The sequence below is a fragment of the Chrysemys picta genome, chromosome 6 (genome assembly GCF_011386835.1).
Source record: "Chrysemys picta bellii isolate R12L10 chromosome 6, ASM1138683v2, whole genome shotgun sequence".
NCBI classification, from domain to species: domain Eukaryota; kingdom Metazoa; phylum Chordata; order Testudines; family Emydidae; genus Chrysemys; species Chrysemys picta.
Genome location: NC_088796.1, coordinates 31,387,158 through 31,675,515, shown reverse-complemented (window position 1 = coordinate 31,675,515; position 288,358 = coordinate 31,387,158). Strand labels below are relative to the sequence as shown.

General features: G+C 42.4%; 1 protein-coding gene across 2 annotated transcripts; it reads right to left on the bottom strand.

Moving 5' to 3' along the window:
* Positions 1-69,989: 69,989 nt before the first annotated feature.
* Positions 69,990-236,051, bottom strand: PARP8 (poly(ADP-ribose) polymerase family member 8). 2 transcript variants are annotated; one of them, XM_005282179.5, is made up of 26 exons: positions 235,120-236,051; positions 234,135-234,189; positions 158,247-158,284; positions 156,430-156,519; positions 154,060-154,130; positions 150,818-150,895; positions 138,731-138,825; positions 133,516-133,576; positions 127,976-128,066; positions 124,185-124,251; positions 121,988-122,113; positions 118,636-119,200; positions 116,462-116,515; positions 116,263-116,358; positions 99,717-99,809; positions 95,654-95,779; positions 94,281-94,346; positions 92,943-93,010; positions 92,518-92,566; positions 84,801-84,913; positions 84,521-84,593; positions 83,091-83,160; positions 81,818-81,894; positions 80,098-80,167; positions 77,860-77,944; positions 69,990-70,393 (listed from the first exon to the last, which is right to left on the bottom strand). In XM_005282179.5, the coding sequence occupies exons 1-26, from the start codon at positions 235,208-235,210 to the stop codon at positions 70,291-70,293; spliced, it is 2,571 nt and encodes an 856-aa protein (XP_005282236.1). In that variant the 5' UTR covers positions 235,211-236,051; the 3' UTR covers positions 69,990-70,290. The 2 variants fall into 2 exon arrangements, with proteins under 2 accessions (XP_005282236.1, XP_023961400.1); XM_024105632.3 differs by having other exon boundaries at positions 118,636-119,224; positions 235,120-235,779.
* Between the last annotated feature and the right edge of the window lie 52,307 nt (positions 236,052-288,358).

The following is a 288,358-nucleotide window of genomic DNA, read 5'->3' as shown; positions in this document are numbered from 1 at the left end:
TTGCTCCAGGGTGGGTATTCATTTGCTGCCAGTCTATATGTAACTCTCAGCTCCACTGGCTGACATGCCGGGAGCACAGATCTAAAGCGCTATTTCCTGCCCCTCGCTGCCCACCTGCTCTGGGCAAAGTAGCAGCTTGTGGGAGCCATTTACTTCTGTACAGCTGGAGTCAAGGGTAGCCTATACAGAGGAACTCTTTTGCCCCTTATGCACCTGCACAGATATATAGTCCAAATCACTGTCTAGCTCTTAGAAATTACTGATACTGCATGGACCTGATGCTGATCTCACTTATACCAGTGTAGCTCCTTTGGCTTACATTGAGGTATTCCTGATTTACAGTGTAAATGAGATCAGAAAGGATTTACCCCCTCTAGAGATGTTAGGGCTGTTTATATTGGCAGAGCAATGTGGGTAAATACACTGCCGCTGCCTGTGCCTGCTGCACCTGTTCTGTGGGTAAAGGACATCTTCAGTCAATCAGACCTTTCTTGAGAACTCATGGCATTCTTTGTAAATGGGGGGAGGAGGAAAGGTTCCATAACATTAAGAGCCTGATCTCTAAAGCCCATTCATTAGGCCTCAGTTCAGGCCCACAACAAATTTTGGGTATGGTTTTTCAGTCATAAATAAGGAATAGTAGGTGTTTAGTTGATTTGCATGTGCAATTCTGTAGTTAGACATCTACATCAATGGTTCCCAACCTTCTCAGTCCTGCACCCTGCCCTGCTAGCACAAATATAACCACTGTGATGATATGCCGAGATGGCAAATTATTTACTGGGGGGAGACCACATACAAAAGGCTCTTCCTTAAAACATTAGGTGTGTCCATGGGTGAAGGATTACAGGGGTAAGGAAATTAATCCAATATTGTTTGAAATAGTATCAATTTCTCTCTACTCACTGAACCTTTGCTTACTTCCTTCACTTCCCTTTCTCTTTCTGCCTCTCTAGCTGGCTCCCAGCACATTTCGTCCAGGCAGAAAGGACAGACCATGTAGATCTGAGGGATGGGTGGGGATGACAGGGGACAGGAAAAAAAGTTATGAAGAGCCAACTGAGAAACTAGTGCATGGTAAAGATAATATATATTTCATGAAGATCTATTAGTTCCTTTCCAGGTTGGATCTTTTCTTTATTCTTATGCATAGGTGCTGGAACTAGGGGTACTGGGGGTGCTGATGCACCCCTTGGCTTGAAGTAATAATAACCACCAAATACATGATTTCCACCTTCACCACCCCCATTATAAAAATTGTTCCAGCACCAGGGTTCCTATAGTCATTTTTCTCGGTATCCTCTGCAATCCTTTTCCCCTATTCTTTCCCCACTCTTCCCCTCCCCATCAGCCTTGTCCTCTCACATGTATTTTTCAGTGTGAAGATTTTGGCTAGTATGATTTCTTTGTTAAGTTGTTAGATACAACGGGGGGGTGGTTGCTCTCTAAATACCATGGGCAGACAACCAGACAGAGAAACAGAGACTTAGGATGGGGCATCTTTTTGGTCTCTCTTTGTACAGTGCCTACTACAAGAGACTCCCAGTCCATGACTATCAATCAATCATCATCACCATCATCATCATCATCATCGTTTTCTTTGTATTTCAAATTTCAGACGTGTCTAACTTGTTCGTGATCCACCCAGAGCCACTGCTGTGCATGGGGCAGATCCTCAGCTGGTGTCAATTGTCATAGCTCGCTGGTGGAGCTGTGAGAATTCACACCAGCTGAGGATCTACCCACATCTTTTTTTGTCACCAATAAATAATTGTGTGCATAAAATTGCTTCGTCAGTTGTTTATGGGCTCAAGTTGTAGCTGCAAAAAAGGGAGTTTAGGGGTTTTGAATCAGGCCCTACATCAATAAGCACTGAGCCTTACATGTAGAAAGCCATTATTGTATTTGTTTTATCATTACAAGAGTATCCAGCATATGACATGTGTTGAAGAGCTTCCTGAACATGGGTGGAAGAGAGTTTAAGCTTTTTCCTGAATTGGAGTCTTTAATTGTGATGTCAGTAGGCTTTGAACATGAACATTGGTCCTCTGTGGTGTGCATGTATTTTTGTACATGTGTTAAGAATTCTGTAGATAACCTTAAAAGACTGAAATAGATCAATCAAATCTACAAAATAATGACCTTCACTAATAAAAAGTTTGCTGTTCGCTACACAGTAAAATGCAGAGGATTGCACCAGAAAACATACATGACAGATTTCTTCACATGAGTTCCTACAAATGGAATTTGTCATCACTTTTACATTTGTTGTCACTTTTATCATATATGTATAAAACCAAGGGGGAAAATGTAAAAATGGTTACAATAAAAGTATCTAATATTTAAAAAAAAAAAAAAAGTCCATAAAGCAATGGGGGAAATACCCTTTGGCAGTCCAGTTGAGGTCTTGTTGAGTATGTTCCCTCAGAGGGGTAAATATATTAGGGTTCAGAGTAAAAGGATTATTGCTGTAGTAGTTGTACCAAAACGTCCCAATTGGTGATCAGGGTTCTATTGTGCTAGGAACTGTACACACACAATACAAAGGTATTCCTCCCACCTCACGCCCCCCAGCCATCCTTTATCACCTTGTCTCCTACTGGTCAGTTTGTAAGCAAGCATTTGGCATTATAGAAGGACAAAGACTGACCAGAGCGATGGCAACTATTTACTTTAGTGCAGAATTCAGAGATTTAAAAGGAAAATAATACCTCCAGGCCAACAATTGGATTGGCAAGTCAATTGGGCCTGGAAAGGAAGCATACAACTATGACCAGAGTTACTAATTAAAACACAGTGGACTGAGCCTTGAATTTGAGAGGTAGGAAAAATGTCATAGATGCTGGTGGGAATAGGATTTGCTCTTCCGACAAGTTTGTGAAGTCTCCTTAGGCAAGTCACCACCAGTGGCTGTGGAGAAAAGATTCTTGTTTGGAAGCATGGGGAAAGAATTTGCTGCGTTAAAAAAAGAAGAAGAAATAAAATGTAGAGTTGATAGGACTGACTAAAGCAAGGTAGACAGACAGAGGACAATCTATTCAGACTTACTGAGATGCTTTCTAACCTGTGCTATCCTTCTAATTCTAGCTCTGGACTTCTTGTACTGAATTGTCACAGACTGTGTAAGAATAGTTGTCCACAGTGGGCTAGATTGAGATCATCAAAAATCATTTTATTTTTGACCCAGTTGCAGTTTGGTGCCTGATCTACAAAAGTGAAAGACCTGTAAAATTTAACCACCCAAATCTCTCAGGGGAGAGGTTTTATTGGTTATATAACAAGTGTGCAATTTCCTCAGAGATAGATATTCTATACTTAAAAACCATGGAATTGATGAACAGTGCTTTTAGAAGATATGCTTGCAGTGTGTAACTTTCGGGCCTTTTTTTGTGTGCCATTACTGCTGTGAATTTCAATCAGGGCGTTGATTTTTGTAATTCATGAGTTAGATGCTAATCAGCCTTTGAGTCATGCTTAGGATAAATGACTCAGGGTGGGAGAACAGCTCACAAACTGGAAGGCACAGTAATAAAAGTGATAATATTCCAGAACAAAAACAAGGTGCTCAGCGCCCTATCACTGTGAATAGTGAAGTCAGAGATACCTCATCCACAGCCAGATGTCTGCAAACTCCAGCGTTGCTTTCAGACTGGATTGAGGCATGTTGTAATGCCTGGAGGTATATAGACTGCAGGTTTTTCAAATCCCACCCTGCATAGAGACTTTCTTTTAGAACTATACCTAAATATAGGTATATACATGCTTAATCAAAATGATGGCAAGACATTAAGTCACAGGCAGCAGTGTGTGTGTGTGAGTGAGAGAGAGAGATGTGTTTACTTTAGCTATATGGTTCCGGTGAATATTTCTGTATTTTAACTACCCTAACATTAATCAAGAAAAGCTTGAGTCGGTAAACAAATTTCATGTAAAATATATGCCAAACAGTGACAACATAGGAAAATCCAACCTCATTTTTCCTTTATTGTATATTTGCTCCCCATAATGCGTTCTGATCTATATAATAGCCTTGTTCCTAGGATATTACAGTCTAATAAACAGTTTACAATGTACTGGGAATCTACTATCCATTGATATATTTTGTTCCGCCCGAAGGAGCCGAAGCGTGGGTGTGATGTATTAAATTGTGCAGGCGAGGATCTTGTTTTGATATTAGTTTAAACGATTGGAAAAAGGAGGAGGACTTTTGGTGCTGGGTGACATGAACTAGAAGAGGATTAGGGAGGCCACTAATTATATGGAGGAATCTTGTTGTCTAACCTCCGACGTGATGAAGTGTGAAGTGTAATTGTAAATGACAATTAGCTGAGGAATAAAGGTTTCCTCGGGAGTGGGATGGATTGTGGTGGCTGTAGATCAACGACTAGTGAGAGAGATTTGAACCGAATCGCTGAGCTGTGTGTGTACTGCCTCTTCGGAGGAGTTCTGTTCAGACAAGCAGGTGGGGGTTGAGCGGGGAGCTCCTGTTTGCGGTAAGGCTGGAAATGGTTCAGTATTAACCCAGCACATCCAGCAATAGATCCGCGGCAGGGGGTTCAGAGAAGGTAGGTGCCCAAGCTCGGTGCGGCAGAAGTGCATCGAGGCGTTTGTACAGCCTGGAAAAGGAGAGGCGGACAAATCCAGCCCTAGGAAATGGAATCCCCGGGTCTGGAGCTAGGACCCTGTGCCGATAACGCGTCTGTCACAGGGGTTGGGAGAGGGACTTTTCCTTTGATGCCCCCTGCTAACTAAATGGAGAAGGGGAGACTGCAGGAGCTGGTTGGCAGCAGGCATAGAACTGGGGTCTGCTCCGCCAGCGCCCCTGAAACACAAATCTCTCTGTCCAATCTGCCTGGGTATTTTTGTTCTCTAACTACCAGGCAGCCTTTGAGCTGATCCTTGTCTTCCTTCTCCCCCCGCCAAGCGCCCAGCATCCACAGGGTGCTAAGAGCACATTATTATCGAATCTAGTCTTCCTGAGCTCCAGTTTTATGGCTGGCAGGAGAGGAGCAGTGGCTAATCGGATTGTGAAGGTTCCCGTAATCCCAGCTCGATCTGTTGCAGCCTCTCTCTCCCTTCAATATCACTAATGTCACTTCTATTGGCTGCATTAGACAGATGTTCCAAAGCTCGCTCTCCCTCTCTGGCTTAATCTGATCCCCCTGTAATACTTTCACTGCTATTAAATCCACATGCATTCCCCCACCGCCTTTTCCTTTCCCAACTGGACCCTGGCTGGGTTAGATCGCCTTTTTCAGGGCAAAACGAGACCTTCTGGAGAACATACAATGGGATTTCCCCCACCCCATCTGTTTATCTTTCACCGAACACGGGGGGTGGGGGGGGGACTTCAAACTATTAGCTGGGAAGTGAAGATCTCTGTCTAGTCAAAGGATTTTTCTGCTTGAAATTACATCCCCGTAGAAGAAAGGAATTCGGTGTCTTACCTGACTGTGTTTAAGGAGTTATGATGACCATGTTAATTTCTGTACATATATTTTCCTGGCAGGTGCTGTTTCCAAACTGATTTAACCAAACCTAGCTTTCTCCGTGAAAAATATTGTTTTAAAAAGATTAAGGGACATACAGTACGACCTATGATGCTGTGCGTAACTTCTCCTGGTTCTTGGTCTTTTTCCCTAGCACCCCGATCCTGGCCCATTCCCACTGTTCTTTCCTTTTGCAATCTATGTGGTTGAGCTTGTCCCTTTGTGACTTGTGTGTGCGCGTGTGTTTTATTTATTTATTTTCTAGCTGTCCTTTTGTTGTTTGCTGTGTGTGTAACCCACAGAAATGAAACACACATGCAACTCTGTCTCCTTACATTTTCAGATGTTTCTCACACTATTGTCTGGTGCAACCCATTGGAAGTGCGAAGTGAAAACAGATGTATCAGAGATGAAAACAAAACATCCACACAAAGCCTACGGGCGTAGAGACTAAATCGGGTAAATTCCCGAAAAATAAATAAATAAAGAGCATGTAAATGGATAATGTGCCTCTAGGATTCGTGGCGAGCACAAGGGGGCATTTTGGTGAGATTTGATCATTTCCTTCTGCCTGGACAAGAAGAAATCAATGGGGGTAGGGATCTATAAATCAGCCATCATGTCAGGACAAATCAAAATAGTGCTTCTATTATTTCAATCAATACACCATTTTTATAACTAACATCTGATCTACACGGCGTATTTGTGTTGGAAATTTGCAGAGCCGCTTTGCACAAAAACAAACCATTAACATACGTGTCAATCACATTAAAAATGTTTGGAAAAGCTGTAATATTTCCGCCCGGGGCGGGATAGCAAAACAAAACAAAACCAAAGCCCCGTTTCCAGTCCCTGTGAATAAGCTTCAGAAACTTGTTGCAAAAAATATTTTTATGTGGCTAAAATCAATGAGCGGGGGTGGGAAGGCAGGGACATAAACAGCATCCTGGCAAGCAGGGAGAGGGTTCTCATTATTTGAAAATGCTCCTTAAGATTATCCTATAGAGGTCGCATTAAGAGTTCAAATACTTTTTTATAAACCCGGACAGCTCCACCCCACTCTTTCGAAGGAGCAGGTATATTCGGCGTGTAAAGCACTAATTGCTGGGAGGGTGTGTCTTCCTACGGGGGCTGCAGTTTGTTTTGTCAGTAAGCAAATAAAGTTCAAATAATTTCCCAGTTTTTTGGGGGGATGAAGGGTGGGGAGAGGGATGCTGATTCGGTCTCAGTACTAATCGGAAGAAATCAACAGCCAAATAATGTGCTGTGTTGAAAGGGTCACGGTTCCTCTTCGTTTGGATCAAGTTTGTGCCGTGAATCTCTCTCTCTCTACTTACACTCGTGTCCAGATAGATACAGAGATAACGAAGATAACAGATGGGTTTTCCCCTACAATTTGGTGTTCAGTTCAGTGCCTGGGTTGTTTGCAAATCCACCAAATAATTCATATCAAACAACCATTTATAAACCATTGTCTTTGTTCCTTTGAAATCGTACTGTCCAGCTCCATCTGTCTGCTATAAATGACTAATCCTCCTTGATACCATTCCTGATCCATTTCTTTCCAGTAGAATTGAAAAGGGGGAAGGGATTGATAATCTCTAAAGATGGAAAACCCCAACAGCCACAGATCCTGCGCATTTATTGCTTAAAATTAAACAGATGTCCCCCAACCCCGCCCTTTCCCTATGATTTAATTTAGGACAAACACGTACATTTTCATAAATAAAATTCCCTGCGAAATTCTACGAGTTTAGCGATTTCGTTCGTTTATCTAAGGGCTAAATATCACCAAGCACATATGATGCTAATTTAATTATGCCTATTAAAAATGTATTTTAGTCCTCTCGGAGAGGCAGTATCATGCGCCTTTGAATATTAAAATAATGTTTCACTTTCCTCCAACGATGAATTCTTCCCATTTTTGTGACATTTTCCCTGGTACACTAAGTACGAGGTGATCATCTTTAATTCATTGTTTGGTTGGAGTGGTGGGTAGGACCTGAAAGGGCTGCAGATTTTTCCACTAGAAAAGATAAATAGGGTGGAGAGGTTGTTTGGATCCTAATCTTCATTCCCCCACGGGTTTTGTTTGCTTGTGTGTTTGTTTCATTTTAAGTGATAAGATTTTTGTGCCTCTCTCTAACCTCATTGGAACAAAGAACCTTTGAACCTCTTTTCATGTGAACAGTAAACGCGTGTTCACACCATACCCTGGACACATTTGCTTTGCCTCTCGCTCTCCCATTCCCCATGATTATATTTCTAACCTAATTACTTATTTCGCTCTTTAGTCATATCTCCATATAGTCCCCCCCCCCCTTTTTTTTGATCCAAGATCAAACGAAAGCTTTATTGTATTTTCAGCTGTCTGCAGTATTATTATTACGGCTAGGATTTTCACAACCAAAGGGTTTTAAATGTTTAATGCATTTGGGTCTTTTCTACAAAACGTTTATGAAGGAGGCATCAGGACTGAACAACAAGAGAGTCAATACCCAGCTTTTGCACGGAGACAAGAATACATCTTTGTGTTGAACCCGCTGGCTTTGCTCGCTATTTGGAATCTATTGCAATGCAAGGTAGATGCGAGCAATTGGAGGCGCAGGGCTGTGCGGGTGAATGCGTTCAAAATCCCGATTTCTGCGGTTCCTAATTTTCACAGCCCTGGGAGAGCTGGACGCTGGGTAATTAGCCCGATGCAGAAACCAGCAGGTTCCTTCGAGTGGCCTGGCCGGTCTTTCCATCTCCCCTCAGTGCGGGGTTCTGGACTCAGCAGCGCCGGGGCACGGAGCTACCAGCCAAGAGGCTTCGCCTTGCCAAGCCGGCGCTGGCAAGAGAGTAGCAGCGCCGGGTAACATTGCAGTGGGGAGCCAGTGGGCTCCGGAGGAAGGACGCACCCTGTCCTTCATCAGCAGGCATTTGCCTTCGGCGGCTGTGTTGTTTTGATTGAGCAGGCGGGGACTTTACAGTGGGGAAGGGCTTGGAAACGAAAATTCAATTACATTGAATTAAACTTTGCCGTAAAGGACAGATTTGAAGTTACTTTAGCCAGCCACACACGTGTCTGATAGCGGTGTCTCTCCTTAGATACAGATTACGCACACTGCATCCACGGAGTAGGTTTCTGTGCCACACACATATCTGTTCTATTTGCCCAGCTACACACACGGTGCCCCTATAGCTGTAATTAACACCGAAAAGTACACAAAAATATAACACACCCGTTTTAACTGTATATAAATACATCGAGAAAACTTGGATGGCAGAGATTTTTTTTTAACAAAGGCGTAATAAGAATGCGATTATTTCTTTCAGTGGTTCCGTATCTTTTATTAAAACGAGGCAGCAGGCATGGTTTCAGCTGAAAAAATACCAGCAGTAACCAATGAATTAACGAAGAGGGTTTTGATGATTATTATTGTTATTCTGGTAAGCCTACTTTGGGATGGGCAGTCCAGTCCCAAACCCAGAATCAAACGTTTCTTCGCGTTTTCATAATTTCAAAGTGACTTAAGTGCTGGATCATCAGCTTTTCCCTTTGTCTGCCCCAGTTGTAAATAATGGCTTTGAGATTAGCTAATTACGGTGCATTAATCACTGATAGAAAGGGGATAAATCAAAGCTTTGTACGAATTTTCAGACGCACCACGGTGGCTGCGCATAGTAACTCTATCTGCAGCAGATAGGTGCTGTTTAAATGACTGGGGCTGCAGAGTAAAACACATCCACGTCACTATAAAATGAAGATTTTATTTATACATACCAGTTGTGCAGTTAATTGGGGGGGGTTTCAGTCTAGTTTTTGTAAAAAGAATTCGTATGATTTTGCAGTCTGAAGCCAGCAACGTTTGACCTGCGCTGTATTAAACTTCTTGGGGGGGGTGGGGGTGGGGGGGAAAGCAGACAGGATAGATAGATAGATAGATAGATAGATAGATAGATAGATAGATAGATAGATAGATAGATAGATAGATGTCGGAAATCCAGTTATTGTAATATTTTTTCTGCAATTGGATTCCATAGAACTCTGTATAACAACATCCACAACATTAGATGCTACAGTAAAAGCGGGGGGGGGGGGGAAGTATCTAACAACCCTCAGTCTAGCATCAGAAAAAAACCCTGCCTAGCTCTCCCCATTCAAAGCACGACTTTTGTTACCAGTAATGTAGATTATTTCTATAGTATTTTGACGTTTCAATATTAGACGGCGAGGGATCCTGTAATGAGTCGATGCCATAAGCAACAAGCCAGGTTCCAGTCAAAATGTATTCAGCTCATGCAAAGAGTGAACTATGCGGCAGAAAATCCAGCCCCCCCCCCCCCCCCCCCCCCCCCGCGCACTTAAAATAGATTTTCCTTCTCTGGACACAAGAAAGTGGCTCCCTCTTCTCCCCCAACCCTTGTCTCATTTAAACCAGCTATTCCCTCTAGCACAAGGATGTAGACGGCTTCTTGAAAACTGTGCTTTACTCCAGGGTTTCTGCTCTCCTAATTCACACAGAGACCATACCTTCTTCCAGGCTGCGAAGCCCTTCCCAGCAGCAGCTAGCTCGCCTGCCCTTAAAGCTGTCCCAAAAGTGTAGCTGGAGAAGACTCCATAGCCCAGACCCCCAGCCACTAAAGCTAACACACAATAATATAGTCTGTCCTTTGCTGGGCAATGCTGCCAAGTGCAGGTGGCCAAGGCTCTGAATGCTAAACCCTCTGAATGGCACAGCCTCCCCCCTTTTCTTTAGTCAAGAACCTTATCATTAATTTTAAGTTACTCAATGTACCGTATCATTAAAAACAGGCTGGAAAAACAGCGTCAGAGACCCAGAGAGAGGGGGAGACGGGGAGAGCGAGAGAAAAGGGGTGGGGAGGGGAGTGTGTTTTGCATAAAGCTTTGTCTTTAGTGGTGGCTGGGCTGCCAAGGGTTATAACGCTAATTGCACAAGATTAATGTGGAGCTTGTTCGCCTCTGGTTACTAAGATTTATTTAAGCCCAGAACTGCCTAAGACCCCCAAGGATGTATAACAGCTACATACCAGCCTGCCTCCCAGGAGCACAAGCTGGGGAATCCCAGGCTCAGCGTCCCCGGAGATTTGTGGCCAAAAGCTTCCCCATGACAATATCACCCTGAAGAATAAAAGCGCCGTTTTACGGGCGAGGTGTTTAAAATGTCTTCTCCTCTTTTTTATTTGTGTTGTTGTAACGACAGACATTTTCTTTGCGTTTGAATCTCTCCCGGCTCTGAAAGGACAGTCCTTGACTGTGCCTAGTGAGGATACAAAGCCGATGCAGCAGCGCTACCTAGTGGCCGACGTGGGAATAGCAGAGAGGAGAAGAATCCCTTCTCGGGCCCGTGCAGTTGTACAGCGGTGTGATGCTGTCACTTAGCGGACTGAGAGGGAACTAGGTTGAGCTTCGGGAAAGATGGGGAAATTTTGCCGGGTCCTGTTTAGTGGGGATTATAGGACAAGCTGCAACTACTTTTAGGTGAGATAAGCTCAGCTCCTGCTGCAGACACTACTTGAGCTTTTGGTTAACGTCTTCTACCAAGTAATTTCTTTGGCATTTGGGGTCTCTGTTGTACCTGTAAGGTACCAGAATAAGGGCATCTGTCCTGGGCCAGGGCAGATGCCCTTATTCTGGTACCTTACAGGTACCCCTCTCTGTGTGGGAGGTGACATGGGGAATGGCACTGGTTAAATTTGACCCAAAGTAGGAGAAACAATCATCTTATAGTTAATACACTAGCCTGGAACTCAGGCGATTTCTGCTCAGCTCCCAGCTCTGCCACAGACTTTCTGTGTGACCTTGGGCAAGGCTCTCTGTACCTTAGCTCCCCAGAGCAATACTCCTTTCCTCCCACCCTTTGGCTGCCTTTTCTCTTTGGGGTGTCGGTCTAGTTTCTAACAGCAACCAGTATCAAGTGCTGCAGAGGATGAAATCCTTCAGAAGGCAGTTATGGGACAGGCTACCTCAGGGACTGGTTCCTTCTCACCCCCAGTAAGTATAGGTTGCCTTATCAGGGATACATGAAACTTCATATCACTTCCAAAGCTCTTGTTTATCTTTAAAATACTATTATTCTCAACATTCTTGTTAGGCACATAAAATGTCCAATCTTTTTTGAATCCAACTTGTTTTTGGCCTCAATGATATTTGTGGAAATGAGTTCCACAAGCTAATTGTGCACTGTGTAAAAACATATTTTCGTTTATCAGTCTCATACCATGTCATTTAATTTCGTATTGTATTGTAGAAGTTCCCAATCTACCTTCTCTGCAACATTCATAACTTTTTATACATGCCTCGTGTCTCCTCTTATTCATCACCTTGCTAAGGCAAACAGTCCCATGCTTTTCAATCTCTATTCATATTAGTGTTCTCCATGCCCCTAATCAACCTTGTCACCCATCTCTGAAATTCCCCCTTTTCTGCACTACCATCCCTGAGATGGAGTGAGCAGAACTGAACACAGCATTCCATACCAGGGTATATGATTTATTTATAGAATGGCCTATGCATCTTGACATTTTGTGGTTTTGACCACTGAACAGAAATCTTCTCTGGGCTGTTCATAGTGATGTCTGAGTTTTTTTTCTTGATCTGATACCATTAATTTAGAACCCAATAAAATGCATGATTAGTTCAAGTTATTCTCTCCAATGTGCATTGATTTGCATATATCAACACTGAATTTCATCTGCCAACATGTTACCCATTCATTTAGTTTGGTTAGGTCTCTCCAAAGTGCCTGGCACTCCCCAGCCTTTACTAACCTAACTTAACTTCTCTTATAATGTGTTCAGACAGCACCTTGCACAATGGGGGGCCTTCTCTCAATTAGGACTTCTTGGCACACCCGTAATGCAAATGATAATAATGTGACTGTGGGGGGCTGAGGGGGGGGGAGGGGGTGCACTTGCATTAAAATTGTAAAATGTTCTTACTTTACTTCTATTCAGGGTGTTTCTCCCATGGTTATTTACCATTGGAATCTGACTTTTATTTTACAGGCTATTGTAAAAAGAAGAGACCAGCATAAACACTAGCTTACAGTCCCTAGCTTGTCTCTTTTACTACATTGCTTTGTAGTTTACTGGGTACTCTTTCCACACAGAATCTATAAACTTGGATAGCTATTTAACTAAAGTGCTTCACAAAAATATTATCTTTCTCTAGATTTCATAGAACTACATTTTAAAACTGCTTAAGTAACAGTGAGGCTGCAGACTAAAAGGCTGGTGAAACAGAGGAACTGAGGGCTCAGGTTAATCAATTTTTGTCACTTCCTAGCCTGGATTGTACAGCTTGCTATCCATTTTTCTTGCCTAGCTTTGGGTAAGTAATTTAAAAAACAAGTGTATTAGAAGAAAGTCTCATTCAAGACAGGGCCCCACTGAGTATTTGCACTCACATTCACTATACTCTGGCTTGGGAATTTGATCTGGGTACTAAGAAAATAAAATTTCTCAGAAGCAGGATAGGAGCACTAAAAAGGTCCAGAGTCTTCATTAGAATTGTTCTTCCTCAAGACTTTCTGTTGAAGTCCTTTGTGAGAAATAAGGTACCCTTCAATGCCACTAGCATCTAGAATGCAAAATATGAATTTAATGAGGTCCTTAGTTCAATTCCCACCTCTGCCACAGGATTGCAAAAAAGCCTTGGGCTAGTCATTTCATCTCACTTTGCCTCAGTTCCCCATCTGAAAAATAAAAACAATGATATTTCCTTTCTCCCATCCTTTATCTGGCTTGTTTATATGTAGGTTGTAAGTTCTTTGTGGTAGGGGCTGTCTCTTATTATGCAGGTATGCAGTGCCTAACACAATGAGGACTCAGGTTGGGTCTCTAGACATGACTCTAACACTAATAATAATAATCCCATATCGGACCATACCATCGTACCACTTCTCTGTACAGCCAAGATGAACCAAAAACATAATTTTGCATCCATAACTTTACAAATAAACCACCATAAACAGTAATAAGTGGTGATATCTTGTGCCTCTCACTGTAGACAGCAGCCATGCATGCTCACCACAGGCTCTGATTTACTTGAAACTGTGGTAGGTTTCTTCCTCTGCTAGCCACCAACAACTGATTTCTTGTTCTTTCAGTAATGCTTTTAGAAAATGCTTGGGGTTGGCCCCAGGCAACTCAGAGCAGAATATGGCTCTGAATATTTAAATTTATTTGCAAATTCCCAAAGGTATAGTAGCTTTCCTGAGATTCACTCATAAAGAATACAGAGCATCAGTGCCTAAAGATCAAATGAGCTAACCTCAAAATGCTTTGACTATTGGGATGGAGCTGTATGCAAATGAAATGCTGGCTCGCCCAGATCAATATGCTGTCAAATTGAGACTGAAAGGACATGCTGCAATTTGCAGTCTTCCCTTCTGCTATATCCCCAGTTATCCTGATAAAGTGAAGGGTCTTGTTGACCCCTAACAATTGCCATTGATAACTGCCGAGAAAGTGCTTTGCCCATGGGGGTAATCCAACAGGAAGGGCCCAGCTGACACATGAATGAGATAAGCTGCTTTAGAATTACTTTCTTCACTGTTATTGTCAGATCCTGCAAAATCTTGAATTTATCCCTTAGAACTTATTGCTACAGGAATCTTGCCCTGGATTTAATTAGGAGTCAATGGCTCAGGCCCTCAGCAGGTGCAAATCAGCATAGCTGCTTTTGTAAAGGGACCACTCACAGTGCAAGAAACACAGTCTATTTACAGTACTGCAAACTGGGAATGTACTGCTTTATTCAACTATATAACAGACAATTTTGGGGGGACGGGACACACCTATTAACTAAACAGGAAGTTTACTTTACTGCACTAAAGTGAATGGCGTTATTCCAGGTGAGGATCTGAGTCATGTCTCTTTTGCTACCTCATGAACAACACTCAAAGTATTGTCCAAGGAACATTCTCTATAGGAACGTAAAGAAGATTTTCTTTCGTGATGTCACTTATAGACTCTTTTAATTGAAATGCACAGATACTGTTATATCTTTTAGGAGATTCTGCTGATGCGGCTTGTTGTATCACCTGCTGACGAATATGCAGCTGAATCTGAAAAAAAATCAGATCTGGATTTGGATGTGGATGAAACTTTGTTCAAAGGCTGGGGGCAGTGAGGTCTTGAGAGCTTTCTCTGGGTCCATCTCTAGCCTGGCATTTGCTGATGAAGGTGAGTTAGCTCTTTCATTACTTTCTGCTTTTCTTTTTGCATGACTGTATTCATGAAATCATAGCCACTGAAGATGGGAAAGATCTATGTTGCCATGTAGTCATTATTATATTATTAAAATCTAAAGAAACTACTTTAAGATACCACATGAAACAAGAAAACCACTCAAAAGGCAGTAAGTCTTCCAGGAAAGGCTAAACTAATCCCACAACCTCACCCTCAAAACATCTAATGAAGACACAGAGACAAAACAATGGAAAACAGGTTTAACTCTGAACATAAAATCATAGGCCTGAAAGGGACCTCCTGGGTCGTTGAGTCCAGTTCCCTGCTATTGGAGGCAACTCTATGATACAATCCCATTCATAAATTTCTCAAGCTCTGTCTTAAAACTAATTAGGTGTTTTGACCTCACTACTCCTTTTAGAAGGCTGTGACAGAACCTCACTCCTCTGATGCTTAGAAACCTTCTTCTAATTTCCAGCTTAAATTTACTCATGGCCAGTTTATACTCATTTGTTCTTGCGCTGACATTGTCCTTTAGCTTAAATAGCTCCTTTCCCTTTTCCGTATTTACCCCTCTGATGTATTTATGGAGAGCAGTCATATCACCTCTCAGACCTCTTTTTGCTAGGCTAAACAAGCCAAGCTCTTTTAGACTCCTCTCACAAGAAGGTCCTTCATTTCCCAATCATCCTAGTAGCCTTCTTTGCACCTGTTGCAGTTTGAATACAAAAGAATAATTCTAGAGAATCTAGTTTCCTCATGAAGAGAGTGTGTCACATAGCTCAAAAATGATGCATGAATGAGCACAAATCGTTGCCATGTAAATATGTACACATGGTCTCAATTAAAAGAAACCAGTTGTCAACACCTATGTTAATGTGTTGTCACAAGTTAAATGCTTCAGCTCATCACCTTAGATATTTTGGGAAACTCATTGAAAACTAGTGACATAGGGCTTGATTCATCTTAGGGTTATGCTTGCAGAAGGGTAGAAGCATCCGAAGCATCTGCAAGTCTGCCCTGAGGAAGGTTTCAGTATTGCAAGACCCCCAGATCTCCTGCTTTGTCACTGAGCCTGCAGAACTACTTAGTGCAGGGGTGGCCAACCTCTGGCTCCAGAGCCACATGCACCTTTTCAGAAGTTAATATGCGGCTCCTTCTACAGGCACCGACTCCGGGGCTGGAGCTACAGGCGCCAACTTTCCAATGTGCCGGGGAGTGCTCACTGCTCAACCCCTGGCTCTGCCACAGGCCCTGCCCCCACTCCACCCCTTCCTGCCCCCTCCCCTGAGCCTGCTGTGTCCTCGCGCCTCTTCCTTCCCCCCCCCCCCCCCCGAGCCTCCTGCACGCCACGAAACAGCTAATTGGGAGGTGCTGGGAGGAAGAGGGAGACGCTGATCGGCGGGGCTGCCGGTGGGCGGGAGGCGCTGGGAGCCGGAGGTGGGAGAAAGCTGATGGGGGGCTGCTGACATATTACTGTGGCTCTTTGGCAACGTACATTGGTAAATTCTGCTCCTTCTCAGGCTCAGGTTGGCCATCCCTGACTTAGTGCTGGCTGGACAAGGAATATGATTGATTGAGCATATCCTTAGAGCAATCTCTGTTGCAGCAGCTCCTATTGAGCACTTTCTGCAAGTGAAAGCTGTTTACCTGGGGAGAAACCTCAGCACAGAGTTGAGATGCAAACAACACCTGATTTCTTCCTGATGTGCAGTAGTCCTTCACCAAGAGAAGCCAGTTAATCCTGAATATTTTATGTATCCTCATAAGCAACTATTTCCTTGGCAAGCTGGAAAAATATCTGTGTACTAGGGGTTAAACCACAGAAGGATGGAATGCAAGCAAGATAACTACTAAATCAACGAACCCATAATTGTGGGAGAAATGTAATAAAAGAATTAGAACATGATGCAGTTTAGCGGGAAACTCTCCTGTAAAATCTTTGAACAGTATTATTTCAAGTCAAAACTCATGTAGGACATAAAAAATGAGAATCATAGTGCTGTAGAGGAGCATAACCAATATACCCAACATTGTACAAGTACATGAAAGGAAAACAACACAATGTAGGCTAAGTGGAAAGGTGCTGGTTGAGAGACATCTTCAGTGCTAGCAAGTTAACATCTGAGGTCAATGAGGTAATGTACAAGTTCCAAAGGCAAGTACTCTACAATCAAGAGCAAGAGACTGTTGATAATATCTTATCATAGGGTTAATGTCAGTGAGAATCTGAATAGCAGCAAATAAACCAGTTCATTTGGAAATAATAAAAGTATCTGGAGGAACATTAAGCCCCACCATTATTGTTAGATTTCATAGACTATAAACATAAATAAATACAATGCTTCCTTTATTTCCTTTAAAGAAATTTGTGCTCACGAAAGATCCCAGATTGGCAGCACTGGAAATCGAAATTCTCCTCTTATCCTAAGAAGAGTTTTGACATAGGCAGATATCAGTACCAGCTTCTCCTCACTACACCATCGAAGTACTGTCACCAAGCTCCAGCACTGCTTTAGTGGTAGAAGGCTATAATTTATATTCCAGGCCCATTCAGATCCTTGTCTCTCTGCTGACAATGCCAATTAGTGCCAATTCAGTTGTGTTTGTCCAAAAGGAAGTAGACTGAAATCACCAACTGAGGCTTCACAGAGGCTGTAAAATAGGCTAGTAACAGCTTTTTGTTACCAATGTGCTAATCAGGATTTGAATTGTTAACCAGTGTACAGCAAGTGATCCAAAACTCAAGGTGCTAGGATGGCTTTATGAATGTCTGTCTGTATTATTTTATCCCACCATCATCACATGGCAATCAGGTACCACATTTTCAATCTTAGGCACCTGATGTCCTTATTTAGGGTCATTAATAAGTGGCCTGATACTAAGAGATCCACAACTCTCCTTGCAGTCAGTTAATCACTGCTAGTTTGCAAATATCTCCCTGACCCCACTTAGAACTTGTGTCTTATTCCTGCTTCAGTTCCTGTTGTAGCAGAGAAAGTTGTTATGCGGTGCTATAAGAGCAAATGGAATATTGTTTGACTCATCCTTTGTGATTTCAGAGGCAGCTGAATGGACAGAAGGTAACAGACCAACAGACTTCTAAAGATGATTTATCTCCTGGGTTGGAAGACTTACTCATCTGCTATGGTGGGGCTCAGAATTGTCAAGACATTCTGGCCAGATATACTTTGCACTTGTGAGACTGAATAAAGCTACTCTTAGAACATCCCTAAAAATTGGTTCCCTGTTCTCTTCTCCCTGCCCAAATCAAATTCAAACACCTTCTTCTCCCATTCAAGGGAAATGGAAACAACTTCAACATTTCAATTTTATTCCCCATGAAACTGTTTTCTCTTTTTACTGCTACCTCTACTTTAGTATGTTTGATGAGCAACCTTAATGGAAATATTGAGCTATATATCCTATAGCGTGACCAAAGCAATGCAAGGTCCATGGGGGAAGGTGCCAATGCTACAGGCAAGTCTTGATATCTAGGAATGAGAGCTGCTGAAATACGGTTAGTGTCAGTAAGCACGAGACAAAGCACCACGTTTGCCAGTGTAACATCTGATGTACTTTTTTAATGATCTCTTCCACAATAAGGCAATATTTGGATCCATAGGGTGTACTCACATGGCCCTGAATAGTAGTGCTTTTCTAGATGGGCCTGAACTAATATTCTATTGTCTTATATGTCCCAGGAGTTTAGCTCTGCAGAAGCAATACACTTGAAGAATATGGGTTAATAAACCTCTCTTTATCTATAATTGTGACTTGACAAAACACTCATGCTTTGTAATGTGTTAAGTAAGCGCAGAGAAGTGACAGCTGTCCTACCGGAAATCGTAATAGTAATAGTAGTGCTTTACACTTACAAAACACATTTCCGTGCCAGATCATCAGCAGCTGAGGATCAGGACCTTTATCTGGAGATGTCAAAGCACTTTATAAAGATGGTTCAGTATTACCCCCTGTGACAAAGTGGGGTTTTATTCATCTTGTTATGTTGCATGTGAGTCTTACTGTCCTATACTAATACTGTGTGTACCTCCATTTCCCTGTGTACTGCAACAATATTTTGGTGGTGGGAATTTGGTGTGTGATTTTTGCTGCGGCCCATGGGGCAGGTCAGGCTGGCCAGCTGTCTGCACTTATGTAACCTGAGACCCAGGAGGGAGATGCGACCAGGTGACACCTTTTGCCTGGGAAGCAGGACAAAGAGGACAAGGAGGAGCAATGGGTGTGTAGGAGGTCGGATCGCTGGTAGCTGGGCAATCTGGCCCAGGACTCCCCAAGATGGACTTGGCTGAAAGTCACTGATTTCTGTGATAGCAAGCTCTGTTCTACGCTGTGCTCCTGTCAACTAATACACCCTTCTGTTCTACATGCTGGCTGAGAGTCACTGCTGACTGAGGAATTAGGGTGCAGGACCCTCTGGCTTCCCCAGAACCCTGCCCGGACGGACTCGCTGCGGGAAGCGCACGGTGTGGTAGGGGATGCTGAATGGTCCGAGGTCAGACCCAGGAAGGTCGAAGCTGTGTAAGCTTCTTGCCCTGCCAACAGTATGTTCAGAGAGAGGAGGCATGCTCCTCCAGAGTCCTGACTGGCTTTGTATGGAGTAGTTCCCGAGCATTGGCCCGGTGACTCCATGACACCACCATTTTCTGTCTTTGATACTTATAGGGCCACCTTCAACATAATAGCTGAATGTCTCACAATCTTTAATGTATTTACCCTCATAACACCCATGTGAGGTAGGGAAGTGCTGTTATCCCCATTGTGTAAATGTGGAACTGAGGAACTGAGAAAGTATGGGTACAGTCTACATTGCAAGATGACAGTAGACATACAAGGGCTAGCTTTGATCAAGCTAGTGTGCCAAAAATAGAAATGTAGTCACAGTGGCAAGATGAGCTAGCAGCCTGACTAAGTACATAAGGTCCTGGGCAATGATTATACTCTGGGTGTCTAGCCCATCCCACTGTCTGTGCTATGCAGCTACTGTTGTTCTATTGTTGCATACTAGTTTGATCAAAGATAGCACACGTATGTCGACCCAAGCTGCAGATTACACCTCCATCTTGAAGTATAGACATACCCTGTGTGATTTGCCCAAAGTCATGTAGGAAGTCTGTGTTGGAGCAGGAAATTGAACCCTGGGTAGTGTCCTAACCATTGGACCGTCCTTCTGCTATTTTACGGTTAACTGAAATGTCACATTAGTTGTCCAAATCCACACAATGAGTGAATGGCAGGCAGGAACAGATACCAAACATACTGACTGACTGACCCTCAGCCTGTGCTCAGGTTGGTAGATCTGATACACCTAATGGATTCCTGCTCCATAACCAAATTATGGTTCACCTTTTATGGAAAAGTACTCTAAAAATTAATAGGGATCATGAAACTAAAGGAGTTCTAGAGGAATGACTGTAAAATCCTATAGAATTTAATAGCAAATGCTATCCTCCATAGGATTTGTAAAACTGAATTATAGAATTTAATTAATAGAAAATTATGACCATGCTATAGAATGTATAGGTTAGATTAAAACTACCAGAGAGAGATTATCATTCTCAATTAAAGACTATAGGATTTTTCCATAAAAGAACTGAGGCTTTATAAGCTTCTTATACAAAATAACCCTGACATCTCCCACATTTTTGGCAGTATCAGTTCTCTTTCACAAAGTCAGTGTTTTCCAGTGCAATAAGGATGATAAAAGAGATGGGTGGACTTCAGCTAGATGCCTTTGAAAAAGCATACTGTGTGACCAGCAAGCAGATGATTATCTGTCAAACATATAATCCAATTTGTTAAGACCTGTTGGGGGTCTTAACATCTATTATGGAGGCAAGCACTGATTTGTACTAAATCGGAATTTACTCCAAACTGAAAGAGATTCAACATATTTAGCTTTAACTTTTTTTTAGAGTCAGGCCCAAACTGGAAAGTTCAAAACTAGATTCTTATTCTGATCTGATCTTTGACAGAGCTTAGGCAAGGTGTTTGGCTGTAGGTTTTGATTTGGCCAATTACTGGAAGAAGAAGCTATTTGGATCCAAATCTAGATTCTGATCTGATTTTTCCTAAAGTTGAGTGGTGTTTGGACTTGTGGTTTTGGTTATGGTGGATATTTCTTCATTTTTAGTTACCTTTTCACCCATCATTGTTCTTTCTGCTATTAGCTAAAATTGGAAGTACTGAAATATTATGAATCATGCAAACAAACAAACCTGTACTCACAAGATTTCTGACCAAGTGAAAACAGGAAATGGTAGAACTCTTTGGTTTTGTGAGATTTTTCAATCTGATTTCCACACAATAGAGTTTCACAAACTTAGATGAGCATCTTTTTGATGATTATCTGAATCTACTTCCAAGCCTTTGTGGTTAGGTGCCCAGTATTAATCAACACATATGAAATACGTCTCCTTTTAGTGAATGAATTTGGAATATAAATAATTGCATAAAATCTGATAGTGTCATGACACAGTGGTTAAACACTTGTAAGAGTTACAAAACTCCAAACCTGTGTCTTCTTCTGCATTTACCCATCTTTCCTATTTGTCAGTTACTTTCTCAGAATTATTCTATAATCAGGGCTTTTAAAGTTAGTCTATAGCAAAGTGCACAACTTCGTGGCGTCTTCTGCTTGTTTAGACTTTCCCTCTGTGAGAGCTGTGAAGAATGTTATATTCAATCCTGGATAAGTCACTCTGCCAAATCAAGCATTTCTCAACATCTGGAATCCTTTAATTTCTCCTTGGCCAGTCTGAAAGTGTTCCACAGGGCAGGAGTCTAACAAATTCTAGAGAGATCATCCAAAATGACCGCTGCTTCTAATCTCCTGGTATGAGAAATTTTGGGCCAGGTACTGACATTCTCAAAATTACCTGCATTAGGATCCCTTACTTCTATTATGTGCAAACTTTCCAAGTCTGATCTACTGTTCAAAATTTTGTATTATCTTCCAAGGAGTGATTTTGGCAGCTTTTCTTGTGATGTCATTAGAAAAGTAGTAGGAATGATTTATAAGCATACAGCTTTGAAGTGATTATTTAAGGTATTTGATTAACTATGTACTGTATTTCGCCTCACATTCATCTGCAGGAAAAGATGCATATATGGGATGTTTTCCAGATCTCTTTTCATTAAAGTGAAGAGGTCATCACTTTTTATATGATACTAACTTAAACTGTGTTTTATACTGCAGATTATACTGTGCGTGCTTAGAAAATACTTCACAGCAGGCAAGTCAGGTGGAAAGCTGTACTTTCTATTTTCCCAAGAGCCAGTTGTCAAAATCTTCTTTTCCTCTCAAAAGTTAAAGGCTTTTCTGTTAAGGTGACCGGATAGCAAGGGTGAAAAATCAGGCAGTGGATGGGGGATAAATAGGCACCTATATAAGACAAAGTCCTGAAAATCAGGATGTCTGGTCACCTTATTTTCTGTGCACTTTTAAACTGATATCCAGCATGCATTCCTTTAAAATGTCTGGGATCCTGTGGCTCTTTCTAATAACTATCAAAGCACATCAGACCATCGCAGAACCAGAATGGGGATATTGGCTAGCAGTGGCGTAGAATCCAAAGCATAATAGACTTGATACAAAGCCCATTGAAGAAAAATAGGAGTCTTCCCATCAACTTTGAGGCTTAACGTTAATACCTTCCCTATCCCAAGAGTCTAGAGCCTCTTTTTATAACTGTTGTTTTGTAGTAAATCCTTGAAATTTCAGGACTACTACCTGGTTTATTTTATTATCTGCCACTGTCTTGTAGGGTCAAGTGGAGAAATCAATGTATTTTCCTGTAATCATCACATATGGCGACAGTTATAATATTGAACAGTTTCTAATATTTTGGTACACCTGTACTGAGTCATCCTCTCTTTACTCACTATGGTATATCATGGAAATTAGGTTTATTTACAAATGTACACTATTAAATTGGGCCAGTTTACCAATTGGTTTAGGGTAAGTGTGAAGAAAGGGGAAGAACACTGAAAAGTCAAGGGATAAAATATTCACTGTTGGTTTCTAGACTAGTATGTTAGTATTGGTTAACATGAGTATCCTTGGAAAAAACCTTCTTCGTAGGCAGTTCTGCAATCACTTTGCATATGCAACTTCACTGAATTCAGTGGGAGTTTCACATGCACAGTGGCTGCAGAAAAGGCACTATGAATAAGTGTATTTCTGTAGTCTGCAACATAACTAGCATTTTAACTGCATAAACTATCATGATTACAGAACTGTCAGTGATATTTTTCTAGACAATTTATAAAACATACATATCAAGCAATTCAATATTTAGTCTTGACTTAAAGCATTTATGGCTACATAGCATTGTAACTATACAGATGGAGTTAGATAGACAAATAGACGCCTCATTTCTGATGTCAGTATAAAAAAAGGAATCTAAAAGTAACCTTTTCTCCTATCTACACTATGCACTATAGTTATCATGGCCATAATCACAGCGCTTTTTGTTTCTAATTTTCTCTTTTCCTCCATAGAGCACCTTCCTCTTCATGTCAAGTTCATTCTACAGTCTCATATTTCAATTGCACTGGTTCAAGAAAGTGTCATGTTGTGTTGGATTCTAAGAATAGGAGGTGCTCATCAATCAACAGTTTTACAGGGTACTAATCCTCACCGCAGTTAGCTGATTTGGTACTCTAGATTTTGACCACTGCCATGGTCAATCACTGAGCAGTTCTATTCATCTTCATCATCTACCTATTCTTATAGATTGTTTTTCATCATGGTCACCTAGATAAAAAAAAGAAAAAGAGGACAAAAGTCATCAAAACCCATGTCTCCTGAGAGAAATATTCAACGTGACCTGAATTCTTCATGTAATGCTTGAAATAACCTAAGATTAAAAAAAAACAGACTATGAACAAATAAAGTGAATCTGATTGTATAAAATAAGAGTTTTTGTTTGTAATAAATGACCCTTTTCACCAGTTGAATGCTTTACTTTTCTCAAAAGGTTTTCATGCACAGAACCTGCACTGTCTGTGTATTTTCTCTCTCTTGTTTTATATGCTGTACTAAAATGGACTGGGAATTACTCAAAACAATAGTCACTAAGAGCTAACAAAATGTTACTCCAACTGTAGTTACCAAATATATAATGTGGTTTACACTTTGGAGAATAATACCACATTATTTTTCCATGAGGATTATCTGTTGTAGGTGAGGCAGCTAAAACCCTCACATCATAATGTTCATACTCTACAATTAATATTTTCACCTGACATTCAGTAAGAAGAGAGATATGAAGGAGTGTCTTTTCACCTCAGGAACAATCTCCCATGCAGCAGCATTTCCACCAGCTCCACTTGCCTTACCAGCATCACTGAGGAGCTGGAGCAGATACTTGGCATAGAAGATTACTCCTCCTTCACTAGACCCCAGTTTTCCATTAACATGACTATAGCTCTATGATAGATGACTGTTGGAAATAGCAGGTAGTCTCACCCTACACCCAAGTGGATGACTGTCTTCCTGAGGTCTCCCTATGTCCCAACCTCAAACTGCAAGAAGAGGTCAAAACATGATGAGAATGAAATTCATCAGCTGATAGTGAGCTCCCTAGACTCTACCTAAGATTCACAATAAGATATGACTTTGTGAGTACTCTTTGGGACTAGAAACCACATGAATACATTCCCCACTACACTCTGCTGGGCTCTCTCACCGAAACATCAGTCTGTCCCCGCTAAGCCAAATGTCAGTAAGCATGCGGGAGTCTCCCCATCAGTGACCTCCAGATGCCCCAGTGAAGCCGAACAAATGGACAGCGGGGATGTTATATGCCCCAAACGTCATAGACACTAGGGCAAATTCTTTAATGAAAATCTCCAGTACCATTGTAAAAGAGGATGAGTTGGGTGCAAGCTTTATAAAAAGCTAAGAGTGGGACAAAGTGAGAGAATGGTTATTAGTGTAGAAAAGAAAATTATAAAATTATATGAAGCAAATTGGTGGGATACCCTGTAAGGATTGGCCCTAATCTTTTTGCTGTCTTCAGCAAATATGAAAATGTCCTTTTCCATTTCCCAGGCCCACCCTTCTAGCTCCCTCTTTATTTTTCTAACATGTTTTATTGGATTATTTATTGTAACCTTTTAGCAGTAAGCTTTCTATTAAGTGTTTTAATGACACTAACACTGTCTGTTCTGCCTCCATTTTACCTTCCCCTCACTCTATTTTCTATTTCAATCTTTTTTCTATATATCTGTCTTCTGATATCTTTTCCTCCATTTCAGTAGGTGTTCCCTCAATTGTATTTGTTGATATTATGTGGCAATTGATCTTTGTATTTACTATTCACTCCTTTCATCCTGCTGCTTCACATTCCTCTTGCTTCCCTCTGTGCCCGCTCCTACATTCATTAGTCCTATATATCATCACTGGTCCTTCTAATTCACTCCTTTCTCCTCTTGCTTCCCCTTCCTCATCAGTCCCTCCAGGGTTTTTCTCAGTCTCTTGCCTTCCACTTTTAAATTTTCTCTCCACTCTACCCACCACAACCCTCTCATACCCATCTCCTTCTCCTGTCCCCGTACTCAAAGCCTCATTCTCTTTCCATCCCCACAAATCACATCCATATATACTTGGCCTCTCCTCCCACTACCTCCCTCAAGTGTCATGTAACTGTTTAATTAATTACTATGATGACTGAATTTCTGAAATTTCAATTAATTTTTTTCACACAAGAAAATCAAGCATTTTTCACAAATAAAATTCACCATTTTTTCAAAAGGATGTAATTATTCTTTGAGGTTATTTTGGAGGCTTCATGAACTTAACAAACTCATTTTATATTAATAAAAGTTGTTGGAGGAATCTTCAGCCCAGGTCTAGCTTCCTCTGCTGCAGGAGAAATGGAGCCCACATGCTTATCAATTATGGAGATATACCTATCTCATAGAGCTGGAAGGGACCCTGAAAGGTCATTGAGTCCAGCCCCCTGCCTTCACTAGCAGGACCAATTTTGCCCTGATCCCTAAGTGGCCCTATCAAGGATTGAACTCACAACCCTAGGTTTAGCAGGCTAATGCTCAAACCACTGAGCTATCCCTTATGTCTCTGCATAGTCATCAATGCCAGCACTGAAAGACTTTTTGTCGAGGGGACAGTTCTCAACAGAAGCCATTGTTAATGTCAAAGCAAATCAATTCTAATAGGAATAAATGGACTCTATATTAGGGAAATAAAAGCCCCAATCCTGCAAATATTCTGGTGAGTAGTCCTATGGACTTCACTTCCAATTGACTTAATGTGCTTAAAAGTAAGCATGTGTGTAAGTATTTGCAGGTTCAGGGCCTGAGAGTCGAGGACCAATAGTATTGCATGGGCCCGGATGTGGATGCTAAAACATCTAGAGCTGGATGAGACAACTGGAAAGTCGGGCCTGATTCTGCTCCCAGTGAAGTTACTGTAATTCAAAGTCTGAGGTGAACCCTGGTCAAATGCAATGCTTTTTCTGTCATAGCTAAAAGAAATACAGGTGTTGAGTCTTATTTTCTTGTGTAGTTTTGAAGGGGGGTGTAGAGAGTCTGGAGAGTCTTTTTCCCTTTTGTTCCCCTGCCCAGGGTCCAGACACTGATAGTCTCAGTCCCAGCACACAGGGAATAAAGCTTTCACCTAGAGTAGCACTAGCATTTGCAAAAGGGTGAGATTCAAACTATGGCTTTGCCCCCATTGTACCTGCAGGCAGAGTGGGCCCTGCAAAAGGAAGGAGGAGAAAGCATGCTGCATCTTTGCATACCATGATGCAGCCTACACAGTCCCTCAACACAGTGGGCTACTTGTGTCTCCCTGATGCACAAACCCTCCTAGACCTCCCCATGGGGCAGTGAAATCTGCATTGCCCTCTAGTGGGCCAATGAAACAGTAGCAATGCAGTAATTTGCCTCTCTCTCTTTTGTATTGATTTATGCATCGAAAATTAGAACTATGACATTTGCAATAATCAGTTGATTAATCTGACATTTTAGATCAAATATATGAACAAATTGTGCTAAAAGCAGCCCACAAAAATGCATGAAAATAGCAACAATCCTACTGAGGCACTAGAAAGGAAAAAAAACCTCTTCCCCATCAGATATTTAGCTAAACATTCCAGGGGTTTAGGACCATATTCTAACATCAACTTAATGTCATTTCTGTCTGCAAAATGTCTCTTATTTATCATTGCCAATCACTGTCCCGACACTCACCACAGCACTTCCAGCCTTTACACTCCTAGACATGAGTCTGTAACAGCTTCACTAAATGAGCATGAAGAAAAGCTTGAAGCTGAAATTAATAAAAGATGCACTCAGTTATTGTTTTTTTCTTTGTTTTGTTTTTAATTAAAATCCTATTTAGGCTGAGCATTGGTTAGGGATGTGCAGAAGCTATTTTATTATATTTGTTTTGATGGTAAACATGAAAAATTAAAGTAAATGCTGACAGGATTTGCCACTTCATAAACAAAATATGAATACACTCACAGCACAGTCTATCTCACAGCACAGCTGTCTGGGGCCTCAAAGAGACATTATCTTAAAAACTCACCTAAACAAATCTACTCATATATCAAAATGCATTTGGCTGGGGATGATATATAGGTCATCCACACACCGTTCATACTTAACTGCTGTACTTGGGTTTTTCAATTGCCAGCATTTAGTTCCACTCCACACTCCATATCTCATCATATATATATGGTTGTCTTTGTAGCAGCTCCGGTATCAGTCCAGTCACTGAATTACCATTTAGGTTCCAAACCAGTGAAGCCCATAAGCTTAAGTGTAAGCATGTAAGCAGCCCCACTGAAATCAATGGGACTGCTTCTGTTCTGAAATCTAAGCATAGATGTGAGCGTTTTGCAGTATCAGGGCCTTAGCCCAGATTCTGCAATTAAGGGGGAAAAGTAGAAAGAAAATCTAGAGAACAGGGAAGATTAATACTCTGGGATTTGCGAAAGGGGATCTCAGGGAAGACGGCTGGGTTTTGATATACTGATGGCTGTACAAATAGAAAGTGACATGCAAGATGTGTTCAACCACTTTACTGTATGTCCTAGAATACTACAGGTGAACCCTTTAGCAAGCCTGGGGCCCACACCTGCCCATCTTCACACACATACCGTCCGTGCATAGTGAACCCACCGCAATATGACTTTGTTAATTAAAAAGAGGTGCAGGGGAACCCTTGATATATTGCTATGCCAGAGAGACTTGACAACTTGACAACATCAGTATAATATTATATGTGCAGCAGCCAAGTCAGGAAATGACTGAATTTAGAAAGGAGATTATGGAGCAAACAGAAAAGCCTCTCAACTATCTAGTCTATCCAAAGATTATCAGGGCTAGAGAAAAAACTAAGGCCTGATATATTATTGGGTGCAAAACTCACAGTTTCAGTGAATTATAGACATGGTGCACTAGACTCAGCAAAACATCTGGCACATATATTGCAATTTGTGGAATGGTCCATCTGTATCCTTGCATCCCACCGTGTGTTGTCTCCAAAGATGCATCTGTCTAAGCAATGGGCAGCGATATTCAAAAGCAAGGTGCTTTTAGAGAAGTTATTGATTTCATATCCCAGCAAACAGAAAACTAATGAGAGATCCAGGGTCTCGTGCTTCCTTTCTAACTTGTAACTGATTCTCATTTAAACTGAGCTGAAAAGTTTCTGTTGTCATCAGTACCCAGTAGCACATGCATAGCCTAGAGGAGCAGCTAAGTCTAATGTATTATCTTTCCATCCCTGTAAGGAAAACAAACCAGATCTTAGAATCTGTAATTACAAAGAAACAACATTTCAATTTGATATACAATGAAAAGAACTCACAGGAGTGAGTCACAGAATGCTAACATCATACCTCTTTGTACGCTGCAAAGTAAACCATGTGACTGAAATAAGGAAAAGTCAAAGAAAAGCCAAAGAAAGAACAATAAGGAATGAAGGAAGAGGTGGGAATACAAGCATAGTCTGGTACTGTATTAATTATAACTATTGTTTGTATTATAGTAGTGACAAGAGACCACCACCATAACTAGGGAGTCCATAGTGCTAAGTGCTGTATATACACATGGCTAGAGATAGTTCCTGCCCCAAAGATCTTACAGTCTTTGCAGGATCTCTCCTATCCTGCCAAAAGAACCACAACATTAATAGTCAAGCTACCAGATCCATCGAAAAGTGCACTGGTAAGAGACAGACTGAAAAAACATAGGGGCATTAGTATAAACAGCACACAGTAAAGTTCTGCAGTCAGCAGATCCACACAGACCCAAGTGTCTCAAGTTTAACGCTCTCTCTTTCTATAAAGAGAGTGGTCAAAAGCGGATACGCTTCTTCAAATGTGGTCTAGCCAGTGCCCTACAAATTGACAGTACACGTAGATGTATATGCTGCAATACATCTGTGTCCATTTTCTCAGTGCATTGAAAGGACTGCTGTACTAGCTTAGTGATGCTTTCAGCAAGGCAGCTGGGGTGTTGTTGGAATGGCCAGCTGTGAGTGGATGGGCTGTTGTGGACACAAATCTGGTATTTCAGCTTTGGAGAAGGACTAGTTTAATTTCATGCTTTGTTTCTAATAAAACAAGCAGGTTAAGAATGGGATCCAAACCTCAAATCTCTCTCTTGCAGTAGGAATTACACCGCTACCTCAATATAATGCGACCCGATATAATACAAATTCGGATATAACCGATAAAGCAGTGCTCCAGGGGGCGGGAGGGCAGGGCTGAGCACTCCAGTGGATCAAAGCAAATTCAATATAATGCGGTGTCACCTATAACGCGGTAAGATTTTTTGGCTCCCGAGGACAGCGTTATATTGAGGTAGAGGTGTATCTTTACTTTAAACTTATTTTCTAACATTAGCACTTTCCTGGGGAGCAAAGAATTTTCTAAGACCTTACCCAGTATGACTGTTATGATTATTTAGTGGGGGCTTGTCAGAAAGTCAGACACAGTTCCTTGATTCTGTGCCCACCTCTGTCCCAGCCTCAGTTCCAGCATAAGGGAAGGCAGACTAGGGGCTGTTCTAACCTATGGTAGCTGGCAACAATCCCAATGGATCTGGCTACACCCCTGACACAGCCCCTATACTGGGAAATTCAATTTCAACAGAAGAGTTTCAAATTCATTCTCATTTTTTTCATCGCTTGATTCATTATTTCTCTGTTCAGCAAATCTGTTGCACTTTTTCCCCCTATTAATAATGTTGTGAGTAGTCAGGTTTCCTGTAAACAGCAGGTCTTAATTATCTAGGGTGGTCTCCTAGGACAGGTGGTCATCTAATAAAGGCACTTTCTAAAATAGGTTCCGCTTTATAATACATGTCTTGATGCAAACGGAAAGTGATGTATTACAGCGAGGAACTGTACAAGGAAATAAACAAGTACAGATAAGAATCTCTTTTTCCTTCACTGTCACAAAGCAAGCTAACGGAACATTATTCTATAAATGTCATCACCTCTTGGAATAATTTAAAACCAAATTATGCATGAATTAATACAATTGAAATGTAAATGAAGTAGTTCAATATGGCCACTAGAGACAGCGAATGGCACCACACTGTCTCACTCTCTGCTTCATCTTCAGAACATTCTTTCGTTTACAGGGGCGGAAATAAGAGCTTTGAGGCTGAGTGTCTGGGAGTTTGGTTGTATTTACTGTAATCCAGTTTTTCTAAGTGACAGTAATGCATGCATGCAAAAACCCAAGACAAATCCAGTATATTCATTTACATCCTGAGGACTGTCTTGAGCCCTGACTTCTTTCCTGTCTTGTCCTTTTACCTCGGGATTCCTTGATGCACGCGTGCACACGCACACACACACAAACACCTCCTGAGAATCTCAGTTCATCCTTCATCCAAGGTTGCTGGCAGCTGTGAAACCAGCACTGGGGAAATTATTTATAGCACTGTTATGAAATGAGGACTCTTTAGCAATGGTAGCTGTTAAAATTGCCATAAACATTATGTCTCTGGGGACATCGATGATATAGGTAGTGATGAGCAGAGAGGTGTGCTTTTGTAGTCATGTCTCAAGATGCTAGATACTTACAATACTCTTTTTTTTTCACTCCATATACAATGCTAAAGCTTTGTGGTGATTCACTCAGAAACCAGAATTATCAGCGTGATAGAATAACACATAGTTTTCTCTGATGAATATTCACATGTTGAGGAGTATGACCTTTAAACTGGGATCATTTGGGGAGGAAAACGTATGGGAAAGAAGGAAGATGTTAGATCGATATTCAATTCATACAATTTAATAAATAAGTAATCTGTACCTACTGGCAGGCATATACCAAAATCCTACTGTCTGTAGTAGGTTATATTGCATAGTCCCAGAAATAGTGAATGGGAAATTCTTTCTGTTTAATTGTCTGCAAGTGATAGAGAGATATTGTGGCATGAGATCAGAATAATTTGATACATCATGCGCCCATCACAGAGACCGTGGTTTGAAAGAATCACAGAGGTGATATCCATGATCCCATGTAGCCGCATGTGGGTAGGTTGCAGTGCATCACTCCGCAGTGCACTTCTTGATGGCAGAATTTTAATCAAAAAAGACTGTCAATGTTTGAGGCCACAGTGTTGCTCCTGAGGCATCTTGCTGTATTTCTAACCCACCAAGAAACAAATAGGGCCGGTAATCCCACAAAAAAGCCTGGGTTTAGGAGATTTCCAGCTCATGTTCAGGAGATTTCTAAACCAAAAGCAGTGGCTATTGGAAAGTGGGTCGATGAAACTGACACACAAAGGTTCAACATGCTCAGAGCCAGCTTTCAGTGGCAGCTAAAGAGTATATTGTATCTCACTAAAAATAAGACAGCAAAGCCTACCCTGAATCCCCTAAGGAGCCCTGACTGGCAAACAAAGGCTTAGCTAAGATCTGAAACTAACTTCCGGGTGCTTATCTGAAGCAAAGCTCTTTAGGCTAGAAAAATACTTGTTCTGGACAAACCTAATTTTATTGATTGATGGTGATGTCACAGAATACACCTTTGTATCACCTGAACATCGTGCACAAAGAATTTGAATACTGTATAATTTGACCATTCTAAGTGCACTAGTTATGTACTTCCAGCGTGTTATGAATTGCAAGAGGATAACAGCGTTATGCAAAGAAATGTAAAATGGGTTCTGACTTCCCCTTCATTCAGGTAACAACAAGTGTCAACATTAGCTTTGTTGACATTGGCATAGACAGTAGAATTTGTTGTTCAAAGGAAGCACTGTTCCTAATAATCCACTCAGAATAAGCTATTTAAAGAGCTCATCTGTTGGAAATGTTTCAGATTGAATGGCTTGTTTAAATATTAAACACCATCTTTTGTTGTTGTTGTTGTAAAATTAGTATTACAGCCAGATAAGGAAGTTACCTTGTGCAGTAACTGAGTTTGTCGAGATGAGTGTCCCTGTGGGTGCTTGACTCCAGGTCAAGGTGCGTCCCTGCGCCTTCGATCAGAGATTTCTGCAGCAGTACCCGTATGGCCCGCACATGCACGGTGCCTACCTCGAATGTTGCCAACAATGGATGCGTGGCCCAGACTCCTCAGTTCCTTCACTACAATGGAGCCTGCTCCAAACTCCGAAGTCTATGGGAGGAGGGTGAGTAGTGGAGCACCCACAGGGACCCTCATCTCGAAGAACATCAGTTACTGCACAAGGTGAGTAACCTCCTCTTCTTCCTTGAGAGGTGTCCCTGTGGGTGCTCCACACCAGGTGACTTAAGAGCAGTATCTCTTTGTATGGTCGGGACTTCGGACCTTGTAAGAGAGCTGTTGACAAGACAGCTCAACCCACTCGAGTGTCCAATGATGGACCTTGTGTGAGAACGTAATGTTTAGCAAACGTAAGCTCCAAAGCCAGGTAGCAGCCCTGCATATGTCTGAAAGTGGGACATTGTGGAGAAATGCTACTGAAGTTGACATGGATCTAGTAGAGTGTGCCTTGACTGAAGCTGGAGGTTGAACGTGTTTCAACTGGTAACAGGCATATGCAGTCTGATATCCATTTAGATAGTCTTTGGATGGATATCTCCTTGCCTTAGATTGTTGGGCTATAGAAATGAAGAGTTTGGGGGAATCTTTAAATGGCTTAGTTCTATCCTGATAGAAGGATAATGCTCTGTGAACATCAAGCATGTGCATTGTTGCCTCAAATGTATTAGCATGTGGTTTTGGGAAGAAGTTTGGAAGATGGGTTCATTTAGATGAAAGGACGAATGCACCTTAGGAAGAAATTTAGGATGTGTTTGAAGAGTGACCTTGTCTTTAAAAAAGGCTCTGCCATTAGCGCTCCAAGTTCCCCCACGCGTCTAGCAGATGTAATTGCTACTAAGAATGCGGTTTTCATGGAAAGGTGTAGAAAGGAGCAGGTTGCTAATGGTTCAAAGGGTTTGTGCATCAAGATGTAGATCCCATGGCTCAGCAGGTGGTATTATGTCTGAGTACAACTTTGGATGCCTTTGAGGAATCTTTTAGTGACAGGATGGGCAAAAACAGTAGTGTTATCCACCTTTTGGTGGAATACTCTGATTGCCGCTAGGTGTACCTTTACTGAGCTAAGAGAAAGCCTGGCTAATTTGAGTTCTAGAAGATAGTCTAGTATCCATGGAAGACGGGCGGAATCAGGAGGGGTGTGTCTGGCAGCACACCAAGCGGTGAACCTTTTCCATTTCTGCATGTGGGTGTGCATGTGGAATGAGTTCTGCTGTGCAATAACACAGTTTGAACTTGTTCGGAGTATCCTAGTTCTTGGCTAGAGAACCATTGAGGAGCCATGCTTTGAGATGGAACATCGCTATGTTGGGGTGGTGTAACTGGCCCTTGCATTGTGGTAATAGGTTGTGGAGAGGGGAAAGCAAGATCGGAGGACAGGTGGACATCCTTGTTAGAAATGGGCACCACGGCTGTCTGGGCCATGATGGAGCTATTAGGATGACCTTGGACCTATCTGTCCTTATTTTCTGTACCATCCTGTTCAGCAGTGGTATCAGTGGGAATGCATATAGCAGAGTGTCCAGCCATGTGATCATGAATGCGTCTCCCAGAGAAAGTTTTCCCAGACCTGCTCTGGAGCAGAATGTGGGACATTTCTTGTTAACTGCAGTTGCAAAGAGACCCAGTTGGGGAAAGCTCCAGCTCTCAAAAACGCCATGTAGGATGGTGTTGTCTATTTCTAGGGGAAAGGATCGACTGAGTTCATCTGCCATGGTGTTCTGAGAACCTGGTAGGTATGAGGCTGAGATGTGAATATTTTGTTGGGGGTACCAGTTCCAAACTTTCATAGCTTCGGTGCACAAGGAGTGGGATCAAGCTCCCCCTCATCTGTTTATGTAAAACATACATGCGATGTTGTCAATCATAACCCTGATCCTGTGGTTTTTGATGAGTGGGAGAAAGTGGAGGCAGGCATTGCGGACAGCACGGAGCTCTAGAAGCTTGATACGAAGTGTGGCTTCTGTGGAGGACTAGAGGCCCTGAATCATAAGATGTTCCATGTGTGCTCCCCAGCCGGTGAGGGATGCATCCGTCATGATTGTAACCAAGGGAGGATCCTGTCGGAATACCCCTGAACAGAGGTTGGGAGGAAGAGTCCACCATAATAGTGAGTCCTTGACCTTTGTGGGCATAGTTAGTAGTCTGTTCAGTCTGTGCACATTCGGTTTGTAGACTGTGGACAGCCAGACTTGAAGGCATCGCATCTCGAGGGGTGTGTTCTTGACTACAAAATTGCATGCAGCCATGTGACCTAGAAGCTGTAGGGAATCTTGTGCAGTAACCTGTGGACTGCTCCATACTCTTGCTATGAGGATCTTCATTGTGTGGAATCTGTCTCTTGGAAGTGATGTGAGCCCTGTAGCTGAATCGGGGTGGGGTTCAATGAAGTCTAGTTGCTGGGTAGGATGTAAAGTATATTTGTTTATGTTTATTTGTAGGCCAAAGCCGCGAAAACAATATATGGTTGTTTGGGTCACTCGAGTGGCTTCTGAGTGAGTATGAGACTTCAGGAAGCAATTGTCCAGGTAAGGAAAAATAATGATTCCCTTTTTTCTGAGGTGTGCTGTTACCACAGCTAAAATTTGGAAAAGATGCAGGGAGCCATTGAAAGGCCAAAGAGTAAAACCCTGTATTGGTAATGATCCGCGCCCAACGTGAATCTGAGAAAATGCCTGTGGGCAGGATGTATAGTGATGTGAAAGGTTTCAGAGTAGCAGCCGTGTTAGTCTGTATCCGCAAAAAGAAGAACAGGAGTACTTGTGGGACCTTAGAGACTAACAAATTTATTAGAGCATAAGCTTTCGTGGACTACAGCCCACTTCTTCGGATGCATATAGAATGGAACATATATTGAGGAGATATATATACACACATACAGAGAGCATAAACAGGTGGGAGTTGTCTTACCAACTCTGAGAGGCCAATTAATTAAGAGAAAAAAAACTTTTGAAGTGATAATCAAGTTAGCCCAGTACAGACAGTTAAGAAGTGTGAGAATACTTACAAGGGGAGATAGATTCAATGTTTGTAATGGCTCAGCCATTCCCAGTCCTTATTCAAACCGGAGTTGATTGTGTCTAGTTTGCATATCAATTCTAGCTCAGCAGTCTCTCGTTGGAGTCTGTTTTTGAAGTTTTTCTGTTGATGTGAAAATACACGTCCTGCAGGTTGAGGGCTGAAAACCAATCTCCCTGCTCCAGCACTAGTATTATTGGTGACAAGGTAACCATCCTGAATTTCTGTTTCTTGACAAACCTGTTTAGTCATTGAAGATCGAGAATAGGTCGCCACCCCCCACTTTTCTGTCAAGAAATAGTGGGAATAAAACCCCTTCCCTCTGTGTTGAGTGGTTACTGTCTTCACTGCTCCTAGTTGTATAAGATGTTGCACCTCTTGATGGAGCAAGTGGTTGTGAGAGGGTCCCTGAAGAGGGATGGGGGATGGGGGGGGCATGAATAGGAATGGGATGATATAGCCCGATCACATGATTTTTGGGCCCATCTGTACATAGTGATAGCTTCCCAGTTGGTGAAGAATGGGAGCAGACAGTGTCCAAAAGGATGGATGGTTGTAGTAAGCACTGGAGTGGGTGGGAGGTTTTCTATACCCTTGACCAATGCTTCAAATCTGCTTTTTCGATGGAGGGGGTTGAGACACTGCTGATGGTGGGGGGCATCATCGTTGGGTTCTATTTCTATGGCACTGTTGCTGATCATAGTGTCTTTGATGTTGTTGTTGGGTGTACGCAGGATATCTTAGGCGCTGGTAAGGCTGATATCTGTATTGTGTCCTCCTTGTGGCCTTGTGATGCCAAAGAACCTTAGTGTGGCATGCGAGTCCTTCACGGTATGGGGGACCTCTTTCATCTTCACTGCAAACAGCTTCTTACCATCGTTAGGGAGATCTTCAATGATGTTCTGTATCTCCCGTGGGAACGAGGAGGAGCCGAACCATGAGGCTCACTGCATGACCACGGCAGTAGTGGTGGATCTGGCAGCCACGTCAGCAGCATCAAGCGTGGCTTGAAGAGCCATACGGGATCATCTGCTGCTCCGAGACTATGGCTTTAAATGGTTGTCACTGGTCTTCAGGAATGTCATTAATAAATTCCGTGAATTTACCATAGTTCCTGTGGTCGTACTTAGCTAGTAGAGCTGAGTGGTTCATTACCCTGAATTGTACGGTGGAAGAAGAATATACTTTGCGGCCAAATGAGTCCATTCTCTCGGTGTCCTTATCAGATGGAGTAGACCTGAAATGTTGCTGTTTGGTTTTTTGGTTAAATGTATGTTAATTGAAAGCATCTTGGTTATATGCAACAAAAGATTCAACCTTTTGCAGGGTTAGGAGCAACATGGAATTCTTTGCTGAACTGGTTCACTGTAAAGATGCACTGTGTAGAAAACTGGTCAACAAATACGGATGCAAATTGTACAGCAGCCAGCTTTATTAGACAGTGAATCTGAAGCAAATAAAATACCAGCAAAAATTTTGAGGTCACTACAGAGACATCCAAAATTGCTGCATAAGTCAGTGACACTGACAGCATATAATAATGAGAAGGCTGATTTACAGAGAACACACTGCTTTCGAAAGGTAAAGAAAGCAAACTTCTCCTTGATTTAGTGCCAGCCCTGGGGCTTGTTCTAAGTGTAATGTGGAAGCTTATTCAGAAAGCTCACATTATAAATATTGAAGCGATCTCTGTAGTCTTTGACAATGGAGTCTGATGATGTCAAAGGAAATGGGATGCTTAAGAACGACTCTCAGAATAAAACTGAAGGACAAGGCATAAGCAGTGGTGCATGGAGCCAGAATAGTATTGGGCTGTCTGAGACATAAATTAAAAATGTAAGCATATATCTATTGCTAAATAGGAACAATCCAGAAGACCGAAGAACAAACTGAGTAGGTCAGTTCACTTGTTTTGTGAAAAAGAATAGCTTAATCCACCTCTGCTTAAATCCCAGTGGACGGACAGCCATACTGTCACAGCTCCAGTCCAGTGCCCCCAGCTGGACATTGTCAGACTACTGTGGGGGAACCCAACTGTTGAATCCCCATAGCAATTTACACACACAACTGCTACATACTTGCTTGTCGCTCTGTCAGATTCCCCTCTTTAGGGCCCACCCCGAAACTGATTAATAGGCAAACGATTTAAAACTAGATGTAAAGCACAGACTGTAACAAAACAAGTATGAATCATTTTTTCATTCAGCAGAAATCATTCTTACTACCACATCTCAAATATGAAAGAAAAATGCTCCTGGGGGGTGGCGATGACATCTGAAAGGGGTTAGGTAAAACTGATACTAAAGTTAGCATTCAGAGTCAGTTTATAACTGGGGAAAGGGATAGTATTGTACGTGAATGAAACCTCACATGAAAGAAAAATCCAGTTATCCATAGCCAAGGTCCCTATTCATCAAGGTAGTTAAGCAGGGGCTGATCATTAAACAGGGAAGCAGTTGCAATGAGTTCAATGGAAATACTGCCATGCTTAAAACTAGACTTGTGCTTAAGCTTCAGAATGAATCAGGGCCTAAATTAAGTGCCAAATACCCGACTTGTGAATCCTTGTACAGGCAAATAGTCTTTACTCACATAAGTAGTCCCATTGAATCCAACAGGAATATCTGTTTGGGTAAAGGTTTGGAAGTCTGGTCCTTAGCATGTGCATAATTAGCTTGCAAATTACAAATGTATAATTCAGAGATTCAGATATTTTAAAGCTAGAAGGGACCATTGGGACCACCCGTTTAACACAGGCCATAGAATTTCACCCAGTGTCTGTTTGAGCCAGCACCTGTCTTTTAGAAAGATATCCAGTCTTGGCTTAACGACAGCAATTGATGGAGAATCTATCACAGCTGTAGGTAAATTGTTTCCATGGCTAATTATTCTCACTGTTAAAAATGTGAGCTTAATTTCCAGTCTGAATTTGCCTGGCTTCAGCATCCAGTCATTGGCTCCTGTTTTACTTTTTTTTCTGCTAAAGAGCCGTATGCTCTCAGAAAACCCTCCTCCCCAAAATTATCCAAAACGTTGGAGAACGAAAGTGAAATAAGTGCATTGAGTCTGTTACAACCAGACATGATTTGTTTTCCCCTGGAACAATTGTACAATTCCTACATTTAAAATGTGTTGCAGCTGATGTTGTGGGACCTTACAGAGTTAACCACTATATATCACAACAGCTTTCTGAAATCAGCATAGATTTAGAAATTAAGCTATACAGGAAATAGTGGTAAGTGCGTTAGTTCACAGTAGAGCAAGAATGAGACAAGAGCCCAAAGGAGTTAGGTGCTGAATCTTTTTTATGTGCTTTTGTAAATCCCACTAATTATCTATCTGCATCTTTGGGCACCTAAATACCTTTGCTTTAATTTTGACAACAGTTGACTGTTCTTCTTGGTCTAGGTTTGCAATTTCTTGATGATGCCATATTAATTTATTATGTTTATTTATTATCGTGATTATGCTAAATTGAGCACAAGTACAGCATAGCAGGTGGACACAAAACAGAAGGAGTAGGTAAGAGGAATAGTAGAGACTCAGAACTTGTTGTATCCCAAAGCAGTCAGTGCTCAGAGACCCTTTCTTTCCCACATGTGTGGAAATAATCTAGAGAAAACAGCTGTAAAGTCAATTTTTTAAGACCAACAAATAAAATGAGTAATAAGCAAGGGTTTCAGTAGTAGGATGGGAAATGTATTATATGGAGACTGCAAAATCTTAACTACAAAACCAATAAGAAGTGAACTAGAACAGACTGGGCTTGGGGCAATGTATTGTATTGTTTCAGCTTAAAGTGTTGCACTTTCTTGGATATGAAAACAAAAGAGATAAATTGATGTTAACAGACGATATAGTTGATCCCAAAATTAATTGCATAGTTTATAGGAGGAAGTTTAAACACACACTTCATATACACCTCTCCCTCGATATAACGCTGTCCTCAGGAGCCAAAAAAATCTTACCATGTTATAGGTGAAACCGCGTTCTATCGAACTTGCTTTGATCCACCGGAGTGCGCAGCCCTGCCCCCCGGAGCACTGCTTTACTGCGTTATAGCCGAATTTGTGTTATATCGGGTTGCGTTATATCGGGGTAGAGGTGTACATAATTTGGAAAAGTAAGATTTAATGGAACAACCAAGTGAAATCATACAAGTATTATATAACACAGTGGTCTCCAAAGTGAGGTGTGCGCACACCAGGGGGTATGCAAGAGGATTCTTCGGGGTGCACGGAAGGAGGAGCGCTGCTGGAGCAGCACCACTTCGGCAGTTCGGGTGGGAGTCCGAGCGCCTTTTATTTTATTTTTGCTTGGGGCGGCAAAAATGGTAGAGCCAGCCCTGCGGCACGGCTGGGGGTGCACGATCAAAAAAGTTTGGAGACCACTGATATAACAGACAGTAACATGGCTATTATAATTTAGCTAAGGTTGAGAAGGAGTTTATAATAAATCTGCTAGTGTAATGACAAATGCCCCAAACCTGTATCTTGCCACATCTTCCATAAACCCCAGTAAGAGTTCTGAGGGCACAAGGAATGCAAGAGCAGGTTTCCAGATAAATTTTAGCAACGGTACATCTATGAAAGAGTGAGCTGGATTCTATAATCTCCAACAGATCACTTATAGAAATATCAGGCAACATTTTCAAAAGTGATAGTGATATTGGAGTCTAAGACCCATTTTCAAAAGTGACTTGGGCATTTAGGGCCAGATTTTTAAAGGTATTTAAGCACCTAAAGATACAGATAAGTGCCTTTGAAAATCCCACCAGGCACTATCTGTATGTTTAGGCACCTAAATGCCTTAAAAAAAATCCATCCTCTATAAGCCTAAACTTGTATAGACATATCCAAGTTAGCTTTGAGCTAGATCTTCCAGATACTGAGCAGTGAAGCTGTGGCACCATGGATACAAGCCTTTCTGGAACTGGGTGTATTTAGTTGGGTGGCTAGTCAAAGATTCTGCAGCTTCATTACTCTGGCACCCAAGTTAGCTCAGGTCTGGCTACACCAGCTCCAATCACATCCCACTATTCAGTGAAGACACACCAAAAGCATCACTGAAAGCCAGATAAGTGTCTAGGTGACTTTTGAAAATGGAACTTAAGCTCCTAAATCACTTAGGTGCATTTGAACATTTGATCCATCATCTACACTCTGATGGTAGAATCTTTCTTGCTGAGGAAGTGGTCAGAGACAGAATAAAACACAGCATGCCTTTCAGACACTTTGCAGAATTTTCTGTGCCAGTGGCAGGAGAATAACCTTTTGATTTATAAGCTGAGCAAATCTGATACACAAGCTGTGCTGGGCAAAATATATTCAGCTTGAAATAAAAGGGCTCAGAAATTCTTCCTTGTTGAGTTTGCAGAGCTTCCATTAAAATGCCCTTTTCCATTTTACCACATTTTTCAAGCAAAGAAAAATTCAGTTGAAGCATTTTCCCTCCATCTAGATGCATGTAAAAAGACAATTCTTTTTCCCAATGAATGTTTGAATACTATCTGAGTTGGCTGTGAATGGTTACATGGTTGAAGTCACATAGCATTGGCTATAATCCACTGGTTGATACAATTTACCTCCATGGGCTCAGGAGAACACCATATGACTCTGTTTCTCTGAGGAAAATCTTGGTGCTTCTCCTCTCTGCTTTCCTTCCTCCTACCTTTTGAGTCAAAATAATAATTATGTAGCTTGGGAACTGATGGCGACTAGTAATTGATTTCTTGGTGGATCCTATAAGCTTCATCCCCATTTTGAATATTTAGCATGCAGTTTTACAAAAGGAACACAGACCCAGATCCTCAAAGATACTGAAGTCCCTAACTCCCATTGATTTCACTGGGAGTTAGTCATAAAAATATCTTTGAGGGTCTGGCCCTCAGACCTCTGTGAAACATCAGAGAAGGCCATACCACTGACTGATGATCAGATCAGGCACCCTCAGGGTGTAGGTTCAAGTACAAACCCATGTGGGAACTCCAGACATGTGACCAGAGTGCCAGGGTCCCAGTGCACTTCCTGGGACCTCAGCTTGCTTCTCCTGTTAGACATTGGAAAGACTGCCCACTTCATTCCTTGTTAGAATGGCCTTATTACTATTAATTAGTATTGCATTGTGGTAGAGCCTAGGATCAGGGCACCACTGTACTAGATGATGAACATACGCAGAACAAAAAGACAGTCCCAGTCACAAAGACCTCATGGGTGTACTTTGGAGAACTGTTCTATGTGCCCTCTCCTGAATATATGCATCCTCATCATCCTCCCTGCATGCCTACATTTGGCTCTTCTGGATAAGTTGGCCCAGTATGTAACTGGCATCCATGATTTTCCATGTGTGTGACCTTGGGCATTTCATCTCTCTGTGCCTTACTTTCTCAATTTGTAAAATGGGGATAAATAATAACACACCCTATCTCACAAGGGTTTTGTCAGGCTTACTGCAGTCATGTCTGCAGAGGGCTCAGATATGATGATGATGATCATAATGAATAAAAATAAATGCCTGTTAGTGAATAATACATACAAATAAATCAAATACATTTCAGGGCTTGTGTATCACAGAAGGCAACACGTATTTTTATGTAGGAAACATTAGGCTAGAATAGGACCTTTTTTAATGTATATGTGTTTTAGCTCCGTATTTATCCTACTTTCATATTAGTATAAAAATGTCATGAAAGTTATGATTATAAAACATATGGTAATTATGCTACCTCTGAGCCACATGGAGCATCTGGCTAAATCAATGTGCTCAGCAGCAGGCAAGGAGAATATACTTTTTACAATGCTTTCAGACAAGCATGTGTTTAAAATAAACAGACCCATTTACTTTTATCACTTGGCTACCAGCTCCAAACAGTTAATGATCACTTTTTTAATATTAGCCATTTGTATTAGCATTCTCATTTTTTTCTATATATACATATAGATTGTAAACCGAGAAATAAGGAAAAGAAATCAGGGGACTCATATATGCAAAGACCAGCTTGGTGGCAGCTGTCTTATGTATCACTATTTTGTTGCTACCTTGGGAGATGATACCACATGACAACAAGTAGGATTTATTTGAATAGATCCCATGTGTGTTCCTCATGGTGACATCTGGGGCCAATCTTTCTATGGGAAAAAACAGGCAATTTTCCTCTTTGCTTTTGTTTCATTCCCATGTAAAAATTTGCAGTTACTTAAGCATCATAGACATGCCAATATGCATTAAACGGATGCTTTTCTTTATGGATCACATCTATGCTTTCCTTCCAACTAATAAACATAAAGACTGAGGAAAGGACATGCTCTCATTGTGTAAGGCTCTTGAAATAGAAACCTGAGTATTACAAGCTATAGTATATACTTTGGTGGTATCTACAATCCCTAGTGGCTCACATCTCAGGTTAAATGATAGCCCATGCTCAAAGACCAATAGAAAATGAAGAAAGAATCATACCACATCCCCAGATAATCACCTCTCCTAGACTAACGTTGAAAAGGGATATGTTAGCATTACAGCTTTCTGTACTGTTTGTTTCACAGACATAAAAGTGAAAACCAGAAATTGTTCATGTTGGTAACATATTTTATTGTTCCCAAGCTAAGAAGTTGTATTTATCACTCCTGTTTAAAGAGCATGCACAAACTAAGATTTATAAAGACTAAGTGCTTATAGTTCCTTATGCACCCCAGTACTTTAGTGCTTTGTATTAAATGCATTTTGGCCATACAACCTAACATATGGCCACATGCCATATTTGATAATGTTTTTTAGGAGCTCTAACAGAGCCGCTAAATGATTTCATTATCATCTGACATCATTCATCACAGTTGTAAGAATGGACTTGCATTATACAAATACTAGTTTGAAGGAGAAATAGTGTCAAGCTGAAACATACAGCTCAGCAGAATTTTTGGAGACTTCTTACTGTGTACATCATCATTACCCTTTAGATAAAATTATAAAACAGATTAGATTCATTGACCATCATTTATCCAGCTTTACTTTTTGTCTGACTCTGTGGTTAGTAGTAACACATCTCGCTGCTGGCAGAGGACCCAAGGTCAAATCCTGATTTCAGACCTTCATTCCTCAGGCAAGCAAGTAGTAAATACTTGACTCCAGTGGGAGGAAGTCACTACTGGCTGATCTGGCTAGGAAAGTCCTGGTGAAGGAATAGTCCGAAGTGGGAGAAAGAAATATATGGCTTCAAAGTTATAACTTGAGAACTCCAATTCAACATTCCTTTGTTCCTCCATTCTCTGGTACCTGGATCTTAACCAATCTTAGTAAGGCTAATAAGGCTAATAAGGACCTGTTATAGCTGGCAAGGCAGTCAGAGTAGCAATACAGCAGTTTTGGGGGCAGAAGAGGCATTTTCTATGTGATGATTTATAACTTCTACTATTGAGTTATATTTACTCCTTTCCTTCATGGGGCTCTCTCCCAAGCTTGGCATAGCTATTTGCTGATGGCCTGTATTAGTTAAATAAATCAGTTTTAAAATGTCAATGGAAAATGAATATAGCTGGTTTAGAAGAGACCATCACTGTGGTAGAGTGACCCATAGCCCAGGTGCTATTCATCGTTACCCTCGCTATCAGAATGCTAAGGTGGAAGGCAGGATCCAGTGTAAACATTCTTCTGAAAGGTGAGACATAAAACCAGATGGATGGTCGTTAGACTTGAGCTCAAGACATTCCTAGCCTCCAATCCAGTACCAGGATGAGCATTTATTTAGGAAGATGCTTAAGAAGTTTTGCAGATACCTTCATGTTGGGAGTGATCTGCCCTAGTAAGCACAAGGAATATATATTTATAGGCTACATCTACACGACGGCATTTACAGCGGGCGCAGCTGAACTGATGCAGCTGCGTGCCGCTGTAGCACTTGTGGTGGAGCCGCTGTAAGCCAAAGAGAAAGAGCTGCAGTGGGTAAATGCGGCCTCACTGGGGTCAAGGGTTTGGACCATAACACCAATTTACACACACCCTAGTATATCAAGCTGTGACCGAATTTTCCCCTGTATTCACACCCGACACACTATTGTAGTAATCTTTGTACAAATATGCCTCGTGAGGTATCATTTGAAAACTAATTCACTGGTCAATAATATCAAGGTGAACTGTGCACAGTAACAGTATATGTAAAGTTATAAACATAAGCTGAACGTAAGTTTGAAATGTGTTTACCTGACAAGTCTGGCTAATCCAGTAACTCAAAGACAAAGGACAAGCTGATGCCTCTAGCCTGGTGTCTTCAAAGTTGATGGGCAATCACCTATCCAGTGGCCATTCTTCAGCAAAGAAACGGGGCAGGAACAAACAGATCTGCATCTTAGCAAACAACAGTGTGGAACCTCTTTCAACATGAGACTCCATGACGCTAACCTCACAGCGGGAATGAACTTTATCTAGGGATTACACTCAGGAAAATTCATTTCAAAGGGCAACTGAACTATAAAGTGAGGAGCGAAAACACCCCGTGGTATCTCTCACTATCTGTCTATCTTTCTTTCACCTAAGAAGACAAAAAAAAACAATCTTTAGAATTTGGAAGCAGATCCTAACCTGAGAATTTGGACAGCAAATTTACTGGGAACATGTAAAGGATTTGACTTTGAAACAAGTCTAGTTTGTTAAGTTTATTTAAGTACAAAGAAGTAGGTTTTGAGTGAGTACAAGTACAGGCATTAAAGGCAGAAATGGTTACAAGATAAATAAAGATAAAATGCTTCTTAGTACTAAAACTTGTTTAATTCTTTAACTAAAACTAGTCCAGAGTTGTGGTTAAACTGGGCTGTGTGGTAACTCCATTTGAAGTACCAAACTTTGGGGTCTTGATCCCTTTAGAAGGGCAATGGACTTAAAATATCTGAACTGTCCATGAGAGGGCTGGACAGTGCAGAACACATGTTTTGGGGGAAAATTTGGGGCTGGGAGTGTTGGGGTCACCCTATAAGTGGCTAACCAGGATGGTGGAAGCCAGCTGTTTGTGAGTGGCCCAGGTGGGAGCTACAGTAGCAAAGCATTAAGAGGCACCAAACGCTTCAGGGCAAGGGTGACACAACACATCACTGGTCTGGAATGTCATACAAGCCTAAAAAAGCTTCTACCACTTGAGCTAAAGGAGATTTCTCTTAGCTGGTAGCAGGAGTAGCATCTTTGTCCACCTTGAGTGCCAGCCACTACACAAAAACAAGTATATTACAGATACATCTCTCCACTCATTTCAGAAAAGACCTGGAATGCCCAGAATCCGTGAATCAGTAAAGGAGGTTAGAATGTGTGTTTTTACTTCCCCTTTTGGGGGGGGTTAATGAAGTCCTTATGAGATTCTTTTATTTCATAAAAAGCAACAGAGGGTCCTGTGGCACCTTTAAGACTAACAGAAGTATTGGAGCATAAGCTTTCGTGGATGAATGCCCACTTCATCAGGCCACTATAAAGTATTTGTCTTGTGTCTGATGAAGTGGGCATTCACCCACGAAAGCTTATGCTCCAATACTTCTGTTAGTCTTAAAGGTGCCACAGGACCCTCTGTTGCTTTTTACAGATTCAGACTAACACGGCTACCCCTCTGTTACTTTTATTTCATAGATTCATAGATTCTAAAGCCAGAAGGGACCATTTTGATCATGAAGTCTGACCTCCTGTATAGAACAGACTGCAGCACTTCCTAAAGCGTATCTTTTTAAGGCCCGGCTTGACAAAGCCCTGGCTGGGATGATTTAGTTGGGAATTGGTCCTGCTTTGAGCAGGGGGTTGGACTAGATGACCTCTTGAGGTCCCTTCCAACCCTGATATTCTATGATTCTATGATTCTTTTAGAAAAACATTCAATTTTGGTTAAAAAATTGTAAGTTATAGAGAATCCACCACCACCCTGGCTAAATTGTTCCTATGATTACTCTCCCTCTTAAAAATTTACACCCTTTTTCCTGTCTGAATTTGTGTAGCTTCAGTTTCCAGACATTGAATGGTATTATACCTTTCTCTGCTAGGTTGAAGAGGCCACTATAAAGTATTTGTCCCCGATGTAGGCACTTATAGACTGTAATCAAGCCTCCCTTAGCCAGGTGCTCAGAAACTGGCCAGAGCAGAATATGGCTGCCCAGTCACTTAGCAGCACTTTTTACAGAAAACACATGAACTCCACCGGCTGACCTGGCTTCCAGTTCTTTTTTTGGGTCTAGCTTCAGATGCAGTCTTTGTTCTAGGAATCTCTTTGTGGTTTGATCCTTGCATAGCTTAACCTGCTTCTTTCCTGACATTTCATCCTGGCAATTGATAGCAGGCAGGAATCTCATGCTGAGGAAAATGTAGTCTCAGTACTGTATTAAACACCATCCTCCTCTACCAGGGAATCTCTTTCCATCAGGGAACCCTTTTGAGTCAACATGCCTACACCTCACTCAAGCAATGGAAGGCAATAACTCTCTCCTCCCCATCTCATAGTACCAAGAATGGATCCCAGAAAACATACATTCCCAAGATACTAGTTACCTTTACAAACTAGAGTAGCTTTTGGGTATGCTAAAGCATGTGCCGTTTTGCCCTTGTTTTTCTTTTTCATTTCCTTCTTGGCATATGATACATGTATATATATGTATGTCTTTGTCTTCTTCTTTCTATGTACCATCCCTTTGCACATGACAGGTTGGGAACCACTGCTATAGAGAATATGGAGGTTAATGAAAAATGAGTTACTGGAATAGTAGGAAGAACACAAATCATATCACTTGATTTTCAGGAACAGCTAAATTACTACCGTTAGCTCCTGAGTCTTTGACACATGCCTGCATTTTGTTGAGAATGAGGTTTCAACTCTCTAACATAGACAGATTCTTTCCAATTCTCCCATTGTTTCTTTGTGCATGCATGGCTGCACAAAAAGCCTGATTTTTCTGATGCAAGATATTGCTCCTCTGAAAATTACCAGATACATATACTGGAAAGATTTTCTAGCTTTAGTTTAGTAACATACATTTTTCAGGGGGAAAGGAATACATTTATTTCACATACTCTTGATGATGGGAAAGGATGTTTGAAGGTTTAGGCTATTACTTTCATTTTTTCCTGTATGTTATCAATGTTATATCCTAGAACTATGCCACACTATCATGATCAGTCCAGCAATTGAGTAGGATGGAGCTTACACTTTCCACATATTTTCATATTTCTGTAAGAATGCTATCTTATTAGCTCATTTTTTCTAATCCAGAAAAAAGACTCTTCCTTCCCAAATATATATAAAACACTTGATCAGATGCAAATGACACATGGACAGCTTAGAAATTTCCTGAAAATATAGCAAACCCAACTAGCTGAATAACACAGCTGTTAGTAACATTGGGCCAAATCAGGCCCCTATGATCCACATGCAGGGTCCCCTTTGTAACATTCCAGGAGGAGGTAATATGGGGAGAGGATTCTTGCCAACAGCCTGGCAGTAGCCCACAGAGATTACCTGGGAAAGTTAATACAGCCAGAGCTAAATGATCTTCCCTAATAAGCACCCTACATGATGGGGAATGCTCCCCGAAGAGCACTAAAGTCCATGGAACTTGTTCAGGAAAACACTTAAGCCTGTGCTTAAGAACTAACCTAAGAACATGCTTAAGTGCTTTGTTCAATAAGGACCTACATGAGAGCCTGAGATAGCTGTGGCCAGGGAAAGTCCCTGATAGTTCAATGCTGTTAGACCTGTACTACCAGGGGCAGACAGGGTAGGGATAAGGAGAAGGTGAGAGACACTGAGGTTCCAGTGCTGAAGTGAGACACAGGGTTGCCACATGGAGGGCCTTGACATCATGCGGATTCTCCAGGATCTAGATTGATGGGCAGACCTAGTAGTTCATTCCTCATGGGGCAACTCTACCCACCCACTCAACAATCAGGGAGAAACTCGGTTTGGGGATCCTCTCAGAAATTTCCTTTCCCTTACCAGGGAAGGAGGTCCTACTTCTGGAGGGGTGATCCACTGAGTTCAAATGGAGCTGGTCATTTAAAGTTACTCACATGATTAAGTGGGCCTTAAATTGATACCACATCATCCCAACATAAACAAAAAGTTTCCACATGGACAAGAGCTGAACATAGCTGGGAAAGAAAGGAACACATTTAGCTCACAACAGAAGGGCTTCAATGAAGCAAAAAAACAAAAACTCCTTCAAAATATCCAAACAGTGCAGCATGACTTTCATCAAGTGATCACATTAGGTTGATTAATAACTTCAGGAAATGACTACCTCAATTCAGATTTTATGTGGACCAGCACAAGGGTGCAGGGAAGTCTGCATTGCATATTGCTACTATACCTTTCAACTTTTTATGGCCCTCATGAGAAATGTGGCATTCATAATGGGGGGGGGGAATAAAAATCATAGAGGGCATCATAAATCTACAGGACTAAGTTGTGGAAATCACATCTTTAAACTGACACAGCTGTGATTAACCAGCAATGGCTTTTACAGTTCGAAAAGTTTTTTTGTTAAAGTTATTTGCCCCGAGAAAGTTTCTGGAGGGAAAAGAAAAGTGAAGAGTGTTTAATCAAATCCTTGTTTAGGGGCTAGTCAGATGGCGTGAGTTAAATCACAAGCTCTTTACTTTACTTCTGGAGGTTTGGGTTTGAATCCTGTTTAGATCTCACATAAAAATAAGTGTGGTGGTCTCCACAGTCAGAAGTCTCCAGTGAAAGTTGACTAGGGTGACCAGATGACAGGAAGAAAATATCGGGACACAAGGGGTGGGTGGGAGGAGGGGTCACTGGCGGAGCAAAAAAAACCAAAAAACCAAGTGCTGCCGGTGTAAGGACACAAACAGCTCCCTCTCCCAATTCCCTACTGTGACCCAGTGCTGCCGGCAGTCGGGGGCGGGAGCTGAGAACAGCCCAGGGCTGCGGGCAGTCAGAGGAGATTATGCACCCTTCCTTAGGTATGCATACCTTCAGCCTCTGGTTTTTAGGAGCGGGGGGGAAAAAACCAACAGAGAACGGCTGAGTGCTGCCGGCAGTCAGAGGAGAAGAAAAAAAAAAAAGCCGAGAACAGCTGAGTGCTGCCGGCAGAGAAAAAAAAAAAAAAAAGCGGAGTGCAGCGTCCCGACCGAAGATCAATCGGGACGCGGGACAAATACTTAAATATCGGGACGGTCCCGATTTTATCGGGATGTCTGGTCACCCTAAAGTTGACTCACATCATAAAACCACCCACATGATTGAATAGTCTTTGTTCAGAGAAGGACTGAAATACATCGGCATAATTGCCCATAAAGATTGAGGTGCAGTGACACAGCAGTGTTTGGAAGCTTAGAAAGTCCTTGACAATGTAATGCCAATAATTGGTCCCTTGCTTTCATGTACACCAAATTCACCACTGAACATTAAAATGAGCTGGGGGTGGGAAAGAATGCAAGCTATTCTTGTTTGATATCGATATTCAATCTACTACAGGGCCTGGTTATCCACTGCCTTACACCTTGAATGGTCACTTACACTGGGGCAAAGTGTGTGTAAAATGCTACTGTAACATGCTGCTGATGACAACCAGAGATAGAAGCCACTGTGTTACCTCTCTGCCTCAGCAAGAGTGAGCCTTGCTGGAGATGAGACCGTGTGTCAGCGAACTGCAACACCAGTCTGTCTTCCTCACCAGCAAACTCCTCAACCTCTCCCAGTTCAAAGCTTGCCTAGCAGATAACAACCAGTGAACTCCAGCCCCCGAGCTCCTCTGAGGTGATTCTCTACAACACACAGCCCCATCACTGTGCATTTACTGAAGCTATTATATTCACTGCTCCTTTAAAGAGTCAGTACATTATAGTTTATTAATTTAACTGGATTAAACACACCCTTCCCTTCAAACACAGCACTGAATTGATTTAGAGTAAAAACAAAACACGTTTATTAGCAAAAGGACATAGGTTAAGTCAGGGGTTCTCAAACTGGGGGTCGGGACACCTCAGGGGGGCGTGAAGTTATTACATGGGGGGTCACGAACTGTCAGCCTCCACCCCAAACCTCATTTTGCCTCCAGCATTTATAATGGTGTTAACTATATTAGAAAGGGTTTTTAATTTATAAGGGGGGTTGCACTCAGAAGCTTGCTATGTGAAAGGGGTCACCAGTACAAAAGTTTGAGAATCACTGGGTTAAGTGATACCAAGGAGTAAGGATAGAAATGGTTACAAACAAATACAAGTAAAAATAAACTTTCTAATGACTAAGACCTAACTTAGCTACCATCTTTGTTCAAGGTGATTTTCTCACCATTCTTCCTTTCCCAGTAATATCTGGCTAACTCTTAGCCAGGATCCCCACAGAGTACAAGGTGCTGGTTTTCCTTGTCTCCTCGAGAAAAGGATAATCCAAAATTTGTCTGTGTCCTTATATCTCAAAATCTGCCTATGTTTCAAGAGTCAAATTGATTTCCTGGGATTCAGTCTCCTATTCCCTCCAGGAGGGCCAAACTCCATCCTGATTAAGGCGTTCCCTAGTTTGTTCCAATATGATGTTTCTTGTTGCAATTTTGCTATTTAAGTTTTCTCTTCCTGCCATTGCTGATACAAATGAATAGCCCATTGAATTTGGCTAGGCCTAGTTTATCAACTCCCCTGGTATGCCTGGTTTAAACACCTTTTAGTCACAGACTTTAAAGCAGAATATGAGTATCCCTAATTCCACACACAGCATTGTCACATACAATTCACAATGCAGTTACTGACCAGAGTGCTATTCGTTTTCAAATTATACCTTGTAAGTCTTATTTTGTACAAATATCATTGCAGTAGTATGCAGTGTGTGAACACAGGGGTGCCTAGGGTCAGAGCTACCAAAGCAGAATGGTAACACTCATTTTGCCTGGGTACAAATACTACACAAGATGCAAAGAAGAGGAGAATCAGGCCTGAGATACTTGATCTTCCACCATCAATAGGAGCTTTTTATTGACTTGAATGGACAAAAGATCAAGGTCTAGATGAACAAATATCCTAGCTTTGTACAGTATATGTACATTTCTTTTCTTACTGTAGATATGTTTAATTTTGAGGTAGGTTGATGTGGTACATGGTGTTTCCCCCCCAAAGCATTCATGCACACTAGGTTTGATTGAAAATATATTCTTTGGATACTAATTACCAAACTGGACTTGGGTGGGTGCAGGAGTTCCCCTTTTTATACTGCATAAAGGAAGTTTCCACTGGATTATACTATGAACAAGCAACTAGTTCCAGTGGGTCGTGCAAAGTTGTTCCTTGGATTCCCAGGGAATAGATGATAAAACCGACTCAAAAGAATCAGTCCAGCTTTCTGCTTCTGGTGAAGCCATTTGTGATGCCTGAAAAATTGTTGCCTGCTGGTGCCAATGCACAGACACTCATTAGATGGAACGAGAGCATATTCTGGGTGAAATCTTAGCTACACTGAAGTCAATAGGAGTTTTGCAATTGACTTCAGTAGAGCCAGGATTTCACTTTCTATATATGTATACATGCAAATAATCAGTAAATACTCTCCTTAGAAAACAGAAACTCCAGTTGGCCAGGAGTATATTAAAAGCTACTCATGTTGTAGGACACTAGCGCTTTGGAGGGGACTCACAATAAACTCAATCCATGTCTGGAACCAAAACCTTTACTCCATCACTACTCAAAGAAGTGTCAAAAGGAAGCTCAGACTTTACTAAAATAAAGAGATTTTTGCTTTTGAAATTCAAATAAATATCTGATTAAGGAAAATAGGTGGAAAGCACAAGGCTGCTGATGAAAAAGACTGTTTCTGACCAAAACTGGAAATTGTTCAAGAACATTCATCAGTGGGAATATATGACCCCGGTAGTGCAAAGCAGAAAGGATCTGATGAGTACATGACGGCTATACAAGCTAAAACTTCTCTAAAGGCATAGCTGCCATTAAACATAAAGGGAATTTTAAATTTACTCTACCAATTTTGCCTAGATTAAAAAGAAATTCTTAGTGCAGGTAGCATATATACAATTAATTATTTGGCTTGTCCTTGCCCTTTTCTTCATGCTGTTTTGGACCAACCTCCTAGCTCCCCATATACAATACCAGTATATTCAACAAATATTATTGGTGCAAAAAGCCTTAGATAGAGGAATGTCATTATTAAGGAAAAAAGAGACTGTTAAGCATTATAACTAGACAATCACACATTTCTTAATGAGTAGCAATGTATATGCATTGTATATATTATCAAGTAGGGTCATGATAATTTTGTAGTGATTTATTCTACTTGCTACGGGATACACTTGAGTGCTCTTATGTTGATCACTTTTACATCTGAACAGCTCATTTAAAAGGAGTTTGCATTGTGAGATACAATAACATACAGCCCCTTTCTAACACGTCAAAATAATTTCCTGTTGTACTGCAAGTAGCTAAACACACAACATTGCTGTGGAAAGTTCTCATTCTTTGATTACAGATGTCTGGGTGTTGTACAAAACACACACACACAAATATAATAAGAACACTGAACAAAAAGGACAATTATCTGTTCCATACCTGGCGTTCTTCGAGATGTGTTGCTCATGTCTATTCCACAGTAGGTGTGCGTGCTTGCCACGTTCACCGGTGCTGGAAGTTTTTCCCTCAGCAGTACCTGTAGGGGGAGCACTGCTGCGACCCCTAGAGTGGCGCCTCTATAGCGCGCTATAAGGGGAGCCACACACTCCCCCCACCCTCAGTTCCTTCTTGCTGGACCAACTCTGACAGAGAGGAAGGAGGGCGGGCTGTGGAATAGACATGAGCAACACATCTCGAAGAACACCAGTTACGGAAAAGGTAACTGTCCTTTCTTTTTCGAGTGCTTGCTCATGTGTATTCCACAGTAGGTGATTGCAAGCTATGTCTGATGGAGGTGGGTAGGAGTTCACAGATTCTCTGGCTGAAGCACAGCTCTACCGAAACCAGCGTCATCCCTGTCGTGAGAGACGATCGCATAGTGCGACGTGAACGTGTGTACTGAGGACCAGGTAGCGGCCCTGCAGATGTCCTGGATAGGGACATGGGCCACAAAGGCAGCTGACGAGGCCTGAGCCCTTGTCGAGTGACCCTTTATGATAGGTGGTGCGGGAACCTCTGCTAGGTCGTAGCATGTGTGGATGCACGGTGTAATCCACCGGGAAAGCCTCTGGGTGGAGATCGGTTGCATTTGGCTGAAGCAACAAAGAGTTGCGAAGACCTGCAGAATGGCTTAGTCCGATCCAGATAAAAAGTCAGTGCTCTGCGCACATTGAGTGTATGGTGGTGGTGTTCCTCATTAGAGGCATGAGGTTTGGGGCAGAGGACAGGCAGGAAGACATCCTGGCCCATGTGAAAGGCAGAGACCACCTTAGGGAGGAATGTAGGGTGTGGGCGGAGCTGAACCTTGTCCTTGTGAAAGGCTGTGTAAGGGGGGTCGCAGGTCGGGGCCCTGAGCTCCGAAACCCGCCAGGCTGACATGATAGCCAGGAGGAAGGCTACCTTCCATGAAAGGTGAAACCATGAGCATGTGGCCAGGGGTTCGAATGGGGGCCCCGTGAGGTGGGATAACACCAAATAGAGATCCCACTGAGAAACCGGGGTTCTAGCGTAAGGAAAGGACCGGTCTAGCCCCTTGAGGAAACGCCCGGTCATGGCATGGGAGAAATCCGAGCAGCCCTGATCGGCAGATGAAACGCCAAAATAGCTGCCAGGTGCACCCTGATGGAGGAAGGGGCCAGGCCTTGAGTTCTAAGGTGGAGGAGGTACTCAAGGACAAGTTGGAGAGGGGCAGACGTTGGGGAAGTACCCCACTCGCCCGCCCACCTGGAGAACCTGGACCACTTTGTCAGGTAGGCTCGGCACATGGATGGCTTCCTACTTTCGAGGAGGACACGCCTGACCCCTTCCGAACACCTTCTCTCCTCCGCATCTAGCCATTGATCAGCCACGCTGTCAAATGGAGGGTAGCCAGATCGGGGTGGAGGAGGCGGCTCTGGTCCTGGGAGAGTAGGTCCGGACGGAGCAGCAACAGCCGTGGAGGGGCCACGAGCAAGCCCAGGAGGGTCCCATACCAATGTTACTGGGACCAAGCTGGGGCGATCAGGAGGACGCATGCCTTGTCCGTTTTCACTTTCTCCAGGACCTTGCCGATGAGGGGAAACAGGGGAAAGGCGTAAAGTAGTTGGCCCGACCTTGACAGGAGGACGGCATCTGAGATCACGTTCCTTCCCACCCCTCCTCTGGAACAGAACCTGTGGCAACGCTGGTTCTGTTGGGTCGCAAACAGGTCTACTTGGGGAGTGCCCCATGCTCAGAAGAGCTGGTGAGTGACCTCCGAGTGGAGCGACCACTCGTGTTGGGAGGAGAAAACCCTGCTCAAGCTATCAGCCTGTGTGTTGTTGATGCCTGGCAGGTGGAAAGCCTTCAGGGAGATGTCGTGGGCTATACAGAACTCCCAGAGGCTGAGGGCTTCCCAGCAGAGGGCCGAGGACCTCGTCCCGCCTTGCCTGTTGATGTAAAACATCGCGGCGGTGTTGACTGTGAGTACTCTGACCACCTTGCTGCGTAGCTGTGAGCTGAACACCACACAGGCTAAGCATATCACCCTGAGTTCCCTGACAGTTATGTGAAGGGACAGCTCCATGGCTGACCACATCCCTTGGGTTTGTGAGTTCCCTATGTGGGCCCCCCAGCCGAAGTCCGACGTGTCAGACACTAGGTCTAGTGACTGGGTCAGGTCCCGGAAGGAAATTCCCTGGAGCATATTGGTCGGGCAGGACTACCATTGTAGCGTGGTGATCACCGGTGCCGGAACCGAGAGGACTTTGTCCAGTTTGTCCTGGGCCTGGGAGAACTCTGAGGCCAGCCAGAGTTGGAGGGGCCTCATACAAAGCCTGGCGTGGCAGACCACGTACGTGTACGCCGCTATGTGGCCCAGGAGCTGCAGGCATGCCCTGGCCGTGGTGATGGGGAACTCTGTGACCGAGGCTATAAGCCCCTTCAGGGTCTGGAACCTGCCCAGGGGAAGGGAGGCTGTGGCCTTGGAGGCATCCAGGAGAGTGCCTATGAATTCTATGTGCTGCACTGGAACCAATGTCGACTTGGCCTCGTTCACTAGGAGGCCCAGGTTGGCACAAGTAGCCAAGAGCAGATGCACGTGGTTCTGTACCTGGGACCACGAGCTGCCCTTGAGCAGCCAGTCGTCAAGGTAGGGAAATACCTGTACCCCCTCGGCGTCTGAGGTGGGCCGTCACTACTGCCATACACTCTGTGAATTCCCTGGGCACAGTGGACAGGCCAAATGGGAGGACCGTAAATTGGTAGTGGTCCTGTCCCACTAGGAAACGGAGGAAGCGTCTGTGCCCTTCAAATATATGGACATGGAAGTATGCGTCCTGAAGGTCCAGGGCCGCATACCAATCAACAGGGTCCAGAGAGGGTATGATACATGTCAGAGAGACCATGCGGAACCGGCATTTTGCCATGAACAGATTGAGGTCTCGCAAATCCAGGATGGGCCTGAGCCCCCCTTTCGCCTTGGGGATCAGGAAGTAACGGGAGTAAAACCCTTTCCCCTGGAATTCCCCCGGAACATTCTCCACGACTCCCAAGCTGAGGAGCCGACGCACTTCCTGCTGTAGCAGGGGTAAATGCGACGGGTCCCACCTGCCGTCTGAGGGAGGGGGGTGGGAGGGTAGGGTTGAGACAAATTGTAGCGTGTAACCCTGGGAAATGGTGTTGAGGACTCATCAGTCCGATGTTATTCGGGACCATTCCGCAAGGAACGCACACAAGCGGTTGCTGAAGGCAAACTTTATTGGTAGGAGGGTCCTCTCGGGGGCCACCCGGGTACCCTCCTGCAACCAGTCAAAAATGCCTCTTGCCCTGCTGCTTGCCCCTGGAGGGCCCAGGCTGCGGGGCAGAGAGAGACTGCCTCTGAGGTCGCCTTTTTTGGGTTTTGGGCCTCTTGTAGGCGGGCTCGTATCTTGGCTGGGACGCCGGGACGGAGGCTTGCGGCTTAGGCTTTTCCTTGGACGGAACATAGAGCCCGAGGGTTTGAAGGGTAGTACATGAGTCCTTCATGCAGGGGTGGCTCTATGTATTTTGCTGCCCCAAGCACGGTAGTCAGGCAGCCTTCGGTGGCATGCCTGTGTGAGATCCGCCAGTCCCGCGCCTTCGGTGTAACCACCACCGAATTGCCGCCAAAACCGTGGGACTGGCGGAACTCCCGCAGGCATGCCGCCAAAGGCAGCCTGACTGCTGCCCTCACAGCGGCCGGCAGGCACTTCCCGTGGCTTCCCGCCCCATGCACGCGCTTGCTGTTTGCTCTCGAACAGGTCTTTGCCATCAAAAGGAAGATCCTGCATCACAGACTGCACCTCTGCGGAGAGCCCGGATAGCAATAGCCACGAAGCCCTGCGCATAGACACGGCCGAGGCCATGGACCGGGCAGCCGTGTCAGCTGCATCTGATGCCTCCTGCAGAGCAGCCTTTGTGGCGGCGGTGCCCTCCTCCACCAGTGCCTTAAAAACCTTCCTTTCGTGCTCCGGAAGGAAGGGCTCAAATTTCAGCAGCAACCCCCACAAGTTAAACTCATAGCGACTGAGGAGGGCCTGGTGGTTGGCCACCCGGAGCTGGAAGCTGGCCGACGAATAAAGCTTCCTGCCAAATGAGTCCAGTCTTTTAGAGTCTTTATTTTTGGGGGTGGGTCCTGGTTGACCCTGTCTTTCTCTATGATTTACGGACTCCACCACTAAGGAGTTGGGGGCAGGGTGGGTATAGAGGTATTCATGCCCTTTTGTGGGCACGAAATATTTGCGCTCTGCCTTTTTCGATATCGGCGCAAGGGAGGCCAGCGTTTGCCAGAGGGCATTGGAGATGTTAGCCATCTCTTCGTGCAGCGGGAGGGCTACTCTGCCCGGTACCGAGGACAAGAGTACTTTGAACAGCGACTCCGAGGGTCCCTCCATCTCCTCAGCTTGGAGTTGGAGACTAGACACTACTCGCTTCAGTAGCTCCTGATGAGCCCTGAAGTCCTCCGTGGTGTGGAGGGGACTTCCGCTTTCTAATATTTAAGATTTGCATGTCAGCCTGCTAAGCACAGCATTTGAATTGCAGATGATAATAGAGAGGCAAATAGTGGAATAACACAATTTCATACAGATGGAATATCACATCAGGAACAACATGTCAGCTAAATGGCAACATGTATACAAGCGCGTACTGCTGGCTTCTGGGAATTACCAAAAACAAGTTTTTAAATCCTCCTGCCCAATATGTAGTTGGAGAAAAGCAAGCAAACTAGATCTCATGTTACCAAAACAATGAATACAAAGAAACTGTATTTGTTAAAGGTGTTTTTGAAATACCCAGAGCAAAATGCTCTATGCTTGTGAATGGCCATAGCTCCACTGATCATAGAGCTGTGAAAATTTACAGCAGCTGAGGATTTGGCCCCCAATAATTTCTTTTATTTATAGGTACTGGTAAATTAATTTTGACTGGTTAGCAGCCAAAAAAATAAAAGGGGGGGGAGGGGAAGGAGGAAGTTAGAAGGAAATGTATGGTTAATCACCAAAATCACCAAAATCAGTCAGAGTGAAGAAAGGAATATGATTAAATATTTCAGACACAGTATTGAAATAAGTACAACCCATCCTCTTCCATCTTTCTAGAGTGTTCTCCTAAAATGAACCACTGAAAAAAATATAAATAACCACACTGGACAGAAGCCAGAAGATCAGCAGCAAAGAAAGTGACATAGTTTTGTTCACGAATTTAACAGTAATTCTGATATTACTTCAAATATCTGCTGGAAGAAAGAGAGATGTTCATCATCCTCTGTACACAGCTGCAGTGGGACTATTGCCCAAAGTGATGTATATGAAGTGGGTTATCATTGATCCACTCAGCTACAGGGCAGTGGCTCTGATCTAACCAACTACAATTTTCTTCTCATTTCTCCAAAACAATGAAAGCTTTCACTTTCAAAGTTACATATTGAAAATACTTTGCTGATGATAAGCCCTGGCTTTTGTTGGAACAGAGCTTAAGTCAGGAGTTCCTGTATTTTTTCCAGACGTGTTCTCTGGAGACTCCTCTGCAGCAGTTGCTGTTCCTGCTGCTAATGTTATTCCCATTGCCGCACCATTTTTCAGTTTTGTGGTATAGGCTCAAATCCGATCTGTTCAGGCTAGTGATTGATACACATGGTACTACTACTAAAAGTGTCTTATAACGAAACCAGAGGCTTCAATTTCCTTTTGGTGAATCCTGCTTCACTCCCTCTGAATACTAATGAAAATGTTTGCAATACTTAAGATATGCTGAGAAGACTATGCTTGGAAAGCTCTATACTTGGCCCACTAAAAAGAGAGTTGATTTAGAACATACCATTAGTATTTCTTTCACATAGCACTCTTGTCTTGATGCCAAACTTTTGCAAGTTTGCCATGTTTCTGAATACTTTTTATCTGCACTAAAGTATATGTATCTTCTGCTCACTTTCAACCTAGGCATTTCTAGAGTATCCATCATTATGGGATACAGGCACTGGTACTTCCTATATTTTATTGCATTTTTTTCTATTCCAAGGGCCCAATCCTGCAGGATGCTGTGTGACCTCAGCTACTATTGGCTTAGTTGACTTAGGTACCATGATGGCAGGCACCTTAGCAATGTCACTGATAGACAGATATCTTGAAGGAAGTGCTCAGTACCATGCAGATGAAGCCTGCATTGTTGTGAACTGTGTAAAAATTATCTGCTGCAATTTGCAAAGTAATTTAAGGAAAGAAAGCCCGTCAAGTGTGTAAATACATTTTAATGAGTAGAGAGCATATTGTTCATCAACAGTCATAATGTTTTTTCTTAGAAAATGTTCTGCTTCTGGGTTCTGTCAAAGAAGCACATCAGCATGTGCATTTGAAAGATACTTTGCTCTGCTGTAATAATTCTGTATTGATGTCAGTTAATGTTTAAATTGACAAGGTGGGTGAGATAATATCTTTTATTGGACCAATTTCTGTTGGTGAAAGACACAAGCTTTCGAGCTCCAAGCTTTCGTTTCTCAAGAACACCTGAAGAAGAGCTCTGTAGAGTTCAAAAGCTCATCTCTTTCACCAACAGAAGTTGGTCCAATAAAAGATATTACCTCACCCACCTTGTCTCTCTCATATCCTGGGATCAAGATGGCTACAACAACACTGCAAAAAATGTTTAATTATGATTTTTCCATGTCTTTTTTATGCCCCAAAATGCAATTGTTGAATAGGCTAACACAGTGTGTAATAAACATTAGCAGAACTGAATAAACTCATTTACTACCCTGCTGAACAAATCTGAGGATATCACATTGGGAAAATGATGTAAGAATCTTCATGCATATTGAGAAAGAGTGGGTATGTCTACACTTCAGTGCCTGGCCCATGTCAGCTGACTCAGGATCACGGGGCTTGAGTTAAGGGGCTGTTTTATTGTGGTGTAGACATGCCCTCCCACCTCGCAGGATCCTAGAGCCTGGGCTCCAGCCAGTGCCCAAATATCTACATGGCAATTAAACAGCCCATTAGCTCAAGCCCCACGAGCCCATGTCAGTTGGTACGGCTCAGCTACTGTTTTTTAGTTGCAGTATGGACATAGCCAATCAAATCCAGTAGGTAGGGCACTGGACTACACCTCAGGATTCAAACCGGTGAATACAGACGCTCCTTGACTTAGGCAAGCGTTCCGTTCCGGAACACCTTGCGTAACTCAAATTTTGCGTAAGTCGGAAACGTATACCTGACCATTACACACACAAAGAAAAAACAAACAAAAAAACAAAAACTATTTCTAGCTTACGGAATTTTTTCTGTAAGTGCAGATTTGTGTAAATCGGGTTTGCGTAACCCGGGGGGAGGGGAGGAGGAGGGGCAGGGGCGGGAGGAGGGGGGCGTCTGTAATGGATTTTTCAGATTGCTGGCAATTTAAAAAAAAGATTCAGGTCCAAATGAAAACACAATTTTTGGAAATTTTCAGTAAATCAAAAAGTTAAAAAAAATAATTTTGGGTCAAATGAAATGTTTCAATTTTGAGCATTTTAAAACATTTTAAATTAAAAAATGGAAATGAAATATCCGTTTTCTAATTTAAAAACTTAAAGTCATTTTGAACTGAAAAATCTAAATGTTTCCTTTAGAAAATGTTGAAACAAAATGTTTTTGCCTTTTTGGAATTTTATATCCGTTTTTTTTCCAAAACAAATAATTTGGCAAAATCAACCTGAATTCACAAACTGGGCCAGTGTTGCTGAATCCACATTTTTCACCAAAAAAAGCTTCAGATGAAAAATTTTGTCCATCTCTACTCAGGAAAAAGGGTTTAATCTTGGCTCCCCTGAAATCAATGTGGGTTTTGCCATTGACTTCAATGGAGCCAGGATTTCACATCTGGATTCTTGCCCTAGCTCTGCTACCGCCTTACTGTGTGACTTTTGGCAAGTCACTGCTTCTTTTTGTACCTCTCTTTCTCCTCCTATTCTATTATACTTTAAGCTCCCTGGTGTATTGGCTGTATCTTACAATGTGTCTATAAACTGTACAATATGGCCCCAATCTAGATGCTACTGGAATTAAAATAATTAACTTTTAAAGTATCACCGAAAGCTTCTTCTCTTACATATTTATATGGAATAAATATGGATAAAACATTAATTTTTGGAATTAAAAATCATAGGACCATTCACAATTCCTCAATCCAAAATCTGTAATCTGAGGTAGTAATATTACTAATGTTACCAAGCAGAATCTAAACTGTTCAAAAGATAATAGTTCATATTCACCCCAATAACTCAAGAATTACTTCAGCTTTGTAGGTAGTGGGAAACAATAGTACATTCACTGAATTAATAACCATTCCTACAAATGTCTGTGTATTTTATGAGTTGCAGATGTGCATTTATATGTTAAACATATCCTATGTTATGAATGATATGGGTCTTTATTTTTTTCCTAAAAGCACACAGAAAATGCACGCTTTTACACAAAATGCAGGACACAGTTTTTTTTTTTTTTTAAAGATAACATAAAATGTGTCTTGTGACATTATAACTATACATTTTATATGGTACTGTACATTCAAAATACATAAATCCCCTCTCTGCATCCAATATCTGTATTTTGAATCAAAGATATAACATAACACAAAGTAGTAGTCAGTTAAAGGTGACACAACATTGTTTTTAACTTCAATCTCAAGTGTATTTAAAAAAGGGTCACTGCAGAGAATATTTTTTAATAAGCATAAAAAACTTGGCATTAACTTTTAAGTGTTGTGGAGGTCATCAAAATGCAGAAACAATAACAGACTTCGCTAAGGAGAAGAATGATAACCCTCTAACAGAGTTCTCAAAATAGTGCCCAAAACCACAGTACTTGTTGAACAAATTCAGATTTATTGAAAGTAAACATTTACATTGGCTACAATGTTATAACTGTTACAAAGCTGGATAAAAGGAGGCTTAAATAGCAATAGAAAGCAAGTGCAGTAAAAAGTGAATAGAGAAAATATTTGGCCTTAATGATCTTTTGGCAGTATTTACAATATATACATATTGTTAAATATTTGTAATAACTCTAAGGCACCATAGGCTAAATAGCAGGCTGCAATACTATTTTGTGCACAGAATTCAAGACATTTATTGGAAGAAAAGGCTGTATAATTAAAAGAAACATAGGCATATCTTAATGTTTACGTAAAGGAGTAATTGCATTTTTTAAACTCAAAAGGTACAGTAATTATTGGGTGAATTTAAAAAATATTTTTAGAACATTAAATTATGCTGAATGCCTGTGTATAAGAACTCCATTTTTACTGACTTGCTGGTAAATGTTTAATGAAATCTATTCTTCAACAGTTTTTCATACTCTAGATATGTTTTGTCTAACATCTACTTGGTTTTTTTGTCCTACAAAAATGTATACTTAATATATCATATCAAAATCCCAATGCAAAGTTTAATGGGTAGTAATATACATCACTGCTGCACTAAAATTTAGCAGGAACAAACTGCCAAAAGGTTTTCGTATTCAGTCTACCATGCTAAAATGGCAGCTCTGTGCATTTTATTCCATTTGGTCTCATCAGTGGGTGTGGCTTCAGCTAGTGAACATAAAGCTAAAGCACATATATCCAATATGGTGGAAAAAGAGCAAAATACTTACAAACCCAAAACTTCCAAAGCAATATTCCAAAACTCAACCAACCGAACAAAACCTTCAGAAATAGAACTCTCCATTACTTATCAGCATCACTTGAAGTATAAATTTCCTTACAGTCATGAGCACTACTAGTGGTGAAACTAAGTATAGTTACAACCATGGCAGAGGAGACTGGAGAATTTTTTAATGACTTTTTCATCTTACATGTGATATTTTAACTGCTCTTCAAACAGAAGACCTTGTTTAGCTTAGTCAATAAGTTTGCCTTTCATCTTGAGGTAGTGTTTGTAATGAAGAAATTCAGCAGGACATCAGATTAACACCTCAATTCTGCAAATAAAGTGTCATAGGATCCTAAGTGCCCAAAGAGACAACCTGAAATTTAGTCTATTTTAGTTAGGTTCTTATAGTGCCCCTCTTACAAGGATGTACAATACACATGACTGTATTCTTCAATCAGGAAGAGGCAGTTCTTCTAATGGCTCACTCATATTAATTGATGAAGGATGCCCAGGTTCTTTAACAGGGACTTGAATTTATAGCCTTTCCTTAATCCCATTAACTATCAAGATTGCTGTTGACTTCACCATATTACCAATAATGAAATTAAATACAAGTTTAGCCCTGCTAAAATCCACCCAGATTTACTGATTTAAAGATGCATAGAATTCTACATGATGGTCTCATTTGAAATGGGCCTTTGCTTCATAAGCTCTTTTAAAATTTACTGTGACAACAAGACATGACTAACACATAAAACAACAGTTATGTTTGTTCATCAAAGGCCCAATCCTACGAGGGCTGAGGGGCCTCAGCACCTTGAATGGGGCGTTCAACACTTTGCAGGATCAGACCCCCCAAGCCTTCATGTTGTTTGAAAATGCTAAGATTACCAGAGAGCTTTTAGTCATGCACATTTACCTCCTTGACAAAATTTCATGACAAATACTTTTTCTTGCTTGACTTAAATTTTCTTGAGCCAAGAAAAAAAATCCATTAAAATAAATTTAATGCTTAACTGATTAGGTCATTTTTACATTTATTTATTATTGTTTTTAGTAGAGAATCTCTTCACATGTATTGAATTGCTTCTCTTCCCCTACTTCGTACTCAACAACAACTATCAAAAAAGGTAATTATTTCAGTGGTAAAAATTGTTTACAAATGTAGTGCCCTTGACCTAAGCAGAAAGTCTTCCTTTTGAAATTGTCTTATCTTTTTAACAATGAAAGAAATTATAATCTTAGCATTGTTCATCAGATTCACTTTTAGTACCAACAGCTATAACATTAAAATCATACAGCATCAGTAAACAGTTTTTCAAAGGTTTTAAAAAAAATACAAGTGTAAAAAAAGTATGGAGTCATTGATGGTGTTCCCATAAAATATCTGGAAGCAGATTGTTACACAAACCATTAAGAGTTACCGAACCAGAGTCTCAGATCATGTAAACAGGTGTGGATATGTTGAAGAAAATGAAGCTACACTGATTTACATCAGCTAAGGAGATGGCCCACAGTGTTTAATCTCTTGAATGCTAAAGTCTTGGCTGAATTTAGGAGAGGTTTAAAAAAACTATTTTTCCTGTCTTGGTGTAAACGTATTGATACCAAAAATTGGATCCTGTGGTGAACATTTTATTATTGTGGTGAAATATTATGAGTTTAATTTTAGTTCCACTGCAACCCCCTATTTCTGGGATCTACAACTTGGGATCACATTATGTAGACAGAGGTTCCCTGTCCCAAGACCCCACATAGAACTCTCCATAGGGTAGCAGATGTGTCTGATTGCACAGCTCCATTTGAGCTACACTGCTAGGGGGCCGGAAATGCCAGAGCTCCATAGGCAGCACAAGGCCTTTGTACAGATGGCCTTGGCTTTTTCAGATCCCCTGAGATCTGCATAGATCTCAAGGGGTCTGCAGGGCTTGAGGGAGGGCAACTTCCACCCCCTAGATGGAACCATCAGGGAGAAATCCCACAAAAGGAACCTGACAGAGAGTTTTCTACCTATTAGGCGCCTCCCTCGGGCTTTACTATGGGAGGGGACATGCTGACTGTGCCAACGTTCTCCTTAAAGGAAGTAACTGAGGACGCTTTTCCATTCATAGATACGATAGCACTCAAAAATATTTTCCTGTCCGAAAAAAAAGATGAAGTTATTGGGTTTCAAAATGAGTTTCAATTTAATTCTACCACTACTCATAATGTGGAGGTTTTCCCTTGTTCTGCCTTCCGAGGCCCTGACCCTACAAGGCTGAGTGATTTCAGTGGGAGTTGTGGGCTCTCAGGAGGTGATTAGCGCTTTGCAGGCTCGGGTTCCTGATCACGAACATGCAGCCTTCAGAACTAATTTGCTTTCTTGGGGATAATTAACAGCACTTCTTACAGAATTAGGCGCATTGCAGAGATAAGGAAAATAATGATGGTAAGAGAAACGGCACGCTGTCAGGGCTTGATTCTGCCATGTGGTCAGTGCTCTTAAGTCCCACTGAAATCAATAGGAAGTCACAGCACCTCTCAGAACCTTGCAGGATCAGGCCCTTACTCCTTTCAAAGTTACTGTTAACGCTTAGTTTGTATGAACGAGGCTTTAAAAAAATTACTATCCACCTAAACAAATAAAAGTTCAACCACAGTAACAGTAATGGAGCAATGGGGGGGAGAGAAGACCTGCAAAGACAAAATCAAAGGGGTTAAGATTGACAATTCAAGACCACACACTGTCTTTAAGGGCCACAGCCCACAGATGGGAATGAGCAAATGGAACAACTCCACAGTTCCTTTGGAGTCACTCAGCACTAGCACAGTCTCTCAAGTCTTGCAGGTGGCTGCAGAGGGCAGAGGGCAACAGTGGGAGACTGAGTGGAGGGCTGAGAGGAGATTCCATAGGAATCCCAGTTCCCATCCCAGTGAGGAGTGCACCATGCGGCTCAGACTCCTTTAGGTGACACTAGAAAAAGAATGATTCTGCCGGTGGTGTGGAGAGGAGGACAGAATCAATGAAGTTGCTGGGACCCAGAACTTGAGGGCTGTAAAGAGCTGGCTCCAGGGATGAGTTTGATTCCCTTCCTCCTGAAAGCTGCCCTGCAGCACCACACTGTACATTAAATCATATGAGTTTCTGTGTTTGCATGTAGGACCATGACTGTTTATACATATAGTGCTTTGCATCCTGCTCACCCAACTGTATGTCCTCCCCCAGGTTTTGTCCCCATCTCTCTGTTCCTAAGCTCGGTGCGACCCTGCACCCTACCAGTACTCTGTGTTCCCCACACACTGTGTCCCCTATGCTCTGTACTACTCTGTACCCCAGTGTTGTGTCCCCCCAGTGTCCTTACTCTGTTCTTATGCTCTGTGAGACTCTGTACCTCACCAATACTGTGTGTTCTCCCACACTGTATCTGTGTGTATCTCCCACACTATAACTCTGTCCCTCTTGGTGTTGACCTGCGCTTTGTGCAACTTCCCATGCTCCATGTTGTATCCCTCAAGTGTTTTGACCTCCCTCCTTTCGCAGTATTTTGGATCCCCTGGTCTCCCCATCATGCTTTGTGTTCCCATACAACCTCCTGGTTACCCTCCCATGTTCTATGCCATCCCCAAGTGTTTGATCACACCCCCAACAACGTTCTGTATCCCCTGGTAAGTGTACCCCCAGTGTTCTCTGTCCCCATGTGCCCCCAGCACTGTTCCCCGCCCCAGATCATATGTACCTCCCAATGTCCTCTGTACTGTTGGGTTCCCACTCTCTCAGGGGCTGGTCTCACCAACAGAGGGTGCCTATTGAGAGAGGTGTAAGTAGGTGAAGTTTACATCCTCCCATGTGCTCCGGGCTTGAGGGAAGGAGACATTTCTCTCCACTTCCAGTGAATGCACCCTGCAATTGAGAAGCTGGACTTTTTCCTTTGGCTTCCCCGCTGGCTAAGTCTGGCAGCACCTCTGTTTTCAATTGGTAAGACAAGTCTTACCATTGGTTCATCAGTTGTTAAGCAGCCCCCCCAGGGGAAGAGAAGAGTGCCAGACTTAGGGTAGGTCTACACTTACTTCCCGGTTCGGCGGCAGGCAATCTATCTTCTGGGATCGATTTATCGCGTCTTGTCTAGACGCGATAAATCGATCCCGCATCGATCCCAGAAGTGCTCGCCGTCGACGCCGGTACTCCAGCTCGGCGAGAGGAGTACGTGGCATCGACGGGGGAGCCTGCCTGCCACGTCTGGACCCGCGGTAAGTTCGGACTAAGGTACTTCGAATTCAGCTACATTATTAACGTAGCTGAATTTGCGTACCTTAGTCCAAAGTGGGAGGTTAGTGTGGACCAGGCCGTAGCCAGCGTGGGAGGCAATGGAAAGAGTCCAGCTCTCTCAGCAGTCAGTATGGACTCCCTACTGCGGATACGAGACCAAAGAGAGGAGCGGACACACACTGGAACAGAGGACATTCATAGATTCATAGATTCTAGGACTGGAAGGGACCTCGAGAGGTCATCGAGTCCAGTCCCCTGCCCTCATGACAGGACCAAATACTGTCTAGACCATCCCTGATAGACATTTATCTAACCTACTCTTAAATATCTCCAGAGATGGAGATTCCACAACCTCCCTAGGCAGTTTATTCCAGTGTTTAACCATCCTGACAGTTAGGAACTTTTTCCTAATGTCCAACCTAAACCTCCCTTGCTGCAGTTTAAGCCCATTGCTTCTTGTTCTATCCTTAGAGGCTAAGGTGAACAAGTTTTCTCCCTCCTCCTTATGACACCCTTTTAGATACCTGAAAACTGCTATCATGTCCCCCTCAGTCTTCTCTTTTCCAAACTAAACAAACCCAATTCTTTCAGCCTTCCTTCATAGGTCATGTTCTCAAGACCTTTAATCATTCTTGTTGCTCTTCTCTGGACCCTCTCCAATTTCTCCACATCTTTCTTGAAATGCGGTGCCCAGAACTGGACACAATACTCCAGTTGAGGCCTAACCAGCGCAGAGTAGAGCAGAAGAATGACTTCTTGTGTCTTGCTCACAACACACCTGTTAATACATCCCAGAATCATGTTTGCTTTTTTTGCAACAGCATCACACTGTTGATTCATATTTAGCTTGTGGTCAACTATAACCCCTAGATCCCTTTCTGCCGTACTCCTTCCTAGACAGTCTCTTCCCATTTGTAGGTGTGAAACCGATTATCCCTTCCTAAGTGGAGCACTTTGCATTTGTCTTTGTTAAACTTCATCCTGTTTACCTCAGACCATTTCTCCAATTTGTCCAGATCATTTTGAATTATGACCCTGTCCTCCAAAGCAGTTGTAATCCCTCCCAGTTTGGTATCATCCGCAAACTTAATAAGAGTACTTTTTATGCCAATATCTAAGTCGTTAATGAAGATATTGAACAGAGCCGGTCCCAAAACAGACCCCTCGGAATCCCACTTGTTATGCCTTTCCAGCACTGGGACGTGGGGACTGCGGGAAACAGTGCTGTGATTAGAACTACCGTCCCTTTACCTCCTTTGCTTTTACTTGGTCACAGGCTTAAAGCTGTAGTTGGGGGTTTGGGAGATTTGGGGAAAAGAGTGAGGAAAAGACACTTTTGTTCCATCCTGCCTGAAAGATGGAGAAATGTTCCCTCTTCCCCCCAAAAGTTGTAGCATCTATGGGTACTCCTTATGTGGCTGGCACATGAGGTCCAGTATGCACACTGAAATTGGCTCATTGCCCTAGTTACACTCAGTCTCCCCAGAGCAGGATTTAGGCTGTGAATTTGCTGTAACTGCGGGGAGGGAGAAGTATGTCACTTAGGGTGGCTCCGACCCCCTCTTGGCCCTACCTACTTATTGCACATCCCATATTTGAGGAGGCCCCCTGAAATGGTGGGCCATCATTCCACTTAGCCACTGCAGGACTCCTCTGTGGACTTGTTCCCTGCTGCACAGCCCACGCCTTACTTCCCCATAGTTTTTCTAGGTACAGCATTTCATCACATGTTCTATGTTTCATCACACACTTCAGCTCAGCCTCCTCCCAGTTCAGCCATACGTGTATATATAGCAAGAGGAACTAAGGAAGGATGGTCAGTCCAGATGTCCAGCCTCAATTCTGAGTTACCTTGCATTTGTGCAGTCCGACCCTTCACACTACCTAACTGCTCCATGTAGATGGATCAATTCCAGGAATCATCCTTGGTGCAAGATGTTAAACTGCGCTGCAGTGCCACCGGTTATTAGTGGTGTCTCCAGAGATGGCCTGGTTCCAAAGAGGCCCTTTAGAGAACTCTACTTTTATTCTGGAGAACTTCAGTTTTATCCTTTTGAGTGAGGATTATTTTGTGATACAGGGAAACAGGAGTGACGAGGCAAGAAGCAGAGTAATTTGGAATAACAAAAGACTTTCAACAATAAATCTCTAACCCCTAATATCTCTGTACACTATGCAATTATCTAGATGACTTATGCTCTGTTTAAAAAAACAAGCACACACTGGGGTCTTCCTAATAACCATCATGTTAATAACAGTACAGGCCACTTCTGGAGGGCTCAAGGTGTGGTCTTTATGGTAATTTTTGTGTCTATCTTCTCCCTTTTCAAGGCTGCAAGGGAGTAAGTGGAAATGTACAGAGAGGGGATTTGAAATGTTGTCAAAAGAGAAGGACATGATCCTGCAAGATGACTTCAGTGAGAGCTGAGGGCAATTAGCACTTCCTAGGAGGTGCTTAGCACCTTTTAGGATTGGTCCCTGGCCCCTAAGTGTGCTGCCAACATGCTCATACTGTGGCAACCATTTTATTATTAACACTTGTAATTCCTAATCATAAAGATTTAATGGATTTGCTTTGTTTCCTTAGGGATGAATTAACAGTATTTCACCAAAGGGAACTCAAGAGTAATTCTGACATGTTTGTAATATGAAAGGTATTGCTATTTCTTCCTAAGTGGACACGCAACTGAAATACATATAGGTCTTGATTCAGCCAGGTATTTAAGCACATGTCTAACTTTAATCACAAGAGCAATGCCACTGAAAACACCTAAGTATCTTGCTGAACTGAGGTGATAGGTCATTGTAAAAAGTGGTTTACAAATGGCTTCACTACAAATTCACTTCTCAGCCCCTGGAACTCTGGTCAGCTCACTTGGCTTGCACCTTTTACATAATGTTACTGAACTGTTTACTGGATGATATCGTTTCTTTTGAGAGAATGAAGAAAATTAGTCACACACCATCAGCGTAGTTATATTTCTCTTGGCAATAACTGAATACTGCAAAAATGTTTTCTTCTTTTAACTTTTTTTACTCTAAATTCTAGCTGCATTTGCATACAGTAAAATGAATCTATGATATTGTAAGTAACCACCCTCTTTAATTTGACATGTTCCAGAAACCATTTTTACGGTGTATTAAAATATGTGAATATTCTTATTGCAAAGTGTCCTGTATAATGCAGGTTCTCCGCTATAAAATCTTCTCTCTTGCTTATATTTCAGTCATTCTAAATTTAAAATACCAGTATACAGTACTAAAATGGTCCAATTAAAGAGTTTAATATAAAAATATCAGCACAAAACTCCTTTTTAAATTGTTTATTGTGAGCAACCCAAATGTCTCTTTAATTGCTATTAGTTGTAGTATATTAATGGACTTTGTACCCCTATAATTGCTAACTCATACCATTTCAGGTATTTCAATGAGATAAGAAATACTAAGTAAGAAAAAAGGAAGTATTCAAAGGGTTAATTTGTTTAGTAGTAGTAGTAGTAGTAATAATAATAATAATAAATTAGTTTTTCGCATCTTCTTCAGTTCAAAATCCAGCTTTGAGACTGAGGAAGGCTTCCAAATCACATCAATTAAATAGGAGTGGTCCTTTTACCCAGTAGCAGTTTGATTACCGATGACTCGAAGAATCTCTTTGTGAATGCCTGTTTCTTGTGTATTTATACTTGTATCACCCACTTGGCCATCTTCATAACTAAAAAAGTACAGACAAAAAATAAAATTGTAATCCACTCTTTATTCACCATGCAATGACATTTATTATATACTTTACAATGCTCCTTATTTAAACACTAAGCCATGAATATTATGTGGCGAGTGTAAACTCCAGGAGTGTGAAGCTGATGGCAGGATATGCCCTTTCATAGAAGAGGCCTAGAGTTCCAACCAGCAAAACTGAAGTCCAGCAGGACCTGCTGGGGCTGCACTACTGCCTACCACTGGCTCACTGAAAGCCATTGGCAGCTCACCAGCTACGGGAGCTCATATGCAAAGAGCTTCCTTTCATTACCATCACTGTCTCTTGGGAACCTCCTGGAGCGGAGTGTTATGAAAGCATGTGTCAGTTACTGCACTCTCCATCTGCAGTAACTGATCCTTTGTCTAAACTGGGGATTTGTTCTGGTATCAGTTACTTTTGGTCAGTCACTTAGGGTATGTCTACACTGAAATAAAAGACCCGCAGCATGGCTGTGGCTGGCCCGGGTCAGCTGACACTCATGGGGCTCAGGCTGGGAGACTAAAAACTGCTGTGTAGACGTTTGGGCTCAGGCTGAAACCTAGGCCCTGGGACCTTCCCCACCTCATGAGGTCCCAGAGTTTGGGCTCCAGGTCAAGCCCAAATGTCTACATGGCAATTATATAGCCCTGCAGGCTAAGCCCTGAAAGCCCAAGTCAGCTGACCTGGGCCAGACACGAGTGTTTACCTACTGTGTAGACATACCCATAGGGATCTGTACCTGTGCAAGTTTCAACTGCAGATACAGTAAACCAGTGCAGCTTACTCCTGCTTAGAACAGGGATAACAGGAACTGGTGTAAAACAGTTTACCTTGTCTATACTAGGTGTTTACATTGGTACACAAATACCAGTGAGTGGCCACCAATCAGGGCAAATCCCCAGTGAAGACAAGACCTCATTTACTGCAAATTTGAAATCAAGGAAGCTCTGGGTGTCGATATATAGTGGTCTGTTAATGAATCAAATGTGATAAAAGGACAAAGACAGTTACCTTTCCCATAACTGGTGTTCTTTGAGATGTGTTGCTCATGTCTATTCCACAATAGGTGTGGGTGCTCGCCACGTGCACCAGTGCTGGAAGTTTTTCCCCTAGCAGTACCCGTACGGGTGCGCCCCTACTGACTCCTAGAGTGGCGCCTCCATGGCGCGGTATAAGGGGCGCTGCGCGCTCCCCCCACCCTCAATTCCTTCTTGCCAGACAGCTCCAACAGAGGGAAAGAAGGACGGGATGTGGAATAGACATGAGCAACACATCTCGAAGAACACCAGTTACGGAAAAGGTAACTGTCTTTTCTTCTTCAAGTGATTGCTCATGTGTATTCCACAATAGGTGATTCCAAGCTATATCTGTTAGAGGTGGGTAGGAGTTCACAAACTCTTGGGACGAAGCACAGCCCTGCCGAACCTGGCGTCTTCCCTGGTGTGGGAGACGATCGCATAGTGTGACATGAACATGTGAACTGAAGACCATGTGGCAGCCCTGCAGATGTCCTGAATGGGGACATGGGCTAAAAAAGGCAGCAGACAAGGCCTACGCCCTAGCCGAGTGTGCCATTACAATTGACAGCGGAGCGATTGCCGCTAGGCCATAACTGGTATGGATGTACGAGGTAATCCAGTTGGAGAGCCACTGAGTGGAGATCGGCCAAACCCTCATGCATTCAGCCGAGAAGATGAACAGCTGCGAAGACTTCCTGAATGGCTTAGTTCTTTCCAGGTAAAAGGCCAGAGCCCGTCTCACATCCAGCGTGTGGAGGCGGCGCTCCTCACTGGATGCATGGGGCTTGGGGCAGAGGACTGGCAGGAAAATGTCCTGACCCATGTGGTGCGTGGAGACCACCTTCGGGAGGAATGAAGGATGTGGGCGGAGCTGGACCTTATTGTAATGGAACACTATGTACAGGGCCCTGAGTTCAGAGACCCATCTAGCTGACGTGATCGCCACCAGGAAGGCTACCTTCCACGAGAGGTGCAACCAGGAGCATGTAGCTAGCGGCTCAAAGGGGGGACCCATCAACCGAGTCAGCACCAAGTTCAGGTCCCACTGAGAGACCGGGGGTCTAATGTACAGGAAGAGATGATCCAATCCCTTAAGGAATCGGCCAGTCATAGCATGGGAGAATACCGTATGCCTCTGCCCCGGCGGGTGGAAGGCTGATATGGCTACCAAGTGCACCTTGATGGACGAAGGCACCAGGCCTTGAGCCCTAAGGTGAAGGAGATGGTCTAAAGTGAGGTGGATCAGGGCAGCCATGGGGGAAATGCCCCACTCAGCTGCCCATCAGGAGAACCGAGACCACTTTGGCAAATAGGCTCGACACATGGAGGGTCGCCTGCTTTCCAAGAGGACTCGCTGAACCCCTTCCGAGCACGTCCTTTCCTCCCTGCCTAACCATTGAGCAGCCACGCCATGAGGTAGAGTGCCACTAGGTTGGGGAGGAGGTGGCCCTGTTCCTGGGAGAGCAGGTCTGGGCAGGACGGCAACAGCCACGGTGGGGCGACTGCCAGGCTCTTGAGGGTCCCGTACCTATGCTGTCCTGTCCGTCTTTATATTTTCCAGGATCTTGCAGATCAGCAGGAACGGGGGGGGGGGGGGGGGGGGGGGGGGGGGGTGGAGGGAGGCATAGAGAAACTGGCCTGACCAGGATAGGAGGAAGGCATCAGAGATAACGCCCAGTCCCAGCCCCCCGGAGCAGACCCAGGGACAGCGCCGGTTCTGCCGAGTCACGAACAGGTCCACCTGGGGAGTTCCCCACTCTTGGAAAAGTCTGTGCACCCCCTGTGTGAAGTGGTGAAGAGACCACTCGTGCTGAGAAGAGAAGTCCCGGCTCAAGTGATCCGCCCACAAGTTACAGGCGCACGATAGGTGGTAGGCCTGTAGGCAAATGTCATGGGCTATACAGAAATCCCACAGCTTGAGGGATTACGGGAAGAGGGAAGAGGATTGGGCCCTGCCTTGCCTGTTGATGTAAAACATCGAAGATGTGTTGTTCGTGAGAACCCTGGCCACCCTGCCCTCCAGGTGCGAGCAGAAGGCCACGCATGCCAGCCAGACCACCCTGAGCTCCTTGATGTTTATGTAGAGAGCCCAGGTCCTGTGCCGACCACAGACCTTGGGTCTGAATGTCTCCCACAGGGGCTCCCCACCCCAGGTCCGACACGTCGGACACCAGTTCCATCGACAGAGGCCTGCTTCTGAACGGGACCCCTCGAAGCATGTTCCCTGGGGAGGACCACCATTGTAGGGAGGCGATCACCGGCTCGGGCACAGTGAGGACCTTGTCCATCCTGTCTCTGGCCTGGGAGAACACTGAGGCCAACCAGAGCTGGAAGGACCTCATCCTGAGTCTGGCGTGGCCAACCACATATGTGCACGCCGACATGTGACCCAAGAGCTGGAGACACGCTCTGGCTGTTGTCACGGGAAACCTTGTGACTGTGTCGATGAGCCCTTTCAGGGTCTCGAACCTGTCCAGTGGGAGGGATGCCCTGGCCGACGTAGCATCCAGGACTGCCCCGATAAACTCTGCTGTACTGGAACTAATGTGGACTTGGGGTTGCTCACCAACAGGCCCAGAGTGGCGCACGTGGACAGAAGGAGTGCCACGTGATCCCGCACCTGCGACCGGGAGCTGCCCTTGACCAGCCAGTTATCCAGATAGGGGAAGATCTGGACCCCCCCGGTGCCTGAGGTAGGCCGCCACCACAGACATAAACTTTGTGAATACCCTGCGGGGAGTGGACAGGCCAAATGGGAGGACCGTAAATTGGTAGTGTTCCTGTCCAACCGTAAAACGGAGGAAGCGTCTATGCCCCTCGAATATATGGAAGTACTCGTCCTGCAGATTGAGGGCAGCGTACCAGTCCCCAGGATCCAGGGATGGAATAATGGAGGCCGGGGAGACCATGTGGAACTTGAGCTTCACCATGTACTGGTTCAGGCCTCGCAGGTCCAGGATGGGCCTAAGCCCCCCTTTAGCCTTCAGGATAAGGAAATAGTGGGAGTAGTACCCCTTGTGTCTGAACTCCGCTGGCACCACTTCCATCGCTCCTAGGCCAAGGAGCCGTCCCACCTCCTGCTCAAGCACAGCTTCGTGAGAGGGGTCCCCCAAGAGGGACGGGGACGGAGGGTGGTTGGGCGGGGTAGAAGTAAACTGGAGGGTGTAGCCCCAGGAGATGGTGCTGAGGACTCATCGGTCCGAGGTCAGCCACGACCACTCCAGGAGAAAAGCACACAACCGGTTGGAGAAGGGAAGCTTTATTGTGGGTGGATCCCTGATGTGAACTGGTAGGTCGCCCCCGGGCGTCCTGTCAAAACTGTCGTTTCCCTGCTTGTTTGCCCTTGGAGGACTCAGGCTGGGGGACTGGGACTGTCTCTGCAGGCGTTTCTTATAGTCCCGCGACTTTTTATAAGGGGGCTCGTATTTAGAGTGCGTGGCCTGGTTGGAGCCTGCTGCGGCCTAAACTTAGGTCTAGCCGGAGCCGGAACACAGAGGCCAAGAGTCTTGAGCATAGTGCGGGAATCTTTCAGGCCATGCAGTTTTATGTCCGTCTGTTCTGCAAACAGAGCCTTGCTGAAAACGGGAGGTCCTGCAAGGAGTTCTGCGCCTCACTGGACAGCCCAGACAGCAGGAGCCATGACGCCCTCCTCATGGACACCGCGGAGGCCATGGACCATGCAGCCGTGACCACTGCATCCGATACTGCCTGCAGGGTTGCCCTGGCAGCCACTGTACCCGCCTCCACCAGAGCTTTGAACTCCTTCCTGTCACGCTCCTGGAGGGAGTCCTCAAATTTGGGCAGAGAGCCCCACAGATTGAACTCATACCGGCCCAGGAGAGCCTGATGGTTCGCCACTTGTAACTGGAAGCTCGAGGACGAATACATTTTTCTCCCAAATGAATCCAGCCTCATTGAGTCTTTATTTTTCGGAGTAGGGATTGCTTGGCCCTGCCGCTCCCTGTGGTTGACCGACCCGACCACCAGGGAGTTAGGGGAAGGGTGGGTGTATAGGTATTAATGTCTTTTAGTAGGCACAAAATACTTGCGTTCTGCTTTCTTTGAGATGGGAGGCAAGGAGGCCGGGGTTTGCCACAAGACATTTGAAATTTTTGCTACCCCTTCGTGGAGTGGCAGGGTCACTCTGCCTGGTATCGAGGCGGACAGGACGTTAAAGAGGGAGTCCGAGGGCTCCTCCACCTCCTCTGCCTGAAGGTTGAGGTTTGATGCCACCCTTTCCAATAGTTCCTGGTGGGCTTTAGAGTCCTCCTGTGGGACGGAGGGACCATAGTCGCCTCATCAGGGGAGGGTGAGGAGACGGGCGTGGTACTTTGCGTGTCCACCGGCACTGGAGGATCCACCACTTGGTCGCTCTCCGGGCACGGCGCCGAAGATGCACGTCTCACCAACTCCGTCTTGGACGCTGGGAGAGGGAGGTCAATGGCCATTCTGAGGCTCCGGCCACCGAGCAAGCCCACATCAGGGGCTGCGTCGGGGGCCACGGTGCCCATTGGTACCACTGTGCCAGCCATGGGGTCTGGTGCCACTGCACCTGCTGTGGCACCAGAGGAGCAGGCTGTTTGGCCAGGCTGGCCTGTTCCATTCATTGATGACTATGAAGGGAGGCTGGGCTGATGTTTGACCTGCCGCTGTCACTGGACCGGGAACAGCAGCAGCACCGGGAGTGGTGCCGACCTCGAGGCTGTGATCCTGTGGAGGAACAGTACCGCCGGTAGCAGCTGCTCTGCAATCGGCTCCGGTGGGTGGATCCGTGATGGCGAGGCAACAGCGATCCACGCCCAGGGTTGTGGGAATGGTGCCGTGGTGGGATCCTGGAGCGAGACGACGAATGGGAACGGCGTCGACGTTCATGTCATGACTGGCTATAATAGCCCCTCGGAGACGAGGACCTTCGGCGTTGTCTGCTTTGGTCCCACCGGTGTCCGCTCCTTGAGGCTGAGCGGTGCCTGGAGTCTCTGTCAGTCGGAACCCTGCCAGACAACGTGGTAGGGGTTGACAGTGACCTGCGTGGACTACGCACAGGACGGTCGCTGAGCGGCGAACGGCGTCGGGAACATTCCCTCAACCGCAACCAGTACCAAGTCGGGGCCGACTGCGGAGATCCCAGCAGCGGCTTGCCTCTAGTCCGCGGAGCCAACATTGGTGGTGCCCATGGTACCGGCCTGGACATAACATCCCGGGCCGCTTGCAGGGCCCCCAATGTGGAGGGCATCCGGGAAGCCTACTCCGAATGGGCTGGGCTACTGCGCTCGACCTGAGTCGGCGGCCTAGAGGCCGATGGGGACTGAGGACTGACCAACATGGGTCTACCCTCTCCCCCAGTTTTGCTCCGGTGCCGCGGCAGAGAAGGCCTCTTCTTAGTGTTCTTGGCATGCCCTGTGGACAGAGAGCAGTGCCGACTGTAGATGGCACCGGGGGGTCGCCGCGCACCGATACCATGGTACCCGGTGCCGACTTGGAGCGGCGTGCTGGAGTCAGCGTCAACGCCGACTCCATCAGGATGGCTGGAGCCAAATGTCTCTTTCTCTCTTGGTCCAAGACTTGAACGACTTGCAAATCTTGCAGCGATCACTGAGATGGGTTTCACCCAAACAGCGTAAACAGTCCACGTGCGGATCACTCACTGCCACTGGTCACCTACAAATGTCGCACGACTTAAAACCCAGGGCATCGGCATGCCCTGGCCCGGGTGAACTAAACTAAACTAAACTAAACTACAGGTACTACTACACTGAACGAACAAGACTTCTGGAGGAGAGCTGCAGCCAAGCTGGAGCAGGGCAGTTCCGAAGCACCTTCACTGGCAGCAAGAAGGAACTGAAGATGGGGGGAGCGTGCAGCATCCCTTATATCGCGCCATGGAGGCGCCACTCTAGAGGTCGCTAGGGGCGCTCCCCTACGGGTACTGCTAGGGAAAAACTTCCGGCACCGGTGCATGTGGCGAGCACGCAAACCTATTGTGGAATACATATGAGCAATCACTCGAAGAAGAACATTTTATAACTAGAGTAAAACTTAAAGATATGTCACATCTTTTTATCCCTAATTTTGACTTCCTTGGCTTTTCAGATGTACACTCTAGGAGGGTTATTTTTTGGTTTCAGAACAATACAGCGATGCACTTACTATAGTGTGACATATTCATATAGAGAGGGAACAGCCTATAGCCCTTCACCCATTGTTCTTTTTTTTTGCTTATTATAACAAAAGGTATAAGTAAAATAATCTATTGTCATTGATCTAGCATACACTTCCTTAAAAAATAAATTCTTGAAAAATTGTTAGGAAGACTTTATTTTTGGTCTCTTAAAGTTGTTGCAAAAAAACTGAAGAAAACATGGCAAAAAGGTTTAGGAAATATAAAAGTAGAATTTTAAAGCTAAAAGGAAGTATTGTACTTACACAAAGAAGAATCTCGTACACACATGATCAGTGTTGGGAACTACCCATATCTCCCCATGTTTGTGCAGATCAGGTGAGGTTATCACTATAAGGAGAGAACAAACACTGAACAGTGAAAACATCTTCGGAAAACATCATTTAAAAATATCTGTGCTTCCACACATTTTAAATAGCATTGTGGGAATGTCTGTTACATGGTCTAGAACCTTGGAGTTGGCTGACCCTAGGAGTTAGGACATCAGCTTAATTCTCGCTAACAACCAGTGGTATAAACCAGTGGTATAGGGTACTGTGGGCCAATTAATCAAACTTTGGCACAAAGAAAATTTATGTTTGATGATGAATGGGTGAAAAGTAAAATATGAAAGAAAAAGCAGGGAAATGAGTCATTGATTATTTAGGATTATGCTTCTTCAAATGCTGCTAGAACCCTGCTCCCCCCCCCCCTTGCAGTGTCAGGAATCAGGGCCTGCAGCAGACCCAATCTCAGGGCAACTTAATGAGCACAGCTGATCTGTAGTAGGTTACCTGACTGGCTTGGATACACCACCTGATTGACTGGAATGGTAACAGGTCAGTTCTTAAGCCCAGAAACAGCAATTCAGTGGCTGCTCAAAGCATTTGCCCATGACTGTGATAGCTCCTGCCTTGGACCTAGCCCTACTCCTGCCTGGCTTCGCTCCAGGTAACCTGGTCCTGACCATCAGCTCTGACTTCTGGCTTTGTCTCTGACCTTTGCTCTGGCCTCTGACTTCTGCTTTAACCACTGGAATTGGCTTGTGCTCTAACCACTAGGCACAATCACCCATGTCCCAATCACTGACACACATATAGAGGAAATTATGAATCAGGAGAATTAGGTACCACTTCTCTAGGAAACAGCTACATATTAAATCACTGATTTTTTTTTTTAACCATGAAGATAATGATCAGAAATAAGGTTTTCTGGGTAGAGGCCATTTTTGAATACAAACCATTTTGTTCCGAAGATCTCCTATAAACTCACTTGAACACTATTGTAAATAAATGCATGTATACATAGTTTTACAATCTGTTGTGTGAGGTTTAACTCTTATCTCCTCTTTTTTCATTTTAAGTCAACACAAATGTTTGCCTCTTGCAATTCATAAACACTAGACTTTTTTTCTTTTATGACTGACTTTTTCACGAGTTGTTATATCTTACTAATTCCCTCTCTCTACTCTTCCCTTCCTCAAGATGGATTTTAGCTGATCAAAAGTATATTTTGGCAAATTGTACATTAAAATATGTCACAGAAACAAGACCTATGATAACTGAAATAGTTCTGCACATTCATTTCTATCCTTTGAATAACATTTACACTTGGAAAAGTACGTTTGGGATATTTAGATTTTTGTTTTTAAATTATTAGAAATGTAAAGATAAATTCTAGTTTCATATCAGGTCTGTTCCCAGGAAATTTTAGAATGACATTAGAATCTAATTGGTAAAAGTAATGGATTACATTTTTTAAAAATGTCCTTTAAAGGCTTCATATATGTGTAGAATTTGCACATGCGATTTTAGAGGCTGAGATAAAGTCCCTTTAAAAATTGTCTTAAATTGTATCATCTTGAAAATTATTCTCCTTTCAAACAATGCCAAAATATTTTTACAGCTGAGATGAAATCCTTACCTTCCTTTACCTGCTGTCAAAACAGATACATATTTGCTAGGCACTTTCAAAAATGGCCAGGTCTTTTGAGAGTGACTATATTCATATAGATTGGACATAACTATATGGATTTTTAAGCACAAGCAGAGAATAGAAATCAATTCATGTGTAGTGGTTACTAGAAGAAAAGATTATTTGCCCGAGCTGTCAAAACTGGGCTGGGAATTCCAGATTAGGGAGATCTTCTTTCTGGATGCTCAAACCATTAACATAGGACTTGCTGAGGGTCTTTACCAACTCTAGCTATCTGGTTAAAATTTGGGAGACTGAAAGAATGGTGACCAGTCACTTTCTACACATGATGAGCCCACCTTATTAATGGCCCTAGGTATGCTTGGGGAATGCGTATTGTGGGGAAAATGGGGGGATGGGGCTGCATTGAGATTTAAGACGCAGAAATGATGTAGGCATCTGCACACCTGCCAATGTTGACTTATTAAAAAAACTAACTTCAATTAAAGCTTGTATTAATTTGCATTTTACAAATTCAAACAGGTACAGTGCTGAGAAAGAAATTGGGTTTTAAGGGATTTTCAGCTTACCTTCACATAAGGCTATGCATTTTAAATTACGGCTTTGCAAAAATTGGGATTGCTGTCCTTTTTTCTGTGACTGAGGGATAAAAATGTGGAAAAATTAATTAAAATAGTAAAAGGAACCACGGGTAAAAATGTAACAAGAGTATTGTTTTAAATAGTTTATTTACTGGACACATTTGCATTATTGGGTTAAAAATGCAATAGTGGCGATTTAAACTACTTTATCCAATAGCAAAGGATCCACTTCATTAGCAATTTGAGGGCTGGATAATATTGGTGGAGAATCACATCATCAATGAGAAACAAACTAATAAAAGTAGTAAAAGGATAGTCAAATCCGGTTGCCCTGTGGTTTTCACAAGAAACCTACATGAGGAGATCAGAATCCTCCAATCTGGCTGGGTGCAGGGCACAGAGAACCACTGTAGCCATCACTCCAGTTCATGAGCTGTATGAGTATCTATATCTGCCATAACACCTCTCTCTTCATTGGTATCAATGGGGTGGAATCCTCTTTCATCACATAACAGTACAATAGTACAAGGGCTCTGTAGCACATTGGCTATAGTAGCATGTATTGCTCTACATGGGAATTTGGCTAGTGCAGGAGTTCTCAACTTCATTTCATCGCGACCCTCTTCCGACAACAAAAATTACTTGACAATCCCAGGATGGGGGACAGAAGCCTGAGCCCACCGAGCCCCACTGCTCCGGGATGTGGTGGTGCGGGGGCAAAGTCCGAGCCTCACCGCTCTGGGCAGGGGGCCAAAGCTAAAGCTCAAGGGTTTCAGCCCCAGGCAGAGGGTCTGCAACCTGAGCCCCGCTGCCCACGGCTGAAGCCCTCTGGCTTTGGCTTCAGCCCTGGGCAGTGCGGCTCGGGCTTTAGACCTGGGCCCCAGCAAGTCTAAGCCAGCCCTAGCGACCCCATTCAAAGGGGGTCCCGACCAGCTTTTGGGTCCCGACCCACAGTTTGAGAACTGCTGGGCGAGTGGATAAATGTAGTCATGGTCTCTTTGGCCAAACCCTGCTACTTTACGCCTTTGGTCTCTGAGCTGCTATGGAGTATGGTGACATGACTCACAGAGGTTACAGAATTCCTCTGAATGGCTTCCTCACAACATGTCCCTCCTGTAGTGAGGAACCATGCCGATATGCATATACTTGTCAAGGAAAATGGGTGTAGAATTTCCTCCTAAGGATTTAGCCATCTGTAAGCCCAATACCCATCTATAAATGATTGTTATGAGTTTACCTTTGATTAAGCAGAAATTTACCAGCTTAGAGTTTAGAAACTATCACAAAGAAAATCTGTAGTGTGCTATGAGTGGAACTCTAGAGGATTACAAACTAATTTTATAGCATTATCCATTCTAGATCCATACTGCACACTAATTTAGTAAAGACTCCAGAGTTCACAGGCAGAGGTTTGCCAGGAGTGATACTGAATTAAAGATTCAATCGGCATTTCTTCCCTATTTACTTTTCAAATAGTTCTGCCTATGAAAGGAAATCCACATTTGCTGCAGTATAATCTGTAAATTGTTACTACCAGCGGTTGGGTTATATTTGATCATTACAATGTCTTTCGATACTGTTGATTGTGTACAATAAAAGAGAATTTTCGACTTTCCAAGGAAGGAATTAATATTAATATTAATTAATTCCTTCCCAGCTACAAAACCCAATGTGCCTTCCAGATATACCGTTTGATACACTACTGTACCTGTAATGCATTACTGCCTTTACTGCTCGAAGCAGGTTCATCCTTAGCTGACACCTTCTGCTGCTTCTTATTCATCCCTAAAGACATTAAAATTACTTCAGATTTACTGGTGTGTAAAGCATTGTAAGTATAAGATATACATGGAGAGTGAAAGCAGATATTAGAGTGGGGTCAGATTCCTCTGCAAAGCATCCTAAAATTCTTGTTCTCTCTCGCATCACGTGCTACCACCAGTCTGACTCAGTCCCAAGAGCCACACACTTGCACGACAGTTCCAATGCCTTTAAAATAGCCAAAGTACCTAAAAGTAGGTGTAACAGCAGTTACACATGAGCTTAAATTCCACTGAATTCAGTTTAAGTATGTGCTTAAGCATTTTGCTGAAAAGGGATGGACTTCAGTTTAAAGTTAATTGAGCTTTGCTGCTTGTGGTATGGTCCTGGAAAAAGAGAGTCCATAAAAGATTTTAATTTAATATTTCATCTTCAATATTTTACTTACTTTTTATTATATTAAATGCTATCTTATTTTGAAGTGAGTGATCTACATAACATTTGCCACATGGAAATCATGCCACTCTCCTAACTCCATGACGTTTAACACCTTTACTATTATTTATATTACAATAGCATCAAGGACCTTAGTCATGGACTAGGATCCGATTGTGCCAGGCGCTGTACAAACACAGAACAAAAAGATGGTCCTTTATGCTACTATATCCTGTCCTTTATTCCTACATGGCTCCAATCCAGCAGTGCACCTTAGCATGTACCTAACTTTAAGCATATGAGTAGTCCCATTGACTTAAATGGGAGTACTCTTCAGACTGAAGTTAAGCAGACACTTAAGTGCTTTTTCTGGATTGGGTCCTATATGCCTATGCACACACACACTGAAATGCACAGTGTATGCATATTGCATATAAATATATTTGCATGCTGTGGCCAAGATCTTTAAAAACAGAAGTGTAAAAGCAGACTCTCAAGTCCACATTTAGGCTCCTTTCCAAAGTAATGGATGCCAGTTTCCAATTACTTCAGTGGGAGGTCCTGGCTGCTCAGCACCCTTGAAAATCAGGCCATGTATTTAAGACCATAAATGGGAATTTAGGAGCTTATTTTTTGCATACAGGAGTTCCTGTTTTTGCAAATGCTGGCCTAAGATAGAAATAGACAAAATTACTACAATGATTAAAACAATGAAGCAGGAAACATCAGCAAATTAAAATATCCCTTTACATTTTCCCCTCTTTAGAGTGATTTATAAATATCACCTGAGTAACCAAATGATATGCTTGACAATGGACTAAGGTAGATCCCAATTCCAAACATTGCACCATGGAGCTGAAAAAGAATGTAAAAAAGGCTTAATATTAATTTGATAGTTTTACAAAGCAAAACAACATGGCACATGATCTAAACTGATCTGGATAATTATTTGCCCTCCCACCACTACAGTATCTGATATTAAATTATGTACAAAATAAATCCTAAGAAAACTTGCAGCAAATATTACACAAACTCTTCTGTATCAAGCTAAAATACTCCTGCATGCCCTAAAGACCATGCAAAATCCATTTTTATGGCACAGACCATTCCAACTGCCTGCAGATAAAGGAGTTTGCCTCAGTTTATAGCTGTAAAATAGTGCTTCCTGGTTTTAGATCTACCAGTGGTAAAGGAAATTTTTCTCCATATTCTGAAGTTATAGATGTATTTGTGTTGAAATTTAACACTGCAATCCATGAACAAACAATGTCCTGCATGTTATCAGCAAACACGATGATAAACAATAAAAAAATGTTAGGTTAAATCTGAGATGTAACCCTTGATCCCGAAAACAATTATGCGTCTGCATGACTTTATTCATAATACATGTTTGCTGTATCAGGGCCATAGTTGGTATAATTTTTAAATTAGGTAAATAAATAAATGATCACTGTTTAGATTTGTTCCAGAAGTCAGTGATGCTTTTGCCTAATTCATGTTTTTAAACAGGGTTTCCAAGAGCACCTGGTAGAAATATAGAGACAGAGCATATAAATGTGAATAACTTCAGTGACTTCAGAGGAACTGTGCAAGTCCTTATTAGGGTGCACCCAAGAGCTTAAATAGGGAGTTCTGTCATTCTTCCCAACTTTCTCTCTTCCTTCTTTTCCACTGACGTCTCTTTTTCCTCCCTCCCTATTGTACTGTCTCTCTCTTCTTTGCACTCTTTATCTGTATTCACTGAATCCTTTTCTTTTATTTCCCCATCTCTGAACTTCCCTCTGTTAATTTTCTCTTTCCTCTTAGCTTCCCCCATTCAGTCACCTCACTCTCATTCTCCTCCATGACTTAGTCCTTATGATACTCTCTTTAGCAGTACTGAACAACACCTCCTAGATGGAAGAAGCCCTGCATCTGGTACTTCCTCTGCCACTGAAGATGCTGCTGTGCACAGCCTCAGTGTGAATCTCTAACCTTGCTGAAGTCAATGGGAGTTTAGCTATTGACTTCACTGGGGCCAGGATTTCACCATCAATGCTTCAGAAGGACCAGTGGAACAACTGATTAGTGTGAAAGAAGGGAGGATATAATTGCACCATGTAGTTTTTGATCACCAAGATGGCCATCTCAACTGCCTCTCCCCAAAGGTGCCCTATGTTTAATATGTAACCTTGTATCTATGGGTCAGAAAAGAACCCTTGTATCTATTATTTACCTGCAGCCTTGTATTGGAAGCAACAACTAAGCCATTCCTCAGGATGGAGTGCCAGTTTTCAATGTGTGAACCACTTAAAAATAAAGTGGAAAAAAGGAAAATAAGTAGTGTTTCAAGACACCCAGAATGAAATTAACCATTTTCTCTAAAACAATGTATTTGCAATTGAAAATCTCTAACTCTTAGAATATCTGTGTTTTTCTTTACACATATTTTCAGATGATAAGAGCACAATAAGAACTGCAAGCATTATTTTTACTAATTTCTTTTTCATACTTACTGAAATGCAAAGGTACTTCCATAGAGATTTTTAGCAGCTCTGAAATTGGATTCTTTGGCTGGTGGACTGCTGAGAAGGAGGAACTGATGGGGAGTGTGCATAAACTTCAGTTGCTGTAAAATATAACAGCGCACAAGTGAAAAGATGCTAATGAACACGGACCTGTTGTATTTTCAGAATTAAGTTTTTCTAAGATATTGTGCTGGTTCATGCAATATACTGTTGCCCCTCAAGTCAGACATGAAATAATTTGAAGGCAGTCTCATTATAATAGTTTGTACTTCAAATAAAATTTTAAAAATACTTCCCAGTTTATGAAGTATATGGAAGTGCATGACATACACGACAACCTAAGATGAACCATGCTGACACCACTGAAATAACTGAATTGAACAATTTATTCCTGGTGTTTTGATCAGAGTGGTGTGATGTTGGTAGACTAAGTATCAGCTCATGCCAAATCCCCAGGTCTCACTGAACACTTACAAAAACACACTGGAAATGGGAATAGTTACTAAGTCAAAAAGCCCCTGGGCATCTCTTATTGTAATGGTACATGAAAAGTATACAACCATGTACTTTTGTGTGGATTTTAGAAAGCTAAATGCTATCACACAACCTGACCCATATCCCACACCCTGAATAGAGGACTTACTGAATCTACTGGGTGGTGCAAAATTCGTAAGCGCACTGAATTTAACTTGTGGATACTAACAAATTCCTTTAGATGCTGATGTCCAAGAAAAATCCACTTTTATATATGCAGGAGTCACATTTCAGAGGCTTGTCAATGAAGTGCTGCAGGGGTTACAAACCTTTGCCAGGCCCTATATAGATGACTTGACTACTTTCAGTAGCTCCTGGCAAGACCATTTAAACCAAGTAGGAATTGTGTTACAAAGGCTGAGAGAAGCCAACCTCAACATCAAGGTCTCCAAATGCAAGATGGGAGCTGCTGAGGTATCCTACCTAGGACATAGAGTGGGCAGTGGGTTGCTTCACCCAAGTTTTTAAAGGTAGAAGTTACTTAGAGTTGGCCTGCTCATGGAGCCAGGAAGCAGGTCCAATCCTTTATTGGTCTGGCCACTATTACTGGAGGTTTGTAAATTTTCATTGTGGCCCTCATAAGAGACCTTACAAAAAGAGGGAAACCAGACCGGGTGGTAAGGACAGAGGCTGTGAGATAGGCTTCCAGGAAAGAAGCTTTGTCTAAAGAGACTGCTTTGGTCAACTTCAATTTCAACAGACCATTTGTGCTGTGTACTGACACTTCTAAAACTGGGTTAAGTGCAGTACTGATGCAGGATGGGATGGCGGGGGGGACAAGTACAAGAGGCATCCCATTACCTACTTAAGCAAAAAACTGACCCCCACTGAACAAAACTATGCTCTCCCTGAGAAAGAATGCTATGCCACTGTCTGGGCAGTTAAGCAACCTAAATCTTATTTGTTTAATAAAAAACATTAAGGTTTTGACTGATCACACCCCTTTGACGTTGCTGCACCGAGCTAAGGGGATGATTCTAGATTAGCCCTACAGGAATTTGACATAGAAATAATTCATATCAAAGGGAAGGAAAATGTAGTGGCTAATGCCTTATCAAGAATAGGGGGAAATGCATGGTAGTCGGAGATTTTTTCCTGAGCAGTATCTGTAGGGCCAGCAGTGGCACCCCCTTGAGTGCCGTGCCCATGTGTTGGTATATCCAGTGCCACCAGCCCTATGCCCTATCAGTTCCTTCTTGCCAGCAACTCCAACAGAGGGGCAGGTGGGCAGGTAATGGAATGGACATGAGCAACACATCTCGAAGAACAACAGTAACAAGAAGGTAAGTAATCATTTCTTCTTGTTCGAGTGCTTGCTTGTGTCAATTCCATTCTACGTGATTCACAAGCAGTGTCAATGGAGGTGGGCTCAGAGTTCACGGTCTTACAGCGTGCAGCACTGCTCTGCTGAAGCCAGCATCATCCTGGGCCTTGTGGGTAAGTGCATAATGGGACGTAAATGTGTGGACAGATGACCAGGTAGCAGCTCTACAAATCTCTTGGATCGGCACCCGAGCCAGGAAGGCCGCTGATGACGCTTGCGCTCTAATTGAGTGCGCCTTGACTATTGCCCGCACAGGCACTTTCGCCAGCTCATAGCAGATGCAGACCATGATCCAGAATGAAATCCTTTGAGCAGATACTGGACGACCTTTCATCCTGTCTGCCACCACAACGAACAGCTGCGTTGACTTGTGAAACAGCTTTGTCCTGTTGATGTAGAAGGCCAGCACCCTCCTGACATCCAGGGCGTGCAACCTGTGCTCCTCCTCTGATTTCTTCGGGAAGAAGACAGGTAAGTATGTCCTGGCCAGTATGATACTGGGAAACTACCTTGGGCAGGAAAGCTGGGTGCAGCCACAGCTGGACCTTATCCTTGTAGAATAACGCATAGGGCAGTTCTGAAGTAACCGCCCTGATCTCAGACACCCTGCGTGCGGACGTTACCGCAACCAGGAATGAAATCTTCCACAAGAGAAGGAGAACAGAGCAGGAAGCCAGACGTTCAAAGGGAGGCCCCATGAGCCTCGACAGCATGAGATTCAAGTCCCAGGGAGGGACATGGTCCCGGATGTGAGGGTAGAGACACTCCAGACCTTTCAAAAAAATGGGCTGTCATGTCGTGAGCGAAGACCGACTTGCCTTGGAAAGAAGGGTGGAAAGCCGAAACAGCGGCCATGTGGACCCTGATTGATAAAAGGGACAAGCCCTGGAGCTTGAGGTGTGGAAGATAATTTAGGATCACCTGCAGCGAGGCCTGGATACATCGTTCCAAAGCCCAGCATGTGAACCTTTTCCACTTAGCCAGGTAAGTTGCTCTGGTGGTGGGCTTTCTGCTATCAAACAAGACCTGTTAAACCCGGGCCGAGCATTCCCGCTCCTCCACATTCAGCCATGCAGTAGCCATGCTGTCAAGAGCAACACCGCCAGGTTCGGGTGCAGAAGACTGCCATGGTTTGGGGATAGCAGATCCAGCCAGAGAGGTAGTTGCAGCAGGGCAGCTACCGAAAGGTCCAGCAGGGTGCCGAACCAGTGTTAGTGAGGATAATCTTTACCCTAACCTGTCTGATCTTCACAAGGACTCTGTGGATCAATGCCACTGGCGGGAAGGCGTATATCAGTGCCCCCAACCACGAGAGCAGGAAAGCGTCTAACAGGGAACCCCGTCTATCCCCCAGAGTGAACAGAACACATGGCATTTCCTGTTCTGACGGTATGCGAACAAGTCCACCTAGGGAGTTCCCCACTTCCGAAAGATAATAATGACCACCTCCGGATGGAGCGACCACTCTTGGCGAGATGGTCCTGCTGAGGTGATCCAAGATGTTCCTGGTTCCAGGCATGTCCGCTGCTATCAGATGAATGGCATGCCGCATACAAAAATGCCAAAGGCGGAGAGCTTCTTGACAAAGGGCCTAAGACCTGGCACCGCCCTGCCTGTTGATGTAATACATCACGGCATTATTGTCCGTCAGAATCTGCATCACCTTGTCCTTCAGGTGGGGCAAGAAAGCCTGGCAGGACAGGCAAACCGCTCTGAGTCCCTGACGTTGATGTGGAGGGCCAGATCATCCCGCAACCAGCGGCCCTGAGTGCTCAGCTTGCCCAGATGGGCTTCCCAGCTCAGGTCCGAAGCATCAGAGACCAGGGTAAGCAACGGGGATGGGATCGTGAAGGGGACTCCGAAAAGAGACTGCTCCCATCAAATGGGAGGTCCTGGATAGAGGTCTGCAGCTCTTGTGATAGGCTGGCAGTCTGAAGCCAGGAGCTGTGCCTCCTGACCATCGCCGATGTGACCACCCTGGCCACTGAGTGCGCTGCATCCCATATCATCTGGAGGGAGCACCTAGCCACCATGGTGCCCTCCTCCACCAGGGTGCCAAATTCCAGATTTTGAGGGAGGGGCTCCTTGAACTTATGGAGGGAATCTCATAAGTTAAAACTGTACCTGCCCAAGAGGGCCTGTTGGTTCATCACCCAGAATTGCAGGCTGACTGCTGAATAAATTTTTCTCCTTAAAAGGTCCAACCTTTTGGCCACTTTATTTTTGGGAGTTGAACAGGTGTGCCCCTGCTTGTCCTTTTCATTATCCACAGAGACAACCAGCGAGCACGGAGGTGGATGGGTATAAAAGTACTTGAACCCTTTGGTCGAGATGAACTATTTTTTTTAGCCTTTTGGCGGTGGGAGGAATGGATAGAGGGTCTTGGCAATTTTTAGGACCCCGTCATGTACTGGTAGTGCGACATGTGCTGGGGTAGAGGCTGAGAGGACATTGAACAAGGTATCCGCCTGCTCGGCCATCTCCTCCACCTCTAGGTCCAAGTTCTCGGCCACCCGTTGAAACAGGGCCTGGGGTTCCTTAAAATCGTCTGGGGAACTGGCCCTCGAGGGTCCCGTGATCACCTCATCCGGGGAGGAGTATGATGACTGAACCGCTGGGGGAGGCTCAGGGGCATCATCCCCTGTGGGGGAGGGGGATTTTGGGGTGGGCACTGTCTTCTCTACTCCGACCTCCGAGCGGGTCTGATGCATTGAGCTGGTGCTGCCAGCTGTTGCTGCTTGATGGTGGCAGATGAGTGGTGCGTGGGAGGCATCATCAAGACCGGCACTCCCCACGTGCTCCAGTAAGGCCACTGCACTGGCCACGCCACCAAGGCGTCAACATAGCCTCGGGTGCCCAATTGCATTGGTGGAGTCTGGGCGAGGGGCTGAACTGCCCTTCTGTGCTGGAGGAATCTCCTTCTGGAGGCCACGGTGGGACATCAATGCCTGAGTCTGCCTGTTGACCATCACCGCCGGAAACTGGTGCCTGAAATGAGGGGATTGGTGCCAGTCCCGTGGGACTGGAGACGTGATGGGGAGCACTCCCACGGGGCAGGCGACCAAAATCTGCGCCAAAAGGACGACCAGTGGGCAGATGAATGGTGCCGATAGTATGGAGACCGGTGCCTCCCTCTAGGTGATCCGCATTGAGACAGCGGGGACCACTATCGAGGTGCTTGTGACCAAGAGCAAGCCCCAGAGGATCTGGGCTGCAACTCCGGCTATTTGCGGCGTGGAGGTGGAGAGCGCTGTCTCATCTCGGGGGATCAGCGGCACTCCACTGCCCCCTAAGGGCTAGCTTGCCCTCGTGGGGAACTTGGGAAGGCATTGGTGCCATCAGGGGTTTGGGTCCTATACTGCTCCCGGGAGTCGGTGGTGGACATTTTAAGGGGCTAAGGGCTCCGGGGAGGCATGGACGTGTGGCTCTGGAGTGGCCAGGTGGCCTGAATTGCGTCCCTTCCCCATGGCCCTTCTTTTCCTGGTGCTGGGGAGCCGTGCTTCCTTGCTTTCTTCTTGGGCACTGGTGATGGGGAGCAGTGCTGGGCGGACTCTGGTGCCAGGGGTGCACTGCGCACTTAGGCCAAAGTACTCGGCAAGTTTTGGCAGGATGGCTCGGAAGCCGGACAAAGGGCAGACTCCATGAGGATAGCCTGCAAACGAATATCCCACTCCTTCTGAGTCCTGGGTAGAAAGTTCTTACAAATATGGCACTTGTCCTTCACATGTGATGCCCCCAAGCACTTGAGGCAGCTGCTGTGGGGGTCACTTACAGGCATAGGCCTGTTACAGTCCGCTCAGGGCTTAAACCTGGGAGCCTGGGGCATGCCCCACCTGGGGCAAAGTCCCCGCTTGGACTCTAACTTCTAACTAAACTACTTAACACTAACTACTATCAACAAACTATTTACAAGGCCCTAAGGCTTGAAGTCAGTAGAGACGAAACCGCTAGCCCTTCCTATGCAAGGAAAGGTGCTTTGACTAACCACCACGGGCGGTAGGAAGGAACTGAGAGGGCATTGGGCCTGCGGCGGGTGATATACTGATGCATTGGCAAGGCACTCAAGGCAGCGCCACTGCCAGCCCTACGAATACCACTAAGGCAAAAAGCTCCGACAACCGTGCATGTGGGTGCGTGCACACGTAGAATGAAATTGACATGAGCAAGCAAGTGCTAATTCTTGTGCATTTGAAGGCAAGTGGTCATTGTGTATGATGATCAGAGACCAAAGACTCTAAGGGTATGTCCACACTACAAATAAAAACCCACAGCTGGCCCATGCCAGCTGACTCAGGTGCTGTTTCATTGCAGTGTAGACTTCCGAGTTCAGGCTGCAGCCCGAGCACTGGGACCCTGCCACTTTGCAGGGTCTAGAGCCCAGGCTTCAGCCATGGGTATTTAATTGCAGTGCATTCCTCTCTCTTCCACCCTCAAAGAAAGAGCCCACATGGGTAGTGACCCTGCCAGCTTGTTTTCTGTGAGAAGAAAGTATGGACACAAGGAAAAATTCTTCATCTCTGGACTGTTTGGATTCTAACAGGGCACAATAAATGAATGACAAGACAGAGATCCCCAGAATAATTCTGGTAGCCCCAAGAGACTGTTGGAAAATGCAGATTACTGCATCTCTGCTACCATTTGGAATGATAAACTGTGACTCAACTGTACATCTATTTTTACCTGCTTAAACCTTTCAGTAACTCTCATTCTTTTTTCTTAGCTAATAAACTGTTAGTTAGTTTACTACAGAAGTGGCTACTAGTGTTGTCTTTGGTGTGAGATCTAGGATGCAAATCAACCTGCGTGAGTGATTGGTCTCTTGGGACTGGGTGTAACTTAGAATATTTTGTGATTTTTGGTATAAGTGGCCATTTATCATAAAAACAACAAAGAGTCTGGTGGCACCTTAAAGACTAACAGATTTATTTGGGCATAAGCTTTCGTGAGTAAAAACCTCACTTCTTCGGATGCATCCGAAGAAGTGAGGTTTTTACTCACGAAAGCTTATGCCCAAATAAATCTGTTAGTCTTTAAGGTGCCACCAGACTCTTTGTTGTTTTTGTAGATACAGACTAACACGGCTACCCCCTGATACTTGACAGCATTTATCATAAAGTTCAGCATGTCTGGGTGGCAAGATAGACTGGAGCGTCTAAGGAGATTGCCTGTGACTCCTATGATTGGCATGTCTAAAGGGATTGCCTGTACTTTGGGAGTTCACACTTAGTACTGGGTCGATGAAATTTATTTATAGACTGTACCAACACTTTCGGGTTTCTGCTCTGCTTTTGACAGTCTGCCCTAAAGTAGGCACTCATGGTCGTGATCCACTCCACAAAGCATTTCAGGTGGCTTTGAATTAAGACTCTGATTTGAAAGGCCACAGATTCAATGTATTATAAACAAAATCAGAGGCATAATACTGTACTTAGGAATGAACAACTCAATTCAAAGAATCCCTTCCAAGTGCCATAGCTACTGATTCATTTTTATAGTACATCTACTTGTTTGCATGCATGCAAAACTGTCTTTAACACACCCCTACAGCTGTAATCCACATCCTAAAGAGACAAAGTGTTCAAAAGGATCTATATTAGTGTGAAATATTGAAGTAATGAATGAGAACAGCAGGAAGAATACTAAAGAAATTAACCAGATATTACCAAGGATGTGTTGTTTCTTCACACAAATAAACAACACACTCACACACACATCACAAGTGAGATTTTTAAAAACACTCAACGTTGACCTCACTGTCGTTAATGGTAATGCTCCCTCTGACTTAAATGGGAACAAAGTTCTGAAATCCCACCATATTAATATACAAGAAAATAACTCCAAACTTACCCTGTTCACTGGTAGTTTCACAATATGTGACCTATTACTAGAAATAACCCTGAAATAAAGAAAAATAAATACATGCAGGTATCAATACAAAATTTTCTTCTAGGAAAGTATTGATTAATGGCCATTGACAGAGGCTAGCTGAAGGCCTATGAATCATATACATTCTACTTAAGTGGTGCATAGGCCTGGTGCTGGTCAAGGCCTTGATTCAAAGTCCACTAGAGTCAGTGGGAGTCTTTCCATTGGTTTCAGTGGGATTTGGATCAGGTCCTAAAAGCTCCCAGAAAAAAAATTAAATGCCAATAATTGTAAATGCCAATACTAATTCTTAGGGCCAGCTAACACCAAATTAAAAATAATAAAATGATTATTCATTCAACATGGTACTGAAATAATTCTTATCTTAATGTAAGTCAGTTCTATACCACTGCAGAAGAGGATGCGCAAGCGGGTCCTGTTTATCCATCTGCTTCTTTATTTCCAAATATGGTGCCTAGAAAACAGTAATTATGCACTTTACTGCTGGATAAAATTTTGTATATATTACATTACACATAGTTTAATCTATAATAAATGAATACATTGGATTCATCATCACAGATTTACTGACATTTAGCCTTGAACAACTATAACTGCCTTGACAACAACAAGAATTACTCCAGCAATTCCCTTCCCTTGGGTAGAATTTATAAGCTTACATGTAGCTTCAGAACAAGTATATTGGAGCTAACACTGTTGGTAACAGGAGAGGCCGTCTAGTAGTGTTTGGCTCCGACATTAGGAAACTGGACTGGAACTGCAGTGAAACAAAGCCTCTCTAAAGTACTCTGTGGTAATTCACTCATAACTATTTTAACTGCTTCGTGGTATTAAATAGGTAAAATCAATATTGGACCAGATAATGTTCACACTGAAAACTCCCACTGACTATATTAGGATCATGAAGTAGCCCTTTAAATCTACTCAGCCCAGCAATAATTATACTTCATCCTAGTATTAAAATGGCAACTAGATAATATAATGTGCAATATAGTAGCTTAATTCTCATACTAAAATTATAATAGTATTTCGTAAACACATCATTTTTCATTCCAGAATCTAAAAGTATTGTACAAACTTAGATTAACTGAGCTTTACAAACCTTGGTGAGGTTACATCTATTTAACAGCATGGTAATAAGGTGGTGCTGCACTTCTAGTAATCAGTTAACATCAATGGGACCACTTGTGAAGTAAAGTACTACTCAACAGTAGTGTACAAAGGTATCAAAATCTGGCCCAAAGTGAGTATTCAGAAGCTGCATGATCTAAGTCACAGGAGCCCTGGCTCCTAATCCCTCTCAATTTTACTTAAATGAACAAAGTTCTAGTTATAATAGAAATAAAGCCATCACCATAGTATACTGTCACAAAATCAATGACCCTTGCTTTGAAAAATCAAAGACTTGGCTTAGCCTTGCTATTTCCTAAAATGCATGAAGCAGTAGTTGGCCATTATTCTGTTACCATGTTCCATTCCATGGATATTATCTCTTATTTAAGCTTCCAGTGACCAGAATTCTGTTTCATCAGTTTTATTTTGTCACCATCTATATACTGCAGGTTTGTTATTTTTAACACATATTTTTATATTGTTGCAACTCGGTAGCAAAAATAAAAATACAATGCAAGGCACCACCCTACTCCCCCAAAAGAGCAACAAATAAAATCAGGTACATCCTTCGATAAATTACAGTTAAGATACTAAAAGACTCTTATACTTACCTGTGTCATTTCTCTAATAGAAGTAATACTATCCAATGCTTTCATGACTCGATCATAATTCTTCTTCTGATGTAATGTAAAATAAATGAATACATTAATTTTTTTTGGGGGGGGAGCTCTTTTATATATAAACATACTCATTCGATGCTCTGAGTTCATATACTTTTGGTATAAAACAACAATTAAGACCAATGACTGACAAACCAAGCCCACTCATATCTCTACATCCAATATTCTTCTTCCATCCCACACATCAACTCATTCACAACCCAGGAAAAGTCTGGAAGACCAACTGACACCAGTTACTTCTGTTTAAATTCATTGAATGCACTGCAAATAAGGAAATTCACTTTGTAAATTAGATCAATTTATCAACAAATGTTAATAACTATTTATGAGTCTGACAGTTATTTAAATATCAGGTCCAGTAGTGCATCTTGCTGTTCAACAGAACATGGGAGCAGATTGAGTGGAGTGAAGGGCCAGCAATGAATCAGTTAAAAACCCCAGGAAATACTAGTGTGCCACTGTTTGGCCTTTGTTAAAAAAAGGTGAAATTTACCCTTATGCAGAGTGTCCATAGTTCCCACGTAAGCTGTTAAAATAGGGCCTCTGTGGGATTTAAATGCTGTGTTGGTTGCATTGGTCTTCTGCAAGCCCTCGGATTGCAAGGAGTGAATTTCATTCAAAATGAATAGAAAGGTCTACCATTGTGTTGTAGGCAATATTCTTTACTTTGTTAGGTTTCAGAGTGGTAGCCGTGTTACTCTGTATCAGCAAAAACAATGAGGAGTCCTTGTGGCACCTTAGAGACTAACAAATTTATTTGGGCACCCAAGAAGGCTTATGCCCAAATACATTTGTTAGTCTCTAGGGTGCCACAAGGACTCCTCGTTGTTTTTACTTTGTTAGTTATTGCTTGGGAACTCTCTGAAGATGAAAAGTACTATACACGTTTCAAGTATAATCATTATTTTAAAAATTAATATTTTAAGAATATAATCATTTTACAAATAAGAACTTTAGAAATGTAAAATAAAAATAAGCGGATTTAGAGCCACATGGTTAAATTTTCCCAAAGGCCAACTTCACTTTGATGTGTGTAATATGCTCCCAGATGAACAAATTTTGCATCCACAATTTGCACCCACAAACAGAGAGACTGAACGTTTACCTCTAGACAGCTTCAAAACGACATTTTATATTGTCTAAAATATTTCATAGGCTCCATGGCTACACTGTTGTACACGTACTGTATTTTAAATCCAAATCTGTCAGTGTGAAGACACATTATCTTGTGGAATTGGACCTGGCTTTGAAATCTAAAACATGCCTAAAAGCAAACATTACCTGTTGAAGAGACAACTACTTACCCTTGGATTAAAGGCCAGCACCTGAGGATCATTAGGATCAACTACAGAAGGATATGGCTCAAAAATGACAACTTTCCGGGGTGATTCTAATGCCGATCGACACATGGATACTAATAAATCTACCACCTAAAAATAAAGAAAATCATACATAAAGAAATGGCTCTTTCACAGAAAACTATTTATTTTGAGATTCAATAATCTATTTGTCTCTCCAGAATTATCTTCTGTCTTCCTGCATCATAGAATTTGCTTCTTTGATGTTGTGTCTTTAATTATTATACCCATGATATCCGCTGATTGAATTCCAATGCTTGAATATTTGTTGAAAACCATAAGTCACAGGAGTGGTAATTCCGCATTTTGTAATAACAGCCGCCTGTAAGTGATTTCATATTCATATTTTAGTCTGCATCTTTTGAAATTTGACTTAACCCAGTTTTGAAAATCTTTGCGGAACACAATGCCTCAGATTCACTAGTTTTATTCACTGAATGGCTTGTACAATATGGCTGTGGATATACAGTAGCATCTGATTTTACAAGGTATATAGTTGCATGGTAGTGTAGCTGAAGTCACAATTGTGCCCTACACTTGAAATAATAGACTGCATTTTGTTCAGGTATAAAATATTTTTCTACACGTTAGATGAGCTATCTGAATCATTGTCTCCAGATCCCTAAAGGGTTAAATGATATTTCTCATCTCAAAAATATGCATTTTACTATATGTTTGAGGATCTTCCATAAGGTACAATTTGGCCTACAGAGGTTTTGAGGCATTTTGTGAGTGAGTGGAGTCCAAGGACTAAATAAATATTGTTATGTTGCAGCAATTTTGCTTGAGAAGAAACTTAGGTTTAGTAGTTGACAAATGTCTGTAATACTGTGGAGGAATAAGCGTTATGTCAAGAAAATTGATAAACCATTTCATCTACTGACGGAAACCCATCTGTTGTATACAGTGCATTCATATTATATACAAGCAGGAAAGAACTTCTTAATTAAAAACTGTGTGTTTCTAAAGTATAGAGTAAACAAAACTCTGTAATTAAAGCACTAATGGCTTTAATTACAGTCCCTTTAATAAGCCTTTGATCAGGCCCTAAGGTACAAATCCTATAAAAATCTCCCAAAATGGGACCAAGGTTTGGCCCTAAATATACTGTAATGCAGAGTATATTGATTTACCATGGAGCAAACTCTAATTCCTCTTGTACATGTGTGGAATCCACAGATGCAGCAAAACTAAGAGGAGGAAGAAAGCTCTCCAGGGGGTATGCATACCTGGGCACAATGTAGCAGATAACAGCTAACAATCTTGCTCAAGGATGAAGCAAGAATGAGATGTGGGAGGGGCACAAAGACAGGGTTGGTGGATCTGCACTACATAGATCCACAGGTCATTGCTCCCCTGGAGAATAGAGTTGTAAAAACCATGGCAACTATTGCCTTTTAGATTTGCAATAGTGGAACAGTTCATGGCTCAGGCTGAGAGTTTCTTCTTCCTTGTCGCTGCAGGGATTACAGCATAGCTTGGAATGTTTGCGCTGTGCACTGATCTCCTGAAATTTGCCCCAGGTTACTGCATGTACATGTGTTTGTGCATGTAACATACACTCAGTTTTAAATAAAAGTTGCATCAGAAATTTCATAATTTGAAAATAAGTTTGAGGAGAGATGAGTTTTGTTTAAGAAGCACTTGTAATTCCTCCGATCATTCCAGATGGACTGTATCTTGATTCATCATTCAAGCTGTTCTAAAAGTTATCAGATCCGATCACTCAAGGGAAATAAAAGTGAGTTCCGTTTAGAGAAGCAGAATGAAAGTGAGAATCATCAGGAAAGATAGAAGGAATTGTGCGGTAGTGAGTCACACTGTTTTCCCTTCTCCTCCTCTGCTATCTTGGCATGAATGAACAATCTTCTTCTGATAAAAACTATTCTGGCAATTGACATAACTAGAGACCTCATATGTCCTGAACAAGAAGGCTACTTAAGCAATTCCCTCCCCCAGGTTTTTAATGAAAAGTTTAAAATCCACAGTAAATATTAAGATACTCTATTTTTTTCCCAGTTTACAAAACCTACAGACATGGAGAACTTTTCAAAATTAGGTATCTGTGCTGATTCTCAAAGGAGTCTAAGGGTATGTCTACACTTTGAGCTGGCAGTGTGCTTCCCAGTGTGAGGAGACATACTTGTGCTAGCTCTCATTGATTAAAAATTGAGTGCAACTATGGTAGCGTAAGTACGTACCTAGAGTGTCTGATGAGCATGAACTCTGGATAACTAGCTCCTCCAATACTGCCACAGCTACATTCTATTTTTAGTAAGCTAGTGTGAATGTGTCTCCTCAATCCCCAGCTCAATGTGTAGACATATCCTAAGAGAGTTAGGTGACCAACTCCTAGTGAAATTCTAATCTTTCTCCCTGGCACCAATCCTCAGAAATCCTGCTTTACTCTTTTTGCATAAGCCTGGATTTTAGAGGATATGAAAATACTTGATTTGTTATTTTATTGCAGGATATCTGCCCTGAACCCACTTGCAATTAAGTCAATTGGCAAAACTCCCACTGGGAGTAGGATCAGCCCCTAAATCTTTAAATGCAGTGGCCCAAATCCTCCAGTGTAGTGCTGCTGCTTTATGCCACACAGCTGGTCAATTTTGGTTCTGAAGTTGGCCTAATTACCCAAGAATGGATCACCCAAGTGTAGCAACACCCTTTAGTTGTGCAGAGACAGAGTCATGACTCCTATACCGCTTCCCACCCTGTTGGCACATGCCTTGAACTTACTAACCACCCACTGATTCTCTCTGGGACCATTGGCAGCTGGTATAATTCAGAGCAGCTTGAAGTCTGCTCTAAATTAAACAGGAAACCAGGCTAGTACAAAGCATGCTCAGGACTGGGGGAGCTGCCATTACACTCTTTCTCCCAAGAGATGTGCTGTGTGCTCTTTGGCCATAGCTGAGGATTGTTTCTGATGACTGATTGGTACAGCACCTGCTTTTAAAAAAGGAGCCGGGAGAGTCTTGGGAATTACAACCTAGTGAGGGTCACGTTAGGGAATTAATTGAAAGGGTAACAGAAAGACGAGGACAAGAATTTCAAAATTGGATACCTAAATCAAAGTGAAATGGCCTTATTTTCAAAAGTGTTGAACACTCAGAAGCTCCAATTAAAGTTAATTGAAACCTGTGGGTCCTCACATTTTTGAAAATCAGGCTGCTACACACCTGTTTTTGGAAATCATGGAAAGAATATAGCAACCAGTGTGTAATACTTCACTCAGCCCCCACGGGCTTTGTAATGGATATTGCCCTAACTTATTAAAGTTCTTAAACAATTTTAATAAAATATGATAAAAAGGCAACTTGGAAGATACAATTTAATTGGATTTTCTAAAGAAAAATAATGAAGAAAACAAATAACTACAGGGTAAGTAGCAATATCCTGCCAGTATTTACAAATAAATTTAGAGTAAAAAACCAAAGGTATGTTAAAAGAGCTGCTCCTCTGAATGGAGAGAAGAAAACAGTGTAGTAACAATGGATCAGGACTGTGCCCACTGTTATTTAATAATCAAAACAACAGATTTACAATGGACACCTGTATCCCAACACCATGAAAAGAAGAGGGTTTAATATTTGCCTGAGAGTAACAATTGCTCTTTAAGATAAAATAGGAATTATCTCCAACAAGATAAATGGACAGCTCAGACCTAACCAGGTGACCAAATTCAACTCAGCAGAAGAAAGAATTCAATTTTCAAAAGCACTTAGCATTGGCCTAAATCTGCCATCATTAAAATCAATGGTAAACGTCCCATAGGCTTCAACAGGAGCAGAATTTGGGAACTACCCAATGAGCACCTTTAGAATATCCCGCCTATACACTGAAGTATGTAATCACATCTCTACTAGTCTCTGCACACTGTGAAGGAGTTTATAAAAGTTAGCAAAGAGCAGAGATATGAAGAAAGTTAGTAAATATGGATTAATAGAAATTATTGGATGTGCTATACAAAATTCAACACATGATTAACATTATATAGCTGTACCTGAGCCCCAGTGGCAATTTCATCTGCAGCTTCATTCATTACTCCTAGAGTTTGGAAAGCAAAAACACACAGCTCCCGTTCACATACTGTGGGCTAAAGAGAAAACAACAACAAAATGTTAATTGTGTTTTTATTCCAATTTGTAAGTATTAATTTTTCCATGTACCACCTAAAATATAAATATAAACCATGCATATTAATTCCCATTTAATGCTATTATTTTTCCTGGACAAAAAACTATATTAAAATAAAATGTTGAGAGTACATATCAGTAATTTAGGGCAAATTGCATTACAGGGATGTTGTAATTATCCCAAAACTAGTGTTATAAACTCAGGATATTCACAGTTCTGGTTACATTTAAAAGAAATCCAAACATATTATAGTATGAAAATTCACAGCGAGAGCACCCAAATAACCTTAACTCTGCTCTATCAGACTCTTAAAAACTTCCCATATAATTAAAACCCACTGAAATCTTCTGCACAGGCTACATTGAATACTTTTTCCCTGCATGATTAATAGTAATTCTTCACTTTTATTCTTCGGAACTGAAAATTTCTCGGTCAACGTCTGTTATTCTGTTACTGAGATCATTTGGGACAAATGAAAAGGTCTGACAGTGGGTGCTAAATTTCTTAAACACACCTACTTTAACTTTAATTTCTAAACTAAAGATTTACTTGTAAATCCTCAGAAAATTCATTCTGTATTCATAGAGTAACTGCTGTGAATTTGAAGAAGATAACGCTGCATTTCCCCCCGCTTTAAGTGCAAAATTCAATTCATCCTTAACTATGGAGCTGTGACTGACACCTCCATCTTTTATGAAACCATTCATTCATAATGGTTCAGTTACAGTTATTTAACAAAACAGAAACCAATTTACCATATCAAAGCTGAGCAAGAATTATAGGTCTTGTCCATATGGCGATTCAATGCATGGCAAGCTGGGGTATGAATCTACAACGCTCTAGCCTGTTGCTCACTTAGTGGCCATGTGGATGCTGCTGCCACATAGTAAAAGTTCTGTAGTGTGCTTTGATCTGTTGCTGTTTCAACTATGGAACTTTTAGTACATGGACGCAGGGTCCACATGGAGACTTAATGAGCAGCAGGCAAGAGCGCTGTAGATTTACACCCCAGCTTACAAAATAAACCCTGTATGCAGATTCACATAAAGCAAAAAGGATAGAAACAAAAAAAATCAACATAATTAAATTTTAATTAAAGAGAATAGGCTCTCTAGGTTTTCCAATAGTTCACATTTTATTAGCAAACCCTTGCTCATCACTGAAAGATTATTACTAGATTCACATATTTAAGGCCAAAGTTGTCTATAATCTAAATAGTCAAGAATTAGTGAACAGTCAATTGAGGCAAATAAGCACATGAAAATAGGTAGGATCCCTTGTTGGAATTTTTGTAATAAACAAGAAATTTCTACTTCAACATAGAAATGGTCTAACATGTACTTTTCAGTTACTGCTTGGTGAGTATACTATATTAAACAATTACTTATGAAACTTAAAATTATGTCAAACAGGAAGCTATTATGCCAGGTACCACTGAAAATCTACCACCGAAACACTATGAGTCTTTCGCTGCCATGATAATAAAGGAAGAATATCTCTAAGTTCAGACACTCATGCCAACGTCTATAGAGAGCACTCAGCAGAAATTAAAAATGTATCAACTGCTGTATCAAACAAACATAAAATTTAGCTGGATTTTGTTTCAAGAAATTATTTCACCAGTAATATGCTATAGTTCTGCTCACTTGTTTCATAGCCCTTAAAATATGCACTGGTTTGGTTTCAAAGATTTTTGATTTAAATAACCACTTGACATCAGCACTGAAACATTCTCACCGCAGTTGCTTTAGAAGAGCTATCGTCTTTCAGGTCTAATAGCATGTCATATATTTGAGTTATTTTATCTGCTATGTTACATTGCATTAGGTAGCAGGCTAAGCCTAACATGATCCAATTCACTGTGCCACTGCACACTAGACAAAAGGTATTTATTATTGCCACTGTTCCTATCCTTACACATTTCGAAAGGTGACTTCGCTATTCACGTTAGTGGGGAAAGTATAAAAGAATTCCTATCCTGACTGTTATGAATAACCAAAATTGTTCTCTGATTCAATTTCACTACACAGTAAGGCACTGACAAAGTTCAGCTATGCTTGCCATAAAGCAAAAGAATTCATAAATAGTGTTTTGAATTCGCTTTGTAATCTGCTCACCTTTAGCAGTGTAATAAGTTATCATGAAAGTTAAAAGTGACATACAAAGGGGAAAAAATTGGGTGTGTGTCCTTTTTTTCTTCTTTTTTCAAAGACTCTGTGATGACTAGGGAGCCTGTGTAAATGATGACATCATGAGAAGCAGGAGAGTAAAAATTGAGCTGTTAAGAGGTGATGGGATTTTAAGTCAGGCTGTATAAAATTCTTTGTATTTTATTTGTTTTTGCTAACTCCTATTTAACTTCAATGCCTAATGAACATTTTTGAATGAAATAAGTCTATGTTAAAGATTCCATACCTTTCAATTTAGGTTTTAAAGTTTTAAGAGCTCACAATAAACATATTTTTTACCTCCCTCTGGGCTTCCAACAAAGCAAATAAGACCAGACTTTACATTCCTGACATTCTTAAATTAAAAGATGAGCAGGAAACACCGCTCCCCCAAAAGCAAACAAACAAAAATCTGCCAATCTTCTTTATAAATCATAAAGAACTAAAACGCAGCACAAGTCCAATTTTTCTTCAGATCCTTTACAGATGAACGTTTAACTAAGCAATGGTCCTGGGAGAAGTGATCGTTTTAAGATCAGTTCTTTTATTTCTTGTTACATAAAAATGATATTTTTTTTGACACTTATCAATAGGCCAGTCTATATATTCCTTCCTCCCATGATGTTATGCAATGAAAAACTAATAAAAGTTAGACTAGTAATAAATGAGGAAGCAATAATAAAGGCTTAGTATTATAAATTCTTTGATAAGGCGTTTATATGGAACATATAAGAGTGAGTTCTCTGTACTTATCTGTGCTGACTCTTCCTCTCCAACTTTAATGAATATGTTGAAGAGTATAACAGCATGCAGTCAGAAAACTGAGACTGATTGGCACTGCAGCCTCTAGAAGGTAAATGTCTTGGCTGGTCATATCAAGACACCAGGCAAAGTATAAAAGGAAGGGGAGTCAGGATTTGTGAATGACTAAAGCCAGGGAGGCCTTTGGGGAATTACTGCCCAGTGTTTTTTCAGTTGATTTTCTTTCTGGTTTTGTGACTGGTGGATAATAAGCCCTGAGGAAAGAGCCTTAAAAGCCCTGAAACTTAGAGCTTTATTTCCATTCCCACCCACTAGTTTACACTGAGCTAGAAACATACTTAAAATAAAAAATGAAAGATGGTATTATTGAGTAGTAAGCTGATTCCAGGAACCGGGCCTTTAAGAAAATTGCAAGACTTGCGAGAAAATCATGAGACTATTTGGCAATATTGTGAGCTGTTTACAAAAATTCAACAATGGTAAGGCGGCTGATGTGTGCTGTGACCACTGCTTTTTATGCTGACCAGTCTCCTTGAACTCCCATTGTCTGTTTGTTGTATACACCTGTTGTCTCTTGTCTTATATTTGGATTATGTCTCCGGGCAGGAGCTTTCTTTTCATTCAGTTTTTGTACAGTGCCTGGCACAATATGGTCCTGGTCCATGACTGGAGTTTTTAGGTCCTACCACAATGCAAATAAATAAGTAAAAAATACATAAAAATAAATAATTAACTTTAAATTGGCACAACCCCATTTTGTGGATACTTTTATTTTGGTTTACGAACACGATTTAGCATTACATCCATTTGGTTTACGAATATTGATTTAGCTTACATCCATTTCTAAATAGATTTAGTTAAATCAGTACAACTTTCTTGTCTAGACCAGTGGTTCTCAAACATATTTGATCGTTTACTTTTCCACTGCTGCTAGCGGTGGCTCTCTGGCCACTCAGCTCTGAATGTGCACAGTAAGTTTTTTCCCCCTAAAGCTTTTCACACCCCCACCCCTGCCTGCCCTCCCAAGCAGGGCGCAACCCCCAGTTTGAGAACCTCTGGCCTAGACAAGATGATGTGGAGATATGGTCTCTTGGACAGTCAGGACGTAAGCCATACAGGGTTTTACATCACCTTGAATTGCATCCAGAAATGAACTGGAAGGAATCCTCTGTAGTCGACAGAGTATATATGCTAACATTCACCACTGAGAATGTGTGCAATTTCTTTCTGCATTGTCTAAAGAACAGTATTGTCATTCTCTCTAAGCAAAAACAGCTTATGACAGAACAATCAACGGCCTGAAAGATATTTTATTTTTAATCAGGATGCAGAAAATAAATGGAAGGCCATTTAGTTGACTGTCACAAAACTTTTGGCTGAGTGAAGAACATCAGTGCTGAAAGATCATTCAGAGGGATAATTATTCCAGTAGGAAAACGCCAGAGAAAAGTAAGAGCCCTGGTTGCTAACAGGCTGAGATTGCAAGCCCCAAGGAACAGAAGGCAAAAATTGTATCATTTTTTAGACCTGTAGGGTTATCTTGAGTTTTCTTTTCAGCTATCCCCTCTCTCCATGCTCAAAAGCACCTTTGAGAGTGTCACAGCTGCTATGAACAAGAAAGAATAATCAGAGTTTTCTATCTGCTATAAAGCAAGTGGCATTGCCTCAAATGGTGGCCGTGAATAGCAGGTAGGTCTTCCAACTACAAAAGCATGTGCCTATATTCCTATATGTGGGCTCATGTTGTCTAATATAATTTCCAGACAACCTTTAAATTAACTACAACAAAAAAACAACAAACAAAATACTCAGAGCTCATGTTGACCTGGTTTATCTTGTCATTTTCTAAAGCTTTCTGAAGTTGTGCTCAGAAGAGCAATGTGTCATCCTCTGAAGTACTCTGAGGGATGCCACACACACACTAATGAGGCTGGAACATGACTGGCACACCTAACTACTATTGATCTAAAAATAAATACTCAAGAAAGGCTCACTTACAGCAGATGTCATAAATGGCAAAGGTGAAACCATTAAAAATCTTCTCACTTCTCCTAATGAAGGAGCTGGTAGTGAAGATAAGATTTATCTTCAAATATATGTGCTGTGTTCAGCTTCTTACAAGGAAGGTATTGGGCTGTCCTTAGGAGAAAACTGTCTCTGTTTTACCTTGATTAGATTGGATAAGTGCTGATATGATGCTATAGTACTGGCAACACTCACAGTATGCTTGAACCGAAGGGAAGAAAATGCATCTAGTTTGTGGAATCTGTTGCAAGTGAGCCTTGGGCTTTGTATGTTTATTTCATGTCTGATTTGGTGTGTGTGTTATATCGTAGTCTCATTACTGAGTGATGGCAACATAAGAATAGTTGCTAATCCTCCAGTTTGTGAGCACATACCACCTAAATGGCAATTATATTCTAAATAAATGATATACTACCATAGAGCTGAAACATCCAGAGCATACCAGGGCCTTTCTTTTGTCTCTCTTATACCACACAACTATGCAGACTAGTCTCCAAGCTGTAATTTAAGGGCTAAAATTTCAAATGTCTATAGTGAGCCCACATGCACCCCAGCTATGTCCACAAATCCCACAACTCAATGTACAAATAATTATTTGTGAATGGAAGTTGGGAGGCAGGTGCTAATGCGAGATTTGTGTACTTTTGGCCAGTGTAATTTAAATGGCCAGGGAGAAATTCAGTTCTAAAGGAGCAATTCTCATTAACTGCAACAGGAGTAGGAGGAAGCTGTATTGTGGGTACAGCTCTAGACGATGACTTTTGTCCTCCCTGCCTCGTAACACAAGGACAAGGGGACATTCAATTAAATTAAAAGGGGGAGAAATTAAAAACTGATAAAAGGAATTACAATGTGCAATTAGACTGTGTAACTCACTGCCACATGAGGTCCCCGAGATAAAGCAATTAACAAGATTCAAAAAAAGGATTGTATATTTATATGGATATCAAGACTATCCAGAGCTAACATAATTTCTTGTAACACATTTTGTGGAGGGATATTACTTGAATTAGGTGGACCTGGAGTCTGATCTGGTCTGGCAATTCCTATGTTCCTGTGACTCCGGATATTTGTACTTAACTCCTGGCTCTGCCACAGACTTCCCCTGAACTTGGGCAAGTCACTTCAATTTTTTTTCTGTGCCTCTGTAAAATGACAAAGTTTTCAGATATTACAGAAATGGGAGCTATATAAATTATATAGATAAACAGGGTTGCACTTGTTAACTGATAGCAGAATTTGGCCCTTTGAGTGTTCAATTCCAACTTATTGGGTGACCATCCAGTTTCAACAAAAATATTATACTGAAACAGAGAGTATTGGGTTGTACACCATTTCTACTGCAGGAGGCTCAGGACCAATATAGACTGTGCCATATGTCACAATTTTGAATTCCGGTTTTCTTGTTGCAGATGGAAGACAATAAATACAGAAAAGATAGTGACCACTATGATAATGAACACTCTTCCTTAAATATAGATTCCAAGTGCTTTACAATAACACCTTGAACCAAGGAAGAAAAATACTGCCGTATTTCTACTAAAAGACAACTTGCCTATAAATTCACTCAAGCAAGAGGTTCCAAATCATAGAGTTCTATATTAATTGATTACCATATTTCTGGAATAAAAGAAATATGGGTATGACTTCATTGAAAAACACTACATCATAGAGCAGATGTTCTTACTGCCACCCACTCGAATGTTATCACCATCTTGTTAAACTATTAATGGTACTGATAGGTAGAGATGAGGAAAATCTGTTTTTTTCTATCTTGTGCTTCATACCATTCTCCAAATGTTTGACATGGACACTTGGGATGCCAGTGGTTGCCAATAATGTGACATGAAGGAGAAAACCAAGGGAAAAAAGTGGTTAGAGCTCTGAAAAGCAATCCATGCATCCCTTAGTATCTCCATGTCTTTATAATGGAGCAGCCACCAGGAGTGTGGAATGTTACTTTCCAAAATGCCTTGGCATGCAGGAGGCTATGAAGGCTGGAATAATGTGGTGACACTGCAGCAGCCTTTCCCATTTACTTTACATGCAGCCAATGAGAAAGACTGCTCTAATGAGGGAGGAAGAGCCGCCAATTGAGAACCTGAAATATGGGTCTCCATCTCTGGAACAAAGGCAACAAAAGAAGGACTGTAAGGAGCCACCCAAAAAAATAAACAACATCCCATTCCCTGATAATCACATACTTTCCTTAGTACCTAATCTTTAGTGACAATGCCCATTCCCCCAGTGCTTTACCCCTTTCAACCACCAGCTTTAAAAACCCCATTTCTTCTCAAGGAAGGTGAAATGTTTGGGACACTTTTCCACTAACAGAGTCAGTGGTGTGTACACGCTATTGTGATGGGATGTATTAGAAATGCCAAAGACAGACAGGCAGGCACTTTGGACATCTCGGTTTAACAATATACTTTCTGGCAAATTTGCGACTGAAACAAAAAAAATAGCTCCTCTTACTAAAAACACAATGGCAAAATTACATACAAGGAGACCTAAAATGTCATCTACTGTGTAACTTGCATGGAATTGCACAGAGCTCCTGTGTAAAAAGACAGTAGGACACATGGAACTGAAAGGCTTCAGAAGTGTAAGTAATGTGTGTGTGTGTGCGCACCTATAATGATAATACTTTGCACTTCTATAGAACCTTTCCATTCCAGGACCCGCAAAAGAAGGCAGGTATTTGAAAAGGTAAATTGTAAGTGTGGGCCTCAGTGTTATAACGTTTGGTTGCCATAGGTGCAAGTAAAAAAGATCAAAGAGAAACCAGCAGAAAGGTATTGACACAAACATAGTGCGGAGGGTCGTCATCCTCCTCCACTTTTTTCTCTCTAACTCCCTTATGTTGCTTAGGTATGATTCCTGAAAAGGATGTCCTCAGAGATCAGGGAGTGCTAAAGAAGCTAATGAAAAAGTAACAGTGATAGTTAACATCACCAGTACTAGCAGCAGCTAAAATTGGTTTGCTGCTGCAGCTAGGCATATGGGTGACTTTTCTGTTTACTTAATATGAGGACGGGAAGACTGCATGGGCAAATTCAATGTCTCAATATTAGCGTACAGCATTGCCATGAAGAAAAGTCTATAATGTCAGGAAGGCCCTTTATTCACTACTATGAAGTGGTAATTCAACTGTGACCAGGTATTCTCTATTTAATTTGACTTCAACTTTCCATGTGATCAGAGCACATTCAGCACAGCTGGAAGCACTGTTACCTATAGGAAGGCAGATAGAGAACAAGCAGAAATAAATAATCCAATAATCTCTCTTCCTGAAACTGTGGGTAATGTTTCCCAAAAATCTCACAGTATTCACGTAAATTTTTAAAAAGCACCACTGAATGCATGTTAGAGACCATGACATGGGCAGGGTATAAGAACCTACATCGATTAAATACATTACAGTGGGTTGGAAAATGGACTTATTCTGTTACCCTCTCCCCCAAATTCAGGTCATATGTTCTGCCTTTTTTCTCTTCTTTGTCCTACGGTATAGTTGTAGTCTGGGCAGAAGAAATTATACTTGTTTCAACTTCAAGTCTTTTCAAACAAACAGATAATATAGATTCAATCTGTGATCTCAAACTGCGCAGGGCTGGATCTGATCACTGCTTGGCTCCAAGGCAAACCCGTTATGCTGTACTGATGTTGGGGGATTGTCCTTCAGAGGCAACAGGGAACCAATTCCACACCATGGCACCAAGGGGCAAGGGTACTGCTGGAGGTGGCTTTTTTCAGAGAAGAAGAGGTAAAAAACAAGGTATTGAGCACTTGTGGTCATGAAAGATCCTGCAGCCCTCTGGCAAGAAATTGGGCTTTAATTCCAGTATACTGGTCAAACTCCAACTTGGCTAAATACATTCTGCATACATATACTTTCCCCTGTAGTTCAGTTATTTTCCATTCCACTCCTAAAACCTGTTGTGTAGTACTTCCAACACACTGGCTACTGCATTACACACCAGGGTGGCTGAATTTCAGTGGTAGTTGCGTAATACATATATACACATGGGGGTGAAATCTTGGCCCCACTGAGAATGGGAGTTCTACCATTGACTTTAACGGGGCCAGGATTTCACCCACAATGAAATCACATTTGAATCTTTCAGGATGAAAGCGTTCTGAAAAAGTAAGGTTATTATTGTTATTGATATATCAGCATTATCATCTTAGAATTATTTGTGGTGCTATCAATAACAGGGTCTTCAAATACTGCATTTCAGAGTATTTGATTGTTTACATCCTGCTGCTGAAAAGTTAAGAGCAGAGGCATCTGTTCAAGGATGCTGCTTTTCAAAGGAAATAATCTCATATTTAGTTTTGCAGAGTTTTTTTGTGTTTCTCTACTGATTCCTCTGCCCTGTTTTTAGAGAGAACTTAGTCTGAGATTTCAACACAAGATGGCACTCTAGAAGAGATTTCTCAATTCAAAGGAAAATTATTTATATGGTTTTGTTTCTCATCTGACTGAATACATTCTGGGAGGTTCTTGCTCATTTTAACTGTCCCATGTTTCTTTAAGATCTATTCAAATGATGCTAGTTTGTTCCAATGTCCTTGGCTATTGACAGATAAAAAGCACAGAGACAATTTGATAGATGGTACATGCATACTACAAACAGTGTTATGTAAAGGCTGAGTGTGGCATATTTTTATTATACATATTTTAATCAGATGCTTAAATTTAATAAACACTTTTGTTAATGATTCATCAGCTCATTATATTTAAATGTATGCAATAAAAGTACTATTATCATATGCTGAATTCCTAAACCAGTCTCTTTCTTTAATACCATATCAGCTCAGCTGTTGCATTATTAAAATATTTACTCGTTCCCTAGAATATAAATACTAGCTCTAAAGTAATGGCAAGATTTTCAAACTGTATTAAAGAGGTACTATTGCCTTTTTATTATAGCACCAGAATGCAACACAATTTCTTTATTATATTTCTATTTTCAGTTTCTAAAATACACCTGTACTAAGCTGTTGGGAAGAAATTACCCCTCTTGCTTTGTGGCTGAGGGAGATGAAAATGTTGCAGACCTGGAGTGGATGGGAGGCCCAGAAGACAGAAGAGTTGCCTCTACAGCATCATTCTGCCTTCTCCTGATCTGATAAAAACTTCCCTCTCAGTGATCGATGAGGCTCAGAAATTGTAGAGTGGAGCAGAGGCAAAAATGGTCCCTGGCTCCACAACCTCAACCTCCCTCAATCTCTCTGATACTCTCAGCATTAACTTACTCCCAATTGGTTCCCCCAATTCAGTATGCACCTTCCACAGAGAACCCTCACATGTAAACATACCAGGGGAAGCACTGCCTTTAGTTCTTTCCTCATTTAGTTTACATATCAATTGAACTGTTCACTTTTTAGGGCAGGGATTATGTCTCCTGTGCCTTGTACAGCATTAAGGACAGAACTGGAACCCATCCATTGATCAAATGCAGAAAACCAATTACCAGGTACATTTTCTTGTTTTCTACACAAATTATCACTGTGTCTTCTCTTAAATCTTTTTTTTCTCACTTAACTTATGGCTCTCAGGTTTGCCGTAGCAGTTTACCTAATGAATAACAGGTAGTCACATTATCAAATTGTGTATTATATTGTAATTCTCCCTTTATAGCATTCTAAAAATTGCCTAGCTGACTGAATGGATAATCCATATAAAATGGCCTTTATCTGCTAGGTTGAAAAGTGAAATTCTCAGAATCTATTTTGTGACTGTAGTTTGGGATCTGAATTGAGATCCTAGATTCGGACCTTGGAGAGCTACTGGAATACAAATGTTTAATAATATTCATTCTCCAACTGCCTCTTATGAAACACTGACAGAATTCTATACAATAAATATAGTTCCTTGAATAAACAAAACAGAGTGGCTAATCCCCCTGAGTTTTTGCAAATCTTGCAATATTGGTGTTTTACTTAATGCTCCAGCTCCTGAAGTCAGGTGATTTTGTGAGAACCTCAGCCTTCATTTTTTGTGTAGTACAGTTTTAGTTGTCGTGGTTGTGGAGAAAAGTTTAAAAAACATGACCCGAGGACACCCTAAAGGCTAAAATCCAGGATGCAAATAAAAATAACCCAACTTTTTTTTTGTAAATCTCATGATTTTTAAGCCAATCTCATGCTTTCAGGGCCTTAACTCGTGAATTCTCACTGTTTGGAAATACTGAAATAACTTTTCTCCATATATGCACAAAGTGAAACTTATTACAACTTTTAAAAAATTGTTTTCAGTAGTACCCACAATGTGCTAGATACTTTCCAAACATTCAAGAAAGGGTAGTTCCTATTCTGAGTTGCTCAGAGTGTAAGGACAGACAAGTAGATAAATTAGGAGAAGGGGAACAATAGCAATTCTCCTCTGCAAATGAGACCAATGAACACATATTCAGCAATAAAACATAAAACAAGATATACAATAATATACACAAGGAGGATAAGTTAGTGTTGCAGAGGAACCAACACTTTGAATTCCTTGGCCACTGTGAAGCCCATTCTCTCTTCAGACACCATGCCAGCAGGTGAGACCGACTGGACTATTCTCACTGGCTGGAGTAAGTTGAAAAACCAATAAAAAATGTTGTTTTTTTGCAAAATTTCCAAAAAGTCAAAGTGCTGACATTTTACTGACATTTTTCAATTGTTGAAAAATTTTGACCAGCTTTTCCAGACTTTTTTTCTGGTCAAAATTTTTTTATTATTATTAATGTCATTGAAAATTTGAAAGTGGGGTAATTTTAACCAGTTCTGGGCTTCACAGTCTGAAAATTCCTTGTCATGTTCACTTGTCACTCTTCTGGAGAACCCTTAATTCAGGAATTGGCTTTGTGCCTGGTCTGACAGAGCTCAAGTTCGCTGTCCAAAGCATGCGTCGAGGTGTGACTATTTACCAAGACTTGAAACAGTGGCTGAGCAAGACCAAGTTTCTGCAATGGTTTATGGTGTTTAAGTTTGCCATTATGTCAATCTAATTAATGTCCATCAATTGCACTTTAAATTAATCCAATCTTGCCTAAGATAAACAGATAGTTACTTCAGTATTCTTGTATTTTCTTTGCTTATTGTCTTGACTTCTCCAAGTCAACCAATTCTAAGTCAGGACTTTTGAGTCCATTACTCATTTCAAGAAAAATAAATTGATCAGATTAAAAATATTTCTTCCTAGGTTTTTATTTATTTATTTATTTACAATGGCTAGATGGTGAATAAACTTTGGATCACAAACTGTCCTTTAGTAAGTGTTGGTACAGAATCTAACATCCTACCGCAGTGTCAGCAATAATAATAAAAAGAATTATACTCTTCTGCTATAATGTCTTTGGTTTAGTATCTGAGATGAAGGCAGCTTAACACAGAGGCTACACCCACATAATGCCACCCTTGGAGGTGGCAGGTAGTGTACGCGTAGCTACATGGCACTGTGAAAAGCAGGCTGTGTCCACACTGTGGTGTGTAGCTACCAGTGAAAGGCTCTGGCAGAGGAAAGGAAGCAGTGAAAGGCTTCAGCAGCTCCCCACAGCCAGAGCCTTTCCTTGCAGCGAGTATTTTCCTGCAGTGGGGAAAGACTCCAGAACTGGGGAGGCAGCGGGACACTACACTGATAGAAATAGTAGTGTAGACAGGAAGGCCTGGTTTGGGTAAGTAGAGAGCCGTGTAGGTTATGTACTCGGGTACATACCCACACCCATCAGACATGTTTTTTACTTTACTCACCCAAACCATGCCTCTGGTCTACGCTGCTATTTATACCTGGGCTAGGGGTCTAATGCATATGTACATTACCCACGGCTGAAAGAAGTGTGCAGGGTAGGTGTAACCAGACGCAAACAAGCAGATCTTTACTGTGGCCTCAAGGAGCTCACCTTGTCTACATCACAATCAGATCTAGGTGGTTCCATTTCCTGGTATATGTCGAATCTACCAAATCTCTTAAAGGCACAGACCATTGCAGTTGCACTGCAGGTGCAAGATTTCAAGGAGAGGGGATGAGGGCACAATGGGCACCCACACTTTAACTCCCACTATGTCTGGCCTGAAATGCAAGACACCACAGCAGCACTGGAAAGGAATGGATAGGGGACACCATCCTTTGCACCGGTCAGGGGACCTAGTTGGATGCATGAGGCTGAAAGAGTTGCTGCATTGTCTGAAGGGAATAGCAGACATCATGCTCTTGCTGCATGCTAAGAAGCTCAGTAAGGAATTTTATCTCCCTGAGCTCCCGCTGGGATGCTGCAGTTCTATACCACACCCAACAAATGGCTGTATAGGCACAAATACAACTAAATATCCACAACTCCTGCTTATCTTCAACAGAGGTGGCCAAAGGCAAAGCTTCAGAGAGAGAATTTCACCCTAGAAATCCAGCTCAAACCAAGGAGTTCTCAGCACATTTACAGTGATTACTTTCTCTGTCTATTCCCAGCACAGAGCCACCACAACCTATACCTCATGTTCTCTACACTGAGCATGGGTTTACTCCAGAACTCAGTGCTTAAGGACTCTTCAGCAAGGTGTAGTCAGACTCTCTTGAGATTTTTTATCCAGGCAAAAAAATGCTCCGCAAGTAAAGTAATCCCAAAGCTGATTTTCACAAGGCAGTCCCTTAATTGTTACCCTTTTATGCAGAATTTCTTATCTCGGATTCATCCCAAGTTAAGGGGCTCAATGGAGGAGTAACTGAATGGAATTCTATGTTCTCTGTTTTACAGGAGGTCAGACTAGATATCTAATGGTCCCTTCCAGCCTTAAAGTCTATGAAAACATTGAAAATTCCCCATAAGTAGAACCTTGATTTTATGAACACCAGTCTGAAAAATGACCATTTATATGAACCATTTTTCTCAATGGTAGGGGTCAGGGATTGGAACAAAATCACATAATGAAAGTGATGTTGAAACAAGTCTTTATCACTTCATGTACCGATACCTTTGGGGCACTGGAAATCACTTTGCAGTGGTTTGAAGGACAAGGAGAAAGCAATGCAATGCACCATACACTGCACTATACCCACTGTAATTCAGGTGTGCAATTTTATGAACTTTTTGATTTTAGGAACTCTTCAATTCCAAATTAGTTAATAAAATAGAGGTTTTACTGTACTTTCTAGAGGGATTTCTGGGAAATACTGAAAATACGAGGTATGGAGGAGGCATCAAACTGGGACACCTCATTTAATTTTTCGGAAGTCATTGCAGAATCTCATTGTACTATCTGGCTTAGATACCAGAATGATTGGGCTGGACCATTGACTATGGGACTCCTCAATGACTCCCAGCTCCAGCATCCCCTTAACTTCAATACTGATCTCTTCTCTTTTAGCCTCCGGGATCCAATATGGTTTAACCTTCACCTTTACTCCTGGATCCGTAATGATGTGGTAATGGATTTCTATGGTTCTGCCTGGCTTTTCCTAGAACACATCATGGTTCTGTTCAATCATTTGGATGACCTCTATATGTTGTTCAATGGTCAATTTGGGCAACATTTTTACCTGTCCCTGAGATTTATTTTTTTGGGGTGGTGTCTCTAGGGTGACTATATAAGTTTCTCTGTCTTGCCAGAGCTTCAATAGGTTAGTATGGTTGAATTTCTCTTGTTTTTGGCGACCAGGTTGTCAAATCTTATAGTCAGCCTCTCCAATAGCTTCTATAACTTGGTATGGCCCCTGCCATCTGGCGAAGAGCTTGCTTTCTGCTGTGGGCACCAGCAACATAACCCAATCTCCCATCTGGAATTTCTGAACCTTTGCTCAATGATTGTAATAGGTCTGTTGGGCCTCTTGTGCTCCTTACATGTGCTCCCGCATTATGGGGGTGACTTGGACTATTCTATCCCACATCTGCATCACACGCTCAATGATGTTCCCTCCCTGACTGGGCTCTTCTTACCAGTCTTCTCTGGCAAAGGCCAATATGTTGTGGGGGTGGTGACCATATAGCAACTCAAAGGGGGGAAACCCAGAGGAAGCTGGGGAACCTCTCTTATAGCAAACATTAGGTAGGGTAGCAAGGTATCCCAATTTTTCCCATCTCGACTCTGCTTTCCATATCATGCTCTTCAGCATTCTGTTAAAGCATTCCACGAGGCCATCAGTCTGTGAATGATAGACTGAGGTTCACATGGCCTGTATTTGGAGCATTACACATAAGTTCTTCATCAATTTTGATACAAAGTGGGTCACTGGATCTGTCAAAATCTCCTCAGGTATTCCTACACTAGAGAAAATTTGGATTAACTTCTTTGCTATCATCTTGGACATTGTGTTTCACAGGGGTAGGACCTCTTGGTACTGGGTAGTGTAATCCAGAAGCACGAGCACACATTGATGACATTGGGCCAACTTCTCCAGTGGGCCTATCAGGTCCGTTGCTAACCTTTCAAATGGGACATCAATAATTGGTAAGGGTACTAAAGGGGCTCTTAAGTGAGGTTGTGAGCTGTGCAATTGGCATTCCAGACAGGGGGCGCAATAGCATCGGACTGCCATATAGACTCCTGGCCAAAAGAAACTTTATATGATTCTATCTAGTGTTTTATCTACCCCTAAATGTCTTCCAAACACTGGTTGTGTGCCCTTCAATAACCTCAGGGTACTAGAAGCTGCTCCAGTTCTTGCTACTGTAGTCAGACTATTCTATATAAGAAGTCCCTCTTTATCATGAAGTACAGCCCTGGGCCTTTGGGTTTTCCATGAACCAGGACCCCGTTCACTTCAACAATTTCTTTTCAACAACTTCTTTTCTAAATGTGATATAGAGGATCATTGGCTTGGACCTGCCCAAAATTCTTATATGAGGGACCAATACATCCAAGCTCAAGGAGATCTATTTTCATTTCATACCCAGGATTGGTCTCAGTGGAACTGGGCCCAGCCTCAGGTTCACCAACTATCTGAGTTGCCTCCCTGCCTGCTGGATGAGACCACTTACCCACAGGTACCACCTTTTGATTCTGGGCCAAGATTTTGGTCCCCAGTGCTTTATCTTGCCTCCTTTCTCATCCCCAGGTGCAGAAAATAAGTCCCGGGCTAATTCAGAGAAGATGAGAGGAGGGATATTTGCTGGAGTCACAGTACTGGTCCCGAAGCTACTGCCTTCTTCTGACCCCTCCACCAGAAGTAGGTTTACAAACCCTAGGAAGTATTATCCTGTGAGCAGCAGGCATGCGAGTTTAGGGACCACTCCTGCTGTCTCCCTTGTGTTTTCCTGAACTTCAATTTGTACAGGAATGGCTGGGCAGTAATTAACTTCCCCGTGAGACAGCTTGTTCCGTCTAATATACATTAAAAAAAAATCTTATCCAAATACAATATTGTGATGCAGTGCATCCAGAATAACTTGAGAATATTCTAACAGGTTTTTGTTGTCTCTGGCTATTTAAGACATTAAAAATATGTATCACATAACTCAGCCACATTCAGCTTACCCTCAGCATGGGGCCATTCTGAAACACATGTGGTTCGTCACAAACTACGCAGTATTCATTCAGCACTGGTATCCGCTGCTCAGCAAACTCAATAGTCTGAGAACAATGAAAGTGAGAACAATAACATCTGCTTAAAAATAATTAACAGACAGCTCCTGCTTCAAAGTGTTTCTAAAACAGATTAAGCATGACATCCTACCTGCACAAGAAAGCCATTGTCTCGTATTGGAATGCATTTTGCACCATAATTCGGCTGTAAGAAAAAAGGTCAAGCAACTTCAGTGCTAGAGCTAATTAGAAGAGATGCTGCAGGTTTCTTGTGGAAATAGTAAGAACATTTGTATTTTTTTTCTATGAAGGTCTGTGAATTAAACGATATTGGCATCTGGAAATATCTCTAGTTTGCATAGATTAGCCACAATAAATTCATCTGTTTCTTTACCTCTTGCCTAGAGAGTTTTTGCTTTATCTGTAAACACCCTAAAAACTCTAATATCAAAAAGAAGCATTGGTACTTTGACTCCATGTTAATGTACAAACCTCTAAGCAATTATTTTAAAAATGAATAGAATTCTTTATTTTTTGTGTGTGTATCCTGCTTCTCTACACATATATAATATGGACTATGTGTTTAGACTTGAATTACTAACATGCCTTTTAAAACAAAAAAAGTAGAAAATCTCTTTCCACTATACTTTTCATGAAACCTCTTCCTTGATCCTCATCTTAACAAGTATCTATGCTCAGACCTTCTTTCTGACACTTTATTTCAAAGTATTATCCCACATTACTTTGGAAGGTACCTTTGCTACGGTGGCCACTAAGATGTGGAACTCCCTCCCCTTGACATCTGTCTCAGACCATCTTTTTTACTTCAGTGGGAGATGGACCAAGCTGCTTATTTGTGGAACCTTTCTTTTCCCTTCCCTGCTGTTTCTTTTCCTGTACAGAACTCCAAGTATCTTGGCAGGTCTTTGGAAAGGAGCTAGGATTTTAATAAGTAAAGTGCCTAATTAAGTCCTGATGCCATTCCACTGAAGTCAATGGTGTTGCATCTGACTGCATATGGGCTGATTTCCCTCAATATTCATGTATTATGACAAAAATGTTATTTTTCTTAGCAGTTCTGATTTCCCCAAAGTCAGTGGGATTCTTTCTATTGACTTTAAGTGGGAGCTGATTCAGGCCCCTAAAGCAGAGACACCATCGTCGACGGTTCAGAGTGAAAAATGAATCCCAAACATAAGTGATAGTAGATAAAACTTTTCAGTTCACCTTTCATTAATTTTGGTTGTACAAGTTACAGAAACAACCAAGTAACATGCACATAGCAGCTTTATAAGTCACACTATATTATTGCCTTTAGATACAGCGAGAGTTGCTCATAGTTGACTTGTTAGGCTAATTTACCATGAGTAGGCTGAAACACTACTAATGTAATTTCATTACAGTTAGAATATTTAATAATATTTTAGACTTACATAGCACCATTCAACCAAGGATCTCAGAATTCTGTCGAGGTGGGGAAACTGAGGTACCATACTTATCAATGGTAAAGTTGTGACTAGAACCCAGGTCTCCTGACGCCAGCTCCCCACATCTAACATGTAAGACAACAAGCACTGCCTCCCAATGCCTTGAAACAGGAAAGCAAACTAGCTCTTACTTACTCTTAAACATCCTCCCGATTTTTAGTGATCAGTTACAGACGGAACTAACATTGAAGTGTATTTTCTATGTTTAGTAAAATGCATGTTAACCCTTTGGGTTGGGTTTCCCAACCCAAAACAAGAACAACTGTATGGGCATGTATGGGACTTTCCCCAGGTGGCCGCAAGGAGGAAAAATGGGCTTCAATCCCCTGCTCAACCTACCCATATCACTGTCTATGCACAGGCTATGGAGGAAGCAAACACCCATTGAATATTACTCTCCCCCTACACCAGTGTCTTCAAGGAGTGGGTACAGACTCAACTCCACTCCCTTCAATGTGCTCACCAGCATGAAGGGAGAAGGAACTTACTACTGGATGGGGCTATCAGCAGGTTATTTCCCCCATGGAGCAAGAGAGGAACCAGGGAAGGAACTATGTGACTGAGCTGCTCCTGTGTCACAGCAGCAGCATGCTGCCCCTTACTCAGGGGTAGACATAAAAGCTCGGTCTTAGCCTATGTGGTCCCAGTTAGTATGACAGATTTGTATGTGTGCCGGTATTTATTTAATATTGACCAGAAAGGTAACTTCCAATGTGTTTTATTTAATGTTAAATCCTTCTTGATGTATGAATTTATGTATGCCCTGGATATTAATCCATTTTAAAAAACAAGCAAGAGAAAAAACAAACAAACAGAAAGAATAATGAGTATTACGCACAGCAGCTTGCGAAGGTGATGAGGAAGATGGCGTTAAGATACCAATAAGCCCTGAGGTAAGAGAGAGCCTCCTGCCCTCTGCTATGGTGGGTTCTTTGAAAAACTCCATTTTGGATGACTTAGGGGCACTGGAGTAAGACTTGCTGAGTAACTTGTGATTCTTCAGTCCATCTAATTCTTCCATTCTAAGATTACTGGAATAAGACCTGCTTAAAAGTTTGTGAGGCTTCAGGGTGCTATTGTGCTCACATCGAGGATCCCCGGAACATGATCTGCTTAGGAGTTTTTGGGGCTTTAGAGTGATGCATTCTTCTTGCTTAACAGCTGCTGAGCAAGAACGATTCAACAGTTTGTGCGATTTAATAGCCATTGTCTGCTCAGCCCTAGGATCACTAGACAATGAACGGCCAAAAGTTCTGTGAGACTTTGTGGCACACACATCCTCAGACTTTACTGTGCTAGAACAAGTCCTTCTCAGCAGCTTGTGAGTTTTGGAGATGCCATCTTGTTCAGATTTCAGTTTTGATTTGTTTTTACCACAGCCAGGTGGAGGATAACTTGGCGACCTTAAAAATAAATAAGGGGAAAACCTAGTACAGGAACAATAAAAAACTCCATGAAATAATAAATACACAACTTTACATATAAATACACATATAATCAAGGTATTTTTTTTAAATATCTGTTTAACACAGAAGAAAGAGTGACATTTATGGATTATGCAAATTTGTAAACAGATTTCATTCCTAAAAGTATATAAGTAGTATGTATATCTGTGTATCTGACTAGCTATAGGCATAGGCCATGATTTAAAAAAAATAGGTGCCTAAATTTAGGCTACTAAGTTCATAATCAGGCCACTTACTTAGGCATCTATTTTTGAAAATCATGGCCATATTTTTCATATGGAGCAATAGACTTCTTCAATCAAAAGGGTAAATCTACTTTGCTTGCACAATTGTTATAGCATGGTTCTTTCAAGCCATGCTAATTTCTTGACACCACGAGCCAGAGGAGTTTTGCAAGCAGATCAATTGCAGGATATAATGGGTTCTTAGAATTTTAACTTCTGCAGAAGCTTGTATCCAGTCACTCACATTTATCTCAACCGAAACAATTCTTAAAAAAAAAAAAAAAAAAAAAAAAAACAAACCTCCCCCCGCCCAATAATCTGATTATTTTGTAGAAGACAGTTTGGCTTGATTCTCTTCTCACTTCAAGTGGTTTTACTTCGGTGTATTCCTGATCGGCAGCAGCGTAATGCAAGAGGGTAATCAGGCCTAATATATATATCAAGAAAACAAGGAATCAAGGTGCAGATGAAGCAACATTTATATGATCTGGACTATTTTTTCTAATATTTAAAATTGTTTACCTAGTACTAAGAGAGCTGGTATCAGGCAAAATTAAATCTTTCTGAATCATTTTTCCATCCTCATATCAAAGTGAAACCTTTTTGGTTTGCTCAAAAAGAAGAGAAATGGAATCAAAAGGGAAAACATCCCTTTAACAGGCTGGCAGTGTCTATCCATACTGTTAGCAAATGGTGATCCTGCTGGAAAATGTTCAGTGAATGTGCTGACTCACGCTTGTAAATGATTCATTACCATACATGGATATAAGGGAGATGGGAATGGTACTGTTAACAAAGAAAGGAGGCTTAGCATATGGGCTAAACAGTCTTTGGAGAGGAATCTTAGTTGCAGCTGAGTCTAGGGGAGAAGGATTGGGTTGGCTTTTGTATTCAATTTGTGAATAAAACCAAACCCCAGGAAGTGTAAGAGAGAGAGAGAGAGAGAGAGAGAGAGAGTGTGTGTGTGTTGACATGCTATAGCTTGTGTGAATGTTTGGTACAGAGTGTGAAAACCTCTGGCTCACAATTCCATCTTCCTCTTTTATTTCCTGTAAATATAAATACCCCTCGACGACTCTGTATGGATACAGTATCCAACCCATCGCCAATCTGGGTCTGTTGTACCACTCACTGTTACATGTGAAACTTAGAATACAAGAAATTCGTCAAGCACCAGAGATGCTCAAAGGATCACCCAAACCCGAAGAGGGGGTGATCAGCCAACTCCCCAAAAATAGAAAAAAGTGCTACATCAGGTGAATTACACTACTGAAAGACACAGAGGCACTTAAGTGCATGAATAACTTTACTCATGGTAGTATGAACTCAATGGGATTCAAAAGGACTATTCACATGAGGAAAGTTATTCATGTATATAAGTACCTCCAGGATTGGGCCTTTCAAGGCCTGGTGACTGATTTTCAGAGGTGCTGAGCATGCATGCTTCCAAATGAAATCAATAGGAGGTGTCACTGCACAGCACCTCTGAAAATCAGGCCCTACTCCTTGAGATATCAGAAACATTTTTTTCTGAAAGTGAAGAAAAATACAATTATGGAAAGCAAACTTGGACAGCAATAAAACTAGCAGGATAATATGGCTAAGGCTACGTTTATGTCACGGAGGTCATGGAAGTCATGGAATCCGACTTCTAAGACCTCCGACATTCTCTGCTTCAGACCTAGGGACTGCCGGACTCAGCCAGTGGGGACCTGACATGGTTCCAGCGTCAGGCGACAGTAGTGACAGGGGGCGCCCTGCAAAGTTCCAGCAACAGGTGACAGACTCCTGAGGGGAGCCCTCCATAGGGTTCCAGCGATAGGCGACAGGTGTGTGTGTGTGTGTGTGTGTGTGTGTGTGTGTGTGTGTGTGTGTGTGTGTGTGTGTGTGTGTGTGAGGGAGGAGTAATGACTCGGGTGAGCGGCTGGGATGTCACGTTTTCTCTTTGGCAAATATGCTCACCCTGCAGCTCCCAGCTGCTGTGGGAGGAGGGGGAACCCCACAGCTCCCAGCCATCACGGTGGTAGGGGAAAACCATGAAGCTGCAGCAGCAAAAGTCACAGACAGGTCATGTCTTCCGTGAATTTGTATGGTTTATTGCCTCTGACATGTCCGTGACTTTTACTAAAAATAACCATGACAAAATTTTAGCCTTAACTATGGCTAATAAAATAACAGTCTGCCTACTAAACTAATAATAGCGCACACAGCCAAGTTTAACAGTATAAAATGAGTGATTTCCAGTTCTAGATGAGTCAGGGTCTTTTAGAGGGTAGGACATGAAAACGCTCCCCCCCGGAATAATCTTGGAAACTGCTGTAGTTCCTAGTTAGTTCTTGAAATCATACAAGGTGAGGGCACAAGACCCAAGAGGTAAGATATAAACAGAATACTTCTCTTTGGAGAAAAGTCAACATTTCTGCTAAACTGCTAAATCTTGTTAAGTATGCTGAAGAATCTGAACAGCATGTGATAATAAAAATATTTCGCCTGGTATTACCTGCGCAATGTAGAAAAGATGTGCAGAGGGGATTTCACCTTTTTCTCAGACACTTTCTTATTGTGCGTACAATTTGATTTTTCTTTGCTATTCTTCCACTGCTGTGTAACAAACGTCTGCATTATTCTGTAAAGGAGGAAAAGACAATCAAAGCCAAGTCACAGTAATTGTAAAGCTAACACCTGTACATTCATCATTTAAAGCCATGTAGTGGCCTCATTCTAAATGAAGAACTTGAGAGTCACATGGGTGGATTGAGGCCAGTACTTGGCTCTTTAAAAATGACACTGTTTTTGATATAAGCTATATAAGTATACATCATATACACATCAAAGATGAAAGATGTGAAAGTATCTTTGTCACAGAGATGCAGAAACAGTGAGAATGTTTAGGTTTGAGATGCATGGGTGGTACTGTTAAAATAGATGGTAGTGTTGACTTAACTGGCTATTTCATTGATTTTCAAAAGATGAAGATCTTCTTGCCCTCAAAAGTGATGAGGGACCATGAGACCTGTGGCTATTCAAAATTTTTGACTTAACTGCATAGTTATGTAGATGTACAATCACAGATCTCTCCCCTCTGCCTGACAAAATGTATCACACAAAAATGCATTGTGTATGCCTCTTGTAAAGGCTATCTAATGTACAACTCACGGGTACTATAAGGAATTAAATGTAATATTAGAAACTGATTACTTTTTTCTCAATTTCAAATTACTGCACAGATTTTTAATAATGTTAATTAATCTGCAAGGTTATTAAAACACTGTGCTGATTATTTCTGATTGTTTCTTTAAACCTACCAGCAAAAGATTTCTTTATGGAACCAAACTGCCTTTTTTTTCTTTTTTTAAAGGTGTAGATGTTTAGGATACATCTACACAGCAAAAAAATCCCCACAGCAGTGACTCTAAGAGACCAGGTCAACTGACTTGTGCTTGTGCTTCAGGACTAAAAATAACTGTGTAGATGTTGGGGGTCAGAGCCCTAGGCTCTGAAACCTGGCAAGAGCGGGTTGTGTCCAGCCCAGGGCTCCAGCCTGAGCCTGAATGTCTACACTGCTATTTTTAGCCCTGCAGTGCAAGCACTGCGAGCTAAGTCAATTGACCTGGGCTATGAGCCTGCAGAGTTGTTTTTGCTGTGTAGACGTACTCTTAAACTTACATTCTTGTCATTTTATTAATAGTAATTATTCATATTAATTATTAATTAATATTAATAATGAGAATTTGCAAAAAGATGAATCGTCAGAATTTTAACTAAACTGAACTAAGTCTTGAACTGGCTACATGAAACTGCTCAATCTTTTCATCTACTGTGCCTTACTGGCCTCAGAAAATAAGTGCCCAAGTGGTTATTAGTTTTTGTGGTAGAACCTCAAAGTCACCCCTCACAGATTGGAGCCCCATTGTGCTAGGCATTGTACATAACAGGTTGCCTGCCTCATAGAGCTTAAAATCTAAGTTGTCATATGAAATAAAACATGGTCTAGATAGTACTTAGTCCTGCCATGAGTGCAGGGGACTACACTAGATCAGTGGTTCTCAAAGCCGGTCCGCCGCTTGTTCAGGGAAAGCCTGTGGCAGGCTGGGCCGGATTGTTTACCTGCCACATCCGCAGGTTCGGCCGATTGCAGCTCCCACTGGCCGTGGTTCGCCGCTCCAGGCCAATGGGGGCTGCAAGAAGCGGCGCGGGACGGGGGACGTGCTGGCTGCCCTTCCCGCAGCCCCCATTGGCCTGGAGCGGCGAACCGCGGCCAGTGGGAGCCGCGATCAGCCGAACCTGCAGACGTGGCAGGTAAACAAACCGGCCTGGCCTGCCAGGGGCTTTCCCTGAACAAGCGGCAGACTGGCTTTGAGAACCACTGCACTAGATGACCTTCCGAGATCCCTTCCAGTCTAGTGATTCTGATTCTCAGCTGATTTCACACACTTTAGACAGTACAGTTTACAAAACTGCAGTAAATGGCAAGGGGAACATTTACAGGGATTACCTGTTATTTGTCAGCACTGTCAAAACAATTTGAAAGGAGGAGGTGGACTTTTTAACTGAAAAAGCAGTCAGGAGCCATTTGGCCCAAAGAGAACTACAACCCATCTGTTAAATGTGTCTTGACCCAATGCAAGAGCTAACATAGGATGATTGTAACAATAATGCATTAAGCAAGATCGTATTAAATTTCTTCCAGAACTTACTTTTTCAGCTGATGTCCCAACCCAAATCTTTCCTTAGTAGAGATCTGAAATACATCCACGGTGGGTACTGCAGAAAATGTAATATTGGTGATATGTGTAAATAGGAATTGCCATGCTAGAACAGGCTATCACAGAGACCTACTTATTCTATTAGTGGATTGATATTTACAGGCAATATTCTGTGCTAATTTATACTTGGGAAAAACCATGGAAACAATGGTGAGGGCGGTACTCTTGCCTGAGCCAGTATGGAACTTGAACACGTGAGCAAGAACCAGCCAGCCAAGCACCTGAGTACCACTTCAGAGTATTGGCCCACCCTGTTTAGCAACCCAACTCCAGCCCTGGCCATCTCATTTCCAAGTAAACGGTTCTAGTCTTTTAAATCTCTTTTTGCAGGGAGCATTACTCTCCCTCACCTTCAAAAGATTTACTGATTTACTTACTCATTTAATCTCTTTTTGGTGGGGAAGTGGAGATTCCATTACTTGCCTATCTTTATTTACTGTTCACTATTCTTTAAAAGCCCTTTGAGACTTTGGACCAAATTCTGCCCTCAATTACACCATGTAAATGCAAAGCAACCTCACTGAAATCAACAATATTCCCCTGTTTTCACACCAGACTGACTGAGGGTAGAATTAGGCTCTTCCCCAAAGAGGACTTGCCATAGATCCTTTAGTATCTCATCAGCACCACACCATATTTTCTGGATCAAAGTGTTTTCTCTCTGAGAGGCCTTCCTACCCAATGCTCATTCCAGAACTTTTTAAAAGTATAGGAGATCTGGAATATTTTTGTTGCAGAAGGTAATTCTGCTCGGAAAAAAGAATATTTTCTGTATGAAATTTTAATTTATTCAAGTTCCCCTGAACTATTATAGGTGTTATTATTCTACTATTATAGAATTAGCCCAATCTGTAAGCATGCAGAGACAGTCAAACTCTACTCAGACATTTATCTGTTCCCTGTCTCTATCTCTTAGAATGTAAAGAAAACCTACCAATTTCATTTATCTGTAGGGTTTATTTTTTGAAGGCATTTCAGTAAAAGATCCAGAGAGCTTGTCATCTGAATGCATCATGTATGAATCCCAATACCCAATGACTGTTCTGATCTTTCATCAAGGAAGCTCAGACGTTGTCATTTATGTGATAGGATACAGACTTCATACCATTCCCACCATCAATACGCCCATATTTATTGGCTCAGATAATTGAAAACATAAGACATGGAGGCTGGACACAAGCTTCCAGTTCTAGTATTACCAAAATCCTTTTGTAACATTTACTAGATTGAAATGGCAGATGGCACCAAGCACTTATTGAAGAAATCTCAATTCTTTGAGGCAGGATAACAACCAGCATATATTACAAGCATTGATATCGTCCAAACAAATGCATTTCATTATTGTAAGAAAAGAAAAGAACTTTAATGATTACACTGAAAAAAAGAGATCCTAAAGATCTGGCTTAATATTTGAAGTTAACTTTTATCAGAATGAAATTGTGATTTTTAAGCATATGTTATTCTGATCATTATTATTTTTTTAAAGGCAATAAAAATGCCAGTTCTAATCTGAAATGCCACTGTTTGCCAGGTGCTCTTTAGAATGATTGTTTCATTTGCAAATAATTCAAAACATATCTTCCGTCTCCCTCAAATTTCCCTTCTTTCAAAGAAACATCTGTTGATTTTTTTTATCCTTTTGTTCAGTGCTATTATTTAAATGCTGTTTAATCTTTCTGAGACAAACTGTGGTTGGATTTTCAAATGGGATGGATAATGTGATTAGCAGTAACAATGTATTTAGATTTATAAATTCTAAAGTGTAACTAAATCTCATATTTCAGAGCATAAGATGATTGCCTGATTGCCTGAAGGGTTTAGGAGCCCTTTTCCACACAATTAGCATGGGATGTGCTGCATTTCAGAATGTGCCATGGTGCATTTCACTTCCTTTTAAACATCAGGTAATGGACACTGCCAGAAGGAGGATACCAGACCAGATGGCAGTGGAGCTGGAACAATTTGTATAGTGGGGGTGCTCTGCAGCAGCACCCCCAGCACTCCTAGTTCCAGCACCTATGCCTGATGGACCAGTGATATCATTTAGTATGGAAAATCCATTGCTCCCATTCCTAATATTGTTTCAAGTACTCATCATAGTACAGATAAATGAATTCTTGAAAAATATCTATTTCTGTCCAGAAACTATACTCTAATTAATGGGTTTTGTTTTGCATTTTTAAATATATATACAGTGTATATTCACCTTAAACAGTTAAAGTTGGCAAAATTATATGCAAGTGAAAACAGGATCTTATAATGGCATGTGTTGGGCAACCTTGCAAATATACATATATTTATTTATTCCATATATTTCCGAAACAGGAACCTAGAGGTATCTTATCAATATAAAAAATTCCATACTACTCATAAAAAATGGAAAAAAAGAACATTGGTAGTAATCTGGCTAGGTACTAAATAAGAACAGAAATTTCAAAATACTTGTATTCTGTATAACACATCTGAAAAAGCAGCCAGCCATATTTTGCCTCCCTTTGAACATATAGTACATCTGTTTCTTCCATCAGTGAATGGCAGACACACAAGGAAAGATATACATACCATAAGGTAATAACAAGTTATTACTCAGAATAGTGTTTCATGGGGAAAGGTTGAGGAGAGAGAGAGTTCCTTCATATATTGATATGTGAGATTGAGCTCATTGTTCTTTTTTACTGAAAATCACTGGCAGAAACAGCAACTGCACTATACTCATAAGATCAATAATGGCAAAGCACCTGTCTCTCGCCCTGATCCTGCAATTGACTGCATACAGGCTCAAGGGTGCTTCTGCACAAAGTTAGCTGCAGGATTGGGGCCTATAATTCCTGTTTTAACCTTGTCACGAGTGCAAAAGTTTTATTGTCGCTTATGGTCTTGCTAGAACATAACCAGCTGGATAAGGATTTGCAAAGTTCACCCTCTGTTGCTGAGTGTGTTAGAATTTTGATTTCATATTGGAGTTGGCTAACACAATAATAAATGTTAACATAAAGTTACAATAGCTATTTGCAATAAATAAACACATGAACATTTATAAAAAATATATATTCAAATAGTAAGATGTGGTGAAACAAGACACTAAGCCAAGCATAAATAAGGTACTGATATAATGAACAGATCAGCTTGCAGAAAGCAGTTGCAGACAATGGAGTCCCTAAGAAATGGCTTACTAGGGTATTTTTCCCAGACAAATCATGACCGGAAAAATATCTTCATTGTTCAGGGGCAGAATTCTCCCACAGACATAGATCTGAACTGAGAGCCAGGATTGGAAGCCTCAGTGGGTGTGAATAGCAGTTCACATGAAAATGTTGTACTGTAACTCCTCCATGTGGATGCTATGGGCATGAACATGAAGGTCCGAGTCCGCACTAATGTAGTCCTCTTTGAAGAGGTGCAAACCCAAGACTTTTACATTCACATCCGCAGTGTCCACACAGGGGAGTTATAGCACAGCACTTCGGTGTGTACTGCTGTCAACACCCTTTTAGTCCAAACCGCGGGGCAGTGTAGACATGCCCTTAGTATTGATCGTGCAAACACTTATGCAGAGGCTTAACTTGAAGTCAATAGGACCACTCACGATAGTAAAGTTAAACATGTGCAGATATATTTTCAGGATTGGGGCTTTAGCAATGAACATGTATATCTGCTACCCTATACATGGCTCACAACTAAGACATTGTACACAGCACAGGAAAAATGCAAATGTGACTAACCTGGACCATTTAAGTACTGTGTAAGTGAACAGTGCAATCGCACTATTATAGGCTCTGTGCGGATTACATCCCAAGCCACAGCAATCTCTTCCTGATTCCAGAGAAAAAGAAAAACAACAAAAATCATTAGCCATCATCAGGAACTGTTTATGTTTTGTCAGTCAACCCTTGTGCTGGTGAAGAAATATTCAATGGAATGTACTCATCTAAGCTATTATTTTCATCTGTTTGCCCACTCCTGGGCTCTGCTCCATCAACTAGGAGATACTAGCTCAAGAGGAGAGCAAAAAGAGTGAACAGGGTGGGAAATACAACTGGTCCCACAGTAGAGGGCTAGAAGAAACCGGATGGCATATTCCCCCTTGCCTTGAGACTAAAGAAATCCTATCACAGGAGAGTCAGGTATTCATGAGGGTTCAGGGGCAAACAGAACCATCCTGTGTACCACGTTTACCTGGGGAAATTATATCAATACAGATGCTAATGCTGTTCCTAGAATCATTAACTTTCACCCTTGTAAAGGGAGTTTATTGCACAGATGTGATGGCAAAGTGAGAAAATAAGGAAAAGAAAAAGAGAAGGTTACTCACCTTGTGCAGTAACTGAGGTTCTTCGAGATGTGTGTCCGTGTGGGTGCTCCACTTCAGGTGTTGGTGCGTCCCAGCACCATTGATCGGAGATTTATGGTAGCAGTGTCCACACAGGTTGCGCATGCACAGTAGGCATCTCGCAGTGCTGTTGGTGCCATGTCTAGCACATGCACAACCCAAGCCCTCCAGTTCCTTCTCTACCGCAGAGTCCTAATGGCGAACTCCGAAGTAGAGGGGAGGAAGGTGGGTAGTGGAGCACCTACAGAGACACATATCTCGAAAAATCTCAGTTACTGTACCAGGTGAGTAATCTTCTCTTCTTCTTCGAGTGCTGTCCCTGTGGGTGCTCCACTTCAGGTGACTGTAGAGAAGTATCCCTCAGGCAGGAGGGATACTTTGGGTTCATTTGCATCGTGGGGGTAAGTACGGTTGGAGCCAACTATGGTGTCAGCCCTAGAGTCTTGAGTGATAGCACAGTGCTCAGTAAATGTGTGGACAGAGGCCCAAGTGGCTGCCCTACAAATCTCTAATAACAGAACATTGTTTAGGAATGCTATAGAGGATCGTGTGGAATGTGCTGTGATGTGTGTAGGAGGGTCTGCTTTTCAAATATGATAGCAATGTTGAATGCATGTGGAGATCCATTTAGACAATCTCTGAGTGGATATCGCGCAGCCTTTTGAAAGTTCAGTAGTAGGAACGAAAAGTCTAGGAGATTTCCGGAAAGGTTTGGTCCTTTCCAGGTAAAACTCTAACACCCGCCTGATGTCCAATGTATGCAAGATGGTCTCTGTTGGAGTCTCATGAGGCTTAGAATAGAATGTAGGAAGAATTGGTTGGTTCATATGAAAGGATGATATTACCTTTGGTAGAAATTTTAGGTGCAGGCATAACGTGACTTTGTCTTTGAAGAATATTGTGTAGGGAGGATCGGCAATGAGAGCCCCTATCTCACTCACCCATCTGGTGGAAGTAATAGCAACCAAAAAGGCCACTTTCATGAATAAATGTAGTAGGGAACAGGTGGCTAGGGATTCAAATGGCGTTCTGGTGAGGCATTTCAATATCAGATTGAGGTCCCAGGCCGGAATAGGTTGACGAACCTCTGGGTAAATGTTCTGGAGACCCACAAGGAAGGTTTAGTAATGGGGTGCATGAAGATCTATGTCCCATCAATTTCATGATGGAATGCTGTTATGCTCATGAAGTGGACTTTGATCGAGCTCACTGCTAAATCCGAGCATTTCAGCACCAGTAGGTATTCCAGCACTAATGGTAGAGGCGTTGTGGAGGCTGTTACGTGTTTTTCTTGACACCAGGAGGAAAATCTCTTCCATTTTTGAAGGTAAGTATTACACCTGGTCACTTTCCTGCTGTTTAGTAATACGTGTTTGACTTGTTCCGAGCAGGCTAGTTCGCCACAGTGGACCCATGCAGGAGCCATGCTTGAAGATGGCGTTTCTCCAGATTGGGGTGAAGAGTGTGACCATTGTTCTGAGACAGCAGGTCTGGATGGCAAGGGAGAGCTTGAGGGGCGCATATCGCCATATGCATCAGGTAAGGGTACCAGGCTTGCCTGGGCTATGTTGGGACTATGAGGATGACCTTGGCCTTGTCTAGGCGTATCTTGCGTATCACGTGTGATATCATGGGAATTGGTGGGAATGCTTACATGAATTGTGCATCTCATGTGATGAGGAAGGTGTCCCCCAGTGATCGTGGTCACATTCCCGCTCTCGAGCGGAACATTGTGCATTTGCGGTTTGTCGGGGATGCAAACAGGTCGATGACTGGAGTGCTCCACTGGCAGAATATGGATAGCAGGACTCCCTCGTTCATTTCCCATTTGTGGTCTTGAGAGAAGTAGGGTAGCAGGGAAGAAAGGAGGCTGAAATGTTTATGTTGCGGTGTATGCACCAGTTCCACACTTTCATGGCTTCGGTGCATAGTGAGTGAGCTCGAGCGCCCCCTTGGAGATTGATGTAAAACATGCAAGCAATGTTGTCGGTCATTACACAAATTGATTTGTTCTTTATGTGAGGTAGGAACAGTTTGTAGGCATTGTGGACTGCGCATAGCTCTAGTAGATTGATGTGTAGCTGAATCTATGCAAGAGACCATTTTTCTTGAACTGTATGCTGGGAGTCCCAGACTATCAGCGAGATGTCTGTCGTGATTACTACTGATGGGGGTTCCTGTTGGAATGGGATGCCCATGATACATTTTCTGGTCTTGTCCACCAGTGTAGAGAGTCCAGGACACAGGGTGGTACTGTAAGTCGTTTGTGCAGGCTGTGCTTGCTGGTTATGTATACCGAGCTCAACCAGCCCTGTAGGCAGCACATATGTAGTCTTGTGTGTCGTACCATGAACATTGTGGCTGCCTTGTGTCCTGGCAGCTGTAGGACAGTCAAGCCAGTGTTTGGGGGCTGACTCTTACCTCTGTGATAAGGTTTGTCAGCGCTGTGAATCTGTTCAGGGGCAGGAATGCCTTGGCTTGTATGGCATCGAGATGTGCCCCGATGAAGTCCAGCTGCTGGACGGGGACTAGAATGGATTTTCGTTTATTTATCTGTAGCTCTAGATCCCTGAACAGACGTGTGATCATCGTCTGGACTGCGTCCTGTGCTTCTTGTTGAGTTGGACCTTTGAGAAGGAAATCTTGGAGGTCAAGGGCTGAAAACCAGTCCCCCCTTTGCAGCGCTAGAAGTATCGCGCCCAGTGTGACCATCTTGAACTTTTGAGTGTGTATGAACTTGTTGAGGTTCCTAAGATCCAAGATTGGTCTCCATCACCCGTTCTTCTTCTGGGTCAGGAAGTAGTGGGAATAGACCCCCTTTCCCTTGTATTGCAAAGGTACTCGTTCCATGGTACTTAGTTGTAGAAAATGATCGGCTTCTTGTCATAACAGGTGCTCGTGAGAAAGGTCCCTGAAGAGGGATAGGGAGGAGAGTAGGGTAGGTGGTCGGTAGGTAAAGGGGATGGTATATCCCGATCATACGATCTCTAAAACCCATTGGTCTGTGGTTATTGATGCCCAGATGTGGTAGAATGGGCAAAGGCGGTGACAAAAACATGGGGACGAATTGGGTGTAAGCACTGCCTGGTGAGGGAGGTCGTCCAGACCCTCAACCAAAACTTCAAAATTGTGGTTTGGGCAGAGCCAATTGAGAAGTTGATGGTTAAGACTGAGGTGCTGTCTGTCGCTGCGAACATTGATGCTGTCTTTGGTTCTCGTATAGGCGTTGCTGCTGTCAGTTAGAGGAGGAGACTCTGGGCCTCTGATAAGATTGCACCTCCTTCTCTTTGCAGATGGTGTGTAGATCCCCAGAGTGAGCAGAATGGCTCGGGAATCTTTCATCGAATGGAGCACCTTGTCCATCTTGATCGAGAACAATTTCTCTCGGTCAAAAGGTAAGTCCTCGACCTTGGTTTGGAGTTCTTTAGGAATGCCTCAGAATTGCAACCAGGACACCTGGCACATCACTACGGCCGTGGTTCTAGCTGCTGTATCTGTGATGTCCAAAGACTCCTGGAGGGCTGTTTCCACAACGAGTTGACCTTTGTTTAGAATGGCCTTGAATTGTGCTTGTTTCTCAATATCCTATAGTTATCATAATCATATTTTGCTAATATAGCAGAATAATTGGCGACTCTGAATTGTAATGTCGCCGAGGAGTAAACTTTTGTCCAAAGAGCATGTGTTGGCAACGGTGGTAGCGACCTGGCAGAAGACTGCCTATGTTTCTGCGGTGCTTTCTGCGGAGATGTCTGTGCCCTCCTCCTTGGTCTGTTAGAGGAAGGCATGTCTCCTGTCCCTGAAGGGAAGGGTGCCCGGATAGGAGGCCGGTGGTCCATCTCTGGTTGGAGAGATTTCTCCATCAAGAGCATTTTGAGGCGGAGATCCCGGTCGCGCTGGGCTCTCATCTTCAGGTTACTACAGTGGGTGCATTTTTGTGGGCTATGCACCTCACCGAGACATCAGACACACAAGGAGTGCCCATCAGAAACGGGCATTGGTTTGCAGCAGGAGCCGCATTATTGAAAGCCTGGGAGCCAGCATCTTGAACAGTTAACCGACCCCGCTGTGGGGAAACTACAGGGAGGGTAAAACCGGAAGCAGTAAAAAAAACAAATTTCTAAAAAACTAACACTAACACTAAATACAACTTTATAACTGCCTAACTATCTAAACTATTATTTCTAAAGGTATGGGAAGAGTGAACACTGCCCCAGAGCTCTGTCTTCAGCCGAGGATGGTTGAGAAGGAACTGGAGGGCTCGGGCCGTACGCGCACTGGACCCGACATCAATGGCACTGCAAGATATCTACCAGGCATGCATGACCCGCGTGGACATTGCTACCATAAATCTCTGATCGATGGCGCCACGGCACACTGACACCTGAAGTGGAGTACCCACAGGGATCGCACTCGAAGAACTACGTTTCCAGGGAGAAGGGGAGGCTGGGCAGCACTGTTATCTACGTCCTTTGCCACTCAAACCTTTCCCTAGAAGGGAGCACTGGTGGCAAACTATGCAAGGTGAAACTCATCCTAGGTTGTCTCCCCTCTGGGAGCATATGATGTGGTTCCATATAGCTAAGGCCCTATGGCAGCAAAAAAAGCAATGTACTGCCTTTGCCTCAGTTCATAAATTCATATGTTCCAAAGCCAGAAGGGACCATTGTGATCATGTAGATTGCCCTCTTGTTTATTCCCAAGGCAATTCTAAATGAATGTAACAAATAAATAGCTAAAAATATGTTAGTAATGAGTTTGCAGATTGACAAGAAAATGTTTCCAATGAGAACTCAGTAGCAATCAATAATGTGACAGGAGCTTGTAAAGATCAAGAATCCAAAGAGGGGAAATCTCTGACAGAATCTCATATAGGACAGAATTAAATGGGTATTAATGTTCATTATATAATTATATGATTAGATTACTTACATCAAGAAAGCTAACATCAATATGCAGATCAATGTCTACATCATCAATGGCTCCATATTCCCTGAAAGGAAAGAATTATATTACTTTTCAGCTACTGTTCAGCCCAAAAGCATCTATAAGAGGAGAGATCTTAATAAGAATAAAAGCAGTAATGGATATTAAAGTTCATATTTAACTGGGTGAGGCCAACATTTCCATAATGGGTGACTTTTTGCTGTATTGAAAGGGATCAACTAACAGCCTCTGCAAATAATACTCCAAGCCTTCAATAACACAGATAATCACATTTGAGGAACTGCATATCTCAAGGGAATTGTAATGGGATACTCTGTAATGGACAACACTGGGTAAATGACAGCTATTTACCTCTAGGTTCACATTTGGTTTGTAGTGACCAAAAGCCATTAACAACTGATGGCCGCAATGAAATGACAGCCTTTGTGTAATGAAGTGTTTGAATCCATTCCAGTTCTCAGTGAACAAGGTATCCACTCTGCTACAAACCGCATCACAACTGATAGACTGAACAGGAACAGAAACTGAACCATCATTCACTCTTAAATGCTTGGGTTTGTTCCCCATACAATAGATAAGCTTCACCTATGGAAACAGGCAAGGATCTTTGTATAAGGCTCCTAGTAATGGAAAGTCTGCTGTGAGTTACATAAAGCATCTACTACCTCACCAGTCCTGGGAGGCTTACAGGTGTCTAGTTCATCTCAGAAAGTGTGCAATGCGGGCTGGACAGCCAGGAGAGCAGGCTAATTAATTTCCTCCCTTTAATAGCTGCCACTGAGAGAGCTTCTTTGGATACATCAATGGAGGTTAAAGCTCCCCTTGATGAAGGAAACCTTCAATATTATAACCACTTGTCCTTCCTGGGGTGAATCCCCCTATAACACTGCAGGCCAGGCTGATGCAGGGAGGTGCTATTTGTGCCTCCCTGAATCTACAAGAGTGCATCTGGCCTCATGTATCTATACCTCAGGTTTTTTGCAGCTGTACTGCACACCATCTTGAATTATTGAATTCTATAAAACTCACTGGGAGTTGTATTTTATTGTATAAAGTTGGTCCCCGCAGAACCGAACTGGGGCACATTGGTCAGGCAGCATGGGGAAGTCTAAGCAGGTGTTGTTTGTTCTGGATCTACTTTGAAGATAAAAAGGTACTTAATTTTCCAGCAACATCAGTGTAACACTAAAGAGAGAAATCACACTCCTGCTCCTTCTCTGGGAAACCCTGAGAGGTACTAAAAAGAGTGTCTACAAACTGCTACAGAAAAATGAAAAAAGCTAAGACCAAGGAGAAAGGTGTAGTTGACCTGACAAAATTCCTCTCCCCTCAAAAAAACCCTGTCTAGTAATTTGGAGAAACTGCTAAAGAATAACGGAACCTTGAAGACTACCCTGTAATGTTGTCACGGTCAGTGTTAGTTTGTGCTATCTGCCACATGCAATTAATGCGGGATTCCCCAAGGCACAGTTTTAACTCATGCACATAAGTATTTTAAAGTGCTTGAACTTTTACATTTAATGTGTGACTGGTTTGCTTGTGCTGGTTTCTCTCTTGTATTGTCCTCTCATGTTTTGCCTCCTTTCAGTGACCTTCCCGCAGCATATCAAAGAACTGTTGAAAAATACAGGCTAGAACAACTACCTTTCATGTACATTAGACATAAAATTTGTGTTATGTGCCTCTTCCACCTAAATTACTTAAGTGAATAGTATTTTAGAGCAGAATCAGCAGTGTTTTTTTGTTAAACGGTCCCTCTTTAAAGCATAACTGACCAGTGCTTGCTGTCACACATAACTGGGATAGCTTTCTTTTCACCCCTTTCCCACTGCTTCCATAGCCTGAGGTAGAGGTGGTAAGAAAGACCTCCCAGCCAATCTATTAAACTTAACAGTGGCCCGAGATTGCATAAACTGACAATCATGCAAGAATTAAACTGAAAAATTAACTTTAATATTTGAAAATATTCTGTCAATATACTTCAAACTACAGCAGCAGACTGGCCTTGCGGACAATGGAAGGAACCAGCCCACAGGGCAATTGCCCAGCAGCTTAGTCCAGCCCTGTATAGACACAAACCCTGAGCCTTCAATGAACTTGGTGAAGGAGGAGCTTTATGAAGCTGTACTGGCTTCATGGAACTCACTGCTGTAAAAGGGCCTACATTTAAGATAGGTTTCAGAGTAGCAGCCATGTTAGTCCGTATCCGCAAAAAGAACAGGAGTACTTGTGGCACCTTAGAGACGGTGCCACAAGTACTCTTGTTCTTTTTACATTTAAGATGTTGCAATACTGTGTGCACTAAGTAGCTAAGCTCACTAACATGCATTAAAATGCAACCAGTGCAAAAGGTCTCACCTTTTTTATTAAATTGCTTGAAGAACCAAAGGCCAGATCCTGAAAGTCTATGAGCAATGCTTATTTATGCAAGCAGGACCATGGAACTGAATGAGACTATTCAAGTGCTAATATTACTCAAGTGAATGAGTGTTGAAGGACTGGGCCTTTGAGCAAAATCCCACCATTAAATAAAAATGTAGGTGAAACAACAAAATACACAAAAGCTGAGTGAAATAAGAGGAGATAAAAAGGGTACAACCAAGGAATTTTCATGCTCTCTAAAGCCCACCCCCTATTCATAAGGGATTTTAGGGCTATCCCCCCGAATAAAGTTGCAGGAGCTAGGAAATACTTCTACCACCACAGCCTACAGTGAGGCAGGAGCAGAGGTCATCACATAGTCCTGATGTGGCAGTGCAGCTCTTGAGATCTTTCAAACAAACCTTCAGGAGGCTGGTCCCTCAATAATCACTGTGAACGGACTCTGAGGGGTTTGGTTCATGTGGCAAATAAACAATGTGTGAAGGGTTTGCCCATCTCTAGCATCCAGAGCTCAGTGATGAGGAGCTGAATACCATGCATGCCTAGTGTCTGCAGAAACTCCTCTTTTTACCTTTAAAGTTCTCTGGTTGATCGATAATTAGACAGCAGGGGAAGAGGCAACCCTCACAGGGGATGTCTATACAGCAACTGGGTGAGTGCTTCCCAGAATGGGCAGATAGACACACAAACTCTACTTGAGCTAGCATGTGAAAAATAGCAGTGTGGCTATAGCAGCATGGGCAGTGGCTCGGGCTAGCCTCCCAGGTATGTACCTAGGCGGTCAGGAAGGATTGTATTTGGGTGACTGGTGCTGCCACAGCCACACTGCTATTTTTAGCATGCTAGCTGGAGCAGAGCTAGTGTATGTCTATCCACCAACACTGGAAAGCGCCCTCCAAGCAGCTGTGTAGACATGCCCTTTGATATAGTCTCATTCAGCGGGTGCCCCCAATGTCATTGTCAGTTGGACTTGGTGCAGTCAGGGAATTAGGATTAGAGGAGAGGATGAAACTGAATGCCTAATGTTGCATTTTGTGGTTGCCGAAGATATATGGGTATTGTCAACTGCTGAAGAATTTAAGAGGCACAAAAGTTTTCCACATGCCAGAAACACTCACAGATACCAAATTCTAATGAATTGAGCCCTAAGAGATGGCATAGCCCACAATGAAGAAGATTATTCAGTAAATTAAACGCATTAACATTTGTAAAAGGTTATATTCATTGTTGTAATGTTAAGTGCCTGAGGGAACATATTATAAAGGTATACAGAATTTCACACAGTGTAGCAGTTAACAGTCTGGCAACTAAATGATTATCTCATTCATTTCTTAAGTCATGTACAACTGCTTGGATTTAGATTTCCAATGTCCTTTAAATCGAATGAATTTCCACTTAACTTCAAACGGCAGATAATGAAGACTTTTTTCTTTTAGGAATATCATCCAAGGAATTAAATATATGCCATTAAAATGTACACTTGATAAATTAAATGGGCATGTTATTCAGCAGCACCACACAACTTTGTTTTAAACAATATCTCTTTTCTTAGAATAAAAGAGTTAACATATTATATAGGTTCATGGAAATTGTTATATGCAATATATGCAAGATGACCATTAGATCCCGTATAGTTTTTTATTTCTTGTCTTATATCATAGTATCAAGGTGATATTTTCTCCATCACTTTGCAACCAGCTCTGTTAAATCTTGCCTACTGGTCATAATGTATTTATTAATTATTAATTATTATTGTTATTATTAAAATATTATGGACTACATGACAGAGCAAAGATAGTTTAACAAATATTTTGAGTGAAATTATGCTTAACAGTAATTTTAATCAAAATATAACAGCCCAATCCTGTCCCCATTAAAGTTAAAAGCAACACTCTCATTGACTTCAATGTTTACAAGATGGTGCCTTAAGAAATTGTTCTGAGCATAGGCAGCTGTATTAGTAAGTTCAACAACATTACAAAGCAGAGCTCAGAATCATCACTGCTACATCATAATGTTCGTTCACTTTCCATTAGTTGATATAAATTATCCCCCTAGAAATCTGTGGCAGTGACGGATTCTGTGACTTCCCGCGACCTCCAAGACTTCTGCGGCTATCAATGTGGTTGACCCCAGGGCAGCCCAAGCAGCAGGCTCCAGGCTCCCCCTGGGGTCAGCCACACCGGGTGCTGCTGGAGTGGCTCCGCAACCAGCTGCTCAGGCAGCCCCGGAGCCAGCCACACCAGCCGCTGCTGGAGCAGCCCTGGAGCCAGCTGCACCGGCCACTGCTCAGGCGGTCCCGGACAGCTGGCTCCAGGAACTTCCCGAACAGCGACTAGCGCGGCTGGCCCCGGGAACTGCCTGAGCAGTGGTTCCAGGGTGGACGGTGCAGTCACTGTTCAGCATCCCCCGGCAGCTGGTGCCACTGACCCCCTCAGCAACAGGCCCCCAGGGCACCCCCAGTAGATGTCACCCCCAGCAGCGTCCCTCTGGGGTGCCTCCCTCCCCCCAAGATTTAGGCAGGGGTATTTATAGTGTAAGTCATGGATAGGTCACGGACCATGAATTTTTGTTTATTGCCCGTGACCTGTCCATGACTTTTTCTAAAAATACCTGTGACTAAATCGTAGCCTTAGTTATGACCCTTTGTATTGTTTGTGATGGCGATCCTACATAGAGGCCTATCTGCAACATGTCAAACATGCCAGAATATAGCCAACTAGCTTCCATTCCCTAAACTTATGCTGCTGATTACCAATTTTATGTCCTTTTTCCAGCCACAGAACTGACAAGAATTTTACCCACTAAAACAATGTACCTGAGAGATACTGCATTAGGCCCATAGATCTCTCTCACTGCTGTCAAATCAGCTTCCAGTTGTGGGTGCTTGTGAAGTTCTCCATCGTAGTTAACCTGCAGATAAATGTAATACGGTGGGTGTTTTTATTTTATTTTTTTACTAGTAGCAACATTTTCATAGCAACACTAAGTGCAAATATAGTGGTGTTACTCAAGTTGTTTCGTGAATTTCATCTGGTCTTTTCTCTTCTATTGTATGCCTCCATGTTCCATTGATGGTATGTTTACCATGGTGCTGTACCAAAACACAAGCTGCTGCTAAGGCCATATGAAAAAAAGAAAGGAAAAAAATTGACGAAGAAGCGATTTTTGTGAAAAAATGAAAAATTCACTTTCAATATTTCCTTTCTATGAAGATAAATATCAGTTTGTTGGTGAGTTTATTTAGCATCTTAACACTTGACCAATTTCATTTTTTACTGGGGGGAAATCAAATTGGCTGTGCAAGAGGAAAGGAGGAACTTATTTGAAAAAATTGTGTAAAATTGGCAAAATTCATTCCAAGTTCAAATACAGGCAGAGCTACCTCATTGTCCTCCTTCAGATTCCTCCTTAAAACTTTCCTTTGGCATGATGCCTATAAAAAACTTGAAATGGCCAGGCCACTTGCATGCCCAGACCACTCTCTATCATTCTGACCCATGTTGTCTCATTGTTTCCTTGTACTCCACCTTCTGTCTGTATCTATCTGTTTGCTCTTGTTTTATGCTTAGATTGTAAACTTTTTGGGACACTTTTTTCTTTTTTTTGTAGAGTGTTTAGCACAAGGAGGTCTTGGTCCCTGATTCAGGTTCCTAAGCACACAGTAATACAAGTAGCAGAAGTAGTAGTACTACTACTAATAATAAATATCTCTTATGGAAAAATCCTATTGCATTTAATAGGGATGAAATCTATGGGGCTCTATAGAAACTACCCAAAAATACAGTATGAAACCTTGGCCTCATTGAAGTCCTCCTTTCTTCCTAGATTTGTATAACTCTACTTGCTAATATTTCTCCAATCTAAAACCACTTCATTTTAAAAACAAAAATATAAACTGATAAAAAGTCACATGAGACAAGGAAATCAATCACTTAAAAATAATTAATTAGGGATATAGTATATAATTTTCAAAAGCACCTAAGTGACTTAGAACTCGTCACTTTGTTATTATTATTGATAGCCTACAACACCATAAACTGTAAAGTGACATGACCTAAGATAATCTTCCTTCTTTATTATTCCTCTTGAAAATGTGTGAATAATATAGTAGGAAACGTATCGTTGTATATCTTCATTGCATATGGGAGGTAGAAATAGCCAATGGAAGTTTAAGTTCATAGAACAAAATCGATAGTTTCATTAGACTTTATGAGGTCCAAATAAGTTATATTTGTCTATACTCTATAAGGATCTACAACATATCATTTTAAAGGTATCAGGTATTGTCCTTTAGGAAAAAATACTGTAATTCATAAATACTTTTACAGTTATAGTGAATGTCTATAGATCAGGGGTGGTCAACCTGTGGCTCTGGAGCCACATGCGGCTCTTCAGAGGTTAATATGAGGCTCCTTGTATAGCTGCTGACTCCAAGGCTGGAGCTACAGATGCTAACTTTCCAATGTGCTGTGGGGTGCTCACTGCTCAACCCCCTGCTCTGCCCCAGGTCCTGCCACCACTCCACCCCTTCCCCCAAGGCCCCTGCCCCTTCCCCCGAGCCTGCCATGCCCTTGCTCCTCCTCCCTCCCCACCAGAGCCTCCTGCGTACTGCAAAAAAGCTGATTGCGGCAGGCGGGAGCATGGGGAGGAAGGGTGCTGATTGGCAGGGCTGCTGGTGGGTGGGAGGTAATGGAGGCTGGAAGGGGGTAGCAAATGGGGGGCTGCTGACATATTACTGTGGCTCTTTGGCAATGCTCATTGGTAAATTCTGGCTCCTTCTCAGGCTCAAGTTGGCCACCCCTGCTACAGATGGTGTGGTCACCTTGTATCCTGTTACACTCGTTTAAATCTGGAGTAACTCTGCAGAAGTCAATTTCCCCAGATTTGGACGAGTACAAAATGAAATAAGAGAAGAATTTGGCTTTGTCTCGCTGAGAAAGGCAAAGAATGAAGCACTAGAGTCCAATTCTGCCCTTCAAATATCCATGTAGACTTCCCACTGACAACAGTTGTTGTTACACAGGCATAACTGATGGCAGTACTGGGCCCTTGATTTGTATATCATATGTAGTAGGATTCTAATTCTGAGATTCAGTGGTCTGTATCAAGTTTGACAGTTAGAGATGCACATTTCAACTGAATTAAGCAGTACTCATCTGATCCCTCTTTATAAGTGAAAATTAGCCCATGATAATTTGACCACATTTGGAATTCATCAAAGAATCTGAAGCCCATCTGAAACTCATCAGTGTAGCAGCAGCACAAGGTTACCAGATGTACTAAGAACATTTAGGAAAGGAAGGGATCTGAGCTAGTGTATCAGTGACTTATTCTGGTCAAAGATGGAAGGCATAGCTCTGGAAAGAGTCTTGTTCCTATCCTCTGTGCTGCAGAAACTAGGGTCTAATATAGGCAAGGGGGAAAGGATGCTGCTGCTGGGGGACTGGCATTTTGCTGAGTCAGATAGAATGAGTTGTCAGGGAGAGGGTGAGTAAGGTGAGGGTGGCAGGACTCCCATCCCTATACCCCTCCCGCCCAAGAAGGAAAAAAACTAGGACCCCATTACTCTCTCAAGTTGCTGACAATCATAAGCTCATCCTTTATTTTTTCATGTTAGATGAGGGAAAAAACTATCTTCTTTTTTTTTTAAATAAAAATTCTGACACCATATATATATGTACTCCAGAGTTCTCAACCAGTGGTCCAGGGCGCCCTGGGAGGCCACAAGCAGGTTTCAGAGGGTCCACCAAGCAGGGCTGGCATTAGACTTGCTAGGGCCAAGAGCAGAAAGCCAAGCCCCACCGCCTGGGTCTGAAGCCGGGGCCCCAAGCCCTGCCAAGAGGGGCTGAAGATGAAGCCTGAGCAACTTAACTTCACAGGGCCCCCTGTGGTGTGGGGCCCCAAGCAATTGCCCTGCTTGCTGATGCTGGCCCTGGCTTTGATATGCAGAAAAACAGTTGCCACAAAGGTGTTCCGTGGAGTTTTTATAGCATGTTTGGGGAGGGGGGGACTCAGAAAGAAAAAATGTTGAGAACCCCTGACTTAAACAACGTAAATCTTGACATGATGTACTGATGAGCATGGAGTCCTGCATTATGAACGGAGAAGTGTGATTATCCCGTGAATCACAACATACTTGACTTGCCATCTTTTCTCTCCCTATTGTATGAAGCATCAGAAAAATCTGTCCAGAACAATATGTGGGTTGCCTGGCTCCCCAATATAATGCTTCCCCACAAAATTTCTGGTAATAGATGGCTAAGGGCTGGTAAGGACAGCAAATTCTGCGTTCCCCTGTTGGCAAGAGGAACACTATATTAGGAACATATCATATAAGGTATTGCCCATCCCTGTGATACAGCCCTAGCCACATTTATAAACATGCAGAGGTGAGTGGCAACTTTGATTAAAGGCAGAGATTCGGGGGGAGGGATAGCTCAGTGGTTTGCGCATTGGCCTCCTAAACCCAGGGTTATGAGTTCAATCCTTGAGGGGGCCACTTGGGGATCTGGGGCAAAATCAGTACTTGGTCCTGCTAGTGAAGGCAGGGGGCTGGACTCGATGACCTTTCAAGGTCCCTTCCAGTTCTAGGAGATGGGATATCTCCATTAATTTTTTCTTTCTTCTTTTTTTACAAATGCATCTGCAAGTTTACACCACAAGAGCAGCATGAATAAGAACCAAAAGCAATGGTGTTATTGTTTCAACAAGAGCTGATATGCTGTTATCTTCTGCAAATGTACAGGGGGTAGAGATTCAAAGGAAGAGTGCACAAAGACTCTCACAGAGCAGCAAGTATAAGGCCTGGTCTACACTACGAGTTTAGGTCGACTTTAGTAGCGTTAAATCGAATTAAGCCTGGACACGTTCACACGACGAAGCCCTTTCTTTCGACTTAAGGGGCCCTTTAAACCGGTTTCTTTACTCCACCTCTGACGAGGGGAATAGCGATAAAATCGGCCTTAGCGGGTCGGAATTGGGGTAGTGTGGACGGAATTCGACGTTATTGGCCTCCAGGAGCTATCCCCCAGTGCTTCATTGTGACCGCTCTGGACAGCACTCTCAACTCAGATGCACTGACCAGGTAGACAGGAAAAGCCCCGCGAAAGTTTGAATTTCATTTCCCGTTTGCCCAGCGTGGAGAGCACAGGTGACCACGCAGAGCTCATCAGCACAGGTAACCGTGATGGAGTCCCAGGATCGCAAAAGAGCTCCATCATGGACCGAATGGGAGGTACGGGATCTGCTCGCCATATGGGGAGATGAATCAGTGCTAGCTGAACTCCGTAGCAGTAAACGAAATGGCAAAATATTAGAAAAGGTCTCCAAGGCCATGAAGGACAGAGGCCATAACAGGGACGCACAGCAGTGCCGCGTGAAAATTAAGGAGCTAAGGTAAGCCTACCACAAAGCCAGAGAGGCAAACGGAAGGTCCGGGGCAGAGCCGCAAACATGCCGCTTCTACGCGGAGCTGCATGCCATGCTAGGGGGTGCAGCCACCACTACCCCAACCGTGTGCTATGACTCCGTCACTGGAGAAACACACAGGGAAGAGGGTTCGGGGTATGAGGAAGATGAGGATGAAGATAATGTAGATAGCTCACAGCAGCAAGGAAGCAGAGAAACTGGTTTCCCCAACAGCCAGGATATGTTTATCACCCTGGACCTGGAGCCAGTAACCCCCGAACTCATCCAAAGCGTGCTCCCAGACCCTGAGGGCACACAGGGGACCTCTGGTGAGTGTACCTTTGTAAATATTACACATGGTTTAAAAGCAAGCGTGTTTAATTATTAATGATTAATTTGCCCTGGCAATCTCGGCCAGTACAGCTACTGGAAAAGTCTGTTAACGTGTATGGGGATGGAGCGGAAATCCTCCAGGGACATCTCCAGAAAGCTCTCCTTCATGTACTCCCAAAGCCTTTGCAAAAGGTTTCTGGGGAGGGCTGCCTTATCCCGTCCGCCATGGTAGGACACTTTACCACGCCAGGCCAGTAGTGCATAGTCTGGAATCATTGCATAACAAAGCATGGCAGCGTATGGTCCCGGTGTTTGCTGGCATGCAGACAACATCCATTCCTTATCACTCTTTGTTATCCTCAGGAGAGTGATATCATTCACGGTCACCTGGTTGAAATGGGGCGATTTTATTAAGGGGACATTCAGAGGTGCCCCTTCCTGCTCTGCTGAACAGAAATGTTCCCCGCTGTTAGCCACGCAGTGGGGGGGAGGGGTGAAGTGATCATCCCCGATAATTGGGTGCGGGGGGAGGGGGGTTAGTTGGGTTTGTGCTGCATGTTAACCCGGAAACCGCAGCCCCTCCTTTTACATTGCAAACCCATTTTAAATGGCCAACCCAATGGGTGCTTGGTATGGGAAATGAGGGCGCTACTGTTTGAAACCATTCCCACATGTTAAGAAGGTTAAAAAAGCCAAAAGACTGTGGCTTACCATGGCTGCCTGCAAACCGAAATCTGTTGCCTGGCACTGCGTGAGTGATCTCTCACACCAAACCGGCAGGCCCTCAATATAAGAGGAAAAATGCGACCTTGTAACAAAAGCACATGTGCTATGTAATGTGAACAGCAAAATTTAACGTGAAAGAGTGTACCCATTGTTCTCTAAAATGTGTCTTTTTTAACCACCTCTCCCTTCTCCTCCACCAGCTGCAAATGTTTCTCCTTCACAGAGGCTAGTGAAGATTAGAAGGAGAAAACGGCGGACTCAGGATGATATGTTCACGGATGTCCTCCCACGCTGAAAGAGCACAGCAGAATGCGTGGAGGCAGACAATGTCAGACTACAGAAAAGCACAGTATGAATGAGAGGAGAGGTGGCGGGCTGAATCGCGGGATGAAAAGAGCAAGTGGCGGGCTGAAGATGATAGGTGGTGTCAGCTTGCAGACAAAAGGCAAGAGTCGATGCTCCGGCTGCTGGAGCATCAAACTGATATGCTCCAGCGTATGGTTGAGCTGCGGGAAAGGCAGCAGGAGCAGAGACCGCCGCTACAGCCCCTGTGTAACCAACAGCCCTCCTCCCCAAGTTCCATAGCCTCCTCACCCAGACGCCCAAGAACACGGTAGGGGGGCCTCCGGCCACCCAGTCACTCCACCCCAGATGATTGCCCGAGCATCAGAAGGCTGGCCTTCAATAAGCGTTAAAGTTTTAAACTGCAGTGTGTCCTTTTCCTTCCCTCCTCCCCCACTCATCCCGGGCTACCTTGGCAATTATCCCCCTAGTTGTGTGATGAATTAATAAAGAATGCATGAATGTGAAGTAACAATGACTTTATTGCCTCTGCAAGCGGTGCTCGAAGGGGGGAGGGGAGGGTGGGGTGGTTGGTTTACAGGGAAGTAGAGTGAACCGGGGGGGGGGGGGTGGGAGGGTTCATCAAGGAGAAACAACAGAAGTTTCACACCGTAGCCTGGCCAGTCACAAAACTCGTTTTCAAAGCTTCTCTGATGCGCACCGCGCCCTGCTGTGCTCTTCTAACCGCCCTGGTGTCTGGCTGCACGTAATCAGCAGCCAGGCGATGTGCCTCAACCTCCCATCCCACCATAAATGTCTCCCCCTTACTCTCACAGATATTGTGGAGCGCACAGCAAGCAGCAATAACAATGGGGATATTCTTTTCGCTGAGGTCTGAGCGAGTCAGTAAGCTGCGCCAGCTCGCTTTTAAACGTCCAAATGCACATTCCACCACCATTCGGCACTTGCTCAGCCTGTAGTTGAACAGGTCCTGACTACTGTCCAGGCTGCCTGTGTACGGCTTCATGAGCCATGGCATTAAGGGGTAGGCTGGGTCCCCAAGGATCACGATAGGCATTTCAACATCCCCAACAGTTATTTTCTGGTCCGGGAAGAAAGTCCCTTCCTCCAGCTTTCGAAACAGACCAGAGTGCCTGAAGACGCGAGCATCATGTACCTTTCCCGGCCATCCCACGTTGATGTTGGTGAAACGTCCCTTGTGATCCACCAGGGCTTGCAGCAGCATTGAAAAGTACCCCTTGCGGTTTATGTACTCGGTGGCTTGGTGCTCCGGTGCCAAGATAGGGATATGGGTTCCATCTATCACCCCACCACAGTTTGGGAATCCCATTGCAGCAAAGCCATCCACTATGGCCTGCACGTTTCCCAGAGTCACTACCCTTGATATCACCAGGTCTTTCATTGCCCTGGCAACTTGGATCACAGCAGCCCCCACAGTAGATTTGCCCAGCCCAATATTGATTCCCGACTGACCGGTAGCTGTCTGGCGTTGCAAGCTTCCACAGAGCTATCGCCACTCACTTCTCAACTGTGAGGGCTGCTCTCATCCTGGTATTCTGGCGCTTCAGGGCAGGGGAAAGCAAGTCACAAAGTTCCATGAAAGTGCCCTTACGCATGCGAAAGTTTCGCGGCCACTGGGAATCGTCCCACACCTGCAGCACGATGCGGTCCCACCAGTCTGTGCTTGTTTCCCGGGCCCAGAATCGGTGTTCCACGGCATGAACCTGCTCCAGTAACACCATGATTTGCACATTGCTGGGGCCTGTGCCTTGTGAGAGGTCTATGTCCATGTCAATTTCCTCATCACTCTCGTCGCCGCGCTGCAATCGCCTCCTCGGCTGGTCCTGGTTTTGCTTTGGCATGTCCTGGCTCTGCATATACTCCAGGACAATGCGCGTGGAGTTCATAGTGCTCATAATTGCCGCGGTGATCTGAGCGGGCTCCATGATCCCAGTGCTATGGCGTCTGGTCTGAAAAAAGGCACGAAACTAGTATCTGACGGACGGAGGGAGGGAGGGGCGAGTGACGACATGGCGTACAGGTACAGGGAATTAAAATCAACAAAGGTGGCTGTGCATCAGGGAGAAACACAAACAACTGTCAGACAGAATGGCCTCCCACAAAGATTGAACTCAAAACCCTGGGTTTAGCAGGCCGTTGATTTCACGGAGGGAGGAGGAAGCAAATGAATACAGAACAAATCTATGTTTTATATCTTAAGCTGGCAGACGACGGTGCAGCATGACTGATAGCCCTCGGCATCTTCTAGATGCTTGGCACAAAATACTGGGCGCTTGGCAGAAAATAGCATACTACGACTGATAGCCATCATCGTCGAGACTGTTCGATAGGACTGAGCATGTCTGCCCAGATGCCCATGATTGACAGCCACTGCAGTACGACGACGACGGATATCAATCGTAATATACCATCTTCTACCAAAAGGCAAGGGGCTGCTGCTGTGTGCAGTGTAGCCCCACGTCTGCCAGCACACAGATTGCCAATGAAGGCTACCAGTCATAATGCACTATCTACTGCCAAAAGGCAATTAGCTGCTGCTGTGTAGCAATGCAGTACCACGTCTGCCGGCACCCAGATGACATATGGTGACGGTGAGCTGAGCTGAGCTGAGCGGGCTCCATGCTTGGCGTGGTATGTTGTCTGCACAGGTAACCCAGGTAAAAAGGCGCGAATCGATTGTCTGCCGTTGCTCTGACGGAGGGGGAGGTGCCCGACGACATGTACCCAGAACCCCCCGTGACACTGTTTTGCATCATTCAGGCATTGGGATCTCAACCCAGAATTCCAATGGGCGGCGGAGACTGCAGGAACTGTGGGATAGCTACCCACAGTGCAACGCTCCAGAAGTCGACGCTAGCCTCGGTACTGTGGACGCGGTCCGCCGACTTAATGCACTTAGTGCATTTTATGTGGGGACACACACAATCGGTTGTATACAACCGATTTGTATAAAACCGGCTTCTATAAATTCGACCTAATTTCGTAGTGTAGACATACCCTAAGAGTTAAAGGTCCCAAAAGTGAAAGGTCTGATAAATTTACCATACCTGAATGACTTATCATTAGACAGTCTCCACATTTAATCTGAGACATGATACAGATTTTTTTGTCCCAACATAACAACAGTGGGTAAGAGCTCTTAAAAAGAGTTTAAGTGATTTAGGAAGATAACTCCTAAATCCCATTTCAAAGAGGACCGCATCAAAGCATATTAACACAGATGGTCTGCAGCAAGCTAATACAGGGTAGATTCACACCTCACCTTGGCATGAATGAATTCTTAATGTAGACTAGCCCTCAGTCCCACTGAAAATCAATAGGACTTAGATGCCTAAGTCATTTAGCTACTTCTAAACTGTTTACCCAACTTATCTTTTGGGGACATTATGTACAGGTGATTCAAACCTTTCCGCTATGACCAAGACACTATGGGCATGTCTACACGTACAACGTTGCAGCGGCACAGCTGCGCTGCTCCAGCACATCTGGTGAAGAGGCTCTATGCCAGCAGGAAAAAGCTCTCCCGTCAGCATAATAAAACCACCTCCAGAACAGCAGAAGCTATGTCGGTAGGAGAAGCTCTGTGCACACAAGCACTTATGTCAGTGTAATGTATATAGCTCGGGAGTGGCTTATTCACACCCCTGAGCGACATAAGTTATGATGACATAGGCTGTAGTATAGGCATAGCCTATGTCTTTTCTTCACCACCACTCCCAAACCCTTTCCTCTTTTACACTTTCCCCTTTTCTCACAATCAATTCTCTCACTGTTTCAATTGTCACCAGTTAGAAATGATAAGATTATCTTTGACTAGCAATTTCTTCTCCAGCTGTATTTTTCATGTGGTTAAATTGGCATTTATCACTTTATAAACAGTTTGCAGATCTAGAAAGAGAGAACCCGGCAGAGACTAAATTAGTCCAAAAAAGGGCCAAGTTTATATAATTCAAGGACTGTGTTGAAAAACAGAAGATGTTGAAACAGAAAGTAATTATCCAAAATTGTTGTGTCAGATATTAGGCATAATCGGTAGACAAAATAATGAGGGGATGGGCTATTCCACCAATCACTCCCTTTTGGGGGTCGTTAAAAGATAAAGCCTTTGGGAGAAAAATACAGAACAGATGGAGGCTACTGGCATGAATGTCACCATCATGGCGGCCACCCCCACCATCTCCCCGGATCTTCTTTGTCTTAATCCTGACGGCCAAAGAGAGGGACACTGATAACATTGCCACCTCTACCAGCTCCAGCAGAAACCAAAACACCACTTGGAATGAAATAGGACAGGATTTTAACAAGAGAAGCAGCAACAGCCGCTTCAGCTCATCTCAACTAATTTCTTCTCTTTTATCCAAAAGGATGGCATTACCTTCTCTGATACCATCTACGAGACAATCTAAGAAGGTTTTTATTTTTTTCCTTTTAAAACTCTTTCCAGATAAAGGGAAAGGGAACAAGAAATGTCATCAGAATGAAAGCTTTACTTAGTACTTTGCATTTAAAATGCTTTAACTGTTTTCTCTTCTTCTCTGTATCTTTAATAAAAGGTTAAAAGGCTTTTCAGTGGGGTCTTTGCCATCGTACTAAGCAGGCTCAGGTCTCTGTATACCAAACTCCTTGTTTAACACTGTTTAATGTCAGTCAGTGACTGGTTATGTTAACACCTTTGGCTCATTTATTCCATCTAAAGTAACATAGCACACCCTTATGGGGCTTCTCTATTACTTGTCTTCCTATTTGCTCTCTTCATTCATCTCACAATTCTTCTATTGCATTAATTCTTCATGCCTTTTTTTTCTACACAAAACTCTTTAGAACTCACTTTCTCTTTATGTGGGCATGTTTTCACTATGGAGCTAAATCGGTACTGCTGCAATCGACGTGGTGGCATCAATTTAGTGGGCTGGTGAAGACGTGCCTAATCGATGGGAAAACATTCTCCCATTGATTTCTGTACTCCACCTCCCCGAGAAGTGTAAGGTCAGTTGGCGGGAGAGCATCTCCTGTCGACACAGTGCAGTGTAGACACTATGGTAAGTAGATCTAGCTACGTCTACTTCAGTTACGTTATTCACATACCTGAAGTAACATAACTTAGATCAATTTACTGCAGTAGTGTAGACCATGCCTGACTCTCTCATTTTATATCCCATCTTATAACCTGTCTCTTTTCCTCTCATTAATGCACTTCTAATGATCTCTTGTCTTCTCTCTTCCTCTTTTTGCTTACTCAATATTTTGTACTCATTCAGGACAATCACAGCTGTTGATTTTTTTGCTTTTGGTGATTACTGTATTTTATTCCCGTCTCTCTCTGTTGTCTTTCCATGGAGCAAGGGTGCTACATAAATAGAATGTAATGTTACCAGTTCAAACACAATCTAGACAAATATTGACCAAAACCTGTTACTATTTAACAGCTAATTGGTAGCTTATGGAATGGTGTTCTCAGTCTGTTTCCTGGTGGCCGCATGCCTATATAACAAAAATCATCCCCATGAACACTGTTTGCATTTATTGGCCCCTTGGATGATGATTTCTGGACATCAAGAGTAAAGAGAGTGCCCTAGTCAAACACTCCATTGACCTCTCAAAAGAAATAAGTACAAAGGGAACATTTTAATTTCCATTAGGGACTAGGATATCGTAATAAATAATTCTGCTGAGGGAACAAGAGGGAAAGGCACAGAGATATACTTATTATTTTTTAAAATCAGCATCTCTCTAGGTGAATTAGACTACAGAGCTCAGAAAGGAGAAAATTTACTATAGTATAGATCACAAGACTTTTGTAGCTATCGCTTTTACCGTTAAAATGCAGTGCTATTATTTTTACCAGATGTCAACTCCAACGCATAACAGTTTACAACCCTATTTTGCTTCCATTGATGTAAATAGGATATATGTTTTATAGAGTGAACAGTATTTCCTGGAAACTATAAAATAGATCCCATTTTCAAAAACATCCAAGTTACAATCAGTTTTCTTGTCCTTACAACTGCACAAATTTGAAGATTAATATAAAACTCAAAATAAATCATCTCAGAAGCCTTTCAAAGGACATTGTTTGCAACTTTAAAATTATTGGGAAAATGTTCTCCCTTACCTGTCCCCCATAATAAAACTCTTCAGAATCATTATCTCCTTCAGAATCTTCTTCAATTGCACTATTGTGTCTTGAGTCCTTATTTAAAAAAAAAAATAAATGTTAGCAAATGAAACAGGAGAATGACATTTACTTTTCTTTTTTTAGGAATTATGTATGTTACAAATAAACACTTCACACACTTTATTTAGAGTTTTCATTAGGAACTTCTAGGCAAGAGGATCGTGGGCCTGATTCAACCAATGAATGGTAAAATTAAACTGTGTCCCTATAGGTAGGGCCCAACCAAATTCATGGCCATGAAAAATGCATCACAGACCGTGAACTCTGGTCTCCCCACCCGAGAAATTTGGTCTTTTGGGAGCTTTTACCCTATACTATGCAGATTTAATGGGGGAGACCAGTGTTTCTCAAATTGGGGATCCTAACCCAAAAGGCAGTTGCGGGGGCGGGGGGTGTCACAAGGTTATTTTAGGGGGGTTGCGGTATTGCCACCCTTACTTCTTCGCTGCTTTCAGAGCTGGGCAGCCAGAGAGCGGCGGCTGTTGCCCAGGCGTCCAGCTCTGAAGGTAGTGCCCAGCTCTGCAGTCAGCAGTGCAGAAGTAAGGGTGGCAATACCATACCATGCCATCCTTACGTATGCGTTGATGCTTGGAGGTGGCTCTGCCTTCAGAAATGGGCTTCTGGCCAGCAGCCGCCACTCGCCAGCTGCCCAGCACTGAAGGCAGCAGCACCACCACCAGCAGCCATTCAGAAGTAAGGGTAGCAGTACCGCAACCCCCCCTACAATAACCTCCTCTTCCCTGGCCGCGGCAAGTCTGGGGCAGGTCCGTGGTGGGGCCGGTGGGGAGGGGCACCTCTCCCCGCTTTGGCAGGTCTATGGGGGCGTCGGTGTGGAGGGGCACCTCTCCCCGCCACGATAGGTCTGTTCTTTGGCTGGCGAGGAGGGGCGCCTCTCCCCGCTGCTGCAGGTCCACGCTGGGGGCGGCCAGAAGGGGCGTCTCTCCCCGCCACAGCCCTGTGCAGGGCTTAATAGGCAGCTGCGCGCTTGTGCAGGTTAGAGGGAACTTAGGTCAAGACCCTTACAATTACCCGTGAATTTTACCCGTGAAATTTCAGATTTAAATAGCTGAAATCATTAAATTTACAATTTTTAAAATCCTATGACCGTGAAATTGACCATAGTGGACCATGACTTTGGTAGGGTCCTACCTATAAGGCATTAGCCTAATGTAATATAGACTATTATAGTTGATTTGCCAGAATAATTTGTCAACAACATAAATAACACTTAGATTTTACATTAAATATTCATCTTCAAATCCCTTTAAAAGAATTAACTTATTAATTTACACTCACAATAGGGACAACTCATAGAAAAAGGTACTATTTTATCAATTTAAGTTAGAAAGTCACACTTTAATCCTTGCTTAATGTCATTCAACTGTTTAAGGACATTACTTCTTGTTTTCCCACAATCCATTTGTCATTCACAGCCCTTATGTTAACAGGAGCTCACATAAATTGAATATTTGATAAAATCATAAAGACAAAATTCTCCTATTTGACCCACACTTTATGTGTTGCACATTTTGCATTCACAGGAGGCACAAAATTTCCATAATGACCCAGAAATCAACTGTGTGAATTGAACAGAATTTTCCTTTTAATCTTATAGATTCAGAAAAGTGAGATATACTTTTGCCACCAATTTTCATGGCCTCCTATTCTAATCTTATCTCCTTACCTCTGCCTGTAAATTCATACTGTATGCTGTGCATGTGTATATTGAGTGAAAATCGTATTTTCAGCCAATTTCATAGCAATTTTAAGACTTTTTTTGCTGGTAGTTTACTGAAGAAAAACAAAAGAATGTATTCAGTCTCCACTGCCTAATAATAACCTTAGCTCCATGGGAAGCATGCTGCAAATATAAACAAAATAAACACACCAACAACAGAAACAAAGAGAAATGAAACTCCTCATACTAGAAGAGTGATAAACCCAGCATATATGATATAATCACATAATGAAGTAAAGACTGTGATTGTCTGGCTCACAGAGATGGTTGGTGTTAAAGATTTTCATTAAAAGGGTTTCTTAAATAAATACCTTAGTTGGATCCTAATTCAATTAAAAAATTTATAAAAAGTTCAATTTCTTTGCCATGAAAAATAAACCTATCTCAAGCTTTTAATCATGAAAATAAATGTAACTTCACCTACAAAATTTTAAAATAAAAATATTTCTTCACCAGGAATGTACTCCATAGTACTTTGTAATTTGTGACTATTTTGGTTCTCTAAGCTTTAAAGATTATTGAATAAAATTCTGTGATCGTGCAAGTCAAAAATTTCCACTGCAACTTCTTATATCAAATAAGGGTCTATATGCTACAAACACAACCACATCAGGAAACCTCGCTGCCACATCGTTGTCCTATATCTCAGTATAAAACATGTGATGAAACCAGCAAACCATTACAATCAAATATAGACTACAATTCAGGAACTTATCCTTATTCGAGAAAGCATTTAACATTAAGCATGTGCTTAAGCACTTTCCTGAATCAGGGCCATAAAGTGCTTAAGCCCTTTGATTCCAGTGGCAGTAATGTGATAATATGCTTGGTAATAAGGGTTTGCCAGACTGAGTGTCTGTGTGCCAATTTTCACCAAAAACTTCATCTTAATGCTGTTTCTTAACTAGGTTACTCCTTGAAACCAAGTATAAATTACACACTGGAATCATGGGGCCTGATACTCCAAAAACCACCTATTGTTCACTCTGTCATGAACAGGTCCATTGACTTCAATGGGACTGTCACGCTCACATTAGTAAGCACTTAGCTAGGAAGTGAATGTTTGAAATATCTAGTCCTGTGCATAAGCTCAGGTTAGGAGATAACTGCTTTGTGACCAGCTTCTCTGACACAGTTGTACTTCCAAGGCAGAAAGCATTATGGGGAAGGTTCAGTCATCCTAGATTGATAACACTTTGCATATCTTTTAACAGCCTCCTTGCAAAACTATAGATTGTTTGTATACATCTGGAGTGAAATCCTGACCTCTTTGATGTCAATGGCAAAAGTCTCATTGACTTCAGTGGGGCCAGAATTCCACACCAGTGTTTGTTTTAACAAATTAAATGCAAAGGAAATATTAAGTTATGTTTTGTAGTTTGTTACTCTACCTTCCAATGAAAATATGTATAAGGACTACATTAATAAAGCAATACCATACCTCTCCATTTTCCCTCTGTAATTTTGATTTTATAGATAAGCAACAATTAACATCACTGGTTTTTCTTAATTCTAAAAAAAAATAATTAAAAAGGAAAATAGTTAATAGCCATGACAAATCTAAAATCATTTTATTTATGTAATTAAAAAACAGAACTGAAATAAGTGTAGTAGTAGTAGTATTTGCATTACTGTAACACTTAGATGCCTCAGTCATGGACAAGGACTCCACTGTACTAGGTGTTGTACAAACACAGAACAAAAAGACAGTCCCTGCTCCAAAGAGCTTACAATCTACCAATATAAAAACAAGAAGCCAAGATGCCTCAGGAATCCATGATTCTACAATACAAAATGCTGCATAAATAGGTGTTTCCCCATCACTTTTATTTACTTGCAAACTGGACTTAAGCTATGTCCACACTTATGGAGGTGTGTAGAGTACAGGACCTGCATATGTAGCTACTCACTGCAGTGAATGGCAGGCTGTGGCCACACTTACTGCACTGCGGTGTGTGGTTGTATGCCACAGTGAAAGGCTCTGGCCAACATGTAGACAACAGGGAAAGGCTCTGGCATTGGGCAGGCAGCAGGACATTATAATAGCTGGGTAAATGCCCTGGGAGGCACTGCTTGGGAGTGTAGAGAGCCATGTAGAGTATATATCCTGGAGGTACAGGTATGTAGGGCCCAAGCCATGCCTCACTGTCTACACTGCTATTTATAGCTGTGCTAGCTGGGTGTGCACTGTCTGTACTGTACATGTCACCGTTATTGAGTGCCATTTTAAATTTCTTCTATGCTGGAATGTTACAAGATGACAATTGAGATACTGATTTTAATTGGATTTTACATAAGAATAAAAGAAACTGGCAAAATAAAGTAATTTCATTTTCTTTACAGAGACAAAGGTTTTGTTTTGATGTTTAATATAAAATTTCACACTTGATTTAAAAATATTATAACACGGGTATCTTTGAAGAAAAAAATGTATCTTAAAGGTCTGATTAGGATCTCATGGCTGTTTTGCTTCTCTGTAACTCCACTGATTTACATCAGTTTAAGTGAGATCAGATTAAGGGCCTAAAATGTTTGCTTTCTAGCAACTTTGTACCAGTTTTCCATTCCTGCACCAAAAGTATATTTTTCAGGCTAATTCTATGTTAAACACAAAAAACTATGTTAAAATAACATTATTAAGGTTGCAAAGTCAAGCACCCCAAAGTTAGAAAATGATAGAATTAAGGATGCCTGTGCAGTCTCCTTTGTACCCACTTGCTCCCAGTCCCCCATCCCTAGCCCCTGTTTCCTTCCCAGGCTTCCAGTCCCACTCTCTTTGACCAGCCAGTCGCAGTTCCCTTTCCCAGCCAATCCCAGGTTGTCCCCCAGCTCCCAGTCTCAGCCTCCACCCTTGCCTCTTATCCCACCCCATCTCCCACTCCCAGTTTTTTTCTCTCCTCCTGGCAGCTTCCAGTCACAGGCTTCCAATCTACTGATCCTGCCACTCCAGCTCTTGTCCCCAATTTGACAGCTTCCTCCTCCACACTGCCTGGGTCCTGCAGGGGAGTCACTGAGAGCACAGGAGAATTTTTCTACTCTCAGTTCACATGCCTAGACCCAAACCCAGCACAGCTTGCAGCAGCTCAGAGCTGCAATTGCAGGGAAAGTCAGCCCCGTGCTGCAACATGCTCATTGTGGACAGAATCTTTGGGGAATTTAGCAGCTGAGCATATGTGAACTGTGAATTTTAAAAGCTTATAACTTAGCCAAATGTGGGCAGATTTTCATGGGGTTGGCATAAGGTACATCTCTGACACTACCCGGGCAAATTTCAAATCTGTTCCAAAGCATGAGGTTGCTAGAGCTTTTCAAAGATAAGGGTGCTGGAATTTTTAACATGGTCAAAACAATGTGTTCTTCCCTAGCTTTGTTCTCAAAAATGGCTAAACCATTTTTGCTGAAAATTAAAAAAAAAAAATCAGCCTGAGGTAGATAACTGACATAGAAATGTTCATCCCAAATGGTTAAAGTTTAGCAAAGTGATAAGCAAATGAAAATGAGGTCTTACAAAGGGCAGTGTTGGGCAGCCTTAATGATAGGCAACTGTGTCCCATTACATTCAAATAGGACTGCTTTAGCATGATTGCAAGCCATGCAATGAGTGAAAACATATATTGCCTATACACTCCCCAAAAGAAATATTTTAGTTGCTTCTATTCCAAAAGGTATGACCATACCCAACAATGAGCTTGTGAAAAAACTACAAGATGCTCAGCAATCCGTATTGGCATATCATCTTTTATGTATGGGCAGTATCCTGCAGTCCCCCACAAAACTTTAACTTGAAAAATCATTTGTGACTCAATATTACCTGTTGCGATTCTATGGAAAATTACTGGGATTGACTCTGTTGTAACTAACACATCTTCATCATTATCTGAACTGGAAACATATGTGTTATCTATAAAAGAGAAACAGTTCTTAGGATAATGGGTACATAATAAGGACCTGATCCACAGCCCAATGACACCATCCAAGCAGCCTCCCAGGCTGCCCCACCAGTATGCTTCCATCTGTGACATAAAGGAACTACTTCATATCTGTGGGTCTCCTATGTGCGCTGAAGTGCCTAAATATGCAAAACATGTAAAAGTAGGAGAAAGGAAGGTTAACTTCCTTTGGCCCTGATCTTTCAACGAGCTCTAGGCAGGATGGACCTCCTGTGCCATGCAGAGTCCCACTGAAGGCAATGCACTGGCCCAGTGATTCACTTCTGGCAGGATTGGGTCTTTCAACCATAAATACATGGTGCTCATTTGGCATCATCACAGCATGTGTTAGTTAATATACAAAGATCACGGAACAATAGGCAATAACATTTCTACAATCTACGTCAGCCAATGTGTATCATTATGGACATTTATTTACTGGCAAAATACTCAATGTCTCCCACAGGAGTCATGCAGATACACTGTATCAGTTCATATTAATGGAACTTTAGTATACTCATTGACAGTATATACAGCTCTTTTGGAGCATAATTATCCTAATATTATGTTACAATTATGAGGAAATGGTTTCAAAGATCATGCTCAGTGCCATTAATACTACTTCTAAAAATATCAGTGATACTTTAATGATTTCAGCAATGTATAAACAATGTGGAGACAAACTTACTATTTAAAATAGTTTTAGTTTCACTTACAATTATGCAACTTTTCAATAGCTGCCACTTCTGACAGTTGCCACATCACAATGGTTCAGGGACTTAAGGCTTAATGTTCAGCTGTTTCCAATCACTCAGAGATTTGTGAAGCAATTCATTCAGTTTTAGGTGATGATTTCAACATTGTTACTAGTGCCATAGTGATGATGTGACATAGGTAACAGAAATGTATGAAACTGATGTACCCATAATTTCCTGAGCTGTTCCTATAATATCTACAAATTTACCTGCTGAGGATTCCCCTTCAGTCTAATTAACACCCAAACATCTAGGGCAACAATCTGTTCTGGGTTATTAAACATAGTAGCAGTCTGTTTGGTGATCACAGTCTATTCTTGCTCTGCATGGGCACATGGATCCACTCTTACCTATAAATTTGCAAGATTAGGGCCTTAGTCACTTGTTTAGGAGTTTTCTAAAAGGTGGAACACATATTAAAATGAAAAATATTACAAAAAGAGCATACAGATTCTTGTCATTTACAGTAGTTTTGATCTTTAAGACTTATTATGTCTTGATCCTAAAAGGCCTGATGCAACAAAGCACCTAAGCACATGCTTAAGATTAAGAACACAAGTAGTCCCATTGACTTCAAGCATATGTTTAAGTGCTTTGTTGGATCAGAGCCAGAACGTTCAGCACTTTACTGGATCAAGCTATATATTTCATACCAAACAGGAGTTAGGTTGTTTTTAGATTATCATCATTGACAGCTTTAGACATGGTAAGCGTCACAACCCCCTTCTCGCTAAACTCGTGAATCAGGTTTTCTCACCCTAACCTGGCTGACAAATGAAGGCTGAAAAGGAGAAATGACTGTGAAAACAATCTAACTAACAGGAAATGATTAGCAAAAGAAGCCCCTAGAACACATTAATGCTCTTTCAGATATCTTCATCTGAACCTCTGAATATTGCTCTAACAATGATATTTGCTTCAAGCACAAGAATGTTGCACTATACCTGGATAATCCTCCGAGACATGTACTGAATAGGATATGCTGGAAGAAACAAAAAAGAAAGAAACAAGAGTGTTAATAACAATAACAGTTAGCAGAAGAATTTTCTCTACTTCTGTATTATCTGTTTATTTATAGATTTCTGACAGCTTCTAAGACAGGAGGCAACAGCTACTTTGACAGCTTTTGAAGTGCTTAGCTCAAAAATGTAATGGCCCATTTCAAAGGTTTACTTCTGCTAAACCAGCTCAGGTCTAAATTAAACTGTCTTAAAAATATCATGATTGTATTACAAAGTGTTCTCTCTACAGTAATATTTCACTGCCTCCATTGAGCCTACTATGTTTTATTTGTTTAAATGTATACATATGTCCCAATCCTACAATTAGTTCCATGTGGGCATAACACTGACTTCAGTGGGATTGTATAGGTGTAGAATAATGGTGGACAATCTGTGGCCCATCAGGGTAATCCACTGGCAGGCCGCTAGACCATTTGTTTACCTCTGCACGGTCGCCCGGAGCTCCCAGTGGCTGCAGTTCGCCGTCCCTGGCCAATGGTAGCTGTGGGAAGCGGTGGCCAGCACGTCCCTGCGGTGGCCAGCACATGCTTCCCACAGCTTCCACTGGCTCGGAATGGTGAACTGCGGCCACTGGGAGCTGTGGGAGGCCGTGCAAAAGTAAACAAACAGTCTGGTGGCTCGCCAGCAGATTACCCTGATGGGCCGCAGGTTGCCCACCACTGGTGTAGAAGTCTGCCCACTGGCAGTTAAGTGCTGAATCAGACCCATGGACTTAATTTTTTTAAGAAGGTTAATGTGCATCCTTATTTTACACCAAGCAAATTAATTTTTGTAGCATGCTGAAAGCTTTCCACTGTATAATTCATGTACTTTTCTTTTCAGAATTCATATATATATAATACGTGTCTACCTGCATATCTAAATAATACATTCTGGTGTGTGCAGCATGGTCACATCAGTGTAAAACTGATGAGGAAAAAAGTAAAGTGCTGGTCCTCCATAGGTAGAACTCCCAGTGGAATCAAGAGGTGATTCTACATGCATAGGACCTTCAGGATCAGGTCCTTGGATTAAAAATATCCTCAGGCCAGATTCTGCAAACAACTACAACCAAGTTTAGGTCCTGATCCAAAGCCTGTTGAAGTCAAGGGGAGCCTTGCAACTATGATTTAGTCCCAGTGGAGAGTGGGACAGAGGACAGTAGACAGATGTGTGAATAAACCATGAAAAAGGGAAAAAGAGGCAGAGATGCTTGGAAACCTTGAAGTTATGAAAAAGGAAATCAAGGTTAGAAAGTAAGAAAAGAAAAGAAAAGAAAAGAAAAGAAAAGAAAAGAAAAGAAAGGTTTTGTGCTCCTAGTAATAGCCTGGAGTGGGGAAGGGGAACTCCTAGATAAAATCTGCACAAAATTTTGAAGTTTCCTCCATTTGAGAGAGTAAAAGGAGAAAATCTAACTGCCAGACTAAAATTAAATGATGATGTTTCACACAGAAGAAGCAATTTAAAGAGACAAATGTGTTCACAAGGTTAAAAATAAATAAATGCTTAAAAAAGTAAGGGATGTTAATTTGGAGTAAAAAATAAAATCTGCATTTTTATTAGAAACACCGCCAATCTAGTTTAAAGCCTAAAATTTAGTAGGAAATCTGTCTATTTCCTATAGATTTCTTACTTCTGATGTTGAAAGAAAACCAAAAATGTAATTAAATTTAATTAAATTCACTGCAAATAGTGGTTTCCCCCCTTTAAAATTAAATATTTTCTGAGCGTGCAGGGGAATTTGTACTACCCCTCTGGAAGGGCATAATAATGGGGTGCTCCCCATGTATGCTGCAGCATTCGGAGGCACTGTGCCATATGTAGCTCCCCCTGGGGCAGTTCGCCTCCACATCGGCCTTTACTCAGGCTCTGCCTATCATGCACAATTGAGCTCGTAGTTAGGGAACACAAAGCTGTTCATTTGAACCTGTGGAGGGAAGTAGCATAATGCTTATGCTTGTAATCGTACATTAGTTACGTTCAACTTCCGGAAAAATGTTTAAAAAACTGAATTTGTTTTAGTGCCAAAACACTTCTCTCATTTCTATGCATGAAAAGCTACATTATTTTGAATGCATTAATGGCAAGCTACTTCCTACCGATTGTACACCTGCTATATTTTAATTGAACCCTTAAAGCAATTCCAGACTTGAACAATCTCTCAAAGACTGGCAGTCACTATTCAACCAATCTCCAACTGATTTCAAAGGCAGTTTGGGCCAAGAGAGAACCAAGGATTGGGGAGTTAAGTTTGACCACGTCAATGGCAATTGACTTCAAAGAACATTGTGGATGTTTAACACCCCATCGGACTAAAACTTTAGAGAGCAAAAAAGCTTCTGTACTTTATTTTGTCAGTGCTCAGAGCAGGGCCGGCTCTGGCTTTTTTGCCGCCCCAGGCAAAAAAGCCTCCGGCCGCCCCCGCCCCCCCATCCCCCAGCACGGCAGGGGAGGGCGGCCGGAGCCCCGGGGGGAGGGCAGCGAGCCCCGGCCAGGGCTCCGCTCTCCCCGGTGGCCAGAGCACCGGGGGGAGGGCGGCAAGCCCGCCGCGGCTCCGCTCTCCCCGGCGGCCAGAGCCGGAGCACCGCGCCTCCCCCCCTCCAGGTGCCGCCCCAAGCACAAGCTTGGTGGGCTGGTGCCTGGAGCCAGCCCTGGCTCAGAGAGAGGCAATTTAAATTAACTTAAACCTAGTCTACATACAGTATTACTATTTCAGTTAGGCAGTGGAGCTTCCTGTAGCTGGGGGAGGTACTCGGAGATGGGTCTGATCTCCCCAGAGAGAGGTGTGCAGGGGAAGAAGTGGCCTGTCCCTCCCCAGCCCAGCCAGGACCAGATTAGACCCACCTCCGGGAACCCTCCCCCAGCTACAGGAAGGAGCTCCACAGCTGCTGCCTTCAGAACCCAGCTCTGAAGGCAGAGCAGATGTGAGGGTGGCAATCCCACAATTCCCCTACAACAGCTTTGTGACCCTTTTGGGTCAGGACCCTCAAAAACAACACCATGAAATTTCAGATGTTAACATCTGAAACTGTGAAATTGACTAATTTTAAAATCCTACGATCGTGAAATTGACCAAAATGGACCATGAATTTGATAGCCTGGCTACTTATACCAGTATAGTTTATTTCCCTTCTCATACAGGAATAAGCAAATTTATACTGAGCATGCTCTAATATGCTCTAATAAATTTGTTAGTCTCTAAGGTGCCACAAGTATTCCTGTTCTTCTTTTTGCGGATACAGACTAACACGGCTGTTACTCTGAAACCTGTCAAATTTATACTAATATAATTGTCTCCGCATTAGGAAGGTTGCACCCCTAGACAATAACCGCATAGTTAAAGTGGTACAAGTTTTAGGTGGTGGCATGGGCTTAGTGAGGATGCTATCTCAGCATCATTTAGCTCAGTAGTTCTCAAACTTTTGTACTGGTGACCCCTTTCACATAGCCAGCCTCTGAGTGTGACCCCCTTATAGATTAAAATAACATTTTTTAATATATTTAACACCATTATAAATGCTGGATGTAAAGCAGGATTTGGGATGGAGGCTGATAGCTCACAACCCCCCATGTAATAACCTCGCAACCCCCTGAGGGGTCCCAACCCCCAGTTTGATAACCACTGATTTAGCTTATTCCTGTGACAGACAGCAGCTCCTTTGTAGAAGACATCCTAAAGCAAATACATTCCTTGACCTTCAAGCGCAGAACAACCTTTATAATAGAAATATTATTACAAAACATTTGTTACTTTGCAGACAACATTAAGGGAGCATATGAGAAGTTAGAGCGAGATGTCATGTTTCACTGCTTATGATATTTTAAAATAAACTTATTGCTTAAAATAATATCCACATTTATAGCTGCAGCCCTAGTTTAATGATAATTTTATGCAGGGTATGCTTCATGCAAATGGTTTTAAGTGTATATTGTACTAGTTCTCCATTTACAGAGATAATCCTGAAAATCCTTATCTGTATTTTACGGGAGTTCATAAACCGGATTTGGGTGCACATTTGTAATACACTCTATGTTCATCACCGAAGATTTTTAACAGTAGTTATTTTTATGATGAATTGATTATCTTTATATACAGTCTCATCTGAGATTTGGCATTACTGTATTTTTTTAAGTTGGTTGAAATGTTTGTGGGTACAAAGGTATGGATTTTATTTCATTTTCATGTAGTATGTATAGGGAACTGAATTTCACAGATACCATATCTGTGTGTGTATATATAAAATTAGATTATGGCCCACTGAAGAAAAGGCTTCCAAATATAACAAATCTGACAATACATCAATATCTCAGAACATGTTTATTGAAGACAATGCACAGGCTACCATTGCCATCAATATGAGTGCTGGATCAGGCTCTTAGCAAACACATTCAATCTCTTTCACTTGATAATTATATGGGAAGAAGATGATGACAGGTTTATACTAATTTGATTAGAAGAAGCTCATTCCTGACCCACTACCATGACGCAGTACCAAAATCACACCTGAATACTGTGGCCCCAATCCTGCAAAGGGGTATGCCCAGGTGTACTGCTACTCCTGTGTGGAGTCCATTGGCTACATAGGATCAGGCCTATGGCAATAAAACCTTTAAACCAGGGGTGGCCAACCTGTGGCTCCAGAGCCACATGCGGCTCTTCAGAAGTTAATATGCGGCTCCTGCTACAGGCACCGACTCCGGAGCTGGAGCTACAGGCGCCAACTTTCCAATGTGCCAGGGGCTGCTCGCTGTTCAACCCCTGGCTCTGCCACGGGCCCTGCCCCCACTCCACCCCTTCCCGCCCCCTCCACTGAGCCTGCCGTGCCCTCGCTCCTCTCCCCTCCCCCCCCCAGAGCCTCCTGCATGCCACGAAACAGCTGATTGGGAGGTGCGGGGAGTGAGGGGGAGACGCTGATCGGCGGAGCTGCCGGTGGGCAGGAGGCGCTGGGAGCCAGGGAGGTGAAGCTGATGGAGGGCTGCTGATGTATTACTGTGGCTCTTTGGCAATGTACATTGGTAAATTTTGGCTCCTTCTCAGGCTCAGGTTGGCCACCCCTGCTTTAAACAATACTCCTCTGCATAGACAACCCCAGTGAAAAAAGCTCTCAAGTAGCAAACAGTCTACTGAAGCAGAGCAGCTTAACAACAAGAAAAAGTAGCTAACAGTTGTTGCATCTTTGTATTTTAAGATTTCAAGTCATTAGAGTTTTACTTGGATTAAAAACAAATACAAGGGAAAATAAACCACAGCAATGTTCTCACATAATGTTAAGTGTCTGATTTAAACCTGCAAAAACAAATACATTTGGGTTTACAGCTATATATCAACTCTTAACATCTCATTCTGTGTCTAAATATTGCAGGTTTTATGTATCACAGTATAGTTTGCAAAATCATAGGATTGTCCTAGAGCCACACCAGTTAAGCTACTAACGTGCCACAATCCTGAAAACACTTATGCACATATGTAGTCCATCAAGTTCACACTACCCTGCTCTAGCCCACCTGTAGGTTTCTCCTTCATGAATCCCTTTAAACTAGGTTTCCAGCTGTATGGCACAGCAGGAATGGTACAAAGCAGATGAAGCTCTCACGAGAACTAGGCCTAAGAATTCTTGTAACATAGTTTAATCAGATTTGCTGCATACCTTCAACCAAACGGACTTTACTGGGACATTTTCCAAAGTGAGATATTCATCTAAGCTTCCAACCCAGCTTTAACTCGGTCCCCTTGCCCTTGAGCACCACCTTCTATCATTCAATTTCAGACCACAGACATCCACATTTCCCTCAAAAATCTCTGCATACTGGTTCGAGAGCTATAAACTTACAAATTACTTATGGACTGGAGATCCAAACCACTGTAGCATGGATCATGTATCCCAACATACGAGCCATATACATAATACTGTGCCCGATCCACCGCCTTGTTCTAATTAGCCTCTCAATTTTAGTTAGAGATCCCATGCCTCTGACCTAATCTGAGATCAATCTTTATCATCTTCTTCCTGTACACATGGGTGGCAGGCAAACCCTTTGCATTTTTTGTAATACAGGCTTATGGCTGACAGAAAATGGAAGTGCGGGTACAGATAATATCATTACACAACAAAAGCACATGCTATTGTAATAAATATATTGAAGGAAGAAAACTTAAGTTTCCTTCTTGTAACAGCTCGTAAGGTCTCCTGCCGATATACAGTGGAGGGGCAGGGTTAAGAGAAGAGGGTGAAGACTGGTTTTCTACCTTAACTAATCATTTCTACACTTTCTGACATCTAGAAATTTGGAATTACAGAATTCTAATGAAGCTCTTTTTGCTTAAGACACATTCACAACCTTAGATCCATCTCATAAAGAATAAAAGTTAGAGATGAAAAAAGACCTATTAGGTCAACATTCTAGTCAATGCATGAAAGCTCAATAAAATGAGTTAAAGACAGATTTACAACCTCAAATACAACAATAAGACTACACTGAGGGCCTACGTTAAAAAAAATTGGAGTGCCAAAAGGATCCATAGTGTAACTTCACTGAAGTCCACAGAATTACAAAAGGGACCACTTTGGGCCAAAGTATCTAATTAATTACTTATTCATTGCTTTTGAAAGGATAACATTATTTAGAACAGACATTTTTATGCTGTATTTTGGAAGTAAGATATAGTATATATATTACATGGGGTGGGGAGAAGGAACAGGAACAAGCATCCAATTCTGCTCTCACATAAGTATAAATCCGGTGTAATTGCACTGACGTCAATGGAATTATGGTGGAATTATATTGGTGTATCTGAGATTAGAATTTGGCCATGAACTATCACAATTTTATTTCTCTCAATTATCTTCATGTACTGTACAACTGTTTAACAACATTTCATGAATGTCAATGAATTATACTATGTTGTTGTAGCCGTGTTGATCCAAGGATGTTAGAGAAACAAAGTGCGTGAGGTAATATCTTTTAGTAGACCTTCTTCTGTGATGAGAGAGACAAGCTTTCAAGCTACACGGAGCTTTTCCTCAGGTCTGGGAAAGGTACTCTGCATCTCACAGCTAAATACAAGGTGGAACAGATTGTTTTAGCATAGACATATTCTAAGGGACCATTCAAGGTGGAGTGGCCCATTAACACCTCTGCCATCATAGGACAAAAAAGAAGGTGGGGGATTAGTGTTGTACCAGTTTCCAGGACATGCCTGCTCAAAGTGACACCAGACCCTGCTAGAACAACACAGGTAAAACCTGCAGACATATCTCCACTGCAACAATGATCAACACCCCCCAAACACACCTGTCAAGATCCATGGATCCTACATATGCTTATCACAACATGTGATATCATCCAGTGCACTCAACAACAATTATGTGGTATAAATAACAACTGTGTGGGTGAAACCAGACAATGACTATGCTCTCAAATGAACTCACACAGGAAAACAATAAAAGACAAAAACACCCTAATTTGAAAGTGAACACTTTTCACAAAGCAATAACTTTATATCTGACCTATCAGTCCTCATCTTCTAAGGAAACCTGCACAACACTTTCAAACGATGAGCCTGGAAGCTTAAATTCATTACTCTGCTAAACACTAAAAATCATGGACTACACAGAGATACTGGATTTATGGCTTATTACAACAATCAGTAACTCACTAATCCCCTGACCTTTTTTGTCCTGTGACTGTAGACGTGTTAAGGGGCCACTCCACCTTGAATGGTCCCTTATAATACCTGTGCACTACCTATGCTAAACAATCTGTTCTACCTAGTATTTAGCTGTGACACTCACTGTATCTTTCCTAGATCTGAAAATAAAGCTCTGTGTAGTTTGAAAGCTTGTCTCTCTCAACCACCCTTTGTCAATTAATTATACTGATGATGACTCCATTCCAATTTTTACCTCTTTGCTCTCTCTGTCTCAAGAAGGCACCCAAATCCTCTACAAAATTCTGATCTTCAGCTTTTCTCTCTACCGTCATCCACATCATAGTAAGGCCCCTTCTGCCCCATCAGGAATTACAATTTGGTCAGGACTCACCAAGCCAACTCCTTCCCACTTCTCACACATCACTTCTGCCTCTGGCTCAGCTCCATAACTCAGATTCATTTTGGTTCCATATCTGTTCCATCTTGGACATTCTTTCTTGGCCAGAAAACCTCTGCAACTCTGGTTACTGGCCCACATTGACAATCGATAGCTGGGTAGTAAGTCACGTGAGGAACACAGGCAGAAAAGTCATGACTATTTCCAAAAGAAGAAAAGATGGACTAACTCGAAGAGGGAATCTCAGCTCACCCTTCTATAATGCTTAATCCTTCCGTAATACTTAATGCATAAGTGTTCCATATATATTCTTGGGGGGGAAGAGCAGGAAGTGATACCAATTTTAAGGTGCTAGTCACCTGGAAAATGGTCGGTTTTCCAAAGGGTAGGTGATTTTTCTCTTCATTTGGAATACACGGTGGAAATTTTAAAAAAGTATAATCGACATTGTGTTAGTCTTAAGCACTTCATTAAGAAGAGTAATATGTCAATTCAAAATCAATAGTTAAAATATTCTGTATACAGAAGGCTTCAGTTTCATGTCTCTCTTAATTTGCTTGTTAATAAATGTGGCATGCATGCCATGCAAATGAGAGCAGAATAGACCCTGCAGCCATTTGCAGGTTACCTTATAAGGACTAAAGACCTCTTTTACTTACTGAACTTTGCCACCAGGAAGACCCTATCAAAATGCCAGTTTGGAGACAAACAATTTATCTCATAATGAACACAGTGCAGACAACATGGCTGCCTGGTTATAAGTCATTTAAAAACAAGCAGAGCACTAAAATATTACTTAAAGTTAAAATGTCACAATACCTCAACTCAGTGGCTGTGCTTCGTGAAGGTCTTTCAGTGTTGAAAAAATCTCACTATTATACTTGTAAGTGAATGCTAAATATTATTAGTAAAATAATTTAAGAATGATGAACAGGCAAAATATTACTTGCTAGAGCCACACTTTGTGCTACCAAGTTCTGTACTAACTTCCTAGACAGCTGTGTGGAAGAACTCTTCTAAATTATAGCCTCCTTGCTATTCTGGATCTCTTAAACGAATGCAGCATATTTTGAGGTGATCTGCTAAAGACTACATTTTAACCCAGTTTTCAGGGTTATATAAAATATAGGATGATGGCAGCATCATAGAATTTTTATGAAGTAAATGTTCTATGAACTATTGCTAGTATTTATTGTACATATCTCTAGCCAAACTTACTAACTCCCCAATATAATCTTTAATGGACTGGAAATCATATTAGCATGGAAAGCAATCAGTACTTAAGTTTACCAGCTAAAAAGATCAGCAAATACTACTGGTCATTCATTAATGCATCTTTACAGGAAAGCAGCACAATATTAGGTGGTAAAATATATATAGGACAAAAATCAGTTTCAGTTATGTAAAATTACTGCCACAAAAGTACATACCTACATGCACATATTATATTCCTTCTGAGGCATCTAGCACCGGCCACTGTCAGAAGTCAGTATACTGGGCTAGATGGACCATTGGTCTGACCCTTTATGGCTGTTCTTATGTTATGTTAAACACTGTTCTTACGTTATGATAAACATTTACTTCATAATATTTCTATAATGCTGCCATCATCCTATATTTATATAGCCTTGAGAATTAGGTTGCAGTGTAGACCTTATCAGATCATCTGAAAATGTGGAATACAAATACAAAATGAATTAAATTATACGTGTTAGAAAATCTCACAATGTTTACTGAAGGATATCATGTGACATGATTTAATTCTGAAAATAAAAGTTTGCATCAAGGCTTTTTCAAACAAAAATAAAATATATTGATTTTTTTTAAGTTCAGTCTTCCACATGAATCAAAATAATTGTTTTGAAAAAGAGGATTTTTTTTTCTGCAGAGGATTAAAATCAAATATAACTAAAAAGTAAAAATGACTTATAAAATGAATCATTTCTTTCATTTTATTTATTTATTTAGGCAATACAGTAAGCTGAAAAATTCCAAAAATAGTAATATTAACAATAATAATTATTATAATAAAGGTAATAAGACACAAATCCATGAACAAAAAAAAGCTTCATTAAATTTCTCACTATTGAGAACTTTATGGAAGGTATGGAGAGGGGGAGTATTAAATGACTGCAACTAGGGTGTTTTAATTATTTCAAATATATTTTATTTTCTTTTTTGATGGCTTGAGCCAAAGCCCGCTGAAGACAGTGGTAGTTTTCAGTGCTTAACAAAAGATTATGGACTAACAACAGAGAGGCCACAACTACTGATGCCTAGAACACTCCTGCTTTCTGTTTTGTTCTATGAATAAATAAATATTTAACCTCTCTGGTAAAACTTCCAAGAACTATTCCAGGTAGTCTTTACACAGACACAAGTAGTAATGACTTATATCAGCTCATACATGTGACGTTGTGCAGTCTATATGGTTTTATAAAAACATGATAATAAGTGAATATAATGTAACTGGGATATGCTTCATGCAAAAGGTCTCTTGTAAGGTATCATTACAAAGCTTATAATCTACTGAGTGTGATCATCCGATTTGTATAAATGTACCACTCTTGTATCTAAAACTAGAAATATAAAATATAACTCTGAGGGCCTATTGTAATTATGTAAAGTGTGGGCCATTAATTCTGGTTTGGAATCTTGATGACTCCCATTGTCTGCAGATGGCTGTGTTTACCTGTGAGTCTTCCTGTATATGTGTGTGCTGGCAAGTGAGTAATGAAGTCTTGCAGTGACATGTGATCATGTCACCTGAACTGGAATCCATCTTTAACCTGGTGCTTTTCCAGTGAGGGGGGGTGGAAACCCAGAGGGACAAAGGGTTCCCGCCTTATGCAAAAGATATATAAAGGGGTGGAAGAAAACAAAGGGGAGAGAGGAGCCATCATGAAGAATCCCCTAGCTGTCACCTGAGCTGGAACAAGAGCTGTACCAGGGGAAAGAATTGTGCCCAGGCCTGGAAGGCGTCCAGTCTGAGAAAAAACTTACTGAAGCATCTCTGAGGGTGAGATTATCTGTATTCAGTTTGATTAGGCATAGATTTGCGCATTTTATTTTATTTTGCTTGATGACTTACTTTGTTCTGTCTGTTACTACTTGGAACCACTTAAATCCTACTGTCTGTATTAAATAAAATCACTTTTTATTTAGTAATTTACTCAGAGTATGTATTAATACCTGGGGGAGCAAACAACTGTGCATATCTCTCTATCAGTGTTATAGAGGGCGAACAATTTATGAGTTTGCCCTGCATAAGCTTTATGCAGGGTAAAACGGATTTATCTGGGTTTAGACCCCATTGGGAGTTGGGCATCTGAGTGCTAAAGACAAGCACACTTCTGGGAGCTGTTTTCAGGTAAACTTGCAGCTTTGGGGCAAGTGATTCAGACCCTGGGTCCGTGTTGGAGCAGATGGGAGAGTCTGGCTCAGTAAGACAGGGTGCTGGAGTCCTGAGCTGGCAGGGAAAACAGGAGCAGAGGTAGTCTTTGCACATCTGGTGGCAGCTCCCAAGGGGGTTTCCGTGATCCAAACCGTCACAATACATCTATATAATCTTCCAGACTCAGCATTAAAACAAAGATCATCATGAATCTGTAGACAGCTCAACTTTTTTAACATTGTATGAAAATGATTTTTGTGTCCCTGCATTTTGTCCTCAGAAATACAGACCCTCTAACATCATACTTGGACACATGTATTAGTTCAACAAATTTTAACATCTCTTGTGATCCAATACTTGATAAGCTAGCATCAATCATTATTTTAGCAGATAGAATTAGCAAGGTATGCTGCTAGCCACTTGAAATGTGTACACCACACTGTCTCGTATCCTCAGTAAACTCCTAATCTCCTTAAACCTCACTTGCCAATGTCACAATAGCATCATAAATGATTCTGAGTAATCTTTTCCTCTGATAATACAGGTGTTGGAGAATGTACATGTGATCATCTGTCCCAGACAAATACATCATTTCTGTCTCATGACAAATTAAAACCATTAAAAAAAGATACAAGCATTGTCATATATTGAAAATATTACTCCTTTCATTTCCTGCAGTAACTCAATGGAAACAGAGATGCTGAGTCAAACGTATTATAAGTTTGCATTTGTCACTAAGAATAATTTATATCACTGGCCCTTTCACACACCCATGCCTCACTGCATCTGAATCAAGTGGTGAAAGTTATTCAGAAAACAATGCTTGATTTAGCCTGTTATGCAAATAAAAGGGATACAAAATGCTGCAGCTCAACCATTTCCCTTTTGCAGAGTTTCCATTGCATAAGCATGGCAATTCAACTTCTAGTAAACGTACACAGCTTCTAGAGGTCTCAATTGCTCCTAGTCATCTGACAGGAGCATTGGATGAGGATATTTCTAAAATATAAATAATAAAAATTAATTAAATAACTAAATCTGGGAGAACTGAAAAACTGTCTAGATATTTCATGTGAATTACATAATTATTACATATAAAGAACTACATTAAAAGAACACTATTAAAGTTACAAAGTCAAGTACTCAAACATTAGGAAATGCCAGAATTAAGGTTGCCTGGGCAAATTTAATTCACACCCCACCCTTATGTGTATGCATTATGAAAGAGTCTTAAACTATATAATAACATAATTTTTCCACAGGATCCCTGCCTCATTCAGCGCACAGAATGATTAGTGTTCACTTAAAGAGCAGTTATTCAATATTTTGTTTTCTCGTTGTTCAAAATGTGGCCACGTCTTATTTACTGCATACTTTCCAAACCCCATTCAGTACAGGGAATCATCAGTTTCTTCATAGACTTTTAATAAATTCGTTAGTCTCTAAGGTGCCACAAGTACTCCTGTTCTTTTTGCGGATACAGACTAACACGGCTGCTACTCTGAAACCTATAATATTAGAGTACTTCACAAACATTGATGGATTTATTTTCACAACACCCTTGTGAGCGGGTACTAGTTCCCCATTTTACACAAAAGGGACTGAGGCACAGAGCAATTAAAGTAAAAAAGTATCCACTAATTTTGGATACTAGTTGAAAGGACTGGGACCTAATTTTTCAGAATATTTAGCATTATATAGCACTTTAAATGTTCAAAGCACAGCTCCCATGGTTTTCAGTTGCAGCAGTGAGTGCTCACGCTCAGCACTTCTGCAATTCAGACCACAGTGTCTCAAATCAGGCACTCAGAAATGAGAAACATACCATCATTGAAAAGTTTGCCTTAAGTGACTTTCCTACAGCATCACACAGTCACTGTTGGACAGGTAGGGATATAATCCAGTTCTCCAGGGCAGCATTCAACTGCTTTAACCACAAGACCATCCTTTTCTCCTCCTGCAGTCCCCCTCTTTCATTCATTACACGCCTTGACTAACCCTATCATCTTCATTCAAGGGGTACATCAGGGCTGTGTGCTCTCTGGCCAGATGTGTGTCATCGCCATCAAGCCCTTCCTCTGTCTCCTCCATAACAGGATGATGAGGTTGGTGCTTCAAGAGCCGGACCTGTGTATGCAAACAACGCAATCCTCGTTGCCCAAGACCCAGGAGATGTGGCATCAATGGAGGCTTGCCATGCCATCTATTCGGCAGCCTCTTCTGTCTGGGTCAACTGCATGAAGAGCTCTGGCCTGATGATTGGTGATGAGTGGCAGGTGAGCTTCCTCCTACCCATGCTCTGTGCCATCCAATGAGGCGCAGGTTTGCTGCTCTATCTTGGAGTGTACCTTTCCACCACTCCCTCCATGCTGGAGAATTGGAGGTCAGGGTATCTAATTGTTGCAGAGGTGGATGGGGCTGCTGTGGTGCCTTTCCCTTTGGAAGAGGGTGTTGGTGATCAACCAGCTAGTCCTGCCCATGTTCTGGCACCAGTTCAACATCCTGCTCCTACTCCAGGCAACCTGGCCAGCCTCCAGAAGAAGATCCTTGAGTTTCTCTGGACAGGGGTGCACTGGGTCTCCACAGATGTCCTGAGTCTCCCAATGGAGGAGGACGGACAGGGCCTGGTCTGCATCCACAGCCAGGTCCATGCCTTCTGCCTTCAAGCCCTGCAGAGATTCTTTTAAGATAATCACAATTGGGCATGGACTGTTCTGGTGCTGGCCTTCCTCCACAGTCTCCATGGGCTCCGATACGACCAGCAGCTCTTCTATCTCCATCCGAGAGGTCTCCCCCAAGACCTCTCTGAGCTGCCAGTTTTTTACCATGACCTTCTCAGGACTTGCAAGCTAGTCTCTGAGACCAGGTCTATAGCAGCCGCCAATGGGGAGGATCTGCTTGCAGAACCCCTGCTATATAACCCTCATTCTTGTATGCAAGTGGTGGAGTCCCTGTTCGTGCACCTGAAGGTGATCCTGGTTTATGTTACCAGACTAGGAGACTTCCTGCACTACTGTCAGAGGGACCAGGTCATCCTGTGGTGCTCAGCTAATGCATGGGACTGCCCATCCTGCAGGTCCCCCATGTGCTTAAGGAGCTGAGGGCAATCTTGACCCCCATTACTTTTGCTTATCTTGAGCAGGTCCTATGGGAGTATGCTCCTGGCCCATCTCTAGCCCTTAGCCCATTGGAGCTTGTCTTTGGGCCCCAGTTCCATGAGCCTTCCCAACATGCCATCTGAATCTGCTGAATGCTATCCAGCCAGTCCATCTCCAAACCTTGCCTCGAGCACACCTGTATACATTTGTGCTCCATACCATCCACTTCTTTGCCCTCATGTCCCTCCCCAACACCAAGTGGTGGGACCTGTTGCCATCTATGGGGGGGCAGGGAGCCCCGGTAGGCCAGTCTATACTCCACTCTTCTTCCATGGTCCACTGGGGAGATTAACTGGCAGATCCTCCCTGGAGCTGTGAGCAATGGGCATGTATTTGGCACAGTTCACAGAATCCCCAGACACCTGTCTCTTCTGTGGGCGAGAGACCCTGGAGCACATCTACACAGAATGCATCAGGCTGCAGCCCCTCTTCTAACTCCTCCAGAATTTCTTACTGTGGCTCTAGCTGCACTTCTCCCCTCACTTGTTTGTCCTAGCACACGGCCACATAAAGTGTGAGACCTCCTCATCAACCTCCTCCTGGAGTTGGCCAAGATGGCCATCCACCAAACTGTAAGGAGGAAGCTTGAAAGGGAGGTGCTCTGCAAAAGTGGGGCCTAGTTCCAGTCCATGGTCTGATCACATCTCTGGGCAGAGTTCCTCAGGTCAGTGTCCACTGAATCCTTAGACACCTTTGAGGAGCAATGGGTGTTGTTGGGAATTCTTTGCTCAGTGTCCCCTTCTGTATCCCTGATTTTCAACTTTTGCCCGTCACTCCCATCCCTGTCTTTTTCATTTGTCGTCTCTCATATTCATTTGCTGCCTGGGTTCAGTGGCTCCTGCCCCTTGGTTGAGGATGCATGACTTTAAATTTGAGCAGGCCTTGGCCCACTCATCCCACTATCTGCAATAAACACACCTTCCAACTTCTGCAACAAATTAGGTATGGTTCTACAGGTAACAGCCTCCTTCACTACAAAACTCTGATTCATTCCCAGACCAGGCCCTATCCTGTGTAGTAAATGAGGCAGGGGACCTGTGGAGAAAATTGACATTCTTTAATTATATGATCACATACTGACTGTATCATAAGGCATATGGACAAGAGGGCTGAATTAAGGTTGCACAAACAACTTTAATTGTGGCATTGCCCATTGTTTGAGAGCTTGACTTTGTAACTTTAATAATATTGTTTTGAAATCATTTTTGTGTGTAATTTCCTAGGTTTTTTTTTTGTTAAGTAACTGAAAAAAATAAAAAAGAAAGAATTTCCATCATTTGGCATCATATTGGCACCAATATGTATCATCAGCAGGGTTGGAACCTTTAGATCCACCACCCAGACCTGTGAAACTTGAACTAACAAAGTAACTGACAGCAATAGCAGGGTGTCATCCTCTATGTGGAGCAGCACTAGAATAAAGACACACACTGTGTCTTTACAGATTTTTGCTGATAGCAGAGGAATGGTGAGACTTAGGAAACTTGGATTGCAGTCCAGGCTCTGGAGGGGGTGTGTGCTCTAGTGGGCACAGACTCTTCTTACCCTTTACCCAAGCTTGACCCCATCTGCCCCATCCTTTCAAATTTGTCCTTGTCCCAGTCTCTTCCCTACTTCTGGATCCTTTTACCACTACCATTCTCTTTGCCTACCCTGTCCCAGTATTCACTTCTCAAGCTTCTTATCCCAGCCTCAGTCGCCTTGTTCAGCCAGTCCCAGTTCTCCTCATCTTGGCTCATAATCCAATCTGTGTACCTTCCCCACTGTGATCTCCAGTTACCTCCCTCACTCTGCCACCAAACATGTTCCCTGTTCCCACTGGCTCTCAGTTCTAATCTCCCACACTGGGATCCTCGTCCAATGTCAGTGTCTTTCCACCCTCTTAGCCCCACCAACTACTTGAGCCAGTTTATTTGCCCAACTAGGCTCACTTCTCCTCTCTTCCCACCGTTCCTTGTCAAGTCTGTTTCCCCTCACCTCCTTCCCCGTGCCCTGATGGTTCTCATTTCCAGTCTTTCCTTTGCTCCTCAACCAATCTCAATCTCTCAACCATCTACTGGCTCCTAATAATGTTTCACCCTATTTTCATCCTCAGCTCCCAGATCCAGTTTCCTTGCCCAGCCAATCTTAGTCTCTCCCTCCCATCCCAACTCCCAGCCCCAATTTCCCTCTCCCTTCCTGGTTGTTTCAAATCCTAGTGTTCCAACCCTATCCCTTACCCCACGGGTTCAGCTTTTGTTCCTTTCGCATTTGAATGAGGCATTTGAATACTTCTCTGTGGACAGAACCCTCAAGGAACTTAGCTACTAAAATCAAGGAAGTCTTTACCAAGCAGGCATGAACTGCAATTTGTCAAAGACTTATAACTTGGACAAATTTGGGCTGATTTTCACAAGAATGGAAAAAGGCATATCCCTGGAAAAGGCACAACCCTAACGCAAAAGCCAATAAATAAAGCTGTAAGAAACCATGGAGGGTATGTACTGTACAATCCTATTATGCCATAAAGCAATGGAGATGCACCTTTTCCTTACATGACAAAGCATTTGGCTAAGGAGTCATGTTCTAATTCTCCTTCTGAGATCACTCTATAAATTCATTGGCATTTTGCTTATTTATCTGATCAGGTGTCTGACTGCCTCTGCTAGTATGGGTTTTGAAAAAAAATAATAAAAAATGAAATCTTTTGCTATTTACTCTCCAATCCTTCAGTATGTTGGACAGTATCAGTATAATGGCATCAGTAATTTTACATTTCCCATATATCTAGTCCACAATACTTCCAGATATTAGTGAACATGACATTTCTGTGGACTAAAGGCTATTTTTTTCCTTTAGGTTAATGTCTATGGCCTGTTAACTTCAATGGGAGCTGAATGAACACATTCAAGGACAGAATTTGGCCTTCAAACTATAAACTTGGCCTTCAAACTCTCTGCTTTTTTGACCGCCTCTGCACACTGCGTGGACATTTTCAAACAGGATGTGAGGAATCATTAAAAAGGGGATAGAGAATAAGACTGAGAATATATTATTGCCCTTATATAAATTGATGGTACGCCCTCATCTTGAATACTGCGTACAGATGTGGTCTCCTCATCTCAAAAAAAGACATACTGGCACTAGAAAAGGTTCAGAAAAGAGCAACTAAAATGATTAAGGGTTTGGAACAGGTCCCATATGAGGAGAGATTAAAGAGGCTAGGACTCTTCAGCTTGGAAAAGAGGAGACTAAGGGGGGATATGATAGAGGTATATAAAATCATGAGTGATGTGGAGAAAGTGGATAAGGAAAAGTTATTTACTTATTCCCATAATACAAGAACTAGGGGTTGTCAAATGAAATTAATAGGCATCAGGTTTAAAACAAATAAAAGGAAGTTCTTCACGCAGCGCACAGTCAACTTGTGGAACTCCTTACCTGAGGAGGTAGTGAAGGCTAGGACTATAACAGAGTTTAAAAGAGAACTGGATAAATTCATGGTGGTTAAGTCCATTAATGGCTATTAGCCAGGACGGGTAAGGAATGGTGTCCCTAGCCTCTGTCTGTCAGAGGGTGAAGATGGATGGCAGGAGAGAGATTACTTGATCATTGCCTGTTAGGTTCACTCCCTCTGGGGCACCTGGCATTGGCCACTGTCGGTAGACAGGATACTGGGCTAGATGGACCTTTAGTCTGACCCGGTATGGCCTTTCTTATGTTCTTATGTACTTATGTTAAACTGAGAAAAGAGTTTTATTTTGGCCTTGTCTGTATTCAATATATCAATCATATAGAGCCCGTTTTCTGTTAGGCATGTATAATTGCACATATATGTTTGCATACACCAGATTTTTTCACGAAAATATGTATGCACACAATCTGAATAACTGCATACACACATGGCCAATTATCTACCTAACTGCCCATGTGCACACACAGACTCCTGGCTTAGTAACCACACTGGGGACTGGTACACATAAATTAGGCATGTGCAACGGCATGTGCCTAGCTTTTAAAATTTGGTCGATACTACGTATAAACAGTATGTTTTATAAAAGACCATACCTGTGGCATTACAAACAACACACAAATGTTTTAAGTTTTCTCTCAGAATCATACAGTAATTCATATCTGCTGTACAGTCTCATTTTTTTCCTTTGCTCTTCATTGTAGACATTGTGAGGAAAATTCCAGAATATTTTAATACCTGAATTTCCTTATAGCCCTTTTAAAGTCACAGGGTTAGTATGGAGCCCAGAAGCAAATTTTGTATACTTTTTATTTCTTGGTAATTATGGATGCCTCTTCTGGACTCCAATGCCATATAGCATGGAGGACCAACTGTAACAGTGGACAGCCAATTAGAAATGAGTTTGGGGGACAAGAAAGGCCATGAAAATGTTTGCAGGGAGGTGATAGCACCAATCTCTAGGGAACAGGTGATACAGCACCTTAAATACTGAATTCAATTCTGGGCACTTCAGTATTAGAAAGATGTGAACAAACTGGAGGAAGCTCAGCCAACACCATCATAAATGATTGTTGGCTAATGAGGAAAGTAACTAAATATGTGTAGAAACAAAATAGGTTCAGAAAACTAATTGGATAGAGCTTGGACAAGCAAATACCTGGTTAAGGGGGCTGGGGAATATGATGAAAGTAACTAGTATATAAACATTAAAAAATAATATATTTATAGATGGCCCAGGGGAGAAATAACTAGCTATATTTGGGTGAAATTAAAAAAATGTAACTATGCTGAATACCAGGAATATTTTTTAGTGGTGAGCCTTGTTAAATGGTGAAACAGTCTCCCAAAGGAAGTGGTAAAGACAGCTATATTCCCAGTTCTATCCCACTGACAAGGGGTATTCCCTTGGGCAAGGCTCTTAGGCCTATGTTTCAAAAGCATACACTAACTTAGGGTATGTCTAAACTACGAGAGTAGTTCGATTTTACTTAAATCGAATTTTTGGAATCGATATTGCAAATTCGAACGTGTGTGTCCACACTAAGGACAGTAATTCGACTTTGTGAGTCCACACTAACGGGGAAAGCGTCGACATTGGAAGCGGTGCACTGTGGGCAGCTATCCCACAGTTCCCGCAGTCCCCGCTGCCCATTGGAATTCTGGGTGGAGCCGCCAATGCCTTCTGGGTAAAAAAATGTGTCGAGGGTGCTTTTGGGTAACTGTCGTCATCCGTCCATCACTCCCGCCCTCCCTCCCTGAAAGCGCCGGCGGGAAATCAGTTCGCGCACTTTTCTAGTCAGTGACAGCGCGGACGCCACAGCACTGCGAGCATGGAGCCCACTGCGACCATCGCTGCAGTTGTGGCCGTTCTCAACGCCTCGCAGCTTATCATCCACCTTTCCCAGAGGCAGATGCAGATAAGTCAGGCGAGGAGGCTACGGCACCGCGGTGAGGGCCTGAAGTCTGAGAGTAGCACCTGTCAGAAAGCACGGGACCCAGCGCCGAGGACATCACGGTGGCAATGGGTCATGTGGATGTTGTGGAACGGCGATTCTGGGCCCGGGAAACAAGCACGGACTGGTGGGACCGCATAGTGCTGCAGGTCTGGGATGATCCCAGTGGCTGCGAAACTTTCGCATGCGTAAGGAAACTTTCCTTGAACTTTGTGAGTTGCTGTCCCCTGCCCTGAAGCGCAATGACACCCGGATGCGAGCAGCCCTGACTGTCCAGAAGCGAGTGGCCATAGCCCTCTGGAAGCTTGCAACGCCAGACAGCTACCGGTCAGTCGCGAACCCACTTTGGCGTGGGCAAATCTACTGTGGGGGTTGTTGTGATGCAAGTAGCCAAGGCAATCGTTGATGTACTGCTGTCAAAGGTAGTGACCCTGGGAAACGTGGAGGTGATCATAGATGGCTTCGCAACGATGGGATTCCCAAACTGCGGTGGGGCCATCGATGGAACTCACATCCCTATCCTGGCACCGGACCACCAGGCCAGCCAGTACATTAACAGAAAGGGCTACTTTTCCATGGTGCTGCAAGCACTGGTGGACCACAGGGGACGTTTTACCAACATCTACGTCGGATGGCCGGGCAAGGTTCATGACGCTCGTGTTTTCAGGAACTCTGGTCTGTTTAGACGGCTGCAGGAAGGTACTTACTTCCCGGACCACAAAATAACCATTGGGGATGTGGAGATGCCTATAGTCATCCTCGGGGACCCAGCCTACCCGCTAATGCCCTGGCTCATGAAGCCCTATACTGGCGCCCTGGACACTGAAAAAGAACTCTTCAACTACCGGCTGAGCAAGTGCAGAATGGTGGTGGAGTGTGCTTTTGGCCGTCTCAAGGGGAGATGGAGAAGCTTACTGACTTGCTGTGATCTCAGCGAAACCAATATCCCCATTGTTATAGCAGCTTGCTGTGTGCTCCACAATCTCTGTGAGAGCAAGGGGGAGACCTTTATGGCGGGGTGGGAGGTTGAGGAAAATAGCCTGGCTTCTGATTATGCCCAGCCAGACAGCCGGGTGATTAGAAGAGCCCAGCGGGACGCGCTGTGCATCCGGGAGGCTTTGAAAGCTAGGTTCCTGAGTGAGCAGGGTAACCTGTGACTTTTAAGTTTGTGTACAGAGAAGCTGAACCTGCCCCCGTTTCTTTACCCAGTTAATGTTGACTATCCTCTCCAGTTACATACCCCCTTCACCCCCTTCCAACACACGTTTAGAAATAAAATCACTTCTACTTTGTTAATGAACACCGTTTTCTTTATTACTGTTTTCGCAGGAATGTTTTAAACCAGGGACGCAGACTGTGGTGGGGAGTGGGTGTAGTGTAGTGACGCAAATGACGCTTCTAAACTCCAGGATTGACAGGCTCCGCAGTGGTGGACTGGTTGTTTCAACGGAGCCTGTCACCCCTCCTGATCGGGACTGTGTGTATGGGGGGGCTATGTGACTTTGTGGCAGGGGGAGGTCGGTTACAGATCCCCTGCTGCATGGCTCTGTGATCCAGGATAAGGACCGCCGCATAAGATCTGTAACTGCTCTCCCCCGCCACAAAGTCACAGAGCAACCCACCCCCCACCACAGAACATGAAAACCACCTCCCAGACTGACCAGGGTAACTAGTGATTGCACTGTGTATGTGCCCTGCTGCTGGACCTGCCCCCGCCTATGTACCCTGCTAAAGGTGACTGTCCTGTCCAATTACCAACCCCCTTCCCCCCCTCCTCCAAAAGAACATGATGGAAACAGTAATTAACAGAAACGTATTTTTTATTAGCAACTACACATGAAACTGGGAGGTGAAACTTGGACGGGGGCTTGTGTGAGGCGGGAAGGAAAGAACTTGTCAAATTTGGGGGAATGAGAGCCTTCTACTACTAGAGCTGTCTGCAGGGGTGGAGTGAGAGTTTGCACGGACTCTGCCGCCCCTCCTTCTTTGCACTTTGGGTGAGGGGGTATGGGACTTGGTGGCGGGGGAGGGCGGTTACAGATAGACTGCAGCGGGGCTCTGTCCTCCTGCCTCCGTTCCTGCAGAACATCCACAAGGCGCCGGAGCGTGTCCGTTTGCTCCCTCATTAGTCCAAGCAGCGTTTGAGTCGCCTGCTGGTCTTCCTGCCGCCACCTCTCCTCCCGTTCCATGTGTGCTTGGTGCATTTGGGACAAGTTCTCCCGCCACTGGGTCTGCTGTGCTGCCTGGGCTCGGAAGCAGCCCATAAGTTCCGAGAACATGTCCTCCCGTGTCCTCTTCTTCCTACGCCTAATCTGCGCTAGCCTCTGGGAGCGTGATGCCAGGCTAGGTTGTGAGACAGTCGCAGATGTGGCTGTGGGAATGGGAAAAAGGGAGTGAATTCCTCAGAAAGATAAATGTAGTTGTGAACAAAGAACATAGTCTTTCTCTGTGAACAAGACCATGCACAGCACCTATCACATGCGCACTCAGGACAAGGTCGAATTCTCGGCCTTCGCATTCAGTGCCTGGGGTCTTGCACTGCAGATCTGAGAAGCGGGGCAGGACACCGGAATTTGTGTAGCAGGCAGACATGGTAAGCCGTAGACTTGTGGCAGCTTAAAGCTTTAATAGTAGCACTGGCCTCCTTTCACATTGAAAGCAATGCCAGTCCCTGCTGCCAGCAATCCGGCAAGCAGGAACTCTGCCCCTGTCCCACCCCCTCGCGGCTGTCCCCGGGAAAGATCCCTGTATGCTGCCCCTCTCCCGCCTCCACCGCGTGGCTGCAAACCAGCAGTTACTGTTCTGTAAAGGAACGGGCAAGCAGTCCCAACACTAACATTCCCCTACCTAATTCAAAGCAGGTCACCATGAGCGACATCACCCTGATGAGGATCTCAGACAGTGAGAAAGAAAGAATGCTTCGGGAAAGCCTCCAAAGACCAGGGCCGTATGCCGCCCTGCTCTGCAGGGCAGTGATCCCTGAGTACTTGATTGTCTCGTGGCGTGGAAATGTTTCATATTACGGAGGACCCAATAAGGCCGCTCTCCCCAGGAACCTGATGCAAAGGCTTTCCAATTACCTCCAGGAGAGCTTCCTCGAGATGTCCCAGGAGGATTTCTGCTCTATCCCCGGACATATAGACCGCATTTTACTGTAGCTGCACTGGCAGGGACTAAACAGTAGAGCGGCTTGGGCAGAACAATCATGCTAAACCGGACATTGTTAGATTTTTTTTCAATAGTTGCACTGCCCAGGACTGAAACGTTAAGCGCCTAGGGCAAACTAATCATGAGAAACCCATTGTTGTTATTCTTAATATTCCTGTTCTGTTAAAAATAAATGTTTAGATGTTTAAAACACTTACTGGCTGATCCTTCCCCAGACTCTGTGTCCGGGTTAACGGCTGGGGACGATTGGTAGGGGATCTCTGTAAGGGTGATGAAGAGATCCTGGCTGTCGGGGAAATCAGCGTTGTAAGCGCTGTCGACTGCCTCGTCCTCCTCATCTCCTTCCTCATCTTCCCCGTCCGCTAACATGTCCGAGGAACCGGCCGTGGACAATATCCCATCCTCTGAGTCCACGGTCAGTGGTGGGGTAGAGGTGGCGGCCGCACCTAGGATGGAATGCAGTGCCTCGTAGAAACGGGATGTCTGGGGATGGGATCCGGAGCGTCCGTTTGCCTCTTTGGTCTTCTGGTAGCCTTGTCTCAGCTCCTTGATTTTCACGCGGCACTGCGTTGCATCCCGGCTGTATCCTCTCTCTGACATGTCTTTAGAGATCTTCTCGTAGATCTTTGCATTCCGTCTTTTGGATCGCAGCTCGGAAAGCACGGACTCATCGCCCCACACACCGATCAGATCCAAGACTTCCCGATCAGTCCATGCTGGGGCCCTCTTTCTATTCTGAGATTGCACGGCCATCACTGCTGGAGAGCTCTGCATCGTTGCCAGTGCTGCTGAGCTCGCCACGATGTCCAAACAGGAAATGAGATTCAAACTGGCTAGACAGGAAAAGGAATTCAAATTTTCCCGGGGCTTTTCCTGTGTGGCTGGTCAGAGCATCCGAGCTCGGACTGCTGTCCAGAGCGTCAACAGAGTGGTGCACTGTGGGATAGCTCCCGGAGCTATTAGCGTCGATTTCCATCCACACATGTGGACGGGTGCAGGGTTAATTCGATGTAACGGCGCTAACTTCGACATAAACGCCTAGTGTAGACCAGGCCTTAGAGGTCTTCAACTGTAGGCTTAAATTTCAGAGACACTGAACAACTGAAACTCCAACAGAAGTCATTGGGAACTGTGGGTGCTCAGCATCTCAGAAAATGAGTCCTGAGGGGTTAGCTTTTCGAAGGTATTTGGGCATCTAAAGTTATAAACCTATTTATTTCAATGGGAGTTAGGCAGCTATCCTGCTTGAAAATCCTACTAAGCACCCATGTGCAACTTTAGATGCCTGAATACCGAGGGCCAAATTGTCAAAGATATCTTAAATTAGAATCCCACTGAAAACTAGGCCCATAGTAGACAGTGTTTATAGTTCATTCCATTTGGATAGTCACTCACCTTCCATCATGATAGTAGGATTGCCAACTTTCTTACGGCACAAAACCAAACACCGCTGCCCCACCCCCTACCCCACGCCTTCCCCAAGGACCTGCCCCTTCTCTGAGGCCCCATCCCCGCTCACTCCATCCCCCCTCCGTCGCTTGCTCTCCCCCATCCTCACTCACTTTCACCGGGCTGAGGCATGAAGTTGGTGTGCGGGACTGGGGTGAGGGCTCCAGCTGGGGGTGAGGGTTAGTGTGCGGGGGGAGGGGGGGAGTATGGGGTCTGGGATGGGGATGCGGACTCCAGGTGGGGCCAGAAACGAGGGGTTCAGGGCACAGGAGAGGGCTCTGGGCTGGGGCGGGGGTTGGGGTGCGGGAGGGTGAGGACTCCAGCTGGGGGTGCAGGCTCTGGGGTGGGGCTGGGGATGAGGGGTTTGGGGTGCAGGAGGAGGTTCGGGGCTGGGGCAGGGGATTGACGGGTTTGGGGGGAGGGGTCCCGGCGGTGCTTAGCATGGCTCCCAAGAAGCGGCCACTAGGTTCCTGCAGCCCCTAGGCGCAGGGCGACCAGGGAGGCTCCACACACTGCCCTCGTGCCTGCAGGCGCCTCCCCCACAGCTCCCATGGGTCATGGTTCCCAGCCAATGGGAGCTGCGGAGCTGGCACTAGGGGCGGGGGCAGTGTGTGGAGCCTCCCTGGCCACACATGCACCTAGGGGCCACAAGAACTTGGCGGACGCTTCCAGGAGCCACATGGAGTCAGGGTAGGCAGGGAGCCTGCCTTAGCCGGCCCCCGCTGCGCCGCTGACCAGACTTTTAATGGCACAGTCAGCGGTGCTGACCGGAGCCACCAGGGTCCCTTTTCGACTGGGCGTTCAAGTCGAAAACTGGGCGCCTGGCAACCCTATCCGATAGTGTCATTAAGCTCTGGGGAAGTGGAACTGCCTAGGGGTGAAATGGAACAGTAAAGCTGTGCTGCTTTTTGCACCAGGGAAATTAAGGGGGGAAATACCAAGTTATTTTCACTTTAGAATGTATATAGCAGAAGGTTTGAAAAATAAACAATACTGCTTAAAAAAATACAATGATATATTAAAGTTGAGAAATTTTTATAGTAGCATAGTTTCAGAGAATCATAAAATCATAGAAATGTTAGACTGAAAGGGACCTCGAGAAGTCATCAAATCCAGCCCCCTGCTCCGATGAATTTCATCAGGCCTTGCTGACTAGAATACATTTAACTTAGCTATATATTCCTTAACCTGTTCTTTCCCTGTTTGGGCTCACATTCCTTCCCTCAGTTGTTAATATTAATTATGTTGAGTATCTGGCCAACAATAACCTTTTTAGTGAAGATTGAAGCAAAACAGGCATTAAGCATCTCAGCTTTCTTGATATCATTAGTTCTCCTTCCCTGCTTAGTAGAGGACCTACACTTTCCTTCATCTTTCTCTTGCTCCTAATGTACTTAAAGAACCTCTTCTTATTTCCTTTTATATCCCTTGCCAGGTGTAACTCATTTTGTGCCTTAGCTTCTCTGATTTTGTCCCTACATGCCTGTACTGTTCTTTTTTACTCCTCCTTATCAATTTGACCATATTTCCACTTTTTGTAAAATTCCTTTTAGGTTTTCAAGTCATTAAAGAGCCCCTTATGGAGTCATATTGGCCTCTTACTATTCTTCCTATCTTTCCTTTGAACTAGAATAATTTGCAGTTGTGCCTTTATTATTGTCTCCTTGAGGAACTGCCAGCTTTCCTGAACTCCCTTTTTTCCTCAGATTTTCTTCCCATGGAACCTTACCTACCAGTGGTCTGAGTCTGTTAAAGTCTGCTTTTTTGAAGTCCATTATCCTTATTCTGATGCTTCCACGCTTTCCTTTCCTTAGAATCATAAAATCTATCATTTCATGATCACTGTCACCCACATTTCACTTTAAGATTCACTACCAACTCCTCCATGTTAGTCAGAATCAAGTCTAAAATGGCTGTTCCCCTTGTTACTTTCTGGAACAAAAAGTTGTCTCCAATACTTGCCAATAACTTGTTGGAAATTTTGTGTTTTGCCATCTTACTTTCCCAACAGATGTCTGGATAGTTAAAGTTCCCCATTACTACCCTGTCCTGTGTTTTGGATATTTCTGTTATTTTTTTTAGAAATGTCTTAAAAATATCTTCCTGATTTGGTGGTCTACAGTAGACCCCAACTATGACATCACCTCTATTTTTAACCCTTTTATCTTTACCCAGAGACTCTCAGCTGGCCTTCTTCACACCTTCTTCTGGATCTCAGAACAAGTGTATATATCCTTTATATATAAAGCAACCCCTCCTCCCTTTTTCCCTTTTTTGTGATGTACTAAGCAACACATTAAATAAGCTTCAATATTTTTCTAGAGGTATTTCTAACAATTATTCTACACCAAGCAGGGACCTTTCTTGTGAGGGCATGCACTTCCTGGGGGATGCTGTGGACCCTCAACTACTATTGACGTGAGTGGGAATTTAGGAAGCTTAGCACCTGGCAGGATCAAGGTCTAAATGCTTAAAGGAAAAAACAGCCTGAATCAAGCAATCGTGGAACAGCTTTAAATGCTAACACAATTTACCATATGAGTTAGTAACATCAAACCTAATAAAAACAATTTCAGGGAGGATTTTCAAAAGAGTCCAGGCTTGGCCTAATTCTGCTCCCATTTTAGTCAATGGCAAAACTCCCATTGACTGCAATGGGAGCAGAGTTAAGTCTATATTGAGTGCTTCTGAAAAATCCCATCTTAATCTTTTACTGGTTTTAATAATTGCTAAATAGCTTATGCGGACATACACACACCAACATACCTGAGAACATCACAAATATTAATGAATGTACCCAAACAACACTTCTGTGAAATAGTTAGCAATTATTATCTCCATTTTACAGATGGGGAATAGAAGCACAGAAATTAAATGATGTGCCGTTGGTCATACCGGAAGCCTGTGGCAGAGACAGAAACAGAACTCAGACCTCTTTGATCATTAGCTCTAAGACCACCTTCCTCCTGTAAAGTTCTTATTTTTCTTCTTTAATTCTGGTAAATCTGATTTGTTTTAAAACATGGTATTTCCAATTTAGGGCCCATTGGGAATCCTATCTTCCATCCACGGGATACCAATAACTCTCATTGACTCCAACTGAGTACAGGTATTTTTCACCCTTGCTTGTAGGCTTAAGACCAGAGCTAATGAATGTCAAGTAAATTTTTCCAGCCTGGAACTATTCAGTTAAAATATATATTTATTCCTAGTCAGATTTCTATGGCTGCAGAAACTTGCATGAATCTGTTTATAACTATTTCAGACAGAAAGGTAATATCCAATATCAGCAAAACAACATAACACCCTCAGATGCAGGAAGATATAAATGTTACTGAATGTAGTGGTTTTCTTGTAACTGTTGTGCAACATAATGGAATCATGGCTAATATGGAGAAAATTACTTTGTTTTCAATTCTGAGATGCAAAAATCTGGCATTGTAGCTTCCAAGATAATCAAGTGGAATCATTTTGATTAAGACAATTGTTACATGTTTATAATATATTTAAGATTTCTGCTTTTGTCTTTGGAACTTCCTTTTCATATTTATGACTGAAACTTTATCCCAACCAGAGAGTCCATTTCATCTCAGTGAGAATGCCTGATGAACCCAAATGACTATTTGATTGCCATTGGTTCCCATCTCAAGGGAATTCTGCTTCATTGAGTCCACACCAGATAAAATGACTACAAATAGAATTAGATGGATAATAATTGGTTTGATTTTTACAGGACTGGTCACACTCCTGTTGTTCTATGATTGCCATTACTCCTTTATCATGCAGTTCATTCTCATTTTATTACCATTATTGGGAGCCAAGGGCTGTGGATGTTATAAACAGGCATTAATTACAAGACTGCAGTCACACAGGAGGTCTCTATACTTGAGTATCCTGGTTTAGTCATAGTCTCACTACATCAGAGACTCTATTATAACAGAGTTTTAAAATACAATATAGATATACTAGATAGATAGATACTCACTAGTACAGAAGAGAAAAAACAAAATTGGGTGAAAAAGCTATCTCAATTAAAGTATGTAACTTTGTGTCAAACAAGCTGTGTGTGTGGGGGGGGGGGCATTTTTTTTTTAAAGTGAAATGTGACTTTGCAATATGGAGCATGATCAGCCCGCAGGAACTAAAATATGACCAAGAAAGAAATCCACATTTTCACAACATATTGTGCATTGGAAATGAATCTGCATTCTAAAGTGACTCCAGTATATTTCAAATTCATTTTCTTATCCAAGTGAACTTTTGTAATTATATACCACAAACTCGGTGAACCCTGTGCAAATGCAGTCTCTTCATAACACCGCTTTACAACATACACAGCACCTGACTCCCAAGAATGGTGGTAAAATTAAGATAAAGTAGTACTCATAGAAAACTAACAGTTCTTATTTTTTCCCTTTCGCTTTTAAATCAGAATCTATAACACTTTGAATCAACCATCAAAACAGACCTAACAACAGAGTACTATTAAACTTGAATTTGATTAGTTAAAGTGTATTTTCAGGGGGAAAGTATCTACTGTAAATGTAGCAATTCACTGTAAATGTGCCTAATGAAGCAGGCAAATATAGGCAATCAACAATTCACACACACAATGTATTTTCAGCAAGTTATATTTGCCTGCGTCAAAATATTTGTGTCAGCAGAAATTATGCAATCTAATTGTAGGAAACCAGGGTATACCCTGTTCGGCCAAATAAAGCACTACAAAATTAAACAATTCACCTTAGGACTCTATTCTCCTTTTGATGCTTGGACACGTCCCCCACTGACCTTAATGGATCTCACCCCCACGTGTTTTATATTGAGAGAACAGAATTCTAATTTAAAGATTTTTGGTATCTCCTTTAACAAGCTCTTCGTGCAAATGTGATACATAAATGGATTTTTAGAAAGAATCTGCATCAAAGAATTCGAGTCTTTCACTGGGAGCCATTTTAAAATAAAGAAATGGAAAACATTTGTTTCAGTAGATGTATTTGTTGAAGCTAATTCTCCCTGGCTTGGAAGTGGTACAGAGAACAGAGGAGCATGGAGTTGCAGGAGGGGAATAAGATGCTGACTAGCATGAAAGAGTCTGAATGAGCCATGGTGGGTTGTGTGAGGGGACTGGGGAGGTGTGTGTATGTAGTGGGTGTGGCTGGGAATCAGGAGAGACATAGAAATGGACAGGAACTGTAAATAGTTAACACTTTCTAGGTTTAGAACTTAAAGTCCCTGATCCACCAACACTGAAAGTGACGGGAGTTTTGACATTAATTTCAATAGGCAAAGGATTTTTCCATGTGGATTAAAGCCTCCTCCTCACTCTGCCCATTCCCCTTCACCACAGGCCACTGTGGCAAATTCCCTGACCACACCTCACAATGGGGTGCTCTGCTTTGGTGGGCCATCGGCTCCCTTCATGTGGACCTTATTTACCAATACAGCTTGAATTTTGGGGGTGCAAAACTTGTCCTCACTGAAGTCTAAGGGAGTTCAGTCATTGATTTCACCCTTGGCATTCATAAAACTGGGAAATTCCTAAACAAAATCTTTGTTAATAGAACAAAAAGAATTAATGATACAGGTGTCTTTCAGTGGAGTCCAGCTATCCTACCCAAAGGGGGTGTGGAAAGGACTGCGCCATATCCCTCTCCACATCTGCCCAGATAGCAGGCTGCACTACAATAAGGGATAATCGGGGTGTGTCTTACCTGACCTTCTTTCTGTGCATTCAGACAAGGATTGTGACCTGCTCCTTATGGTGGTGCAGCCCTGCAGCTCAATACATCAATGTTGCCCAATGATTTTTTTAGGCAACAGGGAGTAAGACAGAGAGGAAGCCTTTGCCATAACGCATCCACAATGCTGCACTATTCCTGGCTCTAAATTGGATGTAGTTTATTTCTATGTAGATAAATATCATATCACACAATGTTTTACACATGGTGATAAATTAAGGATTTTGGCCTTAGGACATCTTAAAGGGATCACCAGGCTAACTCAGGAGGATGTAGTCTGGTATCTTTTTGTTTGACTTTTTAAATATTCTTTATCACCAATGCATATTCTGTAACGTTACATGTAATCAGGCGAGCACAAGTCCTAAAAGCTGGCTGCTGAGCAAGACAGATGAAAGTAAATCATCTTTTTTGTTTTATGATTCATTCAGAAGCGTTTCATACGGATCAAATGGGGGGGGAGGGGGAAGAGAATAATTTGCCCAAATTGGCTTGCTCTCAAATCATATTGCATTGAAACAAACTTATGAGAGGGTTCAGGGATTTTAGCTTTGTCTACTTACAAGTGAAAGTGATGCAGGTAGTATTAATCATAATACAAAGCCACTAGAGAAACTCCTTGATTAGAACAGATTCAACAAACTGCGGGCGATTCCTTGACCGCCACGCATTAAAAGTGCATCTTACATATAAGACCTTTGGCAGAATATAGCTTTTTGGGTTTGATCCTGAAAGGTGCTGAGCATCTTCAACTCACACTGAAGTCAATAGAAATAAAAAGCTATTCAGCACTTCACGTAAGTGCTCAGCTCTGTGAAAGATCAAGTCACTAGCAAACAAACAATTACCAGTTCCCCATTTATTATTTCCAAATACAAATGGTCCCTGTGCACCCAATAAACTATGATCAAGGTAATTCTAATTCCCCTTGTAATTATCACTACTTAGGAGCCTATACAAAGCAGCAATATAGAATAATCCAATAATGCTTTCTAAACTGTTGTGGCTGTGAAAGATCTTATTCATTTGAACCTACAAGGTAAATAAATTAACAATTAATAATAAAATTTCTATACTTTTACTGGAAATATTAACTCAAGGACCTTTTAAGTCAGTTTGCCTAGATACATGTTTGTGGTGCTGTATTTGGAGGGTTTTTTGAACATGTATAAAAAAATAGCATTTCCAACCCACTTGCCTGGTTGCATGGAATAAGCACATGGAAGTGTGGTCTAGTAGAAAAACAAAACTGCCCCTGAGGAGGCCTAAATTCTATTCTTGGAACTACCATTAACTATTGATATTATTTTGCGGAAGTCACTTAACCCTGTGCCTCAGCTTCCTCTTCTTGAGATCTATAAATTAAAAGTGCTAAACATTATTATAAAACTATAGTTTCTTAAGTGAAAAATTATGTCCTAAAGTATAAATACCTCAAGACAAATTCTCAGCTTGCATACACCAGAAGAACTTCACTGACTTCAACAGAGCTATTTTGCTTTACACCAGCTGGTGGTCTGACCCCACAAATCCAATAACTCTAGCTCAGAATTCCAAAAATTCAGTTTCTAAATCAGTATTCATTGTTGACAGGAAACAGATTTTTTTTCTTTTGCAAAGCTGTTCTTGTTTTGCAGACGCTACAAAGTAAAATCACCCTGTGATTTCAACTCCATAAAGGGAGTGCAAGCAGGATCAGGCCTTTTGATTGGTAAATCAATTCACATGCAGTTAAAAACTTCTTTAATATCTGCTGCAATCTAAAAATATCTTTTCTGGATGACTCATATGCCATAAAGAAGTGCATCTGCTGGTGGAAGAATGGAAGCTGAAGTGCTTCTGTTTACTTTTTTCTTGAAGTCAACAGCGAAGTAATTCTAAGCTTTAGCATGAAACAGACACAGGCCCCAATTCTGCTAGTTGCTCCAGGCAGGTTAATCAAACAATACTATTTTGTGATCCCTTTTGTGATCAAAATATTTTGAGACAGATGGATATCACCATCAGAACCAATAAACATTGCTGCACTCACACTAGAGTTTGATCCTGCAGTTGTTCTACACCAGAACAAGACTGAACCAGATTGAAACCAAGGGGTTTTTCCATGCTTAAGTCTACCTGAATGGGCTTTGCATTGTTTTCTCTAATTCACTTGTTATTATTATGAGCCTGATCCTTCTCTCATGCCAAAACTCCCATTCACTTCAATGGGAGCAAGACTGTGCCAAAAGGGCCGAATTCTGAACAACACTCTGTCAGTGGCATAAAGCGCCTCCTCAAATCCCCCTGGTCTGGCTGGGCCATGCAGCCCAGGTTGAATGAAATCCTGAGGGGGGACCCCCACATCGCTAAGCAGCAGCAGCCCACTCTCCCTGAAGTGGAGTTGAGCACTCCACCGTTTGCTGTATGTGGCAGTGAAGGAACTGAGGCCTGATGAAAGGAGAGGTGGATCCTTCCCTGGAATCCCAGCATGGGAGCAAGGATCTCCACAGCTGTCTGAAACCTGGGGAGGCAAAACAATCCACAGCCTGCAGAAACAATAGCTCCAAAATGGACATGCCAGCCAGAGACCAATCAGGCCAGTGACTACCATGGATGGAGACTGCCACGCCCCATCCCCCAAATTGTGGGCAACTGAAAATCAGAATGGACAGAGCACAACACAACGGGGCCTCCCCTCCCCCTGTATTTGAGGGACTACCTGCAACCCATCCCCTCCCTCATGTTCTCATAACCATTCAGACACCATCCTGACTGTCCTCACTACCAATCAGGCCAATCAGTGCCAATCCCCCATACAAAGGTGTTACAAGCTAAGGCTCCCCTTTCTCCCATATACAGTCAGAGAGGTCAGGATTTCACCCTAAGGTCCTCCCCCCTCCCCCCCCCAGTCACAGATATGTATTAATGAATGGTTTTACAGCGATATGAAGATATAAAAACAGCTAGGTATGATTGGGTAGTAATTATGGAGTAAAGTGTGTTTGAAAGGATATCAGCAGTTTCCACGCAGACTGTATTTCCAGTTCATATTCAATGTATTTTGGCTATGATGTCTGAGTTCTAAAATTTCAGTCAAAGATTTGGTCATTCTCACATATAGCCTGGCCTAGCATTCCTTGTGCACCCAAAATGACACTAACGTCAAAGTGATTTTTGAGTACACAAAGAATTAAAGTTCTGGCCCACAAGAATCTAATATCATTTACTATTCTGGGTTAAATCCATTGAAGAAAAAGGAAGGAAACCTACTCTAGATCGACCACCCACAATGAGGGCCATGGTGGACAAAAATAAACAAATGAATAAATGTGTAAGTATTGATTAAACTAATAGCTGGTCATAAAGATGGATTAAATGCTGGCCGTATTTGCCAGAAACAGCAATGTAGAAATATTGGCTAGAGCCAAATGCACACATACATCTGACAAAACAAAGGTCCGATCCTTTGCAGTCAGTGGGAGCAGAGTATGTTTAGCTCCTTGTGGAATCATGCCTAAAAGGACAAATCTCTGGCTCTCATTGAGGACCTGAATGGCCTATCTACCGTTACTGTCCTGAGTAATACCACTGATCTATCATTTGCAAGATTGGGTCTTCAATTCTCAAAATGGTCCTGAGCAGGATAAGGATGTAAAGAAACATCTCCAATAGACTAAGAAATATAGGATTGGTCCATATAGGGTTTAAGGTTCCACCTATTTTCAAACAAACATCAGAACGGAGCCCTAAAGCCTGATGATTGAAAAGAAAGATTAGAAGATACCTATCTTAACTTTTCTAAATCCATCCATGTCCCATACCGTAACACTTTGTAATGGAGAAGGGCAAATAACGGTGATTTATTTATCTTTCCCTCAATTTCAAATGGACCTGGATGACAATCTTGTACTTTTACTGATAGGCTGTCATATCCTTTGCAGAGGAGATAAACGCTATACTTTCAACACCTCATTAAGATGTGTTGAAGTTGGAGGTTTGGCAGAGATTTCTGTGCTGATTTGTATTTCACGATGATTATTATGAGAGATTGACAAAAAGAGGAAAAAGAGGAAAAGAAATATGAGGCATGAAACAAATGAATAGAAAACAAACTGGTAAATATGGACAAAACCATGATGATCAGGAATATTTCTTTTAGGATTAAATCAAGTGAAACTTGATTTCATATAATCCCCATCATCATACGTCTTTTGTTTAGATTAAATTCACACTTGACTTTCCGAACAGACTCTCTCTCCCCTAAGCTGGACCCAAAGAGCCCTAAAGCTTTTTGACTCTGAAAGCCTCTAGAAATGAAGAACATTTCTTTCCCCATCTCTATTGCATCCTCTCCCCTGAACAAAGCAGCCTGATAAACTACACTAAAAATGCAACAGATAATGCATATCAATTCCAGCTCATACTTACAGTGGTAAACCTAAATAATTATAAATTTTGGACCAGTTTTAAGATGAAATGTATAATCTGTAGGAATTTTTGCCTGTGGAAAAAATATTGCTGTTAAATTATTTTGACATTTTAATAAACTAGATGTAAGATATAAAATAAAACTTGGAAAGCACTGTCCTTCATGAAAAGAGAACTCTGCAGCCCACGGTTTCTGGGAAGCACTGAATAAAAACCCTTTTTCTTTTTTGTTTACAATCTTAAAGAGGGCACGCTTATGGAAGAACACATTAGAAAATCTTTCACTAAGGATTACGACATGTTTAAGTTATGTTACCTTACAATTCCTGAACTGCTAACTTTTGTTTCTTATTGTTGTCATGAATCACTTATTGGTTTATTGGCAATAATTGACTGATTCTGGCATAGCTCTGGACTGGCAGTCAGAAACCTCTTCCCTAATAAGCCTCTCTCTCTCCTCCCCGGTCTCTGATTTATCTTGTCTATGGTTTTATTCCCCCTCTCCACCACTTTGTTCTATATTTCACTCCCTCATCTTCTTTTTATTTCAGTCTCTCTTCTTTTTCTTGTTTCCAGAGCCTTCTGAGATTTCCATATTTCACCCCTCCCCCCCCCCCCTACACAACCCCTAAACTAGGTAGTTAGGGCTGGTTTTAAAAAATCTAGTTACGCTATTTTTTATGGAAATTTGGGTTCTTAACTAATTTTTTTTTTCCCCACAAAAAGGGTCTGCTTTCAATGGAAAATGTTTTTCTTTTTTCTTTTCTTTTTTTTTGGTTAAAAAATGAACACCTGAAAACTTAACAGTATTTTTATTTTGAAATATTGCTGCTGAGCCTCATGGGAGTTGTAGTTTGGTTGCTTCATGTCATCATTCTCCTCTATGGATTATGTTCCACCAGCTAGACTACGTCTTTCATATGACACATAAGAAAAGCAGCTTTGGACACTTATTCCTGTATATTATCAAAAGGTTATCAAGTACAACAAATCCCTGAGAGCAAATCAAGAGCAGAAGTTCCATAAAAGCAACTGGGCAACTCTGGATAACCAGAATACATTGGCTATGTCTCTGGAGTTACACCAAAGATAAATTTGGGCCACTGTGCTTCTCAGTACCATAAGCAGAAGGAGCACAATAAATCATAAGGAACAAAGGTCTTGTTTTCTCTCCAACTTCCTTAAGGAAGGGAGGCAGTAAGGGCAGGAGGGAAAATTAAAACGTTTTCCATCTTTTTCTATTAATCATCAGTTGGTCCTAAAGTATCATATTAACTATAATACATATGTATATAATTATTATTCATCACTTGTATTTGTTGACCTGAATTTGATGGGTGAATTTTTATGGCTCGCCACTGATCGCATCCGACCAGAAGATTTATAGGTTCTTATCCAATTCAGACTACAGAGTTCAAGAACCCAGAGAGTTCTATATCGGGAGAGGACTCTTGGGGTGCTTGGCGAGAACGCATATACTGAAGACAATACCAAATTGACAAAATCTTTATTGCCATTAGCATAAAAACAAGGAATGCAATGAAACTTATAACTGCAAATCAGTAAAAGAATTTCAAAACTCCTGCTGGTAACATTTTTATTATAAGTACCTTAACCTAACATACTCACACCCTTCCTTGGGAGCCCAGTAATAGGAGGTGAAGGACCAGCCTCACTCCTGGCATGCCCGATTATGCGATGGTGCTTCCCCAATGGTTAGGAATTCTGAGTAGTTATACTATACTGCATAAACTGACTGATAGAGTGATAGAAGATAGTTCTTTTCTTCTATATATCTAGGTACTCTAACTCTAAAGCAACTACAAGAAGAAGGTTTAAGAAAAGAACTAAACCCAAAGCAAGTACAAGAAGAAGGTTTAAGAAAAGAACTAACCACTAACCAACCCTTACAGGGCATTTTATAGGATCCCGATCTATGTAATTCAGGCCCAACCTACTATACCCAAATCTTGTTTCCATACCCTAAAAAATTTATGGGTACCCTTCTCCTATAGGTTAGTGGATTATGACACTTACTTTCTGAATATATTAATTAAACTTATCTCATTCCAAAACTGCCAACCTAGGCTCTCTTGACGACCTCGAGTTGTGGTGTACCCTGTGGTTACCAACCGGTTTTAGAAGCCGGATAAATCTCTGATGTGATGTGGATAGTTCCTCCCTTATGTTCCCCAAAGTTCAGGGACCATTCTTAACGGTGCCAAAGGTTGCCAGCTTTTATGCTACCATATTTATAACTGATTATACTTTTTGCTATATAGCAGTTCTTACTGGATCTTACAAGCCGGTAGGCTTCTTACATTTCAGGATTTCAGCAAAACTTATTATTAGGAAATACATGTCTTAACACATCCTAAATTCCAAGGAATTAATACTGATAAAATATAAGAATAAAATGGATTAATTTCAGAAAAAGAAACATATTAATTAATACTACTGGGTGGATTAATAGGATATAATAACTAGCAAAATAATCCTATGGGCTATAAATTACAATAGCATCAACAAGCTTCAATCAGGATCACGGTCCCATTGTGCTAGGCATTGCACAAACACATAGTAAGAGAGTACCTGGCCCAAAGAATTTACAAACTCATTAAGATTAATGTTAATGTACTATCCTGTAAAAATGCACAGTACACTGCATTACAGTATGAGTGAAATTCATGGAGCTGCATGTGTGAGGCCTGCATGTGTGAGGCCTCACCTTCTAGCATGAAAAGGTAGCAGAACACAAAACACAGCTCTTGTGACTTTAATTCAGGGGTAGGCAACCTATGGCACGTGTGCCGAAGGCGGCACGCGAGCTGATTTTCAGTGGCACTCACACTGCCCGGGTCCTAGCCATCAGTCCGGGGGGCTCTGCATTTTAATTTAATTTTAAATGAAGCTTTTTAAACATTTTAAAAACCTTATTTACTTTACATACAACAATAGTTTGTAGAAGGCAGTAAACCAGGGGTAGTCAATAGGGCCAAATCCAGACCACCAGATGCTTTTGAACAGACTCCAAAATCTTTTCGTTTACTTATTATAATTATTGGGGTTTTTTTTATTATTTTCTCTGGAGTCTGGACCTTGACTATACCTTGACCAACAAATTTGGATCTTGACAAAAAAGAATTGATTACTCTTGCAGTAAACTGATTTGTCTGTGCTAGTACAGGAGAATGTTGGAGAATTACTTATAAATTTCCATTAATTTAGCTAAAAGTATAGGCACCTAGGCAGTGCACAGAAGTGCAATAGCACCCAGTGAATATTTTTGCACATCACAAAACCATTACACAATGTAACACAGTTCATCATAACTGACAGTTTTTGGTCAGGAGGGAGTCAAGAACTGACATAACACGGTATATTACAAAGCAGGCTTGACATACATTGGCAGGGAAGCTAGCACTGCACTATGCCCAGCTTCAGTTAGCTCAGTCATTCTATTTCTATTTACCCCAGCACGAGATTCACCCAAAGAGGTTTTTTCTTCTCTCGGTGGGAAAAGAATAACTAACTTCAGCTGAAAAAATGAACTCAATTAAACTTCTCCCTGAGCTATCCTCCAACCTATTATAAAGTATTTACACAATAGCACTTAAAGGGGGTGCACCAGCCTAATTAGAGAATACACACACTTCTGCATTAAATCAAGATTTTCCCTTTCTCCCATTCACATTCGGACACAGCAATTAGAAATACATCTAGCCTAACTAGTTATTACAATAATAATATTGGTATGATCGGGGCAAGATATGCACATCTTGCAGAGTAAACTTTGAGGACTGCCAGGCAGACTATTTTGATCACCTAAGGAATTAAAGCACAAAAAGCAAATCCCACTCTCCCCACATTCACTAAATTATTATACTTGGTGGCAAAGTTATTAGGCAGTTTAATATGATCCTCCTAGAGTTACAGAGGAGTGTTTAACATTTTGCCTACTGATAAATACATGATAATGGGTTCTAGTTAAATTATTGTTTCGATTAGTTTGAAGTCTGTTCATTAGCAGAATTCTATCTTCCCCCATGCATTATTAAAGTTCCTCCTTTGATTAATCACTGTGTACAAGAAAGCATATTATTGACACAGCTCAAACGTGAACACATATTATGTCAACAATGTTAAATTACCTTTCCTTCATTACCTAAAAATGCAGAACTAAAACAACAGGCCTAATAAAGCAACATTTAACTCTTCACGCAGCGCTAAAGGATGATTCTTCACTAACTAATTTTGACATGAGGCATAAACAGCCACGATTTAAAAGAAAACAGCACCTATTTTGTTCAGTACAGCAATCTGAAGGGTTTATATGGAGAGAGTGACTTAGGCCTCCCTACTTCCCCATCAGCTGCATCCAGGAGACAGAAGCAGAAACAGAGAAAGCCATGAGGGGCTGTGCAGACAGAAAAGCAGGCTATGTAGGTCACTCCCCCTCCACATAGCCATATTTGTTTCTGCAAAAGAAACACAGGACTGAGGTCACATAGGAAAAGTGTGCAGAGCAAGGAGTGGAGTGGAAAAAACAGAAAAGAGATGAACTAAATAACTGATCCCCTCACAGTTTAAAATCGAGTGTCAAGAATATCCTACATGCTCTCCAGTCAAATAAGATAACAAAGCCCTTTTCTGGTAGACCTTACATTCTAAATGAAATGTAGACCAACAACAAGATCCTCAACTGGTATAAAATGGTATGGCTCCCTGAAGTCAACAGAGCTACAGTGATTTACGCCCATGGAGGATCTGGCCCTTAATGTGCAAAGCGGAAGTTAGTACCCAGTCTATATAAACCCCAGAACATTTCTGTCATGCAAACAACATCAAGTGAAAGTATGAAATACAGTAACAGGGGGAAAACCATGGTTTCATAATTATATGAAAAAATAGTATTTATTAGCGACGGCAACAAAAATATATATATTTCCACGAGCATCTCAGAGAAATTATCATGAACCTCCATAAAATACAGCATAATTTCTTTGAAATCTCCAGAAAAGTGGAAAAACCAACATAAAAACAAATGATACAAACTATCCCCCATCTTCATTTTGTCTCTACCTTTGTTTATACACTTTCCAGACAGTCAGACAAAACTACAATTACAACCTCATGTAGTAGCCAGCACCATTCATCAAGCTGTAAAGTAAATAAGTTTGACAAGTGGACCACCAAATCTAATAGTGAACTTTCACGCTCCTCAAAGTGAACCCTTTTCTGTTAGCATTTCCCTTCAATACATATGAGTTTGTGAATTACCCTTTTCAGATGATATACAAACAATGCCAGAAAAGGACACAAAGTTCCTTAATTTGTACTGATGTCTAATTACAACAGATGGTTCAAATAAAAATGTAAATGTGCTCACTTATGACATGTCAGGTTAATGACTGATGAACTGTCCAAATCCAAAAGGGCTCAAATCCTTGCCAGCTGGGGAGAGTGCCTGAAATATAGGCATGAGGATGTGCAGCTTTTCTCCCTCAGCCAAGTCCTTAAAGTCTGAGCCTCAAACTTAGCATGTTTCCAGCTCTTAAAACATAGATATTTTAATATGCCTGTGGTGAATATAAGAGCATTTACTATTAGTTTAACAAGCCATATCAGGAGCTACCAAATGCAGGAATAACCCAGGACATGGAATTTAGCACAGTGTGTCAAGGGTCAAGAGGGACACAAGCACTTTCATACAGTGCCTCATAATCAACCAGCTAAGACTGCAAAGGAACAGAAGATGGAAGTGGACTTTGAGATAGTAAATGCCTGATTTTATTTCAAAGGTTACTACCAGACAGAGTGTTCCTGAACCCAAAGATTCAGCTGGATTATGCTCCAAGAAGCTAACGTGTCTCCAACAAGCTTATTCCCTCATCATACAACACCTTGTGACACCAACTTACCAGGGGGTGGGCAGGCCCACTGGCCTTTTTTCTGATGCCCACTGTAATCCTACTCTCTTCCCAGTCCATGCACATCAGCTATAGCAGAAGCCAGAAATTATAATCCTGTCACTGCTGCTCCACTGTGAATCATTACTACAGTGAGACTGAGGAATTATTCTGATAGCTGGTAAGTGGGAAACTGGCTATTACCAGAGACTAGTGCAGATGTGTATGCTTACAGAGTCTGTATGAAGAAGAACCATGAATGTCTACTATACCTACTGCTGGAGTATGGGCTGAGGGATTGTCCTCAAATCCCTTTCACCAAAAAATACAAGTTTGCGGGAGAGAATGTTACAATGGGCCTATAATTTAGAATGGGGGGGAAGTGGGTTAGACGGTCATTCCTCGAGGATCCAGGAGGAGGAGAAGGCAGAGAATCACTACCACTAAAGATGTTAGGGGAGCAAAAGGCCATTAGTATGCCTAAAACTGCTGCTAGAGGGGAATGTACCTCTCCAGGAACTCACTCGATTCTCTGTAGCCCCCTGAGGCCAACTATGCCTTTGTTTCCCTCAAGCAGGGTTTGGCTTCTGCCCCCGCTTTAGGGCTGCCTGACTATTCTAAGCCTTTTACCCTTTTCTGCCACGAACAATCTGGGTGTGCACTTGGAGTTCTCACTCAGATGCACGGAGACAAGAACCGCCCAGTGGCTTATTTCTCTGCCACTTTGGACCCTGTTGCCCAAGGCTTGCCCCCCTGCCTGCGCGCTGTGACTGCCGCGGCGCGCCTAGTCAAAATGTCTGAATCCCTTACCCTCATGGTCTCTCACTCTGTGGAAACTCTCCTGTTACAACGTAACACAGGCCACCTCTCCTCCGCCCGCCTTACCAGGTACGAACTTTTACTGCTGTCGGCTTCGTATATCACCGTGAAGCGTTGTTCTCAGTTAAACCCCACCATTGTCCTTCCTTTGTCTGATGACGGTGAACCTCACGACTGCGCCCTGGTAGAATGGGCGGTGACGATCGCCAGGGGCGGCACCTTTGCTTGATCATAGCAAAAGCGAATGCAGACAGTGATCCAGGAAGAAATTCTCTGAGCAGAAATAGGTTGACCTTTCTTCCTGTCGGCCACAGCAACAAATAATTGCATCGACTTGCAGAGTGGCTTGGTTCTTTCAATGAAGAAGGCCAGAGCCCTCCTGACGTCCAAGGCATATAGCCTGCGCTCCTCCTCCAACTTATGCGGCTTTGGAAAGAAGACCGGTAAAGTAAATGTCTTGGCTTGAATGAAACTGAGAGACCACCTTAGGAAGGAAGGCTGGGTGTGATCTTAGCTGGACCTTGTCCTTGTAGAAGACAGTGTAAGGTAGCTCTAAGGTGAGTGCCCAAATCTCAGATACCCAGCGGGCCAACATGACCGCAACCATAAGAAACTTCAACCTTTTGAGAGACTTGTTGAGGCGGTGCAGGTCCAGGATAGGTCTGAGGCCCCTTTTGCCTTCATAATGAGGAAGTAACAGGATTAAAACCCTCTTTCTTCCATGTCCTGTAGAACCCCTAGGCTCATGAGGTTTTCTATCTCCTGAACAAGGAGTTGCTTGTGAGAAGGGTCCCTGAAGAGGGACGGCAAAGGGGGATGGAAGGGTTGGTCAGCTACAAACTGCAGGGTATAGCCTGATGAGACCATGTTGAGCACCCAGTGGTCTGAAGTGATATGGGACCAGGCCGACAGGAAAGGGCGGAGATGTTTGAGGAAGATGGGATGAAGTGACTGGGGTGTTGTCCTTGGGTGCACCCAAAAAATGACTGCTTCTGGCTACCATGATCCCTAGAAGGACCGGGCTGAGCAGGAGGATGAGATGACGACTGATGGCATAGCTTAAAACCCAGGTCCTTATTCTTCTTTTTGTAGGAGCTGGAACAAGGGGTACCCCAAGAACTTGACAACGGCAGAGGCAGCGGAGGGCGGAACGGCTTCCTGGCCTGCTGAGGAGTATGAAGGCCTAAGGAGCGGAGGGTGGCCTGGGAATCTTTAAGGCCGTGGAGCCCAGCATCAGTCAGATCCGAGAGGAGCCCCGTTCCCTCAAATGGGAGGTCCTGGAGGGTAGATTGCATCTCCTGGGACAGCCCAGAGATCTGTAACCAGGGAGCTATGCCTCATGGCTATTGCAGAGGCGATTACCCTGGACGCCGAGTACGTGGCATCCCAGGCCATCTGGAGGACACCTACCGCCTTGCCCTGCTCTATAAGAGTGGTGATGCTCTCTTTGAACTTGCCGACAGTGTCCCACAGGTTGAAACTGTACCTGCCAAGTAGGGCCTGATGGTTAAAGACTCTAAATTGGAAGCTCGCTGTGGAATAAATCATTCTGCCAAATAAATCTAGTCTCTTGGCGTCTTTATTTTGGGGGTGCCGCTCGCCTGACCCTGCCTGGCCCTTTCGTTGACAGCAGACACAACCAGGGACCCCGCAGGAGAGTGTGTGTATTGGTATTCAAACCCCCTGTCAGGGACATGGTACTTCTTTTATGCCTTCTTAGATGTGGGCGGAATGGAAGATTGGGTCTGCCACACCAACTTGGTGATCTTCAGGACCCCCAGGTGAACGGGCAATGCAACCCAGGCTGGGGCAGAGGATGAAATGACACTGAAGAGGTCATCAAGCTCCTCAGCCAGCTCCTCGACTTCCAAGTTCAGATTGGCCTCCACCCTTTTAAGGAGGGCTTGGTGCTCCCTGAAGTCATCGGGGGGGGGCTACCAGTTTCTAAATACAGCCCTCCTTGTGTGAGTCAGATAACACTCTTCCAGACATATCACTTGTCCCCCCAAAACAATTAGAATCACTACCTGAAGTTTTCAGATTTGGATAGTCATACAGAAGACACAGGCAGAAAGATCACAGGGGATGTGAAGACCTTTTGCTCTGCTTGTCATCCAGCTATAGTGAAAAAGCTTTCAGATGTACTAGGGATGTCAAAGTCTCCCCAAGCAATATGACTGGTATGGCAACAAGCAAAAACTTAAGTTCTCTTGCAAATTGTGAAAAAAGCAAAGCACTGAAATGTCCAGAGTTATGGACTCTAACTTTGAAGAGATGGAGTACTGTCTGCTTGTGTGGTTTAAGGATCTCAAATGAAGGTACTCCTGCCCTGAGAAAACTAATGAAAGAAAAAAACGGGTAACTTGCTAGGCAGATATATGAGCTGCACTATAATTTTAAACTCTGGTTATCGTACTTCTGTCCATAAAGTTAAAATCATGGGGAACATAGACCAGCTTGTTTTGTGCCTAAAATGAATACAATGTTGTTATTATTATTATTATACTAAGCTTCTGCAGCACTTATCTTCATACTGCCTTACAAATATTAACTAATTAATCTCACAATGCCCCTGTGAAGTAGTTAAGTACTATTATCCCCATACAGAGGAGAAACTGAAGCACAGAGAGCATCAGTATCAAAATTAAAACAGGTGTCTCTGGCACCCAGTTTTTGCTCTGACTACTAACCACATTATTCTCTAATCATAAAATAATGACCTGTGTGCTATCAAGATTTACAATGCTGACCATCTGGTAATGCTAGCACAGAGGACTTAGGAGGCGATAGCCAAGATGTACAAACAAATGCAAAACAACTTGACATTTTTAATTTTTGCCAATGCAGCTGATTCCTATAGAGTAAAATGTTTTGGTGTTTAAACTACATTAACATGTCTGCCATTTCTTTATAATACAGTCACTGTGTAAACAGCTAGATGTCAGAAACCTTTTTTTCCTTTTTTTTTAAACTGATTAATGTAAGAAAAACTTTGCCCTCTTTCAAAGCTTTCTTTGTCACCGTGTTCCTGCTTGTCAAACTCATTCTGCCCACACAATAATCACACCTATGAAAAACATGAGGTAATGAAATTACTGATTCTCCTTCTTCAAAACTGTATTCACCATACAGATCAAGTTGTAGTTTCTTCCCTGAAACATATCATTAAGAAAACATACTGCACAAACTTTTGGAACCATCACTCCTGATCAGTTATTCTGTGAAAGGTTCACGCTGGAAGATGTTGGGCACAGTTCAGCTTTTTATTTGAATGAGATGAGTTATGATAGTGTGGCAAAGGGTCAGGTGCACTTTTTATAAAAGGTATTTCTGAACAAAGAAATAAAGAAACAGAAACAACAAATGATACAGAAAGCAATGTGCAGGAGAGGGAGTTGGAAAGGAGGGGTGAAAGACTCAGAATGACAGAAAACCTGCATGAGACAACTGGAAGCTGGCTTTGAGTTGATAAAAAGGTTCATACTAGTGACACTATGATAGATGAGGAAAATTGTTCCAGTAATCACACAATCTAGTGAACCTGAGAGTGGGCAAACCAATGAACTAGGGAAAGTAAAGGGGCTAGCACAATCAAAAATTGTAGCTATCTTTAGCCTGGAAACAACTCTTCTGTGCCTAGAATACAGAACATAAACTACAAAAAGTCTATATACGTCTTTGCAAACAAAATCCCAAACAGAGAAAGTGTGTGTGTGTGTGAGAGAGAGAGAGAGACTTTTTAAAAAGCACAACCACCAATTTTTTTTAAAGGATCTCTATCAGCATTCACTGAGTTCTCAAAAAATTATTTTGATCTCAGAAACAGAACAAGTGTCAATTCCAATAGATACCACATCTCCCTCTCCATCTATGAACCACCAAAGACAGTTGTGGTCCGGTGAAACAGCACAGATCACAAGCCCAGAATTAAGTGTGTAAAAGCTAGGGACAAAGTATTCTCATTCAAGGAGATCTGGCCGAGGAACAAACTGCCAGAGATTAGATTATTTCAGCGTCTGATCATCTTTAGGAAATATTGCAAAACCTTCCTATTTGATAAAGCTTTTCCATCATAATCAGAATGACATTCTGTACATCAACTACCTCTAATATCTAAAGGGAGAAGAAATTCCACAATGTCTGTAAAGGAACTTCACTAAGCAATCAATTTTACATGGAAGGCACTCAGGTTCCACGGTGATGGGTGGCGCTACACTGCTGATATAAGGAAACACAACCCAGCTGATATAAGGAAAATATAAGGGTCCCTGTAAATGCCTTTTATAGGCCAGAAAGACTTTCCTACTAGGAACACAAGTATTCCCTTATCCAGGAGTGCAGCAGTGGACTCAGTGCTCTCCTGTGAAAACAGGTGTAGGATTAGAAGAATTAGGGAGTGCACAATTCTGTGCAGCGCAGAGCCCAGCTCCATAGGGACTTCCTCTGCAAGGGAGCACACAGGGAAGTGAGAACAGTCTCTGCTACTATTAAGACCCTCCAGTCCTCCACCACTAGGACTGCAGATGCTCTACTCTTGCTCCACAGCTTGAGAGGGAATATCCTTTTTCCCCTTTCTACCACAGGATTACTCAGACTTGGTGCTGCTGGGAGTGAGTTTGTTCCAAAATGAATGTTGTTCCACATCATCTTTATCCTTCTTAACCTGTTTTAACTCAAAGTATAAAGTCAAGACTTTCCATAATATCAATAAACTCTTTATTACCAGGGGTGCTAAACCTTTTTCTTTCTGAGCCCTCCCTTTCTAAAAACATGCTATAATAACTCCATGGCCCAGCTGTGCCACAGCCACTGTTTTTCTGCATATAAAAGCCAGGGCCAGTGTCAGGGGGTAGCAAGGAGAGCAATTGCCTGGGGCCCCACACCACAGCGGGCACAGCAAAGCTAAGTTGCTCAGGCGTTGGCTTCAGCCCCAGGTGGTGGAGCTCGGGGCCCCGGGCTGCAGTCCCGTATGGCAGGGCTTTGGCTTCCTGCCCTGCGCCCTAGCGAGTCTAATGCCAGCCAAGCTGGGCTGACCTCCTGAAACCTGCCCACAGCCCCCTAGGGGGCCCCAGACCCCTGGTTGAGAACCCCTGTGCTAAACATCAGGCTCTATTATTTATCTTATTATGACAAAGCTGCAAAATGCTTCATGAACATTCAAAGCAATTATACTCGCATGTGGTTACTTACTGCTAAGTCTTACCTATTCCATATAATTTATCTATTCTACTTAAGAAGAATCTGTTTTTAAACTTATCTTGGGCTAACGAACAGGTGGCTCTGAGAAGAAGGATAAAGGAGTTTGAGGCACAAGTGGTGTTCTCGTCCATCCTCCCTACTTAAGGAAAAGGCCCGGGTAGGGACCATCAAATTGTGGAAATAAATGCGTGATTATGCAGGTAGTGTTGGAGAGAAGGCTTTGGATTCTTCAACCATGGGATGTTGTTCCAGGAAGAAGGATTGCTAGGAAGAGATGGGATCCACCTAACAAAGAGAGGGAAGAGCATCTTCGCAGGCAGGCTTGCTAACCTAGTGAGGAGGGCTTTAAACTAGGTTCGCCGGGGGATGAAGACCTAAGCTCTGAGGTAAGTGGGGAAGTGGGATACCAGGAGAAAACACAAGGAGGAGGGTGCAACAAGGGAGGCCTCCTGATTCATACTGAGAAAGCAGGGCAGTCAGCTACTTATCTTAGGTGCCTGTACACGAACGCAAGAAGCATGGGAAACCAGCAGCAAGAATTGGAAGTCCTGAAACTATGATGTGATTGGAATAACAGAGACTTGGTGGGGTAACTCACATGACTGGAGCACTGTCATGGATGGGTATAAACTGTTCAGGAAGGACATGTGGGGGAGAAATGGTGGAGGAGTTGCACTGTATGTAAGAAAGCAGCATGGTTGCTCAGAGCTCCAGTATGAAACTGGAGAAAAGCCTGCTGAGAATCTTTGGGTTAAGTTTAGAGGCGAGAGCTACAAAGGTGATATCATGGTAGGCATCTGCTATAGACCATCAAACCAGGAGGATGAGGTAGACGAGGCTTTCTTAGGACAACTAACAGAAGTTTCCAGATCACAGGCCCTGGTTCTCATGCATGACTTCAATCACCCTGACATCTGCTGGGAGAGCAATACAGCAGTGCACAAACAATCCAGGAAGTTTTTGGAGAGTGTTGGGGACAACGTCCTGGTGCAAGTGCTGGAGGAACCAACTAGGGGCCGTGCTCTTCTTCATCTGCTGCTCACAAACAGGGAAGAATTGGTAGGGAAAGTAGAAGTAGGTGGCAACCTGGGCAGCAGTGATCATGAGATGGTTGAGTTCAAAATCCTAACAAAAGGAAGAATGGAGAGCAGCAGAATATGGACCCTGGATTTCAGAAAAGCAGACTTTGATTCCCTCAGGAAACTGATGGGCATGATCCGTGGGAAGCAAATATGAGGGGGAAAGGAGTCCAGGAGAGCTGGCTGTATTTTAAAGAAGCCTTATTTTGAGGGCACAGGAACAAACCATCCCAATGTGCAGAAAGAATAGCAAATATGGCAGGTAACCAGCTTGGCTTAACAGAGTATCTTCTGTGAGCTTAAACACAAAAAGGAAGCTTACAAGAAGTGGAAACTTGGACAGATGACTAGGGAGGAGTATAAAAATATTACTCGAATATGCTGGGGTGTAATCAGGAAGGCCAAAGCACAATTGGAGTTGCAGCTAGCAAGGGATGTGAAGGGTAACAAAGAAGGGTTTCTACAGGTATGTTAGCAACAAGAAGAAGGTCAGGAAAAGTGTGGGAGCCTTACTGAATGGGGGAGGCAACCTAGTGACAGATGATGTGGAAAAAGCTGAAGTACTCAATGCTTTTTTTTGCCTCGGTCTTCACAGACAAGGTCAGCTCCCAGACTGCTGCACTGGATAGCACAGTATGGGGAGGAGGTGAGCAGCCCTCAGTGGTGAAAGAACAGGTTGAGGACTATTTAGAAGAGCTGGACGTGCACAAGTCTATGGGGCCGGATCTAATGCATCCGAAGGTGTTGAGAGAGTTGGCTGATGTGATTGCAGAGTCATTGGCCATTATCTTTGAAAACTTGTGGCGATCGAGGTAGGTCTCGGACAGTTGGAAAAAGGCACATATAGTGCCCATCTTTAAAAAAGGGAAGAAGGAGAATCCGGGGAACTACAAGCCAGTCAGCCTCACCTCAGTCCTTGGAAAAATCATGGAACAGGTCCTCAAGGAATCCATTTTGAAGCACTTGCAGGAAAAGAAAATGATCAGGAACAGCCAGCATGGATTCACCATGGGCAAGTCATGCCTGACCAACCTGATTGCCTTCTATGATGCGATAACTGGCTCTGTGGATATGGGGAAAACGGTAGACGTGATATACCTTGACTTTAGCAAAGCTTTTGATACGTTCTCCCACAGTATTCTTGCCAGCAAATTAAAAAAGTATGTATTGGATGAATGGACTATAAGGTGGGTAGAAAGCTGGCTAAATCGTCGGACTCAAAGGGCAGTGATCAACAGCTCGACGTCTAGTTGGTAGCCGGTATCAAGCGGAGTGCCCCAGGGGTCGGTCCTGGGGATGGTTTTGTTCAACATCTTCATTAATGATCTGGATGATGGGATGGATTGCACCCTTAGTGTTTGCGATGACACTAAGCTGGGAGGATAGGTAGATACACCGGAGGGTAGGGATAGGGTCCATAGTGACCTAGACAAATTGGAGGATTGCGCCAAATGAAATCTGATGAGGTTCAACAAGGACAAGTGCAGATTCCTGCACTTAGGATGGAAGAATCCCATACACTGCTACAGGCTGAGGAACGACTGGCTAAGCGGCAGTTCTGCAGAAAAGGACCTGGGGTTTACAGTGGATGAGAAGCTGGATATGAGTCAGCAGTGTGCCCTTGTTGCCAAGAAGGCTAATGGCATATTGGGCTGCATTAGTAGGAGCACTGCCAGCAGATTGAGGGAAGTGATTATTCCCCTCTATTCGGCACTGATGAGGTCACATCTGGAGTACTACGTCCAGTTTTGGGGGCCCCCACTACAGAAAGGATGTGGACAAATTGGAGAGAGTCCAGCGGAGGAGAATTAAAATGATTAGGGGGCTGGGGCACATGACTTATGAGGAGAGGCTATGGGAACTCGGGTTATTTAGACTGCAGAAGAGAAGACTGTGGGGGGATTTGATAGCAGCCTTCAACTACCTGAAGGGGGGTTCCAAAGAGGATGGAGCTAGGCTGTTCTCAGTGGTGGCAGATGACAGAACAAGGAGCAGTGGTCTCAAGTTGCAGTGGGGGAGGTCCAGGTTGGATATTAGGAAAACCTATTTCACTAGGCGGGTAGTGAAGCATTGGAATGGGTTACCTAGGGAAGTGGTGGAATCTCCATCTTTAGAGGCCCGGCTGGACAAAGCCCTGGCTGGGATGATTTAGTTGGGGATTGTCCTGCTTTGAGCAGGGGGTTGGATTAGATGACCTCCTGAGGTCTCTTCCAACCCTAATTTTCTATGATTCTAACCTCCAAAGGGTCTGTGCCTTTTCTAAGCTTTCTCTCTTCCTCCCTCAGACCTCCTACCTGTGAAATAGAAGATTTTCATAATACTAAATCAAGATGAAATAATCAGATCTGAGAATCACATGGAACTCTTCATGTAGAAATCTTTTGAATACAACATAAACAGAGGAACTTCTTCCTACTTAATGAGAAATATCAACTCTAAGACTGTCAATTTTCCTTTTACCAAACATACTGTATTTTGGTACTGACAGAGAATTTGTTGAAATATCACAACTGGAGCAGTCAGAGGGTGCTGGTGTGCTCTACCTCTGTCTGTAGAAAAGTGCCTCAATGCCACATACTAACTCACTGCACACACAGCTAGCGGAGACTGGTGTAGGTGGAGCTCACACTTCTTTTGGAGAAATGCAACAAAACCATTGCATATTTTAACCCTGAATGACTTAACAGTATCTGTTAAATATATGAAAAGTATTAAAAAGTGTAATTCATCTTTCTTGCAGACCCATGGAATCACCTGACTTCTGTTTGTTCCCAGACATCTTTAAACAAAAAGAGGATTTGAAATAGATTAAATTCTTCTCTAGATTCTCCCACATGTTTATATCACACTGAACTGCTCAAAGGATTATTTTAATATGCATAGTGGATCAGTGACCAGAGACAAAATGGCTTCTGATCATGTTAGCCGAATCCTCTGCAAAATAAAATGTACGGTGCTACTCTGTACTGAGCTAAAAGAACAGGAGTAGTTGTGGCACCTTAGAGACTAACAAATTTATTTGAGCATAAGCTTTAGTTTCCCTGAAGTTAAAACAGTGCCTCTTGTGTCTATCACTTTACCAAATAATATCTTCCATTTAAAATTAAACATAGTGATTATATCTGTAAGAAACAGTAGGTCCAGAAATTAAAGCAAGGTAAGCAACACAAATGTCTGTTTGTTTTAATACATTTCAAATATTCTTGAGAGAATTTTCATGAGAAAGCTTTGCTTTGGAACACCTTTATTGATTTTATGCAAATCCATGTAAATAAGAATTGCTATATTTTAGGATCAAAGATGTTTCTAGTCTGAAGGCTAGGAAAGAAAATACAGAGGAGCATAACCCACAATGTTCTTGCCAACATTAATAATAGCCAAGAGTAAAGACACAATTGGAAGGTGTGGAGGGCCTTATTCTCTTCTCATTACTCTCGGGATTATACTGATTTCAGTGGAAGCTGCTCCTGATTTACAATGACATCAGTGAGAGGAAAATTAAACTCATCTAATTCAGAAAGAATTAGAAACCAGTTCTCTCCTCCCACTGTTATAAAAGAAATCACTTATAGTATCTAAAAACAAGTTTGAAAAGAAGAACCTTTATGCTCTCCCCTTCCTTTAATCTGTAATTTTAAAAACTTCTTAAGATTTCTGTATGAAAGACAAATACAAAGGTGAGAAGCAGGTTTCATCTACAATATATGGTATGAACTTTTATTTGCTGTAAGATTAAAGATGGAACCATATCCAAACACTCCTAAACATCTTCCGATCCAGAACCCTCATCTGGGATTTGTGATCCAACGCAAAATGAAAATTCATGGAGCAGGTTCATGCTTCCAGGTTCCAAAATCACCCTACTTCCCGTTCCAATCAAATCCACATTATGCTCCCCTGTCTCCCACAATAGAGATGGTCTTGTCTTCTTCTCCATTTCTCCTTCTGATCAGCCCAGATTCCAGCCCCACCCTTTATTTATTATTCATCTATCATCAAGACTCTTCAGCAAGGGGAGCTTGCAGTCTTGCTATAGAATTCAGATTTTTATCCTTTTACCCTTGGTTCTGGTTCCAGACATGAACATCCCCTATCTTGATCCATCTCCATTCTCTGCCACAAAACTCCCACTGACTTCCTTTGGAGCAGGATTGGTGAATGCATTTAAACTCCCACTGAAATTAAAAAGATGTTGCAAACTCTTCTTTCATCTCTCTCCGTAATGTATGTATGTATTCAATTTTGGCACAGGAGCCAAGAAGTAAAGCATTTTAATAAGCAGACTGAGCCTGTTATAGCCAAAAACTATTCCTTAATTAATTCAGTTTTAATTTGTTTACCTGAAATCAAAATGGTTTGTAATTCAGCCAGGATTTAGATCCAATGGTTGCTGTTACAAATTGCAATCAACAATAAAAATTATAGTGTTGCAAACTAACAAGTTAGGGCCAAAACTGAAGCTGCTTATTATAGGCATGGCCGGTAGCATGACCTATTATTAAGGATGCCTGCCATGTCCCATGATAAGACCCTGTTTTCAGTTGCTTACAATTTTGCAAAAACTCTAACTGCTTGAACTACTGAAATTTTCCATGTTGGTCATCTGCCTCAGGCTGAATTCCCCTCCCTCCGCGCCCCCCCCCCCAAAAATTCAGTCAAAATGGTCCAGCTGTTTCCAAGACCAAGGATAGGGGGAAATCCATTGTTTTGCTCATGTTAAAAATTCTTGAGACCTTTTCTTTGAAAAACATTTTAGCTGCTATGTTTCTTCTCGGACTCAAGATCTCTACCACCTCACCTTTTCTTTCTCATCTTTCCATTTCTCCCTCAACTCTATGTTTCCCCTCTCACTTCCCTTAAGATTTATACTCTTCTTTCTCTTTTCTCTATATCCTTCTCCAATCTTCCTCTTCTCCCCAGAGTCCTCCAGTTCCCCCAGCCCCATTCTTTCCTTCTTCTCAGGGCCCTCTCTATCCGAGTTTTGCCATTGGTTATGAGGCAACTCCAACTAGCATTAGTTGTGTGCATGGACCAAAGACCATATTATGACCACAGTTTGACTTTTAATCTCTCTTTAGCTGTTGAAAGACAAAAATCAATACGAAAAGTGAATGACCATTATACCAACAATTCCCAAGACGGTTCTGTAATGGATCCACGGGATCTATGCTATGCCCCAGCTTTTAAACAGTTACTCAGATGAACCCCTTCAGTTTGCCAGATCCTCTAGGGGTCCCACTTTGCCTTAAGAGCAGATAATGTGGCCTCAACATCTCCGAGACTGAACCGCAGGGCTCCAGCACTCCTCTTCCACACTGTGAGCTCTACCCAGCAATTCCAACTGAGACAGACTTCTGGTCAGAGACTTTTATACTCTTCAGGGACTAGTGTAGCTCAGCAAGTGAAGTGACACTAGAGAGTCTTTTTAAAACAGAGTAGGGTTTATTAGTCAACTGGAACACAGCATCAGAAAGTCCTTAGGTTAGCATAGAGAAATAAAGGTTAAGAAATAGTCCATTCTGGCAAAGACAGTGTTTCACCCTGCCAAGCTGCCATGGAATCCATTTTGGCCGTCTACCCCTGCATGGACAGCGGGTAATGGAGGCTGGGGGAGGCTAAGCCTCCCTAAACCTTCACTAATGTTTGCCACTGCAGTTCTGAGGCCGGGCTATGGCAAAGCTCAGTGCTCCCTGGGTGGCCTGAGCTGAGGGCTCGGCGCCGGCTGTTGGGCTGCTCCAGGTGCCAGCCGGCGGGCCGGCCGGGGTTCAGAGGTGCTCCGGGCACCAACAGGCCGGCCTGGGTTCGGGGCTGTGGCAGCAGGCTGCCCAGCAAGAGGGGGAAGGTGAGAGTGGAGTGGGGGCAGGGTCTCAGGTGGAAGAGGCGGGGCAGGGGGCTAGCCTCACCGAAGGGGGGTGCATGCAGCACCCATGTCCCCCTGTCTCTTTGTCAGTCCAAGGTGAGAGCTACTCTGTCTCTCCCAAAAGCTAACTCTTTTCCCAGCCACATGTCACCCTTTGGTCCACTGTCCAAAACCTGCATACGTATGTTGAGTTCACATGTTCTGCCTGCCAGAAAGTTCCATGGATAAGTGTCAACTGTTCAATCATTGTGGCTCCCATTATCTTTGCAGATCCTTGATTCTTATGGGTCAGTTTCAGCCAGTCCTTTAAGGGCCCATTGATTACTCCGCAGACAGTGACCAACACCTCATGTTTCCTGCTCTGCCTCAAGAAAAGCTTTTAAACCCTTTTTCACCCACTGGAGACCAATGCAAAGTAGAGAGGGAAACTGAGGCACACACAGGAAATCAAAAATATTCTAGAAAATTTCCACTCTGTCACAGGTTATAATGAGATTCAGTATTTCCAGTGATGTCACTAAACATCTGAGTCTTTATGCCACATAATGAACTATCACAACAGAATACATTCAGTTGTGAGGCATATACCAGAGCTATGGTAATAGGGCAACATTTGCATAATCAAATTGACTCTAAGGATCCGTTTTAGAATTGACCTAACAGTACTAATCATTGCTGAAAAACAGAGATGTCCATACTGATATAACAATATGTCACTTTATCCTTTGCAACAAATAATACCTTCAGCATGATTCAGATATCTAAATGCAAATATTTGCTCTCATATCATATAGATTCTGGGGTCCATAAACTCATGATTGGATTACGCTGATCCATTAATACAGTATTCCATCTGTGAAATATAATCCAGATTTCATATCCTCCATTCTCTGGAATGTTTAAGAACACCGTGTTAGAGAACACATCAGAATGGAAGATGCTTATAAAGAATGATGCAATACAATTGTTTCAGGTACATATGGTTGACTATATTTATTTTGCACTCTGAATACACGGAGTCAAGTTATGAAAAGAACTAATCATTTTTCTTTATGGGTGAGGCTCACACAAATGGAGAGGGCTATCATATCCTTCACAATTCAGTGGCCCCAGGATCTCATGCAAGTGGCATAAAGGGGCTGTGGATACTATTTTACTCAATAGGCAATAAAGGAGAATGGACCCATATATTAGTATTGCATCATGGGTCTGTATTGAAGAGTGGGGCTGAATCTTCCCAGCCACTTCAAATTCTGCCCACATAGGCAGACAAATGATTCAATGGAGGTATGTGAATTTACACCAGCTGAGAAACTAGTCAGCAAAAGACAAATACTTTGTCTTTTATGCAGATGTTGGGAATTTTAGTCCAGAGTAGTAACTCATTAATTGACTCCAGTGACTGTTAACTGGGAGACTCATTATGAATTTATGAATTAGTAAATGAAACAGATAGTTACAAAAGCTGCACACTAATATTAAAATATTTCCTTAGAGGTAGGAAGAAGCCAGTAACCCTGTGTGAATTATAAAGTTTGCAGATTAGAGAAGTTTTACTCTATATTGCATTTTGTAGTAATTTTTTATGAACTCCAAAGAGTTGTTAAGGACTTGAATCATCTTTTCTTTTCATAACAAATGAAGCCTCAGATTTCTCTCCTAAGAAATGCTAATGTGGGCTATCAAATATTATTTATCAGAGCATATCTACTCTATTATTAACTATCTTACTGTTGTAACAGTGAACAGCTGAACACTGGTTATTATCTGAATAATGCTGAAACTCCAGTGCCCCAACAGAATCCTAAACCACATTAATTGATGGAGAATTCTGAAAATATGGGCAAAGGTCATTTAAACTTTGTTGAGGATTCTCCTTTAATTAATGGAGACTGAGCAGCACATCGATTCTTTTTCTGGTAAGGCTATTCACAGTCTCTGAGATGGTAAATGCTAATGAAAATATAACAATGACAAAGACACGCACTGAGTATCTGAAAACTATGCCAAAGACATATAATGGCCCAAACTCCAGATTTACTCTGATGAACAGTAACCGGGTGGCCTGATACAGCAAAACACTTAAGCACAACCCTAACTTGAAATGGGACTACTTATTCTTAAAGGCAAGCATGTATTAAGTGTTTCACTGGATCAGGGCAAATAGCAGAGTTTGGCCAACTGAGTTCAGTACTTCCCTCAGTTAGTTCTGTGTAACTTAAGTGAAATGAGTGAGGTGACAGGGGTGACTGATGGCAGAATTTGGCCAGTACTAGGAAAGTTAGGCTCAGTTCTTCCCCCAATTGCACCTATGCAATCCCATTAACTTCTAGAGTCTTGTGGGGGATAGGGGAGAGAAACAGGCTAAATATGTAAACCTTTCTACACCCAACTTCCATTCAAATACCAGGATATACACCTTCACATTTTTAAAACCACCTTTACCAAACAAGGACATTCCATCAAAGAAGCAGCTTACATCACGGAATGGGTCACCCAAATACCTGGAGAGAGATCTTGCTTCAATACAGAAATAAAAACCCCTCTGACCACAAACCTAGCACCCCACACTGGAACCCATACAGGGAATCAAACAACTATAACCCCATATTTGATGGGAATCCCAGCCTAAAAGAAATCTTGCCTGAACCCTTCTTCCAGCTGTCAAACAACCCTCCGGCCTCTCCAAGCTCATCATCAGAGGAAAGCGCCTCACAGACCAGGACGCACCAACTCAAAGCAGCACCAGACCCTGCCAGAACAATAGATACAAATCCTGAAGACATATCACCACTGCTACTATGCTCAATACCCCCCACAACACACCTTTCAAGATCCCTGGATTCTACACATGCCTATTACAACATGTAGTATACCTCATCCAGTGCACTAAATGCCCCAATAACAACAATGTGGGTGAAACCAGAGAACCACTATGCTCTCGAATGAACTCATACAGGAAAATAATAAAAGGCAAAAGCACCTCATCATCTGTGCGTGAATGCTTTGACAAAGTGATCATTTTATATGTAGCCTATCAGTCCTCACCCTCAAAGGAAACCTGCACAACACTTTCAAAAGCCGAGCCTGGGATCTTAAATTCATAACTTTGCTAGTCATTACAAATCATGGACTGATCAGAGACACTGGATTTATGGCTTATTACAACAATCTGTACCCCTCTCTTTTTGTCCTATGATTGCAGAGATGTTAATGGGCCACTCTACCTTCCCTGGTCCCTTAGAGTATGTGCTAATTACTTATGCTAAATAATCTGTTCCACCATGCATCTTGCTGTGAGGCTGGAAGTACCTTTACCAGGCATGAAGAAGAGCTCTTTATAGCTCAAAAGCTTGTCTCTCTCATCCACAGAAGTTGGTCCAATAAAAGATATTACCTCACTCACCTTGTCTCTCATTAAAATATCAGTCAGTAGCAAGACAAATGTTTGCATTATATTCAGGTCTTAAGAAACCTGAATTGACCCACTATTACAGCTATAAACTGACCTATCGAGGACAGCAGTAACACAGATATGCCCAATGTTAATACACTTGGCAGTTATGACCAACTGATCTCAAAACAGAAATAGCTGAGTAGGAAAGTCCTGACATCATTGTGGGCCAATCAGTATTCACCCTACAGCTTAAAATGTCATTCACTTTCTAGAACTATGTCTAAATAATCACAAGTCCATTGAAATCACCAGATACTGAAATCAGCTTGAAGTTTACTAGTCGTAACAGACTTTCACCATGGCAACCACTGATCCCAGCCAACTGTATTGTAATTCTAGAATCCAGTATAATCAACTAATCTAATAAGAAATTTAGAAATACTGCAGGCAGAACAGTTTGTGTTTTATACCTATTTGAACCTTTAATGCATTTCAGCTAGATACAAAAACTGATATTTAGAAATATTAGAATAAGATGTAATGCTAATCCCATTCATTCCCCAAAATGAAATGAAGTAAAATTTGGCAACACATTCTAACTGATCTAATGAATACAGAATGAAATACTGTGATCATACCAATGTAATATATGCCTATCTCCAAGATGGCACAGGAACTATTAATGATTTATCATTATTTTTATATGATTCTTTATTAAGCTATCTATTTATATTATGGTGGTGACTTCAGGGCCCAACCGAGACCCCTTCATGTTAGGCTCTGTACAAATGCATAGGAAGAGGCAGTCCCTGCCCCAGGGAGCTTACAATCTAAATAGACAGGAAAGGCAAGTGTAAGAGAAGGGACACATTATTATCCCTCTTTTAAGGGATGGGAATTGGAGACACAAATGGATTAAGTGCCTTGTCCAAGGCCACACAAGAAGTCTACATCAGAGCCAGTAATTAAATACTGAGACCCAGTCTGGTGTCTTAACCATAAAATCATCCTTTATTTTAAACTTTCTGGGCACTAAACAATCTGAAGAGGTGACCTCCAGGTTTTCCATTTGTTGAAGACACAGGTCTCCTATTAGGAGACTGCACTCTGACACACACAGCATGAGTCTTGTCTTCTAATAACTAAGCTCAGGCTTAAGATCTCTTTATAGTGTGTTTAACATTTGGATTCTCTCTGGTTAACAAGCTCTCTGCCAGCAATAACCAATAAGCAACATAGCAGAAAGTTTATATGTAACCAGGTAATATAATAGTTATTTATATTGTGCTTGTTTTTATATAAAAAGGTTCTAGTCCAATTTAAGTAAATAAGTACGTATGCTGCTTGTGCTTACCTTTTCTATAGCAATGAACACAGTCCATTTAGCATAAGTGAGCCATATACAGAGAGCCATATACAGCCAACCAGAAGTGTATGGAATTACTCCATATTTGCACTGGTGTAACTCAAAGCTTAGTCTGACCCAGAGGCTTTATTATTTTACCACTTCCTCTATTTTTCTTTTCAAAGAGTCATTAATGTGACACTAACAATAACGAAAGGAAACAGTGAACCTTTTCCAGTTGCATGATTCTAACATGTACAGTCACATATTAACACTCCCTGGAGCAGTGGTGCCCAACCTTTGCAGCACTGGTGGCCGCTGTGGCAACTTACCAGGAGACTGAGAGGCAAAACTAATTTGCATATATATTTACATAATTGTACACAAAGATGTTAATCAGAGATAATGCACAAATATTTTTTCCATTTGTGGAGCATTACGAATATGCACAGTGCTTTAAAACAAAAACAAACGAAAACACAGGAAGAACAAAAGGAAGGAGCATCAATGAGAAGGCTGGTATGGCTTTTCTAAAATCAACTTAGATGTTTGACGTTGCTTGAAGTAACCCTACATATTGCAGGTTTGAGTCTATTAGCCAATTGCTGTGCGGTTTGATCTGCTCCGACTCACAATAGAAAAGATCTGTTCTTCTTCAAACATTCTCTGCAAACATTCTTAGGAACGTAGGCCCGGAACCTCCCAGGTATTTGGGCAGCTAACTTTCATTGATTTTCATGGGAATTAGGCACCTAAATACCTTTGAGGATCTGGGCCTTAGCCATTCTCAACCTGAAACTTGGACCCTTTGGAAAGCCGTGAAAAATTCAGTGGGAGGTTATACAAGGAGCTGTGGTCCCACTTCCCTCAGTTCCTTCCAATCACCATAGTCTCAGAGCTCAGCACTCCCTCTACCCCTTCTGTTGTCACTTTGCTGCCCACATTACAATTGTTTTCTGGTCATAATGTTTCTTAAAACTTTGGGATATAAGTTATTAATTGTAGCTGAATGTATGTAATTGTGTGGTTCTGTTGCATTTGTCAGTGAGGTTCAGCAAGAGACATGTTTGTTGGTTCCATCAGCCAGGGTCATGATTTACTCTGACACCATTGGAAAATACTGATTAAAATGATGCCCATCAAGATCATGACCCTGGCTGATGGAACCAACAAACATGTCTCTTGCTGAACTAAGGATTTTTCTCTGATGTGTAAAAGCATACAACAAGATAAGAAACTAGTTGTGAAGTATTGCTGTATTTTGAACACACACAAAAAAGATAAAAAACTGGAAATTAATTGTAAACATCTTCCATGATTTTTATTTGGGCACTACAGAAATCTTAAGAGATATTTCACTCTAGTCAGAAATGTTTATCACTGCCTAAAGCAGGCAGGTACCCAGACTCCAACTGCAAATATTTTAATATTATAAAGGGAAAGATTTTTTTTTTCAGCCACCCACATATTAGACATCAGAAACAGAATGATATGTATTAGTGAATGTGTGAACTATCTGATTAGGAGTCTGAGTACCCTCTGTTATATAAAACCTCTCAGGCTTTTAAATATCTCTGGATATAAATATAATTTGGAGATAGTTGATGAATATCTCATTTATATCCGTAGACTGCAAGTTATATGGGCCCATGGTGCCCATGCTCCACCAATATTCAGGAAGGTGGGACCGGCTCCACCAATGTTTGGACTTATATTTTCAGAGCCATCCCGTCCATAGGACGGACCGGAGCAACCATCCTGGGCCACGCACTTTGGGGGATGCGGGGTACAAGGCAGCCTGGGGAGATAACAGGGGACCTGATGCCAGGAGCAGCGAGCATCCCGGCCCCAGCCCACCCCACTCCGCCTCCTCCCGCCCCTAGTACGCCCCCACTCCACCCCTTCCGCCAAGCTCCCACCCCACCCCACCTCTTCCCGCCCCTGCTCCGCCCCCACCCTACCCCTTCCCGCCACCTTCCACCCCTCCCCCAAACCCTCGCCCCGCCTCTTTCCAGCTTCCGCCCCCTCCCCCGAGCGATGCTAGGAGCTGTCGGGGTGCAGCAGCACAGGCTGGGGCCGGATCGCTTACTGTTGCCGGCGCCAGGCCCCCAGCTAGCGCCACAGCCTGCCTTGGACCCCGCGTCCCCCTGAAGCACGGGGCCCCCAGAGCACGGGGGCCTGGCCGGTTGCCCCGGTCCGTCCTATGGATGGGGCAGTTCTGCTTGGACCCATTCTGGGCACCACCAAAAATTATACAAACCTGGCACCCATGTCTATATCTATTGTGTGTTGCTAATTTATTATGTAAAATTAGCTCAGTTCAATTATTCATATAGAATATTTCATGTTTCTTAACAGCGTGAACATCCTGGACTAAATTCAGCCAAGGTACATACCAGCTTTTGCCAGCAAAAACTTAGCAAAGCACTTACAGAAGACAATCTACTACAGGAATGGGTCGTGTTCACAGAAAATAACTGCAGCCTACACTCCGCTGGAATGATGTGGTGGGGGGAAAAGTTATAGTGGTCCTCTGTGACATGAAGCACCTCTCTATTCACACCCTACACACTATTGTAATAATCTTTGGACAAATTATGCTTTGTAAGGTATCATGTGAAAACTAATAAGTCTCTGATCATTAATATCCTTGCATTACGTATGCACGCAATGGGCATTAAGAGTTATGAATATATGCTGGAATTATAACTAAAATGTGTTCAATCCAGGTATGTCAAAGGGAGTTGTTAAACAGGTCTATGCTAAAGAAAGGAATGTGTGTTTACCTCAATTTACATATAAGCAGTAAACAGACCCATCAAGCTAACAAGGAGTGAAAGCAAGCCACACAGCAGAAGACAGCATGGCATCTACACCCAGCAGGAGAGAGAAGCTTGGTTTGGGTTTTACTTTTCAGAAGAATCCATTTCAAAGGTTTATTGGTCTATAGAGAGAGGAGGGCTGAACCTCAAGTGATAAGCCACAGAATCAAATGACTGTATACAATATTTTACTATATTATAAAAGAGAATAGACTGAGGTGTTTTCTGGAAGCTAATGACACACTGGTGACTAATATCAGTATAAAATTTATGTATTAACACTATATAAGGAATTACGGATACTCATTGGTATTCGGCTGCACGTTTGTCCAGACAGGAGGGAATGTCACAGCTATCTATACCTGTCTCTTATGTAAATTAAGCATGGTAGAATCAAACAATGGAAGTCCCATTTATATAGAAATCATATAGGGGGATGGGAAGCGCACAGAGAGGGAAGAACAAGATGAGCTCAGCTTCCTGGGGAACAGAGCAAGCAGAGCAGACAAGAGGGCTTCCTACCAACTGAAGCAAGGTCACTGAACTTTGGGACATATAAGCAAAGGCAGAAGCCATCTTTGGCATCCATCACTAGACAGACAAAAGGGAACAGAGCTCTTGCAAGCTGAGAAATATGGGTCCTTCAACCAAGGGGATGTTGACGTCTGTGTTCTCTTAGGTAAACAATCTTTATGTAAGTAGGTTTCTCACCTATATTTAGTTCCAAAGAAAGCCAGCACCTTGTACTTTTGTGGAAGGTCCTGTCTGAGGGAAAGTCAGTCATAGCTGGGGGGAAGAATGACTGCTGAGAGAAACCATCTTGAGAAAAGCCTGTTTTGCTAGATTATGTTTTAGACGTTTAGAGCATATTTTGTTTTACTTGTAACTCTACCTTCATTCCTTATACCTGAACTCACTTAATCCTATGTATATTTTGTTAATAAACTTGTTTCATTTTTACTATAAACCAACTCAGTGCTGTGTTTACATAGAAGGGTGTATTTACTCCCAGTTAAGTTAATAAGCTGTGATTTGTTTTATGTCTTTACAAGAACAAACAAACCGTATTATTTCTCTGAACTGTCCATGAGAGGAAATTCTGGACGGGGAGTGTGTTTGGGTCACCCTGCAAGTAGTAACCAAGGCTGCTTGAAGCCAGAATGGGGCTATAGGGTTGTAGACAGGCTGCTGGGTCAGTGCTGCTGAACCAGGGCTGGCTAGCACACAGACACTCAGGATGTGGCCTCCATGTTGGCAGGCTGGTTGAGTAGGGCCTAGGTTGGAAGCTACAAGATCAAAGCATTGTGAGGCACCCAAGGTTACAGGACAGGTTGTGACACAACCCCTCACTGGTCTGGTCTGCTCTCCAGACTGACATTTACACAGACCAACACGTTTATAGTTCTGGATGGGCAAGTGGCATGGCCAGCTCAGCCAGGAAATACACTGACTCAGTACAGCCCCCTCAGCAGTCTCTGCTGATGAAATCCCAGTCATAGCCTAAAGCTGCCCCTATATAGCAAACCCTAAGGAAGGGTGGAGGTTGGAGGGAGATAACGCTTCCTTTGGAAGAAAACCCTCCCTGGGGCCAGAATGACTCACAGAGTGTAATTTACATCTCTGTGACAGCTGCAGTGAATCTAGCCCCAAATTGTGACCTAAAGTGCCAACATAAATAAATGTGCTAATTTCACTTTGTCATGTAATTCCTAGTTCCTTTTACATTTACATTTTGTAGAATACTGAAATATTAACTATGACACAAGAGTTATTCTATTACGTGTTATTAAGATATGGAAAGCATCTGTAGTTACCTGTGGCTTTTATTTAAATTTCTTTAGTAAGCTATAGCAAATTATGGGCCAGATCCTCATCTATTGTAAATTGCTGTAGCTTCATTGACTTCTATAAAATATGTTGATTTATGCCAGCTATAATGTATAATTATATAGAAATATTATAGACAATTAGTTTGGCTGAGATAAGTTACAACCACAGTGGGCGTACGATACACATAGACAGACTAGTAGTAAACTGCTCGTGATTTTAGTAACAATTTGCTCAGAATTGATGGTAAAAGATTCTAGAAAGTGAATATTTTAAACTCTGTTGTGAACACCTGGTACTATACTGTGGAAACTGCCATACCAGACAAGCCCAATAATATTTCTAACAGTGGCCTTACTTGATGCTTCAGCTGAAGATTTGAACAACCCACAGTGCCGTTGGCCGATTATGCAATACTAATTCTGGGGGGCTGGGTCAAAACTCCTAATTGACCCCCGCTGATGATCAGCTTATGCCCTATGGCAGAAGGATTAATAGCTTTTGTAATTTTTATCCTGACTAATGTAACTGTGACTCCTATGCTCTTCCTATACAGCAAATGCCTAATCCTTATTAGCTCAGTATGATGCTGAGGCTTTCCACTCATCCATTTCTGCCTTGAAGCCAGATGGTGCTAGCTGCCAAAAGTATTTATGCTCAATATATGTGTGTTTGTTGTCCTTGACAAAGACCAGGTTTTGGCTGAATTGTTGGATCAATGTATGTTTTCTCATGCCTGAATAAACGGTAATTCTTTACACAGTGGTATTTTTTACAATATCTATATATTGAAGTTTAATACATGGACACAATATGGTGTCCAATTATCCAAAACAAGAAGGATAATATAAAGCAAACAAGAGACTAACTGGTAGTTTAATAGAAGATTTAGACTTAGGTACACCAAAACCTACTGAGGTTTGTTTTGTTATGTGTAGGTTTTATTTGTTTGTTTTTTATATGTTGGGGTTTTTTGTGGTTAACAGGGAAATACAAATATCCACAATATAGCACAATGTGTAGAGTAGAGCAATTTGTCAATGAGAACAATGAAGACAGAAAACACATATAAGCAAAGAACAATGGAATGGCAAAATTATGGGGTAATAAGGTCCTATTTGGTCAATAATAATTTACAAAATCATTAAGATAAAGAGCCAAATTGTGGTCTCATTTAAACCTACACAACCTTACTGAGGTTAATAAGGTTGCACAGGTGTAAATGAGAGCAGAGTTTGGCCCACAGACCCCATTACTATTTAACTCTAGAAAGTGCACATTTAGAAAGCCAACGTAATATACCAAATAGTGTACTACTCTTGTGTCATTCAAACATTTGCAAAACTATGAGATGTGTGGAAGTAGGTCTGCAAAAGAGTAGAATAAGTCCCTTTGGCTAGCTGATTCTTTTGACTCCCTAATTTGCACACCACATACTGAGCTCATTTGAAACTCTTATTGGCAGCAGTAACCTCTGAAGTAATTTCCTTCTTCAGAATATTCCTCCTATTGTTCTACAGACTTGCCCAATCTCTCTCTTCTCCCCATTCAACTCACATATTGGACCTATAAAAGGTCCTCTTTGGACGTGTAAACCTAATTGCAAAATTCCACCATCCTGAAAGACAAATGAGCCTCCTAAGTATAAAATGCTATCGCATGGTTTAAATATAGAACTTCATTAAATCTCTATAAAATCTTATTGGTTTAAATAACTAGTAAATTCTGGAAGACTTGTCCTGGAGAGAATGACCCTTCCCTTGTAGACTGCAGGCTCCACAAGTAATCAATTATCTCAATATTTGTGTTTCGTGGGCTTGTTATACCTCAGAGAGCTCTTTACGGATCTAAAATAACGTGAGATGTGTAGAGTCCTGAAAATCTGTGGATATCCACTTTATATCTGCCAAACGCTGCAGATGCGGATATCCGTGGATCATGTTTGCGGATTGCGGATGAACGCGGATCCAAATTTTATATCCACACAGGGCTAGAGATGTGATCTTTTATGGTATTTCCACACTCTGGACTAACACACTCTGAGATGACCACAGCTCACATTATTGCCAGTTAAGTCAATATAAACCCTTTTATGCATGTTCACAGATTGTTCTATATTAAAAAATGGTCATTTTTATTCTCAATTAATGATTTCACCTATAAAATGCTTTGATGCTGTTTTGGTTAATACTGAATGCTGATTCAATATGAGTGACAGATGAAGGATTGTTCATATGGCCTAACAAATTATGTTTTAAGAATGGCTTCAGTGACAATCTGGTATCCAGATACTAAGGCTTAAAAAGATACAAAAAGAAAAGTACAGCTTTGACAATTCGCATTCTACCTTTACCCTCTGCATTGGCAGATACTTGATAAGAATGCATGAAAGAAAGTTTTCATTCTTAAACTGCAGGTCACCCACCATTTAAGAAAGTACTCCAAAATGAGCATGTCTTCAAAGATAGCAGTAATAAAATAGAACGCTGTACTTCATAGCTCCCCTAGTGTGAAAAATCAACTGCATGTTGATTCACTGAAACAGTCCGGTCCAAATGAAACTCTCATTTATCCTGCTGTAAACCCAGGGTAGATCTACTCACAATGGCGTTACTTCAGATTTATGTTAGTGTAACTGAGATCAGGAGTTTGCCCTCAGTAAATGCTTTTATGACAAAAGAATCATTCTAGACTTTTAAATACACCCTCCATAAACTCCAGCTCCTAATTTGACACAAAAGCATTCCCAATTAATTTCATATCTTCACTGAGTATGGATAGTTGAGAGGCCTGATCCAAGATGAATTTATCAACATTGAAGATGGTGGGAAAAGAAAGAGGGAGCATGAACAAGAGCAAAAGAAAGAAAGAAAACATTCTATCATTTGCAGAAAAGTCCATGACCTGGAATGCCATCTCTATCCTTTAGGCTATCTTTCCTACTTGAAAGCAAATGTTGTCCGCCATAAATGCCATATTACGTGGAAAAAAACAGTTAGTGCAAAATTGTAATTTTCTAGAACTATCCATAAATAAATTAGAAATTCCTATCTGTGAACAGAAAATGAAATTGTCATTTGTAACAACATTTAAGAAACCAAGATTTCAAGATTGCATCCTAGACCATATTTGATCAAATGCTTTTGAATGCTTAGACTGTTATACTGATGGAGTGGAACTTATTTCTTTAATTATCTACCACTTGAGGGTCTTCTTTCTGCAATGTTACATTTCATTACATATAAGGCATGCCTGTGGTTTACTTCTGATCAATGCTTCTACTATTCAGGGTGAAAGCCGGAAGGTTTGCTTCTTTTTTTCTTTTTCAGTTCTTTAATCAAGGAAGTTCCGAGAAAGCACAATGGAAGTCTGTCTCAAAAATTGTCTAAGAGACTTAGAATTTGGCCCTGAATAGTGACGGCCCAATTGCTACTTTAAGCCACAACCCACCACAGGGGATCATGCAGGAACTGTCTTCAGGGGTCTTGTGGGAGGGTGGGCACTCCACAAACATTTAGCAATTTGCCATGCCCTTTCTTACTGCTATCTGGCGTGGATGAGGGCAAGGCCATGGATCACTCCCACTGGAACATATAGCACCGAAAGCAGGACTATTGTTATGTAGTCCATGTGCTATGGGAGTATAGTGCCTAATGCAAAGCCCAATAAAGTTAATGTAAGTCTTTCCACTGAGAATCCAACTCATAAAGATGACTGTGCCCAGCTCCTAAACAAGGGTGCAATGGGGGGAGGAGGGATACTCTTCTTCCCCACCTTTGTTCTCATGCATAAAGGCTGGGCACAATCTGACTCTTAGTTGTTTGACAGCACTGGGGGCTCTACAGATGGGGCCCTACCAAATTTATGGCCATGAAAAATGCATCACGGACCATGAAATCTGGTCTTTTGTGTGCTTTAACCATATACTATACAGATTTAATGGCAGAGACAAGACTTTCTCAAACTGGGGGTCCTGACCCAAAAGGGAGTTGCAGGGAGGTCACGAGGTTATTTTAGGGAGTTGCGGTCTTGCCACCTTTGCTTTTGTGCTGACTTCAGAGCTGGGCGGCAGGAGAGCGATGGCTGTTGGCCAAGCACCCAGCTCTGAAGTCAGCACCCCGCCAGCAGCAGCGCAGAAGTAAGAGTGGCAATACCTTACCATGTCACCCTTACTTCTGCGCTGCTGCCTTCAGAGCTGGACAGCCAGAGAGGGTAAATATATATATATATATATACACACATACATATACACCTACTGACAGATATCTAGAAGTCTTTATTTGTGAACACTGAAAACCACTGCACATTAGTATGGTCTAAGGGGAAACATCAGCTATGGTATTGCTCACTTTACAGACAAAAGTGATCGAAATAAATTTTGTCACAGTGAACTTGGCTTTTAAATTTGTTTGTCTTATCATATTAACTCTTTAACAATGATGGCCCAGAGGTCTATTTTTAGGCACCTGATGTGTTAAAATATGATGAAAGCACAGAAAGAAGTTGCTGAAAATATTTTTGAACATATATTTAATCACTTTTCCAAGCAGCATGCTCAGATAGAATGTTCTAACCTTGGTGCCTAAATGTATGCACCCAAGTCCATATTTATGCACCTAAATAAATGGTCTGATTTTCAAACGTGCTGAACAGCCACACACTAACATTGACTTTAGTGGCAATTATGGATGTTTATCACCTCTGAAAATCAGATCACATATTTAGAAATACAAGCTTATGTGCCTAAAATTAGGCACCCAGATCTGAATATTTTGGCCTGAGCACTCTGCTAGAGGCACACAGCACTTTGCAGTATCAAAACATCCACTGACCTCCATAGGACCAGGATGGGGACCATAATCCTTCTAAAACAGATTATTTTTACAGTAAGTAGTAGTGATGATGATCCAATTTATTTCCAACATTAATGAGTTTCTAACAGCAAGGAAAGAAAGGCATCAAAAAGAAATAAGAACCTTCTAGAAAAACAAACTGAGTATCAGAAAGGAAATGTGAGTAACATTAACTGAGTAAAGCTGAATTCTTACTTTCCCTGATCCCTTAACATTTGTATTTAATTTTCTACAATTACCTTTTAGGATGAATCACTTACATAAACAGTAATTTATCTACTGAAATTCTAAAAGCACCTACCAATGAGGTATTATGGAGAAGTGTTTAACTAACAGCTGCATGCATTAAAAGAATGCCCCGAATATACAATCATTAATAGTAATTAGTAATAAATACAGATGAATAGCGCTGTCGGGTATTATTAGCAGGAGGACAAACACTCTCTGCTTTAAAGAGAGAGATTTTAAAGCTGAAATAAACTCTAGTTCAGGGATCAGCAACCTTTGGCACATGGCCCACCAGGGTAAGCCCCCTGGCGGGCTGGGCCAGTTTGTTTACCTCCCGCCTTTGCAGGTTCAGCCGATTGCAGCTCCCACTGACCGCAGTTCGCTGCTCCAGGCCAAAGGGGGCTGTGGGAAGTGGCGGCCAGCACATCTCTTAAAACAAAGTGGGGATATACAACTTACTGGATATTTTGGAATAAAAAGTGGGCACATGAGCACAAAGCTGTGCATCTGTAACATGTATTGGTTTTGTGGAAACAAGTATATACTTGAAGTATTGCACGTAGAACGCATAGGACAATGGGAAGAATCACCAGCCAGAAGAATGTTCTCACCAACAGTAGTTTCATTCCCTGGCCTCAGGACATTCTTTTATGGATTCATAAACAGAGGACGCCCAACAAAAACAAGCCACTCAGAAGAGTGGGTTCCAATTTTTCAGCTTCTAAGCTAGCTGGGAGGGGAAATTACACCACTCCATCTAGGCCAGGGGTCTCAAACATGCGACCTGCGGGCCGCATGTGGTCCGCAGAGTTATTTCCTGAAGCCCGCCATAGGAGCCGACTCCACCAGCAGCCAAGCTCCCCTCCCCCCTGCAACCCCTCCTCCTCCCTCGAGCGCGCCACGTCCCCGCTCCTCTAACTACCTCCCAGCGCTTCCTGGTGCCAAACGGCTGTTTGGCGATGCTTAGGACTTTCCAGGAGGGAGAGGGAGGAGTGGGGATGCAGCACACTCAGGGGAGGAGGCGGAGAAGAGGCAGGGCCGGGGCTGGGATTTAGGGGAAGGGGTTGGAATAGGGGCAGGGAGCGGGCGGAGTTGGGGCAGGGACTTTGGAGAAGGGCTTGGAAAGGGGGCGGGGAATGGGTGGAAAGAGGCGAGCCAGGGGCGGGGGCTCATGGACTAGATGAGCAGTCTCAGGTATGAAGTTCAGCATGTCTGATTCTTTGCTGTGAGTAGTTGGGAAGAATGTTTGTTAAAAGTGGCAATGTATTTTGTATGAATAGTTACTTTAAAAAGTTCCTGCCATTACAGCTACGTTGATAGACTGTTAGTGTAGATCATCATCAGTGTTACTGACCACATAAGGAATAGTTACAGGTGTTTATATTTTATTAAAACCCCTCTTCGTATTACAGTTTTTAAAAAGTTAATACATTGACTTTTAATAGCATACTATATTATTCTTCATTTTTTTCATTTTTGACTATACTTTTGTATCGTTGTATGAAAAGGTTTCAGTGATGCAGTTCTCGGGCCAATGTAGTAGTCCTCATGTGGCCCTCGTACTGATTTGAGTTTGAGATCCCTGATCTAGGCAGTCACTGCCTCTGCCATTTCCCCTTTACTTTTATATCCCCACCCTCAACTACACATGTGACAAGTAGGGGTTTGAGCTGTAACCCCTCATGAGCAGAGGCTTGAGGAGACCTTCAGCAGTATTGTACAATACTGTTTTATAGCTCTCCTCACTGATAACGCTACTTAAAAAAAAGAGGAGAATTGCCATGCTAGCACTGGAGACCAAAATCTCTGTTGCAATGCATTGGCTAAAATCATACCAAAGTAAATTCTAGAGCTGGTCAGAGAAACTTGAATGGAACCATATTCTATCAAAATTGAATCACCATGAAATCAGGTAGATTTTTCTAGAATTTAATTTAAGAAGAAAATCAGGAAGCAAGTTCCAACAATATAGAAATGTCTCATTTTGACATTTTCGGAATGAAACATTTCAATTTTTCATTTTTTGTTTTGGATTTTTTTTATTTTGTGTATTATATATTATAATACAAAAGTCAAAATAAAAACAAATTTTGATCAACCAAAAACAAACAAAACAAAATTTCCCTTCCTGAAGAATTTAGAAATGCTTGGTTTTCACTACGATTCGGAATGAAGCCAAACTTCAAAATCCTAAAATCCTTCATGAAACAGAATTTTCATCCTCTGTACAGCTCTAATAAATTAATTTAAGAAGCCATGTAGATAGACCTAAAAAACCTGTCAGTATCCCATTAAAGCAAAAAAAATAGTAATCACATCCACTTATCCTCAGGTTGCTGAATGAGAAGTTTTGTGGCTAACACCCTGCACTGACACTTCAGTCAGCTAGGGTCTGTATCTGACTTCCTGTGTGATCTTGGGGAAGTCACTTACCCTTTATATGCCACTATGGGGATGAAGATATTTCTATGCCTCACTGAGGTGGGAATTACATCTCTACCCCGATATAACGCTGTCCTCAGGAGCCAAAAAATCTTACTGCGTTATAGGTGAAACCACGTTATATCGAACTTGCTTTGATCCGCCGGAGCGCGCAGCCTCACCCACCCCGGAGTGCTGCTTTACCACGTTATATCCAAATTTGTGTTATATCGGGTCGCATTATATCGGGGGAGAGGTGTAATTCAATTGTTTAAGTGAGGTGCTTTGATATCACAGTAACAAGCACCATGGAAAAACCTGTAATTATATAAAAATCAGGAACAAAACTTAAAAAAAAAGACAATAAATGTTTACATTTTACCATAACTTTAAGGAAGAATACAGAGGAAAATTCTCCTCAGAGCTGAGCCATCTTCTTAGATCAATTCCATACAGAAATTCAGCTTTCCCTGCATGCATGGAACTGCCATTGTTATCATCATTCTGCTCATGTAGGAAGGACAGAACATCAGAGTCAAGAGCTGCCAGGCAGACTGGAAGGGAGAATTTTGCCGACAAAATTAATCTATGTGTTTAGTTCCCATAGGCCTTGTCTTGATTCTTTAAAAAATGCCTCCGTAAAAGATCTGTTCTTCTCATGCACAGTCTTCATTGTCACAGTCCCTCACTGCCAATGGGAGTTATGCACATATATGAGTGAAAAGCACTTGACCTGATCATCTTGTTTATCAGAAGAAAATGTAGTATATTCTCTCAGGACAACCAGGCATTCTTTTCATGCAAACTAAGTCAAATTATATCTATAACCTGAAAACAACATCAGGGCATTCATAATGTGGCTTCATTACAAAGGTGACAGATCAGCACTTCTGTTCAGTCTGCTGAGTTTTGGAAGAACCAGTGTGCCACAAAAGGAGTTAGTAGGACAGCAGAAATAAGAAGGGATTCTAAAAACCAAGATTCTCAATGTGTTATCATTTTAACATCCTCGTTAGTTCTTGCAGTACAAAGTATAAAGAATCCAGACGTTTCTGATATCCTGCCAGCAGCAGTTAAATAAGGGTAAATCTTGCACAGTCACAGCACCTGAAGGAGCACGTCACTTTGTGAGAAATATCTCCCAATTTGCCTATCGCTTTCTAAAAATGAAATTAAAAATGATTAAATTGTCATACAATGTGCTTCATATTTAGTGACCACATTATACAACAAAGATAGGTTTCACTAATAAATTCCTAATTACAGGATTTCAAAACCGGCAAGCACCCCAGGACTGTCAAAAATACCAATAATTTAGAAATGTGATGTGAACACAGTTCATTTTAGAAAAATGAAGTGTTGCCCAAGCAGAGGCCAAAATGATTGATCGTGCTTCACAGGGAAAGGATTATTTATGATAATCCATGCAACAGAAATATGTTTGTTCTTAAAGAAATGTCTTCCCCCTCCTGTAACTTTTCAAGAAAATTCATTCAAATGCTGGCCGGTCCACTGTAGTCATATTTATGCCCAGCCTAAAACTAGTCTCATATTGTGTAAATCAGTGGCTCTCAACCTTTCCAGACTACTGTATCCCTTTCGGGAGTCTAATTTGTCTTGTGTACCCCCAAGTTTCACCTCACTTAACTACTTGCTTACAAAATCAGACATAAAAATACAAGTGTCACAGCACACTATTACTGAAAAATTGCTTACTTTCTCATTTACCATATAATTATAAAATAAATCAATTTGAATATAAATATTGTGCTTACATTTCAGTGTATATTATATAGAGCAATATAAATAAGTCATTGTCTGTATGAAATTTTAGTTTGTACTGACTTTGCTAGAGCTTTTTATGTAGCCTGTTGCAAAACTAGTCAAATATCTAAATGAGCTGATGTACCCCCTTGGAAACCTCTGCGTACCCCCAGGGGTTCATATACCCCTGGTTGAGAACCACTGGGGTAAATAATATAGCAGCTCAATATAGTTTATAGGGATACAAGCTGGAATTGCTCTGTATGTAGAATGATAGCAAGATCATGCCCATAGGGCCTGATTCTGTACCTACACACAAGTAGGAATTAAAAATAACTCAACTGAAATCAGTGTAAAAGCAACGTAAGTGATATCAGGACCAGGACCTGAGATGGGTAGTGTGCAGCCTGGATCTTTCCAGCAGCACACTGAGAACTACAGTGGTAATATGTGATGGGATAGTGCAAGTCTAAGGAGAAAGGGTACAATGCAGTTAAATTGGGAGAATCTCTCCCTAAGTAGAAAATATTCACAAATATGAACCTTAGAACAGTTTAAAAAAAAAAAAACACACGGGCCAGAACTTCAGCTAGGAATGAAGCAATGTACATTGACTTTCGTGAAATTACACTGATTTATAGCAGCTGAGAATCTGGCTCTGAGTCAAAAGTTAAAACCACTAGTAAGTAGACTTAATATACCTAATGACACAAATGATATGCAGAAGAAATCCCTAGGTCTGTTTAACCTGCTGACTTTATAGGCCAGCCTTTCCATAAGGGTGAGCACTCCTAGAAAAAGGTCATCAATCAGTTAAACAAAAAATACTCTACGTAGCATCTGATATAAAATATATTTTCTTGTTTCATGTATTTTGCTCTTGCATTGTAAGTAAAAGCAAAACTATACTATGCACTAGCGTTGAGTTTCCAGGACTCCCTGAAAACATAGATAAGAGAAGTAAAGCACTAAAGGATAGAATTGCAAAATGTGGCTACAGACAGCATCTTGTAATCTTCCTTACCAACTGATCCATCACTTAGCCATTAAAATGTATTTCTCAGTAAAAAGGCCCAGAGTACATCCCTTGTCCCATTTCTTGAAAGCATGCAGTGGTGCCAGCACGGAAGATATAAAATCAGACAACTGCAAGTGTCTGAGGTGATAATATCAGGAGTATCACCTGATACTTATTCTACTATGTACCATGAACTAATAAAGGTTTTGTCATTTAGGGGCAATTCCTGCCATCAGTACCCAAACCACAGAAGAATTGCCAGTGGGTGGCAGGGAATCTATAGCTGCTGTAATGTGAACAGGGCTTGGGTTGGTGGCCAAGCTCAGGGAGGGGAATGCCCAATACCCAGTTTTAACTTGGAGGGGATACACTCCCAAGTAGGGAACACATAGAAGGCCACTATTACAACCCTCTATAGAGTCTGCATTAGTGGCTGCACAGCTGATTTGAGTCCTGGCTTTGGGTTACATGTGTAAGTATTATATCCTCTGCAGCCATGCATAGTTCCCCTGCATGAAGCTCATTTACTCAACTTTGGCATGGGAAATCAGAATTTGGCCCTTAATGCTTTGCACTTTATAAAAAAAAGAAAGCAAACAGAAAACTCAGCTGCCAATGCACCTCTGGGTACTATGGATATTCTGAAAGATTGGGGAAAAAAACCAGGAAAGATGAAAAGTCAGTATGAATCCCTTATTTTAAGCTATTGATTATTTTTAAGTGTCCTTTAAATGTCAGAAGAAATGTAAACTTTGAACATGCACTATGGAAACCTATTTGTATCATCTTCTCAAGGTATAACATGAGATTTTAAATTCAATTTGAATTTTCCAGATACTGAAACTGGTTCTCGGTGGCCAGGCCAGGCCAGTCAGATTCCACGTGTGATAGATCTGCCTACGTGTTGTAAATTCCGGATTTGGGCAGTCATGATTTGAGCAGTCAGATTTGGGCACCTCTGATTAGTAAAAGTGAAAGCATTTTGCCACCCCCTTTAGTAGGCGCATGTGGAGGCCATTAATGTGACAAAAGTAGTTTTTGAACAAACTACAAATCCATTTATCAGTTATGGTTCTGATCCTACAAACTGACCTGTGCAGGTGGACCCATGAAACTGCTCAGAACCCCACTGGTGTCAACAGCATCCTGTTCAGGTATAGGCATCCACCTGCAAAGATCATCTTTCAGGATAGAGGCCTATAACTCCTAATGATCCATTCCCTTTTAAACTAAGGTGGCCTGAAAAAAGTGAGCACCAAAGATACTGAACCCTTGAAGCTACCTAAATCAAGAGACTTCTCTTTAAACCTGATAGGCTATATTTAGTCTTGGATTAGCCTAGATTAAGATTAGAGTTTTATCAGTAAATGTCAATTCCACCAAACACACACAAACCCATGAAAAATATTTACATAGTTGATAACTGAAATGTATATATAGGCAAAGTAAAAACAATTCTGCTTGAGAATTTATTAGCGTTTGATTTAAGAATATTTACTTTTTATATTTTGACATGTGATATTGCAATTTTAATCTCAATATCTACTGCCATTAAATAATTACTGTCTTACACTCCCCCCATAATTTCCTACAATTGTGAAAATTTAAAATCAATAAAAATGGGAAAATGCTTAAAAAAAAATATTGATTATATTGTATCAAAATTATAAAAAATAAATTCTACTAAACCTAGCTATACTTTATTATTTTGTTTAATATGAACACAAATACGATATCAACTCACAAACTAAACAAACAGCTGGAAAAAAATCCATTCACCAGCAGAACATTTTAAAAAAAAAACTTGAGTTCCTTTGAAAACAGACAGTTATGCAGAATCCAGGCTAATGATATAGCAAAAGTAATGAAATGCAACTGAAGAAATTATATAAATTGCAACCCCCTATGCAAATAATAAAAATTAGTATCCACTTACATATACACCCCAATTTGTGAATAAACTAAAATGTGCTTACAAGCACATAGATTCATATTTGGTTGTTTAACTGATTGTAATCTGCATCACAAACTTTATTGACATTTTCATTTAATTCCTCTATAATGTTCATTTGTTCTATTGCAAAATGATCTGCATCTATTAGGACCAAATTCTGGTCTCCCTGTGGTACTCTGGTGTAACAGAGTAAAATTTGGCCTATTCTTCTTTATTGGTTCTTATAGTCAGATTTTGTAAACATCTTGCATTCAATGTTTTTTTGTTTTTCTATATCATTTGCACCAGGCAATAATTTTACTTATCTGTGTACACTGAATATCAAGACAAATAAGTTACACAGAGGAAAACTCTGATGAATAAGTCTCTGATGAATGGGATCACCTCACAGATCACCTGCTCAGACCCAACACTCTCTCTCTAGTTATTTATGTCCCACTGGATATTAATCATTTGCTTTCATTGCAAAAGAAAAAGAAATTACTATCCCAAAAAATTAAGAATAAAGGAGACACTAGCCAGTGAATGGGAAATGAAGTTACTCATTATTACAGAGAAGTACCTTTTGGAGCCTCCAATATAGGTGAAGGTGAAGGTGGAGTCTGAGTACCTGAAATCTAAAATACAAAGAGTTGCATTATTATAAATGACCATTTCTAGTTCTTGGGTTTTGTCTAAAATAGCTGATGTCTCTCTCGCCCTCATTCTGCTACTGGTAGGGGGGTTAACATGCATCAGAGCACCATGCAGCAGGAAACCCCCCTCCTCTTTGCAACAAGTGCCCTGGTGCTATGGCAACGGCAGGAATTTCCATTGTCAGTGAAGGCAACAGGCAGCAACAAGCCAGGCAGCTCAGGCAAATCATTAAATACTGTAAATAGTAATCACCATAAAGCAACAAGCAAACACCAAGGCTTTGCACGAAAAGGACTCATTTATGACCTGCTAATATTCCAGCTCTGGATAAATACATTTAAGGAACTAGATGATCAAAATAAAATCTAATTTTCCCTAAGGCAAGAGCTAAGCAGCCCCAAATGGCAACGACCTAACCTGAGCAGCTACAAACCGGGCTGTATTCCACCACCACCGCCAACTGCGCAAACCAACTCGGCTCCAAACCGAAAGTCTTGCTGATCGCATTAAAAACGACCGTGGGCTGAGGGGCTCCCTCTGATCTGAGGACTGTCGTGGTGGCAGATGCTAAGAACAGATACATTGCTCTCTCTGTGTATATTGCATTCCTCCCTGTGTATAAATATATTCCACTTCTGTATCTGGTTTCTCATACAGTACCTGTTCTGCCTTCTCTTGCCAGTGTGTTTGTGTGTGTTGGGAGGAGGGGGAGGGAAGAAGACTTATTTCACACACACACACACGAAGACTTAAGGGCAGCGATCGCCACTGTAACTGTTGCAAAATGACAGCAGAAATGGGACAAGTGAACCCCAACCAAACATGTCGTGCTGGGGAAACGTTTGAAGCAGGCAGAGAGGGAGGGGAAGAGAGTGGCAGCTGGTAACCTGGAGCCCAGGCGGAAAACTCACCTGCAAACAGGCAGTCCTTCTCCGCCTTGCACTTTTGGATCACAACGTCAATATCCTTCTGAATCCTCTCTTGTCTTGAACACATCCCCATGAAATAAATCCCAAGGGGAGGAAAAAGCAGCCTTTATCCCCACCCCACCCCCCTCTCTTCCAGTTTCAATATTCAGTTATAAGATGGAACCTCTGGCTTGATTGCAGAAGTATTTCCACCCCCAAAGTGATCCACTCGGGTGAAGGAGGAGGAGGAGGAGGAGGAAGCCGATGTTGCATGCCCAGATGTGACCGCCCAGATGTTGCTGCTGCTGCTGTTTGATTGCAATTTCCTCTTTTGCTGACAATAGAGCCAGCTGATGAGGATGCTGGTGGTGGCGGGGGTGACACAGAACCCCCCGCGCACACAGCCCCTGCAAAAACCGCTCACATTCCTGCCCGTCCACCCCTGACCGTGCTGGGCTGTCTGAGCCGGAGAGAAGAGAGCGACAACAATAAACAATCACCAGCGGTGGCAGGAGCAGCTCGGCGAGCGGCAGAGACTGGAGGCGCACACACAGTCACTCCCAGAGAGGCCGAGACGGCTGCTGCAGCTACGCCAAGCCGCAGACCCTCCCCTCGCCGCCGCTGCTGCTGCTCTCAGCCCCAGACAGACACTCCGCCTGCCACACGTCCTTTGCTCCGCTGCTGCCGGCTACTGTTATCCGGGGGTGTAAAAACAGCCGGCGCCGCCCAGGGCAAAGGCACCCAGCGGAGGCGGAGCGGAGGCAGCTACCCAGAGCAGTCCAAGGCTGGCAGTCAAACAGCATGTGCAATAGCGGCAGCCGCCGCCACCAAGACTCTCCCTCTGGCGCAGAGGTTACTGGCGCCACACAGCGCTCGATGCAAATGTCCCGCGATCCAGGTCGGGTCGGTCGTGCGCTGGTCTAACGGCCGACAGTACCCCGGGGCACGAGGCGCGAAACCGCCACCTAGAGCTACACGGACAGCACGAAGCCAGATAGTACGGGGGCGGGAGAGAGACAATATTTATAAAAAGAAGAACAGGAGTACTTGTGGCACCTTAGAGACTAACAAATTTATTAGAGCATAAGCTTTCATGGACTACAGCCCACTTCTTCGGATGCAACTGTAGAGTTGTCTTCCTGAGGGCGCAGACAGGAAGAAGGGTGGGGATATAGGTGCTGGAACTATGGGTGCTGCTACACCCCCTGGCTTGAAGTGGTTTCCATCATATACAGGGTTTACAGTTTGGTTCAATGGCTCTCAGCACACACACACACACACACACACACACACACACACACACACAATTTTTAGTGTGTGTGTGTGTGTGTGTGTGTGTGTGTGTGTGTGTGTGTGTGTGAGTGAAACCCAGCTAAGACCACTTGCTCCACATCCCTCCGGAACCTGGTCCAGCAGGGGAGACCCACTTAAGTGGGCCTGTATACCCCCAAACCCCATGGACTAGCATTGAATGAAGCTCGCAGGAGCACTGGTGTCAGACTATTTTCTTCAGTTTTGACTCTGGCTATTTTTTCTCTTTGCCAGTTCTCTCACCATTTCATCTTCCTTCCCTCTCCCTCAGTCATTACTTCTTTTCCTATTTCTGTGCTCCAATGAATTCATCCCCTCCACTTCCCTGCTCCTCTCACCCCCTTATTTATGTGGGTGGGGAGGGTTTATTTTTATATACATCAACCCTATGGAACTAATATTAAATTTGTCACCCATCCCTGATTATACTGCGTATATATCACATCCCATATCCACCACTCTTTGACAATCCTGTTTTAGATAGTAACCTCTTCAGGAAAGGGACTTTTACTCTGTTGTATAGTGCCTAGCACCATGGAGTCCAGATCAGAGCCTCTGGGTGCTTCTGTAATACAAGTAAATAAATAACCATTATAACGCAATTCAGAAGGAATGGCGAAGTCTCACTCAATACCTGCAATACCAATTACCCTTCATCAGCCCAAGAGCTAGGTGAATAATTCATAACAAATAAATGGGAGTGAACATAACAGAAGAGGATTTGTTTAAAAATTCAAAAGTATATTCGTAGAATTTGTTGTTTCAGTCCTCACCCAGCTCTAATCAACTACCATGGATTATTCATTATTGAGCACAATTGCTTTGGTGCATTTTCATTAGGCAAATTTGTATTAATCATGTATTGTTGATTTCAGGCACAGGGGAATAAATGTGATCTTTATTTTATTATGTGTTTTAAAGTGTAAATACATTTAGAAAAAATGCCATAAAAATGACATTTTCTGGGGTTCCATATTTATCCTTGCTCCAATTTCATTAAACAAGAAAAAGTGATAATGGGGGAACAGAGATTAGTGAGAAAAGTGAACAGATACAGCTCAAAGACAACAGAGTAGTTCTAGACTGATAGAAATACTGTATTGTGCTGTGAATCTCCACCACTAAGCAAAGAATGGTTATAACAGAATTTGGCCTTCCAAACACTTCAGTGATGCTTGAAGTGATGTGGTCATTCAGCAGAGTCTAGGCTACCCTGCAAGATTTTACTGTGTCTGAATACAGTTAACAACAATTGTGTTCACTGACACCATTTAATGAGACTTTATTGGCACATGTTATACAAGCTTGGTCAAAGTGTATAAAGAGATCCCCCGGGTATCTTCAAACGTTATGCTGTGGTTTTAGCCCGTGTCTGTTTGTCATTAGTATCCATTCCTGATCAGATGTCAGGTTGCTATGTAGTGCAGTGCTGCTTCTGCTGCATCTCTCCTTTCTCCCAATGCACGATGCTCCGCAGGATAGTGCTCAGCACAAAGCAAGATAAACCATGTTTAGATCACACCTGCCAAGTGTGATTAAAGTCCTGTAAGAGGCCACTTGTCCCCTCTTCCTGCTAGACTAGGGGTTTAATCACAATGAGGGTTTAAATAGTTAGCTGACATGATGCTGTACAGAATTTGTCCTGTTCTTCACTAAGCAACCCTTTTTTTCGGCATCATGTTCTTTAACATGCTTGATGACTTCCACGTTCAGCCACAGTAAAATTTCATAGACCAGACACTAGTGAATAAAAACTTCATCTATAAAGCAACACCGCTGGCTTCAGTGGAGCTAACACAGAGATGAATTTGGTCCATGATTTCACCACCTGGATTCAAATAAAGTAGAAAGCCTGGTGCAAATGTCTATATCAACATACTGTATTTTGTTTATTAATCGTGAACCAAGCTCAGTGCCTTAGTTTAAAGTTCCAGATAATGAGCCAGTTTGGTCTCTGGAATCTCTCTGCTGACTCTCGTGCAGTTACACTATGGATAACTGAGCCCAGCATAACAATATTAGGATTTATGAGCAGTCAAATTAATAAAAATGGATTGAAGATGGAACCTGTTGTAAAACTAAGGAGACAGTATTGTAGAGCTAAAAAAAAAAACCAAATAAAAAACCCCAGTCTTTCAAAACATTCAGAAACTGAACAGCCCCAATATCCTAAATGTTATTGTAACAATGATCCTCTATCTGCACAACACCATATGCTGTCACCAGAGTGATGTTGCACATTATATCAATGTCATAACCAAAATCTTAAAAGCTTTATAAATAATTTAAGGTTCCATGTGAATTCAGATTCAACTATGGATAACTGAGGACAATGAAAGCAATATCACTGGAGACTGGAGTGGTCTCTATCCTGAGATGTTCAATGCATGTCATTTCTGCTATAGCTTTGAGTCCACTCCATCAGTCAATGAAACAGGTTTGCATTCCTGTGAGCCAGATTTTTCTCTCTTTCACACAAGTGTAAATCAGGTAATTCAGCAGAAGTCAATGGAGTTATACCACTTTGAAATCGGTGTGAGAGAAGGAGTGTTGAGATAACCAAAAGGAAGCGTGTTGAAATGATGAGTGACCAGTGAATAAGAAAGCTGTCTAATAAAAGCCTAATCTGGCAGCTCCTTACTCACACAGTACGATTCTATTTCCCTGATACTGACCAAGTCCTTTCACCCAAGTGGACTACTTGCACAGGAAGGTACTACCCAAGAGTGAATAAGGGTGACAGAATTAGGCCACTCGGTGAGTAGTCCCATTGATTTCTACTAGGACTGTCAAGCGATTAAAATAATTAATTGTGATTAGTCACACAATTAATCATGCTGTTAAATAATAATAGAATACCATTTATTATAAATATTTTTGGATGTTTTCTACATTTTCAAATATATTGATTTAAATTACAACACAGAATACAAAGTGTACAGTGCTCACTTTATATTTATTTTTTATTACAAATATTTGGACTGTAAAAAGCAAAATAAATAGTATTTTTCAATTCACCTAATACAAGTACTGTAGTGCAATCTCTTTATCATGAAAGTTGAGCTTACAAATGTAGAATTATGTACAAAAAAATAACTGCATTCAAAAATAAAACAATGTAAAACCTTAGAACCTACAAGTCCACTCAGTCTTACTTCTTGTCCAGCCAATCGCTCAGAGAAGTTTGTTTACATTTGCAGAAGATAATGCTGCCCACTTCTTGTTTACAGTGTCACCTGAGAGTGAGAACAGGCATTCACATGGCACTATTGTAGCCGGCATCGCAAGATATTTACGTGCCAGATATGCTAAAGATTCATATGTCCCTTCATAATTCAGTCACCATTCCAAAGGACGTGTCCAGACTGATAATGGGTTCTGCTCGATAATGATCCAAAGCAGTGCAGAGTGAGGCATGTTCATTTTCATCATCATGAATCAGATGCCACCTGCAGAAGGTTGATTTTCTTTTTTGGTGGTTCGGGTTCTGTAATTTCCTCATTGGAGTGTTGTTCTTTTAAGATTTCTGAAAGCATGTTCCACACCTCGTCTCTCTCAGATTTTGGAAGGCACTTCAGATTCTTAAATCTTGGGTTGAGTTCTGTAGCTATCTTTATATATCTCACATTGGTACCTTATTTGCGTTTTGTCAAATCTGCAGTGAAAGTGTTCTTAAAATGAACAATATGTGCTGGGTCATCGTCCGCAACTGCTATAACATAAATATATGTCAGAATGCGGGAAACAGAGCAGGAGATACACACTTCTCCCCCAAGGAGTTCAGTCATAAATTTAATTAACACATTTTTTAAACGAACATCAGCAGCATGGAAGCATGGCCTCTGGAATGGTGGCCAAAGCATGAAGGGGCATATGAATGTTTAGCATAACTGGGATGTAAATACCTTACAATGCCAGCTAGAAAAGTGCCATGTGAACGCCTGTTCTCACTTTCAGGTGACATTGTAAATAAGAAGCGGGCAGCATTATCTCCTGTAAATGTAAACAAACTTGTTTGTCTTAGCAATTGGCTGAACAAGAAGTAGGACTGAGAGGACTTGTAGGATCGAACTTTACATTGTTTTGTTTTTGAGTGCAGTTATGTAACAAAAAATCTACATTTGTAAGTTGAATTTTCAGGATAAAGAGATTGCACTACAGTACTTGTATGAGGGGAATTAAAAATATTATTTCTTTTGTTTATCATTTTTATAGTGCAAATATTTGTAATAAAAATAATAATATAAAGTGAGCACTGTACACTTTGTATTCTGTTGTAATTGAAATCAATATATTTGAACATGTAGAAAAACATCCAAAAATATATAATAAATTTCAATTGATATTCTATTGTTTAATAATATGATTAAAACTTCAATTAATTGTGATTAATTTTTAATTGTAATTAATTTTTTTGGTTAATCGCATGAGTTAACTGTGATTAATCAACAGCTCTAATTTCTATGTTAAATTATTTTTTTCCAAGTTTTCTATTAAGATTTCTGAAGCGTGTTAATGAAATCCTAATAAAGACCAAAATATGTAGTCATACTATTATAGGGATTGCATGTAGCTTAGGCTAATGTGACTTATATGTGATGAGTAAGAAACTATCTTCCTATAATTAGAACTTTGTGAGTTTGATGCTTTTCTTGGTACTACCTTTCGGCTAGTTAATAGAATCATGGTGAATTATTCTTCACCGGTTAGTCCACTCTAGTCTAAGAGAGAACACTCTAGCTGTATTCAAGCTAAACTAAACTGACTTGTCTCTAAAACCATCCTTTTTGTATTTCTGTTACAAGAGGATTTCCTAAAGAAAGAAAAGCAAGGATTTTAAGTTTCACCCCAAACCTTCCCAGATAGCAAAAACACTGTCTCCATCCTTACCTGCTCTGAGCAAGAGGGACACTAGTGAGATACAAATTTCTAAGACTTTTATATCTAGTGAATTTGCCCCAGTTCTAGCCATTGATCACCTTGCACCAATGTTGCTGCACTGGTGCAAACCAAAAGTACTGTGGTGGAGTTTCTCTCTGCTGGGCATTGATTGCTGTAATCAGGATAACAAATGTAAAGTTGTAGACTATCCAGTGGGAATTATTAACCCCTGATAAAATAATCTATGGGTAAGGGCCTACTTGAATCGCAGGATGAGCTAAAAATAATTGTGGCAGAGTTGCAGACAAGACATGGAAAATCGTGGAAAAGTAATAATGGATTTTATTAATTGTGGTAATTTGGAAAAGCCAGAGAAGACCTATTTGTTTAAGAAAAATTGCTGGAATGATATAAACACTCAAGTATTATGTTATACCTGCTAATTTTTTTTTGATAACCAGACATTTTGCTGCAGCTATATTACATTCATTTTTTTAAAAAGTGACTGGTACAACATAAAATTCAGAAGACTAATAGTCTTAACACAACTGCTGTAGAAATCAAGTCCAGTCACTTTAGCCTTTTACATTTTACAGGTATTGAATGTTAGTGCAGTACTAATTGCATTCTCAAAATTTATGCAAAATTACGGACTGTGCAAAGTAAGCTAGTTAAAATCAAAATTGCAGTGGAAGTCTAATATTGCAGGATTCGTAATTTCCGCAATATTGCTATGAAGTAGGGCCTTATCCATGAAATTTATTCAGAAAAGGCCAAATTGTGCTTGGCCTTTATGTGAGTGCATGGCAGTGAGGGTGGGAAAAAAAATGTAAGGAGTCTTTCCTAAAAATTGTGTGTACAATGTAAAGACAAGCAGGATTGCTTGAGGGAAGTTCAAACTCTGCAATCTTTGGGCACACAGAAAATCAAAGGGGGGTAAGAAGGCAGTGAGCAGATGGGGATGGCCACATCCTACCGTACACCTGTCAGTCATACAGAAGGTAGTAAGATGCATGCCATAAAAGGGGTACCAGCAAGCATGCAGCCTCTGTGCCCTGAAAGAGCTGGAAGACAGACTGCCTCCAGGAGCTCTCCCGGGGGTAGTGCAGTTCCTACCAAACCTTCAGATAGGCTATGCCAATAACACAAAAATTCCAGCTTCTGAATTGTGAGGTCTGTAACAATAATGCTCCTCTCATTCCCACCAACACAGAATCTGAGTGAATTGTAAAAATATCTTTCACCAAAAGTCTGCTAAAAACAATTACATGTTTGTACTCTGCAGAAAGAATATTCAGCATCTTCAGATAAATATTCCAGAACCATTAAATTCTTGAACCTATTGGCCATCACTCAAACCTTCGTCTGGACTAAGATTTTAAGTGGTGTTAATATGTTCTAACACTCTAAAAGTCTGATGTAGATAAGGCAGTTTATACACTAGGATAAAAAGTGTCATTTAAAATATGATCACTAATGTGATAACTATTTAGTATCCTGATAGAGATGGGGTAACTTGTTCTTTAACATACGTTGGCAGGTCAAGCAGAACAGTTGGGGATAAGTCTAGAATACACAACCAGCTAATACATGTTAAGCTGCAACCTGTCCTATCTGCATTAAGATTTTAATGTGTTTTTAAAACACAGCTCTTAACCAGTAGAGCAGGATGGGAATTTTTCAACTAAAAGATTTTTCATTGGAAAATGCTGATTGTCAAAACCAAAACTGTTCATGGAATGGTTTGGTTTGGATGAATTTTTCAACCCTAAAAAAATGAGAAAAAAGTTTCAAAATTGTCAAAATGTTTTATTTCAGCATTTTCTAAACAAAAATACTCCAGTTTTCTGGTTCAAAGTGTTTTCTTTTGGTTTCAGAATTTAAGCTATAGTAAAAAATAGTTTTTAAATTAAATAAATCTCAAAAATATTAAACATTTTGAAATTATTAAAATGAAGTATTTCAATTGACCTGAACCAATTTTTTTTTTTTTTTTGGTGACAATTTGAGATTGACTTTTTCTCCTGAATCTGGACAAGAAAGTTTTTTGATATCTCAAAACATTTTCATGGAATGTGAAAACTGTTTCCCACCCAGCACAAGTGAACAGGCCCTTATAGCTAATACACCTTTTATTCTAATCAACACAAACCTCAGATGACTTGATAACATGAAAGCAGGAAAACCAGGTGAAGCTGAAAGTTTTATGTTAAAAGGTTGAGGGAGGAAACACAAAATGGCACAAAACAGACACAGAAAGAGGAAGGTGAATATGAGAACATTTTAAAGCAACAAGATCTGAAAAGAAAATGCAATGATAAAGCAGCTAATGGAATTGATGACAAACTTCTTGGGATTATAAATGAGCTCAACCAAGATTGTAAACTCCCCGAGGAAGAGACTAGTTTTACCCGGTACAGCACCTGGAACAACAGAACTCCAATCCATAACGGGAGAATCTAGATGCTACGGTAATACAAATAATAAATAACAAAACAAATTAATGAGAAACAGAAATGGAAAGATTTGGATTAGAGTCTTAATTAGAAGTTAGAAGTTAAGCAATTAAATTAGAAGTTAAGTAAATTAATTCATGCACCAAGACTGAAACACTCAATAAGAGCCTTTAAGTTGTGTTGACAAAAAGCGGACAAGAAACAGTATATGAATTCTAGAGTCCTGTGAGTCAGAAATGGAGTGCAACCAAGCAAGATGAAGTACTAGCACATCTGAAAAGAAAAGCAACATCGTTTCAGAAGAAAACTTTGAGGTGATGAAGTTCTTCAGAGCGAAATAGATAATTTGAGCACTTTAAGTAGAAGTATTCATTTGTCTGTATGGACTTCAAGTAGGAATATGACAGAGAGAGATGGAGACCAAGACTTCTTTGAACTTAATTGAGTAACTGGAAAAAAATAGCAAAGCACTAAAAGATGAGCCAGGGACAAGGACTTATTTTAAATTCATAGCTGAAATATTCAAAATAGCTGTAATTTTTTTGATGCATTATATTCAACAGCAAGTCCATCTCATATAAAATAAGGCAAAAGAAAGCACTAATGCCCAGGCACAGACACATAGGATTGCCTATGACAGTGGCACCACTAACATTTGGCCAAAGGCCAATTTTCATCCTATGGACACCACAAAGGGCCACATTAGTGATGTCATACGTGACAATCATATCTCTGTAGTTTCTGCTGCAATGGGTGCTGGGATCACACTTCAAGATGCTACTACATCTTAACATTAAACTTTCTGATTCTATTAACCTTACTATATCTTCCTTCTTTTAGTAATTGCTCCTTTTTTTCCTCCACCACTAACCGCATTTCATTCTCCATCTTCGACAACCTCAGTCTCTCCCCATTACCCATATTCTTCCCACCCTTGTATCTTTAAACCAATTCTCCCCAACAAGAACATCAAGGTATCCCTTTTCTAACAAGTTGCATTCATACCCTCCTTCTTTCCCTTCTCCTTCATCCCATCCATCCCTCCAATTCCATTTCACACTCCCTTCTCCCCTCCCCATCTAATTTCCTCACTTCCTCACGTTTCCCTGTTCTTTAGGGTGAAGTGGGAGGGGAATGAGTTACATCTTCTCTAACTCTGCCCTGAAAGAGACAGAAGCTGCCCAGTGGAGCTTGCTCTTCCCCTTTAGAGGCAAGAGGAGTTTCATCAGCTCTCTGCTTTCTTCACGACCTGACCTGAAAAGAATCCAGAAAAGACTGATGGCTGCTCTAGTTTATATAATTTTAGAAGTTTAAGGTAACAGAACCAAGGGAAAAAACAATACTTTTAAGGGGAGTTTAATTTGAAAATGAGGGCCCCAGCCCTTAAAAATCATTTTCAATTAAGACTTATGAGGCATCTTTTGATTAGGACCTTAAGAATTTTACAGAAATTTACAGCTGACCACCCAGGTAATTTACAGCTTGCAGTCTTGAAAGCCTAAATCCACTTTATTTGATGTCATTTTAGTTGAGGAACACTGGAATATATGCCTTTAATTTTGTACATGCAGATCTATGAAATTTAAGCAACAGAGGGTCCTGTGGCACCTTTGAGACTAACAGAAGTATTGGGAGCATAAGCTTTCGTGGGTAAGAACCTCACTTCTTCAGACTTGCATCTGAAGAAGTGAGGTTCTTACCCACGAAAGCTTATGCTCCCAATACTTCTGTTAGTCTCAAAGGTGCCACAGGACCCTCTGTTGCTTTTTACAGATTCAGACTAACACGGCTACCCCTCTGATACTATGAAATTTAAGTAATTCTCTCACCACCTGTGCCCCTGGATAAGACACCTGAATTAGGTTCTAATTGTAAAAGTTACATTGATCAATGTACAATAGTTACTGTACATGTTTATTCTAAATCTCATAAGAATTTTACATTTGAAATTTACATGGTGGGAAATGTACTGAACAATTATCCTGAATGTGATTGCTTTTATGGATGAGATCTATAAGTCTGTCTTTTCCTGGTGACTGCACATCTTAAAGTTTGAGTAGTGATTTAAAGACCAGAGAACGTCAGTTTAAATGCTACAGCAGTGCACACTCTCTCAGTCTGTCAATAAAAGTAACATAGTTCAGTTTGATCATGGCTCAGTTTTCAGTGCTCCAAACACTATACTTTCTTCAGCCAAAGCTTTTAGTAAACCTCATCATTCAAGTTTCTTGTGTGATGCTTTATACTGTGACATATATTGTGTGTCAAATAGCCCTAGAAATGGTCAAGTCTACTTTAAAAATGTATTTGTTTAGCCTTGCTTTATACTACTTCATTGATGACTGCAATGTGCTTCAAGATTCGTATTTGAGTGCTGCTACAGATGAAAAAGATAGATTAGGTAAGAACATGTTGTATGACAGAGCTGAGTAACTAGTGCAAAACACTAATAGTCATTTTGATTTTTAAAGAAATTCACTTTGGCCATGCTTATACCCATTCCACATTCACCTTGAATGAGAGAAAAACACCCACAAAGAGTTAATTTCAAAGATGCATGCACAATTATTTCCAAAAACTGAATATTTAATTTGTGTGTGTGAGATTTTGAACCATAAATTCTTGGATGCTCTACCAGTCAGGGGTTAGAAACAACCGTGTGACTTCTGACTAACCACAACTAACCAACACAGCTTGAATAATAAATAGTCCATGAAATTACAAAAAAGTAATTGAATAATTCTGAAAAAGGAATAAATTCAGGAAAATCTTGATCTGCTCTTGGAATATCAATGAGCAGAAAGTGAAGTTATAACCATCAAATACATTTTTATTTTTCTCAAATATAATGTACTATATTATGTTCCAAATTCAGAGAGACTCATTTTGGGGTAGATATTTAGCTGGGATTAGACCAGTCTTCTTGTTTGGAGATGTAAATTGAACTTCTTGCCATCCCCCCAAAAAAGGGTGGCAAACATTCATTCTGGGTATAAATATTAGCCCTTGGATGCTAAACTGTTTGATTTGTGGGCATAAATTGTTGCTCAAGGAGATGTATAGACAGCCTTTTGAAATCAAGATGTCTACCTCCTTTGTGGTGCTCATATTGACCATGCAGAAGTTACTCTATGTGGTAAGCCCAAGGTCACACCTTAAGTACCTGGCAAAGATGCTCTCCTGTCACCTATTCCTTTGCCTTAACCACAGTAAGAGCTATCTTCCTCATTTCTCAATCCTTATAATATATTCAGAAGTTATAATTCCATCAAGGGGTTCTGGCAGTTCTATGAAACCAAGACTGATGCTTGAGAGGGTTGGGTAATCACTAGAATCCTACAAAAGAATTATAAGCTTTCACAGAAACGAGAAAATTTGTCTTGTTGATTTTATATGTACCTGGATTTGATGTATTTTCAAGCTCTTCCATTTTTTCTTTTCTTTCTCTCTTCCTAAATGCCACTGTCACTAGGAGCAGTGCCTCTTTTTTCTTAAATGAAACTGAGTGGTCACCACCTGAATGACTTATTTTGCAAACCCTGCTGGAGCCGCCATCTATTTTGGTTGAATTTTGTATTCCCTGATCTCACACCAGACCCATCAGTACAAATGGTGCATGTTCATAATTAATTGGCGCAATAGCCTATGAATTATGAGGTGGTTTCACATGATTTTAGTGTATCTAACACTGTGGTTCTTGTACTACAAAACCAAATTCTGCTCTATTCAGTACCTGACAAATATTTATAATAGTGATAATAGACTAACTCTAATCAATGATAGAGAAATCTGGAATGGGAGATTATATATCTATATCTCAAGAAATCACCATTGAAAACCAGGTCATTATTTACAGATTACTCTATTTTTTTTAAAAAAGAACAAGGAGTACTTGTGGCACCTTAGAGACTAACAAATGTATTTGAGCATAAGCTTTCATGGGCTAAAACCCACTTCAGCGGATGCATGCAGTGGAAAATGCAGTAGGAAGATATATATACACAGAGGACATGAAAAAATGGGTGTTGGCTTACTAACCACAATGAGAGCAATCAGTTAAGGTGAGCTATTATCAGCAGGAGAAAAAAATCTTTTGTAGTGATAATCAGGGTGGCCCATTTCCAACAGTTGACAAGAATGTGTGAGTAACAGTAGGGGAAAAAATTAGCATGGGGAAATAGGTTTTACTTTGTGTAATGACCCATCCACTCCCAGTCTTTATTCAAGCCTAATTTAATGGTGTCAAGTTTGCAAACTGATTCCAATTATGCAGTTTCTCGTTGGAGTCGGGTTTTGAAGTTTTTTTGTTGGAGTATTGTGACTTTGAGGTCTGTACTCGAGTGACCAGGGAGGTTGAAGTGTTCTCCGACTGGTTTTTGAATGTTATAATTCTTGAGGTCTGATTTGTGTCCATTTATTCTTTTGCTTAGAGACTGTCCGGTTGTCCAATGTACATGGCAGAGGGGCATTGCTGGCACATTAATTTGCAAACTTGACACCATTAAATTAGGCTTGAATAAAGACTGGGAGTGGATGGGTCATTACACAAAGTAATGCCTATTTCCCCATGCTAATTTTTTTTCCCTACTCACACCTTCTTGTCAATGGTTGAAAATGTGCCATCCTGATTATCACTACAAAAGATTTTTTTCTTCTGCTGATAATAGCCCACCTTAACTGATTACTTTTGTTATAGTTAGTATGGCACCACCCATTTTTTCATGTCCTCTGTGTATATATATCTTCCTACTGTATTTTCCACTGCATGAATCCGCTGAAGTGGGTTTTAGCCCACGAAAGCTTATGCTCAAATACATTTGTGAGTCTCTAAGGTGCCACAAGTACTCCTCGTTCTTTTTGCCAGACTAACATGGTGACCACTCTGAAATCTATTTCTAAACAAGGAGATATCTACAACTGTATTTTAGGTCTGATGCATCATTATCACCAAAATGATGCAAACTGCCTGGTCACACCTGAATCTTTGCACCATATGTATGGTTGAAAAATAAATGCTTGCTTTGAGTGGAAGATGATAGCTTTTCTTTATATATCTGCTGTTCTCCTAAATCAATTATTAATCTGTCAGTCATTGTATTTAAACTATTTTGGTTTTACAGAGATGCTGTTCATTATAGTTTAGGTCATGGTGTGCAGAGCAGTGATAAAACGTTACATAAGAAGATTTATCTCAGTCATTATGCCTTGGTGATATCTGCTATGCACCAACAGACTGTTCAGTAATATAAACCCTATTTTATTTTTTATTAAATTAATTTTCCACCCTCCTACATAATTATCTAAATTCTCTAAACTACACAGATATAGCTCTTGGCACAACATTGTATACTGACAAGGGAATGTTTAAAGAGAAATGTAGCTGGATAGACTCCTAAAATACTCAGGGAGCTGATTTATACATTTGGGTAAACTCAGTTACAATACAAGAGCTGGATAAATAATGTGAAAAATTGTTCATGGACACACCTGCAAATCTTTTTCAGTTTGGCTACATTCCCACCCCTTTTACTTGCTTGTTCACAAAAAATATTATGGAATGGCTGTTTTCTGGGTATGCAACCAAGAGAATTCTTGTATCAATATATTTACATTTGAGGCAGAAATGTTTGACCCCTATTTATACAGTCAGTCATACAATCAGGGGGCCGACATAATAACATGTGACACAGCTGACCAATCACACTTCATGAGGAAATAGTCAGATATATGGTTGAAGTGAATAATTTGCAAGCAACCCACTGCCTCAAATATGTTCACAAAGTATTTGTTAAACAATGACACACAACGCAACACATACATTCATAAAAATCAGACTCCAACATGTTGTGGCCCATTTACACCTGTCCAGTAAAAAAAGGGGGTTGTAAAACCTGATGGATTTAACCAGCTAAGGGTTTTTTTGGCATGGGGGAATCCTCAGGTGATGTAGAAGTGTAGGAAGCAAGGCCAGAACAATGGGTACAGTTGGAGTGAGTTTCCCTGCTCTCCAGAAATTCAGGGATGGCAGAACAGTCCTTGATGGCTATTCTTGGCTGGCATAGTTCAAAGCAGTCTTGAGGTTTCTCTAAACTATGATAGGGAGCAGGCTGGCGTCAAGTCCGCCACATAACCAAGGAACTGCAAGTAGCATCTTTATGCCCTCTACCCCAAAGCTGCATCCAGTGTTGATTGAGTACAGCTAGCAATCTAGCCTAAATCTCTTCAAGGATAATTTGGGAACAGGAAGAGTGCCAAATTAGCTATTACTGATTAAAATTATTTTGCCCAGCACTACACAGAACCTAATCATCGTATGCTTGATTTTTTCCTGTTTGAACGTGATTATAGTTTCTAGCTATTCTGAAGACTACACAAAATCTGATCACCTGATTATGCTTTCATTACACTGACTACAGTGAAGTTACTTCTGATTTACACTGGTGCAAATGAGAACAGAATTCTTAGAATCCAAATAGTACAGAAATGAATTCATCTGATACAGAACATGTCATTACACTTTGCATGTCTTAGCTATCTTAGCTATCAAAATAAAAATAATATTAATAAATCACAAAGCTGAATTTATATCTAGAAGAAAATAAAGGCTAGATTCTTTAACCCTCATTCACACAATTATAACAGTCATGCAGATACCCCATTTACTTCAATGGGAATAATTGTGGATAAAATTCACCCTGATGCAGAGGAGTTGCACAAGGACCTCCCTGCATTTAAACCCTACATAGGGGTGCTGCAGCTTGGGGGAGTCTGTGATCCAAGGATCTCTTGGTGCCAAATAGTAGAGGGTACAGGAGGGCATAAGGGTTACAGGAATCCCCTGGATCTGGTATGGACATTCTAGTTAAAAGCAATCATGTATGGTTTCTACTGAAAACCTGTGTCACATTGGTCTTCGCAATCTTTGCAAAACATAGATGTAGATAATATGGCAAAGAGATTTATATACACATATACACACATACAGACATACATATACACACACATACAGAGAGAGAGAGAGAGAGATTGTAAATTACATTCTCAAGGCATTGTAGTGAATGACAGGTTGAGACCAGGGCTGGCTCTACCATTTTTGCTGCCCCAAGCAAAAAAAAAGCCGCTCGGACTGCCACTGCCGGAACTCCCAAAGCAAAAAAAAAAAGCCGCCCGGACTCTGCCGCCCCAAGAATGGACGGAATGCCGCCCCAGGCATGTGCTTCCTCCACTCGTGCCTGGAGACAGATTCCACCAGGTAGGAGTCACTTATCTCCCTAGCTGACCATTGTGTATTGTGTGTACTCCAATAGAAGTCTATTGGCATACTGAGTCAAGTGCTAATAAAGAGTTTATGGTGACTTTAGAAGGAAAATGAACAGTAAACAGTGTGGGAGGGGACACCCTCCTTTAGCTGACAACAGAGAACTGATCTAATCTCGAAGGGGTGCAAAAACACACCCTGGCATCCTTCATTGGGGGAGATAAGCTGCCAGTAGCCTTTGTTTCATGAAAGTAGAGCCTCAGCCATCCTGGTTAAAAAACACAGCGAAAGACTTTTGGGTAAGCAGAACCTTATTAGACAAGATGGCTTCTTGTTGAGTTTCAGCTATAGAATGTACATTATGGTCTCATTTTGTATGCAACCCTTTGTTTCCTATATTTCTGTTTGCTAGCATATGAATCTCTATTCTTTGTTAAATGAATTTACACTTGCTTTTCTCTATGAACAAATCTAAGTGCTTTGTGTTAAGTGGAGCTGTGTTCTAAGTGTAACTAGTACGCTGTGTGTGGTGCACCTTTTGGAACAGAGGAGCTGGTAATTCTGAGAGCAGTGAAACAGAGGCTGGATACTACAGGGGGATGCCTGGAGGTTAGAGTGTGCCTGTCGCTAGCGTGCAGGAGGGATAGTGGAGCCTGCGTGGGCAGAGATGCAGGTCCACCGACAGGGGGGCAAAGGGAGCAACTGTCCAGGAGCCCAAGCGATTTAAAAGGGCCTGGGGGCCCCCAGGTGATGCCGCTGCAGCGGCCAGGATCCCTGGTCCTTTTTAAATCACCTGGGGAGGCCACAGGTCTCCTAGGCACATGCGTGACTGGCCAATCGTGCCGGCCCACGGGGCCCCCAAAGCGTGGGGCCCAGAGTGGTCGTGCACGCCTAGGAGTGACGGGCGGTCCCAGAAGTGACGGATTCATCACTTCTGCCCCAGGCCCCGCCCCCCTAGGGACGGCCCCCCCCAGCCCTCAGGCCTGGAATTTCTGTCGGCGGGCCTGCAGAAATGGGTGTGCTTGAGTTGCCTGTGGCTTGGAGTGTCAGGGAGCTGATCCCTAGCAGGTACAAACAAGGCTTCTCACACTGAAGGCAGGTGTTAGTGAGTGGCCTCACAATTCTGGGTTGCCTTGCAGGGTCAGCCAGCTGTGTGGCCCTGCAGAGGTATCAGGAAATGGTCTCCATACAGCCCCATAAAGACCACTGTAGAAGGGCTCTGTCTCCAACCACCCCCTTTGAGGCACAGGATGGTCCTGTGGGCATACTGCCCACAGCTCCTTGGTTCTTGCAATAATTTACTCCAGACTAAAGTACTGAGAACAAGATACCCTTTGTGGGGGTCTTATTTATTAACTTTTTTACAAATACAAAACTTTACCCCTCCAGGCCAAACCTTCTTCTGGGGTCAGGGTGCTAATTCAAACAGGCTTCCTCACAAGTTCAGGAGTCTGATAGTGCTCCTTTTGGGGTCCGTATAATAGTTCAGGTAGGCTTCCTCTCCTTAGATCAGAAGTCCCCCAGCCCTCCCTCTGAGCTGGGTTTAATTCAAACCACCTTCAGTCAGCAGCCAGCTTCTCCCAGCAGGTCCCTTTCCACTCAGTCCTTTCATCCCTAGGCTGGGAGGGGTCAGCACACCTCCTCCTGCTTGAGTCTTTGTTATTAGGGAAGAGTTAGCATATGCACTGCCCTTCTTCTCAGGGCTTCTCCTATTTGGCTGGGAGAGAAGGGAACTTTGTCCTACAAGCCTCCTGGTCTCAGACCCTTGACAGAACAGTAGCACAGGTTTTTCCTCAACCACTAACTATTCCTGCAGGTCCACTTCCTCTCTCCTAGTATATGCCTCTGCCATTTCCAAAGCTCTTGTTTATATCAAAACTCCTGAAACCTGACAGGGCTATGCCATGGTCAGGCTGGCTGACCCCTACCCCCTTAAAGGAGAAAGATCACCGCTGTTACAGCCACTTTGGGTTTGGACTGACAGCAGGCCTGTGGATTCACAATTCTCCAGATCCAATGCTCCAAGTTCTCCTAGTAACTGGCCGTGAGGGATGCAGCTGCTCTGACAGGTTCTATGGTAGCCCATACTCTTTCCCCTGGGAGATAAATGTTACTTCCCAACCTGCATCAACTCCAATTACACTAGGCTGAAGTGAGTTTTCATCCTGTGTGACAGAGGATTACTTGCACAAGTAAGAGTTGCAGGACTAGGCCTTTAGTCTTATTTCTTTAAACATGGTAGAAATTACTCTATGAATTGTTTTTGAACAACAAATTAAGTCATGAGGAAAACCAATACACAGGAAAACCATGGTTACTCATATATCTGATCCTAATTTCAGAAATCTATTTCCTTTAGTACCATATGGCCCATCAAATACTTTACAATTTATGATATATATGAGAGAGATATTTTAATATCTTTTACGAGAGACATGTAATGTTTCTAATTGTTCAGGAGCTAATATCTGGGCATCGATATAGTTTTATATATTCTGTTTGGGAATCTGTGCAGCTTTGAACATTTTAATATACTTAAATTATGTGTCTCTTCCAGTTGTTACCAATATATTGCAATCAAATGCATTCTGATGAATTTAAAAAATAATTTGTTTCATGGCCCATGGAAGCCTTTTCTCTGTAACAAAGCACAAGTAAGTGTTCTGAATACACGCACACAGCACATAACTATAGGAATCCGTTTCCTCCTCTCTATGGTGGGCTGAAGGTGTCTCCAGGTTCCTTTCCTATCAATATCTGCCTTCACAGCTCTAATCTCTTTCCTATCTACTCCTCACAGTCTGCCAAGGCAGTGCTCCTTAACACTTGTGCAAAGAACTTCAGCAATATTGAGGAGAGTTTTCCATCTGAATCACATAGTGAAGAAGATATTCTGTAGATAGGGTCTTCGGCAGCGGGTCCTTCACTCGACCCGGCTGTGTTCAGCGGCGCTGAAGGACCTGCCACCGAACACCCGCCGAAAACTCTCGTGGGGCCCCCTGCAAACTCTCGTGGGGGCCCCTGCGGGGCCCAGGGCCTGGGTCAAATTGCCCCACTTGCCCCCCCCTCTGGGCAGCCTTGCTTCTTCTTAGCGTATGCGCAACGTGCCTCAGGTGACACGTGACCAGGATTCATCACCGAATTTGGTCTGCTGGTAGGATCATTAGCTTCCCCGGCTTGCGCTAGGTACTGATGGGGAGTGCAACATGAACATTGATCCATGCCCCCTATTAAGGGTCATTTTAGGATATATTTTTGTTGAGTACTTTTCATATCCAAACAGCAGAGCACCAGCACCTTTAGGCTTGGCAATTCATAGCCCCGGCACCTCTGGATTTGCTGCATCAGTTATGAATGTAAAAAAATTGCTTGAGTGCCGGCACCTAATTGCTTGAGCCCCTTCACACCTCTTTTATTACAATTTAAGCACTGCCATGCAGTGCTTCCTTTTCCTTTTCCTTTTCTTAGAAGCTACTTGTTTTGTTTTGAGAGTACAAAAGAAAGATAAAAATCAATCCTTTGTTTTTGAAGCTGAAGTGACTACATGTAGTTTAAGCAAAGCCTGAGGAAAAATATTCTGTGTAAGCTATCAACTTCTTGTTAGCATGTGACCATACCTTACCTTTAGGCTGCACTGTTTTCTGATCATGGCCTCCTATGGAAGTTGCTTAACTGAAGCAACTTAAACACTGTTGTGAGCAGGCCAGAAGTTAGATATAAAGTTTGAATTCAATTGTGCAGTACACATTTAGCAAAACATCAAGAGTAGTTTTTCCCAGACATGGCGTGCAGGATAAGACTTTTCACTGTGTACCACTATTATTAGTTTTAGAATGCATTTAAAAATGTGTGCTACAGGGAAATATTACACATTCCAAATTAGCAAAAGAAAATGATGTGTTAGTAATTATGTAAAAAGTCACAGAGGGTCCTGTGGCACCTTTAAGACTAACAGAAGTATTTGGAGCATAAGCTTTCGTGGGTAAGAACCTCACTTCTTCAGATGCAAGTAATGGAAATCTCGAGAGGCAGGTATAAATCAGTGTGGAGATAACGAGGTTAGTTCAATCAGGGAGGGTGAGGTGCTCTGCTAGCAGTTGAGGTTACACAGTGAAAAGCACCTCACCCTCCCTGATTGAACTAACCTCGTTATCTCCATACTGATTTATACCTGCCTCTGGAGATTTCCATTACTTGCATCTGAAGAAGTGAGGTTCTTACCCACGAAAACTTATGCTCCCAATACTTCTGTTAGTCTTAAAGGTGCCACAGGACCCTCTGTGACTTTTTACAGATTCAGACTAACACGGCTACCCCTCTGATACGAGTAATTATGTAGATTGCAATAGCAGCCATCGTGTGCTAAGCACTTTCCAAACACATGGGAAGGAGTAGACCTAACTAAAGAGTATATAATCTAAGGCCCTGTCTACTCTGGCAAGTTTCTGCATTGTAACTCCCAAGGTGTACTCACTGCCAAGCCACTTAGTGCGCAGAGACTGCGCAGTTGCAGCACTGTAAGAAAACCACCCCGACGAGAGGCGTACAACTTTCTGTGCCAGGGCTACAGTGCTGTGGTGCCAGTGTAGACATCCTGGTCAATTACAGTGCTGTGATTGGCCTCCGGGAGGTGTCCCACAATGCCTGTTCTCACCTCTCTGGTCATCGGTTTGAACTCTACTGCCTTGCCCTCAGATGACCAACTGTGAGCCCCACTCCTTAAATTCCTTAGGAATTTTGAACGTCCCCTTCCAGTTTGCTCGGTGACACATGCAGTGGTCGCAGCACATCTTTCCAGGTGATCATGCCTGCTCCATGCACCAGGTGATCCCCTGCTTGGAGCAATACCGAGCTGCTGGACCTCATCAGCGTTTGGGGAGAGGAGGCTGTCCAGTCCGAGCTGCGCTCCAGCCATAGGAATTATGATACCTATGGACAGATTTCACGATGCATGACCGAAAGGGACCATGACCAGGACACACTACAGTGCAGGGTCAAAGTGAATTAGCTGCAGAACGCCTACCACAAGGCGCGGGAGGCAAACCGCCATTCCTGTGCTGTGCCCACGAGCTGCCGGTTCTACAAAGAGCTGGACACAATACTCAGGGGCGACTCCACCTCCACTGTGAAGGCCACTGTAGATACTTCGGTGGCTCACGTGCCAGTCGAGAGTGGATTGAGCCAGGAGGAGGAAATCTTGGATAAGTATGTGGAGGGGGACCCAGAGGCAGAGGACGACTCGGAGGTCAGAGATGCATGCAGCCAGGAGCTGTTTTCTACCCTGGAGAAGACTAGCCAGTCACAGCTGTTGGAGCTTGGCAAAGTGCAAACAGGAGAGGAGGCCCCTGGTAAGTGGCTTTTATTTTGGGAATCGCTGAAACGATTGGGGGGCAAGAGGGTTTCAAAAAGTAGGCTTGGGTCTGTATGATGCGTGTATCACCACATGCCTAGTCTGAGTGGCGGAACTGGGTGTTGATTCCCTTTCTTCATGGGAATCTGCCTCAGAGATCTCCACAAAACTCTCAGAGATACTGGGCAATCCGCAGGTTCTTTGGCAAAGCTGCTTTGTTTCTTGCCCCATTAAGGGTAACTTTCCCACACCGCTCTGCTATCACGGGGTGGGGGACCATTGCTGCACACAGGCGAGCCGCATAAGGGCCAGGGCAGAAGCCACAGTCTTGGAAAAGACCCTCCATTGATTCCCTGCTCACCCTCAGCAGTGAGATATCTTTCATAATGAACACAGTTTGTGGAAAATGTGAGGACAGTAATGATTATAACCCCCCCCCCACACACACACACACACCGTGCTGGCTCTCCCCAAGAGCCATGTGACCAGTGTACAGTATGGTTCCAGAACACTGATTTCCCCTGTCCCTGTGGTTACTCACCATTTTGGGGGTCTTGTGGCTAATGTGTGCTTGCCTGGGGTCAGCCAGTTAGTGACAGGTATGTGAATAGGCTGTGTTTTACATCACTGAATCAGTGGTCCATGTGTTGCAAACAATACTGCTTCTGTAAAATGTTGCATTTTGGCTTCACAGGTATGAGCTTGGGACCCCAGCCTCCCTCTTTGGTATCGCCAGCTGAACGGCTGCGCAGAATTAGAAAGCGGCCACAAAGAACTAAAGAGGACTTTCTGCATGATGTCATGATGCACTCCATGACCAAAAAAACAAGAATTGAATGAGTGTCAGGACAGCAAGAAGAGGGACCGAAAGGAGAATGTGGCATGCCAGAATGAAGCCACGGAGCGGCTCTTAAATGTTATGGAGCGCCAAGAGGACACATTCCAGCACTACTAGCACCGCAAACCAAGTAGCTGCGCGCCCGCCCTCCCCTGCAGCTGCTGTTGCAAAACTCATTCCCATGTGCCCCCCAGACACCGCCAACACACTGTTATCAACCTCCTGGTTCCAGTCTGTACCCACTACATTCCACTCCTGCCTCGTCACAGTCCAGTCCTGTGGACTCCCAGTAACCACTGCACTCAACACCTTTCCCTCTACAGTTTAGCCCTGCTGAAGTACAGTACCCACTGCACTGAACTCTAAAGGAGAAGGTAGGATATGATACCTGGACATACACAAATCTTTAACAGTCCCAGAACCCCACCTCCTCCTGGCACCCTGCCTTCCCCCGACCCCCTGTGTTTTTTTGTTTGTCTCTCTCCTCCAGTTGTTGTTTTTTTATAATTAATAAAATAATTGGTTTGGTTTGAAAGCAATGTTTATTCCATTAATTGAAAGCAAACAGAGCCCTGCAAAGCAACAAGCAATTTTCTTACACCTTCATAGTGCATCATCTGCACCAATCACAATCACCTCCTAGCATTACAAGCACTGCACTTCTGAGCATAGCAACAAATATTAGTGGCTTTCAGCTTCAAATTGTTGCCTCAAGGCATCCCTGATCCTTATGGCCCTGCGCTGTGCCCCTCTAATAACCCTGGTCACTGGCTGTTCAAATTCAGCCTCCAGGCACTGAGCCTCAGCAGTCCAGTCCCGAGTGAAGCTTTCACCCTTCCCTTTACAAATATTATGGAGTGTACAGCAAGCAGCTATAAGGATAGGAATATTGTCATTGGCCAGGTTCAGCATCCCATATAGGCAGCGCCAGTGGGCCTTTAAATAGCCAAAAACACACTCAACAGCCATTCTGCACTTGCTCAGCCTGTTGTTGAACCACTCCTTGCTGCTGTGAAGGTGCCCCATGTATGGCTTCATAAACCATGGCATTAAGGGGTAGGCAGGGTCTCCCAGGATCACAATGAGCATTTTGACTTCCCCTACGGTGATCTTCTCGTCCAGGAAAAAAGTCCCTGCTTGCAGCTTCCTGAACAGGGTTCTGAAATATGCGTGTGTCATGCACCTTTCCGGACCAGCCTGCGTTAATATCTGTGAAATACCCACTGTGATCCACAAGCGCCTGGAGAACCATTGAGAAATACCCCTTCTGATTAATGTTCTCGGTGGCTAGGTGGTCTGGTGCTAAAATTGGAATATGCATGCCATCTATCGCCCCTCCGCAGTTAGGGAAGCCCATTTATCCACAATGTCACGCATGTTTCCCAAAGTCACGGTCTTTCGGAGCAGGATGCGATTAATGGCCTTACACACTTCTGTCAACACGAGTCCAACGATCAACTTTCTCACTCTAAACTGGTTCCATAGTGCAATAGCCACGTGCTTCTCCAATGGCAGGGCAGCTCTCATTCTTGTGTCCTTGCGCCGCAGGGCTGGGGCAAGCTCATCACACAGTCCCATGAATGTGGTTTTCCTCATCCAAAAGTTCTACAGTCACTGCTCATCATCCTAGACGTGCATGACGATGTGATCCCACCACTCAATGCTTGTATCCTGAGCCCAAAAGTGGCATTTCACTGTGGTCAGCACCTACGTGAATGCCACAAGCAATCTCATGTTGTAGCTACTACACATGGCGAGATCAATGTCAAACTCTTCGTGCCTTTGTAGTTTAAGGAATAACTCCACTGCCACTCGTGATGTGTTAGTGAGAGCAAGCAGCATATTGGTCAACAGTGCAGGATCCATTCCTGCACACCGAAGACGCAGAACGCACAGTACACAAACCGTTGAAAGATGGGGCCAAATGCGGACAGAAGCACAGGGATTGCTTGGATGTGAAGCAAGGCATCACGGGGCACTGGGACAGGACCCAGGATGCCCCGTGACCCCCTCCGCCTTCCCACAACTCTTAGTGGCAGAAGAGAAGAGATGCTCTGTGGGATAGCTGCCCAGAGTACACTGCTCTGAATACTGCTACAAGTGCCACAAGTGTGAACACTAGGGTTACCATACGTCCGGATTTTCCCGGACATGTCCGGCTTTTGGGGGCTCAAATCCCCGTCCGGGGGGAAATCCCCAAAAGCCGGGCATGTCCGGGAAAATCGGGAGGTCAGCCGGGCCCGCGGGGAGCCGGGTCAGCCGGGCCCGCGGGGACCCCGGCCGGCGGGGAGCCGGGTCAGCCGGGCCGGCGGGGACCCCGGCCGGCGGGGAGCCGGGTCAGCCGGGCCGGCGGGGAGCCGGGTCAGCCGGGCCCGCGGGGAGCCGGGCCGGCGGGGAGCCGGGTCAGCCGGGCCCGCGGGGACCCCGGCCGGCGGGGAGCCGCGTCAGCCGGGCCTCCGGGGACCCCGGCCAGCGGGGAGCCAGGTCAGCCGGGCCCCCGGGGACCCCGGCCGGGTCAGCCGGGCCCCCGGGGACCCCGGCTGGCGGGGAGCCGGGTCAGCCGGGCCGGCGGGGAGCCGGTCAGCTGGGCCGGCGGGGAGCCGGGCCCGCGGGGCCGGGAGCCGGGGGGTGCGCCGGGCCGCCGGGGGCCGGCAGTGCTGGGCGGGCCGGGGGTGGTCGGCCGGGGCCGGCACCCCAGGCCCCGAGCTGACCCAGGCTGGAAACGCCGGGGGGCCAGCCTGGGCCGCGCCTCCTCCCCCCACACCCCCCTTACCTGCTTCAGGCTTCCCGCGAATCAAATATTCGCGGGAAGCAGGGGAGGGGGCGGAGACTTTGGGGAGGGGGCGGGGTTGGGCAGGGGTGTGGGCGGGGCTGGGGGCGGGGCCGTGGGCCGTGGAGTGTCCTCCATTTGGAGGCACAAAATATGGTAACCCTAGTGAACACACTATTGCGCAGGCAGCTGACAGTGTGAACACACCACAGCGGTTTCCCTTCAGCGCTCTCTTAGCAATGCTTTAACTGCTGGCTCTGTAACTCTGCCAGTGTAGACATACCCTAAGATGACAGGTGAAGGGTGTGGACAAAAGGGATGCAACATATAAGGAAAGTGATTAGGATTATAGTAAGTATGTAACAGATTTTGTTTGTTGTCCCTCTACCCCCAATTTAAGCATGCAAAAATTCTCCTCCATAATTAAACCTCATCTTCTCCCATGCAGATTCCTTCTTCAGTTCTAATATCCTTATGCCCCTCTCTTGATATACAGTTATTGACTATAACATAACATTTTATACTCTGGGATTAACATAACATTTTGTACTCTGTACCAAAAATAGCAGACCTCTTACCCATTTTTAATAAATGATCTACAAACAGAAATAGGATAGATTCTACAAATAGAACCATCTCCAATGAAATAGAACTACCCCGAAACAGCGCTAAAAACCATAGAGAATCCCAAATTGTCTGAGGAGCAAGGCAGTCCCTTAAACTCCTGACCATAATAAATATGTATTTCTTCCTTACTCAGATGGTGAATTAACCTAGCCCAAGTAATAAAGATATATTTATTGAAATTGACTGAAGAGTATTATTGACAATAACCAAAGGGACTGGATGTTTGCTTCAGGATCAAACTCAAATCATAAATATCCCATGTCTTGATATTTGAACTCTTGGGATTGGCAACACTGATCAGTCTGAGCTACATACAAATCTTAAAATATGAAGTTAAGTATTTTAGTAGTTCAGATTTTCATTGTTCTTGTTTGAAATTATTCTATTTGTAGATCATTTACTTATTTATTCTCAGATTGTGAAAAGCCCTTCCTCCTTGAAAAGTCTGGCAGTAGTGGTAGATCTTCCACATGGAGTGAGAGGGATAATGGATAACAAGGGCAGTTTAACTTTGCAACAGCAGATCCAACATTCATTATATTCACAGCAGCTGAAATGCCACCTGTTAGTTTATAATACCTCAGCCTCCATTCCTTCCTCTGCCAATTACCAAGGAGCATGGGGGGGGGGGGGGGGGCGGGTGAGGGGAAGGGCGGAGGGGAAGCGGCGCAGGGGGAAAAAATCTTTTGAAATGAATGCTATAACTGGAAGAAATTATTGCCAAATCCCAAAGAGACAAATGGATGACAAATTACATGCATAAGTATATAGGTAAACTGCTGACTGTAGTACCACTTAGGCAGTTTTTAGTGCAGCTTAAAAGTGGTGGATGAGCAAATTTTATACGTATAGATGTATTTTTGCTATAAGAAAGGCTAAAACATTAAGATTACAGGTAGTATTATTTTACTTCAGACAATAATGTGTTGATGTTTTAAATTTCACCTACCACTTTACTTAAACGAACAGCATTGTCTTTACCAATCATTTTCTTCAGATAGAAATTAAATATTAAAAATCTGAACTGACATCAAATCTACATTTTTTTAAATGGGTGGAAATAAAGAGGGAACTTAGAGGGCTATAATTTACTGCACTTTTATGGAGCTTCACCGTACTTAATAATTTAAGAGTTTGCTTTTCCTGGGGCAATGAACTGTATTTTTATAGATGACTGTGTAAGTTGCTTTCAGAAAAAAAAAAATAGCCCTTAGAGGTGCACAATATAATCATTGGATGAGAATTAAAGGGACACTATCCACTGAAGCTCAGGATCAAAAATTTGTATTTGGGATGTGTTTTTGTTTTAATAAAGGCATTACAAAATCTAATGTTGAGAAACATTTTCAAATAGATCATTCAAAATTTTAATTATGGTGACCCTTAACCCTAGCCGATTGCCTTGTACAGCCAACCGATTTGATGGATCTTTCAACAGAGTGAAGTAAAAAAAGTTTGATGGCATTAAATTAACCTTGTTAGAAATGTAGGCCCAGATTCTCTCTTGCTTTCAGGGCACAATGTTGCATCGCCAGTGCAAATTTGCTCTAAACCTGGTGTATCTGACCACAGCAGGGCTGGTGTAAGGGGTGAGGTTGTGCAAAAAGCAGTATGGTCAGGGCTTCAAAGTATCACCAAATCCCAAGCATTCAATAATGAGTCGCCTTCAAAATAAAGAGATTTTTTTTAAATCTCCTGGTTTTAAAGTCCAACACCAGAGTTTTGGTTCCTTTTGTTTGCCATCTTTGGTTTCTGGGCCACTATGGTACATCCAGGTCATGTTTTCAAGCTTTTGGTAATGAAGGCTGAGATTCTCACTTAGTCACATGCCTCCAGGAGCAGAGGTTTGAAGAAAAACACCAATATTGTGAGATTTGTGATTAAAAAAACAAACACAAAAAACCACAAAAGTTGGTAACACTGCACCCTGGTGATCCCTGGTTGCCATAATGAGACCAAGTATCAGAGGGGTAGCTGTATTAGTACACAAAAACAATGAGGAGTCCGGTGGCACCTTAAAGACTAACAGATTTATTTGGGCATAAGCTTTCGTTGGTAAAAAACCCACCCATAATGAGACAATTGACACTTGGTTGAAGTTTTGAGCTGCTGTAATTAATTCGGGGGGAAGGGAAGGGAGAGACAGATTCAATGTATGGCAATTGCAGGAGAGGGGGTGTGCAAAGCTGGCTTAAAGTCAAGCAATCCTTGGCCATATTCAAGAATCTTGGGCGTAACTCTTCCAGAGCTAATGTTCAATTCCTTTTATAGGACCAAATCATCAGAGGCACTGAACACCTGCAGCTCTCGTTGAAGTAAGAGACTCAGCAGGTGCTCAGCATCTCTCTGGAGTTGGTTGATAACACAGTAGCATACTCTGAAAACAGCCATGTTAGAATTTATTTCCTCCTTAGTATGTTACTATGATATTTTACATTAAGAGGCTCCACATGGGGGGAGGGGGAGGGAGAGAGAGAGAGAATGCTAACTTTGACACAGTCTAATACTAACAAAAATATACAGAACGAGAAAATTGAACAAAGCTTCAAACGGACACTTAAATTCAGTGCACAGATACCAAACTAAAATGAGATACTATGGTTCTCTTACTCCCCATCTCTTTTTTAGGAATAGGAGAAGCTATCCCAGTTGTAGCCTCAGCAGGCAAGCCTGACTTGCTAGTCACTGCCTGGGAGAACCTTAAATTAAGCACAGAGGTCTTCAATGCACTCACCAGATGAGCCTGAGATTTTGATTCTATTCCAAATGACAGGTTTCAGAGGGGTAGCCATGTTAGTCTGTATCAGCAAAAACAACGAGGAATCCTGTGGCACCTGGTGCCCAAATACATTTGTTAGTCTCTAAGGTGCCACAAGGATTTCTCGTTGTTATTCCAAATGATGCACCTTGCAGACAGCCTTTGGCCTTGGCTACACTCGGGAATTCACAGCGCTGTGAAGCATGAGTGTAGTCGCGCCGCCAGCGCTGCGAGAGAGCTCTCGCAGTGCTGTATCTACTCCACCTCTCCGAGGGGAGTAGCTTGCAGCACTGCGAGCGAGCGTGCAGCGCTGCAGGCTCTGATTACACTGGCACTTTACAACGCTGCACTTGCTGCGCTCGGGGGGGGGGCATTTTCACACCCTTGAGCGCAGCAAGTTGCAGCACTGTACAGTGCCAGTGTAGCCAAGGCCTTTGTTGACTTATCCTTCCTTCCCACACCCTAGGAAAACTTGTGCCACAGGTGTCCATCCTGTTAGTTTCCTTGGCAACTTAGCATGTGGTTCAAGTAGCTTCCCTTGGCACATGCCATTAAACCTCATATCTAGATTAAACATTTTCCTGCAAAGCAACCCAAACACGGTAGCATTGTGCTAACCCATGAGAAGCAGAAAGCTCATAGCTTTTTCTGCACTACAGAATTTTCTACTGAAAGTTGAAGCTCTGGCTGCTGACATTTGGATGGGTCACTTCAAATCAGTATTCTCATACAAATGAGCAGAGTGCCTGTTCTCAATGCCAAATGCGAGTCACTGTCGATCACTGATATGGGTTGGTATTTCCAAATTTGTTCTCCCTACACATGAAATAAAGGGAGTTTTTTTACAGTGGCTTGCTATGCCTGGTTATAATCAACAACTTCTAGGTTCCATTGAGTCTGAGCTCCTGATACCTGGTTATCTCATTTTAATTCCTGTTTGGTCTTATCTGAGGGCAGGGAATGGCAGCTTTGTTCCTTTTCCTTCAGGGTATTCATGTGTCTCTAAATGTCTGTAAACAGAGCCAGATATTGGAGGGATAGACACATTACAGATCATAGAGATGATTACAGTTACAAAAATGCAAAGATGTGTTGTAATGACTTGGTCAGAGTGAGGGGAAAGGGCTTAGGGGAGGAGAAGGGGCTCCTCAGAGTTCTAATAAAAACCTAGAGGAAAAATACTTCTTCCCACCAAATTGCTAAGCCATAGGAGACACAAATTGATGACAGGCTACATGCATAAAAATATAGGCAAATTGCTGATTGTAGTACCACATCGGTAGTTTTAAATGCAATTTATAATAAATCTTCAGTTTGTTTTGTAAATCAACGGTTTGTTTCTGTTAGGAGGAGAAATTGATGAAGTCAGGTATGTTTTTGAGGCAATCCTGTTTATTTACAAAGAATATATCAAGTTCTGTTTCCCTGAACACCCTAAGAATCAAAACAACAAGAGATCATTTTTCTGCTTACAATTCCAAGTCTATTTCCAGCCATCACTCCACCCAAAAAAAGTTCTCTTTTAGGGCTTAGCATAGTCCTGTTCAGACAGGACAAGATTAATGCAAACTAGAAACTGTTTAGTTCATGCCTGTGGCATCCAGACAGGAGAGTTACAGTCCAGCACTTTGTTGCTCACTGCTATTTACATCCCCCACAATCCAAACTGTGGGGCAGCTAAGAGTAAGCCTCCACTTTTTTTAATGGTCACACTACAAGTGCTTCTTTGGTGGTCTCTGGGGCATCCTTGCTGCCTTCTCTGTGCACTTTTGTGTTTCCTTACATACACTCCGTCAAACAATACCCAGCCCCTCACATGCCCATTCAAACCACACGGGAAAACCCTCAGGCTAGAGTAGGAGTTGACCGATATGGTCTATCATGTGGCCTGTGTTTTGGACAAGGGGGTCCTCCTGTTTCAGCTATCTATTCCATAACAGAATTTAATTGCTTTTTATATTTATCCTGAATGAAAGGTGGCTATTATGCCCACAAGCTTCAAAAAGGTTTCACCCAATCTTCAGCATAACGAAATTTTTAAAAAATCAGCAGCAAAGCTGGCACTTAAAGGGTCAGAATTATCAGAAACTGAATGCAGGCAGATGGTGTATAGTCACAGGTTAGCAAACTATTGGTACACTACAACAGGACATCATTGGCCAAAAAAATTCTTTCAGCAAGGAATGATGAAAGTTTCTGACATTAAAACATGCAGTAGGAATTGGATGGCTCAGGGGAATGGTAATGGTTTATAGGGTGTTTTTTCCCTGCTAGCTTACTGGTTCAAATCCAGCCTGCATTAGCAATAACTGAACATTGCTACTATCAGGTAAGTGTTCAGTGGCCTATGTAAAATGCACAGACACAGAAGTATTATTCCACACTGTATGTGGATAAGAGTTCTCCTCTTGCACAACACAACTGCACTATTCATTTTTAGACATTGCCTTACTGGAAAAAAATAGAAGGAATTCAGAGAAAGGAAACAAATTGAATAGCCTCTTTGTCTGACTAAGGAGGTCTTTATGAGAAAATAATAAAGTGCTAAATACATAGCTAACCAGTGTCTGAGGGTAGGACATGCTAACAGTCTACAAATATCTCAAGGGTGTAAATGCAAGGGCCAGTCTACACTAGAATTGCTACAGCTACTGATGCAGCTGCATGACTGTAGCACTTCTGGCAAAGACACTCTATGCCAATGGGAGAAAGCTCTCCTGTTGGCATAATAAAACCACCTCTGTGGGAGGCGGTAGTTATGTTGGTGGGAGAAGCTCTGTCACTGACATAGCACTGTCTACACCGGTGCTTAGGTAGGTGTAATTTATGACACTCAGGGGAGTGGCTTATTCATACCCAAGTGTAGACACGCCCCAACAGTACAAGAGTTCTATTTAATGTCAGAAGATGCTATAATTAGTAGTAAAAAGAAATTGAAGGGACATCAGCTTTGAAATCTTGTCAGTTTCAAAAAATGAATTTAAAGTAGCATCAGGTATTGCAAATACCCTGGAGTGTCCCTGCCAATTTCTGTGGTTTAAAAGTCATGTTTTCCTGTTTTGGTCTCAGAAAGATCCACACACACACACAAAAAGGGGAACTGATTAACTGACTACAACCAAAGTACTGCAAAATGCACAAAGTACATAAGCTGAAACAATGGAGGAAATCTATAGAGTTCTTTCCTATCTTGATTATCAGTTGTAGTAATAGTAGGCAATAAATAAAAATCAAGTAGAAGTGGGATTTTTAAGCTGACATTGCCCCTTTAAGTTAAAGAAAACTGAGGCTGAGTAGTAGGAAAATCTTTCTATCATTGAGGTCAATTACATTGTAGCTTAATCTCCTAAGGAAAGTAGTGGATGTCTCATCAGTTGAGACAGATACCTATCAGGTCTGTTTTTTCTTATACTTTGTCAACATTTGTACAGCTGTCATGCCTATAATGGCTCTCTGAATTGAAACATAATTAAAAATAGACTGGATTTTAAAAGAATCCAGAACATACAGTAGGGAACATTCATGCACTTCCAAGGAATGGACTGGATGATCCAATAGGTCTTTTCAGCTCCAGTTTCTCTGTATTAAAGTATCTCACTTTATTTCCAAGTAGGGAAGTGTCCACACCTCAGAAACAACCAAAGCAGCTCAAAGAAGAAGAACAGGAGTACTTGTGGCACCTTAGAGACTAACAAATTTATTAGAGCATCAAAAGAAGAACAGGAGTACTTGTGGCACCTTAGAGACTAACAAATTTATTAGATCTAATAAATCTAATAAATTTGTTAGTCTCTAAGGTGCCACAAGTACTCCTGTTCTTCTTTTTGCGGATACAGACTAACACGGCTGCTACTCTGAAACAAAGCAGCTCAGATTCCTTGTAGGCAGGGCTGGCTCCAGGCACCAGCTGAGCAAGCAGGTGCTTGGGGTGGCCAAGGGGAAGGAGTGGCACGTCGGGCTTTTCGGCGGCAATTTGGCGGAGGGTCCCTGTCCCTCTCAGAGGGAAGGACCTGCTGTCGAATTGCTGCCGATGAAGAAAGCGGCGCGGTGGAGCTGCCGCCGATGGCGTGCGGCTTTTTTTTTTTTTTTTTTCCCCGTCGCTTGGGGTGGCAAAAACCCTGGAGCCGGCCCTGCTTGTAGGTAGGCCAAGCAGTAAGACCAAGGCCTGAGTAACCAAGTTGATCAAACAGTGCTCGTCCACTGTATATGGTGGTGATTCCACATCAGATTTGAATCACGTTGCCTTGCCACTGTGTGGCATTCACAGATTGATAAATTCTATGGTCAGACAGGATCACTATGATCATATAGTCTGATCTCCTGTTTAATACAGGCCATACAATTTCCCCAAAGTAATTCCTGTTTGAACTAGACCTTCCCTTGACTTAAAAATTGCTGGTGAGGGAGACTCCACCACAACCCTTGATAAACTGTTCCAGTGGATAATTACCCTCACTGTTAAAAATGTCTGCCTTCTTTCCAGCCAGAATTAGTCTAGCTTCAACTTCCACTTTTGGATCTTGTTAGACTAAAGAGCCCATTGTGACACTGCACCCCATGTTCTTCATAGTGCTATTATTATATGATTATAGAATTATGATGTATTTTATGCAAAACAGATCATGTAAGGTGTCATTGGAAAAGTTATGATTTGCTGAATATGGTTATCATATTTGTACACATGTATCATTTTTGTATTTGAAGTTATAAATACTATGTATCTGTACATCAAGTGTATTTACACCTGGGTAATACCCACTAGACAAGATACTTTCAGTCTAGATAGTTGGTTGGGAAGGGCCTATTCAAGGCAAGGAGACATTAGAGAAAACAATAGGCCTTAGGAGAAGTTTATCTCCCACCTGCTGAGCCTTCCTGAGAACATTTCAGACAGCCTGTGAGTAATGTCTGCTATGACTCTACAAGGACATGTGATGAGACCACAACTCTCTGGACTCTATCTTGGGATGTCAGTATTTTTCCATAAACCCATCTGGGAACCAAGTTTTGAAACCAAGGGTTCCTGCCATATGCTAAAGCTATATAAGGCAGGGAGCGGCATCGTCTGTGGTTCTTCACTCCGCACACAAGAAGACTCCTGAAAACACCTGAGGAACAAAGACTGAACTGGGGGAAGTGCTTGACCCAGGTTAAAGGGATTTCTAGCCTGTGTCTGAAAGACCTGGGGATTCCAAGCTGTAAAGCAAGTGTAGCTTGTCCCTTAAGATTCTGCAAGCCTGCTTGTACCATCTCTCAGGGTGAGAATTTGCTAATCCATATCCTATCTTTCTAGTATCTTAGATTAAGTTTGTGTTTTTTGCTAGATAATCTCCTTTATTAGTGATAGCAAATATATCAATCAATTAAGATCTATCTTTTGTAGTTAATAAACTTGTTTTTGCTTTATCTAAACCAGTGACTTGGAGTGAAGTGCTTAGGAATCTTAGCTGAGAGAGGCTGTTGCATATTCCTCTCCACAATGGGGGGTGGGGAGGGGAGCAAACTCTATGAGCTTACACTGTACAGTTCCCTGTGCAGTGCAAGACAGTATAATTTTGGGTTTATGCTCCCGAAGGAGTGCATGCCTGGAGAGCTGAGAGTTACCTTGGCTTTAGCCTTTCTACTGTTGGTTCATGCAATGGCTAGTCAGAGAGCCTGCATGTCACTGCAGCTGGGTGTGTCCCGCCCTGTGTGCACGGGGCGCCAGCTTCTAATTTTCCCTAATTAACCCCCACTTAACCCCTTCCTCCAAGGCCCCAACCATGTCCCACCTCTTCCTGCTCCACCCCCACCCCACCTCTTGCCTGCCCCCTCCCCAGAGCACGCCTTGTCCCCGCTCTTACCCCTCCCTCCCAGTGCCTCCTGCACGCTGCTGAACAGCTGTTCCACAACATGCAGGAGGCACTGGGAAGGAGGCGGTGGAGTTGATTGGCGGGCACCAGTGGTGGGTGGGAGTGGGGGGGAAGGGAGGAGAGGTTGGCTGCTAGTGGGTGCTAAGCACCCGCTAATTTTTCTTTGTGGGTACTTCAGCCCTGGAGCACCCACAAAGTCAGCACCTATGCTTATGTGTATGCTGGTGGAAGTGTAGGACCGGGAGTGGGTCTGCAGCTTGTCACAGCAGCACAGTGTGAGAGGGAGCCCAGGTTGGTGGGTCGGAGGGCTCAGTGGTACCCCAGTTCCAGGTGGCACCCTGGGGGGGAGGGTGGAACCTGTCACATCCATATTTAAATTTTTGTTCACCATGTAGGTGCTTAAACTGTGATCAATTCAGCCTTTAACCTTCTCTTTGTTAAGGTTACTAGATTGAGGTCATTGAGTCTTTCACTAGAAGATATATTTTCCAATCCTGTAATCATTTTGGTGCCTCTTCTCTGAACCCTCTCAAATTTATCAACATCTTTCTTGAATTGTTGACACCAGATCAGGACACACTACTCCAGCAGTGGTTGCACTGTGCCAAACACAGAGGTAATTTCTCCACCCAGGATTACTCTGCGTATGCATCCAAGGATCACATTAGCCCTACGCTGTTGTTTCCTATGGATATATGGAGCACTTTAATTTCCAGTGCAAACAGTTAAGTATCCAGAGGCAAATATGCAGCATAGGATAGTTAGCTAAGCTTGCAAAAATTCATTGAATTTGGGGCAAAATGAGTTTTTTATTTTAACTGGCTTCCCCATCCATAGTTAGTCTGGTTTGGATTATACACTCTTCACCTCGGGTGCTAAAGAGGAGTACACAAAGTCACATTTCCTAGATGCCAGCCAGTCTTTTGGGACACCGGTTATCAAGATCTGTTATACAAATCAAATATCTAGGACTACACAGGAAGTTTTATGATAGAAACAATATGTAAATTAGTAGTGATAGGATATTCACATGACCTGCACATTTTATTTTCAAACCTTTCTTGAACTGAAGGGATAGTGAGAAAGTTGCACTAAAGTAGAACATATTCACAGGAAAATATGGCAATAAAGCTATGATGGGTCATATTTATTTATAGAGAACAAATAAATTAACATGTAAATTATAATCCTTGCCCTCTCCCACAGGAGGGGAAAAGAATTCATGAAATGTCTTGAGTTAACCTGTAATGAGTTTAAGGCATTATCTGGGTGTGGCTCTCCAATAGCGCCAGTGTCCATCTGAGAGCCATAGAGACATTCTGCATACCTTGGTGCATACCTTGCATTACTCCTTGCACCCCCTCCCCACTTATTTCTTTTATGGTCCTGCTTCCTTTAAAGATGCAGAACACCTTTTTTTTTTTTTAAACCAAGTGAGGGAACACAATGCACGCTTTACTAACTGTGTTAGTCATACCATAGATCAGACAAGCTGTACAGCTGGCACAAAGACAAGGGAATGGAAACTATGTAGTTTCTAGATACAGTTGGCTCAGGTTGCAAGATTCTGACTTTTTTTTAGGTTCCTCTATTGTAAGACTCTCGCTTTTATTTTTGTAGGTTCTGTGATCTATTACTGGAGATGCACAGAGCCTGTCCTCTCTCACACATCAACTTAATGATACCGAAGAGTACTTAGCAAGAGACTGTCAGCAGCAATACAAACTGGCTTGCAGAAAAATAGAGTATATAAAAAGATGCACTATTCATCAACTGGTGGATTAAGTTAAATAGCATGCAGGCCAGATCACATTCTCCACTTCACACAGATTTACCTCCTCCTTGTTTCTAGGCCTGGCAGGGTAGCTCCAGGAAAGCTGGATTGAGGTGAAGGAGGTGGAGAGCACCAGAGCTATTCTCGAGTCCAAACCTCTTGCATGGATATTTGTATCTTCACAGATTCCCTTAGCTCACCATGTTCTGGTGGCTGGAATCCTCAGATCTGGCCTAATATTCTTAACTCTCACTTTTATTGTCTACAGAAATTATTAACAATTAGAAGAATTGCTTTTCTTTTGCAAATTCTATATGTATTGTTTGATAGCCCTTGCCTAAAATAAATATTTTATTTTGACTTTTTTTGGATGTCAGAAAACAAGACTCATGAATTTTCAGTGGTCCAGGTGACTTCTGCTGTACACAAAAGCTGGGGAAAATATAAATCATAAGATCTTTCTTTTCTTAGGTTTTCTTTTCCTTTCTCACGAGAAGGTTGCAGTCTTCAGATGTACTGGCTGTAAGAATAATGATCAACTATCCTGCAGTGATAAATTGAGATGCACTAAGTGACCCAGCAGGTCCCTTCCTATCCAGTCTATGAGTCTATTATTTCCTAATCAAGATTAAGTAAAACAATGACTAAGGGAGTCAGAAGAGATGAGGGGCATATTTTCCAGTCACTCTGTTCATGGAATCTATGTAGGTGACTTATTTAGCAATATATTCCTGCTTTCAGGCTAGGGGGCTCTGTAGGGAAGCGTGCAAAGTGAGTGTAGCAGCAGTTAGCAGACAGACAGCCTAGACTAAGGTGATTTGTCTGTTCGAGTTCTTGTGTTATCATTCTGAATATTAGAGTAATGTTAGGTTATAACCTTCCCACAAGAATCCTGTTTTGATCTAACTTCTGTTTGTATGCTGTGACCTTGCTGCCCAACTGGAATTCCTTACTCTGAAATTAGTCAAAAGGAGCAGTCTTTCCCTATGTGCCCCCTTGTGGCCAGGTGTGGCACAGCAGCTGAGCCCCACTTTACGTTCCCTGATTGGGCATCAATAAAATCCACTTTAATAGGTCTGGGCAAGGAGAAGCCAACACATATTAACAAAATAGCATGTCCCCTTAACAAGGTTTTATGAGAGGAGCAGTTATAATCAACAGTTCATAAGGCCCTCACCATAGAACTCTGGTTCAGAACTACAAAACTTAAAATCCTCAAATAAACTCTGAGTTTGGTCAGCCTAGTTTCCTGGAGCCTGAGAGAGAGAAACCACAACCCACCGCAGCTTGCACAGCTTCTATTTCCCTCACCTTTGCTCAGCTTCATGTTCCTGTTCAGAAAGCCCAGCTCAGGGCAGGGCCTCTTTGATTACACTCCAGGCTGGCCCTGGCCATAGGCTCCAACCTGTGCCTTAAAGGGATGGTTCACTCCTTCACACTCCAGTTAAGAACATAAGAATGGCCCTAGGAGGTCAGACCGATGGTCCATCTAGCCCAGTATCCTAATTCCAACAGTGGCCAGTGCCAGATACTTCAGAAGGAATGAACAGAACAGGGCGATTTATCAAGTGATGATTGAACTTGGCATCTATAATTTCTATAGACAATGCCAATGACATGATAGCATCCAAACACTTGGCCTGTGTAGAAAACCATGGGATTCACACAACCATTCCCAGCTGAGCCAAAAACTCAGCTGACCACATCCTGGACCTGATCTTAAATGACAAAGCTCGTGCAGCAGTGGATGCTTTTGACTCTTCTACATTTTCATTACCTCCTAAGATGGCAAATTGTTTTAGTTGCAGGAATTTCCCTGTCTTTATCACTTATTGAAGCAAAAGTAACTATCAGTGCATGGCACAAGGAAGAAGCTGCCAGCAGAAAACATTTTAATGGGTCAGTCTTCCTATGTGACATTAGACAACTCACTTAGTACCTCCTGTAACAAAGTGACTCAGCCATTGTGCCCCGGTGTGGTATTGTAGATTTTTCCTCTTTATAGCCCCATTGACTGGCCATTGAGATCTGCTGGTGGTCCCCTTCAGCTGGTAACTTGGCCCTCCAGCCTGGTCACATTTAGTCCAACCCTTTTCAGGGTAAACCAGAGTTCAACTCAACAATAGCCCTACACCTCAAATCAGATCACTGGCTCAAGTCCAGGCCCACTAGTCCTGCTGGCTTCATGCTAGCCTCCTCAGCGAGGTTGTAGGGGGACCCAGTCCCTCCCTCTATCCTAGGTTCCAGCCAAGTCCAGTTCCAGGACCTTACAAGAAGTGATTAAGACCTGTCTCATCAGACCTTTTGAATTACTTCCTGTGTCAGCATGTTTTCTCCTCAGGGGGCTTGCATTATCAGCAGGGTTCTGCTCTGGGCCCTAGCTCCCATATGGCAAAGAAAATTAAACCAACAAATAAAAAAAAAAAAGAGGACTAGGCCTCTTGTCCCACAAGAACCCTCCAGCCATCTGTATTACTCCTCCACACTCTCAGGAGACTTAAAGCAGCTTGGCTTTCTGCTGCGCTCCTCTCTGGAAGCTAAGAATGAGAGATCTGTCCACTTCCAAGGACTAGGGATCTCTAGGCTGGGCTTCTCTCTTTCAAGGCTCCTCCTCCAAGTCCAGCATGCTTCATAGGTGTGGTAGGACAGGGCCACATGAGCCCATAGCTGCTCTTTAACCCCTTCCTGTCTAGTGCAGGGTTTGTATATCCCATCACAGGATAATAGTATTTCTCTACCTCATAGTGGTGTTGGGAGGATAAATACATTAAATATGGTGAGAGTCGCACAGATACTGTGGAAATGGGGGCAATACTGAGGTAGATAGATAGCTCAAAGTTTCTTCTTACAAGATTGTTTCAAAGAATGGAGGAAGTCTGTCACAGGGATCTGAGTCATCTAAATGCTCAGATAGACTCAAGAGCGTAACATTAAATTGTTTTATATTATTCTCACAAACCTCAAGTTTCTTAAGAATTGGTGCTATCCTTAATCAAAGCACCTACTATGGTCTTGATGCAGTTTCCTCTAAGTGGTGTTTGGGTTTTTTATTTGTTTGGTTTTTTAAACGTAGTCCTCTAAAAAGTTACATTTGGTAGTCTCTAAAACTAACTTCAAGTTGAATTGATCTAAATGTGATTGTAAAACCTAAATGGTAGACAAAATTGTATCAAATGATATCAGTTGTGACAATACAATGGACAGACGATAAATTATCAGTGGCTCCAATAGCTGCCAAGGAAATTGTGATGATGAGAAGCTAGGAAAAAACCCTTTGCTTTTTTCTACCACTTGTAGGAGTTGCAACATCTGAGACTTCAGGACAGATCCTCAGCCGGTACCTGTTGGCATTGTTCCATTGGCTTCCATGGAGCTATGCCGATTTACACCAGCTGAGGATCCGACTCTATTGGCATGTCTGCACTGCAATAAAACACAGCTGACATGGATCAGCTCACTCAGGCTCAGGCTGCAGGCCTATAAAACTGCAGTCTAGACATTTGGGCTCAGACTGGAGCCCAGGCTCTGGAACCTTCCCCCTAGCCTGAGCCCAGACACCTACACTGCAATTGTATAGTCCCGCAGCCCATGCCCTGCAACTCCAAGTCAGCTGACCGAGGCCAGCCATGTATGTTTTATTGCAGTGTAGATGTATCCTATATGTTTTTCTGTAGCGCCACATTTTCTTGTGGAAGGTCCTTTAAGAGGCAGTGTACTATGAGCTAGGTGATAAGTAGGGGAAAACAGATAATTCTTTTTGCTTATCCCTGCAAAATTTAGCTTAGGGCATATTTGGAAAAATATATAAAATTATCAAGAGTTTCAGAATCCAACCCCTGAAATGTAGACTGTGTGAGAAGCAAGAGCTACATCTTAATTAATATTCATGTTTAATGGTTTATTTTGAAGTCAACAACTATGTACCAGTCTTTCTTAGGCCTTGTCTACATGGGAAAATTTTCTGTTGATTATTTGATTTAAAAATGCCAACATTTTCCATTAATGTTATTCACAAATTATTCACCAGCTGTAGACAAAAAATATTTTCTTTTTAAAGTTTCTTATTGCAGACAAATGAGTCAGTTTTGTGGGTTTCCTTCCTTTTTCAAAACCCTGCTGTCACTATGTGCAATTTCCTCAACCACAGGCAAAACATTTGCAGACCAAAAAGCACGCAGGCTCTCCAAGAGAGGCTTTTCTGGGTGCAAGGAACTAGAAATATTTGCAGGTTGATTTGTTGTTTTAAACACTTTTTCCACAAAGATTATCATCAAAGATTATGCTTGACTGAATCGGACATTCATTTTAACCAGTCTAAAACTCTGCCCCTCAACTCCATTTGTGTTCTATATAAATTTTGTTTGTACATTAGCTCTCACTGCTTAGTGAAGATACATGCATCATTTCATACTCAATAAATATTTTTCAATATATCTGTGTCTATTATATAAGATGTTACCAGTGGGTGAATTTAGTGCATGTGGAAAAACACCAGAATGATAAAGAGAAGCCTTCGGTTGTTGGGGTTGTCAAAAGAACAGGGATAGCACAGCTAGTGACAGGAGACTGCAGCTACAAGATATGTCAAACTCATGAAAAAAAATCACAGAAATTGGGCTAGTTTTTGAGAAGAGAGGCAGGGGTGCACATTAAGCTCACCAGTCCCAGACTGCATGCCAGGGGGATCTAGTCACATAGAGTGTTAGGGTTCTTAGGGATTGGCTTGTTTTGGCCTTGTTTTGAAATGAGATTAGCTTGATTTTTGGCTTATTGTGAAAGTTGGGGTGCTTATTTACCATGTGAAAATTGGCAACTGTGCTGCAACTTGTAGAAAAGCTGAAATTGCATGTTAATGCTTTTCTGGCTTTATTTAGGCCTGGATCCTGCAAATGCTTATGCACATTTTTCACTTTAAGAATGTGAGTAATCCCATTGAAGCCAATGAGACTACTGACATGCTTACAATTAAGCACTGTTCGCAGGACTGGGACCTTGGTCTATAAGGTCTCCAGGATAGGGAGAAATGTGCATTGCATAAGCTACATATGCTCTAAAATTAATAATGATAGTGCAAACTTCCTCATTCCCTCCCAATGTGCTTCAATCGTTGCTGAGATAAATTGCTTCTAATTCTGCCTCCCTCACTTTGGCTAACCTCAAGATTTTATTACGAGTCTTGTGATGTCTGAAGTTTCTCCTCAACACTCCAGCTCATGGAGTCTACATGAGAATCTCAGGTTTCTTTTTCATTAAAAAAACAAGCAAATAAAAACAAACAAACCTTCTAGACCTACAGGTTGTAGAAAAAAGCTTGAATGTGTGACCCCTGTGCAACCTAAGGGCTCAAAAATCAAAACACAAATAAAAATGAACCAAAATGTATTTATTTATTCACTCAATATTTGGGCCCGACTACTGATTTTTAACATGGAGTTGGCAATCCCTGTCCACTTTTGTCCATTCTTTGACTTTTAACTTTGGTTAACTGATGCTGCTATTATGTCTTATAGTGGCTGTTCTACAGTATTCTGGTGAAAAAGATATATCCTACAGATGGTAAACAGTTCAATTGTTTACATTTTCAGAAAAAAACTGCAATAAACTACATAAATGCAATATTAAGGATGAACCGTTCTATTTCCTCATTTAAAAAAATCCAAGAAATTCAATAAAAACAATGCTAAAGTGAAGTTAAAGGGTCACTGTCAACTTAAAATTTTAGAGGCTGATACATTTTTAAAATTCAATTTTCTTACAAAGCACATTAAATCACACTGCCTGAAATATTTGGCAAAACATTCAATTCAAAAACTCTAATTTTTCTGCTCACTGTTGATGCTTACATGAGTCTTTTGGACAGGTCTTGGAGTGAAAAACCAAATATACTCAGGCCTATCTCTTTTCCTCACTGTGCATACTCCTGCCTGTCTCCAGATGTTGTCTCAGGCCATGTCTACACTTACCAGAGATTGACGCTGCTGTGATCGATGCAGCAGGGGTCGATTTAGCAGGTCTAGTGAAGACTCACAAAGTGCTCTTCAGTTGACTCCGGTACTCCACCGGAACGAGAAGAGTAAGGTAAGTCGACAGGAGAGCATCTCCTGTTGACGCAGCACAACGTAGACACCGTCGACGGGAGAGCGTCTCCCATTGACGCAGCACAATATAGACACCGCAGTAAGTCGACTTCAGCTATGTCGACTCCACTTACATTATTCACGTTGCTGGAGTAGTGTAACTTAGGTCGACTTACCCCAGTAATGTAGACAAGGCCTAAGTTTCATGCCCCCACCATTGCTACTCCCACTGGTGCTTCAAGGGCAGTATAGCACAATGGTGGGAGATTTCCCAATGTAGTCTACTACATGCAAGTCCTTTGATGATTTTATCTTTGCAAAAGAAGAAAACAGAAACTTAAAAAAAGAATGCGGATGCTTGAGAAAAAAATTCAGGAAGTGCAGCGATCACAGAAAGAAAGGAAGCAGATTATCATCAAATTCATGCTTTTCTGTTTGCCCTGATACTAAAGCTGATTTTTTGGAAAACAAGGTTATGTGTTTCAGTGATACAGCAACAGCCTCAGAGCAGCAGACCCTGGGACAAAAAAATATGCACTGATGTCACAAAGGGAGAAGAGTTTAATTATTTTTAGATTTAGATTTAATTAAATCCTTATCAAAACCTATAGATGGTTGTACAGTATCTTTGTAGGGCTGATCAGGTTTCCATCATAACTCGCTTTCTTCCCCCCCCCGAATGCTGGGTTTCTAGGAGAATGTTCATTTAATTGAAAAGCATCTGCTTTTATAGTAAATTTCAAGTTTTTTTGGCTGCAAACGTTTTGGTTTTCAATTTTTTGATGAAAAGTCAAAACTTTTCCATGGAAACAAAACCTACTTTCTAACCAGCTCTGTATGTTTGTGGATTTTTTTTTTTTAAATGTGTTCCTGAAACACCAGCTTTCCACTCATAGCCATTCATAACACCCCAACTAAGATTGCTAGGTGGAGGTCATCTTTCTCATGATGGCACCACAATCCACACCCCCACGGGCACTATGGGATAGATCCCCAAAGACACCTAAGCATTGTAATGCTGACTGTTGCAGCACCTAACTTTTAGGAGCCTTGCCAGTCAGTGGAATTCAGTCCTGAGTTAGGTGCCTTGCCTCCCTATAAAATGAATAGGCAGAGTTAGGCATCTGAGTGGTATTTGCAAAAGCCAGCACAGTGAGCAGGGAATTCCCTAAACTAGCCAGTTGGAAATGCTGAGGAGATAGGTGGGGGCCTATATTCTGCCCCTCAACGGGAGTTAGGCACTTAAGTCCTTTTGTGGATCTATAGCACTATGTCCATATAGAGGCCTACCTAAATTGTAGCAAATGACATGGAGCACACTTAGGAGTGGTTTTTCAGTCCTCTAACATGTTCATTCCTCAAACCCAGGAAAGGAAGGTCGTCTCAGTAAAGTCTACTTCTCCAGTCTTGCTAGTTACTGAGTGCCACCTGGGAAATCGTGAGAATTGAAAGTACTCAGAACTTTCCAGGAAGTCCACAGGAATTCACAAGATCAGGCCTGTATTTCATGCTCAGATTCAAGTTTCAAACTTGGTTCATTTCTTCAAGTTTACCTTTGAGTAGCAAATGAGCATGGAAAGATTTAGTACAAGGAGTGAATGCTTGGAAATGCTTCTGTAACATTGTTCTGCAGTCTTAAAGTTGTTACTACTAGAGCACGTAATACTTATTCTGGCTTCAGGAAACAATATTTATCACAGGGAGATATTTTTATTAGAGTTACATGTTAGAGAACTTAGCACCATTCAGAATACAGCAGGGCAATTTTTTTTAACCAAAACTGCAGATTGGGGTCAATTAAAAAAAGATTTCAAAAAGTGTTTTGTTTCAACATTTTCGGAAAAATGTTTCAGCTGTTTGATTGGAAGTGACTTTGTTTTGAAGTTCATTTCAACGTCATTAAAATTTTTAAAAAGGATGAAAAAAGTCAAAACACACAACATTATTTCAAATTGAACAAAATGTTTTGTACAACCCCAAATGATTTTTCCTGTTAGTTGATCTTGCTCATGGGTCAAACACTGGCAGCGCCAACCCTGTAGTACTTTAAGTGAGAGCAAGGGCCCAAACATGCCACAAATCCAACATCTACTGGGTATGTCTTCACAGCAAAGAAAAACCCACAGCTGGCCTGCGGGATGGGAGGGTCCCAGAGCCTGGGCTCCAGCCTGAGCCCAGAAGTCTTCCCAGCAATGAAACAGCCCTGCAGCCTGAACCCCACAAACCCGAGTTGGTGGGCACAGACCAACCATGTTTTTTTTTTTTTTTGCTGTATAGACATACCCACTCTGACCTCCTCATGGTGCAACATAGGTACCTTTAATGAGTAGTGAATAGGAGGGGGTTGCCTAGACTTGAGATGGCTGGCAGTCTAGGCATTTACTTAAGCCAAAAAACTGACAAAATGAGCAAGAATAAAAAAAAAAATACTAGATCAGACAACACCCAGCCCAAAATAGGTTCATTCCAGCCCTTTGGAAACTTTGCTGGGAAAAAAAAATTGGCTAGGAAAGAAAAGTTTGTTCAGTGCCAAAACATGAGTGCACACTGGAACATGGAATGTGAGAACTCTATATCAATGTGGCAGAGCCAAAATGATAAAGGGGAACAAAAAAACTAGAGCTACATCCTTTTCCATAGATACCAGTTTGTGAAATATTGGACTGGCAGTGGCAAATTTTTCATAAACCGATGTAAAATAATTTTTTCTTGAAGGACAGAATGTCGACAGAGAAAGGTGCTTTCATATTATCAGAAAAAGCTTATTGTTCTTTGAAAATCTATAGGTGCAGCTCATCACATAGGGCTTGTCTTCACTACGGGGGTAAGTCGACTAAGTTATGCTACTCCAGGTATGTGAATAACAGAGTCGACATAGCTTAGCTTGACTGTGACACTCTGTATCTGGGGGGAACACTCTGCACCACCATGTTCATCCTTATGATTGTATGGTATCCAATGAAAAGTTTGTCATGTTGGGTGTCTTCAGAAGGCTCATAATGTTATAGGTTGTAATTTCATGTATATAATTATGAGGCTGAAAATGTGCCCTCATGGTTTAAAACAACCCCAAGCAAAACTCTCCAGGAACAGAGGGGCAGTTCACACCTCATCAGGGCATGTATGGGACAAACCCTGCCCATCCTCACAGGAACAAAGGACACTGGCCTAGGCAGCAACAAAGGATCTGTTGGACTCTTGAGTGAGTCACCCCCCCCTTGGTAAGTCAGGGAGTATGATGAGGTAATGCTCACCTGACCCTGAAGGGGAGGCAAAGCCAAGAGGAAAGAAAGAACATGATGAAAGGGAGAAATGTTTGCCATGCTCTTCCTCTCTTTTCCACTTCCATCTACAGACATCACTACCAAGCGACTGAAGCGCTGATCAAAGGGGAGAGCCTGGCTGAAGAGCAACCAGCCAGCCTGTGGTGAGAAGCATCTAAGTTTGTAAGGGCACTGAAAGTGTTAGATATATGCATCCGAAGAAGTGGGCTGTAGTCCACAAAAGCTTATGCTCTAATAAATTTGTTAGTCTCTAAGGTGGCACAAGTACTCCTGTTCTTCTTTTTGCGGATACAGACTAACACGGCTGCTACTCTGAAACCTGTCATAGTATATATAAATCCATCCAGGCAAAACCCCAACAGGCCCAAATGGTGATTCAAAACAGCCATGAATGGAATCTGTTCATAACCTCAGCCCTAACCAGCCTTGTTATTGGGAAAAAAAAGAGATGATTATGATGAAAATTTTTTGGTTTTGCAGGACTTGAAATTATTTTTTATCTTGGCCCCTCCAAATATATATATATCTGCACACCTCTGATTCAGAGAACTGGTCCATCAAGTCCAGTTACCTGTCTTTGATAGGGATCCAGAGAAATAAAACCCAGTTTATCAGCCCCCCACTCCAAATAGACAGCTAGCCTATCGTACATTCCCTCTATTCACTCAAAACAGCCATTCCCTTTCCCCTATATTATCTTTGTATTCTTTGCTCCTTCTCTCTCTTCTCCATTCATTCTCTTTCCCTTCACTCTCAGTCCTCCACATTTCTGACTATCACCACAAGTTGTTTCCCCTACTCTGTACTATTGGAGCAGTAAAATCCCACCAGGTCCTAATGAGCAGGTCTTGATGACTCAACTTCAGAGACAAAGGCCAGGCGCCATCTCTAATACACATTTGGGTATTGCCAGGTCAATGGGTTTCCAATCACTTTTGACAATTCCTTTGTTGTTATTCCATGTAGTTGTATTTTTGCCCCATTAACTGCTTTTATAAATACACCTCTACCCTGATATAACACAACCCAATATAACACGAATTCGGATATAACGCGGTAAAGCAGCGCTCCAGGGGGGCGGGGCTGCGCACTCCAGCAGATCAAAGCAAGTTCGATATAACGCGGTTTCACCTATAACGCGGTAAGACTTTTTGGCTCCTGAGGACAGCGTTATATCAGGGTAGAGGTGTACATGCTACTTTTTTGGGACTAGCGATGCTGTCAGCCTGCCTGATCAGGAAGGTTTCTGGGTTATCAGGAAGAATGGGTTGAATTTCTTGCTTCAGTAACCGATAAAAAGAAACCGATGAACCAAAAGTTCTCATGGGCTCTGAAAATCAGTGAGAGGTACTTGGATAAAATGCTACAAGTATTAATTAACAATGTTTATTTTTGGCACTATCTGATATATTGAGGCTATTTTCAAAGCTCAGTTTGGGCTCATTTCACTCAGCTGACATGACAAGTCATAGCACAGACATTCCAGGTGACAAAATCCACAAATCAACAATAAGCAGTTTTCAGGATGTTATACTTGATTTCAAGATTTTTCGATAGTCAAGCATCTGCTCCAACTCAGAGATCGTTGCCCATCTGAAACTGTTGCAGTTTTCTAATGATTGCCATGTAAAAAGTAGTCTCCCAAAAGTCCTAATATATTTCTAGTGTGAGAGGGAGAGAAGTAGGTAGGCAGGGAAGAACAGGGAAATACTCTGGACATTTCTAGATGGACATGAATTACACAAAGGATGGATTTAGCTCATTGCTTAAGTAGCAACTGCACTCTCTGCATCTTGAATCATGGGTCTGCCAAAATGTTTTGAACCTTAAAGCAAACGTGACAATTTATTAAACCCATTTTTTTGCCAGAATCTCAGTTTTTCAGTGGTGTCAGGCTGTTTATAACTCTGGTGGTTTGTGAGATCTTTTTCCTTAAGATATCTTACCTGAGAGTAATCCACTATTCAATATTGCAAGTTCTGGACCTTAAACCAGAATATTTTTTAAATCCTGCTGAAAACATTTTTTCCTCTGTGCTATAATCTGTTAGATATTCCTTTAAATTTTGCTGGATTTTTTTTCTACTAGCTGCTTTCCTGCATCTGATATCATGAGTGACAGAATCCAGTACCTCATGAAGGAATGGTTTAACGGATTGTGCTTACCCCGTAAATAGACGTTTGTAGGGTACCATGTAACCATGGGACCTAAACAGTAATCATTAGTCAGATGGTGAGACTGAGATGTGCCAACGATAGTATATGACATATCAGATTAAATCGCTATATACTGCCTATTTAATACATCAGGTGTCTGATTAAAAACTACAGATGGACTTGAACCAAAGGCCCAGATTCAAACATCTCTGAATTTTAAAGACATTCACATTCAGATCCAAACTTCTTAGCTCAAACGCATCTCTAAAACCTAGTGATCCCAATGTTTAATAAAAAATGGATTTATTTTCACAGATGATGCCTACATTTCAGTACAGCAATGATTTGAAGATCTCTTTTTGTAACATACGAATTCCGGTTGGCTTTATTAAGTTATTATGAATTGCTGTATCATGCAAAGCCCCTGTGTCAAAGTGTATCCACTATCCTTGATAGGGCCTTCATTCAAATCAAATGAGTACTTTATTTTAATGACAGTGCTTTGACTGGACAATATATATGCTAAGGGAGTTTGCTCAAACTGGGAACAGATACTTCCTCCTCTGTCTGAAGGGAGGTAGAAAGTGGAGAATAGTGGAAAGTTACCAAAACAGGACAAAGACAGGTTACCGCAGCAGAAGGTTGGAAAATGCAGGGCCACCCAGAGGGGGGCGGGGCAATTTGCCCCAGGCCCTGGGCCCCCCACGAGAATATAGTATTCTATAGTATTGCAACTTTTTTTAATGGAAGGGGCCCCCAAAATTGCTTTGCCCCAGGCCCCCTGAATCCTCTGGGCAGCCCTGGGAAAATGTCATGGGAGAGAAGTGGGGAAGGCATGCAGGAAATTTGGGCATAGGAAGCCAGGGCACAGACTGACCAATGTCAGAGGGAGCAAGCTGACCTAGGGAGAAGTCTCCATGTTTCAGAATATAAGCCTGTACTGGAGTAGAAGGACTCTGCCAGTGTCAAAAGGACTGGGAGCCCAGCCCAAAGAATGCCCTGGAGTAGTGAGGAAACTGAGGCAAAGAAATTAGTGTAGGGTTTCAGGGGAGGGGCATTTAATAGATCTGTGTATTTCTCATGTAGTTAAGGAGATTTCTTGAGCTGCTGGGAGGGGGAAGCCCAACCAGATCCATGACAACTATTTACTAAATTGTTCCATATGTCACATTAGACATTCAGGGAGAAAGGGAATCTCAGCTGGTGATATTGTATATTGTGTTTCAAATAGTATTTTTGAAGTGTAACATGAATGGCTATCAGAGTTCACTCACCACTGGCATGCCCCCTCATGGTTGGGTGTGGCATAACAGGCTTTTTTCCATCTGCCACGCCCTGCCAACAGCTGTTCCAGCTCTATTGCGGTCTCTTCCCATAACTCAGCTCTCCAGCCAGGTCATGATTTAGTCTCACCCCTTTCAGAGGAACGAAGTCCAAAAGATAAAAGCCCAAATCCCTTACAAAAAGGTCATCATCCCTAACTCTGCATTCACAGTCCTTACACCCTTCTCTCAGGGGACCTCACCATCTTACCAATACCTGGTAGGGGAACCCAAGCCCTCTTACTCCACTGGGCTCCAGTTCAGGGAACTAGGACAAGCAATCAGGGTTCACTCCACCAGACTTCTTACTGCTGCCTCCCTGGACTTCTTCCTACAAAGCCTTCCTCAGGCCTTCTCCCTCATAATCTCTCTAACTTCACCCTACTTCCAGGGCAAGGACTCACAGGGCCCTCCCTGGGAATCCCCCAACAAAATCCCAAAGCAACAAATGTAAACTTAAACTCACTTCTACCCTCATTGGGGTTGACCTTTCATCCCTCTCTAGTTTCTCCTGCTCTGTTCCCCAGTTAAATGCTTTCACAGGTTCTCTGCCTAGAAGTCCAGTTCCTGCCTTTGTTCAGGGCACCAGAGCTCGCTCCATTTCTCTCCTGGCTGCTTGCCAGACTTCTCTACTCAGTCAAGGAAGGATCTGAGGGCTTACTCTCCCTCGCGGTTTTCTACCTGGCCATCTCAGAGCCTCCTAAAGAGTGACTACAGAACTCCTCCCTATCACCCCTATGCTCTATACCTGGATCCCAATAGGACCCCTATGCTCTAAACAGCTTCTATTTATAACCTCTTCCAGACCCTCTGCAGCTGGGTTTCATCATAATTAAGCTTGGTCCACCCTCCAGGTGCAGCCTAGTATGTTAACTGGCCTCATGCCACATTAACCATGATTAGGGTGGTGCCGCAGCATCACTATAGTTAAGGACGCATCACAACTTCTGTTTAAAGACAAACATTTCTAAGTGCTCAACATGGTTAGTCAGATTCCTTTGAAATTTGGTATGCCTCAGTACAACAGGGTTAGTGACCCAAATTTGGGGTCACTTCAGCTAGGGGCTGTAGAGATATGAGCCCTGGGGGAAAAAAAGGAAAAAGCTATCTTTCAAAAAAATTGTGTTTTAAGGAAGTTTTGTTGTTGTTTTGTTTTTTGGGGGGGGGGGCTGAGTATGGTGTGCAGACCTAGAGATCAAATGTTGATTCAATGTTGATCAAAATAGTCTCAATCTTTCAAGTTTTACCCAAGCTAATGCATGGCACCCACTAAATCTTTGGGGGACACAAATTGAGAATGATTATTTAAGACAGGGGGTCCCAAAAATGTGGGACATACATGGAAGAACATTCAAGGGGGTGCAGCAAGGCCTGGGTCAGCCCCCCAGAGGGCAGAGAGGGAGCACCACCCAGCCCCCCTTGGCCCCCTGCCCCCAGCTGCGGCTCCTCACCCGGCCACAGCCACAGCTCCTGACTCCATCACGGCTCTGCACCTGATCCTGCCCCCAGCCTCGGTCCCCCCAGCCAGGGCTCTGTTCCCGGCTCTGCTCCCAGCTGCGGCCCCAGCCTCGGACCCCTCCTACCCCCAGCCTCGGTTCCCCCAGCCAGGGCTCCGTTCCCGGCTCTACTCCCAGTTGCGGCCCCAGCCTCGGCCTCCTTGCCCCGGTCCGCCCCCCACCCCCCAGCTGTGGCTCCCATCCCGCCCAGCTCCTGGGGGGGGGGGAGGGGTGCGACCGTGAACAGTTTGTGCTAAGTGCTCCAAAACACTGATTTAAGACAATGTACATTTTTGCAGTGTGCATGTACCATTCAAAAAAAAAAAAGGCGTGAGGGTTTCCATTCACATCATATGCTTTAAAGCTCAACTCTTGTACGCGCTCTAAAATCTATATGGTTACTTGGATTATTTTCAAATGTGTGTGCACCATGGAGGCATGGGGTGGCATTAGTGATCCAAATTTGAAGTCAATTGGTCAAGGAGTTCCCAAGTTACAGTCTCCCTCCCCCCCCCCCCCCAAAAAAAAACAAAAACAAAACAAAAACCCAACCCAATTTGCTTCTGTTGCATTATACAGTTCAACAAAGAGATACTAATAACTGGATGAATCATAGACCTCATTGAGATTGACTGGTGTGAATTCAGCCTTTTAATTTTATTTAATTAATTTAATTAATTTAATTAACCAATAATTTATTCACAGCCCCCCCACCTAAGATAAAAGGAGTTTTGCACTGAGTGGCTGGAGGTTATCACAATTTGTGAATCATGGATGGCAATTGTTTTGGAGGTGGGATATAATCACAGTCTTTGGGGGAAAGTAGTGGTATTAGGAGGCAAAGGCATAGGGGAAAAGAGGAAGAGGGGGTTATGGCTGCAGCAAAGGGAGCAGGATTATGGGGAAGGGGGCAAAAGGGGATGAGTGGTAGGGGAAGGGAAAGAGGTTGAGAGCTCAGATGAGGGAAGCATAGGGGTTAGGGGAAGTGGAGGGTTGGGACACTGGGAAGAGGGAAATGGAGATAAGTGGAAGGGGGATTGGGAGAGAATGAGGCTGGGACACCCATCAGTCTCACATTCTCCCTTCCTGTTTGTGTGCCCATAACTGGGGGGGTCTCTTGCCCCTTTTTGGGGTCTGAGACCTCCTCTCTGCCATTCTCATCTGAGCCTGAATATGGGGAGCCTCAAATATGGGGGGGGGCTAGGGCCTGGGCAAGTCCTACACCTTTGGGGGGGGGAGGGAAGCTGAGAACAGGTATACTCTATATACACCATGGGCTCTAAAGCACTAAGTAGGAGGTTGAGGACATCCAGTGAGATGAATGGAACAGTTCCACATGTCTCATTGTTTTGGGTTGTATTCATCTCCAGGGGGTGTTCAGCTGAGAGGATCACATTTAGATGAATGGGCTACTTTCCACCTTTACAAGACTCCAGTGCTGCAGAAGGATGTGTAGAGGAGTCCTTTCCCTCCATCATCTCTCTAGCCTTCATATTTAAAGGCTGACATTTCTAAGCGCTCCAAAAGCGTGCACAGCTTTTCTTGAAATTTGCTTTGAGTTGTGGGAGTGGAGAGTAGGATTAATGACCCAAATTTGGGGTCATGTGATCTAGGGGTTCCTTAGATATAAGCCCCAACACAAATAGCCATTTCCCAAAAAGTTCTTGATGTATTTGTTTTGTTTTGTTTTTTGAGCAAAGCTAGACATCTAATTATTGCTACAATGTGGGTCAAAATGGTCTCAGTCAATTTTTACCCAAGCTAGTCTTTGGGGGACTCAAATTGTGAAAATCATTTAAGAATACGTTCCCTTCTTCATTTGTGTAGATATGCTGTCTGGAAGGATAACCCTGTGCATTTGCCAATAAAGAAAAAAGACACTGAAAGGGTTTTTATGCAGCAAATTTATGCTTGCCTGGGTAGTTTGAGAGAATGTGCTGACGCCCTACCCCGTCTCTGACGTTGCTAGTCTGAACCTTTGCACATCTGTGCAATAAAGATTTAATAACTCATGTTCCTTCCTACAAGTTGTTTCTGATATAACGTAACATGGTTTTTATTTTAGGGGATGTTTACTGCGAATGTAGCAGAATAGTCAGCAGCTGGTCTAGCCAAAATTTTGTATTATATCAAGTGTGGAGAAGCTGGAGACAGAGGACATTGTGTTTATGGGAAGGTAGGGGGCAAAGAGAGGATTTGCGGCTGTAGACGGGGTTGGAAATGAGGATGGATGATAGGCAAGCTTTGGACTGGTTGTTTGAGAAAATCAGTATTTTACTATTTCCAAGGGAAGGGTGAGGGCAAGTGGCTACTTCTGGTGTTTCCAAAGACACATAGCACGGAGCTTTGGAACTGACAGTGTAGGTAGCTTAACTGCTAAGGAAAAAGAAATACATGCATTGCCAGGGTTGCCATCATGCGGATTGTGGGTGATTACTGGATCACAAGGCTGCAGAAGTTTGCAGGATAGCAAGAAGAATACCATGACAGGGGATTGCTGGCTGATTTGGGTGGCGGCCTATGTTGGCATCACGCTTTGCCCACTCTGCAGTGTCTAACTGGTGACATAAGAGTATAAGAGGGGTAGCCGTGTTAGTCTGGATCTATAAAAAGCAACAAAGAGTCCTGTGGCACCTTATAGACTAACAGATGTGTTGGAGCATAAGCTTTCGTGGGTGAATACCCACTTCATCAGATGTCTGACGAAGTGGGTATTCACCCACGAAAGTTTATGCCCCAACACATCTGTTAGTCTATAAGGTGCCACAGGACTCTTTGTCGCTGGTGACGAGATTCTGATCTACTGGAAATTGTGATGATTCACTTGGGTAGAAATGAGCTGGACTTTATTCCTGGTGTGCACTTCCTACAATGTATGAAAGCAGATTTGGACCATATCAGAGACTGTTTCAAAGAGTTGTGATAGTTTTCTTTGATTTGGCTGACTGTCTAAATCAGTGCTACAGTGACAATATGAAAACTGTTAATCAGTGTCAGAAGAAAATTAATTCATAGCTGACTGGAAAATGTAC

Bases quoted from the DNA above. Each gene is read 5' to 3' on its own strand.
- PARP8 (XM_024105632.3), bottom strand. From the start codon at position 235,210: ATGGGGATGTGTTCAAGACAAGAGAGGATTCAGAAGGATATTGACGTT. The intron at 128,067-133,515 runs GTAAGTAATCTA...CTCTGGAATCAG, and splicing joins TTGATGTTAGCTTTCTTGAT to GAAGAGATTGCTGTGGCTTG. The intron at 84,594-84,800 runs GTAAGTATGAAA...TTTATTTTTAAG, and splicing joins GGAAGTACCTTTGCATTTCA to TGGTTCACACATTGAAAACT.